Source organism: Cinclus cinclus, chromosome Z (assembly GCF_963662255.1).
Source record: "Cinclus cinclus chromosome Z, bCinCin1.1, whole genome shotgun sequence".
NCBI classification, from domain to species: Eukaryota; Metazoa; Chordata; class Aves; order Passeriformes; family Cinclidae; genus Cinclus; species Cinclus cinclus.
Genome location: NC_085084.1, coordinates 83,607,669 through 83,896,026, shown reverse-complemented (window position 1 = coordinate 83,896,026; position 288,358 = coordinate 83,607,669). Strand labels below are relative to the sequence as shown.

Here is a 288,358-nt window from a genome sequence, read left to right as displayed (position 1 = left end):
TGAAAGATTTATTATGCGCAATTACAAAAATAAAAAAGATAAAACAGTAAATACGAGGTGGTGTGTTTTATGTCACGGGTCTTGGTGTGGTCATCAGGCCCAACCTGATTGAGGTTTTATGTTGTCCTCCATGACATGCAATTAAGAATAATGTAATTTTACTCTATAAAGTAAATCAGTAAAATCTGGTCAAAGAAGGAAGGAAGGAGCATGTCATGCTGCAGTGTCACAGGGTATGTCACCTCTTGCCAGCTCAGCTTTAATGGTCGAAGTGGCCATGGGCACTGGGAATGTGCAGCTGTGGGAAGAAGCAGAGAGGGACAGGGCTGTCCACACAAGACCAGTCCTGATGTGTTGCTGTACCCCCAGATTCCCTTTCATGTCCATTTCAGCTGATGGTGTCTCTGGTTTTGGGGTGTGGGGTGGGTGTTGCACCAGGACCTTCTGACCATGCTCATATTTGCAGTGCCCTAACTATGGCCTTCCAGTACCTGAAGGTACTGACAGGAGAGCTGGAGAGGGACTTTGGGAAGGGGCCTGGAAGGAGAGGACACAGGCAATGGCTTCCCACTGGCAGAGGGCAGGGATGGATGGGATATTGGGAATTGGGAATTGCTGGCTGGGAGGGTGGGCAGGCCCTGGCACAGGGTGCCCAGAGCAGCTGGGGCTGTCCCTGGATCCCTGGCAGTGTCCAAGGAGAGTTTGGACATTGGGACTTGGAGCAGTCTGGAATAGTGGAAGGTGTCCCTGCCCATGGCAGGGGTGGCCCTGGATGAGGTTTAAGGTCCCTCCCAACCCACACCATTCTGAGATTCTATCATAATATTCTTGCTCTGAGTGCTGATCACTGGTGTCACCACCTGCCTGGGCTTTCTGAACAGCTGGAGAGGGAAATCCATCATTTCAGTGCTGGGGAGGAGAAATCAGGTCTGCCCTCAGAGGACCATCCCTTCCAGAAGACCAAAAGGCAGAAAACTCAGCTGCTGTGTAAGTTGTGGAGCCTCATGCACATATCCCTGGTGAGACACAAATCCTCCCTCGGGCAATAGAGTGAAACTCTAATCTTGCTGTGGAAGTGAGATGGAGGGAGGGGGGTGGGGTTGGAAGATATAAATGCATTGGGCATCATTCACTTTGGCAAAGGCAGTCCAAAAACCTGCCAGATTTCTTGACATTTCTTGACCCTAATAGCCTAAAACCAGAGAGTATTGGCAAGTTACGAGGGAAAAATATCCCAAGCTGTTTTGTACGTGCCACTAGATTGTTGATCTACCAGTTAAACAGGAAAGGAAGAAGCAAACAACTCCCCTCCCTTTTTTGGGAGCTCTAAAGATTTTGTACAACCTTTTCTACTGGTTTTATCATTGCATATGTTGTTTAATTCAGCCAAGTAAAGGTCAAATCTCATATTTAGTCATCCCCAGGCTCTCTTGTATAATTGATTTGGCTTGGTCTGCAAAAACCCCACTTTCTATGCTGGAAGAGCAGGAGTTTTCTATATGATTGCACTTCCTCAAATCACCTAACCACTGCAAATCCTTTCCCATTTCTACCCATTCCCCCTTTGGCCACCTTACCTAAAAATTTGTGCTATTGGTACTGGCAATACTGTAAAATTCAGCATCCCGACTGCTTTTGTGTTTAATTCATTGTTAATTTTGGGATTTGAGGCAGTCATTATTACCATATTTATGCTCTGTTATTGCTAACAACTAGCACTGTTTAAGGTAACAGCTGCACATCTGAGAGCAAGACACAACAGCCTCATCCTGAGCCCCTGGGTTCTGTGCCCTCAGCTCTGGACACGTCCTGGTAGAAGCCCTGGTGGCTGTGAGCTCTCAGTAGGGTGCAGGTGTCCCTAGAGACTCACCTGTCAGGGCAGGACATCCTGAATGCCACAGGGTTTGTTGTGAGGGATAGACTGGATGGGGCTGGGAATTGTTCTGGGCTTGGCCAGAAGTCTGACTTTTAAACTCCAGAGTTACTCATTGTTGGTGCCTTTGCACAGGCCAATCATGACACTCAGATGTGTGTGAAGGGTTCAGCAAAAGGATCAAAGGCTGGGAGTTTCCCTGTTCTTTTCACTTTCAGGGAAGGAACCTGTTGGCAGGACATCCCCGGGCTGCTGTGACATCACCAGGGCAATGCTGCAGGCCATCCTCCTGTGTGAGACATCAGCAGACGTCACCAGAACCTCATTGCCTGATAACAGCTCTGCCAGCTGAAGATAATGTCATTTCACGGACAAAAGGGCAGCTCTTCAACCTCCATTGACCCCAGCAGCAGAGCTGTTCTTCCTGCGGTGATTTTGGGAACAGCGACTCATAAGGAGCTGGGCAGGGAGGTGCTGTGGGCAGTGGAGATGGGAGTTTAAAGTAATTATAGAGTGTTTGGGGTGGAAGAGGCTTTAAAGATCCCAGGGCTGGAGCCAGCCTGGCAGAGCTGGGGGTGCTCAGCTGCACAAGAGAAGGCTCCAGGGAGAGCTCAGAGCCCCTGGCAGGGCCTGAAGGGGCTCCAGGAGAGCTGGACAGGGACTGGGGACAAGGCATGCAGGGACAGGACACGGGCAATGGCTTCCAGTGCCAGAGGGCAGGGATGGATGGGATATTGGGAATTGGGAATTGCTGGCTGGGAGGGTGGGCAGGCCCTGGCACAGGGTGCCCAGAGAAAAACTGATGGGCCCATGGAAATGGCTGCAGAGTTGTATGGGCTTACTCAAAAGCAGCAACCCATGAGCTACATCCATCCTTCGCAAGCTTCTGACTGCAGATTTTGGCATCCCTTCTCTGGGAGTACTGGGGATGTCTCTGGAGTAACAGCGCTGTGGAAATGCTTTGCATTTTGAGGGCAGTTAACCCTGAACTGAAAGGTTCCAGCTGAGATTACAGCTTGTAATCATTCAGTCATTGATGCTGGGTTATTGCTGGGTGGATGCATTTTGGATGTTAGGGCTGTGCTGCCTGCCTGCAGATGAATTTCTCCAAGGAGCTGTGTTTGGTGTTGGAGGCTCTGCTACCACCACAGCACTTACATGTACTCAGAGAAATGAAAATGTCACTATCGGTGAGTCCCTCCAGATCACAAATCCAATAGACCATGGAGCTGCCAAACTGGGACAATATGAATAAGAGATTTAAAGAGAAGAGGATTTTTTTTGTTTTTTAATGCTGCTGAAGCGCACAGAATAATCCTTCATCATCACTTTAAAAACTGTCTTAAAATTAATCCAAAATGAATGTGTCTTGGCAGACGTGATGAAATGTTCAGCTGTACATAATGTTTTTGCCAGATGTCTTGGCAAACTAAATGGCAGACTTCAGTCTTCCTTGCAGTCACTTTGTGCTGCTGAAAGCCCTGAATGTGATGGCACCCGGGGAAAATTGAGGATCCGGAGAAGAGCAGTGACAAAGTAGGTGACGTCCCAATGATGCTACCCTGGCCCCTCCTCCTATTTATGAAACGACAAAAAAATGCTTTCCAAAGAGCAAAACAGCTCATTAAAAACTGGCAATTTAAACTAGGAACAGCTGTCCTCAGCCTGCTGCTTCTATTTTTGTCCCTGGAGCTGTTGTCAGGGTCTGTCCCCTCTCCTGGTGCAGCTCCTGCATCCAGTCTGCAGTGCCCCCCCTCCATGAATCTTGCTGGATGTGGGCTTGGGGTACAGGGGAATGGGGGTGCTCAGTCCCAGCAGAGCTGTCTGTCCCTGTTTAAGAACTGTATCAGCTTGAGAATAATGGGAATAAACCACCTGGGCAAAACCAGGTCTGGAGATTCAAAACCTCTTACAAAACAGGTGCTTGAAGGCCTAAAAATGTTGTTTTTTGGTTTTTTGTTTTTTTTTTCCTAGAACAGCTTTGTGTGTTGTTTTGTTGGTCAGGCTGCTCCTAGAAGGGGGAAAGCCATCATTCCTTGATGTGGGGTATTCAGTATCCATTATATTTACTGCGCTGACCTTTGGAATAAATGTTCTGCTTAGTGCCTTGTGTCCTGTCCATGTCTCTGCATGGGAAGCAGTGGAGCAGAGACAACCAGCAGAGCTGTTCTCACCCTGAAATAAAGCTCTTTGCAATTGCTCCAGGAAAAAATCTTCATCTTCCCTCCCATCCCCCTCAAAGAAAAGCAAGTTTTTGCAAGTTTATTCCAACTAAACATGAAGAGAAAATTAAATTTAAATTATTTTCTACTAAATCAAATCTCGCAGGCGCCAATTGCCCTTTAAAAGGTCAGGCTTTTAGCCCACAGAACTGTAATCGATACATTATTGACCTAAACAACAGCCATAAACTACAGCCTTTGTCTCCTTGCTTGGCTTCCCCTCCTTCCTTGTAGAGCACATTTTGGTCAGGAAACTGGCTCTGGTGAAGGTGGGATGGAGAGGGCTCATAAAACCTCCACAGCTTTCCTTCCCTTCCTTTCCTTCCTTCTCCCAGCTCTTCGAGTCTGGCCAGTTTTGGACTGGCCTGGTCAGGAGGGGATTTTCCATTCCCCACATGTCCATCCGTAACACAGACCCAGAAGCTGTGTTCTAGCAGCTCTTCTTTCCCTCCTCACCAGGTTGTGTTTCCCTGTTCAGTTAGGGGCATTCACCCACACCACAGCCACACCACCAAGGGACCAATGGTCCCACATCCAGGTCACTGTGGCCACCAGTGGCCACATTTGAGGGCACCAGCCTCCCCACTGGTGTGCACCAGACACAGATGGCTCTTCTTGACTGGTTGGGGAAGTAACAAACATTCTAAGGCAATGCCTTCCTGCATATTGTCACTGATTCTGTGCAGCCAAATGAAAGTCCAGTGAGTACCCAGAGGAGCAGTGATAGAGAATAAGCCAGAAGTCAGGGTCCTGAGTCAAGGAGTGATTAATTAGTAGGAAATTACACTGATAAGGAAGGGACTGAGCCTATACAGGCAGTTTAGATTAATACATATGTATATAGTGTGCTATGTGTATATGCAGTACAGATACATAGAGACAGGGTATTTACATATTCACATGTCAAAATGGCACGTCATTGTTATTTGTGATTGATCTTATGATTTATTATCTGTAAAATGACCCCCTTTCTGATATACCACCCTGTCTGATGAAGGACCATGAGTGAGAGCACAGCCCTGGCTGGGTTTGGGTTTGTGCCCTGTAGAGCACTACCAGGAGGAAATGGACAAGTAGTGGCCACAGGTGACACCTCAGCTGCATTTTGGGCAGGACTTGGAGGTGACACCAGGTTTTGGAGGCATTGGGGTGTGCAGGGAGGATTGGGACAGCACATCTCGAGTCAGGAGGCTTCCAGTGCAGGATTCACCTCCTCAGTTACCTTGTGCCTCGTGTGTTTATGTTGTGGCTACAGGCATTAAGTGAGGGCAGATTAGCTGTGTTTGTGCAGCTGCCAACCTCCCTGTTGTGACATTTTCCATCTGCCCCACTCTTGTATAACCCTCTACTCCTGACAAAATTAAAAGTCCGGAAGAAATCCCTTCCTTCCCTGACCCTCACACCAGAGCAGCTCAACCCCAGCTTTGGGCATCAAGTTCCAAAGCTTTCCCTCCAACACAGGCCTGAAATCCCCTGCCTTGCCCTGTAGCCTTGAGCTGCTCTGCAGTCAACAGACATCAAAAACCTTGTTTGTACCAGTGTGCTTCAGCATCACATCTGGCTCTGATAATTTTCAAGGGCAGACAGTCCTCTTCAGGTCAAAACAATTTAGGAGCTGGTCCTGGGAAGCCCATCTTTCACCTCTCTGGTTTGCAGTGGCAGCAGCCATCAGCAAAAGCAGCAGCTGCCCATGCTGTGGCAGACCCTTACTCTTCCTCCTCCCTCAGAAAAGGTACAGTAGGACAGAGAGCATCCCTGAAGTGTTCCAAATCATAGCCTCCAGAGACCTGGCTGGTGGATCCAGGCCTTTTTCCTTTGGTCTGGAGCCCAGATCTGGGATTCATGAGACTGGGAATAGTGGCCTGTTATACCATCTTCCCAGTCAATGTCCCCAGCCCCATGACGAACCCTGGGGACCAGAAGTTGTCCGTTGAATCCTCTCAATTTAAGAGACTCGGAAGAGGATTTGTCACTTTGCAGCCACAGTTTAGGGCCAGGTGGAGCAGGGTGAGGCTCAAGAAGGGTGGAGAGAGGCTGGGGTTTTTACTGATGCCTTTGCAGCACTGCCCTTCCAAGTTTCAAGAGTGTCTTTGCTTAGTAGCTTTCTCCTGCCTCGACAGTAACCCTTGGGATGGCAACGTGGTGTGGTGCGTGTGGGAGATGATGAAAGACAGGGAGATGAAGAAACTTGTACTAAACACTCTGCTGGCTCTTGGCCTGAGATGCTGGGCCTGCTCAAAGCCTTGCCAAGATCGTTTTCTCTGGGAGGATACGCTGATGATGACAGCCAGGTATTTCTTTGATGCAATCCTGTGTATTACTGGGGAAAGTACGTGAAGTCCCACTTCACCGAACACCACGGGGCCACGCTGGCTGCCACAGCCTGGAGCCCAAGCCTGAGCCTGCCTGGAGCCTCCCCTGCACACCCCAGGTTCCTCCCTGCACCCTCGCCTCACACTGCATTTCCCCAGATCCCTCTCTGGAACCTCCCTGGCACTTTGCTGGCTCGTTCTTTGCTTTCTCATCCCTCTGACATACTTAAAATAAGCACACACCCCCTTTTGTGCAAGCAACTACAACCCAGCCAGGGGGCCTGGCAGGATGAGCAGTCTCTCCTCCATCCTTTACAGAAAGTCCCAGGGAAATTTTTCATTTCTGAGTGATTTTGAGCAACATCCATGGAAGTTCAAGACCTGCATGAGAGTTTTTTCCTGTTTTGACTTTCACCAAACAAGGGTGAGAATGCCTTCCTTGCTTGAGTACCAAGGCAATGTAGCAAATTGGCCAACTTGATGCTCATCTTCAGGCCTTCAGATAAAAGTGAGGACTGATAGTGCCACAGCTGCAGCCTCTTGGAGGAGAGGAGGTGCTCTGCAAGGTGCCTGAGTGGAAAGGATTGTGGGTCCCCTGCTACCACCTCTGTCCCCTGAGAGTGGCCCCATTGGGTGTCCAACCCAAACTGACCCTGGGCGTCGAGCAGAACAGGTCAGGTCTTGCCTCTGGGGTCAGCCAGCACTTGTGACAGAAAAAATAACTTTCCCAGATGCCCCTGGGTCCCAGGAAGTGTCCAAGGCCAGGCTGGATGGGGCTTGGAGCAATCTGGGATAGTGGAAGGTGTCCCTGGCCATGGCAGGGGGTGGCACTGGATGAGCTTTAAGGTCTCTTCCAACTCAAACCATTCTGGGATTCTATGGTTCTATGAAAAATATCTTCCTCTGGATGGAGAGGAAAACCCAGGGTGAGGTTTGCAAAGACCCAGGGGCTGACCAAAGCTGAGAGGAGCAGGTGTCTGTATAAGCCATGCCTGGATATTGCTCTGGATGGATGGTCAGAGGGAGACAGGAGCCAACAATGGCAGCAATGCAATGGGGGAGAAAAGGGAGTTTGTTTTTGGGGGAAAGGTACCAAATTTGGGTGTCTGCCCAAGATAAATTCGTGCCTGGGCTGTCGGGCAGAGAGAAGAACCCAGGGCGCCACTCAGGGCATGGAGTGGCCCAGGTTTCCACCATGCTTCCGGCATGACTTGTTTTTCCTGGGAAAATGAAACCTTCTTTTCAGCATTCATGAGAGTGGCCCACGCATGGAGCAATGTTAAGGAGGGAATGGCCTTTTCTGGCCTCTGTGCTGGGGACAGAATGTCTCAGAACATAATGAACGAAACACAAACGTGCGAGCACCGCCGCCGCGCGTTACCCCCTCAGCATCCCAGCGTGAGCTAGGGGTCACAGCCAGCACACTCACACGTGGAGCAGCACAAAGGGGATAGAGACCTCCTTTTCTGCCTGACAGAACCCCTGTGGCTCCTCTATGGGGCAGCTCTGTGGACACTGAGGGCACGGGATGCACCGCGAGAGAGAGCGGAACATCTGGGGCTGCTGCTCAGTAAACAAGCTGTGGGCAAGTCACACCCCTCCAGATAATTTCTTGTTCAAAGTGGAAGCTCGCCACAGAAATTTGGAAAAGAGGTGGAAGGAGAGGGACAGGACTCCTGTTATGTTTGGAAACTATTTAAATATGTCAATATTAAGGGAGGTAATTACCACTGAAGCAATTCCAGCAAATGAGTCGGTAACAGTACCTGCTTTACGGGAAGTGCATTTCCTCTTGGCAGTCTCCTGGCTGGGGATTATTGAGTGTGCAGCTCTCCCTCCATCCACTTCACTGGGGAGCCAACACCTCCCAGCCAGGCAGGGCCTGGAGCTGAGGCCGTGGAGCAATGAGCTGGGGTGCTGTAACATGAGGAACCATGAGGTTCCCAACCTAAGCCTCTTGAAAGTGAGCCTCCTGTGGTCCAGCCCTGTGGCAACACAGGGTAACTCTCTGTCTTGGGGAAGTTACTCAGGGCCTTTGACTCCTGGTTCGAAAACACTGAACCCAAAAGTCAGGTTCCTTGAGCCATTAGTCACTGAAGAAACAACAGCTCCCCAAAGCTGCTGAGAACCTTCTCAGGGCTGCTGGGAGGATCAACCTCTCCCTCCTGTCAGAGATGCTCAGGGTGCAGCCAGACTGGCATATGATCCAGAGAGACACTGAAACTGGGTAATTCCCATGAACATTGGGGATTATCTCATGGGAAAGCTGCCCTGTGGAGTGGCCAGCCTGCAGCTGTCCCCTCTGGGATCACACACAGGTGCTGCTGACCACTCAGCTACCCAATGCCATTTAAACAATAACCCACTAAGGACACAAAACCTCCCAATCTTCAACTAAAGAGGTGCAATTAACCTGCAGCACTCATTAGAGAGGGCCTGTGTATAATCCTCATTACTGAATCTGCATGTTTTCCATCATCTCTGTCTGCTGTGCAAGTCCTTTCATCCACATGTTGCAGATGGTGAACCAAGATCTCAGGAGTTTGGAATGAGAGGAGCTTTAAATTCCCTTTCAACCCAAACTATTCTGGGACTCTGTGATTTTGCCACCCCTTTGACTAGTTTTGAATTGCACTGACTCAGCATTGCCCAGGATGTTCTTTACAAGCCTGATGTGAAGTGTGTGAGTGCTCATTATTGTCCATTACACAGGGACCATGGTATGAGCCCTTTTAAATTCATTAAAAGCACTTGAATATTTTTAATTAATTCCTTTTCTCTTTTTTTCAATACCCACCCAATTTGAGCCCTAATCCTATCTCATGACTGCAGAGGAGCTATAACAAAAGATTAGCTCATGTGTAATGTCTGTTTAGTGCCTGAAAGGCATCTTGAAAATGTAAAATTACATGGAAATGCCAAATATTCATATTTTGTTGTCAACACTCCCCTTGAGCAATGTCCTGAAGCCTAACAATGTTTGCTGCAAGCAAAGCAAATGTCCTCTCATTATTTTTGAACAATCCCACTCCCTGCCCTGAAGTTTGGAGCACCATGACCATATCTGGCCAGCTGGGGACATTATTTCTGCTGGGGTTTTGGGTCTCCCCATAATTTCCCATTGCAAAGCTCAAATTTCTGTTGCTCAATTGCTGCCTGCAGTAGCTTGGAGGAGCGCAGAAGGTGAGGGGATGATGTGCATGTCCCAAACACAGAGTGCTCTATGGCTGTGGAGCCAGGCGTTGCTGGGGATAACAGCCAAGAGTTGTTGGAAAGAACCCACAGGGGGAACACCAGGATGTGGCTGGAGATGGGGCCATATGGAGGAAAGGCAGCACTTTTCTGGGACAAACCTTGTTCTGGCTCCTGGAGCAAAGCACAACTAGGCTCAGTGCAGGAATGAGTTCAAGAAGTGGCCGTGGACTTTAGCAAAACTTTGACATCGTCTCCCACATCATTGTCCCGGAAAAGCTGCAGCCCATGGCTTGGACAGGTTCAGTCTTAGCTGGGCTCAGAAGAGGCTGATGGCCAGGCCCAGAGAGTGGTGGGGAAAGCGGCCACCACCAGCTGGGGCTGGGCACTGATGGGGGGTTCCCCAGGGCTCAGGACTGGGGACACCCCAACCTGGTTCAGCTCCAGGCTGGTGTGGAGGGGCTGGAATGTTGGGAATGACCCTGGAGGTGCTGGTACCAGTGGCTGAGCATGAGCACAGGTGTGCCCAGGTGGGCAGTGGCCCCTGGGCTGTCCCAGGCAGGGTGTGACACAGCCCCAGGGCAGTGCCCGTCCCCTGTGCTGGCACTGCTGGGACACCTCCAGTGCTGGGGACAGCTCTGGGACCCTCAGGACAAGAGAGACAACGAGGGGCTGGAGCGTGTCCAGGGAAGGGAACGGAGCTGGGGAAGGGGCTGGAGCCCCAGGAGAGGCTGAGGGAGCTGGGAAAGGGGCTGAGCCTGGAGAAAAGGAGGCTCAGGGGGGACCTTGTGGCTCTGCACAGCTCCCTGACAGGAGGGGACAGCCGGGGGGGATTTGGGATCTTATCCCAGGGACCAGGGACAGGAGGAGAGGGAACGGCCTCAGGCTGGGCCAGGGGAGGATCAGGTTGGCTATTGAAGAAAATTCATTCATGGAAAGGGTGGTCAGGACTTGGAAGGATCTTCCCAGGGAGGTGTGGGAGTTCCTGTTCCTGGAGCTGTCCAAGGAATGACTGGACATGGCACTCAGTGCTCTGGGCTGGTGACAAGGTGGGGATTGATCACAGGTTGGACTTGATGGTCTTGGATGTCTTTTCCAACCCCATGGATCCTGTGAATCTGTGGCTGTAGAAGGGACAAGGCCACCCAAGATGTCTGAAGCCTCCAAAGCTTTCCAGAAAGGCACGGAAGAACTGGCTGTGCACGAGAACTGATTTACACAAAGACTGAGAAGCTTCTCTCCAGGTAAGGAAAACTTCTCTATAAAAGGTGCCCCCACAAAGCCTTGATGGCACCCCCAGGACCCTGGACATCCCATCAGCTGGATGGAACAATGCTGAAGCCAGTACTGGGGATTTCTCCTTCTCCCTTCCTTCCTTTGCCTCTCCAATTAATCTCTCACTTCCCTTTCACCCTACCCTGTTATCCAAATCCCACTGCTATGTGCTTACATTGGGGTACCAGGGACTAACACACCATTTTCCATGGCTGGTGTGTAACTCACTAATAAAACTTCGTAAGATTTTGCAGACCCTCTGACTTTTGTCATTCCTTTCATCATGAGCACCTGCAAGTCCTGGGTGCTCCCTTCTCCTTAGGGGTGCAATACCATGAAGTTTCTGCTGTGTGAGGTCCAGCCTCCAATATCCCAGCAGAAAAATGACAGTCAGGATACCCCTGTTCACATCTTTCTGGGGGGAACCCGAGCTGAGCTGCTTCATCTTCCTGTGTGCCACCCCTCATGAACCCTCGCTTGTGACTCTAAATTCTTGCTGAAAAGCCACCACTGGGTCAACAAATATTATTTAATGTCTTGTATTTTGCCCACTGGCAGGGACAGGGGGCAGTCCCATCTCTGCACTCAGCAGGCACCACTCTCCATCATTTATTTTGTTTCCTTCAGAGCATACCAACTCATCCCAGAGCTGTGTCCATGGTTTTCTCCATAGACAATCCCAGGTGACAGCATTTGGGGCTGCCTGGTGCTGCAAGGATTGGCTGGTACCTCCTTCAGCTGGGCTTGCTGTGCACTGATCTGCTCCCCAGAGCTGTAATTTGATAAAATAATGCCTGGAGCCCAGTTTTGGGATGCCATGGATGGCTCCCCACTTGTGCCAGGCTCCTGAAGTTCATAGCTCATTGTGACTTGGGGCCAGGGACTGTGGTGTGTCTTGGTGCAAGAAGGGGCAGTGTCAGTTGTTGGAAAAAAAAAAACAAAAAATCCTTAGGGGAGGCAGCAGAGGAAGGTCCTTTCCTTTGTCTGCTGTGCTGCTGTAGGGTGTGAGTGAGGATGAGCCCTCACAGCCACCACAGTGCTGGGGCCCCATTAATTATGGAGAGTTGACAGCAGCAATAACTCATCATGGGAAAGACAAGGAGCTGCTGGAGCCAGTCCAGAGGAGGGCACAGAGATGCTCCAGGGCTGGAGCCCCTCTGCTCTGGAGCCAGCCTGGCAGAGCTGGGGGTGCTCAGCTGCACAAGAGAAGGCTCCAGGGAGAGCTCAGAGCCCCTGGCAGGGCCTGAAGGGGCTCCAGGAGAGCTGGACAGGGACTGGGGACAAGGCATGCAGGGACAGGACACGGGCAATGGCTTCCAGTGCCAGAGGGCAGGGATGGATGGGATATTGGGAATTGGGAATTGCTGGCTGGGAGGGTGGGCAGGCCCTGGCACAGGGTGCCCAGAGCAGCTGTGGCTGTCCCTGGATCCCTGGCAATGTCCAAGGACAGGCTGGATGGGGCTTGGAGCAAATATAGTGGGATAGTGGAAGGTGTCCCTGCCCATGGCAAGGGTAGAACAGATGATGTTTTGGGTCCCTTTCCAACCCAGACAATTCTGTGTTTCAAACCCTGAGTGCCTGTGTCACGATGAAAAGTTCCAGACAGATAGAGGAGCTGCCCAGCGAAATGAAGACAGAAGTGGTGGTGCTGATGTTGGTGCCTGGGCACAGAATTTGCTCCTTGGTGGGGTGGCAGGAAAGAGGCTGATGCCCTACAGCATAGCCCAGACTATTCTGATCTGTTCCCCTTTGCTAATCACTTTGCTGATCAAAGTGTTGCAGTGCTGCCTGGTCACTGCAGACGAGGTGGAGGAGGCAGGAAAGCTCAGTCAGAGCTGCCCCAGCAGCACATCCTGGGCTGTCTCAGGGCTCTCTGCAGCCTCAGCAGGTGCAGGGATGTGGAGAGCTGTGCCATTACATCGATGTCAGCTGCAGGGATGGTCCTGGATGTGAGTGTCCAAGGCTGTGCTGGTCTTGTCCCTGCTGTAATTTAAGCTGTGAGCAACCACTTCAGCCCGGGGGTTTAATTTTTTGATAGAATTAAGAGAGACAAATCCCAGCCAAACCAAACACCTTTTGACCCTACAGTTTAGATTATATATTATATTGCATCCCACCATGCCATCCTGAGAAGAGAGGCTGGTCCATCCTCTTTGCTCCACCTTCATCACTCCTGCGTGCACAGGGGACACAGACACAGAAAATTTGGGTAGCTCACTGCTTTGCCTGGATGACAGCATCCTGCAGCTGCTTCCTTGCCCTTTCCTCGTGGAACACGTGGCTTGGGAAGTATAACATTTCTCAGGGGAAGATAGTTGTAGCTGGTGGCTGAAACGAGTTCCTGAGATTGAAGGGCTGTTAGGAACAGCACAGCCAAAACCTAATGTGGATTGAAATACAGGAGCTGGAAGCCTGAATCCTTTGAGATCAATGAATCCTTCGAGGCTAATGATAAAAATGCTGTTGTCTTCGGTAGGGCCAGAGCACAAAGACAAACCCAGCTGTGTTACAAGGAGAAATTGTTCTCCCAAAGCATCAGGTCACTTAAAAGAGTGATTCCTGGATGGGATCCCAACAGAATTGCACTTGGAGAGAGGACTGAGACACTAACACTGAACAAGCTTGATACTTCATTTCTGGTTTATTTGTTTGATGAAAGAATTTCAAGGAACGAATGAGAAAAGTAGTTCTTAGGGTTTTTTTCTGCTGCATAAATGCCAGAGAAAATAATTTCTCTTCCCTGTAATTAACCTTGGGGAGGAACTTCTGTGACGGGCATTTCACCCCAGCTGTCATTGAGAAAGATGGATTGGAAGATGTAGAAGGGAAATAAGGAGATTTAAAAATAATCTAGATTCCATTTCTCTGTCAGATGTAATTTAAAGAGAGCCTAACTGTCCACATCTCGTTGCCTGTAGACAAAACAAGGTGCAGCATAGATCCCTTCAGAAGCACTTGGGGTGATTAAAATAAAGGGTTTCACAGAAAGCTTTTTTCCTTGAATAAACGCCTGTCCAAGTTCCCAAATTCTGCTCCAGGTACCTCACCACTGTGATCTCTGTATGTCCCAAAATTAGTTTTTTGTGGGAAATTTAGAAAAAAGAAAAAAAAAACCAAAAAAAACCAAAAAACCACAACCTGTGGGTGCAAAACACCAAGGAAAGCTGATCGTCCTCTTAGGCAGCACAGGGTTTCCAGGGAGACATGCAGCCAGCCTGGTTTTCATGGAAATGTTAAATATCCAGCTCCAAACAGCCTCAGACACCCCGGGCCTGGAAGGACCTGCAGAGGCAGAGCATCCTGCTTGTGCCATGTTTTCATATGGATGCAAGCTTGGCTTTTAACCAGCGTGTCCTAATGGAGATTAAATAACTCCACAAACAGCTGCTCTGTGGTGATATCAAGTGGGGACTGGATGAATTTATCAATTTAGATGGAACTGGGGAAGTTCTGCTAATGCACTTGAACAACAAAGGTGCACAGATGGCAACTGAAATGCTTAGGGAACTTCTTAAGAAAAATCCAGCTGAGCTTATAAACAAATGTCCTTTGTTAAACCAGCATCAGAGGAGTGAGGGAGAGAGGCTCTGTCTGAACCACTTTAATTAAAATATTAATTTTTTTTTGCCATCAGGGACCTGCCTGAAGCGGGAGATGTTTAAATTATCAGTATGGTTGCAGCAACCACATGGCTGTAGGGAGTAAAAAGGGAAGGCAAGATTTGCATGTGGCCCATCAGTGCTTGTAAAGGAAAGGGCAATTGGGAAAGGAAAAAAAAAAGTAACTAAATAAAATAAACCAGCTTCATACAATTCTTCCCTGCTCATTTTAGTGTGGGCAGGGGTGTTTTGTGCAGGCAAGCACCTTGTAAGCATTCACAGAGGCCTTTGAAGCTGTCCAAAAAGCAAAACATGATGCTGGCTGGTGGAGCTTGCCTCGCCTGACACGCACAGGGGTGAGGGCAGGGGAAGGCAGCAGCTTAGCTGATGGCTTTGAACTCATGCATGTACTTTCCAATCATTTAGATGGCCTGGCCAGATAAACATCAGCACCCAGGGATCGACATTAATATTCAGCAGAACAAATGTTCCAGGTTTTCAGCCCATAACTTATTCAAACTGGTTGGTGGGGAGCAGGGCTGCTGAACTCAGGTTGCCTCTGAACCCAAAGCATCCCAGGGAAGGGTCTGGGCTGACCCCATCCAACTTCCCACGTGCTCTGAGGGGATTCTGACCCTCTGCCCTGTGCTCAGGTGAGACCTCACCTGTAGAGATGCCTCCAGCCCTGGCATCCCAGCACAGGAAGGATGTGGAGATGCTGGAGAGGGTCCAGAGGAAGCACCAAAAGTTGAACAGAGGGATGGAGCAGCTCTGGTATCAGGAAAGACTGAGAGAATTGGGATTGTTCATCCTGCAGTGGGCAAGCTCAGAGGTGTCCTAACTGTGACCTTCCAGTGCCTGAAGGAGCCACCAAACACATGGAGAGAGACAATTTACATGGGCCTGGAGTGACAGGACAAGGGGGGATGGCTTGCCACTGCCAGACAGTAGGTTTAGGGTAGATAATGGTAAGAAATGGTTACCTGTGAGGGTGGTGAGCGCCTGGCACAGGTTTCTTAGAGAAGCTGTGATGGGTCCACCTCTGGAATTGTTCCAGGCCAGGCTGGACGGGGCTTGGAGATACCTGTGGCAGTAGAAGATGTCCCTGACCATGGCAGGGGTGGAATGGGATGGGCTTTAAAGATCCTTTCCAGCCCAAACCACTCCACGATTCCATGATACATGAGCGAGGAGAACTGCTGGGTTTAAATGATGTTGTATTTGAAAGGCCTTCAAGGGTGCTCCATCATTAGAGGAACTGTTCTCCTGCAAAATCTTGTTAACCAGGGACAGGAGGTTTATATTTTGTAGGGGAATGGAGCAGGCTGCATGCTTGACAAGTTTCCACCCCTGCTCCCCTCCTAGGGTGAGCCAGTTCAGCTCCACCTGGAGCCTGTGCTCCAAAACCAGGTCCCCATTAATGCTGGGATGATGCTGCTGTGCCTCCTGGCACCTTGGATCAGCTCCCTCCTTGGGCTGTGTGAACATATCAGGGCAGCCAGGCCCTGCAAGGGGTTCTGCAGTTCTTGCTGCCCACAGCAGGGTTTGAGGTCAAAAGAGTACCTGAGGCACTGATGAGTAAATGCTAATTAAACATAACTCATATCCTGGTCTGTGGCTCAGCAGGGCACCCAGACGTGATCTCCACCACCAGCGTGCACCGTCAGATGGAACCTTCTCATTGAGAGTTCATGCCAGGAGATGGTGCCCTGGGGCAGGGGTGAAGGGCACACATTCCAAGGTGATGTCCAGAGGCTCAGGCTCAGCCAAGCCCCACAGTAAACCACTAAACCACCTCCTCTGGTCGCCTGATGGCTGTGTCAGACCTGGTGGAGGCAGATGGAGGGAGGAGGAGGGGGAAGGTGGGTTCTGCAGAGAACCATCAGGAAGGGTTTGCTGTGGGTTACCAGAGTTAGATTTTTCTTTATGTACTGGTTTGCCTCTGCAAACCCTACCAGGGAAGGAAAAAACACTGAAATAATGGAATCATCATGGGATGGTTTGTGTTGGAAAGGGCCTTTAAAGGGCATCCAGTCCAGTCCTCCTGCAAGGAGCACAGACAGCTCCAATACACCAGGAGTCCCTCTAAAAATTTATTTTCCTATATCTTGGAAGGATACAAGCCAAAGGCAGGGATGTGCACTGACTTTTCTGAAGGCCACGTGACATACATTGTGCACGGACTGTGGCCAGTGGTTTGAATTTTCGTGGGTTAAGGGCTCTGTGCATTCACTGCTTAACCACAGCCAGCCTCATGAGGACAATAGGGACATCCTTGTCTTCTTTGGAGGCACAATAAAATCATTCACATGCTGGAATATGGAGGAGTTATGCCATAAAAATTACTGTGTGCTGTGCCAGTCAACTCTACCTTAAAACCAAGCACTGCCATGCGCTTTATTCCCTGACATTCAATTTTAAAAGTATTTCCAATTTCTTATTTTGAAGCAGGACAGAAAATGCTGTCATGTCAGAGACAGTCAGGTGATTTTTCTACTGTGCAAAGCAATATAGTTTCGCTTCACAAACAGCCATGGGAGGCCTTACATCAGATACTGTCCTGTCACCTGGGAATCAGCTCGATGAAAGAACTCCAGTTTCTCAGCAGCCACAGGAGTAATGCACTGAGCCTTCCTGTATGCTTGCTGTTTCAATTGGAGTTATTTCATGGGACAGGTGGAGACTTCTTTTAAGAAGAAAAAGCATATATAAATATAAATAAATAATATAAATATAAATATAAATATAAATATAAATATAAATATAAATATAAATATAAATATAAATATAAATATAAATATAAATATAAATATAAATATAAATATAAGCTCAGCTTTTTTATACTTACATGCCAATCTATCAAATACGTCATAATGGCCAAGAGCTGCAAATCTTGACCCAAGCCAGGACTTCCTGAGGCCCATGGAGCAGAGACCACTCACACCAGAGAACAGCTCAGAGCACAAACAGCTGAGAGCAAAAACTGTCCAGAAATCCATTAAAGAAACGGCTGGTGCCAAATCAATAAAGACTGCACGATGGATTAGCAGATGTATGAAACTGGAAAGAGTGAATTGGTGTGATCACCTCTCCTGCTCGCACTTTTGCACATCCCACCTGGTCCCCCATGGACTGGAAGGAGATCAGAGGGATCTGTGGGTACACAAAAGGTCACCCCAAAGAACTGGACTCGGTGGTTTTAGCATAGCTGTTTTCTTCAATTGCATGTACTCACAAACAGTCCCTTTCTGTTTCTTTACAAGCTGAGCTGACTCAGAAGCTATTTCATAGGATATTTAGTGCAAATCACTCCTGACAATAGTCAGCACTCCAATTCCATGGCAGTTCTAGACTGGCATTTACAGATTATCCAGTATGAACCAAATATCAAGATCCTGCTCTCGCTCTTAAGTCACAAATTTTATATTTGGAAAAGGCTTTGCAGGTTTTAGGAGCACACAGTGGTTGGCCTGATCTTATCTGCCAGCCATTCTTAGAAAAGAAGAAGCTGTATATAATATTTTGCTAATTATGAGGTCAAATTTGGTGGTCTGCCTTCTGGTCTCATGCACTGATGCCTGTATTGTAGTAAAAGCTGAAAACTGCCTTTACAGTGCATTCTCTAGTAAAGCAGTGAGATGCTCTGGTCAAGCCACTCTGAAGAGCAGAAATGTTCCCCTCTTCATGCCACCAGTCCCCCCTGGGGTTCCTGTGCAGGTCTCCTCCTTTTTCAGGGCTTTCCCAAGATCCTGAGAAGTCTCCCCAGGTTTTGTCTTAGGAAGGAGGGTCTAAGCACATTGGTATATCACATAATCATGGAATCATAGAATCCTTTGGGTTGGAAGGGACCTTAAAGCTCATCCCATCCTGTTCCCACCCTATGCCATGTGCAGGGACATTTTCCACCATTCCAGGATGCTCCAAACCCCATCCAGCCTGGCCTTGGACACTGCCAGGGATCCAGGGACAGCCACAGCTGCTCCGGGCACCCTGTGCCAGGGCCTGCCCACCCTCCCAGCCAGCAATTCCCAATTCCCAATATCCCATCCATCCCTGCCCTCTGCCAGTGGAAGCCATTTCCCGTGTCCTGTCCCTGCATGCCTTGTCCCCAGTCCCTGTCCAGCTCTCCTGGAGCCCCTTCAGGCCCTGCCAGGGGCTCTGAGCTCTCCCTGGAGCCTTCTCTTGTGCAGCTGAGCACCCCCAGCTCTGCCAGGCTGGCTCCAGAGCAGAGGGGCTCCAGCCCTGGAACAAAGACCTGCATTTGTTGGGATTTTTTCACTGGAGTTCACCGTGCCAAATTCTGAGCTGTGCCTGACAGGGAGCTGCCATGATCCAAAGACATTCAAGAACCTTACACATCTAGGACAGGTTTCCAGGAAAACAAGAGGACTCCAGAGATGCAGCAATGGAAACAATAACCCAGTTCTGGATTTTGGCAAAGGGACAAGGGCTGATGTCCGGAAGCAGGGCGGAGGCACGAGGGGCTGATGCCACCCAGCAGGGATCCAGGGCTGCCACTGCTCCAGAGGATGGGGATTGTTTGCTCTGGCTGCTTTCCAAAGTCATTCCGATGACTCGGAGGTGGGGGGATTTCAAGGAAACATTAGAGATGCTCATCCAAACCTTGTTTTAAAACATGGCTCAGCAAAATGACTCCCTGTTTCACACGGGAAGGCTGCTCCATGCATGGCAGGGCAAAGTGCTGGAGGCAGAGCAGAGGCCTTCAGGCATCTGGGGCCACCAAAGGCCAGTAGGATTTTCCAGCATCCTCCTCCTGGTGCTGGAAGGGAAAAATATGAAAAGTCTTTGGGGTGTAGTATGACCCAATTAAAATAAAAAATAAAGCAAGTCCCTATTTAACTGTGCTATTAAAGGTCCATCCCCTTCTCTGGGGAAAGGATCAACATCTTCTAGGATGGATGCTTGCTAATAAATCAGGAGGGCTTTGTTCATCTGCCAGCTCCCCCACAGGCTGGCTGGGTGGTCTTCCTGCAAGTTAAATCTCTTTAACCTCAGTATCTCTATCTGCAAGATATGTAGGAAAAATAGATATATATTCATATATATTCCCTTCTCCCTTTTAATGTCAAACTCCAAAAGATATGAAAAACAATTAAGAAATCTGTGGTGGTGCTGCTATTTTTTGCATAGCAAAAGCCAAAACTCTGGGGTGAAGAGTCCTTTTAGCCTTTGTTACCACAGAGATTGTTGTTTTTTTTAATATAGCGGGGATCCAAGAGGGGAGATGGGCAAAAACTGCCAGATCCTGAATGGGACCTCTTCTAAACAGGAAGATTTGGGCAGAACTCTCCATCAGCAGACTGGTAATCTCCTGCCTAGACAGGATGTCAGGAACTGTCTGGAAACATCTCGTCCTACCCTGGGTCTGGCAGGCACAGAAACACCATGACCTGCAGTGGACAGCCAGGCTTCAGGGTGTTTATTAAATCCACTCAAGTTTCCCAGTGCTCACTAAGCCAGGGCTCACTCTGTCTCCTTATTATTGTATAGTTTTACCTGATCTTGGGTTTTAGCTAATTGCTTTTTACCTTGGATTACCTGGACAAGGTTTTTATGTAACAGTTCTTGCTGAGATGAAAAACATGAGAGGATGGAACACGGGACCTGCCAGCTGGTATTTAGGTGGCTCTGATGAGAACGTGGTCAAGAACATTGTACTAAATGGCAAATCTGAGCATCCATGGTGTCCTCTAAGTGAAAGAGCTGAGGCTTAAACCACAGAGGAAACCATCCAGAGGGAACTGGATTTGTTTTTCAAAGTAGCCAGTCTAGAAATAATTTTGCCACCTTGCACCTTTATATCCTCCTGCTCCCTTCTTATTGTGCTTTAGGGAAAATGTCAAGACTGCATTTTGTTGTGTGTTCTATCATCAGTCCCACAATTTCCCAATGCAAGCTGCAAGGTGTTGCAAACAGTGTGAGCAGCAAAAACTCTTCACTGCTATTGTGAAAGTCTAAGTGTAATGTATGTATTTACTGAATTACAGAAAAATCCTTTCCCCCTGCAGCTGAGTGCTGGCAAAATTGGTCACTTAATTCTGAAAGAATTAATTTCTCTTGAAGAAAGTAACAGCAATTACTTCAGTGTCATGGCAACACACACCAGCACTGTGGGAGATGTCTCTCACCATCTCCCCACTGCAGTCTTCCCTTGGAAATACAAAGAAAAAAAAAAAGAATGAAAAAACCAACATCATTTTGGCAGCAGTTTAACACTGAGGTGTCCTGGGTAAATGTTACCCACTGTAGCAGGTCGGCTGGATTTGGGGGAGCATCTCCAGGGAGCATCATTTTGAGCACCCTTTGGGCAACTGCCTCTGCTCTGCCCAGCCCGGGACTGCTGCTGGCAGGAGGCTGGCAGCACCTCCCTGTCTGCTGCTCAAATCCTCCCCTGAACATGCACTGAAACAGCACAGGACCAGCGTTCTGTGCATCTCAGCTGCCATCTCACAGGATCCAGGGCTTCAAGGAGCTTTGCTGGGTGGTGCAGGGATGACCAGTGTGGGTGTGGGGACCCAGGTTTTTGGCTTCGTCGTGTCAGAGTAAATGCAAATTATCCTGCTCTTGAAGCTAATGGGAATAAAATCCTTACAGGCTGTAAATTACATTGAGTCTCTCTAGGATCCACAGCTCACCCTCCCAAAAATCAGCTCTTGCCTTCGGCCAGGGCTCAGTCAAACGTATGGGTGGAGTACAGGCGGATTCCCAATGATATCATGGAAGGATGTGGGTTTGCCTGCAAATTCCTGTGTCTTCTCCTGAGCTAATTTCACTCTTTGTTTACTCTTATCAGGACTTCTGCAGCCAAGAATTAATTAGCAGCACTGCCTCAGTACATTGGGGTCCTACCAGTTCAAGTCATTGTATGCACACAAAGCCAAGAAGATTTGCACAGCCTAAAACAATTTTTTAAAAGGAAGTCACTACTAAGCAATATTACTGGTTGAAAAATCAGCTAATTATACCAGCAAAAATAAACACTGAAGGAGAGACCAGCTCTGCAGTTTCACCATATATAAAGCAAGCAGTGCTAGTGGTTTGAAAGAAGACGCTTTTCTGACTTTGACCTTTAGTTCTGATTGCTGAAGAGTTTTCTGTCTCGCTGCCCTCCACAGCGCCAGGTACCTGGAGAGGACAGGCCAGAGAGTCTGACTTAATGCATTGCCTGGGGCTGTGCAATTTTGCTTTTGTTCTCTCTTTTTGTTTGGGTTTTGTTTGTTTTTGTTTGTTTTTGGTTTTCTGTTTTGTTTTGTTGTTGTGTGTGTGTGTGTGTGTGTGTGTGTGTGTGTGTGTGTGTGTGTGTGTGTGTGTGTTCTATTTTTTTTTTAGGAAGGATAAGACTCCAAACAGAGTGATACTTTGTCACACAGCACTAATTCAGTTACTTTGAAGCAAGACACGCAGAGGTTATTTACTTCGTCTAGTTACTGAAGAAAATAAATCGTGTGTAGATTAAACGCTGGGTGATGAAGGCAACATTATACAATATCCCCCGGCAGACGCTTACATTTCTGAGATAAGATACACGACCAAAAAGGCAGATGAACTAAGGGTTTCCACATGAAACTACTACTACTACTACTACTACCACTACTAAAAATATCACCCAGCCATACTTGCTAAAATAAACATTTATATGCACAGATAATCCCCATGCTTCGATGTACAAACCAGCGGGTGGTAGAGAACTGCAAGGGAAAGCTGCACCAGAGTGCTGTACCTGCAGGGCTCCTGACAGGGAATCTTCCCTGGCATCATTCCCAATGATTGACAGGAACTGGGACACATCGGGAAGTGGGAGCAAAATTCAGGCTGCACATCCCAAAACATACAACCAGCAGGAATAAAAACAGAATAAAAGGGACACGGAGATGCTCCAGGGCTGGAGCCCCTCTGCTCTGGAGCCAGCCTGGCAGAGCTGGGGGTGCTCAGCTGCACAAGAGAAGGCTCCAGGGAGAGCTCAGAGCCCCTGGCAGGGCCTGAAGGGGCTCCAGGAGAGCTGGACAGGGACTGGGGACAAGGCATGCAGGGACAGGACACGGGCAATGGCTTCCAGTGGCAGAGGGCAGGGATGGATGGGATATTGGGAATTGGGAATTGCTGGCTGGGAGGGTGGGCAGGCCCTGGCACAGGGTGCCCAGAGCAGCTGGGGCTGTCCCTGGATCCCTGGCAGTGTCCAAGGACAGGCTGGATGGGGTTTGGAGCATCCTGGGATGGTGGAAGGTGTCCCTGCCCATAGCAGGAGGGGAACAGGATGGGCTTCAAATTCCAACCCAAACCACCCTGTGATTCTATGCAATTACTATTTTTATTTGTTTTGGGCAGAAGAAAAGCTTTAGTAAATATTTTCACATCATAATTTTGGTGCCGATGAGAGCATCAGACCAAGATAATAGGAGTCTCATTTCCTCTTAGGAAACTAAATGTGAATGAGGCTTGGAAAGAAGTTCTGCAGTCAGCTACTCTGTCACCCTTCTCCCTGGGGCATTACCCACAGGAAACACAGTTTCCCTTTTCTTCAGGGACAGTGTGCTAGGAAGCTCTCCCAGAATAAAACCCCCCTCTCAGTGAGTTCCCACCTCCATGAATTTCTTCTTGAGACAAAGGCCACGTTCCATGTTTGATAGGTAGACATGTTTAGCCATAAAGAAGTTTCTGGCCTATAAAAGGTATTTATTTTTTTTCCTGTAGTCTGGGAAGATGGGACATTGGGCAGTCCTTTGCCAGACAAAATGAACTCCAGAATCCAAAACATTTTAGTGTGGGCTACCAGAAGCCATTCAAGTAACTTATTCAAGTGTTCTATGTGATAATTTGAGTTCCAGACTGCTTAGGGTAGAAAGAGACCTTAATGCCATCACTGCCATGGGCCAGGACATTTTCCTCTAATCCAGGTCACTCAAAGCCATGCTTCTGCTCAGTCATGATGATGGATGTTGTTTCATTTGAGTATTTTGCATCACTTTAACTCTGTTTTTCTGTCTAATTTTTTTTTTGTGCCAGGGATGGGAATGCAGCACCATGGCCTTTAGATAAAGCAGTGCAGCTCCTGGAGCTCAACAGCTGCAAGTGCTTATACAGGAAGGGCTCATCAGGTAGCTCTGAAAAACAAACATGCCAAAATCTTGCTCACTACATACAAATCTCAGAATAAAGGCTAGCCACCCTAACCATATGGATATGTATGCCATACAACAGCACATGCCCTCCTGTCCCCCCCAAAAAGAAAATGAAGTTAACTCTAAATATGTTTCTTTTTCTACTAAAAACATCTAAATTGGAAAGTCCTTGAGCAAGTAGTTCCTTTTCTACTCCAAATCTTAAAGCAAATTAAACCATCAATGCCCCCCAAAAGTTAACAATTGAATTCTGCCATGGAAATGCAAAGAGACAGGTCACACTTCAATACCAGGTATTTATTTTCTTGTATTAAGTGTTCCTAGTAAACAAGTGAAAGAAAATAGCTCAATTTTTGCCTTTCACTGTATCACTTCTAAGAATGATTTTTTTTCAGTTCCAGGAAAGATCAATCACATTACTGCTGGCAGTAAGTAGCACTCCCACAAGCTGTTAAATTCTTTACCTGCAGACAAGTGGCTCTTGAATAGCTAAAAAACCCTGTTTCCTGCCTTTTGAAGATATGAAAGGGACTCAAAAGGATTATGAAATCACTGTAGCAGATAACCTTCAGACAGCAGCAGCATCAAAAGGCAAGGATAAACAACAAAATTCGTCCAGCATCTAACTGTGTAATGTCAATAAATTCCAGCTTGAGAAGAATGGCCTTCAGCAAAGCCAGGGTCTACAAGGAGTATTCTTGGTGAGTATAAGGAAAGGATATATCATGACTGACAGCAGAAGTATATATATATATATATATATATATAAATGTATATGTGTGTGCGTGTATGTCTTTAAAAGCACATGACACTTCAGCAGAAAGAAACCACAGATCTGGGGCAAAAATTAACAAAATTGCCAACATGGTATAGGATGGTGTTTCTCACTTTAGAGTAAAAATATCCTGCAGTCTAGACTGGGAGTCTGGGGCTAAAACACTACTGGGTGCACCCTGTCCAGAAGAGACAAGCTTGCCTGAAAGAAATGCAGAAAGGATCTGTTTGTTATGAATATCCTACGGTCACATAAGACCACCTGAAAAAGATTTTTAATTGGTTACTCTTTCATTAAAGTCCTTAAGACCAAGTCCTATGCACAGGGTATGCACTGGGAATTAATTTGGGCTGCCTCTGTTTCTTCCCTGGAATTTCTCCCCAGGATCTCCCTGCTTTGTTGCTCACTTCCCTCATAGCTGGCCCATGATTCCAGAAAAGTCACCATGAGGCAAACAAAGTGCTCGTGGTGTTGCACAGACCAAACCCAAATGTCCAGACAGGGACATCTCTATCTTTAAAGGTGCTCTAGCCACAACAAAAGTTGTAAGTACTTTCAAGCTCTCCCTGATATCAGTAAAAATTGAGGATGCTCTACCTCCCACAGGACTAAGTCTAGTTTCCAGGCATATTAAAAGTACTTTAGGTCTTTTTGATATCTCATTTTAAATAGTCCCACGGGACACTTACTTTGACTGTGTACACTGTGTTTGCACAGCATTCCACAAAGTATGGGGTTACACATGAGCACTAGGTAACTCAGTCCTCTTCTTCTGTCTTCATCTCACACAACATTTTGAAAACTCACAAGAAAACCTTAATGGGTGTTAGTTATGATCTGTCAGTGTTAGCACCCTCACAGTCATGGAGGATTTCTTCTTCCTCAAGAAGCAGGAGTTCCTGCTCCATGGATGGCTCAGCATCCAGGTGGGCGGGCATGACAACAGAGGGCCATGGGTCAACACTTTGGAAGTGAAAAGTTGGCTGGTCAGACTCGAGGTTTGACTGGCAGGGCTAATGAGTATCAACAAAAATATCCTCCCAGTAGTGTGAACTTTGACTTCCAACAGTCATGTCCTCCTGCACTTCTAGTTCCTGCCTCTTGGGAGAGGGGGTTGACCTACAAAGCAGGAAGGGTTTAGAAGCCAGTACCACTTGTATTTCCTGAGGAAGGAGTGTCTGGGTGCCATGGCACAATTCTGCTCCTAACTCCTCTGAGCACAAACAACTCCAATTTCTGCCCTAACCAACCTCACCTGGAAGGCTACATCTGCTGAAAAGGCATTAATTAGTAACTATTCACCTGGAGCCAGACTTGATAAATGTTTGCTCCAATGACCAAACCAAAAAAAGGAGAGATGAAGCACTCTGCTACCTCTCCATCAGCTGAGCTACTCAGGGCAGCGAAATACATGGTGGCAAACAGTAAATTTTCATATGTTCTTTGATCACAGTCCAGATGCTGCTCTTCTTGTGTCATCCACATCACTCCATGACCCACCTCTGGATGAATGAGCCTGAGCAAAGCACAGGCTGTGCTTGAGTTCCCAGAGGATGAACCATGCACCAGCAGGTAATTTTTGGCAGGCAAGCCAAAAATTTGAGATTAACATTCTGATGGCTCACATTTTGTCCATCATCACACAGGACTTGTAGAAAGATGTCTCACCTTCAGTGACAAATGAACTCATGCTTTGAAGCTAACAGCTTCCCTTGAATTGATCTCATTATTCTATACCTGAGACTGCCAACAGTGTATGTACATCTTCTTTTGAGCCAAACCTACCAGAATGACTGGATTTCATACTATGTCACAAAGTGGCAGGATGAGATAATAATACATGTCCCCTTTACATGCCATTTTCCACAAGGCCTAGAAGGCATCATCATGCTTTATTTTATGATCAAGGGGTCATTCATCTATATCTGCTTTGAAGCCACAATAGACTTTTTGCCAATCACTAATAGAAACTAAATAAACACAGCCAAACAGTGTCATCTATCTGTGTGGTGAGTAATTGTGAGGGGTTCCTTTTTAAATAGATGCTGAAGTAAATATAGAAATATCATTTTACAAATGTTGGCTCAGGAAGAGGTGATGGGGAACTACAGAGAAGGGACATCTCACTTAGGTATGTACATATAGAAGTTCAAGTGTGGTCCTAATACTATTATCAAGCACATACCAGAAGAATTTAATTCAGCTTTTATTGCCCTCTGTGTGCATTCTTCAGTGTACCGTACTCATGATAGAAAAGTGCCTTTCTATTTCCAAAGCCTCGTTCACAAAAATGACCTTTTTTTGAATGTTTTCATTCTATCAGGCAGCACTTTATTTCCCAAGGAGGCTGTTGAGGGACTATTTCATACATAAGAGTTTGTGTGAGGGCTATAACGCATGTGATGACGGGTTATAATGCAGATGTATGATCTTTCTAGAACCTCTCTCTGTCTCTCCCTCTGTCTGTGTTTATTAATGACCCTGTAGCTCTGAGCCTGAAGCACTGGGTGTTCTGGCTGACGCAAGTTATTTTGCTCTCAAGGGCAATCCTCCCTCTTGTGTCCTTGGGGCACAGCATTCACCCTCACCTCTACACCTGCCATGTCAGGCTGTGCCATGGGTCCAGAGGTGTAGGTTTCCTGGTGCCATATGGAGCTCCCTGCTACCTGCAGCACAGTAATTTAAATATTAAGGATGTGCTGGTTTGGAAAGTTCAGCTCTCGGTGAGCAATACTCAATTAACTGCAGGAAGAGGGAAGTAGAAATCAGGAAGAGGAAGCAATGGGGAATCATAAAGGGTTTTCAAATGCTTTTGTAATTGTCTGCAGATCAGACACAGGGCTGGTGACTCCCACTGATGCCTGCCAGCACAAAACCACCATGGCTCACCCGGACACCTGAGCAGGACTGAAAGATTTATCTCCAGACAAATAATGGAGATGATGGTAGAGAGGGAACAGGCAGACATGAAAGACAGTGGGGCACAGGAAATTGCTTCCAGGCAGGAAACATTGGCTCCCAAATCTGTAGAAAGAAGGAGACAGGTCTCCTAGGATTTCTGCCGTTTGAGTATTGACTATCATTGTATTTCTGCTGTTCTTCTTCACCTCCCCTTCACAGTCCCCTCAACCTCTACAACTCACAGCCTCCTCTATTCCTGTCAATAAAATCCTTGAAGCAGAAAGGAAGAAAAACCTTTTGCAATATCTCTCCCACTGAAAAAAAAAAAAGGAATAAAAAAGGAATAAAAAAAGAAGAAAAAAAGAAAAGAAAGAAAAAAGTTTAAGAGTTTCCAGGAGACAAGGAAGCAGGATTCCTGGGACTTCCACCGACAGAGACATGGCAATAGGACACAGATTTTTGCAAGAGGACATCCCAATTTATTCAGCTGCCAGGGGCTTGGAGCTTGGAAGGATGATGTGGTGAAATGGCACATCATTCTTTGTGTTCTATCAAATGGGGTCACACACTCACATTTTTAGTGAAATGATTGCTTTGTGACTGCCTGAAGACCCTCAGTGGCAGCTGTGGACAGAAATATGGACTGGGCACAGCCCAGACTGTGGGCAGCAGGGCAGGGGGGATTCTGCCCCTCTGCCCCTGTGCTCAGGTGAGACCCCACCTGCAGAGCTGCCTCCAGCCCTGGGCTCCAACAGCACAAGGACGTGGAGCTGCTGGAGCCAGTCCAGAGGAGGGCACGGAGATGCTCCAGGGCTGGAGCCCCTCTGCTCTGGAGCCAGCCTGGCAGAGCTGGGGGTGCTCAGCTGCACAAGAGAAGGCTCCAGGGAGAGCTCAGAGCCCCTGGCAGGGCCTGAAGGGGCTCCAGGAGAGCTGGACAGGGACTGGGGACAAGGCATGCAGGGACAGGACATGGGCAATGGCTTCCACTGGCAGAGGGCAGGGATGGATGGGATATTGGGAACTGGGAATTGCTGGCTGGGAGGGTGCCCAGAGCAGCTGTGGCTGTCCCTGGATCCCTGGCAGTGTCCAAGGACAGACTGGATGGGGTTTGGAGCAACCTGGTCTGGTGGAAGGTGTCCCTGCCCAAGTAGGGGTTGGAATGTGATAAATTTCAAGGTCTATGGCAGGGGGTGGAATGGGATGATCTTCAAGGTCCTTTCCAACCCAAACCATTCTGACTCCATGAAAACAGCTGCTCCCAGCTGGGCAGTGGCACCATCTCCCCTTTGCAGCTGCAGACCTCCCAGGACGCTCTCGTTTGTTGGGTCCCAAAGCAGCAATCCCCAAAACAAACTCATCTGAGCTGCAATTCTTCCCTCACCCATCCTTGCCCCGTGTCCCACCTGGACCACCCAGCTCCCTGGGCACCTCCTGGGGGTGTCTAGGCTTCCCACATGGGTGTCCAGGAGAAGGAATTGTACTCTGAAGGGGTTTTTCTCCCCTCAGAGACTCTCAGGAGATACTAAAAAATTTTAGACCAGAAATCTAACTTTCTTCTGCCAAAATATGTATGAGGTGAACGCCATCTAATGCATGGTCCAGCCAGGCAAGTGCCAATACTGAAATAAATGTTTTCAGTCAGTGTCAAATGATGTATGAGGCACTGAGTTTTTCCTGCCCAGCCTGGTGAGGAGAGATGAAGTGCCTTGGCAGAAGCTGGAACAGAAATCTACATTGCCCTCAGGGGCATGTGTAATGGCATGGGATTTCTGTACATTGCAGCATTCCTTTAACACCATGTCATCTAATGACAGGCTTGCTTCTCTTTTTGGGGGGTTATGGAGCTAGAAATTAGGTTTGTTACATGGTTTCCTCCCTCTTAGCTGTTTCACAGTTTAGTTTTCAGATGGACCATGGACTATGTGTTAATTGTGAATAAAAAAAAAAAAAAGAAAAAAACAACAACACTAGTTCTGCCTTGCAGTAGGTGCCCTTTGGAGTCTGGGAGGGGAGTAACTGCACCTTCTGACTGCCAGTAGCTGATCTGTCCTGGAGTAATAACACAGAGAGGTAATAACTTGTTAGTGAGCACAGTTGTAGCTGGGAAAACTGAGGAACAGGGGTGGCACAGGTGAAGAGGGTTGTAGTGGAACAGAGTGGGCACAGGATGTGGCAGCAGGTGGGGCTGACAAGGGTGGAGTGGCAAGAGAAGGGTGACAATGAAGGTGAGCAACAAGCAGCAGGGAACCCACAGCCCCAGGGATCCCACGGAGGCTGAGACTGGCGTGGTCTGAGTAGGACAGCACCACAGGCTAAGGAGTTATTGTGTATTCTGTAATGTCCCCTGTGCTGGCACTGCTGGGACACCTCCAGTGCTGGGGACAGCTCTGGGACCCTCAGGACAAGAGAGACAGCGAGGGGCTGGAGCGTGTCCAGGGAAGGGAACGGAGCTGGGAAAGGGGCTCAGCCTGGAGAAAAGGAGGCTCAGGGGAGATCTTGTGGCTCTGCACAACTCCCTGACAAGAGGGGACAGCTGGGGGGGATTTGGGGTCTTATCCCAGGGACCAGGGACAGGAGGAGAGGGAACAGCCTCAGGCTGGTCCAGGGGAGGATCTGGTTGGAAACTGGGAAGATTTCTTCCCTGTGAAGAGCTGTCCATCCCTGGCACAGCTGCCCAGGGCAGTGGTGGAGTCCTCGTCCCTGGAGGGATTTAAAAGTGGTGTGGATGTGGCACTTGGGGACAGGGGATAGCGATGGCCTGGGCAGTGCTGGCACAATAGTTGTACTCAATGGCCTTGGAGGGCTTTTACAACCTAAAAAATTCTGTGACTTTATACATATTATCACGTATCTCCCATTGTTCAGCTGCAAGATGCTCTGGAGCTGTGGCATGGCTCATATCCTCTATCCCAGGGCTGCATCCCAGCCAGTGCTGGGTGAGAGCCCTGATGGGAACAGCAGGTGTGAGTTGCAGCAGGAACTGTAGGCAGAGAGGTAGCACTTAAATAGTTCAGGTGTACAGAAAATTAATCCTTTCTTCTGAGACTCTGAGTAGTTTTGTGTTCCTGCTAAGTCAAAGCAATTAAGAGAGCGTTCTGGCTTTACTTAATCTAATTTACCACATTTTTCTGTAATGAATATGTTGCAGAATAGTTTAACTAATCCGGACCGAAGACACTTTCAGAGCAGTGCCAATTTACCTTGCTTGCTGTTCTGCAGACTGACGTGAGACAGAGGGAGATGATGCACTGACACTCAACTTAGGGCTCGCCAGAGGGATCAGGACAATGTGTCATGATGTTTCTAGCTGTGACCCAAGAAACCAAGACCTTGCTGTCTGTCCTTTTTATCACAGGAAGGGTCCAAGGTCAGGCTGGATGGGGCTTGGAGAAACCTGATCTAGTGGAAGGTGTCCCTCCCCATGGCAGGGGGTGGGACTGGATGGGCTTTAAAATCCCTTCCAACCCGAACCATCCCAGGATCCTGTGATCTTCCTAACGGACCCAGTGCTGCTGGAGAAGACCCGAGAGCTCTGAACTCCCACTAACAGACGCCCTTTGGAGGTGAGGTTACTCTTTGTAGGAGTCAATAAGATCTTGAGAAACCCGAGCTGCTGACTTCCTAGCACATCACCATAAACAGAGAGAGTAATAATAATAATAATAATAATAATAATAATAATACTTGGTCTGTAAGGACAATGCTTGACAATGGCTGTTGGGGCTGTGAATGGGATGGATCTTGCAAAGATCTGTTTATGGTGCCTGGGATATCAGAAAGACTGGCCGGAGGTCTGCTGCTCGGATTTCTTAAGGGCTTTAGGAGGTGATAATTGTCTCACTTTTGCTTTAAACACCGTGTTAATTACGGTTTTAAACAATGGCTATAAAGTCATCCTTTAATTATTTGCGAAGTGCTCTCCCCCGTCTTTGTGATTTGGGAGGCAGGTGAGTGTTGGAAAACATTGGGAGGAGGTCATAGTTAAGTACCCTCACTAGGACCAGCAAACAAATAAAAAAAAAAATCACAATTTTGCTGATTATAAGAGAAGCACTTTAATATCTAAGGTCTCTGTCAGAACCTGAAGGCACAGTGAGCATAGGAATGCATTACAGTGAACTTTTCCTCTTTGCTGTAAATCAGTTCTCTATTCCACATGTGGTATTAAGTGGTTTGACTTTGTTATTAAATTATGTCAGCAAACCACCAAAATATCATAAAATGGGGGGAAAAAAAGGTGTTTCCAGTACACTTTGGATGTTTCAGACCAAAAGTTACTTTTATGTCTTTGAAAAAAACCTCAAATATTAACACATAAGGGAGATGGTGAGCCATGTTCTGCAGTCTCTAGAAGAGCCACAGGTATCTTAGTCAGTAAAGCTGTTCTTACCTCCTCACAGAGTATGTAAATTTTCCTCTTAAATGAAGACAACAAGTCTGGGCCTCTTTTGGATTAATCATTGCTATCAGATGGCATACCTTCTTCCCTCCAGATAAAATGAATGTGCAGGTCTGGGTAAAGTGCTTTTGAAAATCCAATCTTTAAATTACACTTTACTTTTAGTAATTCATATTTTTCTTCACTTTATGCAATTTGGATTGGGCAATCAGGGAAGTCAGTTTCTGTCCAATCCTCTATTTCTTGTTTGCCTGAAACTGCCTTCCTTGAGGTTGAAAGAAGTTTTCTAATCCTGAAGGTAGTACTATCAGACAGCGTTTCAGTTTTATTTTAGTGCTAGCCACTCTCCCATTCTCAAGCAATTTCCATCACTTGGAAATTTCAGAGAAAAAAATCAATTCCCAGCAGGTTGCTTTTACTGGAACTAAGCCATGTGCAAGACTATCATAAAAGCATTTCTGTTGGGTTTAATATTTGTAAAAAAATTATCAAAGAACCCCAACCCTACATTTAGACAAATGAGGACTTTTCAATTCCCTGTTTTAATACACTAGCTCTACTAATTCATAAATTATCGGGTATGAAGAGCTATTCCTACTGTCTACCCACCTGAGTAACACGGGGCAGAAGGACTCCCTGTACCCATACAGGTTGAAACCAGCTGGAGCTCATCTGCTGAATACCACCAAAACCTCATTTCACAATTATTATTGACAAAACATCCACCACAACCACTGGTTAATTACTTCACCCGGATCATTACTGTTGAAAAACGATGCTTCACTTCTCAACTGTGTCCTCCTTGCACAGCATCTACCTTTCTTTTTCTTTCACCCAAGCAGGTATTTTGTGACTAAGCCACTGCAGATAAAAGACATTACTTGCCTCAGCTGTCCTGATTTTGAAGCATCTTTTAATTATTTGCATGCATCTTCTCCCTTCTCTCACACAAACCTCAAAAAGGCATATGGTGTGTAGATCCAAAATATTGTAATCTAGACCTATAATGCTCCCAGAGAGCTGAAATATAAAAAAGAATCTAATAATTTTGTTATTGTGAATATTTGTATTGAGGACAAGAAATCCAAACTGTGTTCCTTGAAGCAGACTGTTGTGCAGTGTAATTGTGATAATCCACATGTAAAAGATCAGGGCTTCATAAAGTCCTTGATTGCAGATGTCTGATAGTTGGATTATTTTTTTTATGTCCAGCTGTAGGTCAGAAAGAGGAACGGTGATGTTGAACAACTCACCATAAACATGGGAATTTTCTTTTTACAACAGGCCAGTCCTTGCCTCTGACTGGATGAAATTCCCATTAGTGTCAGTGGGAATTTTGTTTGGTAAAGTCTGTGAAAAGCATAGGCTGTCATGTTGCCATCTGTGAGGACATGACTAATGTTTGAGGGAGAGAAATCAGCTCCACAGTGCATCTGGCCAGGCCACTGCAATAAATACAGAGAGACACATAAATGATGGCAAGGTTACGACCTATCCCATTAAAAAGGAAGGAACTCCAAAATTACACCCCTACCTGCCAGCAATAGGAAATACAGAAGCTGGAGTTTTTCCTCTTGCTTTGCTTTCTACTCTCCCATCCCTTTTACAACTATTTCCTTCTGCCGAAAAGGGTTTGGGATGGTTTTGTTTGATTTAATGAGGGCGTTGTGGGCTCCTCCTTCAGGTAAACTGATCTGCAGGACTGTGGCACCTCAGTCTCCTCTTCTGGGTAAGAGGAAGGGCACATCCCTGCCTTGTGGCTGCATCTGAGTGGCCCATCTCTCAGAAGCTGATAAATTCCCCTAAAGGCAGAATTGAGGGATTGCCTTGATAACATTAGGACTGAAATGCTGCTTTTAAGTGATGGACACCCCACCCTTTCCCAGTCCTCCTGGGCACTGGTGTTGCAATGTGGTTTATGCCAGGGTCCAGGAGGCAGTGAACCCTCACTTGAGATGCACCCCGTGGTCATAGAATCATGAGAATACAGAGTAGTTTGGGTTGGAAGGGATCTTAAGGATCCTCTGGTTCTAATCTCCCTGCCAAAGGTAGGTCTGCAGGCAAATGTGGCTGAAACCAGAAAGACTCTGTCTCCTCTGAGGTGTCAGGAGGAGGAATCATAGGGCAAGAAATACCCCTATTTCTCATGCCAGCCCCAATTCTTTCCATACACCCCATTTTCTGATCAGAGATTTTTTGATGCAGGATAAAACATTGCAGTTCATGCATATCTACTTACTTGAAATAAAGAGGATTTTGATTTACATTAATGAAATTGAAATACTGAAAGAGGGATACCAGCTATACTTCCCACATGTGCTTATCTTTAAGGTGCTCCAGCAGAGCCACTTTGCTGTTGCAGAAAGAAAGAACTTACTTTTTTTGGGAGTTCACACACAAAAACAAATCTGAAAACTTTTGGTACTAATTTGGATATCTGAATCATCGCAGAAGTACAGGTACAATACAGATGAAGAGTTACTGCTAAGGTGGTGTATTAACATCACATATTTTATATTAACATCGTGTCAGATTCTGCTAGATCCTAATGAGCAAGGTGCAGGGAAATGCCAGACGTACTGGGTTCTCTGGGTTGGACTGCTGAGGAAGAATCCAGCCTTTTTCTCATCATAGCATGTCCTAGCTAAAGGGATTTTCAAGCTTTCCTTTATCTGTAAAATCAAATATTTCAGCTGTCTCCATTCCTACCCTTTACATCTTCCCTCCAACAGCCTTGTGTCTCCTCTGCCTGGCCTGTGGCTCCCAAATGACACCATGTTCTCCTGCCCAGCTCCACCATCATCCCCTCCCAGACTGCCTGACCTAAATCCCTCTCACCTCCTGATCATAAATCCCACTGGTGACATTCATCAGGAGCTGGGCTGACCCTTGGCCCTACTGGTGATACAGCATTGCTCCCACAGGTTATTTGAGGGACGGAGGTGTGGCAGCTCTGTGGACACTGAGTATGTCAGTGAGTGAGCAGCAGAGAGGTCACAGAGGGCAAGCACTGCTCCTGTGGCCCACCTTGGCTTGTCATGGTCCTGGGACACCAGGTCCTTCTTGCCAGCAGCACTTTCCCTCTGGCAGCAGCCCATGTTCACTCTTCCTTTCCCTGCAGTACACTGGGTAATGATCCCTGCACCATCTACGTTCCCCTCTGATGGATGTAGATACACCAGCATCTTGCAGTGCAAACATCAAATTCTCCTACTAAAACTAGGGAGACATATAGTTTTAATATGCACTTATATATATAAAATTTCCTTTATGTTGGCATAAGGGAGACTGCCCTGTGTTTAACCCCTTTCAAGCTACCAAACCTAAACACTACAACCTCTGTGTGGTCAACTTGTAAAGCTAACAAAATTTGAGCCAGCAAAGCGTATAGTCAGAGTCAGGCATGTGTGAATGCCCTGATGAATCAAAATATTCCCATGTTGGAATGAGCCCCCCAGGGATAGCACTGGTGCCTGTCCCAGCTACTGGTGGACATCTGATTTGGATGGCCCAAACCCCAGGGCATGAGAGAGGAATGGCTTTCCCCATGGCTGGTAAGAACTGGCAAGGATATGTCTCATCTCACCAGGCTTTTTTCTCATTTTTCTCACAGAATGATGTGGGCTGGAAGGGACCTTAGAATTCACTTCATTCCAACCCTTTATTTCATGTGCAGGGACACCTCCCACTATCCCAGGTTGCTCCAAGCCCTGTCTAACCTGTCCTTGGACACTGCCAGGGATCCAGGGACAGCCACAGCTGCTCTGGGCACCCTGTGCCAGGGCCTGCCCACCCTCCCAGCCAGCAATTCCCAATTCCCAATATCCCATCCATCCCTGCCCTCTGGCAGTGGAAGCCATTGCCCGTGTCCTGTCCCTGCATGCCTTGTCCCCAGTCCCTGTCCAGCTCTCCTGGAGCCCCTTCAGGCCCTGCCAGGGGCTCTGAGCTCTCCCTGGAGCCTTCTCTTGTGCAGCTGAGCACCCCCAGCTCTGCCAGGCTGGCTCCAGAGCAGAGGGGCTCCAGCCCTGGAGCATCTCCGTGCCCTCCTCTGGACTGGCTCCAGCAGTTCCACGTCCTTGTGCTGTTGGAGCCCAGAGATGGGCACAGTGAATTTCTCCTTGTACCCACTTTTACTAAATATTTCCCAACAGACCAGCCTTGGAGTGACTGCCAGCAGCCAGGAGCAACAGCACTGAAATGGTGATTTTAGCTTGCAGGGTTGTATGACAGGAGTAGCATGAGATCCTTGTTTCCCTGTGCCACTCACCACACAGGAAGGTTGCCTGAAGAATGCTTTTCTTTGCAGACCTTGGGTCTCATAGCTTGAATCTATTCTCTTGACATGAGCTGCTGGAGTGGAAGGTGACTGGCTACAGCCAAAATGGCTTCATAACCCGGACTTTGAACACTGCTTGAGAGCTCTGCTCTCAAAATAATGCATAAAAATAGAAGCAGGGCCACAAGCTTAGCTATTCCTAATGTGCACAAAAGGATGGGAGAGTGCCAGGGGCCAGCCTGTGCTGCCTCTGCCCTGCCTTCAGCCTGGCTTGCTCTCTCCTACCTCCCCTGACTGCCTTTTCACTGCCGTGAAAAGGAGAGACATACCCCCAAAAGAGCAAAGTGTGTTTGTTATTGACCCTCGCCTGGAAAGTGTATGAAGAGGGATCAGCTCTGTTTGTTTGTACCCGGTAATGATGTCAGGAAAAAGGATTTTTTTTTCCCCAAGTCTGGCTTTATCCCCTTTGTTGGAAGTGCCTTTGGTGAGTCTCACACCCTGGTGCTGTTAGCAAAACAATTAGGTTAACAGTGCCTTGGCTCCAACTGTCTGTCAAAGGCTGAATTGCAATGCAAATTAACTCGGCTTTAGCTCTTCAAAGCCAGCTGGGTTCAGGAAAGGTCCCCAGAAACCCCCGTGAGAATGGAGGTCTGGGGCTGGGAGGGTGGGCTCGGCGGGATTTTACATCCAGGACCTAATGTGTTGCAATACATTGTGCAAACACATTATACAAATGCAATACATTCTATAAATCCTTTCGGTACTCGAAAGGGGCTTAGAAGAGAGACGGGGAGAGACTTTCTAGTAGGGCCTGAAGTGACAGGACAGGGGGTGAAGGTTTTAAACTAAATTAGGGGAGATTTAGGCTATGTAGAAGGAAAAAAATCCTTGTGTTTGAGGATGGTGAGGCTCTGGCACAGGGTGCCCAGAGCAGCTGTGGCTGTCCCTGGATCCCTGGAAGAGTCCAAGGCCAGGTTGGACAGGGCTGGAGCAACCTGGTCTGGTGGAAGGTGTCCCAGCCCTGACAGACGAGGTGGAACGAAATGAGCTTTAAGGTTCCTTCCAGTCTAAACAATTCTTGAATTCCATGACTCAAACCTATTTTATTTCTCCTCAGGGATTAGCAGTGCCCTTCATGCATTTCAGGACAGGTTTCTGGCCCAGGGTGACATTTGAGCAATACATCCAGAGCAGGGAAGGCTGTGGCTAACACCCTGTTTTTCAGTGTCCCCTCAGCCCATTCCCATATTTATCAGATTAATTATGCTTATTTCTGTATTTTCCATATGGGCACATACATATGGTCTGTTTAAACAAGTTTGCAGGGTTAATTGGAAAGCAGTTCTTTATCAGTTATTTAATATTTAGCACTTCTTGGGCAATTTTCACCTGCCGAGATCACAAAATCAGGCTGTACCCGTGGGAAACCAGAGGTGCCAAAGCTCGGGTCCCTACTCACAAGGAAAAGCTGGTGCCCAAGGTCACCAGGAAAACACCTATGGCAAGGCCAAAAAAATTATATTAGCTCCTGGACCCCATTCCTGTCTTCCACCTCCTCACAGCATACACCACACTCTGATTTTGTCGCTTCCTTCGTGACAATAAAGTAATTGTAACTGTCTGTGCTGAGGCAAGTGGAGCTACAAAGGGGGAAATAAAAATTTATCATGTACATTACAGGGTTACATTGAGGTTCTCTGAGGAAGTGAGGAAATCAGCCTCAGTGTGTGAGGTCACTATGGAGGCTATAGGAGAAGAGGTTGAACTAAAAAAAAAAAAAAACTACCCAAACTCCATTTTTTCAGGGTGCAGAAGGCATAATTTTAAAAGCAATGGGACTTTTTTGCATGTGCAGAACCAAATTCTGATGCTGTTCTGATGTGGCCCCTGCTATCACCCCAGGACTGTTGGGCTGTGTCCTGGGATCCCCTCCTGCTTTTTATTTGGAGGTGAAGCAAAGGCATCAATTGCCCTCCTTAGACTCCAGCTTTGTAATGAGGCTTCCTAAATTATTCCTTCTGATGCCATCAAATAACATTCTCGCCCCTCCCCAGTGTTTTTCTAACGATTTATCTGGATTTTGAGCAGATTTTGTACCTGTCTAGGTATAGTCTGGTTAACATTTAATAAGCCTGCCCTCAAATCTAGCCACTTTCTGACTAATTTAGAACCAGATTCTGCAAGTGCCAGGCCTGTTTGTAGCATCCCTGACCTGCTCATGTGAATATGTGCACGTCTAGGCACTTAAATTATCCCTGCCCTCCTGCTTACCCCAAATTCAGGCATCCAGAACTAGAACCCCGGGGATGCCCCTGCCTGTCAGTTTTGTGTGTGCTCTATCTGGTGTCACGTTCAGTTGGGTGCATTCGTTTTGGATTTGGCTTTGGCTTTGGATTTGAACTGAACTTGCTTGTAGCAACCATGATTTAAGAGCCCTGGCTCCTACTTCCGAAGCGATAACTGCCTCGGAGAGTGACCTTAAAGCAACTCATCCGCCCACAGTTATTCTGTGAAAAAGGAGCTGCTCCTCCGTGGGAGTGCGTGCAGGACGGGGACCCCTGGGGAGTTCTGCTGCCCTGCCAAGCCTGGCGCTAGGAAGTCTGGCCGGACTTCCCAGCTCGGCCGCGGAGAGCACCGAGGCTGGGCGAGAGCGCAGCCTCTTGGTCGCTCAGTTTTCCTCACCCTCTGCAGGTCCAGAGTTGGAATGGGGGAATCTGTGGAGCGCCCAGGGTGCCAGGGGTTGTTACCGCTAGTAGTACCCGTAACGAGAATACCGGAGTGCTACGTGCCCGTCGTTTCTGTTTTTTGTGTTTGGAATCGGAGCGTACCGAGGCTCCATGGTGTATTTTCCTGTCCTTTGGTGACAGGTGCTGTAAGAGCACAATTTATTATTATTATTATCATCATCATCATCATCATAATCATCACTATTGTTACTGCTTTTTGTGATGTGCTCTCGTCCGACGCGCAGAGCCGCATCTATTTTATTTTATGTTTTTTTAATTTTTAAGCTGATTTGGTTTAATATTCCAATATTTACAGTGAACACCGGCACATCCCAGCCCCGGGAGGAGCTCCCCACCCGGTACCCCGCGGGGTGCGGGGTGGGGGAACACCCCATTCTCCCCGCACCCCCCACCCAGGAGCAGGTACGAAGGGAGGCACCTGGATGGCGAGGAGGGAGGGAGAGGGTTGTGGAGGGGACAAACACACACGCGGACCCAACAACCTCTCGGCAACCCGAGCCGCCTTTTGCGCAAGGCGGTTGGAGATAAATATAATATATAGATATAGATATATATATATATATATATATATTTTTTTTTTTTTTTTTCCCCCGGAGCGACACGGTGTCTAGACGCCCACGTGACGGGGCCGGGGCCGGGCCGGGCCGGGCCACTGCGCACTGCGAAGCCGCCGCCGGTGCGGGGGGAGCCGGGGGAGGGCGCAGGCACCGCGCCGGCTCCGCTCCCGCCGCGCCCCGCGCCGCCGCCGCTCCCCCCGCACGCACCCGGGGGAAGGCGGAGGTGCGGGGAGGGCGGCTGACTGCGGAGAGGGGTGGGGGGGGGGAAAGGGGGAGGAAAGAGAAGAGGAAAAAAAAAAAAAAAAAGGGGGGGGGGGGGGGAAAAAAACCAACAAAAAACCAACCACTCCACGAAAGGAGGAGGAGAAGTAGGAGGAGGAGGGGAAGGAAGGCAGGAAGGAGGAGTGAAGAGCAAAAAAAAGGCACCGCGGCAGAGGCGCCGGCAGCAGGGAGAGGGTCGGCGGCCGGCGGGCACCCTCGCACCCATGTAAGCTCCGCCGGGAGCGGCGGGCCCGGCTCGGCCCGGCGCGGCTGCTGGGGAAGACAGGAAGGAAGGGACATAGCCCCACTTTCCCCCTTTTTTTTTTTTTTTCTTTATTTCCTTTCTTTCTCTTCGTAGCAGCCGGATCAAGACTCCGTGTGGATTAAACCTTTGGAAAGAAGGAGGGGAAAAAAAATAAAAGCCCACCCCGAAACCCCCACATCAGGACGACCTGGGCTTTTAAAAAGGGATACAACACTCTGGATGCGCTCGTTCGCCTCTTTTGTGACAGATGCTTAAACCGACGTCCAGACCTTAGGGTTGGTGTTTTGGGGTTTTTATTTTTATTTTTTAAATTTTTTTCTCTTGTTTTTTTTTTTTTTTTTTTTTTAATACCCTATTTAATAGACGCCTTTTTGGCTCGCTCTTTCTGTTTTTGCCTGCTGGCTCTGCCCTGCGCCGCATCCCTGCCGCCGCGCCCGCTCCCCGGCGTGGCGGGTTGATGGGCTCCGCGGCCCCGGGGCGGCCGAGGCTCCTCCGCGGCTCGGTCCGAGCTCCGCACCCGCGCACGGCGGCGCGGCGCCGGCAGCCCCCGCCCGCCTGCCCCCGCCACGAGCGCCGCGGGCTCTAGACGGGGATTTTTTTCCATTTTTCTTCGCTTTTTCGGGCAAAACCGGAGCGAGCGACGACTCTCTCCCTTCCCTCCCCACCCAACCTTTATATTTTCTTTTCCCTCCTTTTTTTTTTGTTTTTTTTCTTTTTTTCCCTTAATTTTTAAAATTTTCTCGGTTTTGGTTTTTGGTTTTTTGTGTTTTGTGTTTTGGTTTTTATTTTTTTTAATTTTTTTTTTTTTTCCTTCTCAGTTCGGTTTTTCTGTAAATTCTCTCGCAGCGGGCGGAGGCGCTGCCGGCGCATCCCCCCGCGGGAGGCGGTGGGACCCGCGGCCCCAGCGCGGAGACTGGCGCATGCCACAGCCCGCCTCGGCTCCGCTGCCCCCCGCCGCTGCCCCCCGCTGCCGCCGCATCCCGCCTGCCGGCCCCTTCATGCTCGGCGGACGACATGCCCGTTTTGTAGCCGGGGGCCCCTCCTCTCGTCCCGCATGTTCAGGACCAAACGCTCGGTGCTCGTCCGGCGGCTCTGGCGGAGCCGCGCGCCCGGCGGCGAGGAGGAGGAGGAGGCGGCGGCGGGCGAGCCCGGCGCGGCGGCGGCGGTGGCCGAGCCCCGGGCGCACTTGGGCGGGGGGCGCGGGTGCTGCCCGGGCAAGGCTGGCCGCGGCGGGCGGGCGGCGGCGGGCGCGGAGGCGGAACTGAAGGCGCTGACCCACGCCGTGCTGAAGCGGCTGAAGGAGCGGCAGCTGGAGGGGCTGCTGCACGCCGTGGAGTCCCGCGGCGGGGCGCGGACCCCCTGCTTGCTGCTGCCCGCCAAGGCCGACTCGCGGCTGGGCCAGCACTGGTACCCGCTGCCCGTGCTGCTCTGCAAGGTGTTCCGCTGGCCCGACCTCCGCCACTGCTCCGAAGTGAAGCGGTTATGTTGCTGTGAATCCTACGGCAAGGCTCACTCCGAGCTCGTCTGCTGCAACCCGCACCACCTCAGCCGGCTCTGCGAGCTAGGTACGGCGGCGGAGGATGGCAGGGGATGCGGGAGGGGCTGGAGGGGTTAGAGGTGTGCAGGGCTTGGAGAGATGTGGGAATACAGGGGAATGGAGGGCGCACAAGGTTGCTGGGGATTCAGGCGTGCTGGGGCTGGAGGGCATGCAAGAGATGAAGGGGATGCAGCGGTGCTGGGCTGAAGGTGTGCAGGGGATGGACGGGATACAGTGCTGTGAGGAATGGAGAGGATGGGGTGTAGGGGTTAGAGAGAATGCAGGGGTGCAGGGGCTGGAGTTGTGCAGGTCTTGGAGGGGATGCAGAGAATGCCTGTATGGAGGGGATACAGGGGTACGTGGATGCAGCCCCACTCGCGTCCCGGCCCACAAAAGTTTTTTTTTTTTTTTTTCCCCATCTGGAGAAAAGAAACAAAACAAAACCAGCCCACAACGAACAACAAAACCCAGAACGCGCACAAAAACTTTCCATTGCCGCGGTCTATGTGTATTTCCTTTTGTATTTCGGGGAGGGGGCGATGCCTCCACCTCCGGGACCCCCTCCCGTCCCCTCCCGGGGGCCCCGGCGCTGCCTCCCCGCCGTCCCCGCGCGGTGCCGGGGGATTAAGGGCCGGGCGGCCCCGGCTCTGCCGCGGCTCCGCCGAGCCAAGGAGGCCCCGATCAGACAGCCCGAGCGGCAGATAGCAGGGAGACTGGCGCCAGACGGCCCCTTTTGTTTATCTGACAGCTAAATATCAAGGCAATCACCGCCTCGCTGCCCTGCCTCCAACCCCCAGAGCTAAGACAAACAGTTTTGCTAAAAGAATGCCACTGTTATCATAAGTTCCTATCTTTTTTCTTTTTTTTTCCTTTCTCGTGGCTCTGCCTTTATTTTCTCTGTACTTCTCTAATTCCAGAGTCTCCCCCTCCACCCTACTCCAGATATCCAATGGATTTTCTCAAACCAACTGGTAAGTAGACTTTTTTCAATGCAAGTGTAAGAGATAAAAAATGGCAAAACAGCCCCTTTATCAGGGAAAACAGTCTCCTGCCTTTGTCATGCTTTTTGCTTTCGGCTTGCTTGTGTGCTTCTGTGCCTCCTGCTACCCCTCTAAGAATTAACATGTTATTTATCTGAGCCACCTTGTGCACAAAGTAGGATTTTAAAACTGGCAGGAAACTTCAGGAGGGATTGCAGTGCAGCGCAGGCAAGCCTGTGCTGCTTGAGTCAGCCAGGAAAACCGTAGGCTCCAGTTGGAAATGGCAGAGCTTCTGCACCCCTGGGTGAATTTTTAGGGATTTAGGTTGGGATCCAGCACAACGTCTCCCCGATGCTTGGGAGTCCCGGTGAACCTTGACAGATGGACTAGTTGGTTAGAAATCTCTCTGAGTTCTATAGGAACCTAATCCTACCTCATCAGGTTGGGGGAAAAAAAATGGGAAAATAGTTTGAAAAGTTATTTTTTTAACCTTTTTAGAATGTGAATTTCTTAGCACCACCGTTCATGCCTGTTGCTTGTAACTGAATGTCAGGATGCCAGGGGAGAAGCCCATTTGAGGCTGGCACCAGCTCTTTTGCGGTTGTCTGCATAAACTCTTGGTTGGCAGCGAGCTCTCCGGGTGTGAGATAAATGAGGCTGGGAGAAGGAGGAGAGGTGGGGAGAGTTGGAAACAAGGGGAGCTCGGGAGGAGCAGCTCCTGGCTTCCTGAGGGTCAGTGGCTCTGGAGTGGGCTGGAGCACGGTGGTCTCTGTGGTTGCGGTCGTGGCAGGCATGGCACTGCAGGGTGGTAAAGGTAGATGTGTAGATATTCCTGAAGAACAGTATCAGGTTGTTTGGTTGGGGTTTTTTGGCCAAAAGAATAGTGTCTGTGAAATTACCTCTCTCCAGGGTCTCAGGGCTAAAAGAAACTCCAGCCTTGTGGCTGCTCTGGTGGGGTCTCATCCTGCCAGCTACTCCCTTGGAGGCTGGACTGTTGTTTTCCCCCTCTGCAAACTCTTTGGGAGCACTAATAGTCTTTTTTTGCTTTGTGGAAATAAACAAAGCTGTTTAACAAACAATTGGTTTGCAAAGCATGAACTATCTTGCCTTGGTTTGAAAAAAATGGGAGATAAGGGTTCATGAATGAAAGAGGGACATCGGGAGTAGGTTCAACATCCTGAGCATGTGCTGGGAGGCAGAAAGGTTGTTCTGAGAGTCTGCTGGGTCGTGAAGTTTTGTGGGTTTCACATAATTTTCACTGCATCCCTGCAGTGGTCCCCCAAAAGTTCCTATTTTTGCCTTTATGGTTTTCTCTGCACTCATTGATGATCCTGGCATGGGATGCAAACGGGTTTGGAGCTGCAGGAGAGAAGGGTTAAAGCTTGGTTTTGGTTTCCTGTAAAGATGTCAGGATAAAATCTATTAGCAGGACTTAAACATCCAATCTGCCTCTGCCAGGATCTCATTTTCAGTTAGCCGAATGATACATTTATTCATTAGCAAGTGTTGACATAAGGTAGCAAAATGTGTGTAAACAGAAAAGCCGCAGAACATGAATGTACCATTTCGAAAGGAAAAGTTATTCCTATCGGCCAATAGGAAGTGATTAACGCTGCCCATCGGAAACACAGAAACAACTGGGTTACTCACCAAAAAGTCCTCCTTTTTTTTCCTTTTTGAAAGAAAAATCCACTTGGCAGCTGAGCTCTGACTAACGGGGCTGTGACAGGCACCAGTGGAGCCTGGAAGTCTGTGGTGGCAGGTGTGTTTTGCAAGCTCAGGGTTTTTATCAGCATTTCCTCTGCAGGAGGGCTGAGGGTTTCCCATCCCAGCCTCGGTGCCATCTCCTGTGTAGAGAACTGTGGGAAGGTGTGAAGATATTTTACCTGGCTGATGCCCATCAACCATCTTCTCACCTGGGACCTTGGGTGGGAACAGTCCCTTTGTTTAGCTTCTGCCAGTGGAGCTGGGAATGTGCATCCAGCAGGTGACTTCTGCTTTTCCATGAAGCATGATAGTGGTGGTAAAAGTTTTTTTCAGTGTTTAATGTCACGTCTTGTGAGTGCTTCATATGGAGAGCCAGGCAGATAATAAACCTGGACTGGTGTGGACTCTGGCAAGGGTCGCTAGATCAGAGAATCAAAAACCAGTTTGTGTTGGAAGGGACACCTAGTCCAACCCTCCTGCAATGAGCAGGAACATCTTCAACTAGACTAGGTTGCTTTGAGTCCCATCCAGCCTGACCTTGAATGTTTCTGGGGTGGGGGAATCTACCATCTCTCTGGGCAGCCTGTGCCAGTGCCTCACCACCACCATCATTAACAATTTCTTTCTTCAATCTCATCTGAATCTCTCTGCTCTTATTGTTTAAAACCCTTAACTGGTGGAGATTAAATTGGTTTTTCTGGAGGTGATGGAGGCTGAGACAAGCTGTATCACAGACTGGAGGAAAGCAGGGATGGATAAGGAGCTGGTAATCTGCTGCAGGCACTGGAATGCCACAGCAGGCTGTGTTGGTAGGATAGATCTGTTATTTGTGTACTTGTTGTAGAACAGAAAGCTCTGCCCTTGATGGCTGAGTTACCTGAGGGAAGGCTGTGGGTCAGCCTGGCTTGGTCATTCCCAGAATGGTTTGGGTTGGAACGACCTTAAAACTCATCTCGCTCCAACCTCCTACCTTGGGCAGGGACATTTTCCACTCAACCAGGCTGCTCCAAACCACTTCCAGCCTGGTCTTGGACAACTCCAGGGATGGGCAGGACTTTTATCAAGGAGAGGATTTTCCCTCTTCCTCACACGGGATGTTGGCAGGGATGGATGATGGAGGTGTGTGAGCACTCAGAATTCCTGATGTCCCTGCTGGAGCTGCCGTTTGCAGCTGTGCTGAAAGTGAGGTGGATATTAGTGCCCTCAAATAACCCAGGCAGGTTTTTGACTAAGCTTTAAGTGGGACAAGGGGTTGCAAGTGACTGTGTTGTGCTCCTGCATGACTGGACCTGGTGGTGCGGGTGTGTGAGAGCTCAGGAAACTCACTGAGATGTCCCTGCGGGGCCGAATGCCCTCCTGTGGTGTCAGCTTTCAGGGGAGCTGGAGGTTTGGCAGCTCCCAGGAGCTATTTGACACCTTGCAAGGTTGGGCTGGTGGCCACAAGGAATAATGGTGTGTCTCCGCAATGGTTTTGTGCTGTGGGAAGGCAGAGTTGGGAGGAGATTGATGCAAGACAGGCTTGGACTAAGCTAATCCTGCGACTTCTCTGGTGCTGAAGGTAAAACCAGCCCCAGTGACCCCTCCTAAGGAGAGCCCTGGGCAGCTCTGTGGACTGCAGGAAGAGTGCAACAATTGATCCAGGCACACACAGGGCAAGGGTTCTGCCTTTGGGCTGGTCCCAGGAGGTTGGTCTAGAGTTGAGCTGCGCCAGCTCTGTGTTTTGGAAAGGGACTTCAGGGGGTCATTCGTGGATGAGGGGAATGGTCTTTTGGGTGGTGAGACACAGGAAGGGAGCTGAGGAAGAAGTGTGGAAGCACATCCCCCCATTTGCTAGGGCTGTGTATTTGAAGTTTGGATAGGATTCTGTCCTGTCTGATGTGGTGACAGATACTGGTCACTTAGGATCTCTTGAGCAAGGCAACATGGAAAGGATCAAGTATGCCCCTTTTCCACAGGCACTCCTCAGAGAGCTGTAGTTGCAGGCACAGGGAGCCCATGGCAGGGCAGAGTGGCCCAGCCTGTGCTCAGACAGCATCTATAGCTCAAGCAGTTGAAGCCATCCCAGGGGAATGACAGGGGAATCTCCTGTCTGGACTAGAAGGGGTTAAACAAAAAGTAAAACCCAATTTCTTTAAAGCATAGAAAGCACGACAAGGCATTTAGAGAGCGTATCATATACAGTATTTCACAAGTAAGTCTATTTCCTGTCTCCCCTATTGTTTTCAGTTTGATTAAGTATATCCTGTTAAACTGTATATTCCTGTTAGGGCTTTTACTTTACTCTGATAAAATGAGGTTATGCAGACAGGAATTTCTTATTCACTGGTATTTCAGGGGTGGGATCTGGCAGAACTGCTTTATCAGTAAGGAGAAAATCATCTTGGCTCTCCTGGTGGTGGTGGTGACCCTTGCTTTGGAATACAGATGCGAGTGAAGTGAGGGCATAGGGAGACCAGATTTGGTGAAACCCAAAGTCCCTGAAGACCAGAAGTTTGCATGAACTTCACAGGTCTTCTCAGGCTTGTTCTTCAGCTTGTGGTCCCACATGGTAATGATCAAAAGGTCGGAGTTGGCCTGTAGGACCAGGAGATTGGTGTTGGATTCTGACTGTTGTCACTTGGAAGAGCGCAGGCTTAGGACAGAGAGGTCCAAACCTTGATCTCCATCACTTGCATGCATTGGGAGAAGCATCTAATGGAGCAACCTGTCTTACCCTGCCCTTTGGTGGTGCACAGAGGAGTAGGTCCAGTCACCCAGGAGGTGGCAATAAGGTCTGCCAGCAGCTGGTGGTGACAAAAATTGAGCAGAGTACCACAAACTCAGCCCTTTCACTGCAAAAGGGCAGCAATGAGATGTTTCCCTTTCAGTTCCCATTTTGGTGAGTTACAGGTTTTGGCTAAATTGGGTGCACAAAGCTACGATTTAAGCATTTTTGGAAGCTTGCTTACATCAGAATGGCGACGACCTTGATCTCCTTAGCTGGTGACTTGTCCAGAGAAGTGGCAGCCAGCCTGTAATTTCTGCTGGTCTATAATCAGCGCTGGCTGGCAATGAAGCACAGCATTGACTGAGACAACGAGTTAGGGTGGATGCTTCTTGATGAACTACTGTCTCTGCACGGACAATTAGTAATTGCTTCCTGCTAAGCCCTTTGGAATGTGTGCTCTGCTTGGGGCGATGCTGGGAGCCTGCAAAGAACCACCTATATACTGACTTTTTTTTTTTTTCCCCCCCTTCTGCTCCAGCAGATTGTCCAGACTCTGTGCCTTCCTCCACTGAAACAGGGGGAACTAATTGTCTAGCCCCTGGGGGGCTCTCAGGTAAGACATTTCTTGTTGCCCTTGATCTTGGCTGTGGGTCGGGTTGTGTTGGTGGAGGGTCCTGACAAAAGGCGAAGTGATGCTGGGGGAGTTTTGGGAATGCACATCACTGAGAAGGTCATGCTCAGAGGGCGAGCTGGGTTTTACTTCAGTAGCAGCTGTGTACCTGTTTGTGCAGAGGATGTGTTGAAATCCCAAACAAGGTTCTCCATCCCTGAAGGCTTCTGTTTCCTTTGGATTCCAGCCTTATGCTCCATTCATTTTTGGGCTAAGGCAGGAACAATTCAAAGGAATGAGGCAGGGGAAGGCTAAGCAATTCAAAACCTGTTCATTCTGGTATGTGGGTTATGGCAGCAGGTGCAGTCGTACCTTAAAGAAGGATGTGGTGTCAAATCCTTGACTTGGTGGTGGGTGCATCTCTTGTCTCTGGGGTGAGAGCCCTGATCAGATTTTGCTCCTGTTGAGGTCACCATCATCCCCCATCTGATACACAAGGCTCCTGGTGCCTGGGGAGGAAAGGTGGCCTGTTTTTTTGGTAGAGGATGTTGCAGAGAGAATTGATGATGCTTTTGTATCCCTTCCTAATATATAGTCAATGATTTCCATTGTTTTCCTATTTGCCATCCTCTTCAGCCTCCAGTTGCTTTTACAGTATGGAGGCTTGTAAAGTAGTTTCTCCACCCCTGCTGGAGTTTGCATAGAGACCTAGAGTGGTTTGGGTTGGAAAGGACCTTATGACGGTCATCTAGTCCAACTCCCAACCCCGTTTCCAAGGTGTGATGTCTCCAGCACCTCATCTCCCACCCCAGACTGGCCACCTCAGTGTCTCTACCAGGATTAAAGTGTCTGAAACCATGTACCTGCAGGTACTGGCTGATGTTTGAAGGTGCTTACCTTTCTGGGGATGTGTCCTTGATTTATGATTTATTCATCACTCTGAAACTGGAATTGAGAATTAGGTTGGTGGCGGCTACATGCGCATGCATCTGCCCCTGCCTCTCTCCAGGAACTGCGTTTGGTGTGGATGTGATGTCTTTAAGTGAGCCTTGTTTGTTTTTCTTTGGGTGTAATATATACCCTGTCTGTTATTTGAGAGGGGAGCATATTGTTTGTTCAAAGGCCCTAATGAAAATTAATCAAACGAAGGGGGAGAGGGAACAGGAAAACTTGTTGCTGTGTGTTTCGTTTTTTTTTTTTCTCAAGGCAGAAGGATTTGTGTTTTCTTAAAAATTTTTTTACTGTTGAAGCTTATAGCTTCAGGGAATAAAAAAAAAGGGTCTGTGGAAAGAAAAAAGACAAGAAGCAAAACAACACAATAAGTATGTTGTTAGATCTTTTTTTCCTTTTTTTTTTCTTCCTTTTTCCTCCTGAAATACACCCTTTGCAGAGGGGAGGAGAGAGTTCAGTTCCACAGGATACCACATGAAATAAGCAGAGGAAGTACTTGCTTTTAAAAGGGGGCTTTCTGTAAGGTTCAGCCTATTGATAACATCTCGTCTGGCAGCTCTGCTCCCGAAGGGAAGGCAGGAGGTGGGGGCTTGGGCTGCAGGAAATAACATGGCTCGTTCCTGGTGCCTCCCAAAGGGCCGCGGGAAGGGGACCCCTAGCTCCTTAATTGAGCTTCTTCCCCAAATGAAAGCACATTTCCACCTGAAAGTACATTTTAAACTTACTTTATTCTATTGTTACTATTTCATTGGATTAGATTTTTTTTTTTTCTTATTTTCTCTCCCTTATCAAAGGTTTCCCCCCTCCCCAAGCCTGGAAACAGAACCTTTTTACAATCATTAACCACTCTTTTTTCCTCCCCAAATGTAATTGTAGCCATTTAGTTTAATGAGGAGCTGATAGGAGAGTTGACTCTTGAAGGGATATGGTTAGCTACCCAAGCCCTGAAACAAAGCCGAATGCCTCCACATGAAAGAGCATTTGTTTTGAATTTGCTCTGATTTACTGGCATCTCCCTTCCGCATGCAGAAGTGCAGTGCTGAAAATTCCCAACTGGAGAGACCCAGTCAAGAAAGGAAAATAAACGCACTTTGGAGCAATCCTCCAAAGCTCACTTTCTCCTCCTTTTTTTCCCTACCCCTCCTGCATATTTTAGTTAGCAGAAGAGTGTGTTTGAAGAGGGCTTTAATGGGTTATTGGTAGGGTACATGGCCAATGCTTTGCCGTGGTCTTATCTGTGTTTGGGCAGATAGGGATGGGTGATGCTGGGTGGAGAATCCAGCATCCCTCATCCCCTGCAGACCTGTATGGTGTTGGATTTGCAGCTCCTTGATGAAAGGATGGCTTAAGAAAAGGTGTGTGTGGGGGAAATAATTACTGTGGTAATTTGGAAACTGGAATGGGTGTGTGAGGAAAAAGGCATCACAGGTGGTTGTTGTTGGTGGTGGGATCCTGCAGCACTGCAGCCTTTGGTCATTAGTGATGTGTGGTGGATGCTGGTGTAGCAGCAGGGCCAGTAGACCTGCTATGCTGTCTTGAAGAGGAGGATTTGGCAAGAAAGATCACTCTCAGTGCTGAGAATTTGGGAATGGGGCCAGCCTGGGGTTCACGGCCACTGTGGCAGGGGAATGCATGGAGGAGTTGAGAGGATGGTGGCAAGGGGAGCACTGAAGGGGCTCAAAGTGAGCATCCTTGCGGCTCTCCCTGAGGAGCCTTTGATGAGGAGGAGTCTCAGATCAGCCACTGCTGGGGTCTGTCTCGTACTGGGGCTGCAGGCAGTTGTGTTGATGGAAACCAGAGGCTCTGGAGGATGTGTGGCGGGGGGAGCGGTGCAGCTGGGGGATGTATGGGGAGTGTTTCCCCCTTGCAATAACTACTCTGAGCTGCTCTGTCCCTCCCTCCCTCCTCTTTCTGTTCTCCTTTGTCACCCAGGGCTGCAAACCCTGGGTAGTCCTTCACACCATGCTGGTGTCCTCTCCTCATCCCACCTCTGCTGTCTTCCCCAGCCATCCCATTCTCTGGCTGTTGTACCGCTTGCTTTCTCCTAGGCACTGGCTCTCACTTCTGTATTCTTGGCTTTATTTATTTTCTTATATAATCTTTATTTTTATCAGTGGTCAGCCTGTGGGTAGGTCAGGACTCCTTGCTCACGTTTTCACTGACATGGTTGTGTTCAGGTATTAGTAGCCAGATCTTTTCTGTCTTCAGTGTGGTTAAAAAGCAGAAATATCCCATTGGAGATAAAAATAATTCTGGTAAATAGGAGACAGAGGGTGGTTTTCCTGTATTTTGAGCTGACTTGTTCTCAGCATATGTGTTTGGTTGTGACTTCTTTCAAACAAGCAAAGCCATGCTTGGAGAGCCTGGAGGTGGCTGGCCCGTGGTTTGGCGGTATGAGGTTGGTGGGAGCAAAATTCCTCTGTGACCCATGGAGAAGCCCTGCTCCAAGAGTAGAAGTGAGCTATCTGGTGGAGTTTAGTGTTGGGTCCCCATGGATTGTGATCCACCATCCATGGACATGTCTGTCCTGACCCATGTGTGGCATGGGGCTGGTGTGTCTCAGCTGGTGGCAGGTTGTGGTGTCCACAGTGGGTGAGGAGGTGGCTCTCCAGCAGGACAGGTGAACAGTTCTGGATCTGCTAGCAAAGAAAAGCTCTCAAGAAGTCCAGAGCTTGCCCACAGAGAGGAGGGAGAGCAAGTTGAGCTGGCTTTTGTGCTCACTACATCCACTGCCTTTTTATAGAGGTTGTTCCTAAAACATCAAACCTGAGAGGCCATCCAGATTTTGGGCCAATTCTGCTGATTTGTCCAAACTCTGGAAGCACCTCAGGATCTCCTAGAGCCAGTGGATATTGAGTGATGATGTATGGTGGGTGCTGGATCAAGGTTCTGCAAGTCTTGAGGCTGGGAAACCAGTAAGGCTCTTCTGCAGCAGGCACAGACTCAGTTTCTCCCTCCCAGCTCCACACCAAAAACACAGGGAAAAGACTTCCCCAGGCTGGAAGAGCATTGGCATCGTTCCCTACTCTGGCTTTCTGTGCTGTGGGACCTTGTCTGGTTTAAGGAACCTCTTGGCTGACTGACATTTCATTCCAAAATTGCGGGCAAGCCGGGAATGTTTCACTATGCCTCTGATCCGTGCTGGTATCTGCTCAAAGGGGAAGAAGCACCTTGTCCAAATCCGGAGATATTTGCCCCCCAAAGCGGCTTCCCGTTGCTCTCCCCTTGCCCATGTAAACAGGATCCTGTGCTGTTTCTCCGCCAGAGCCCTGCCTGTGTTTTCCCGTTCCCCCTACTTCCACCTCCCTCCCCCACGGAGTTTATAACCTCCTGTGAAATGCCTTTATTTACGAATTGGCATCCTATTATAATCTGAAATTGAGACATCTTCCTGTGGAACTAGGATTGTATATTTGTCCCAGGGATAAACAATTGCTTGGGATTTTTTTTTTTTCTTTAAGTCACTTATTTTTGGTTTATTTTTGAGCTTACGTCGTTTTAATATTTTTTAATTTGCTTTGAGCGTCGCAGGGCGTTGCACCCTTTCCTTCCCAGCCTTGCTGGGAGACGTGACCCCCTGCTCCTTGCTTACCTAAAAAACCACAGTCCCGTCCTGGAAAGGACAAGGTTATCAGGGGTTAATGCCAGGATGACAGCACTGGAGCCTCTGGAGCAGAGCAGGCTGCCTGCCAGACTAGGAGCCTCCCGGCTCGCCTCGCACATCATCTGACCGTGGCCGACTGGGAGGAGGGAGCTGGTGCTTGGCACCGACCCCGGGCTCTTGGCTCGGCCACCCGCTCCAGTTCCTTCAAGCCCCGTGAGGGCTCTTTTTTTTTTTTTTTTTCTTTTCCAAGGGGGTCCTCACCCTGTGGGGACCCCCCTGGGACACAGCTGGGATCCTCCTCCAAGCCTCGAGGCGTTTCGCCGATTAAAGTCCTTCCAAAGCAAATAGAATCCATTTAATAATTACTTTTAAGTGCTCTAGAGCCTCTTGAGCCTTTCCTAGATACTCTTCTACAATGTGTTTTTAAAAAGAAATGATAGCAGAGGTGCTGCCCCCATTAGATAGTTTCAATCCATACCTGCACAGCTTCATTAAACCCATTTTGCCAGACACCAGTAGATTTTCCAGCCAAACGGTGCCTTTTGTAACAGCTGATGACAGAATGCAGGAGACCCCAGAATCAGCAAGTCCATCACAGTGGGGATGGCAGTGGGAACAGTGATGGGGTCACCTGTGTTTCATCTGACAACCTGGCACTTTTTAGGGGAAGAATGAGGCCAGGAAGGTGAATTTTGGAAGTTGAATGTCGGTTCAAACCGTGCTCTGCTTTGCAGTAGCTGTTCCGATGAGCAACTTGATCACTGGGGACATTTAAAACTCGATGTGACAAAAACACTCGTAGAGGAGCAGCCCCGGGCTGGCAGGGATGCGGGCTGCATCGTTTCCATCCCCACTGTCTGCCAGTGGGTATCACTTACACTAAAGGAACCAGTAACATTAGCCACATGCATTTGCCTGCCACGGGCATGGGGGGATGCCTGTTTCCAGCCACGGTGGCCAACACACTGCTGGCTTACAACGGGGTGCAGCGTGTTTTAGGGTGCCCAGGAGAAAAGTCATGCCTAAGGGACCCCGTCCCCAGCCCTAGCTGTGCCCCAGCAGGGCGACAGGCTGGGCAGTGGGTGGGTGCCAACCCCTCTGCTGTCCCCCGCCAGCGTGAATGACCCACGCTGCAGCCTGGCCGCCTGCCTACTGTCACAAAGGAGCTTCCTTCCCAGTTTATTTTCAGCGCTGGGATATTATTAACCGCTGAGGCACAGCCTCTGTTCTAACCACCCTCGCTTTTTGCCTAAATCACTTTGTTTTCGCCCGCCGTTGGCGTTCCGGGGCTGCCGGCTCGGCCGCGGTACCGCCGCGGTACCGGCTGCGTCACAGCTGCTGTTGAGGAACAGAGGGCACGGAGGAGCCTGATCCTGCACGGGGCTGAGGGCAGGCAAGGGAAGGAGCTTGGCGGCTCACAGGATTTCCGCCTGCTGTCTTTGGATTAGCCCCTGGGTTTACTTTCTTCTTTTTTTTTTTTCCTCCTCTATTCTTCTTTTAAATAATGCAACGTCTTGGGTGTTGCTGCCTGCCTCTTCTCTGCAAGTTATTATACTTTATTTCTGGGTTGGCTTTTTTTTTTCCCTGGCCTTTTTCCTTCCATTTTCTTTTCTTGTTTTCCTTCTTTTTTCTTCTTTTTCTTCCCCGTTTTTTCTTCTTTTTCTCCCTTATCTTCTTCCTTTTCCCCCTTCTCCTCCTTAATTTTCTCCTTCTCCTTTTTTCCTTTTTCTATTTTCCTTCTTTTTTCTTCGTCTACTAGTTTTCTTTCTTCTTCCTGTTTTCCATCTCCTTGTTTCCCTTCTCTGATTTTCCTGCTTAATGAAAGAAAAGAGCTTTTCTGGGCAAGCATTGCAGGGATTTTCCATCCCCATCCAGGGCAGGGTGAGGGCTTGGATCCCCTGTGCACAGACCTGCTGCCACCCTTGGGGGGGTCTTTGCCCATGGGTTCAAGTCATCAGTTCCAAAAAACGTTTTCCAAGGTGTTTTGTGCTGCTGGGGATGTGATGTGGTGTTTGCTAATAGGTAGCAAACTCTCATTTCTTTCTATTTCTCTTTTTTATTTTTCCCATTTTTTTTCCCTTCCCTTTTTTGGGTTGCCATTTAAATGCATGATGATAACTTTCACCCTGTTAATTAACAGGAAACATTGGGACAAGACAGGAAATTACATCAGCCTTCTATGAGGAAAGAGCCAAGAAAAAAATGCAAGAAAACATAGTTATTAGTGAAAGGAAAGAAAGTGCCCAGGGAGGGAAAAGAAAGAAAAGGAGAAAAAAGGAGGAAAAAACACCATTTCATAGGCCCTGCTTTTCCAAGGCAGGCTGCTCCAGTACTTGATTTTATTTTTATTATGTTGAAAAATATTTGACTAGCAGGGTCACCTTTGCTTGAGCGGACGGTCCAGCTTCCAGAGGAATTTTTTATTTTTTTTGATTTTCATGCTTTTTCTCAGCTTCCTTCCCCAAACTGTGAGGCCTAGGAAGCTCTTGGCTGGGAGACTAATTTTGGTTTGGCTGCTCAGCCCTTCAAATTGGTCCCCACCCAGTGTCATTATCTTGGTTTTAACTTGCAAGGGGGAAAAAAAAAACAACAAAAAAGGAAAAAAAAAAAAAACAAAAAAACAACCCCAACCAACAAAAAACCACCCTGTAAGAGCTGGCTCAGCCCTTCTCTACCCTTTTAACCTCACTACATAAAAAACCTACTGGCTTCAACCTCCCTGTTTGGGTTGTGCTGGCAGTGCTGAAGTTGCAGGAGGTCCTGGTGATGCTCCCCTGTGTGTGATGACCTGTGCCTGGCTCTGTGGCCATTCCTCACCCTCCCTTAAGTGGGATCCTTGTTGGAGTGCTGGGGTTTGGTGTGCCAGCTTTGGGGTGAAGTCCTGGCTCCCGTGACTTTTCCCTGAGCATGTGGAAAGGAAAATATTGGCATTAAAGGAGTAATGAAGTACTGCTTGGGCTCTTAACCCTAGCTGCAAATATGTATCTTATAGATGTACATAGTAAGTGAGACTGTGGATGGTTAAATGTTGAGTAAAATCTATTCCATCTCTATGTGTAGGTTGAATACGTATGGAGATAATTAATTCTATATCTATATAATTATGTAAGATATAGTCTACATATAATGTATATATTCTATAGATATATAAGTTTAATATGTTCAATATATTAATTATGTACTGAATATGTTCTATATCTGTATAGAATTATATATATAATTATACATATATATAATATATATAATAATTACACAGGTTAAAGAAATTTTGTTCATAGAAACCAGAACTTCATCAAGAAGAAGTGACTTTGTGGTGGAGAAAACTGGCCGTTAGGAATGTGGTGGAAATTCAGGTGTGTCACTTTCATAAGTGGTGAGGTTGGCTGTGGATCCAGTAATTTTTTTTTTTTTTTTTTTTTTTTTTTTTGGTGATGGAAGGCCATGGGTCGAATTTATAGGTGATAAAAATTACCAGGCATCACTGCTGAGGAAAAGCCCCCTGCATGGTGGGTAATGCAATATAATAACAGAGGAGTTGAGTGTCTGTTTGCACATTGGTGTGCAAGGTGAGGTTTTGAGTAGAAAAGCAGGGGAAATGGCAAAACAGTCAAGTAATTAAGCCAAGAGTTGAGGTCCTGCTCACCCACGTGGGACAGCTGTCAGTGACCCCACGGCCAGGCTCTGGCAGCACCTTCCCAGGACAGAGTCAATAACTCCATAAAATGCTTCTTCAAGCAGGAATCAAGTAACAGGAGTTTTATTTGGAAAAGGAGCTGGGAGCCTGATGTTACATCATTGCATTTGAACTGATGAATTCATTTTCTTTGGAAGCCAGTCTGAGAGTTTTTAGCTCTCGATAAGGAACAAACCCATAAATCATAAGCAGAGGCCTGTAGTTTTACTGTTCTTTGTCACAGCCAAGCATGGAAAATGTATCCTGGGTGTCAAGAGCATGAAGCCTTGGCTCACCTGAGAGTTGCACTGCAGTTATTTTCTGGAGAAGCTGGTGTGATGCAGGGCTTGCCAAGCCTCAGATTCCCCGGGCTTTATCCTTGCATGAGGATGCTCCCGGGTCTTAGTGATGCCCAAATCCCTTGGGTTTCATCCCCATGGGAGGATGCTGCTGCATCCTAGTGATGCCCAGTTCCCATGGGCTTTGTGCCCATGAGAGGATGCTGCTGGCTGTTGCTGACACTCAAACCCCCTGAGTTTTGTCCCCTTGCGAGGATGCAGCTGGCTGTTGGTGACACTCAAATCCCCTGAGTTTTTTCCCATGGGACAATGCTGCTGGCTGTTGGTGACACCCCAAATCCACCGAGTTTTGTTCTCTTATGAGGATGCTACTGGCTGTTGGTGACAGTCAACCTGGTCATGGTGGGACCTTTTTTTTTTAACCTGTGTGCTGCCAACCTGCCCCGTTTTATAGCCTGGGGCAAACCTCTGCTGGCCTCTGTCTGTGAAAAGGGGGTGCCAGCTCTTCCAGAGCGCCAGGAGGGTTAATTACTTAATGAATATAATATTCTCTATAATTGCTAGGCATTATTAATCCAGAGCAAAGTGAGAGGTGAGGGGAGGGGTGTGTGTGTGCATGGCCAGGCTTGTGAACTCATTCCCAACGCCATCCATCCTGTCTGTCTATCCCTTGGTTGCCCCCTCCCCGGGCTGGTGCTGTCCGTGTGTCCGTCTGTCCATCCCTGGGCGGTGACCCTGGGATATGTATATTCTATGTATGCCGTGCTCTGCCTCCTGCTCTTAGGAATAGGCGTGATTAGATTATGAAGGCAGACAGAAGTAATGATTAACTTTTTCAGTCTGCCTGCTGTCTCCAGTCTGGCGCTGGGTGTTTTTTTTTCCCCCTAAGTAGGCCCTGGCCCCGAGTCGACAGGGTATTAGGTTGTAAAGAAAGCCAGGAGGAATGAAGGCAAGGGAGGGAGGGGAAAAGGGAGGGAGGGAGGGAGGGAGGGAGGGAGGGAGGGGGCCTTTTCCATCGGATCCGGGACTGGAATTTATTGGCAGGAATGCAGTAAATGCTCCAAATGCCAGCCCAGCTAAACAGTTTTCATAATTGTTACGGAGCGGGGCACGACGAACGTGAAAAGGACTTTTGTTCCTACTCTGTTTTTTCCACGGGTTTACATCCCTGCAAGGGAGATGCTGCTCTGGGAAAAGTTGCTGGGGGAAGTGGGCTTTTTAATTTTTTTGGTGTGGGGAGAAACATGTATTTATGTCTGTTTTCAGTCTTCAGGGGAGAATTCTAGGTCAGTGTGCTGCAGAGAGAGGTTTTTTTTTCTTTTCAGTATTGGAATAAGAACAGCAGTGATGCTGCGTTGTGTGTGTGTATAGTGCAGTCGGGGGGAGAAAAATCCTGACGCACATCTGTGTATTAGGTATCCATGTGGAAATCGTAGAGTGCTCTACTTCAGTTTTTATTAAGGTCTTAACAAGGTTTTTAATGTGTAAACCACATGGCTACATGTTGTCAGTGGAGGGTTGTGGCTTTCCTGGAGGCTGTATCCTTATCCTACCCAGGGCATCCCAGGGTGCTGGAGGTGGGGATCCCTGATGGGGATCCACGGTGCTGGTGGCTTCATCCCTGCCTTGCAACAGCTAAGCTTTACTTTTCATTCCAAAAGCTTTTTAAAGTCATTCTCTAAGCCCCCAGCTGGGTGACTGCATTGAGGAGGGCTGTGACCCCAAGGCTGGCATGGCTCAGTGGCCTCTGGTGGCTTCAGCATCTGTGGCATGATTTATCCCAGAAAGGTGATGGGCAGGATGCTGCCACAGGAGCCTCCAGCACAGCTCAAGCCGGGAGAGAGATTCTTGGTGAGCTGTTCTTGGCGAGCTCGTGCTCACATCTGATTTGCATTGCAGTAAGTCAGGAGCCCTTTGTGCACTGGTTTCTCTTTCTCAGAAGGTTTCTGGTTGATATCTGGGTTGGGTATGGGTGGGGAAGAGGTGTGTCCTGGTAGCTGCTGAGCCTGGAGCATGGAGCTGGTTGCTCCTCTCTGGGAGCTGGGGCTGGTACCAGCCCTGAGTCACTTGGAGTTCCCAGGGCAGCATCCCATGAGCGCTGGGCTGTGTTTTCCAGACAAGTCTTTTGGCTGATTTGTTACAAAAGTGAGATTACTACGGGTTGCCTCAAGGGAGGGGAGAAGGTTGGAGATTGCACCTGCACCACCTCCTGAGCCAGCAAGTCCCCACCAGCACAGAACAGCAACAGAGACACATGCAGCAAAAATGGGATTTCTGGGGGTTTCCACATGGATCTGCATGCCCTTGTGATTCTTTGGATAGCCTGGGAGTCTTAAAAACCCCATGGATTTTGGTGGGGCTGCTCTGGAAGGGTCTCACCTCTTGCAGCATCCCGTTGTCCCACCCAAGTGTTGAGTTGGAGTTTGGGGAAGGGATTCCCGTCCTACTGCTTTTTTGAAACAAGGGAAAAGTTTTCCCACACCTTTGAGGGGTGCAGAAGGAGAGGCAGATAAAGAAGGTTCTTTAAATTAAAACTTCAAAAATAATTAGGCTGACTGTATACTAAACAACAGCAAAGAGGCCCATTTACTGTAAATATTATGAATGGATTTGGCTGGCTTCTTCATCCCCACCCATCCTCTAAGGCTTTTCTCTGAGCTGAGTTGAAATTCGGCCTTCAGACAGCACGGTACTCTGTAATTTGCATGGCTGATGAGGCCTGAAGCCTGGTATGGAGGAAACTGGAGTCAGCTGGCTCCTCTAACCACTGGAGACAGGCAGACAGGCATTTTTGGTGTGTGCCTGCATATTTCCACCCCCTCCACCTCACCACCTTGTAGCTCCAGCCTTGCTTGGCTTTTAAAGAGAATGGTCACAAGAAAAAGGTTCTTCTCTTCTAGAGTAGTTTTTAGCTGGGGTAATTGATTAATCACCGTAATTAGACAGTAGCAGTGACTAATAGGATGTTTATGAATCAAATTTCTGGTTTGGTCAACTCCATGAACTCGGCAGTTTCACTTGGGCTCTTTCTCTGCTGTCCTGTAAATGCAGGGGACATGGATCACCCTATATTTTTTAGTAAGTTTTTTAATAATTTTGGAAATTACTCCTGGTCCAGCCTTGGCATCTGCCATAGTGGTATTTGCTCTTGAGTCTCTTTAGCTCTGCAAAAACATGCTTGCAGGGCTTATTTCTGTCTTTCTTTCTGTCTGTCTGTCTTTCTGTCTTTCTCACTTTTTATATTCTTGCTGAATTGATCCTCAGAAAGGTCAGGGCTGGGTTCCAGGTTGGGGGAAGGCTGACTCAGGGCAGCACCAAGCTGGTGTGGGAACCTGAGGGGATGTCCTCAGGGGTGAATCATCTCTACCCACCGTCTCACCTGACCTCATTTTTGTCCTGATTTCACAAGGGGGATTCCCAGCCCCGGGGAAGGTGATGGCAGTTTTTGGTTGGGTCACCTGGGGACTGAGCAAAGCCCTCCTAAACTTTCAGGTCACCATTAATACAAACCTGAACCAAAGCCCTCCATAAATGGGGAAATATGAGACTTCCCCTGATGGCTTCTGCCATATTTTATCCTGATTGACCTCATCAGACGCAATCTCAGTAAACATCAGCAAATTGAAATCTTGTGGTGAAACTTACCATTTATTTTCATGCAAGGTTGACTGATTTTGCAAGCAACAAGGAGCCATTTGAGTGATTGATTGAACAACTTGTTAATAAATTAAAAAAGTAATCTTAAGGCTCTTTAGCCCTCATGACTACCATATATGCTGAGTAATAAGAGCCGTCTAATTAGACATAGACACAAATTTATGGTCTAGCCTGTCAATCCATGGATTAAGGACTGCATAAGTACCTACTGACACGATGGGCTGTAATGGCTTCTAAAGAGATGTTATGGTCTATCATGTCAATAATCCACAGATTAAAGGCTCCTTAAGTAGGTGTTGACGTGACAGACTGTCTCAGCTCTTGGGGGCTCTTGTTCTGGGGAGCTGGAGGAACCCCACGGGCCCCCCAGGGCAGTGCCATCCCTGCAAGAAGATTAGAGTTTATTTCTTCTGCTAACAACAGGAGCTTAACACAGGACTGTGCTGGAAATTGGGCTTTCAGAAACCATCCCAGCCATCAAAAGCAGGGGTTCCTGGCAGAGGTGAAGCCCTTGTGTGCTGGGAGATACAAAAGGTTTGGGTCAAAAACTGCTATGGGTGGAATCTCCAGGCTGCCCACAAACTTTGTTAAAGGCATAAGGCCCCTTTTCTGCAGCAGGATATATACTTTAATGTGGATTTATCCTTTAATTTGGCCTTTTTTCCCCCTTTGCTTTTGCTGAATGAACCTGGAAATCTAGCTTTTCGGTATTTCTCTTTGTTTTGTTTGTTTGTTTATCTATTTGGTTGGTTTTGTTTTGTTTAGTTTTGTTCTCTTCTTCCACCCTGTAAGTCACATGACAGACTAGAAAGGAAGTGAGATTATCCTTTTGAGTGTCCATTTTTCTTTGTTTTGATGAGCACCCTACGCTCTGTGTTCTCCCCACCTTGATGCAATGCCTTTCACTTCTTAAATAAGGAGTCAGGGGGCTGTTGTTCCTGAGACCCTACAAAATCAGCATTTGCCAGTAACAGGAGGGGAAAAACTGCAACTGGAGAAGTCCTGAGGACCCTCCAGAAGAGCATTTAAACCCCCATGAAAATCTCTGGGGCTTGTGTCTCCATCTTTTACATCTCAAAGTGTAGGAGAAGATGAGGGTCATGGAACTGTCCTGGACACACAAATGCCACTTAAGGTCAGCCAAGAGAGATTATCAGGTGCTAGACATGCTGAGCTTGGTCTCAGCCCTGGCCCCAGCCAGACATGCTGTGCTGACACCAGTCCAGCTAATTTTTTTTTAAACACAAATGCCCTCTGTGTGTGCTGGTGGATAAAGGAGGAAGAACTGTAATGTGTTCATCTGCTCCTTGGCAGTACCCATGGTACTTATTTTCCAGCAGAAAGCTCTCTCCTGGAAAGCCAGGCAGGGTTCTCTCCAGGTCTTGGACTCTCCCAACAGCACAAGGACGTGGAGCTGCTGGAGCCAGTCCAGAGGAGGGCACGGAGATGCTCCAGGGCTGGAGCCCCTCTGCTCTGGAGCCAGCCTGGCAGAGCTGGGGGTGCTCAGCTGCACAAGAGAAGGCTCCAGGGAGAGCTCAGAGCCCCTGGCAGGGCCTGAAGGGGCTCCAGGAGAGCTGGACAGGGACTGGGGACAAGTCATGCAGGGACAGGACACGGGCAATGGCTTCCACTGGCAGAGGGCAGGGATGGATGGGATATTGGGAATTGGGAATTGCTGGCTGGGAGGGTGGGGTCTTTAAGATCCCTTCCAGCCCAAATAATTTTTGAAAATGAGGGGACTTTTGTTGGCAGTTCAGGGTCAATGCTACTGTAGTGAGTATTGTGCCAGGGTTGATGTTTGATGGGAAATCCAGACCTCAGATTGAGGGAAGAGGAGGGAGTGAGATGGCGAGAACTTTAGGAAGAGCATGAGAAAAAGCTCAGGATCAAAACAGCTTTTTCAAAAAAATAAGTGTGTATCTGCATTTGTTACCAGAAGTGGACATACATAGTTCTGAACACTTCTACATTTGGATAGTTTAATTTGCCTCTAAAGTTGATGTCATTGATGAAAGATCCAATTACAGGCATTTAAAATCCTCATCAGTAAGGCCATTTTAATTCCCATTTTCAGCATTGAGTTGTTGTCACAGATACAGGTCATAATTTTGACAACTCTTGATGTGGTCAACTGGGGGCAGTTCTGGTGGGTCAGATAGCTCTGTGTGTGCTAAACTTGCTCTTTTCTTTCAAGTTTAGTTGACTACAAAAAACCTTTAACTAAAAAAAGCCCCAGAACAAAACCAAAAGATCCCTAGCCTAGCTCCCCTTTACATTCATGAACCTGGCACTGGGACAAGGCTGAGATCCGAAGGACAGCAGAGATCTAAAATAACCCCAGGACAGGAGCTGTGTTGTTTTAGTTGGTGATTATTATTTTTTAAATTTGATTTTGCTAAAATGCATTGGTTCTCTGTGAATTACAAAAAAGAGAACTTTTTCTTCCCAAACTCCTAATAAAACTGCTGGAGCTTGGAAAGAAAAAAAGTAGGGATGACATGCTTTCTTCAAATTAAAACTCATCATGTGATGGGGAGAAAAGCCACACCAGAAATTTCCTGCCACTTGCAAGCAAGGCAAGATGTGAGTCCTTCTGCCATAGCTTGGAAAGAGCCAAATGTGGTACTTGATAAATTTGTGTGTTTCTGTGGTGTGAATGTCCTATACCCACTGTTGTTTCTGCTGCTGTCGATTTTTTGGGGGTTATTGCTTTGGTATCCCATCCTCCTGGGTTTCTGTATGGATGAAGATCTTTCAGCAGGAGGAGGGTCATGTCCTGAGCCCACAGACACCATGTGCACCCCCAGTGTGGAAGAATCCTCACTGTGGTCTTTTACTGAGAAACTTCAAGCAGGACAAGATGGTTTTGGAGGTCAAGGCAAGTGGTGGGGACTCATAGCCTCTTGTGATGATTGGCCTGCTGAGACTTGGCTGGGATGATGTTTTTATGGAGGGCAATGGATGCATTGGCAAAATTGGGACAGCCTCTCAGGAAAATCCAGGAAGGTGTAAAAAATATGAAAAAAAAAAAAGAGTGGGAATGGGATATGGTGCACAATATTGTTGTGCTGGGACGTCACCAGTGATGAACCATCTGCACCAAAATTACAAAAAATGTTACCCCAGGGGGCTTTGGGGTATTGCTTTGGTTTCTTGCCTCTGTGAAGAGCTGATGTGAATGGATGTTCTCTGTAGACCTGACTATGAGTGACCAATACCACTAATTCCCTGAATTTCTGAGGGCAAACTCACTTTATTTTCAGTTATTTCTATACTATTATTTTTTCTTCACAATGAGCTTGCACAACGCGCCGGGGGGAGCCTGCTGGAGACTCAAGGCAGGCTGTAATGGAAACCATGGAAAATCCTAAATAACCCAGTGATAGCAGCAAATGGAGGGATCCTTAATAACTAAATAATAGCGCAGATGTTTATAGCATTAAACATTATCATTGTTTGCTGGGGTATGGGAACGCTCCCAGTTTGCTGGGAGTTTTCCTGGCATTTAGAAAGGGATCTGTTTGCACAGAGGAGCTTGTAAAAACGATGCTTTTAACTCAAAACAGGGATCCCAAAGGGTTTGCAGCCGTCTATGGGCTGTCACACACGAGGATGTGTTGAGGAGGATGTGGCTGTGGATTTTCCTGGGATCTGGGTTTCTGTGTGAGTTTGCAGCAGGTGGAGATGGGAGTTGGGTGGTAGGTGCCTGCCATGACCCCAGATTGCACAGGATGAACCCAGCAGGGTGTTTTTGAGCATAATACTTCTGTTTGCTTCACTTCCACAGATCCGTGATTATTGACACCAAAAAAAGTCTCTTGGCAAAAAAAAAAAAAAAAAAAAAAAAAAAAAGAAAAAAGAAAAAAAGGAAAGTCTGTCACTGTAGGAAGCATCTCTTGAGTCACTTTTTCCTTCTCTCCTGCCACCTCCTCTCCTGTCAGAGTGATGCCACTAGCTTTTCCCACCCCTTTTCCTGGCAGATGCCAGAACCAGGGAGGTGGGTGGGGAGCAAGGGGACTCCTCTGGGGTCCCAACAACTGTAAAAAGCAGCTTTGGTGGTGGCTGGCAAGGAGGCTGAGCCTGTTTATCCAAGATCAGTCCTTATATTCTCATGGATTTTTGACTAGACATGCAGTCAACAGCTGAAGCCCACAAACGGAAGAGGCTCTGGCATATTTATACTGTGTGCTGGCATCAGCTCCTTAAAAAAAACTCAAACATCCCGGATTACCTAAGATTTGTCCTTGAGGTTTGGTCACCCCATGTCATTCAGAAACCTAGTGGGATTCATTCATGAACTTCCAGCCCTCCATAAAGGTCTGTTCATTCATCGCCAAGGCAGTTTTCTATTTTTTTAAATTATTATTGGTAGGTTTGTTTTTTTTTTTCTCCTTGAATGCTCTACCCATTAAATAGCTCTCTGTAAGCAGCAGTGAACTAGTTGTTACATGGTCTTCACTGATGCAAGCACAAATACCAGGTGAAAAAGTATTTTTTCCCCCCCTGCCACCTCCTGAAAGGGATGCTTTTATGTTCAAATTGATAGAAAACCTATAGGAATTTCAGCAGGGGTCCAATGGCTCAAAAATTCCTCAACTGCTGTGAAGCAAAACCCAAAAGGCTCTGAACATAATTGGCAGATTGACAGTGAGGAGAGAGGTAGTGGGTGGTCAACAGAGATCCCCCTTTGGATTGAGGAGCATCCTTCCCCTGAATCCAGAAGCATCCCTCCTAGATTCTTCTCTTTCCCAGACAGGTGGTGGAAACTCCATCCTGGGGTTGTTTCTTGACCCTCTGGATTCACTTTTGCATGGGTTAGTGGGGAGGAAGTAACCCAGACTGCCCTCCCTGCCCCTCCTCAGTCCCAGGTTTCAGCAGGACATAAAGTTATCCACAGCAAAGTCTTGGGAGGCACCAAAAAAAGGGAGTGGAAGGGCAAACTGGGGTGTGCCTCGACAGAATCTGTCCCAGGGATCACCCCAGCATGACCAGAACCCCCATCCATGCTTTCACCTGGGAATGGGGGTCCCTATTTTGAGACATAGACAGTCAGGCCCATTTTTAGTAGCTGCCTCAAGCAACTGGAGAAATATTTTCCTCGCTGGCATAGAAATGAGGAAATTAAAAGTGTGTGGTTGGGCTTATGTTTTTTTTTTTTTTTTCCCTCTCTCTCTCTCCTCTCTTAAAAGCACAGTGCAGGGCTTGAACAAGATGGGAGGAAAACTGGAGAAAATGGGCTTATTAATAGCAAAAAATAGAGCAGGCAGCCAGCATGTTGCCCTGGGGAGGGAGGGGTTGGGGGGTGCTGCAGGAAGAGCTTTTTGGTTGCTGGGTCACCCACCATCTCAGCTCCAGCAGTTTCCCTCATAGTTCAGGGGATTATTTTGATAGTGCTCACTAACTTGCGCTCCCAGCTTGACTTTTTTTTTTTTTTTTAATACTATTATAGAGATGAATAGTTCCCAGGTCTTAACATGCCTACTGAGGCTGGAAGGAATTACCCGCCGAGCAGCGCCAGGCTGCTTGGGATGCTCTGTCAGGAAAAGGGGCCTTCTCACATTTTTTCCCTCCTCCTGTCTTGCTTTTTCCTCCTACATCATTGCTATGCTGCATGGGGTAACTGTGGGAAAGGGAGCTGAGGAAAGGGATACACGAATGAATTTGGCTTTTTGCAAGTTTTCAAGCAATTTTTTAAACACAAAATTGTTATTTTAATATAATTGCATGAGATTTTTTTTGATTCTCTCTATCTTTTGGCACTTCCCATAGGTTGGGGTGGCATCTCATGTCCCCATACCATCCCTCACCCAGGCCCTGTGGGCAGGGAAAAGCCCTGTGAACCAGAGCAATCAAGTTCTCATCCCCTCTGGTCCAGTGGGGTGATTTTCAGTGTGGTTTTCTTAGCAGCATCTCATTTTTTTCAGTGTCTGTGCACACTAGATTGTCATTTATGGAAATAAATCCATCATTCACTAGGTATAAATCAGGGGGTTCAGGTGTTTGGTTGCACCAGCATCTCACCTCTCCTGTTGGCACTGGAGGTGGTCCTGGTGTTGGTTTGGGTGAGGCTGGCTGTGTCACTGTCATTGACTTTGTCATTCAGGACCTGTAAATCAAACTGGAACTAGGCACTGAAACTACACAAGAGTGTCCCAGACCTGGAGATGTTTTATTGGAAATAGTGGATGCACTGTGGACATGGATGTATGCAGAAGCCATGGGCAGGCAAGGTCCTGCAGGTTTGTATTAATTCCATTGATGCTAAATCTCCTTTTTTTTTTTTTTTTCTTCTTTCCTCCCTGTTCTGCAGATTCTCAAGTTCTTCAGGAGCCAGGGGATAGGTCACACTGGTGTGTGGTGGCATACTGGGAAGAGAAGACACGCGTGGGTCGGCTGTACTCTGTCCAAGAGCCCTCCCTGGATATCTTCTATGATCTACCTCAGGGGAATGGTTTCTGCCTCGGACAGCTCAACTCAGACAACAAAAGCCAGCTGGTGCAGAAGGTGCGCAGCAAGATCGGCTACGGCATCCAGCTCACCAAGGAAGTGGACGGAGTGTGGGTGTACAACCGCAGCAGTTACCCCATCTTCATCAAGTCAGCCACACTGGACAACCCCGACTCCAGGACGTTGCTGGTTCACAAAGTGTTCCCAGGGTTTTCCATCAAGGCTTTTGACTACGAGAAGGCGTACACCTTGCAGAGACCCAATGACCACGAGTTCACGCAGCAGCCATGGACCGGATTTACCGTGCAGATCAGCTTTGTGAAAGGCTGGGGCCAGTGCTACACGAGACAGTTCATCAGCAGTTGCCCCTGCTGGTTGGAGGTTATTTTCAACAACCGGTGACTCGAGACAGAGTGAACTCATGACATCTATACTACTTTGCTGCTATTACTTCCTTCTGAGTGCTTGCTTTTCATGCAGACTGTTTTTTTTTTTTGTTGTTTTTGTTTTGTTTTTTGTTTTGTTTCACTTTGTTCACCCTTCTTCGTTTTTTTGAGAAATAGCTTACGAAAGATTTTGTTTGTTTGCTTGTTTGTTTGTTTGTTTTTTTGTTTTTTTTTTCTGCCTTTGGGGTATTTTGATAAATATATCTATTTTTAAAAAGTGTGAATGACCAATAACTCTCAGAAGGGCGAGAGAAGGGTGCAGTGGGGATAGATCACACGAGATAATTACTTCATGCCTCTTGAAAGGATTATCCAATGGGGATCGATGGATTTGAAAGCCACTAGCTCTATGTTACAGCTCCTTCTCTTGGACAACACAAGGAGATGACTGTATTTTTGTACGCACCACCTTCCCAGTGACGGTGACACCGAGACCCCTTCCCCAGCAGTGCTAACCCCGCGTTGCCGCCGAAGGATGGTGCAAAAACCTTCCCAGACAGGTCTCTTACCGACCTTTCGTGTTTCTCTTGTTGCTGGGTTCATGTCTTGTCACTGTGTTCATTGTTCCACTGCTTTTTCTATGTTTTTTATGATTGTGGATTGGTGTAAGGGGAGAAAACAACAGTGGAGGGACTTCGGGCATACGGCCCGCGCTTGGTCATTTGAGCTGAGAATGCGTAGTGACAGAATTCTAAACCTAAAAACAAAATTAAAGCAAAACTAAAGAAAAACAAGTGGGGAAAACAAGAGAAAAAGTGTTCACAACAGTCGGTGTGTCGTAACCTGCTTAGATCAGGTTATCCAGGTACCATCTTATCTGGAAATGCAGTTGTGCTTTCATTTCTTCTTGAATTCATACACAAGTATGATACTTTTACACTGTTCTTAGCTCAATGAGCATGTTTAGACCTTAACATAAGCTATTTTTCTAAATATAAAGGTTTAATTGAACAAGAGAGCATTCTTCTTGGAACTTTAGCATTGTAGTGCTTTGGAAAAACACCCACACAAAAGAAAGGACTCCTTAAAAAAACCCTGAGATTTATTAAAGAAAAAAATGTATTTTATGTTATATATAAATATATTATTACTTGTAAATATAAAGACGTTTTATAAGCATCATTATTTATGTATTGTGCAATGTGTATAAACGAGGAAAAGGTAAGAAAGATGCACTTTGCTTTAATATAAATGCAGATAACAAATGCCAAATTAAAAAAAAAAAAAGAGAACACAAGATTGGTGTTTTTTCTATGGGTGTTATCATCCAGATGAATGTTTCTTTTTCTAAAGGAGTCTATGTTCCATTAAAAAATAAAAATGTACACTTGATCCCAAACTGTGCCAAGTGTTTTTTTTTTTATTTTTTTTTTTTTTTTTTTTTTTGTGTGGATGAGGCAGACTGGAGAGATGCTGTGTGGGGTCAGTGGTGGGAGCACCCACCCCAGCCCTGAGTGGGGCCTCTCTGGGGTGGGTAACACCTGGGTGGGATCGTCCTGAGCCTTGGGCTCCATTGGCCTGGTTAGGTGCCCACAGCTTTTGGCTTCTCAGTTTGGATGCACCCCATCAGCCCATGGCTGGAGGGATGGGCTGCCCAAAATCTGCTGGGTTGTTTATGTTGTTCTTATTTCTCCTCACTTCATCCTGAAAGGACCCCAGTGCTGGGGATTCAGCTCCTGTTTGACCCTGTCCCTATCTCACAAATACCTTGTGCTCTCTGCTGGGACACTGCTGGCCTATGCCAGCAGGTGAAGAGGAAAATAAGAGGAGGAAGCCAGTCCTTGGGTTTTCCTCGACTATTTCCCACCCTTTTCATCTCCCATGCCTCTGGGAAATAAAGGTGGTTGCTCTTTTTGCCCCCCTCACCCTGCCTTTAGGCATTCCCTGTTCCTCATCCTCCTTGCACATGTGCTCTGGCAGGGGCACATTAATTGTCCCTGACTTCCATGGAGCAGGACTTTGAGTGGAAGCCACCAGAGTCCTGGGGACTGAAGAACGTGGGCAAGAAGAGTATCCAGATGGGCTTGTGAGCTCCCACCCTACCCCAGGAATGTGACTTCAGCCTCTGCTGTGCTCCAGGGGCTGGGTGGGTACATCAGCAGGTCAGTCTCTATGAGCATCATCTCGCTGCTGTGCCTTCTGTCCAGCACAGATGTGCCCTTCCCAGAGGGATTTGCTGACAGACAGCATTTGGCTGTCTCCAAATGGACTGTGCTTTCAGCTGGACCCATGGTGCTGAGCACATGAACCACCTTCAAAATGGCTTTTGACAGTGGGCAAGTTTCAGTTTCCAGGTTCTGTCCTCATCCTTCAGGTGGGGATCAGCATGGAAAACTGAGGCAGGATGGATGCACCCATCCTGTCTGGCTTGATGTGCACTAAGACACACCTGGGAGGACAGGAGTTAAAACAATCTCATCTATGCTACAATTTGGTTCATTTCCATTCTGAGCCCCCAAATGTGAGCTGTTCATACCTGCGTGGTGCCAAGCTAGCAGTGATGGCAAGCATCAAAAGCTCCAGATCACCATCAAAGGCACTGCAGGTGAAGGATGAAGCAGACAAGTGCCTCCCAAAACCCTTTGCTGATTCCTCTTGAGTTTTGTGACACTGATCTGTGTGAGCAGGTCTCTGTGGGCAGCAGGGACCTGGGGTTAGAAAGATCACTCCAAATCTAGGTATATATTGACCAGGTGTAAGGTCATGCTGGGGTTACAGCCAGCTGTCTAAGAAGCACAAAAATCAGAAAAATCATGGAATGATTTGGTTTGCAAGGGACCTTAAACTAGTTCCAGCCCCTGCCATGGGTAGGCACACCTTCCATTATTCTAGGTTGCTCCAAGCCCTGCCCAGCTTGGATCACTTCCAGGAATGGAGCAGCCACAGCCGGGTGGGTTTTACACTGGATTAACCATCGTATAGGAAGTATTTGGTTCACTTGTTCTTCTCCCACCTCCAAGGTGGGCTTCTGGCTCTTAACCCAGAAGAGATGAGATGATAGCTTTGAATCTGAGGTATACCACCAAGTGAGCCTCATGGACAGTCACAGAACTCTGCATTGTAGAGGTCTTTTTGTGTGTTTCACCTTGTCCCATGAGGTACATAGTGTATCCTGGTGGTTAAAGCCCTCAAACCAAGGCACTTAAACCATTGCTTTGTCCCTTGAATTAAGATCTGATTTTTGTCCTTGCTCATTACTCCATGAGATGTGAGCAAATTGCGTAACCTTCCTGTTTTCCAAGACTTCCACTTGTGAGGTACAGAGGTTACAAAAAGTTGCTCATCCTGAAAGCTGAAAGCAAAGTACCCCTAAACAAACTTCTCACTGCAGTTTTCCAAAATACATCAGGTCACAGAAGTACTCTAAGGGCTGGAGCCCCTCTGCTCTGGAGCCAGCCTGGCAGAGCTGGGGGTGCTCAGCTGCACAAGAGAAGGCTCCAGGGAGAGCTCAGAGCCCCTGGCAGGGCCTGAAGGGGCTCCAGGAGAGCTGGACAGGGACTGGGGACAAGGCATGCAGGGACAGGACACGGGCAATGGCTTCCACTAGCAGAGGGCAGGGATGGATGGGATATTGGGAATCGGGAATTGCTGGCTGGGAGGGTGGGCAGGCCCTGGCACAGGGTGCCCAGAGCAGCTGTGGCTGTCCCTGGATCCCTGGCAGTGTCCAAGGACAGGCTGGACACTGGGGCTTGGAGCAGCCTGGGGTAGTGGGAGGTGTCCCTGCCCACAGAAGGGGATGGAATGGGATCAACTCTACACTGTTCTGTGAAAATGCAAAGAAGAAAAACGATCCAACAAAGCCAGAGTATGTCTGTGGAGATGTGTCCATGATGGGTGCAGTGCTGGGGGGCTTTTATGTAATTTGCAGGGTGCAGTCAGGGTCTGGGATATCTTCCACAATCCCCACTTTACACCTTGCCCTCTGTGACTCCCCTGGCCATGGCTGTGACACACTGAGCTGGCTGGACCTTCAGTTGGACATGTCTTTCCAGGTCAAATATTAAGTAATCTGGAGAACGACCTGAAATGCCTGGCAGGTCACTTTATTCTAAGAGATATTTGCTTGCATTCATCTCTCAATATAAAAGGCCAGGCAATGCTGTTTACAGTAAGAAAGCTGAGAAATAATCAGCAAAACTATGGCTTTTCAGTACTATGACAGTTTTAGCTGAAATGTTCCAGCCCTCACCTCCTGCTGATCTAATTTTACCCCTCATTCAACAAGAAAAAAAAAATTAAGAACATGACAGAAGGATGCCGAGCACCAGTTCATGTGCGTCCCCATTCACTTGTTCAGCTCTGGGGCTGGTGGATGTCGGGGAGTGGAAGGTTAAAATAGAGACTAGAGGTTAAGCAGGGAAGAATTTCCCCCTGTCAAGAGTTTGCCAATGCTGTAATTCCATCTGTAGGGCTCAGAAAAGCTGCAGCCACACAAAGCAAAGTGCTGATCTGGTATAAACCCGGTCTGAGCAGAAGCACAGATGAAGGAGCTGCGGACAAGGACAAAACCAGGTCCTTCCAAAATGAAAACACCGATGTCCAGCTGACAAGTCACTCCAGGGACATCAACATGATACCCTTCCTGATTCAAGCCTCCAGCACCTAAATTCAGGCACACTCCAGCTCCACAGACATCTTCCATCAGAGCAATGGTGGCCCTGGGACCTCACCTACCACTGTGCTCTGTACAGCTTATCTGTGGATTCCACTCTTCCCTCTCTGGAAATCACCTTAGGGAAATCTCATCTGCTTAAGAGGCTCAGACATGAGGTGGTTGAGACTGTCTGAAGTCCAGATTTCCCAGCGGATGGCAGGACATGTCTCTTTCCTCTCCTTCTTAGAAAAGAACTCACCTGGAAATTTGGGATGACTGAAACCAGTCTGTTCTTGGTAACTGTATATTTTGGTTAGGACCATGGCTCCAGAACCATAAGTGCTCAATCTTCTGATGATAGACTGCAACATGTTAAATTGCAGGAGAGTGGGCCTTTTTTTCCCCTTGCTGCTGAGCAGTAATTGAAGAGTTCAATAAAGGAGGGTCAAACTATGCAATTGCTGTCCTAAATCACACGTGAAATATTGTCCAAGTGTCAACTGCTGAGGTACTGCAAGGGAAGGTGGTAAAATTCCACCCCCTTCAGATCATGGTTTTCCACATAGGATTTGCAAGTGATTCAGAGCCGTGATCCCAGTGCCAGGTGATGCTCAGCACTTGGCTCACTCCCCACCCTCCCCAAGGCATCTGCAAGCCCACAAGGGGAATGGGTTCTTCTGCCCATGCAGCCCTCAGGACGGTGTGGTGGTTATGGGCTGGCTGCTCCAGACAGTTCAAATGCAGGAATCCTTGGAAAAGTTGAATATTTTTGCTGGTTGTGCTTTCACTGGCATAATGTTGCCCCAGTGGATTTTACCTCATCTTACCCTGCTCAGCTGGGTATTTCTTTCTATCTAATCTATCTATCTATCTATCTATCTATCTATCTATCTATCTATCTATCTATCTATCTATCTATCTCTCCATCTATCCATCTATCCATCTATCCATCTATCCATCCATCCCCTGGTCTGAAAGGCCTTGTGGAGGCAACCTGGAGAAAAATTGTCTTGAGAGGAATTAACAAAACACATCCATACAAGCATTTCCTTTGTGTTGTCTACATGCATTTAAAATTTCAGCTTGTTTTATTTGGCACATGTTGGAAAGAAGACAGCAGGTTGGGGGGCACACCTCTGGTGATTTGAGGGGGGAGATTAAAATGGGCTGGGACAGCCAATTGTGAGAAATAAAAAGAAAAGAGCAGAAAGTGAAGATGCAGCTACTCCCATGTCATTTATCTGTACAGTAGCACAGACTCATATGGGCAGACATTCTTGTAGACCTTGCAACAAAGAGCAATGAGAGGTGATGTGCTAGGGAGTGGACAGCAAAGCCAGGACTGGCCCTGAACAACTGTGGTTGAACAGCCAACTCATGGCTGGGCAGGTGTGTCTCCTGTGACCTTACTGTGTCACCAGACTTTGGCAGGAGCCCTGCTGAGGTTGCCCAGAGGAGGCAGAGGCACATCCCCAGCCTCTCCAGCTACTCAGTGTACAAATTTTTGTGTGGCTTAAAGATGAAATGAATAAAACCCCAAAATGCTTGTGAGGCTCTGGTGGCTGTTGTGGTTAATGGGGAAATTGCTGCTATGTAATATTTACCAGCCAAGGTCCCTGTCATCATCAGTGGAAAAGCCCAGGATGCTTCCCCTTGTCATGCTACTGCATCACCACCATAAACTGCCAAAGTTTTCCTGGTGATGAATTTGGCAATCCTCTTGGGTTACTTTTCAGACACTCTGGTTTGTGAAAGCCAAGAGGCTCCAATGCTCACACACTACATCTGGCTGTCAGCTGCACACATGGCTGGACTTGATGACCTTGGACGTCTTATCCAACCTTGAGGATTCTATGATTCTATGATTCTAGATGTCTCCTGAACATGGTGACAAGCTTCAAGTCTGCAAATGTGGTGGAAATCTGAGAGTGAATTCAGTTCCCAAATCCAAAAACTACAGAGGCTGGGTGGAGGAACACCTGAACGAGCAGCTGTCCTGCAGCAGAGAAAGTTCAAGCTGTGCTGTGACTCATCCTCAAGGGACCCAGTGGTGGGAACAAGGGTGTGCTTTGTCTGGGCTTTGGTGCTTTGGTGTCTGGGCTTTTGGGATGCTCACTGAGCAAGGAAAAGCAGTGCTGAGCAGGAGCACAAACCTACTTCAGTGGTGAGAACATCCTGTGCAGAGGGACATTGGTGTTCGTGTCCCCAGCCTGTGTGTGCCCAGTGCCATCTGCAATATGACATATTTATATTTGGGCTGAAAGCAGAGGCTAAGGGTCCCCTTGCACTCCCCACACACACTGCTCAGTCCCTAGGCACCGTGGAAGGCTGTGGGAACTCTGATCTCCTTCAGCCAAGAGGTGTTGAGCCCTTTTGAGCTCAGGCTGTGCCCAATGTCGTGGGCAGGTGCTTAAGGCTCTTGGCTCCATCCCCTGCATCGGAGCAGGGTCAGGGCTGAAGCAGGGGGAGATTGGGGCCCACAGGGTTTTAGATCAGCTCTGAGAGTCAAATCTGGGTGGTTTCATTAGCTTTCAGCGTGGTGAAGTGTTTGCAGCCTTTTTTTTTTTGTACCAGACGGGAACAAAGCAGTGCGAGTCAGACGTGGTCGGTGTGGGTGCTGTCGGTTACCAGGGTTACAACACGCATGGGAAAAAGGGAAAAAAAATCCCACATATTGCAAGGAACTAAGTACTAATTTTGCTGTCGAGGCGATACATAGGACTGGCATTACCATGGATGTATTTATATCCTCTGCCCTGTAGCAAATATGTAAGTTATTCTGAGGCATATCCATACTCTGGGTTTGGAGCTGGACCACCAGACCTCCAGGGAGTTGTTGTGTGAGAGCTGAGGGGGGGTCTCTTGTTGTTCCCTGCAGCTGCCCAGATGAGAATGTCAGCGTGAATATGCTTAAAATAGGGGAAAAAAAACGCATTCTAACCCCAAAGATATCCGTTTTGCACAAGGCATGCTGCAAAGAAAGGAACAGGACAGCTCTGGCTCCAACCTTCAGCCACTGAAGGGACATAACTGGGCCCCAGTACCACAGCTACCAAAGCTTGTTAGCTCAGTTTAGAGGCAAAATCCAGTGGAAAATGGGTCAGAAAACAAGTTTTGCCTCCCATCTGCAAGGTAAGACAAGGCTGACAGGAGGAAACTGGAAAATGAAGATGATATAAAAGGGATCCAGTGAAAGAAAGTGGAAATGAAATTTGATGAAGGTGGGAGAAACCAACTTCCTGATGGGAGCTGGGTGGTGGGGTCCTGCAGAGCAGTGGGTGGGCAGTGTAGGACCCACAGGGGAACACCAGCACAAACAAAACCAAACCACTGGAGATGGTCCAGCACCCCAAAATGCCCTGCTGGAAGTGGTATTTACTCCTTCTCTGGAAGCTCAGGCCCTGCGGTTTGGTTCTTCCAGCCCGGCATGCCATGGGGAAGCTGGGATGAATTTCATGGCTGGAGAATTTTCTGGTTTTAATAATTGATCAAGAGCAAGCAGTGGGATGGAGAGGCCTCGTGCAGAGATATGCTGCTTGTGGGCTCACCAGCAGAACCACTTCCAGCCAGCAGACAGCATGGAGTGGGGCTGGAGGCAGGGAATTGCCTCCATCAGAGGGGCTGTTCAGGGCTTACAGCCTCCACAACCAGGCAGAAGGGTTTGCTTTCATCTCCCTGCCTACAACATCTGCAGCCTGGACTCATAAAACTTTCAGTGCTATTTTAACCCTTCAGGTTCTTTTTTTTTTTTTTTTCTTTTAGGGAGTTTTCTGGGTACAAAAGGCTGCAGTTGAAGCATTACAAAACCCATGCAGCAACATCCTGAGCTGGAGGAGCTCCCAGCTCTGTCTGCTGCCCTTGGAGAGAAGGGCAGTGGGACCTCAACCCAAAACTGGGATCATTCCCTGGAGGCCTCTGGCCTGAGAGAGACTACTGGATTGGGACAGCACTGGTGTTTTTGTGTGTATATTATAAAAAAATAACTTTCCTTAGGACTTGTTTTTACAGAGGTGCATCACCAGTTTTGGCAGCAGTGAGGCTCCAGGGTTGGATTGATTTTCAGCACAGTCAAGCTCAATACTCCTAATCCAAAGTCTTTCAGCTCTTGGAGGTCACACTGAGTTCAGGAGGCAAATTTCTCACCTGGGGCATATTTTTGTTGCAGGAAAGCAGATCTCTAGATAGGGACTGGCTTTGTTAGAGGAAACTGATCTCAGATACAGACCTGCTTGTAGCTTGGGAAACTCCAGGGAGATGGAGGCAGAGTGAATCTGGTGATCAGAGAGAGCTCAGCGGCTTCAAATACATCCATCCCCTTCCAGGGAAGATGAACTGTTCAGTAAAACAACCTCAGCTGGGGCAATAAGGAGCACCAGATAATGTTAAAACAGAACTTGAGGAATGTCTAAAAGGGACCTGAAAGTGAAGGCAGTCAGCATGAAGAGCAGGAAACCTCAAGGAACAGCAGCAGATCTTGGTTATACATGTCTGTCCCAAAGTGTCATCTGCTTTTTGAAGCTCCATGAAAGGTTCCCACTTGTGGGCTCTGTTTGGTATCTCCTGACTGGGTACAAGAGTCTCACAAGCATCTTGGGAGCTTCAGGAGTTTATGAAGTGTAAGAAAGTGGAGAGCACAGCTCTCCAGTCTTCTGAATGCAGGAAAATTTTGACAAGTGCAGTATGAAGACTTGGAGCCTGGATAGGTGAGGGGGAAAAAAATGGTTATTAGGAGTCATCATGGTTATGACTTTTAAGCCAGCTAAGGATGTGGGTGATTATTAATTTTTTTTTTTTTTTAATGGTTGGGTTGGAAGGGCTTGTCTGGGCTCTGGGATTCCTGCTGGGAGGAGCTGAGGGACAGCCCCAGGTCTGACAAGACCAAGGTTGTGCAAAAGCTCCTCCATCAGTCACTGAAACATCCAAACCTGGACAATGTAAGAGATTCAGCTAGTCCAAGCTGTGTGAGGATGAGTGTTGGGGGAAGAGGAAAAATGGGTGAACTCACAGAGACAAGAAGTTGTGATGGAAATAGATAGAAATTTCCTTACATATCCATCATTCTCTGAAGCAACAAATTTCTGCCCCTCTCTGGCTTCGCTTTAAGCAGCATCTCACAGTCTGACCCAGAACCCTAAAAGCTGAACTTTAGGCTCTGATTTTAGTGTGAGGCCCATGGATGTCAACTATCTCCCATCTCATAGTTGCACAGTGGTCCACAGACCACGCTGGCCTTGCTCTGACACCTCTTCCAGCTGCTGCAGCATTCCAGGTTCACCCCTGAACAGGGCTTACCTGGAATTTAAGGTAAATTCCTTGTGCTTTGACCTGAACTTGACACATCACAGAAACTCTCAGAATGACCTTGGGAAAAATGCTTCTGCCTCAGTTTCCCTTTCCTCCCAGTTTTCCTCCCAGTTACCAGCCCCTGTGCCTATGGTGGCATCTGGAGTGACTTCCCTCCACCAGCAGAGTTTAATTTAGAGGCTGGGGATGGCTTCTCCATTTACACACCTCTTGCCCAAGCGAGTGCCAGAGAGGAAAGCTGAAGGAGAGCACAGCACTGGGAGAGGAGCTGCAGCTGGGACACGAGTGCTGGTGTTTGCAGCTCCTCCACAGGAGGCCAGGAGACATAAAAGAGGGCATGACACCCTCAGCCCCCAGGAGCCAAAATGCCCTTCCAGTTCAGGCATGCCTCACAGTTTGCTAAAAAAAAAAACAAAAAACCAAAAAAAAAAACCCAAACAAAAAAAAAAAATCCCAAAACCCAACAAACCCAGTTCTTATTAATCTGTGATTGAAACTGTAATGATGTCATTGCTCTGAACAGCCCCATCGACAAGTCTGGGCAGGGGATGGGGCTGAGCTGCCGAGGCTGGGCTGCCCCTCCTGCACCTCTGCTGGCCTTGCCTGGACTGGCACATCCCAACCTGGGCCACTGAGTCCTCTGCAGAGGGGACAAAACCTGCAGTGCCATCCTGGGTGGGCAAAGCTGCTGCTGGTGGAGTGTGTGCCCTCCTGCCCTGCTGCTGCTGTCCCCACCCTTGTGCCCCAGGTCTGGGTGGCTGTCCCCAGTGCCTTCACCAAGGTGAGACCCTTCCATTCCATCCCGTTGGGAATGCAGGGCTCAGCTGCTTCTGCAAGGTGTTTAACCCAGGCAGCAGCCCCTCAATGCACCTCAGCTGGTGTTTCTGGGTTCAGAAGAGCCTCAGCTCCTGCTGGCTCCCTAAATTTCACCTGGTGTGTCCCTGCACTGGGCACAGCCCCAGGAGCCTCTCCTACCCCAGGGATGCTCAGCTCCACTCTGAAATTCTCCCAAAACCACTTTTCTCTCCCCAGAATCTTCCCCCTCTTCCTCATACATCAGGAAGCCAGCCCTGCTCCCCCAGCCTCACACTTGCCTCTGTTTGCTCTGAAAATGCTGGTTTCAGCTTTCATTGCACTCAGATGTTTTTTTGGACTTTATTAAATAACAGTGCAAACGTTGATGTTAATTAAAATTCTTCCTAACCACTCCCTGCTCACCCTCCTCTTGTAACCCCTCCTTAAAACCTGACTGATTTTTGGGATCTTCCCAAACAGAGGCTCTCCAAGCCCAGCTTTTTTCATGGTGTTTCTCCATGCCACATCCCTCCTCTGTAAACAAACTCTGGGGGTGCAAAGCACTGCCTGCTTTTTTTTTTCTTTTCTTTTTTTCTTTCTTTCTTTTTTTTTTTTTTTGTTTTCACTGCTGTTTCCCCATAATTTTGTCTGTTCATGGAGCTTAAGAGTGCAGAACTTCAAAAGGATTTATCATGTTTAGGCTGGTCTTTGTGCCAGGGATGGTATCAACAGACACACAGCATCACATGGGAACAAATATCCTCAAGGCTGGTACACCTATCTGGAAGATAATATTTTAGGAACTGAGCTCCCACTTGTCCAGCACTGGACCCTGAATATCTGGAGTAATGTCTACCACATCCCTGGGTTTTGCTGTTAGCAATCCCTGCTCCAGGTTTATTGCCCCCCTTTGGATATCTGTTGTCCTTGCTGGATGGGAAGACATCCTCCCTGCAGGAGGACTGGTCTGAGAAAAACGCCAGAGTGAGGTATTTCTTTAAATTACAAAACACAACCCAGTCAAAGAAGCAAAACAAACCAAATTTATAGAAAATGGTGCTGGAAGAGAGCACTTAAAACCAACTAACCCCCTACTAATCCCAAGGGCAATCCAGACAGCCTTAAACTACCTGCAATCTGTGTTTTTCCAGCCTGTTCTTAAAAATGTTAAATGCAGCATTACTATGTTTTTTTTTCAGGCAGTTTTCCCAAGCCTTTATTATCTGTCTGTCACCTTGGCTGTATCTTCCTTCCTTCAGGTTAAGCCTACGACTCCTCAGCCCTTCTTTTGTGATAATGAAGGGTTTATTTCCATTCCCTCAGCAGCCGTGTTTTATGGTTTACAATATTCTTTCATCTCTTTTCTTTAATTCTTTAGACTAAACAGCACCAGCTTCCTTTTTTATTTTCTAAGCACTTTACACAGCATCCTCCAGATTCCCTCTATTACTAGTTTACCACCTTTATTAGTAAGTCATTATCCAGCATTCATTAGACACCACTTATTCGCGTGAATGCTGTTTATTAAAATAACTTCTTTCTTCTCATTATTCCAGAATGTAGTAGCTGTTGTCCAGCCATCATCCAGCACCAGACTGTAATAGGTCCACAGGGAGCTTGGGGGATTTGACAAGGACCAGCCCAGTGGTTCCCAACCTCCCAATCATGGCTTGGGTGCCTTCAAGGACCCCATTTCCAAAGAGGTACAAACACCCACCAGAAATCTGGGGTTCCTCTGAGGTCTGTATGGTTTTGGAACCCTGGGCTGGTCCAGTTCCAACTTACAGGATCCCGTGGAAATTCAGAGTGAAGTCTCCAAGTTTGTGCTGGGCAGGGAGCAGCCCTGCCAGGCATTAAATGAAAATGGGTCAAGTACACCACATTTTTATCCATTCTGAAATGATGGGTTTTTTCCACAAAGACATTTTGATGTGGGAAAGCATTTTGTGCTATTTATTGCAATTATCTCTGATGACACAGTTGACTCTGCTGAAGATAAGGAGGTCCTTGGAATTCCAGGAACAGCATTACAAGTGAGATAAGCATCAGCCACAAGTGCACAGCAGGTTTCCCTTTCAGACAGAAGACATCAGGATCCCAAGCAGAATAAAAATCTCCAGCCCTAAACAAGCACAGCTAGGAATGTTTTTTCCAGTTGAAGACAGGGCCTGGGATCTGTGTGGCAAAGCAGTGCATTTTGAGCATGAACTGCATGTCTGCTGAGGGTGTTTTATATGCAAGAATAACACAACACACTTATTTTCTGCTTGAAAGTCTGCATATATTGCAGAGGTTTTGGTCAAACAGCTCCACTTACTCTCCTTCATATTTTAATTCAGGCCATTTGAGAATAAGATACCCACTGAAATACATTTAATTGTGTTGTCATGAGTATCTAATAATGCCTGCTTCATCAAGGGTGATGATCAGAGAAACAGAGAGTGTTTTGGGTTGGAAGGAACCCTAAAGACCCTCTTGTTCCACCCCTTGCCATGGGCAGGGACATCTTCCAGCATCCCAGGTTGCTCCAAGCCCCATCCAGCCTGGCCTTGGACATTCCCAGGGATCCAGGGACAGCCACAGCTGCTCTGGGCACCCTGTGCCAGGGCCTGCCCACCCTCACAGCCAGCAATTCCTCCCCAATACCTGATCTAAATGCTAAATCTTCTTGAATCCAACTCTCTGAGGCTCAGTTTCAAGCCCACCATTGCTTGAAGAGAAGCACTGTGGTGGGAGAAGGTGAGGTGTGCAGGGAATGCACATCACCCTGGAGCCGACACCTCCACTGATGATGGGCAGGGCAGGGAGTTTCCCACAAAGCCCCGCTCTCTGGAGCAAACATTTTGGCTCTGGGAGGAGGTGACCCTGGGGCAGTTTGGACATCTGTGGTGCTCAGTTGTGTCCTGTGAGCCCCTGACCTACCTGGGAGGGAGAAGATGCTCTGGGATTAGAGAAAGGGAGGGGGAAATGTGGGGGTTAGAGGTGTGGGGAACAATATGAATCTCCCTGTGGGATCCTGGTGGTGTTTTCACTCCTTGTTTCCCTTCCTATCTCTTTTTTTCCTCTCTTTTTATCTTTCTCAGGCCAGGACAAGGTCTTTTCTAAGTTGCAGACACCTTTGTGAAGTGACCCTTAGACCAGGTTGTTTGAGGTGAGCAAAGCCCCTGCCAGCTGCTGTCGATTAATTATTACTTCCAACCTCCTGCTTCTCAGCCTTGGGAAACTGCTCTGTATTGGGTAATTCCTCATTTTTCTCCACACCCCGCCCCCCATCAAGTGGGCAACAGTCAAAAGACAACTTTCCCCAGCTTTAAAAAAAAACCCCACTTCCTACCAAAACTTCAGGTCAGAGACATGAGCCCCTTTTGAAAAGGAGCAGAAGGGCGTCCATGGGGATGTGTCTCCTCAGAGGAACAGGTTCAGTGGCACCAGGGCCAACAATATTTGGCAGAGAGATTCTGTGGTAATGTTGGTGTCCTGGCACAGAGACAAGGTGGAGCCTGGCTGTTTCGACACCGAGCACTTCAGCCCTGGGCACGATTTCCATTGGCACCTGTGCCAGCAGCCAAGCAGGAGACCTTTGCTCAGCTTCCTATTAACCATTTAGTTTTAATTAAAGGCATTCACCAGTCAGCTGCCACTGACCAGCTGGGAGGATAAACGGATGGTCCCTAACCATCATGTCTTTCTATTTCTGTCGCTAATCTGGCAACTTTTGGTATTGCAAGGAAGACAGGAGATGGGTGCCAAGGGGGTGCTTGGGAAAGCAGGTGTGAGAATGTGTTTTTGGGGAGGAAAGGGAGGGACCCCTCACCCTGCAGCACGTACAGGGATGAGAACAGAGTCATGCAAAGCCCCTCTTTGCCCTGAACTGGAAGCCTCTCCATGTATGTTGCTGTGGATGCCCCTGAAGGAGGGTGAATTCACCACCTCAATCTACCCCAAGCGCTTCATTCCTGGCACCACTCAGCTGTCCCAGCAGTCTGGGGACCCCTGGCTGCCCATGCCATTCCTATCCATCAGTTTCAGGGCTGCAAGTACTGCTCTGACAGCGTCCCCCCCCCCCCCGTGCTGACACCTGTGCCCTGTGAGTCAGGCTGACCAGCCTGCTGGCTGGCCCTTATCTCCTTTCGTTGTCTTATCTCCTTCCAGTAGAAATTGGATTTGGATCGGAGTCCCGGGAGGGAGGTGGGGAGCTCGAAGTGGAGCAGCCCGATGCAGGCAGCTGATAATGGCATTTCCTGGAGGCAGAGCTCTTGGGCAAGGACTCCTAGGAATAGCTCACAGGGAGGGCAGGGCTGAGATGGGTGACATTAAAAAATCCCTTTGCAGCACTGGATCTGTCCACAAAACAGTCAGTGCTGTGACATCCCACTAGACACCTTGGAGGCAAAAAAGAGAGACCCTGGGGACTTGGGATGACCCCAGGAGGATGAGCAGGATGGATGATGCTGGTGGCCAAGCTGCAGCTCATGTGAACTGGGAGTGAACTGAACATCTCCTGCCTCTGGAGCAGCACAGGGAAGTGAGTCACAGCTGAAGATCCAGACTTGTGCTTAAAAAAACATCCATCCCAAGGTATTTGCCCCTGGGGTGAGCCTGGTGAATACACCTGGTGGGCAAGCACAGAAATGGTCCCTTCGGACCAGAGGTGACACAAGAGGGATTAACGCCAGGCTGCCCACTACCATGTGCCATCATCCCCTCAGGAGCTGGTGGGTTCACATCCCACGTGGTGGGTTCAGCTCACCCCTTCAACACTTTGGGGTGACATGTGGTTGGGGTTTGCATGCACAAGGGTGACAGTAAGGGACAAAGGCCACCATTTGTCCTCCAGGGACCCCGGCTGAGTGCCCTGGGTGGAAAGCAGGGCCGTGCCCTGCCGTCTGGGTCTGGGCTCCCTTCCAGGCTCATCATGGGACTCCCAGCAAATCCCCTGGGGCAATCTGGTCTCCTGGACGCCAGGCACCTATCCCTCCCTCTGGCACGTCGGGTTTTCCACGGTTTAAGGTGCCAAAGTTCATCGACAGTGGTGGCAGCTCAGGCACACCCACAGCCCGTGCCACCCTCCATGGGACAAGGCAGGTCACCCTGCCAGGAGGAAAGAAAACTAGGTGCAATAGGCATAAAGTCACTTTGCACCAGGGTATAAAACCTTGCGGGGGGAGTCGAAAAAAAAAAATATCACCCCTGTGACACGTCTTACAAAAACTCCAAGAATTGCAGGGCTGCTGGTAGACATTAGCTGGTTTTAGTTCACAGAACAGTCAGAATTGATGATGAAACTCTGTCTGAGGCCTCACAGAGACAAATGACAAGTTTCCCAGTAGTCCTTGAATGGCTATCAAATGTGTCATAGTTAGAAGCCAGCCTGGAGAGACTTTTCCTCCAGTAGGTCCTATTCCAGGAAATTAGTCTGCCCTATGCATTCCCTAGATTTGTCTGTGATCTTGGAGGCATCTTTGTTCAAAAATTGGTGAAGTTTCTACAAACTCTTGAGTAATTTAGGAGGACAGAAACCATGTGGTAGAAGCCTCCTGTCTGTTCTGGGAAGGGATGGTCAGCTGATTGGGAAACACAACTGGCCGTGGAGTGACAGTGCCTCTTGTCCCTTTGCAGCTCTGTGATGGATTTGGGGTGAAACCTCCATGACCACGTCCTTGTGCTGCTGCTTTCACCACCCCACCCTGTCCCAGAGGGGACTGCTGTGTCCCTAGAGAGAGGTGCAGGGTGCTCTGTGTGCTCCCTGCACCACCCACACACCTCTGCACGGGGCCAGCAGCTTGCACAACCCACAAGGGTCAGGGACAGGCAGCACAGCTCTGGCTCATGTGTCCCACAGTGTGTGTCCAGGCAAGCAAATTCACCCCCACTGTGCAGTGGCCACGAAAAATAAAGACTAGGAGAAGTGTTAGCAGTGCTGCAAGGTTGTCTGGAATCCCAGGTGGTTGGCATGGGACGAAAACGTGCCCAAAATCCCTTGAAGCATCTCCAGTGCAGACTGCTGTGGTCCTTCTGGAAGTCCAGTTTTCGCCGTTGTCTTTTCATCCTGGGTTGGACTGGGGTAGACCCAGGGCTGAGCTAGGGGAAGGCTTGGTCAGCCCTGTACTATCCCAGCCACAAACACCTGAAATGGATTAAATCCAACCTGAAATAGAATAAATCCTGTAGCAGTATTTGAGCCACCACATCACAATGTTGGACTAGGAATACCATGAGAAAAGCCTTTCCAATCTGAGGAGGCAGTCAAGCTACAGTGAAACCACAGAAAGACCAAGTTAAAATAAAATAATCCAGTGCCCCCCACTCGCCTCCCTCCCTGTGAACTCCACTGAACTTTGAAAAACTAAAACAAAACAGGGCCGAGTTCAGCCTCATTTCCAGCCGTAGATAAAGTTCAACCTACTTCTAATTTTGTCCTGACAATTCCCACCAGAAAGCAGGCTCCAGCACGGCGCCCTTGGGGTAAGCCAGACCTGACCCTCCCCAGCCCCCCGATGTCCCCAAAAACTCCTGCCCACCTGCAGGTGGGACATGAAACATGAAGCCAAATGTCCCAGACACCCCATGGGAGCATCCCCCAAGGTGGATCACCATGCCGTGGGGCTGTCTGTCCCCATCTGTGTCTGGGCAGGGCCACCCTGGGGTGGGACAGGTCCCAAGGGACAACTGCTTGTCAGACTACTTCCCCTCCCCATCTCCCCCCATTGCTTCCCTTAGGAGTATCACCTAAATCCAGCACCAGGGGAGGAATTATAACTGCAGAAGAGGGTAATTAGGGGAGGAATTGGGAGACCAATCCTTGGGAGCCAAGGGGCTGGAAGCACAAGAGGAGATGAGGCTCCCTGAAACCTCCTCCTGGCATTTACAGGAGAACATGGATGGTGGTGATTCCTAGGGGGATTTTGGGATGCAAATCCAGTGTACCCCAGGAAAAATGGCAATTGTGGACTCCCCATCCCTGGAAATGTTCCAGGCCAGGTTGGATGGGGATTGGAGCAAACAAGAGTGGACAGTGGAAACCATACCTACCCATGGCAGTGGGTGGAACCGGATAATCTTGAATGTTCCAACCCAAACCATTCTGTGCTTCTTTAATTCTGTAGTGCTTGCAGAAAGTGTTAACAAAGGGAGAAAACCCTTGTTTCAAGGTTCTGGGGACCTAAATGTGAACTGCAGGGACCCAGGATGGTCACCTGTCCGCAAAAAGGTGAGTGCAGGTGGTGACTGGCAGAAGGGCAACTCATCTTTCCCAAGGAGGAGACATCCTCAGCTGTGTAAAGGAAGTTGAGGTGGCCAGCACAGAGCTGGAAACCTGCCTGCAAACACAGAGGGAGCAAAGGGAAATATAAATTACAGGACAGAGAGCAAATGGAGAGGAAAAAAAAAAGTGTAAATTGAGCTGAAAAACAGAACTCAGGCAGCAGTGTTGGGTTATTTGGGTTTAATCCCCTTGGGAGAGCAGTGAGCCCCCGCAGCACCCTTCAAGTACTCAAAAAAAAAAAAACCCCAAACAATGGAAATGCGATTTTATATAAAGAATATATACAGCAATATGTGCCCAGGCAATGATTGTAAAAACTAACTGCAGTCACCACATGCAACACAATCCCTGCCCAAACACTTCATCGCTCCCCCCCCCAAAACAAGACTGCATTTATCTCTAAAAAATCAGCACAAACCCACGGTTTCTGACAAATCCCCTACACTTTTTTTTTGGGCTTGAAAAGAAGAGCAGAGCAGCCCTGCTAACTGGGGGTTGGTTTCTTACGTGAGTTGTAAAATCCAGCCCTGGGGAGAGAAGTTACCTTCACTGTAAAACAATCTGCCGACTGGATTTCACAATCTTTGTCGTCTTTCTCTCCCCACAGCAATATTTTTACAGTGTTTGCCCTCAAACCAGTTTTTCATCAGCCGACATGTGTAATTACCACCAGACAGGTTTTGGATAACCCATCCCCCAGCACAGTTTTTCCTTACACCCAAATCTACAGAATCTTCCAGCCTTGCTTTGAATACTGACCTCTTTTGGACCTCAAAATTTTAAATTATCAAAAAAACAACAACAAAAAAGTCAGTTTAAAATTGCTTACTGAGCTTGAAAGTTGCTAATCCCTGGAAATGCCCAGGGTGGATAAGGCTTGGAGCAACCTAGGATAGTGGAAGGTGACCCTGCCCATGGAAGGGGGTGGAATGAGATGATTATTTAAAGTTTCTTCCAACCCAAACCATTCTGAAATTCCATGATTCTATGATCAAGGCAGGGAGCAGTAAATGTTGATCAGGATTTACTTTAGGGTTTTATCCCAGGAAGAAAAAAAAAAATTGCAAGTGACATAATTTGTCTGTCATTGACAAATGGTACCTGGGGAAGCCCCAGCTCAGCTGACATGTGGCCATGGTGCTCTCATGACACACCTGTGCATGGCACCTTGGCTCTGCACATCTGATGTCAGAGTACAGGATGCTATGCCAAGAAAGCTCAGACTCCTGCAGAGCTCACCGTTGTTGGTTTTAAAGGTAAAAGAGCACTGCTTGTTGCCCACATTCACCCACAGGACAACAGCCAGAAGGAACTACTCCCTGGTGCCTGTGTGAAGCAAGAGCAGGTAGGATTTGTCCCTTGGATTGGGAAACCTGGGTGCTCCATCTGTACCTTCAAACACCCTCCAAAAAACCCTAGGCTTGGTGCTGCCTGTAGAAGTGTGGAAATAACCACCTGGACTTCATAACCACTTGGACTTTGGACAGATCCTAGATACCATGGAATCTCATGGACCACTCTCTTGGCCTGCCCATGGCAGGGGGATGGAATGAGATTATCTCAAAAGTCCCTTCCAACACAAATCATTCAGTGATTCTGTGACTCCATGACTTCTCCTGCCCATCCAGACCCTCACTGCAGCCCAGCTCCTCAAACAGCTGTTCCCACACTTTCACCAGTTGCAGGGATCTGCTCCAAGACCTGGTTTCTGCTCACAGCTCCACCACCCTGCCACAGGGTCACCAGCAACACCAGCAGGTCTGTGCAGTCCTACCCCATCTTCACAGCATCATTTAGGTGGGGAAAGCCTTCCAAAACCAGTAAGTTCAACCTATGACCAATCCCCACCTTGTTACCCAGCCAAGAGTGGCATGTCCACTCATTCCTTGGACACTTCCAGAGATGGGCACTCCACCTCCTCCCTGGGCAGCCCCTTACAATGCCTGACCACCCTTTCCATGGAGAAATTCTTCCTGGTGCCCAACTTGAAGTCCTGGCTGCAAGGCCACATGTGTCAGGCATTTGGACATCACGAATGACAGAGTGGGGACAGAAATGCTGATCCATTTTCCTCTGGCAGGGCTAGGAGAAGAGGAGCAGAGGCTGAAGCAAGCCCAGGACCATGGCAAAGGTGATTTCTCCCATCAGACCACTGCCATCTCCTGGCACTGCTTCCCCAAAGTGGAAACTTCTGATGGAAAAGCTCTGTGGGAAGTTATTGAAAAGGCCTGAGCTAATAACAATCCGATTTGTTTAAATGTTATTGCTACAGCAACACAACATACATTGAAACAAAACACTTTGGTGAAAAACTGGGATGATTTAGGACAAAATGCAATTCTGAAATCTTGGCATTTCTCTTGAGAAGGGACTTTTCTTTTTTTCCCATTGACTCTGGGCAGACAAAGCCAAACATCCATTTCTGGGACCACCCATCCTCGAGACCCCACACTCATCTTTACCAGCAAGGATAACCACAGTGACCCCTCCAAGAGGTAGAGGCGATGTCTGCATTCCTGAAAATGTTTACATCAGTAATTTACAGCCTGAGGATGCAATAATTGTTGCAGAAAATTTTCTCTAGGAGTCTAGAGAAGTCAAGCTAGGCTCAGCAGTCACATTTATGTAGCCACACAAGTCTCCAGCTTTATAATTGGGGATCATAGTGTAGGATGCAAAAGGAAGAGGCCAACAGTCTTGTAATGTGCACTATTGTTTTAATATCACTGTTTTTTCTTGCATCCCAAGAAATAATCACTTAAGCTACAGTTCAGCAGAGAAACAGAGCACCAATGCAGTTACATTAGGGTTACTTATCTTTGTTGCCCATTTGCCACCAGCAGGAGCTTTTAAAAACTCCCCTGAACACTCAGCAGAGATGCAAAGCTGCTGGAAGAGGAGAACATCCTGCATCCCGGCTTTTTGCTGGTTTGCCATGTTTTAGGGAAGCCAACCAATCTTACTCTGATCCATGGAGTCTTTATTTGCTGCTGTCTGGGTTTTTGGCAGACATGAGGAATTCACAGAAATATTCCTGCATCTTGAAAGCTTTGACTCTGTAGTGATGCCCATCCATCTGCTCCTAATCTTGTGTTACTGCAGGTTATTTTCTCATTTAATACATCTTGGTGGTCCCAGGGGCCCCAGGGATTGTCTCTACTCCTAGCTCAACTCCAGTTTTGATAAACTCTTCCCAGAGCTGGTCCAGATGCTCAAACCCCTGATTATGAACAGGCCGAACATCCAGCACACCCAAGAGCTGTAGGGTCTGGCTGCAGGTTGGGGCTCGTGACTGGGATGTTTAGGGGTGGATCATTGGAAAGGGTGGCACATGGTCAGGAATGCTATTTCACAGAATCACAGAATGGTTTGGGTTAGAAGAGCCCCTTGTTCCACCCCTTGCCATGGGCAGGGACATCTTCCAGCATCCCAGGTTGCTCCAAGCCCCATCCAGCCTGGCCTTGGACATTCCCAGGGATCCAGGGACAGCCACAGCTGCTCTGGGCACCCTGTGCCAGGGCCTGCCCACCCTCACAGCCAGCAATTCCTCCCCAATACCTGATCTAAATGCTAAATCTTCTTGAATCCAACTCTCTGAGGCTCAGTTTCAAGCCCACCATTGCTTGAAGAGAAGCACTGTGGTGGGAGAAGGTGAGGTGTTCAGGGAATGCACATCACCCTGGAGCCGACACCTCCACTGATGATGGGCAGGGCAGGGAGTTTCCCACAAAGCCCCGCTCTCTGGAGCAAACATTTTGGCTCTGGGAGGAGGTGACCCTGGGGCAGTTTGGACATCTGTGGTGCTCAGTTGTGTCCTGTGAGCCCCTGACCTACCTGGGAGGGAGAAGATGCTCTGGGATTAGAGAAAGGGAGGGGGAAATGTGGGGGTTAGAGGTGTGGGGAACAATATGAATCTCCCTGTGGGATCCTGGTGGTGTTTTCACTCCTTGTTTCACCTTCCATTTAGTTTTTCCCTCTCTTTTCATCTCCCTCAGGCCAGGAAAAGAGGCAGGCACTTCAGTTAAAAAATTAAAAATTAATTGTCTTGGGCTTGAGAAGGGTTTTCCAGAGGAGACCTTGGAGTAAACCTGTTTTTTTCTGAGACTGGCTCATTTGTTCAGAGCATGGCGCTAGTTGTGGTTTCATCCTTGTATGGGCCATTCACTGAAGAGTTGGACTTGATGGTCCATGTGGGTCCCTTCCAACCCAGAGAACTCTGTGATTTTGTGATAAACATCTTGAGTATCATTTGCAAAGACCATTTTTAACAGGCAGCAGTGGTTAAGCCCCTGTTGCTGTAGCATTGGGTGGAATGCATGTGGTTAAATCCAGGGGCTCCTCTAAGAGACCCCCAGGCCCAGCTGAGGTAGGACACAAAGGAATTTGCTTTGGGCAGAGGATGGGCAGCAGGAGAGTGGGAGGCAGATCAGGAGATGGGCTCAACCCATCATCCATGGAGCCCTGAGCCCTTTGCACCATTCCCACAAGCTTTCACCCTCACCCCTGTGAGAAGTGACAGGGAGAGGGACCAAACCCCACAGGAGTAGCAGCAGGATGTGACTGATGCCAGGAACACTGAGGGGGTCCCCAGAGAGCCCTCCTCAGCTGCATTTCCACCATGAGGGATATTCTGCTCCCACCACCCACACATTCCTTTCCATCCATCCTGAACTAAAGGATGGTCCCTCCCAGAGCAGGAGAAGCAACAGTGCGTACCCACAAAGAGATGGGGAAATGTCAAGCTTTAAACATTTATTACTCAGATGATGCATTTTATAGCATACAGTGGGTCTGGATGTTCTATAAACAAAGACTGAATTGCCACAAAGAGTTATGAGCTCCCTTGTTTTAACAGTCTCTGAAATGCTGAAAACGATGAGTTTGTGATTTCTCTAGGTATGAATATCTAGTCTTTACTCTCCCCAAAACCATTTTCCCTTTTTTTTTCTAATTTTTAATTTTTTTTAAAGCGCTTAGTTTAACAAATATGATTAAATTAAAATTTTCGCTTTTTCAAATGCAAATAAATACATTAAAAAAAACCAAAAAAACCCCCAAAATAATTGCTAGCGTTAACTCTGTGTTCTGCAGGACACCGCAGCTCCCTTGGCTATTGACAATGGACTTTGCAACCTTTAGCATGATTTCTTCTGAAAAAATACTGAAAATATCACCAGGACTGCTTAATAGCTACCACCAAGAAGAGCAAAATTAGTGTAAAGCCATAAAATACCCAGCAGGGAAATGAAAAAAAAAATCATATTTAAGATTTTGAGAGATTTCCAAGTGAGGGGTGTTACAAAAATAAGCACGAAAATAAATCGTAAGTTATTCTGACAAGTTTTCTTTCAAAACCATCAATCATCCCAAGAATAGATACTAATTAATCTCTTTCAGGGGAAGAGGGGAACCAAGCAAATCACTTACTTTTCCTTTTTTTTCCCTCCCCATTTTTGTTTCACCTCCATATACACAAGACTTCTCTGAACAGCAGTGGAATCCCTCACGGGGAAACCAAGCAAGTCCCTTTCTGTGTAGCAAAACCCATCAGTTTGGAAAGATTTTTTTTTACCAGGAATGAGGTGAAGAATAAGCTGGGGAGCCTGTCAGGGTGTCAGCAAACCTGATCTGCATCCCAGGGAGATGGACACAGAGGTGATGCTGCAGCCACTTGCCTCCACACCACCCTGAGGTTTGGCCCCACACACATTTGGCCCAAGAGGGTTATTTTACCCTTTGCTGATGTATCCGTACGGGGACAACAGAGTAAATCCCCACACAGACACTTTTATTGAGCAGCAAAGATGGAATCTGGCTGATTTGGGGAGACGTTCCTGGTGGCTTTGCACCTAAAAATGCACGTCGGAGAATTACACTCTTTGGCAACCATTTGTAAAGGAAGCCAAAAGATAAAAAAAAAAAAAAAAATAATAGAAGAGAGAGAAGAAAACACTCCAGGATCCCCAGGTGCTCTCACCCCCAAAAATTCCCCAGTGCTGTTCCCCATCCTGCCCATCAAATGTCCTCATGGTGCCTTTTTCCCCAACATGGTACCGTGGTGAATGATGCCATGTGCCTGCTGGCTTCCTGTGGATGGACTTCAGAAAGATACCATTGGCAGCACGTAATTCCTGGGGAGAAAACCCCATTTTTGGTCAACATTTTGATTCTCGGACATCAACAGAGTGACTGATGTATCAAAGCAGTTAATGGCTGGATGAATGTATGCTAATAGCAGAGATAAATGGCAATACATTAAAAAACGACAGATTTCACATAAAAGTTCTTAATTTCCAGTGTTGGAAGGGAAAGTCATAGGCCAAGCCTGGTCAGTGGGGGATTGCAGGATTGCCCCACAATGTGAAAACTGAATAAGCTCACACAGCAGGTAGGGGTAGGGAAATGCTTTAGGAGAAATACTGCCTTGTGGCTTACACTTTGACTCTGAATGCCTTCTGATGCACTGATGGGTGAAAATTCAAGTTTTTAGAAACAAAATCCCCAATTATCTGTTTTTCTTTTATTTTTTCTTCTTTCACTACACCCCAAGAAAAAATTCTGCAGAAAGTGAGAAGTTGCAGGGGCCAGAGTGGCAGTCTGGATCACTGCTGGCAGGATCCCTGTCACCCCAACCCATTAGGTTGCTGTCCCTGCTATAGGACATTTCTGTTCTTAAAAAAAAAAAAAAAAAGAAAGAAAAAAAAAACAAGACAAAACTGTTTTTCAGGCCTTCTCCCAGAAGACTGACACTCTGCCTGAGTGCACTGTGATGGGTGTTATATCCCCTTCTCCTCCACTCCTTGAGAATTCAGGGAGCAGAAAAAACAAAGACCAATGGGCTCAGCCCTGAGCCTTGTAATACTGATGGGCTTTGCCGTCTTAATGAAGTTCATCTGCTCATTAATACTATCAAACCACATTGCTACTAACGAAGCTGACCCAACGCAAGGCGCCGTCACTGTGCGAAGCTCCTGGGCTTGAGTAAGTGAAGCAAAATTTAATTTTTCCAGACAATTCTAGTGAACTCAGCAATCATTTTGCTGCTTTCTAAGTAGACAGGAAAACTGAAGGTCCTGTTTCCAGCTCCTCTTGCTCCAAGTGCAGAATGAAAACTGGATCAGCAGATAACCAGATGAAAGTTCAGACAGTACTGAACTGCAGCATTACAACTCTCACCCCCCTGCAATGCATTTTCTGCTGAAAATTTCTGCCCTTTAAATCTTGCAGCAAAAGCTTCCTCCCCATCGCAGACAGACCAACACATTCATAAGGCACCCAAGAACATACTGCACATCCAAGGAGGTCAGGGTGAAATCTTTCTTCTCTACAGGCCACCAGAATCACATTTTGTTTAGAAAAATGGGTTTGAGTTGCTGAGTTCAGGCCCAGCCCGCCTGCTCCAAGGTCCATGTGCTCCATCCTTGTGGCATAAATTCACTTATCATCAAAGGAATAAACTGAACAGTGAGAAAAAGCCAGGATGGGCTGAATGCATTGTGCCTTCCTTGGCTCCTGCAGGCAGGATGGGGCAGCCTGCACCCTTGCTAGGCTTCACTAGAAAAAGCACCTGGAGGGATTTTCCAAGTCGAAGTGTTGCTGGATGATCAAATAAGGAGCCCACTGTGTTTTCATGATTCAGACATTGCCTCAAACCAGCCTCTCACCCTTCAGGTGGCACCTCCCCACTGTTCCCACAGCTGTCCTCTCTTGGGATGCTCCAGCACGGAGCCATAAAGGGTTCCTGGAGCAACCTAGGGATTCCAGGCACACTCTGCCTCTCTGAAGATGTTGCCATCCCTCGATGGCACTGTGTCACACCGAGTGTGGGACAGTGCTTACACTGAGTGCTGCTCCTGCACATTGCACACCTAGGAACGCTGGATAGCATATTCAGCTAGTTAGAAGCCAGGCTCAAAACTACTATTTTTGGCTGTTTCTATTTTTCCCTCTTTTTTTTTTTTTTTTTTTTTTTTTTTTTGCTATATGCTGCTTGTCTTCTCTTTGCCAGTCTCCAAAGAACATCAAACCTTCATTTCTCCCTCGCCCTGTACATTATTAGGCCCAACTATAACAGGCCTGGATTTAAATGTATAATTACAACCATGACAGTAATAACAATAAAGCACTCCTTCAATGGAAAAAAAAAATGTTACAAAAAAAGTTAAATGATTATAGTGGCTGAGGAATAACGGTGACTTGAACAGCAAGAGCCACAGAATCCCCTGTTTTTAGAGCCCCCAGCTCAAAGGACACATTTTTCAATCCACCGAGGAGGTTACTGGCAAGATGACGGTGGTTACATAACTTCTGCAGTGGCTTTAGGTCTCCTTTAAAACACTCCTTCTGCTTCAGCATCTTCACATAAACCATTACCCAGCTCTAGGGAAGGTGCTGCTCTCCCCGTCCCCCGAGCTGCTCACAATTGTCCGTCCAACAATACAATAAGATAAGAAGAAATTACGAATGCTCAAGGGAAAAAAAAAGCCCCAGTGCAAATAAGAAAGTCCTCCCGCTCTCCAATCTGCCTCTGAAGGGATGGTGGGTAGGTAGGGGAACACACAGAAAGTCGAAAACAAGAGAAGGAGGGGGGAGACCTAACGCAAGCCCCGCTTGACAAAAGCCGTCAATTATGAGCGTCTGGTGTAGTGTGTGCCTGGCTTTGTCCTCCCGAGACATCTGCTGCCTGCTGTCTCCTGCCAGTTGGCCAGGGCAAGGCAGGAGGACAGCGTGAAAACAATACTAGCCCCCACTTAGATTATTTTTTTCCCCCTCCTTTTCCAAATTCTCTGTCTTCTTTCGAAAGCCAAACAATAACCCGGCGGGATGCACTGCTGCTGCTTGAGCAATGAGTTCAGAAAAAGAAACCCCTAAAAGAAAACCACGGCAGGGAGGAGGGGTGGCACTTGGCGACTCGGCTGAAAAAGAAACATGCTGTTCCCTCCCCACCCCACGAACGTATTCTCGAGCATGCTGGGGTTTGGTCTGCTGGGGGATTTAAATCAGAAAAGCTCTTGCTGGGTCCCATCAAGGCGCACATCTTCTTCTCGTCCCTTACCACCCCACCCTGCCCTGCCCCTCAAGCTGTCAGTTTTTGGATGGTCTTGTTGTAGTACTGAGTGATGGTGGGTGTCAGGGGGTTCCAGCTGTTGGCGTGCAGCTCGATGACCTCCAGCAGCAGGGACCTGGTCAGCATGGACTCGGAGGGACACAGCATCTTGTCACGTGCTATTGCCAACAGCTCTGTCATCATCTCGGGCAGCTGCTCCTCCAGCAGCCGGCCAGTGCTCTGCAGCTGTCAGGAGAAGAAGGGGTCAACCATGGATTACTGATCCTTGTGGGTCCCTTCTACCTTGAGATGGTCTAGGATTCTATAATTCTATGATGATGAAACAACCCTCCAGCTTTTCACAGACACCTCCCGTCCCTTTGGTTCTGCCCTGCCTGGTGCAGGCAAGGTTAAAGGCATTGTGGCTTTTGAAAACCAAAACCACCCAGCAGCAGGCTCCAAGAGCTGAACACGAAGGGCGAGGATTTCAAAAGCATCTGCATGAGGCTGCTGAAGGAGTGAATGGTTCAGCTCCCACTGACTTCAAAGGTAGCAGCGACAGACTGCTTTTGGAAAGCAAAAAAAATCCCACCTAGAAATCATGCTATTGTCAAAACAAAGTGCAGGCTGTGATGTGGTATTCCTGCCTTCTACCTGGCCTTTCATTTACTCGCTGATTCAGAGCTCCCAGTGACTCCCAGTCATTAGTTGGAATAAGAACGCTCCTGTGTGCTTAACAAATCCTGCCCTGCCGAGATCTGCATTTATACCTGTCATGCTGCTTTGCTGAAGAGAGCCAAGGGCTTTTTCTAAAACAATTACTCCTTGGAGAGCCTCCATCGAGCAGCACAAGCCCTAGGTAGTTCCACAGAGAATTTCCAAGTCTGGGGTGGACAGTGATGAGTCTCCCCAAAGCAGAGCTCTCCAAAGTCCTTGACTTAAAAATCAAATCTGCCTCCTCATCTGCTTTGCTGGATTTTAACTACTCAGGCTTCAATTTTAACTGCTCTCTGCAAGAAAAGCATCTGTCCCCATGGGACCATCACTTCCCAAAAAAAGTAACCAATATAACTCTGCTATATTTCACAGAATCATAGAATCAATTAGGTTGGAAGAGACCTCCAAGGCCACTGAGTCCAACTTGTGAGTGATCATCACCTTGTGAACCAGACCAGAGAATTGAGTGCCATGTCCAGTCATTTGCTTCTCTGCAAAACTGCTGCTGAGCACAGCGAGTCACGGGGCAGCTTTTGCTCCAATACTTTTGCTTCAAGCAGTTTCTGTGCTTAAAAACTTAATGGAGGGTGAGATTTGAAGGAACCAGGATGATATAATTTTGTGACCCCAACTACTGAACTTCCAGCATCCATTTACATGCATCAGGACTCCACTGATTGTCTCAAGTGCCATCTCTTATCTCACAGTGGTCTTCCACCTAAATTGTTCTTCTGAGATCCCACCTGGGGTCCTGAATCCAGCTCTGGGGTCCTCCAGGAAGAACACTGACCTGCTGGAGCCAGTCCAGAGGAGGGCACGGAGATGCTCCAGGGCTGGAGCCCCTCTGCTCTGGAGCCAGCCTGGCAGAGCTGGGGGTGGTTAGCTGCACAAGAGAAGGCTCCAGGGAGAGCTCAGAGCCCCTGGCAGGGCCTGAAGGGGCTCCAGGAGAGCTGGACAGGGACTGGGGACAAGGCATGCAGGGACAGGACACGGGCAATGGCTTCCACTGCCAGAGGGCAGGGATGGATGGGATATTGGGAATTGGGAATTGCTGGCTGGGAGGGTGGGCAGGCCCTGGCACAGGGTGCCCAGGCTGCTCCTGGATCCCTGGGAGTGTCCAAGGATAGGCTGGACAGGGCTTGGAATAAGTGGGACAGTGGAAGGTGCTCATGATCATTGCAGATGAGTGCTGGGCTAAACGATCTCAAAAGGTTCCTTCCAGCCCACACCATTTGATCATTCCAAAATGCACAGAGGCCACACAGCTGTTGGGTCTGGAAACATCCAACAGCTGCTGGACACATGCATGGGCAGGAGTGGAAGGGGCAAAGCAGTGAGGATCAGGGCAGATGTAGTGGTGCTTCCCTACCTCCATGGAGCAGCAAAGCACGGCATCTTCCTTCACATCCTGAGATTGCAACAACTACAAAAGAGAGAAGAGACAAACAGTGAGAAATGCATGATCTTCTTCCTCCTTCTCTCCCTCCTCCCTTATGACTTTCCTTCTTTGTCTTTGTCCGGCTAGGCTTTTGACACTCCTGGGAGGAAAGGACACATAAGCAGAAGGAGGGGTGAAAACACATTGTCCACACAAAAATTTGAAGTAAGAAATGACAAAACATGGGGTAAAATTTAGATTAACAACTTTCATAATAAATTTTGTTTAGGTTACATTGCTTTTTTTATCCCATGGCAGGCAGTGAGAAAACACTCATTTCACACACACAGGGAATAAAGCAGCCATCAGACAACAACACGGGAGCAGCACAGACTAAAAAGTGGCTGTTTGGAAAGTAAGGGCTCTGACACCCACCCCTGAACCTCTCCATCCCAGTGGGGACACTTCTGACAGCCACAAAACTGCCTGAGCTGCATCCAATTCACTGTAATTAATACAGCTCCTTCCAGGCTGATTACATAGTGGTGCAAGGGCAAGGGGTGACAGTGAAACTACAGAGACTCAGGTGCACCAACTCCAACCCTGCTCTGCTCTCCATGAACTTGGTGCTACAAACACCAGCTTGCAAGCAGGAGCAGCTTTCAGGACCCAAAACATTGTTGGACATGGCACAGGAGGGTGCTGGAAGATGCTCATCTCTCTTGGTTCAGACTCAGGGTGTGCAATGAAGGTCAACAGCTCCACCTGACAATGGCAAAGTGTACTAGCTCAGCACGTCTCACCCCACAAACACTGAAGCCACAAGCAAGGACCCTCAAAACAGGACCAAAAATACGTGTTTTTATTTATTCCCATGTTTACGACAATTACAGGTACTGACAACACTTGAAGCTATAGCCACTTCCATCCCATCATTTTGGGATGAACAAGCCCTGATGGCCCGGAGCTAATCCTTGTGCGCAATAACCACTGAGCAAAAGGAGAAAAAATAGGAAAACTGGCTTCACTATTATCTGAAATTCATTAGATAGAAGCAGACTTTTTAAAAACAGTTGAACTGATTAAAACTGTCCACATAAAAATTGCTCACTAAAGTAACTGAATGTTACCCCGAAGTCACATGTGTTAGTTAAAATCAGAATTGTGACTCTAGGCCTTATCATCTCTCCTTCCCACTCCTGTTTTTCAATGTTTCCTCTCCTCTACAAATAAATTTCTGTCTGTTTACCAGCTCCACATTGGTTCGATAATAGACAAAGGAAAGAAGAGGTAATGCAAAGAATTATCACTTTATTATTATGTTATTATTATAATTATCAGAGTTTTGTCTTCTGTTTTCGGCAGAAAGCAGATTGTTCTCTTTGAAGATGGTGCTCACAGCATCTCAATGAGCACGTCATCCATTGGTTTTATCTCCTGCTAGCCAAAGCTTCAGCCAGGGTTTTCAAATCATACATTTTTTTTTCCCCTCCCCCCTGCAGTTTATCTTTCTTCTAAGTTGTTTGGAAAATGTTAGTTAAGCCCAAGCCGCATGTTCTAAGTTCTCACAAACAGTTCAGATTCTTCACAAGAAAACATGAAATTATTTTAAACCCAACACCAACAATGAAAAAAAAATCAGTTAGGGAAAAATATAAACAGGCAGTAGTCCAGATATTCCCTCCCGGAGTATTTAGCTTATTAACATTGCATGAAGCAGGGCTGCAAATAAAGTAACAGACAACTCCTTTTAACAGCACCCTTCTTTTCTTTGGTATTCTTCAGTAAAGAACACAACACAAAAACTAAGCATCAAAGTAGAGTTAGGATTGACTCCAGCCCTTCCTCTGCCATGATCTCCTCAGTGATCCTGCTCCCTGCCCAGGATATGTGGTCACAGAAAGGCTGCAAGTTCACTTAGCCCCAGCTTCCCACACACAGGGTTGGGACATGCTTCCCTACCTCAGAAGGTGTTTGTGAGGATGAACATGTCCCAGTCAAGTGCTCAGATATTTGGCTAATGAGGAACAGTCTCACCTACCTATGATGAAACAGAGAACACATTCTACCCAAGCCCAGGGCAGACACCCTCCAACTTGACCCTGCCCTCATGGACACCATCTGATGTGACTTGGATGAACAAGGAGAATGTTTGTGCTCCAGCGTGTCCATCAGGGTGCCATGTGCTCCACCCTGTCCAGGGAGACACCATGTACTCCACCTTGTCCATCCAGGTAGCATGTATTGTACCTCATCCATCCAAGATCCACCAGCTCCATGTGCTCATGGTGGATGGAGGCATCATGTGCTCCACCATCCACCCATCCATCCATCCATAGCACCATGTGCCCCACCTTGTCGACCCAAGTACCACATGCTCACTGCTCCATCAGGGTACCAAGAGATACCAGGCCCACAGCTTGCCCACCAAGACCAGGAATGCCCCTGTGCAGCAGGGTACAGCCCAGCAGAGAGATCTGCTGGTGCCCTGGAGAACCAGAGTCCAAATCCATGGCCACAGATGACTACCAGCCACTTGCATCAGTGCAATGGACTGAAGCCTGGAGGATCAGAACACTGTCACTGCATTTTGCTGATTACATTTGTAGCATATTGGAGTGTAGGTACTATCTGCTTCTGACCCCTGCATGACAGAGCAGGAGGAGATCAGGGAGCCTGGCACAGGCACTGAACCTTACTGACTGCAAGGACTGTGCTGCCCAGGGTCCCACCATGGATGTCCTCACCCATCAACGACAACTTGCATGTATTTCTCAAAGGGTATTTCATCCTCACTGGTGGTGCCCCATGTGAGCATAAGGCACTCAAAGCACTGGGGTGGCTCCTTCAGCCAGAGCACAGTGCTTCCCAAAGCTCTGTGACCCCTGAGTCAGACCTGACCAGGGCTGCAAGAAAAAAATAGTGAAAATATTTTGAGAGCTCCAGGGAAATCACGGCCCTAAAGTCCTGGGACTTGTGTGACCACCCAGCCAATTGCATTCACTGTTTGCAATCTAATTCATATTTACTTAAAATATTTTAAGGTAAACACTCTATACCCATTAAATTAGCACTCCCACATTGAAATTATTATTTATTTAACTATTTATAGCTGCTCCTCCCCACTGTGTGCCTCTGCCCAGCTCCCACTATGGGCACCATCCCATCCCTCTCCACCAGGGTTCAAACCAGCTGGTGGACGTGGTTGAGGGATCTGAAAGAGGAGCATGAGGCAGACAACAGGGCAGGTGAGCTGGGACTCACGCGCTCCTCAGTTTAACCTGTAATCATCCCCTGGAGGCTGGGGCTGTCTATGAGAAAAGCTTCCCTTTGCTCTCCAGCCGGTTTCCCCTGTATCGGGCGAAGCCGGGCAATGAAAGCAGCAGTTCCTGCTGGAAAGCAGACAAAGAGTCTGCCTGATTTCCTAAGAGAGGAGGCTGCATGCCAGAATCTGCCTGGCCAGTCATATAATACCCAGACTCAGTTGCGAAAGGCTTCTAACTTTTGTTTCTGGTGCTGGACTCGCTGCCTTGCAGACTAGTGAGAGATACCGGGCACCTTCTCATTCAAAATTCTGTGTCACTCCAAGACATGAGCACTGGGCAAGGTCCTCTGCAGAGCCAGTGTGCCCAGGTGGGCTCCGGGTGCCAGATATTTGCATAAGCAACCCCAAGTAAGTTTTAGGATCTGCTCCTGGTAGTGCTGTGTTCTTTGGCCTTACAATGTGGCTCTTGAGTGCAACTGGTATCCATGGTGTGCTATTGGGACCCATCTCCCCTGGCCTCCATAGCCCCAGAACTTCTCTTCACATCTCTGCAGAGACAGCCATTGTAAACCACATGGGGTGGACATGCAGCCATGGCTGAAGGACCAAAGGAGCCCTAAAACTGCAGCTGTGCCTCGCCATGGACAGAGCCAGCATGGTCCTCCTGAACAGCAATGGATGTATGTGTATGGGGTGCAGACCACCCAGAGCAAACCAAAAAGTGAAGACAATGGGACTCACCCCAAACATTTGGGTTTATTATCTGCCTTCTCAGATCACCTGGCTTGCTGAGAAGCTGAAGTGCTTACTTGGTATTCTCAAGGGTGCCCACACCACGAGGAGGACAGGAGAACCCGCCCCACCATCCCTTATCACCAAACCACACAGGTTTAATTGTGTTCTTCAGCAATTCTCCCCAGGAGATGGGGTGGGAGCAGCCCAACTCACACATCACCCTTTCCAGATGCAATGATACCCCTCCTGCAAGGCACAGTGCTAATTACTGTGTACGATATTGCTTGCAAAATGACACATAAGCAATGCTGGCCACTAACTACCCCTTAGCATGCATTGTTTTTATGACGCTTTGGTGATGACTCCATTGTGAAAGCTCAAGAAACCTGGAAAATATCCACCCAGAGCCATGGAGAGGCTGAGGTGAGACCCAGGGAAAGCTGGGCTGACCGCAGCCCACGCGCCGCTTGCCCCTGCTCCCCGAGAGGCACCTCGGGTTCACGTGTCCAGTGGCAACATGCACGGACACCCAGGCAGCCTCGGGCCTGAGGCTGCCCACAGGTATGCTTTTCATCCACACCTGGGTCACGAGGAGGTGCCTTCCCAGTATTCCCCCCTCCCAGGGACTGTGGAGCATGACCTCAGGGGAACCAGAGTGCTGCAGACGCACTGCCCAGGTGCAGCAATCGGCTCGCTGGTGTGGAGCAAGGCTGCAGGGGAAAATGGAGACATGTTTCTCTGAGGAAGTGGAAATTGTGCCACTCGGAGCTTAAGCAGAGTGGACGTACTGAACTTGAAGTGTGGGGGAGATGGTGCTTCCCAGTCCTGCTTTTAAGAGAAAGGGCCTTGGGAAGGGCCACAATGGCCTTGGTCCTCGGAGAGATGGATCTATTCCAGCTCTGTGATCAGGATCATCACAGAGACTCCCTTACAAAGGAAGCTTATAAGAAAGATAAGTTTTTAATAGGGACTGTAGTGGCATGATAAGGGGTGATAGTTTTTATCTAAAAAAGGGAAGATTCAGACTAAATAGGTGGAAGAACTTGTTTACAATGAGGATGGTGAGGCCCTGGTACAGGAGCGAGGGAAGTCAGATGAGACTGACTTTATCTGGAGAAGAAACAATTGAGCACATGGAACCAGACTTCTGGAATCTCACAGGCATAAGTGAAATCTTTTCTGCTCATCCATTTGATGCTGAGGTTGCCTTAACACCAAGTTTTGTGGAAACCATTTCCTTTATGGAGCTGCCTGTGCTGATCTCTGCACAAGGCACAGGCTCTGCCATGCTCCAAAATGGGATTTGCTGGGATTTAAAAACACGGCTCAGCTGGGAGAGGCAGTCTGTGTCCAACTGCTTCCACTAGCAATGGTGCTTTTCTCCCCACTCCTTTCTGCTCACACCTCTCTGGAGATCTGGGAAACCTTCAAGACTACAGAATATGCACAAAGTGCCATACAGAGTGCCACACATACAGATTGTGTATCCTATGGAGGGAACCCTCTTCTCAGTTGCCTGACTGGGATGTTGTGGTCTCTTCCTGGGTGAGAATGACTGACAGCAGCTCCTTCTGCTCCATCAGGAAGAGACCACCAGCACAGGCCACTTCTGATCCCATAAGCAGCTGCCCAGACGAAGTGGCCCAGGGGGCAAGGAGCTCTGTGCTTGTCCCTGCATGGCTGCATCACAGCCATGTCCATAGCAGACGCTTCCTCTAACATACTTCAAACAACCTAAATGGGTTTTGGTAGCACCTACTCCTTTTACACTGATGTGCTCCTCTCGGCTCAGGAGGAGACTTCTGTTCTCCTATTACACAACCAGGACTCCCTGGGAGGATGGTAAGAAGAGATTAGTTTGTTTATTGCGTTGAGTAAACCAAAATGTTGGTTATCCTTCTTGTCAGGCTCCTGAGGAACTCAGAGATACTTAACAGCAAATTGAATTAAGGTCAGAGGAACAAAATCCTGTACCCAGTCGTGGGAAACTCCTCCTACTCCTTTCCACTGCAAGACAAGGGAAACCATGAAACACGACACTCTCCCCGGATCTGGAAGGGCAGAAGCAATTCCTGCGAAGATGGAAACCATTAAGAGGCAATTACTGGAGACAATGATGAAGAAAATTTGGTCACTCATCAACCCAGACTCTGCAATCCAACAGTAGCCTGGTGGTTACACATCCCCTGGCTGGAGGTGGACCTCCAGGACCTGAAGGTGAGCAGGACAGACAACCAGAGCCACCCAGTCTGGGTGCACAGGGAGTTCAAGCCACCCAGACGACTGGCTTCATCCTGCCCGTCCGAAGACATAATAACCCTGGGAGAGAAGGATGTGATCTCATCCCAAGGGTCCCGGGGAAACACAAAACATGGAAAGAAACAGTGGTGAGACCATGGTGCTTGATTGCAGCGGGCTCCACCCTGGCTGGCCGGAGGCTCTGCGCTTTCCTGGCTCTGCAGAGGCAGGGAGCGCGCAGTGGCAGACGCGAATAGTTGTGTTCACATCCCATTGAAAGGGTTTTTGGGAACTAACAATGCTTGGTATGGAGGGCGAGGGAGAAAAACAAAGCCACGCGAGGAGGAGGGACCATCCTGTGAGATGGTATCTGACTTCACTTCTTTATCTGCACAAATTGCTTCCTCTGCCTTCTCCACGGGTCCCAGAGAAATGAGGGTGGCTCATTTCCCTCCCCTATTTAAAATACAGCATCACAGTTTTAGTGTTGGGACTAAAAGAGTCCTGTGGCTTTCCAAGAATATGTTCCTGCACATAAAATACTCAGCAGGGCAGATGGGCTTACAGGCACTGGGCAGCCCTCTTTGGTTTGGCCTGTCCTCATCTGCTCTCAAGTAACACCTGACCTCCTCCACCTTAACTGTGCCCTTTGATCAAAATCACCAGGATTAAAGGAAATCTGTTGTTTCCCAAACAAACTGCATTCACAGGAATGTTTGTGCCAGCACAGCTATGGGGGTCTGGTAGTGTGGGAGCTTTGTGGATGGTTAATTATTTTGTATGTATGGCAGGCACAGAGGTTACAGGGACATCCACCCCTGTCCTGTGTGGTCCTACAGACAGGCACCTACCCTTGCTCTTTGCAGACCCTGCTCCTGCACTCTGCCTCCTGCCATGGCTCTGTAAGCCCATATCCCCTTTTATATCCACGTGCCCCACTTGCTTCAAATCCCAGACCTTCCTCACAGATCTTCCATGTCTTCAACCCACATCTCCTGGACTCCCAAGACAATTCCCTACTTGTTCTCCAAATTTCTCCTTCTTCCTGGTGTCCCTGACCCTTGGTCCCTCTTTTTCACTCCTTCTCTGAAATTCCTTCTCTCCCATGCCCACAGCCCTCATTCCTCCTCCATCCTTTCCCCAGACAAAACACTTCCAAGTTTGTCTCACTCCCACTGGACTGGAGACCAAATCTTTGATTTTTTTTTTTTTGCAGAACCAGACGGGGGGACCAGAAGGAGACTTCTGTGAGGATGTAAGGCCCCTTCTTCATGAAATATGTATTTTCTCAGTTCAGATCTGGCCTCCTGAAGCTTCCTGAGTGGCAGTGTGGTGTGGGGTCAAGATCCAAGCCCCTAGGTGCCTTTGCTCATTTGATAAAGCCAAAATTCTGTTTCATTCTCTGACTCGGGGAGTAATATAAAAAATCCTAGCATCTCATTATACTGTCAAAGACCCTTTTCTCAATTCAAAAGGCTGATGCTTTTTAAAAAGCGAGAGTGATTAACAAAACCCAACACAACCCACGTTAAAAGATACAATTTTCTTTTCCAAAGAGCACCACCCTCCTCACTCATCCGACTGCAGCCGGGAAGGTTTTCCTTTTTCTTCCTCTGAAGGAGACAGTGAAAAGGCAGTGCCCTCTTGAAGTTCAGACGTTAATTACCGTGTTAGAATATTTTGCTAAATTACACAGCATGGCCTCAGGAGATAACAGGCACTAAGAGAAGGGAGGGGAGTGGATCCCCGTCTACACACTGCACCGCAGACTCAGACGTGGGGGGAAGGCAATTAGACAGGGAGTATTTATCCTCCCTGCACCACCACCCCGAGGCTTTCAGTTAGCAGCGTGTACCAAGGCAGGGAAGCGATGGGAGCGTGCCAAGATTTTAAACGATGCTGAAATGGGACTGTCTCTGCCAACCAGACTGGAGGTAGGAGACAACTCCTGCAGAGAAGCAACTGTCCTGCCTGCTGCCAGCCTGATGGGTCTGATCCCTGCTGATTCACAGCGCCTGGGAGCTGCCCTCGGTCCCCAGGGTTGGTATTAAGATCCTAAAATCATCTGTCTTGGGTCAGGCCAATGACTGCATCCCTCTCCATCCAAGGGGATATCCCTGGGGTACACACCCAGCCTCAGAAGCAATAACCCCCTCAAGCTGGAGGGATCTCTGTGAATTGGTCCTGCAGCTTCCTGCATGAAGGAGTTTTGCAGCTTAATTAGTCTTTCTGTGATTATCTGCTTCCTGAGGTTTGCTCTGAACCTGCCCCAACAGTCCTACCTGACACTCAGAGTGGGATGGTGCCAAGGCAGCTCCCTGTCACCTGGGACATCCAGTCCCTTTGTATCCTAGCCAGGACAACCAGATGGGTAAAAAAATGGATTGGATGGTTGGGGTCAGAGGGTTGTAGCCATTGGGTTCCAACCTGACTCTACCTGAAGGCCAGGGATGGTAACAACTATCAAGTTGTTAACCCAGGACCTGCTCTATTTAACATCCTTATCCATGACCTGGAGGAGGTGAGGAGCTCAACCTCAAGTGAAGTTTGGAAGTGGACAGCAAGTTTGGGATGTACTGAAATGTATTCAGGGAGCTGCCAATGAGAGGGACCTCAGTGGGGTGAAGCAAAATGTAAAGAGAGAACTTGAAACTTTCAATAAAAGATCAGCCCTGCCAGGGGAAGAGCAGTGACATAGGTAAGGGGTGGGATAGAGTTTTTATGGGGTGTTAAAGAGGGCAGGGCCCACCCTGTGTTGCCTGCCCTTGTGGGACACCAGCTGGTGAGGTGCCTTGAGGAATCACAGTGGCATTACTGCCACATGGCATCACCTTGAGCCTGAGTCTCTTGAGCCAGTTTTTCCACCTCCCTGCTCTGCTGCCACAGACAACTGCTCAGGTTACTTGGCTGCTAAATGGCGTTGTAAGAACAAACAAATGCATCCAAAGCAGCACTTGGCACCAACCACCTGGGCTGGAAGTGGCTGCTCCTGGCAGGGGGCTGGCAGGGAGGTGGCAGCTGCCAGCCCCAGGGCACCTCCTGGGTTGGTGTCCCAACAACATCCACTGAGGATGAAACAGACACCACCAAAGGAGGAAAACCTCCCAAGAGCACTCATCAACAGCCACACTGGCTGTGATCCCTCCTTCCCTGCAGACCTCAGATGTCACCTAGAACTGGGCTGGGCCCCTCAGGACCCAGTCCTAATGTTCCCTCATCCCCAGCAGCACCAGGGGATGAAACCAGGAGGGCACCAAGCTGGGGTGGCCCATGGCAACCGTGCTGACTCCCATACTGACACAGGAACACAGAGCTGGATGAGGGACAGCCAGCTCCAACCGTGCTTGTGGAAGAGCTAGGGAAGGCAAAACTGGTGACAATCAGTGAACAATAGATGGCAAATGATATTATTTATTATCTTTACATCTTCAGTAGCCATGAGGCACTGATGGTGCAACTGACATTTGCTGCTTCCTCGCCTTAACCATCCATTTTCTCCATCTTGCTGACTCTGTCGAAGGCCACAGCAAAGAAAAAATATGGCCAGGCTGCAAGAACCAAAGTCCATTGGTTCTTCTCCTGGTTTTAGCTGGTTTGGGGGACATGCAACATTAAATGTTGTTGGAGCATGGCCCTTAGTTTTTGGACATGGGGCAAAGGCTTCGGAGCAGGGAAGATGTCAGCACATTCACGTCTCACCATCCTGGAAGGAGCTGTTCAGGACAAATTTTGAGTGGTTTTATGAAATAAAGTGAGGCCAGTCAAGACGGCTTGTAGGGCTGGAAAGAGAGAGTGGGACATGACTCTTGCTAAGACCATTATGCACAGGACACCTTCCTAATACTGCTAAAAGTATTTTCACCAGATAAAAGGCTCATGGAAGAATGTGGCCCTGTACGATGCCACCATTGGTTCCAACTGAGAACAGCCAGGCCTGGAATTAGGCAAAGGCCAAACCCACAGTGCCCTGGCTGCAACACCACCATCCCTGGGGAAAGCCTTTATCCCAGGAACAATACCCTCTTCCAGCTCGCCCTCGATTCCCCGAAGCTCTGAGGGAAGAATAGGAGGAAAACACTTTTATTTCTATTTAACATCTCTGCTTTGTTATTCTTTTCCCAGGCTTCCCAGATCTGAGGGCTGCAATAGTCCTTCTGCTCTCATCTGCAGAGGGCTCTCCTCCTTTCCCCAGTTGTCTACAGGTCTGGTCTTTGGGACAACCTTGGGTATCCACTGCCCTTCTCCAGCCTAAAACATTCACTGTTCCAAGCACAAAAATGTGTTTTTGTCCAAACCACCATCCAAACACGCTGCTCCATTAAACCATTTGAATGAGAGCTGGACCCACCTTTTACCTCCCTTGGAAAACCCTCTGCCTGAAATCCCAAGGCTGACCTCACCAGACCTTGCTGTGAGGACACACTCTCAGCCAGCACAAACCTCACCCCCAAAACCCTCAAAACAGTTATGGAAATGCAACTTTTTTATTTGGTAAGGATTCTGCTCCTGGGAAATGCCATCACAGTGTTGGATGTGTTGGCAGACCCTTCCTTCCCTCTTTTCAAGCCCAAGTGATGGAGGAGGATGCAGCAGAGCTCCCTGGGATGGGGATCTGGTATGAACTGTACTTGAGCCAAGGGGCACAGCCACTCCTTTGGTTCCCAAAAGGCTGCCTGGATGAGGTGGCAGCTCTGACCCAAATTTCCTTTACCATGGTTAAACACCCACTCCCTTGTCTGACATGGGGGCCTGCCTGCTTCCCTGAGGACAGCAAACCCAGCATTTATCACTCCAGCCTCACCTGAAATGGTCTTTTTTTTTTTTTTTTTTTTTTTCCTGTCCTTCCCAGCCCACAGAACCAACCCATCCACACTGGTTGATAAACAGCACTGCAGCACTGGCATTGTCACTCAGTGCCCCAGCCATGTCCCAGCTCCTCCCCAGCCAGCACTGATGTCCTCATGGCCACCCTCACTCCCTTCCACCCAGCTAACGATGGACTGAATAAGCTTTTATTTTATTTGGGGGGAAAGGAGCTGGAGAGAGGAAGCTTTGCAGGGGGAAGGGAAGAGACATTCCTGCCTCAGTCATCAGGCAATTTTCCCCTTCCTCTTGCTCACTGCCTTGCTGACCTTTGGCTGAGTCTGCCAGAGCTATCAAGGAAAAGGGAAAAAGGAAAAAAAATAAAAAGAGAAACTAAAAAGCAAGTGAGCTGAAAGGACAGGCAGAGGGAAAGATGTTATCTTGCCTCTGCTAATGATTTATGGTCTATGGATGGGTGGATGAAGGCAGAAGGAGCTATGCAGGACTGTGGGCAGCACAGAGGGAGATTGCTGGGGAATACTTGACATGAAAAGAATTAGAGGTGAGGGGCTGACACTCTACTTGGGGATGTTCTGATGAGCAGAAGGGGAAAATCCCCATGGTGAGTCCTGTCCTCAGGCATGTGGGAGTCCCAAAGTTTATAGGCCATGGTGACACCCCTTTTTGTCATTGCCAATGACAAAATTGCCAATTGCAGCAGAATGAAAATCCATTCCAGAGCCATGGAAGAGAGATGGCCTGAATCAAGGTCAAAGCACTGTGGAGAGAGAAGTCACAGAGCAAGCATTTTGGGCAGGGGAGACAGAAGAGTCAGGCTCACCCATGTCAGCTAAGCTAAGATTCTTCTTAGAATCACAGACCAGCTTCAGTTGGAAGGGACCTAAAGATCATCTAGCTATTAAAGATCATCTAGTAAAGTCATTTGTGACAAACAACACCACAGGGACAGACCTGTCCTGCTAAGGAACAGAGATGTATTTTTAAGAGCAAATTTACGCATGACATCTTGATATAATTAGGGAATCTTTTTATGGAGCTGCCCTGTAGCAAAAAAATACCCTTGATATATGAAATTCATGTCCTTCTGCACACCTCTAGCTCACCACCATGTCCCCACGGAGTAGAAAGGTGACAAGAGGGACAGTGACAGCACAGTGAGGGCAGACAGGAGTGGGCAGGGAAAATCTCTAGCAGAATCAGGGCTGTGCTGTGTCACGATTACGATGGGAAGCGGATGGGCACGGGGGCTTTGCTAGACGTCAAGATCTTCCCCAGAAGGTGACACATACCTTCGTGGGCAGAGATTTTGGGGAAGTTCGGCTATTCTTAGCGTCCCTCTCCTATCTCCTCCCCTGGGTATGTCTGCCTCATCATGAGGACTGCACTCTTCACCGCTCCAGTCACCATCTGTGAGCTCTGCCCACAGTGCTACCACCCAGACAAAATGTTTATGGTCTGTTTGCATTCAGAGAAAACTTCCCATGCATGTAAAAAAAGTCATCACCAGCTCTTTCTTTATCCTTCCCTTGCCTGAAGTCTAGCAGAGAACTTATTTTACAGTGAGTTATTTATGGTCTGACAGAAGCACCACTGACAATTTGAGATTCACAGCTCCAACCCTGGGCAACGAGGCGGGTTTTTCTGAGAAAGTCTTCTACAGGCACCAGCAGGAGATAAAACCATCTCTAAAACAGGATAGAGGGAAGCCCTCTCCTCCTCTCAGCACTTGAGCTGTCTTTTCTGTATGTACTCACCGAGGTTTCTGCCACCACTCTGAGCCATGGGGAGCTGGACAATGAGCTCATCAGGAGATCAGGTTCTGAAAAATCCCCAACCCTGGTGACAGGGCTGGGTTTCTGCTGCACTGGGTTGGGTCTAAGGACACTGGGGACTTCCTCTCTCTCCCTCCTTCCTCCCCACAGTCTGTCTCATCTATTCAGGTGGCTTCACCTGCTTTAATAAGCTGTTTAAGCTGCTTAGGTGGGGATTTTTGCGACACTGGGATTTGCAAACTCCAGTGCTTGGTTTGCCTTTCCAACTGTTGGTCTTTTCTAAGTGCTGGACAAAGGGAGTGTGTGCTTTAATTATTGAGCTTTAACAAGCAGAAAGACAATATGCAGGAAGAGCCAAGCACTCCTGCAGATGTAGGTACTTTTGAAGTGTGTAATATTGGCAGAGCAAACCTCTAGGAATTATAAAGCAAAGATGGAATCCCAGAATAGTTTGGGTTGGAAGGGCCTTAAAGATCCTCCATCTAGTTCTGACACTCTGCCATGGGCAGGGACACCTTCCACAATCCCAGGTTCCTTCAAGCCCCATCCAGCCTGTCCTTGGGTACTTCCATGGATGGGGCAGCCACAGCCTTTCCATGGACCATGGGCATCTCCACACAGCTTCACAACAGCTTGCCCCACTGGTGGGGAAGGACGAAGTGGGAAGGCATTTACCTCCCTGAGGCAGGTATAGATGGGGCAGACGAGGACTCGGAAGGGCTCTCCAGTGCTGCTCCTCATGGTGCCAAAGACCTCACAGAGAAAGGTGATGAACCCCAGCCAGCGCTCCACATCCCGCTGCTGCAGCTCCTCCCTCATGGAGAAATCCTTCTGCAAGAGGCACAGAGACAAGAGAATGCATCAGCAACACTGCACCACCATGGCAGAGGCAATGGCTGTTGAGAGGGGGGATTAGGAGGAAACTGAAGCTTGGGGTGGGGGGGAGGACAGACAGACAGACTCTTTAGTAACAGTGGGGAGATTACTCAACGTGCATGGAGCAGCTGCAATTTCAACAGAGCAAAGCCACCAGAAAGCAGCAACTGCAGAAGTATCACCAACTCCTGCAATAACTGCCACAGCTTGCACCAGAGATGGTGTCTGTCCTCTGTGCCCCACCATCCCCCCAACAGACTCATCCGTACGCAGCACTGTGTTGGGTTTGGATGGCTTGTTTTTTTTGTGAGGAGGGAAGAAGCCAGCAGCAACAATAAAATAAAAGCAGCAACAGACAGGTTAAGTAAATTGTAGAAGAAATGGCCATACTGGGCTTGGTGGTCCACATTGACCTGTCCAGCCCCCTCATTCCAGTATCTTCAGCAGCCCCAGTGTCTGGCCAGCAGCATCCTAATGGTCTGGCTGCTCTCTGGTGTCTCACAAAATAATGGCAGAGACTGGCTCCCTGCCCGACCAGAAGATCAGGGCAGCCTGGGCTTGGCATTAAAAGGTCACCCTGCGCCTGAGCTGATGGTTGCTATGACTAAGGATTATCCCAGTGACGTGATTTATGGATCAGCATCAGGAGGAAGCACACAGGAAGATAGCTGCCTCTCCATCAGACCTCCAGCTGGGGAGAAAGAAGGGGTTTGAAAGGCAGGGTATGAAAAGGGATGTATGTGATGGATACACATGGCAAAGAGCACAAGGTAACACAGAAAAGAAAATAAAAACCCTTCTAGAGGATGGCACAAGGGAGTGCATCGTGCTTGGAGTCAAGAAGGTTTTCCTTTTCCTGGGCTCTAAGAGATACTGTAGAGGTTCTTGCATGACATCCCACGCAACTTTGCTTGTCTGTCTCCATAGTGACCTTTCCTTGGTACTAAAATTTAGTAGACACTAAGCAGGGGAATACTGAAGAAGAGGACAAGTTCGTTCTCCACACTGCGTGCTCCCACTGCAGGTTGCACAACCTTTGAAATCCAGCAACTAAATAAATTACCTTCTATCTTTTTCATCTCAGTTTATTCCTACTGCCTGAGACAAAGAACTTCATTGCTGCAAATACTCTGACCCGCAGCTGCTCTCTACAAAGCTGGGGAGATATAAAAGCCACCACACCGAAGTTTGCTCTCTTGCCCTGGACAGCACACAAGAGATCTTCCTTTTAGAATAAAGCTACATGAAGCAGCTGCTAAAGAAAGCCAGGCAAAAGCACGATGATTATTTTCATGACGCAACTGTATGCACAGAAGATCCAAGGCAGGAGTTATTTATATATTTCATTACAAAAGGAAAAACAAAATATGTATTTGCATATGCAGGAAAAAAGATTTGTAATATAGCCGAGGCACTTATTAACCAAACAGTGATGACTAATTCCTCTCTACGCCCATTTCTATAAGTCAGTTGCCCAACTGTGTCTGCGACTTCGAAGTCAACCTACAGCCAAATCCTGTTGGGTCTCCCCAGACTCTCCCGGGGGAGTTTGCAGAGTTCATCCTTTCATTAACCAGCCCTTCCCTGGGAAGTGATGGAGGAGTTATTTGCCAGCTCATGTTATCACCCCAAGGTTACCCAATTATTTGTTCTGGAGTTTTCAATTGAATTTTAATTAAAAAAAAAAAAGGTCAAAAAGACATGATATCCTGATTAATGAGAAATTAAAAACTCAGGCAAGAGCATCCCATGCCCCCCATCTGCCCATATAGTGCACAGAAAGTTTCCCTTGAACCCTGGAGCTTTTCCTTAATTCCTCTCTACCTCCTGGCACTGTCTCCTGCATCTCATGCAGCATCCAAGCTAGCTCTAGCCCCCAACCCATCCTGCCTCTCAGAGCCTGGATGCCCTCCAGCACCTCCTGTCCTGCCTGGGCCTGGAAGCTCCACAATCATATACCTGGGGAGCTGTGCTGTATTTTGGAATCCCTGGGGCATGCTGGGAAATTCCTAGCAGCTTGGGATAACTGCACAAGCTCTGCAGTCCCAGATTACTGGGAAAGAATAAAAACCACTGCAGGAAACTCTGTTTCTTCCCGCTCCTGCTTCAAACACGCCTTGCCCTGCACCCTTGCAAGAAAGAAAACTGACACTTCAACGTTTTCTTTTAAAAAAGGTATTTTCTGTAAAAAAACTCCAAACCATCAAACCCACCAACCCCCTGGAAATTCCATAAATCCACCAGCAAACCAAACCAAACTCAACAGGCCTGGGATGGGAGCTGGGCAGGAAAGGATTACACCACACATCACCCTATTTTTTTCATCCTGTGACACCTGGTGGGTGATGCAGGGACATCAATGAACACTGCCCCACCTCTGCAGCTGAACAAGATCCTTGTAAAAGAAAGAGGTCTGTGGTCCCCCCTCCTGCAGTCACAGAAAAGCTTGTGCAGGTTTTGAGGGACCCCCACAAAGGATTGAAGAAGGGGATGGAATGCAGGATGGATGCAGAAGACACCACCAACATTTCCACAGTGGGAATAATTTCACTCCATCTTTCACTCCATCTTCAGACTCAGGTTGAGCCAAACCTTGCAAAAAGGTGATTTGCACATATTCTGCAAAAGAAGGGCTGTGATACTGACTCCTCTGACAAAGCAGGAAGAGCATCTTGCAGTGGGAGAAATTTCTCTGGTCCACGTTTGCCTACAGATTTGGGCTTGGCAGGCAGATTTGCTGCTCCACAGCAGCTGGACTTACAGTTACAGGGGTATCCTGAAGTATCCTGAGAAACCCACCTGCCTCAGTGTCTCAGCATGCACCAGGAAGGTGTTCTAGTGAGCTCTGTCCTTAAATTTGGCCTTCAGACTGCAGGTTTGATCTGTACTGTGGTGTGCACTGAGTGCTGCCCATGCAGAGGTGTCCCACCTGCCTTGAGGAGTTTGAGACCACTGCTGCCACTGGGCTGGGCTGCTTGATTAATGAAGTTACACGTGTGACTCACCTGCTGCAGGTCAGCCATGCCTACAGTGGGCCCTGTGACCGTTTGAGAACACTGAGAACAGCTCCCAAGGCTGTGCAACCCAAATGGATGAGCCAGAGCCCAGCACGTGGGAGAGGTGAGGAACTGGCCAGCAGAGAACAAAACCCCACATCCTGTGTGCCTGGGGCACATCCGATGGAGCTGTGCCCTGACCCACAGACCTCCACACATGATGATGAGCCTTGAGGGGGCTGAAAAGCTCTGGAACCAGACAGCCGGGTCACTGCCCTGCCCACTGAACTTTATTTGCTCTGGAAATGCCTCACGGAGTTATATAAAAATAACCTGTGGATTGGCTTGCCTCATGCTTAGGTGGTGATGTCAGGGCAGTAAGCAAATTATCTTTCATCAGTTTGGCTGTATTTTTAAACACGAATTGTATTACTAATTTGGGGGTGCTCTGGCCTGTAGATAATCTGGGTGTGTTTACTGGATGACCTTCCTTCAGTGCCTATAGTTTAAAATAAAATGTATTTATACCAGGTAGGGTTGGCCTTCCTTCTCTGCCTGGTTTGGGAGAAGAATTCATTGGGAAACCATGTGGCAGGTGGGAGGATGCCAAAGGGACCTCTAAAGAGCTCTCACACAGGACAAGTTTGGAACATAAATCTGAAGGCTAAGCATGTTCATCATGTTGGGCCTCACCGAATCTCAAACTGTCTACCAAAACCATTACACTAAATCAGGGTGGCCTGTGTTCACACACATATCAGAGATGTCCCAGGGCTCAGCAAAACTTCTAACATCCCCTGTTGAATCCTTTGCAAGCTTAGCTGAGAGTCCTGCCAGCAATGGAAATTCAAAACGCCTTTTTCCTTAGGGTGCCCACTCTTGCAGCCAAGTGAAAGCTCACTCCTCATCCCAGCGTAGATGCAGTTCATGCAACATTGACCCATGACAGCAGACATGAGACCTTTCCTAGACTAGGACTAAGCCAGAAGAGCCAAGAGGAATGGCCAGTCTGTGGAAGAGGAGGCAGATCCATCCTCTAACATTTTTGGTGGCCAGCAGAGTCAAGTGGGATGAGAAGTAGCATTTTGCCATCGGATCTAAGCCCTTGCTCCAGCTCAGACAGCTGCAGCCAAAAATTCTTCCCCTGGGAGTTCGCTGCACTTTTTTTAAGGCATGTTCCAAATAACTTTTCCCCAGATCTGGGCCCACCAACCCATGGCTGACTCTGGTAGCAGCAAATTCGAGGGCAAAAGTTTAGTGAGGGATAAAAATTAGGGTTAATTAAAGCATCGCCACCTTCTGATGGGAAAAAAAAAAAAGGCACATTTGGGCTTGTTGCTTGGTAAACATAGGGTTCTTCCTCTGGCAGCTCTGCTGTTTACTCAGTCATTGTCAAGGAGGCAGGAAATACTGAGTCAGAAATACTGCACAAAAAGAAATATATGCTGCTTGGATATCCACGCTAAGAGCTATATAAAAAGCTGAGATAGGCTGTGCTAAATAGTTGATCTTACTGGCAGTGCTCTGCAAAATGCTGGAGCCCTAAATGGCTCTTTGGAAAGGGATGAGAAAAATCCAGTAGGTTGGAGGAGGGAACTGGTAGCTAGAGGTTGGACAGCCTCTGCCCCTTAGTGCTGTCCTGGAGAAGCACAGACTCTGCCTGCTCCCTTGCCAGACCTTCCTAGAAAGGGCTCCATAAATTATATTTTGCACAATTAACATCACTGCATTATTCCCTGCTCAGAATTTAAATACTATGTGTATTTAGGTCCTGGCTTGGAGGAGGTTCTGGTCTGCAGCTTTGTTCCTGAGGAGTACAAAGCAGTGAGATGAGTGGTTTGGAGCACTGGAATTTGGAAGGAGCTCAGGAGGTGTTCAAGAACCCTGTGACAGCACCAGGGAGTGATCAAACAGCTCTGCCCATGGATTTGTGGGGTCTCACTGAGCTCCTCTGTACCACCCACAGCTTCATTGGGAAAGTCTCATTTCACAGGCACCACTCCAAAAACTCCTCTGCTGGAGGTGGTGGGACATGAAATGGGACCATCAGGTCTTCCATGGGCTCTGCTCTTCCTCCAGCCACCCACTCCTGGCCTCTCTGCCTGCACCCAAGGACAGAACCTCACTGAGATCCCCTCACACCATCCCTGCCCATGCTACTGCCAGCACAGAGACAAGACAGAGCAGAGCAAGATGATGACAGAAAACCTGCTTTGAGCCTACAGCTTCCATGCAGAACCTGGAGAACAGCAGCACAGGAGATTGAGGCTTATTTCCAGCCCTGTGTGGGCTCAAATCACCTTTGTACCCTGATTTCCCATCCAGTAACAAATGGGAATTACTTGCTCATCTTACTCTGCAAAGTGCTCCAGGGCGTGTGACTGAGACATGCGAATCATGGCAATAATTATGACTCCAACAAAGGAGCTATTGACATTTAAAGCAGATAAAGCTTTTAAATTACACATGACACCTTGTGCCCAGCCTTGCAGAGGTCCTGGCTTCACCCAGCCATGAGACATTTCACTCCCACAGGCTTTCATCACGTCTCTTCCTCCAGGCTGGATCTGCACCATTAGAACATGCACCATTTGAACATCTTATCAGGTTATTTTGGGAAAAGCAGGAAATCCTAATAGTGGACTTCAGCGTGGACCTGACTTCATGATGGCCATAGCTCTGAGAATGGTTTTAATCACAGAGGGCTCTGAAATGTACCATATGGTGAAGAGCCAGGCTACCAGGACTGTGACCACCACCCCACAGACACCTACCACACATCATCTGACCACTGGATGATCTGTAGCTTGTATTAAATGTCACTGACCAATTCACAGAATCATAGGATGTTTGGGATTGGAAGGGGACTTATAACTCATCTCTTTAAAGATGTGTCCCCTGTCATGGGCAGGGACACTTTCCACTAGACCAGGCTACTCCAAGCCCCATCCAATCTGCCTTAACCTATTCATTCCAGGGATATGGAATTCTTCCAGTTTGGCAAAAACAACAAAGATTCTGCAGCCATCAGGCAGATGCACAGTGCTTATTCCTCACAGAATGATTTGGGCATGAAGGAGAAAATAAGGTCATAAAACTGGTTTTTCTGAAGCAGAGACTAGGCAAACTCCCAGGACACGAATATAATCAATTTTACATTCCCAGGTTTGGGTAACTGAGGCAGCTGATGACCAGAGCCAAGAGTAGCTGTGGATACTTCTCATGTCTACAAACACCTGGAGGTGACCAGGCCAGTGGTCACTTGGACCTCTTGCCCCCTGGTCTCACACTGACCTCTCTGTCTGGCTCCAAGTCTGAGATCAGCAGCAGTTACCCACCCAGTGTGGGTGTCTCATGGCTTCAGTCAGTGATGTCTGTGAGATCCTTGAGGGGCTGTAGAGGTGCAAGCAGTTAATTACTGATTTAGCTGAGGTTGAAATCACCCTGGAGGGAGCATGATGGATGTGCAAACAAAAGTTTTGCTGTTAACCTCGCAATTGCAAGAGATCTTTGAGCACTGTCTGGGTGGAAGCTTTGAGAGGACCAGGAGGGTGAATTCAGTAGCCTGGTCTGCACACAACCAACAGCAATCACCATTTTGTCCTGGATGTTTGCCAGCGCCTCCTCCAGCATTACCCAGGTGACAGAGTTGTCTTCTTCATTGGTTAATTTTTACTGCTGTTCTTCCTATCTCACACCTTTCTGGGTTCCCAAACACGTGCCAGGGTGGCAGCTCAGCTGGGTAACAGCAGTTTGTCATCACCTTAAAGACCTGCTATCCTACAGACCTAGACACAGCAAATAATCATTACCAGCCAGACCTTGCAGTGAGTAAGGGACAGAACTGCCATCTGCAGGACACGCAGACACAGGGAGCTAATCACCTGTCTGAGAATCACAAGTCAATCTCTCAGTCCCACAGAGAGGGACTGGAAAGGAGACAAGGGACCACAGAGAAACACAAATTAATTTCCTGGCAGGGTTGCCATTAGAGCAGCTAGGACACCCATTTGACTCAGCCCTACAGACACCCCATGCAATGCCCAGAGGAAACAGCTCCCCCTTGTCAGCCTTGCTCTTCTGCATCAGTGCAGGAGTTCCCTGTTATATTCATTTTATTCCTGCCTGTCCCAGTACTGTGGGAATCTGGAAGCAGCGATGTGCCCTTTGCCTTTCTGAGTGTGCACAGGAGACCTTGGGCTACCTTGGGAATTCTGTAGACACTGAGAGTTCCTCCCCCTGAAACAGGGACAAAGAATCCACGTCCTCCAGAGAATCCCACCCCTAGGCCAGCAATCCCCTCCTCGCTACACGGAGGTGGTAGGAAGAGAGAGGATCAAGCACAGTGAATCCCTGCTCATCCCAGCATCCACAGCAGTGCTGATACCCGCACTTCATGGAAAAACGTATTAGTATGAATCTCCCATCCCATGGGCTGCATTTCCCATAGCACAAGCTCAGTGTAAAAGCATAATGATTTCAAGAAATCTCACAAAATCCTGTTTTTGGGCTACTTCACATGGGTAGGGATTGTTTGGTGGGCAGTTTGCAAACCCTTCTCCACAATACAGCAGGGTCTGAGCCCCAGCACCATCCCCTGATCTGCTCAGAGGTAATTTCTGTGCCTGAGAAAATGCTCATCCCACTTCCAACACCAGGCTGAGGTGATGACTGGCATCCCAAATGTAGCTGATAGATGGATCCTGCTTGCAAATGCCATGTCTGGAGATGTCCGATCTTACAGCCCAGGAAGGAGGATGCAGCAGGGACCAGCTGGATTTTGCCAGCAGAATGCATTCTTACTTTAAATTCTGCACATGCAATGTGCTCTCTTCAAAAGGTGGAGGTGATGAAGGATCTATGGGGACAGACGAAATTTGGAAAGAGAGGAAAGCTGGATAAGATGAGGAAAACTGACTCTGGAGGAAGGTGCTCCTTTGTCCAGGCAGCAGGGCTGGAGGAGTTCCACTTGCACTGGAAATGAAGCTGTGTCCACTGAAAGGCCAGCTTGCCTGTGAATGAATGAAGCTGGGCAGGGAAAGGCAGGCAGCTAATCCTGTTTGACATCAGGAGCTTTACTGCACTGGCACTCCTGGCTCACATCAGTTCACTCCACTGACGGATTTTCCTGTGTGCCTGGTAGCTAGCAGCAAGATGCTCCCCTGTGGGATGCTAAGATCCTCCTAAGGAAGTGCCTTCTTGGTGGTGTTCACCATGAGGTGGGACTGGGACCACCCACCTGCTGAGCTGGGCAAGACACTGAGGCTTAGCCTTTGCTTCTCTACAAGCCAGGACCAAAGGATGAATGAGGTCTCATGGGTTTCTCCCATCCCCAAAACCTCTCCCTGAAGTGGAAATCCGTGAGCTGGGTAGCGCAAGGAAGTGGACAACCCTTGGATGGACATCAGTGCACACAGGTAGCTCCAAATAGGTCCAAGGGGCATGAGATGTTATAGAATCAGGGCTGGAAAGGACTTTGAAAGGTTATCTAGTTCCAACCCACCTGCCACCTTCCACTATCCCAGGTTACTCCCAGCCCTGTCTAACCTGTCCTTGGACATTCCCAGGGATCCAGGGACAGCCACAGCTGCTCTGGGCACCCTGTGCCAGGGCCTGCCCACCCTCCCAGCCAGCAATTCCCAATTCCCAATATCCCATCCATCCCTGCCCTCTGGCAGTGGAAGCCATTGCCCGTGTCCTGTCCCTGCATGCCTTGTCCCCAGTCCCTGTCCAGCTCTCCTGGAGCCCCTTCAGGCCCTGCCAGGGGCTCTGAGCTCTCCCTGGAGCCTTCTCTTGTGCAGCTGAGCACCCCCAGCTCTGCCAGGCTGGCTCCAGAGCAGAGGGGCTCCAGCCCCTAGGGAATCCTCCCCTGGACCTGCTCCAACAGGTTCATGTCTTTTCTGACCTGGAGGACTCCAGACCTCCATTATGGCCAGAGTTCTTGTCTCATTCCTTAAAATATCCAACAAACAAAAAAAACAAAACAAAACAAAAAGAAAACAGAAAGATGGATGCACAAAAACACGGTGGGTGGGAGAGCACGGGGGGTCCTGCAGGCAGCTGGCCAGATCCATCGTGGGATGGGTCTTCCTTTCATCTGTCCTGGGACTGAACCGCGCGGATGATCAAGGAACTGGAGGAGTTAACAGACTCCCAGCTAGATACTCGTGGCACCCAGAGTTCGTGTAAAGTTTCATACCGGACCCTTCACTAAATTCTTTTGGTCATGGGAGAGAAAACACTGCAACTGTTTAGTCTGCAGGGAGGTGGTGGCTCTGGCCCAGCACTCAGCATTGCTGAGCAAACACACTGGAGAGCAAAGGGGCTGTCACTGTTCTTATCTCCTCTGTCTGCTTTTCACCACGTCTCTCCCACCACCATGGGCATTGTGCACCAGTGCTGGATCTCCCTGATGAAAAAGCAGCTCTGGGACGGGGGGAGGGGGAAGCGACCACTTGAAAGTCAAGACCTAGAGGTGAAGTGCCAGTCTGCTAAAAAAAATGTTATTTACACAAAGAAGCTCAGAAAAATCTTTCTCAGAGGCTAATATTTACAAATTCTATGTAGCCAGGGAGCTTTTGCTGTAAGAAATGTTGTATTTGGCTGGTTTTTGTTTTTAATGGATATGAAAGCTCATCCCCTGAAGCATACAGGTATGGAGCACCCTGCAATGCCTCTGAAGCTGCCTATGCATGCTGGCAAAGCTAAGGTTATAGAAAGGTGATGCAGAAAACAACATCAACCTGCAAAATTCCTCAATTCCTCCATCTGTTGTATTTCTAAAGGAATGTCCATGACTATCATGATGCATTTTGCCACATGTTGGCAGACTGAGCATCACCGTGTAAGATCGCTGGAATATTTGGGATGCAAGGAAACACACCTTACTAGTATGAACAAATGAGAAATTGAAAGGTTTTGTTTTTCCAGCCTGAAACTGTCTCTGTAGCTGGTAGACACTTTGCTCTTGCTGTCCTCACTTTCAGTTCCTGCTGCTCCTGGACTGGAAGTGTTGTTACAGAATCACAGAATGGTTTGGTTTGGAAGATGCCTTGAAGACGATCTTGTTCCAACCTCCCTGCCATAGGCAGAGACACCTTCCACTAGACCACGTTGCTCCAAACCCTGTCCATCCTGGCTATATCACAGAGTTTGGATTCCCAGCACTGCCAGAGATGCTTGCTTTATCCTCTGTTTAATAAAAAAAAATAATATTTAGAACAACATTAATTAAAAAAAAAAGGAAGCAAGAAAAGAGGAGGAATTTATCACTGGGAGGGGAAAAGGAAGCACTGTTTTGGGATGCTCAGTGAGGGGAGGAGAATGGGAGGACACCCCATAGCTGGCAGCACTGCTGATGAGACCAGAGGATGTGTCAAGGCAGGGCAACATCTTCCAGCCAAGCATTGTTCACTGCTGTCCCCAGGACTTGGATGCTGCGTTTTGAATCACTATCAGGCCTGGCAAGCTGTAGGACAGGGACCTGAAATAATTCTCTAAGCCTCATTCCTCATCCCTCAAGTCTGCAGGTCCTCTGCAGGAACCAGGAACCACCAAAGCCACCTCCCACCATCATTTTGCATTTTTTTGTTTAAATGTACGCAGCAGGAAAAGATGAGACTATGCAAAATGGAGACCATGGGGGAGGCAAAGGGGATATGGACTTTGTTGGAAGCATTCATTCTCCAAATCCAGATTCTGACAGATAGCTTCACACTAAAATACCCAGCAATGAAAAAACCCTGAGCCTAAGCATGCCTGGGGCTCAAACTACAGGTCCCATGGGACCATCCCTCTGGGTGCTACCACAGCAGTCAGGCTCACTTGGCTGGAAACTGAATGTGGTACAGAAACTTGTAACTCAGCTAGAAAACCTTAAAACAAGAAATTTCCTGCTGGTAAGCACAAGAGCATCCTCTGTATGCTATGGGCCAATGTCCAAGTAAAGCCAGGGATGGGCAAAGCACATGTTATCTCATTCTCCCCCTTTCCCCGGGAGAAAAAGAGGTGCTTCCCTCAACAACATCCTTCTACCCAAATCCCATCTTTGGGCAGATGCTGGCACATCCATCTGCCTTGGAACAGGAGGTGATGTCACTGGCACCTGCTTCTCCAGGGTGCTCCTCTGTCAGCAGGATGCTTCACTCCCTGACAAAACGATTGGGGGTTGTGGGGTAGGTGGGATGAGTCCCAGGCAGGGTGATGCATCACAGGGTCCCAATGAACCTCCAAAACTCCTGTCCCCCAGTGAGGTGAAGGCCATCAGCTAAGAGCAGGGCTGGGCACAGCAGGTATCTGTGTGTATGGGGAGCAGGGATTGTTCAACCCCAGAGCATCCCAAAATCCCCACCTTAGGGTGGCTGTGGCAGCATGAGCTGGACTGGGGGCTGGAGCAGGCAGGAACAGATGGTCTGTAAGGAGGGTGCTAGGGCCAGCTGAGCCCCTGGGCTGACAGGAACATACTCCCACATCCCATGGGTTTGAGCCTTTTGAGAGCAAATGAGTAGGAGCTGATGCCAATTCAGCCCAATTTGGAGAGGTCTTAACACTGAAGTGTCCCTCTGCCGTTCCTCACCTCTCATCAATGGATAAATGGATTTGGAGGCTTTAAAAAAAAAAAAATTATCGCTGCTTTTTCTACCAGGACCCCCAGCATCCTCACCCATCAGTTTCTGGAGAGCCAGGAGCCCACCCCAGCAGGAGGCTGCTGCCTGGCTCTGTCCCAGGGCTGCAGGCAGGATGAAGGCTGGCTGAGCAGTCTGCAGTCTCCACCTAGAGCCCAGATCAGCCTCTGCTCTGCACTTGAGCCCATGCACAGGGTGTGCACGGGTCCCACCACTCCAACTTCCCACTCTGAACTGAGCTGTGCTTTTAGCAGGCAGCAGCAGCCTGGCCAGGGATGCTCCTGACACTCTTCATTATCATCAACATGCACAAGCAAGAGGAGGGAGCCTCTCTGATGGCCCCACCATCACTGCCAGATGCCCAGGGCATCACTGCCTGGACAGACAATAAGACACCAAGTAACATCCCTGTGGTCCCATCATGTGCTGGAGCATGGGCTGGTACCCACCGTAGCTTTGAAATCTTGGGTCCTTCAAGGAGAAAAGAAGCCAGGAGAAGCCACACATAAATTTATGGACCAAAGGCAATGGCTATTTCTGCACAACACATCTGAGCATTGCAAAGTATAAGGTATAAAACCTTCCCAGTGCATTAAATTAAAATAAAATATGCCAATCTTTAAACTGGAAGGGATTTTTAAAGGAAAATTAGTCCTGCTTCCCATCAAACTCTGAAATCCACGATGTACTGATAGTCTAAACAAAACACCTTTCCTGTGCAGAGCAATTGGGCAGACTCTGGACCCTAGAGACCTGCACAGCAGTGGGGACAATCCCCTTGGCATCCCCTGTGATGCCACTTCTATGTCAGTGGCCCTGTGGCCACCTCCAGCTGCAACTCAACATGATGCCCAAAACTCACCCCTGGGCTCAGACTGATGACTGATGTTCACTGCTTGTTTCATTTAGGGTCTAGCTCAACTACTCCCAGCTCCTAGTGCTTGTGTGGAACCGCTCCTGTCCCCATCCCCTCCTTCCTATCAGTGCAAAAGTGCCCCTTTTTTTCTGCACTCCGTTAAAACCTGACATCTTGGGCTCCATTAACCCCTCCTTCACCTCACCACCACCCTCCCGGGAGGTGCTGCCCGGCGCTCCCTGGCTCCCACCACATTCCCTTGCCGTGGAAAGGCTGCAGAGGAGCCAGGTGCTTCCTACAGCTCTGTTTGGGAGAAGTGGCAAGTTCAAAGCACACAGACGGACATTTAATCCAGGGCTCTCCAGTAACTCCCAGCCCTGCATGGGACCCGTGTGCCAGCGGCTCCTGGAGCATCCCGTGGCCAAGCCCAGTGCTGTTACTACGGGCAGGCAGACACGGCTTGGCTGGGCTCAGGGTAAAAGCAGGGCTAGCTCAAATCGATGCCCAGCCCTGCCCTTCACCTGCCGGCACAGGCAGGATGCCAGCCTGCTCCCCGGGCTCCCTCTCCTGTCTGCTGCTGATATTTGCACGGGGTGTGTTTGGCTCCGGATGGCTATGCTAAAGAAGGGGAACAAAACCCCAAACCACAGTAAGAACTGAAAAAAAAATAGAACTAAAAAATTTATAACATTTTAAGTTATGTAATGTTAATATATGTCATTAGCAAATATATATATAAATATATATATTAATAACATACATGCAATAAGCACATATATTGACATATGAGCAAAATAAGAAGTGATTGAGTACAAGAATCAAGTGATAAAAATGGTACGATAATAAGCAATAAAAATAAAATAATAAATACACTGTAAAAAATTGGAGAATGTCTCCAGAGATACAAGCATGGGCAAAAAAAAAGGGAATGTGTCTCCTTTCCACTATTTTTCTCCATGCTTTAGAGCAGGAGGTTGCAGCAGCTGGGGATGCTCCTCAGAGCCACCCACAGGGCTGCATTCCCCGTGCCCCTTCAAGCACTACATAGATATATGAGTGTGCACAAATTTAGAACTGTCTTTGAATTGCCTGGGCATATAGAAAATAAATCTCTTCAAAGCTACACAAAGCTTTTGCTGGGGAGTCCCAGAGTGATTTACAAAAGCAGGGCGGTTTGATGTTTATCAATATCAGAAATGTAAGGGAAGAAATGTTTCCAAGCTCTGCAAGTTACTGCAAACCCCTAAATGAAGGTGTCTACACAAAAGGGCAGCACCGTTTGCTACATCTGTGCTTGTGCTGGGCTCCTGAGGACCTGGCATCCATTCTGAGGTTCACCACCAAGATGTTCCTCATCTGCACAGATAGCCATGGAGAGCAGCTGGAGCTAAGGAGGATTCCCACATTGAATCTCCACCTCGCTAAACTCCTCTGGAGGAGAAACCAAAGACTGCAATGCTGGCTCATGTGCAGATCTTACATGTAGTGCTGCTCTGTGGAGCTGAGCTCACTGCTGTGGCACATGAGCACTCTTGTATGGCTTTAGAATCTGCTCCAGGGGCATTGGGACCTTTTTTCCCCCACCCCTCTGTGAAGCAACCTCTCTGATGTCTGCTGGGCAATGCCCTTTCAGAGATAAGTGGTACCACTCTGTTTCATGTGCACAGATTGGACCATCTGTAATTAAATTATGTTAAAAACAGCCACAAAAAGAGGACTGATGGTTTTTTTTCAGTCAGTGCTGGACATGGTGTACAGGTCAGATACTCTCCAGCCACACCTGGATCCTCCTTCCTCCATTTCTGCCAAACCACAAACTGTACCTCACCAATAATTATGTTGAGAAGGGAAAAAAAAAATCTGCCTTTCAGCATTAACCATAAATATATTACTTAGAACATCATAGAACCAGTTCCCACAATATCCACGCAGTGTCTATCATTGCAACTTAAAGCCCTGCAATGCTGAAAGGGCTGCTATCAGTGGGAGGTTGTTTGCTCAGACTAAAAAGGCTACAGGACAGAAAGAACTTCAGCTCATTCCTCCCAAATCCTCACGTTCAGCTAGGCAAACACTTCACACTGCATCCACATTTACTAAAGGGAATCAATCAGTTCTCCAGTACCTCATGATATCTACATCCCCAGAAATGGGTCAATCTAAATCCTCCTCTTCTATCCCCCACCTGGGATGACAGCAACATTTTTTTGGCCACCTTCCTGGTTGAGCCCCTCTCTAAATGGTCACACCAATCATTTGAAACTCAACCAAGACCACTGAGACTTAAGTGAAACCTCTGCCAAAACCTACGCTATTTATCTCAAGGGTCTAGAGGGGAAAAGGGTCTGGAGGGGAAGCCATACAAGTTGGGGCTGAGGGCACTTGGTTTTTTCAGCCTGGAGAAGAGACTGAGGGGAGACTCACCACAGTTACAATTTCCTTGTAACGTGAAGAGAAGGGTCAGGCACTGATCTCTGCTCTGTGTGACCAGAGACAGGACACAGGGAATTACTGGAGCTGTGCTAGGGAGGGTTAGGTTGGGTATCAGGAAAAGGCTCTTCCCCCAGAAGGTGCTGGGGCACAGCCCCAAAGCTGCCAGAGCTCCAGGAGCATTTGGACAGTGCTCTAACAGGATTGTTGGGGTGTCTGTGCAGGGCCAGGGGCTGGAGTCCATGATTCTTGTGGGTCCCTTCTGGCTTAAGATGTTCTGAAGTTTCTACATCCAGACCCAAGCATACACTGAACCAAGAAGGGCCATTTCTGGGGCATCATGAGGTTGCAGTAAGCTGATGAAGAAACCCTGTGTGAGTGTGCCACTGGAAATGTATCAGGATGTGCAAGAGCATGTGCAGTAGGGGTGCAATAGGGTAGGCAGTAAGACAAGCCATAGGGTATGCATTTGGGTGTGCAACAGGGTAGGCATTAGGGTGTGCAATAGGATGTGTATTAGGGAATGCATTAGGATATACCATAGAGAATGCTTAAGCACATACTATAGGGTATGCACTAGGGTATACCATAGGGTATGCCACAGGGAATGCATTATGGTATGTAATAGGGTGTGCATTAGGATGTACCATAGGATATGCCATGGGAAGTGCATTAGGCTCTACCACAAGATATTCACCAGGGAATGCCACAGGGTATCCAACAGGATATGCACTAGGGTACACCACTGAGTATGCAATAGGATATAAATTTTGGGATGCATTAGGGTGTACAGTAGTGTATGCCACAGAGTATCCTATGACGTATTGAATGCAGCGTGCCTTAGGGTATGCCTTAGGGTGTGAAATGGGATATACATCAGGGTATGCCACAGGGTATCCAGCAGGGCAGGTAGCAGGGTAAGGCACAGGGCATGCAGCAGAACCAGCCCTTCTCCTCTGGCACCAAGGCAGTTCCTTGTGCAGGGATGTACCAGGCACTGGCTCTGGCAGCAGGCCAGCAGTCTCTGCTGCTCTGTGTCAGGATGTTCACTGCGTGATTTTCGGGGGGTTTTTTTATTATTATTAAAAGAAAGTATCAGCCTTCTGTTTGATGTGCTGTTGGCCGTGGTTGCCAAGGGGAGCAGTGTACAATTACAGCCCCAGTGATGTCCACTCTAATAATACACTTGGCTCTGCATAGCTCAGATGCAGACACAGCTCTGCTATAAAGAGCACGGTTGTTCCAGCAGAGGAGTACTTCAACTTATGTTACATGTGAAGGGTTTGTGGCACATTGCTTAACACACCCCACACTGTAAAAAAAAAAAAAAAAAAAAAAGCCTGGGCATGCCAGTGAGTGAAACTATGACAAGCAAAAACCTCTCAAAGGAGAATTACTTTCAATGTATTAAGAAGGTATTTCTAGAGGCATGAAGAACTTGTTTATGTGTCTACAAAGATGCTCTTTCATGTCCCCAGATATCCAAGCTCCCTGGGCCCAGCTCACCCAGGTCCATCCCAAGGGCTTACACAGCTCAAAAAAGCTCCAGAAGACTAATCAAACTCAATAAGGAGAACATCAAACCCAAATTACACAACCACAGATTTGTTCAGGTTGGAAAAGCCTTCTAAGATCATCAAGTCCAACCATTCCCCCAGCACTGCCCAAGCTACCACTGACCCATGTCCCCAGGTGCCACAACCACACAATTTTTAAATCCCTGCAGGAATGCTGCCTCCACCACTTGCTTGGACAGCCTGTGCCAGGGCTGGACAGCTCAGATGCCAAACAATCCCCCCAGTGCCAAGCTCCCACATGTTAGCTCTACCAGCTGTCCATCCCATGGCTCCCCTTTCCACATCTCTTCTCCTGAGAGGTTGGCAGCATCCAAATTCAAGACTTAGCCAAGATTATGGACTAAAACATGAAGGATAAATTCAAACCAGAGTTTTCCTGATGGATCCCCTTAGAGGATGAACTGGACCATGCTGGCTGTAGGAAAGCTCTTCAGAGGAGCTGCTGGCAGGGAGGGGGATGATGTGACAACACTCCTACGCTGCAGCATTGGCATCTCTTTCAGGATCAAAACAAGTGCCCTGAGATAAGCATGTGCAGCCCTTGAGCATGAGCACCTTGTCAGCAGTTGAAAACAGAAGAGGAGCCAGGTTAAGGACACAATTTACTGCCTGTTTTGCAGGAAAAAAAAAAACAAACAACCCTTGCTGCTTGTTTTAAGGTCCAGGAGGGTACACGGACGCTATCTACAGGTATAGGGATGCTGTCTATAGCTACGACCACGCTGGCAAGGCACCTCAATGTGTTCATGCACCAATTCCTGAGGTGCTCTGGTGGGGGTGAACTGTTGCCATCGCAGTCCTGAGGGAAAGGGACAAACAAGCCCCTACAAAACAGGAGCATCTGCTGGGAGCAGATGGGGGGGCGAGCAGTGCAGCCCCAGGCGCCAGCAGCACAGGGAGGGATCACGCTGATCCCGATTTATCACACCCCAGCACAGTAATTCCCCAGCTCGCCGGTGCCCAGCAAGCCGAGCTCCTTACGTCCGGGGATCAGATTAGTCTGAAAGGTGCTAGAGAGACACAAATCCTGCTCTGCAACAAGCGTTTTATTAAAGGTTTATTTTTCTTTTTTTTTTTTTTTTTTTAATTAATGGTAAGTCATCTAAAAATGGCTGATGGAAAAATATCTGATGGTGGAACGGCCGGGACTGTAGCTGGGTAATATCCTAACATCAATCATATAAAAATATTACTATAACATATGGATATATATATATAGTGTATACATATATGTGCATACATATGGATATATAATAATTTATATCAATGTATTAATATATCATACATTAATAGGATACTCACATCACTCTGTAACATGACATAATATCCAATATGCCTTATTAATACTAATAATATATTGTATCAGTTCCAACATACCATATTGATATTGATAATCAACATCCAATGTAGCTGCAATGACTCTTTCGTGCCTCATACCTGGCTCTGTATCCATCCAGGGCTATCAAACCTAAATACCTCAAAATATTCTTGGTTTAGGGCTTGACGGAAGTATTTATGAATCAGTGTGATTTGAGTGCTATTGTTTCATTTGGAAAATGAAACAGTGCTTGGAGAAAGTCAAAATCCTTTGCTATCAGAAAGGAAATGTTAAATTATTTAATTTCACACAACACTCTGCCTTTGACCTGCAGTGATCTGTCACCTTTTGCCCCATCAAGACATTTATAAAAGATGTGCAGTTTGGGGCTGAACAAATCCCTTTTGCATATTTCTCTGTGCCTCAGCACATGAACTCGGTCATCCCCACACCCTACTCCTTCTTTGCACTTCATTCCTTCCCAGCTCTCCACAATGCTCCCATCACATTATGACTGGCTACACGTTCCTGGGAAGCACTTTGAGTCTCTCTGGAGATAGGAGATATATTATTTATCCTGCCTTCATGCTGTGAGAGCTGAATGGGAAGCCACTCAGTCTTGAACGGGATGCTGCAGTATAAATCAGTTTACTGGGTCTGTTCGCGTGGGTGGAATTGCTGGGGCAAGAGAATAAAGCAAACTGGAAGCATCCTCCCTAATCCAGGACTGCCATCAGCATCAATTGTGGGCTAACACCCTGCTGCTCCCTGGACATCATATCTGGGCTTCATTCTAGATTTCTTAGATCACTCAGCCTAGCAGGGAAAGATGCAAGAGTGACCTGGTATGGGAAGAACAGGATGCACAGCAGGTTTAGAGGTCCCTCCAGCCCCTTGCTGCTAATTCTGGGACTGATTATGTCTTCAATTTCCCTCATCCTGATTGACAATCCCTTTGGAAATACTCACCTGGAAAAAATCACCACCTGGTACAGGTAATGGGCAGATGTGAATGCTGGCCAAGGGCTTTGGAGGGAGTGGGCATGAGGAGAGGTATTGTGTTTAACACACACACAGAACAATGAGAAGCAAAGCTGGATCAGTCACTGTGCAGAATTATTGGATACAGATTTTCACTCTTTTATTCCACTCCTAATTTCCCTGCTTGCTGCGTTGCCCCAAAGCCAGCTCAGTGTACAGTCAGCCAGCCACAGCATCCAAGAGAGCATCTCCAACAAGAACAGCAAGAAGAACAAAAATATGAGTCAAAAACTGGAGTGGTGCTGCACAACAGACCTGTGGCAGAGAAATGAAATGAGAGCTCTGCATGTCCCACAGGAGACCTGTGTGTGAGGGAACAGCCACATGGAAATGCACCTTATATTAAGGATGGAAATTTGTGGTTTCAACTCTGTTTCCAGAGGCAGAAAATTGGACATGCATGTGACACCCTTCCAGAAAACAACCGCCCTCTCTGATGGTGGCACTTCAGTAAAACACACTCCTCTCAGCAGACCATGAGAAGCTGAGGACATCCCTTTCTTCTCATCATCCAACATTATTACAGAATCATCCAGGCTGGAAAAGATCTCCAAGACCACCAAGTCCAACCATTAACCTCACAGACCAGTTATCAGAGCCACTGCTTTATCCTCCTCCCTGCAGCTTTGCTGATGGTTTTGGAGCAGAGCAACCAACCAGTTATCCACATACCAATAAACAATACATACACATACCCAGACAATAGTGAGAAAATAAGCAATTATTTCAGTTTTGTTTGCATTCAGAAACCAGAATCAAGCCCTTCATCCAGGCGATACAGCCAAAAGCCCGCTCAGGGACCATTCTGGTGTCCAAGACCAACAGGGACTTGTCTTGGTGCTGAGATGGACACTCCATTCTAACAGCCTATATTGAAAGATCCTCCCAGTTAATTTCTTTTCATGCCATGGGGGTGCAGCCTCAAACAACTGACTCATTACTCAGACAGGTCCTCGTGTGAAATGCCACAGCTCCGTGTAGAGTTCATGAAATGAGAATGAAGAGTACCTTGAGGATGCCCTCAGTGTCACATCATCTGTGGTAACCATTAAAGATGTGCACAGACAAAACAACAGGTGCAGTCTGAACTCATCAGCTGGGTTCAAAAGGAATTTGTCAACAGCTCAGCTCCAAAAAAAATGGTAAGACCCACTGAAATGATGCCACAGGTATCTGAAAAACTAACTTTATATATCATTACCTGCAACATGTTAAGGAGCAGACTCCGGAATTTGGTTCCTTCCACCATGAAGAGGGCCATTTTGTCACACAGCTTGGCTGCTGTGGAAGCAAAGCTGCGGTCTGTCACCGCTTTCTGGTAGATGGTCTTGACTATCTCCCCCAACATCTCCTCAGAGTTGGTGGAGTTCTGGGCCTCCTCCATGAAGGTGGTGAGCTTAGAGTCAACGTCACTGCTGTTGTTCCTCATGCTGTTGAGAATTTCAATTAATTTGTCCATTTTATTCTTTTCAGGGTTGGTGGTTTCCACCGTGACTTCGTCCTGGTCCGTGAAAAGGGAAAGACAAGGCGTCTGTTACACAAGGAAAAAACAGATATATCAGCCCATGTCCTTGCACAAAGAGCAAAAGGGAAAGGGGATTGGGAAGACATAAACAGAAAGAGAAAAGACAAAGCATCTTTTAGTGGCACAATGGTATAACCTCAGCATTGGAAAGCACAAGCGCATGCATCTTGCCCCAAAAATGTCCCCTTTCTCCATTTCCCACACCCCTGAATCCCCTCAGCTCAGGGAGAAGATGTGCTTGAGGGTCATGAGCCAGGATGTTGAAGTCTTATGACCTCTGACTGCCTTTGGCATCAGTTTCTGGTGTCTGTGACATCATGATAATGGACATTTGTTTCTCTTTAGAAAATGCATTGATATTTGCAAAATCTTCAGACAACAATCCCACAAAAAATCTTATATATATTTTAATATAAAAGTTATAAATATTTAGATATATTACATAAATCTAAATACAAAAATATTTTAAATATATCTATAATGATGTAAATTTATATCAAAGAAATCACATGATCCCAGCATTCAAAAGATTCTTGACTTTTCCATCTCTTGCCTGTTACACTTTTCACTTCCCATCATTACTACAGAAATTATTGCTTCTTCTCAACATTTTATTATGCATTTGCTCCTTTTTCCCCAGTGTCAGGCATGCATCCTGCTTTTTTCTGGTCTACTCTCTTCTACTCCTCTAGCTCAATCTTACACAATACAAACCTGTAGCAATTTTTTGGACAAACCGAATCCCCAAGGAAGTTGTCCAAACCTCCCAGTGGGAGGCTGGTTGGCAACACCCACCCAAGAATGGGTGCTGATGAGATTTTTGTTCTTACAAGACTCTAAATTTCTGAGAAGAGCATTAAAATGAATACTTAGAAAGTCTCTACTATACTTCCATTGCTTTAAAGAACATAAAAATAACTAACAAAATTTCTTACTCCCCCTCATGCCACATCCAGAAATAGTAAATGCTCATGCATTCAAAGGTATACATTTCCAACATGCACTCCCATGGAATTGTATATATTCAGGTTATTTTTGCTCTGTATTTTGGAAATCTCATTAGAGATAACCCCATGGATGCTTTTTACAGTCTGACAAAAGAATCTCAAGAGAAAGAATCTGAGTTTCATAGGGGCAAATGGAGATATCATCTCCAAATTCCTCAGAAATCTGTGGCTGAATATTGTTTCCAAAAAGGATTTCTCCTCTGTCACTTGCATGCAATACTTTTGTTATTGTTGGGTTGTTGGAAGGAAGGGGGGGAGATAAGAGCATTTCAATTCATTGCAGAGATAAATGCATATCAGCTTTAAAGCAATGGAGTCCAACTATTCAGCACTCAAGAGTCAAAGTTTGGCATTTAGCTCTGTAGTTGTAGAGACAAACTGCCTTTTGTAGATTTTTTTTGCAAAGTGACTGAGCTCTTCAGACCAGGAGGGAACTCGTGTGCATCAACCTTGCCCCATGGGAAAGAGTTCCCAGTCCTAGAGAACTCAAGCTGGTAGCAACCTTAACCAAGCTCAAAGTCAATTCTCAAAAACTGAGAAGTCAAGATCAAAGCCTCAATTCTTTCAATAAAAGGCCTCCTGAAGAAGCACAAAGACACCCCAAGTGAAGTGCTGACACTGGGGGATTAAGACAAGTTGGGAGAATTGATGCAAAGGTCCCTTGAACCCACCCCACCCTTTGTACGGAGAACGGCCAACTCAAAAAAAGAGAAACTCAAGAAATAATACCTTTTCTTTTAGTCTCCTCCTCAGCCTGTCTTTAGAAGACTGAAGCAAATTGATCTTGGGTCTGTCCCCCGTGCGCTCGTGGATGCTGTCTTTCCTCTTGGTCTCCAGCTCGGGGATGGCCTGCTGGGACTGCTTCTCCACGGCCTCGGGGCCCCGGGGTGCCTCTGCAGGGACGTGCACCGTGCACGCGGAGCTGTCCTCAATTTTCAAATTCTCAGTCTCTTTGGCGTTTCTGTGCGTTTCTTTGTCATTGGGTGAGTGCTTCTGGTTGTGGTGCCATCTCCGGTTCTGGCTGTAGCCGTGGTGGCCTGTCCTGCCCGAGGAGTGAGGGGCCTGGCCTCCTTGGTAGAGTTTCTGGTGGTCCCTGTTATGTTTGGTGCCACCCTGCTGATGATCTGCGTGCTGCTGAGACTTGTTCCCACCGGGAAGTCTCTGCTGTCGCCTGGAAAGTCAAAGAAAGTCACTGAAAAGCCAGCTGGTCACAGAAAATAGGTTTTAAATCCTGTCAGCTGGAAACCAAACAGGGTTTTTGGTTTGGTTGTTTTGGTTGGTTGGTTGGTTTTTTATTTTGCGAAGTGAATGACAGGGAATTGAAAAAAAAACAGAAGAAAGTCAAAAGAAGTTTACCCATTCCTTCATGGCTGTGTTGGGCCAACACGTGTTCCACCAAACAGCTTGGCCCTTGGCAGGGAACCACAAAAGGGGAGGCAGTTTCTCATCATCTAACAACTGATGCCTCTAATTTTCTTTCAGTGACAGTCATACTTCAGCTGAAGGTTTTTGTAAAGTTTGACAACCTGACTTTGGTTCCCAGGAAAAATTTTCCCAGGTTTCTGTGTTACTTCCATACTAACCAGAAAAGACAGCAGCAGCAAGTCAGGTAGGCAAGAAATACCAGATTGGTTTTTTTTCTGACTACTTTAGAGTTCCTGGCCTACACTTTCTCCTCTTGCTTGCCAACATGGCACTCTGCTGCATGGGTTTGCCCTGAGCTATTTTAAATGTATCAGGAATTTCTAAGTGGAAAAAAATAACTAAAAAGCAAGATACTAAGTTAACTGGCAATCTGCCCACACCAAATGGTTTGTTTGCCTCATTTTACACTTATCCTTCAGCACTTCTACACCAGGACAGGACACACGCATGGATGAAAAGAGGATCATATTTGGCTCTGGAAACATGGAGGGCATGGCATCCAGGAGCCACAGCCTCCAGAGAGAGGCCTATGTGAACAGAGCTCCAAACAGGTAACATGGAAATCCAACAGCCACAAAGAGGAGGAACTGCCCCCAAAGGGTTTACTCAAGAGACTACAACATCTCAGAAAGAGTGAGCAAACCCCTGAGTGCTGGCTGTAACCAGTAGTAGAGATGGCAAATCCCCAAAAAAACAAGGATTGAATGGAAGAAATGCTTTGGCAGTCTCAGGCATCTCAGATTTCCAAACAGGCTGCAGTGTGGCTCTCCCCAGTGGAGAAGGCAGAGTTGGATTGCCATGATACACCAGAGATGGAGATGGTCCTGGCACTGGCTGCTTTCACCAGAGCTGGATTTCACCACAGTTACCCTAGGCATGCTGGCATCCCCTGCCTGCTACCTTTTTGATATTAGTCTTGGCTCTGAGAGCCTGTGGGATGTTTTAATGCCCAGCCCTTTACAAGGCTTCTGGGAGCAGTGCTTGAGGGTGACACAGGACATCTCCCCAGTATCAGCCCCAAAAACATGGAAACAACTTTGAGAGCTGCGGTAACCACAGCAGTTTGCCTCTGTACTGGTTTTGTAGTCATGATAAAACCCCTGGTCAGCCTCATCCCTTATCCCAAACCTCCACCCCAATCTCGATGAATAGCAGTGTTTACTTTAAATCCATCCCGCAGCAATTAAGTTTTATTTTCAGCACTGGCACTGCTCAGCTAAGGGTGCTCAGACAAAGGAAGTAGCCATTCACAAATACAATTCAATGGTCAGTAGTCTCCAAGCCTGCCTGCCAAAGCCATCTGCCCATGGAATCTGTATTCCTTGGCATCCCCAGGAGTCAAAACCTATTTCTGAGGCCAACTGGCTTTTAACCACAAAGAGTGAGGGCTCGTGTTTAACAAAAGCAGGACGAAGAGGCTTGTTCATGGCACTGGAAGGAATTTGTGTTTACTCTCAGGCCACCAGATCTGGTTTTCTGAGATATTCAATGTGTGGTTTTTGGTTCTGTTTTTTCCTTGTTTTTTTTCTCCCTTGCAAACTGAATGGCAGGGAATTAAAAAAAAAAAAAAGTACAAGAAAAAAGAAGGAGAGGAGGGGAAAAGCTTTCCTGTTTGCTGGAGCTACAAGCATTTTATGAGTACAGATTCCCTACATCAAGTTTTCCTGGCATTTCTTTGTTTCCTCTCAGTAACGCAATCACATAAACTGCTTTGTAAGGAGCAACGCTTATTAAAAGGGGAATGTCAAAATAAAAGTTAGTTAAAAACCTTATCTGGTACTAAGCTCTCACACGCCTAAGTGTACAAGAGTTTCGCTTTCTGTGGTTTTGCTCCTCTCTCAGACATTTGAGTTTAACTGTTTGGTTGCACTTCATGTCTCAGCTTATAAGCCAGTCAGCCTGCTACTTTATTTAATTTGTAAATATTGCACAGAAATTACAGAAGTTGCACAAAGACATGCCTGTAATTTCAGAAGCCAGGGAAAATGCCTGGAAATGAGCTGGGAAACAAAGTTGGCCATAAATTCCTGCAAGAAATGTATTCAGGGGCAGCTTTTTTTCTGAAGACGTGATGATATTTTAAACCAAACCCTTAATGTTTAAGGACTATGAATGAAAAAAAAAAAAAAAGCTAAGATTAAAAAAACCACCTAATTTAAGCTGATGCGAAATGTGCAAGATTGTTCATTCTGGGGATGCTGCAATAGGATGGGGGAGAATAGGTACCCCTGCCCCTCCACAGGACAGCTAAAAGGTGATGTCCCCATGGCAAGGGGCAGAGCAAACACTGAGCAAAGCTGTGCAGTTACCGGCCAAAGGGTGGAAAACACCAGAGTTAAACAAAAGTTTTGGGAAAAAAATTTGCTTGAAATAAAAGGCAAAGGAAGGAGAATGGCAAACAGGGAGCAATGTCTGTGACTTGGCAGCAGTCAGGGGTCTAGACTATCATCCAGCATTCAGGCAAAGATTCGTTGTGTGCTTTTATCTTCCCAACACCCCAATGAAGAAGAAAAGCCAAGAAGAAATAGGATCTGCAGGGAAGAAGAGCCAAAGCAGGGAGAACAGGGCTCAGATCTTATAAATTTCTTGCCTGCACAGCATCTCAAAACCTGGGAGGGTGGGATGACCCATGCTTGCTCTCAGGTGCGACCAAGGTTCTGGGGACACAGAGGGCCCCAGGAGAGGAGAAAATGGGGACCTGGGTCTCCTGCCACACTCCCACTGTGGATTGCTGGAAACAGCCTCATGCTTGTTCAAGGGCAGCACTGTAGGTGTTCAGATGGCAGCTGAAGGTGATGTCCCAAGATGGTGCCTTGGGGCAACATGCCAAATCCAGGTTATCAGGCCAGATGCACCTCCCAGCCCAGGTTTTCAGTCTGAGCTGCTGAAGGGAAGAAGCTGAAACTTGAATCACACAGCAACACCTCCAATTAAAGTAAGAATTCACCCCAGAAAAATGCTGCAGTTACTGGGAAGTCCTTCTTCTGTCCCTCTCAGCTGATCCTTAGCCCTAAGGATGCAGTGCTTTGCAGGGAACCATAATTCAGCTACAAGAAAAAGCATCTGGACAGTACAATGGTTTCTTATCTCTTGACTCCATTTAACATTAAATAACTATTTTCACTTCAAAGGCCAAATTCCAATTCAGTTCAAAACTCCCCCTGACTTCAGTGGGATTTGGCCACCAGACAAAATGAAAAATAAAGAGATGTTGAGAGTCACAAAGAAATTGCAAAAGTACTAAAAACCAAGGGGAGACAGTCAGGGCTGCCAAGCTGGAAATAGGATGGTATTGCTTCTGCTATTGTTCCTCCACCCATTTTTTTATTTAATTAACTAAATGAGATACCTTTCAACAGAATTTAGATCTGACAAATGTCTGTTGTGTTGGAGAAGCCTACGCAAACAAATGTAAGGCTTCAGCTGCCTCAGTGATTACCAGCCTACGTGCTCAGAAAGACATGATTTCTGCAAGTTTTTACTACATCGTTTACTCCCAAAGAAAGGAGCAGGAAGGTACAAGTCTGGGGAAAACAGCTCTAGACACATGGACAACTGTGGTCTAGAATACAGTTGCTCTGTCCTGTCAGCCTTGCCCGCATCCCCATGAGTGAGACGAATCTTTTGAGAGCCCCCACCACTTGTCTGGCCTGTAGGGAGCTGGAGGACAACATGGGGCTGCATTCTCCTGGTGGCTGCACAGAGATCTGGGCAAACAATTCCTACAAGCACTGGGAGGTGAGGAGTCACATTAGAGCACTGGTCCTGTGAGGGGCAGCTGAGGGAGCTCAGGTAGCTTAGCCTTGAGAAAAGGAGGCTCAGGAGGGACCTTCTGGCTCTGACAGGAGGATGCAGCCATGAGGCTGTTGGGCTCTCTTCTCAGGGAACAAGGGACAGGGCAAGAGGAAATGGTCTCAAGCTGTGCCAGGTGAGGTTTAGATTGGATATTGGAAAAATTCCTTAACTGAAAGTGATATCATGCCCTGGCACAGCTTCCTGGGACTCCATCCCTTAATAGATTTGAAAGCTGTGTGGATGTGGCATCTGGGGATGTAGGTCAGTGGTGGCATTGGCAGTGCTGGGGCAATGGTCGGACTTGATGGTCTAAGAGGTCTTTTCCCACCTAAAAAATTCTGAGAGTCTATACATTGACAGTGACACTTAAGACATTTACCCCACAGTGCAGAGCACCTTTTACAGACAAACAGACTGAAATTCCATCCTGAGATTGAGGGACCAGGTGTCTGCACATGCTGGTTCCTGCCTTTGGAGAATCTGCTTGGATACTTGCCTCAATCTCAGCCAACCTCCCCATGGAATAAACCCTCCAGGATACTGTAAGCTCCTTGCAGAGCAGAAATTCTGATTTAGTCCTGCTTTTGTGCAGAACAGAACACCTGGTGGGCATAGCCAGGGCCACCAAGTAATTAACAACTAATATGGACTTGCAGACACTCAGGCAAGAGGTTGAGAATGAAGAGTGATGTCAAGGTCAAACCTTCTCCATCCCTTGCATCCTTCTGGTGCTTGAATGAACACATTCCTCACTGTATTTGACAGACAGTAAGTTTTATCTGCTTGGGCAGGGTCTCATCTCTGTGTGAGGATCAGGAACATAATGCTAAGTCTTGGAAGTATCTCATGATCAGCCTTGCTATTAACCTGCCTGTAACTAATTAGCAATTGTTGTTGCAAGGGATGGATTAAGATCACAGTCATAGAATGGTTTGGTTTGGAAGGGACCTTGAAGACCATTCAGTTCCACCTCTCTGCCATGAGGAGGGACACCTTCCACTACATCAGGGTGCTCCAATCCCTGTCCAGTCTGCCTGGAACACTTCCAGGATCTGTGCAGGAATGGACTCTGTGGGACTTTCTATTCCTATGATGACCCCAGAACCCTCTTATCCATGACACCCCTCAAGGCTGGGGCAGCAGAGCATCCCCAAGGAACTCAGCAGCTGTTCCTGCAAATAGAGGACTGGTGGGGTTCACCCTGTGGGATGTCAAGCCACTGCTCTAACCTTCTTTCTGAAAAATCTCAACACAATCTTCCATTGAGGGAGGGAACTTAAAAAGAAACCCCTTGGAATCGACGCCAAAAGAGTAAAATTCTCACGTGGATTATGGGGCATGTGGGTTATTCCTGGAAATTCATTCAGGAAAATCAGCCTGAAGAGGGAAAGGGCAGGAAGAAACAAAACCCTCTGAAACATCCCTTGAACAAACTCATGTCTCCAGGCCCAGTCTTTCTGAACTAAGCATATTCCAGCCAGACCACAAACAATTGGACTAGTATCCCGAAGCAGGCACTGCTGGAGAGGTTTGGGCATGGCAGTACTGCTGTGGTCAGGAGCACCCATCATCACTGGCTTTGAGCATTTAAGAGATGTTGTGGTCCAAACTGGAGGGGCTGAAGGATCCCAGTTAGCACATGGTGGAATTTTATAGCATCTGAATCTGGTACCAAGAGTTCTGGGGACTACTGCTATTGAAATGAGGAAGAAGGTCTGAATTTCTAATCTAAAGGTCTGATTTCCCCTGGAAGTACTCTTCAGCAAGCCTAGCTCCATCAAAGGAACTCTGATGTTTCATGTGCATGGATAATGATAACTCAGTACTGCTTTGATGCAGGGTGCATCACAGCCCAGCCCTGGCCATTTTTCTATCCAGCTATAGCTGAGAATGGGAAACACTCAAATAAGCTTAACAGTTCCACACAATTTAATCAAAATCCTCAAAACCCCACAGAAAGCAATAACCAACAGCTTCAAGGATGAAGAACACAGGATTTGTGCTGTGTTTTCCCTTTGGCTTTCTCTCTCAAACTGGTTTCACTTGGCTCCAGTTTAATTTTTGTTTGCATTTTTCTCAGATGAGAAGGGAACAAGATGTCATGTTCACTCCTGAAAACAAAAATGAAATTATTCACACTTCTTTCATGCCTTTCTGTCACCAGGGGTAGAGACCACCCCAACTGCCAGACTGAGCCCACATAATCTGGACAGACACGGTATCTTGGAAGTGTAGAAAGTCCACCTGTCAAAATGGTGGTGGATCAAATTTTAAATCATCTTTGAACAGCTGAGATGAAGTGCATATTTCAAGTCTTACATGTATGCATCTTTAAAAACATACAATGAAAGCCAGAAGACAAGCATAGCCAACCAAAACAACACAGTGCGGGGAGAGATGTTTGTGAGGAGGCTGAGTCTCTGGCTGCTGGGAAAAGCATTATGAAACCCTCATGTGAGTTGCCTCCATGGGCACAATGCTCTTTGCCACCACATTGGTCCTGAGGTACAATCACTGCTGATAACCCTTTCTTTGGGCCAGGACACCACATCTGCCTTTGTTTGCTATAGATGATCTTGTTTGGTCCTCTAGAGCATAATCAGACTCACTATAAACCAACATGGTAGCACTGATTTTCACAGTGATGGTTGTAAAACACTAGCACAGGTTGCTCAGAATGCTGGTGGATGCCCTACCCCTAAAAACATTCAAGGCCAGGTTGTACAGGGCTCTAAATACCGTAGTCTAGTGGAAGATGTCCCTAACCATGGCAGGGGATGGGACTGGCTGAGCTTTAAAGGTTCCTTTGAACCCGAGCTATTGTATTAGTGTGATTCTGTGTCTTTACATCCAAAATTCCCACTGACTCACAAGCATATGGATGAAAGACAAAAATCCCACCCCATTCATAGGACCACCAGCCAGCTCCTGTGCTGCAGGAGCAGAGACAGCACTGCTGGGCTGAGGGGACATGGAACGACACCCCTCGGGATGGACTAAAAAGCACCAAAAAGCAAGCCTCCCTACTGCTGAAACTCAGGGACAGCCCTCACATTCTGCAATGCTTGGCTGCACAGGCTGCCTGAGTCAGCTATTTTCTCCCAAGCCTCATGGAAATGAATCTTCAGAAAGAATTTAAGGAGCTGTTTTGCAACACCAGCTTAGGAAAGACATCCCAAGTACAGATGGCATGTGAGATAGCTCTGAAACAACTCTTTTAATGCTTTGCAGGATCTCCCACAAATCATGAGGGATGTCGAGATAGAGGCCCTTGTTGCACAGAGCAGGCAACCAGCTTGGAAGGCACCTCCTGGACTTCAAGGCTGACTGCCTGGACCGATTTAGAAATCACTGCTGTGATTTCATGTAGAAATTGCTTGGAAGTAGTTCTCTTTGTAAACTATATTACTTGGAATTACGTTGTTGGATTCCCAGTAGACTGTGAACAAGATAGCAAAAATTACATAAAAACCATCGGAAAACACAGTGACAAGGAACTAAGTTCAGTTTAGACAAAACAGTTTAAATTAAGACACGACCACAGTACACAATGTTTCTCAAACGCAAATGGATCCTGGACTACTGGTAAGAATGTGCTTGAATGAATATGGAATCATCTTTTACTACTTTGCAATAAAAGAGCTTATACTTCAGACTCCAGGCTGCCTCCTTTAAAAATACACCCAGGATGATCAGTTAACCCGAGATCTGATAATCCTCCAAGAGATATAAACTTTAAACCCATGCCAAGATGCACAGACACAGCCCAACACCATCCCTCTGTGGTCCTGTCCCCCAAGACACATCCTAAATAGTACAATGAGCCCCCACCTGCTGCCTTTGTGTTCAGCTGTCTTCCTTTAGACCCCGTGCCTCTTTGACCTGCAGCAAGGAGACATCCTAGGGTTTTTTTTTTTTTCCATATCCTATTTATATCAGTGCTTTCTAGTGAAGAAATAAATGTCTTTCCTGTAGGAGCTAAGGCAAGATTTGACAGGATCTCCTGACAGCTGTCCAGACATATGAGATGACCCAAAGTCAATGGCAAGCAGTTACTTCCGACACAGGGATCCAGTAAAACATCACCCCAAGCTGCAGAGATGCCCTGGACTTAGGTGTGCCAGAATCCTTTATCAAACACATTGAACTAAATTCTTTAAACAAGATGCAGCAGCCTATAGCATTTAATACAGAGATTTAGCAGCCAGGATTGATCTGGAAATTGATTTATTGCAACCCAGTGACAATACTAAGCTGTTTCCTGAATGTTTACTTAATCTGTCCCACTGTCAAAAGAAGAGTTCGTAGAATTATAGATGGTTTGAGATGGAAGGGGCCTTTTACAGGTCATTTAGCCAACCCCGTCTGTAATGAGCAGGGTCACCTTCAATAAGAGGAGTTCTCTGCTCCTGACTCCACTCCTGCCTCTTCTCTCATGCTACCCCTAACACTCCCACAGAATTGCTAAGCTGTGCCAGGGTCTGATTCACTCCCAAAATTTAATTTCTCTTGGATGAGTTCTCACTTGTCAGCTTGGATGGGAACACACCGCTTGGGGGAAGGCAAAGATCTGGGCCACTTTCTGCAGCTCTGATGTCACATAGCTCTTGGCCCTTGCTGCTTGAGGACCCGCAACTCCAGCTTTAATCAGGAAATTAGGAAGATCCATAGCATCTGCACAATGCTGGGAATGGCTGGAGCAATGTTAGTTTAAATGAAAGAAAGAAGCCTGTTGTCCACTTGTGCCCCGGAGGCTGTCACGCTAAATAAAGACATTATCAGAGAAAGAGCAGAGACCCAGGCCTTCATGCCTGTCAATGACCCCAGCACCTTCTGAATCAATCTAGGTACTCTTCTTGCCACAGATGGTCCCTTGGAGACAGACTGCTGTGGCTGTAGTAGGAATAAATGGAAACAAAACAGTTAATAAATAACTAAAAATAGAGCAGAGTTAACTTTTTTTTTAATTTAATATGGAGATGAAAAATCCCTGGGTGATTTATGTGCCAGCAGAGATATTAGCTGCATATAATAGATGCAATATTTTTAATACTAATATTTTGGGCTGAGACAAGAGCTGGAATGGAAAGTATTTCCAGTGCCTTGACTTCTTTATTTTGCAAACATCAGTTGCTAACTGGGGTCAGACAGAAATATTGTTTCTGCAACAAGAGCCCAAACAACTTGAGCTGGCAACTTCTCCACACACTAACCATGCCAGGAGGCCCTGCAGAGCTTCAGCTTGTTGCTCCCTCCCAGGTCCCAGGGGCCAATGTCCCCATCTTGGTCTGCAGGGAGAAGGAGTGGGTGGAAGATGCTCTTTTGCTGAGTGGGTGGCTACTTGCCATGGCCAGAAACTGGAAGTCACCACCCAAACCATGCAAGTGCTGTTGGGCTTCTTCAAATGGGCCAGGCTTCATTGAATGACATTGTATGAGACAGTGGGTGCCATAAAGCCTTCCACTTATACCCACTGAGAGTATCAACCAGTGCTTGCCCTTATCTGAGACCAGCTGCCAGATATTTTGGGGAGCAATCTGGCAGCAGGAAGCCCTGGGTGCTCACTCCAAGGCAGTAGCACATTTATATTTGAGGAGGGAAAGCATGAGAAAGAAACAAGTTACTGGGCTTCACATTCACTCCAGCAACCAGCTGCTGACAACACCTCCATGAACTCACGGTGGAAAACAAGGTGTAGATGGATAAAGCCATTTCCAGTGCCGAGGAGCCGTGCAGGAAACACTCCACCAAAGAGAAAGCCATTTCAATAACAGATCGCTTTCCTACAGCAGAGGAACCTGCCGCTATATTTCCTTCCCTCAATTCTGGCTGGCTGAAATAGCATCACGTAGCCAGTGCTTTGCACTGTGACACTGAGAGAAAAGTCCTGCAGGGGAGGCTCATGTGTGGAAGGGCTCACACACAGGAGGATCTGGTGGGCAAAGGTTCACTGCATGGTCTGTGGTGAGGGGAGGTCCAGCTACAGACTCAGTTTCCTCATAGCCAAAAGGGAGATGTTGAGAGCAGTCCTCTGCCAAAAGGTACTTTGAGGTTGGTGAAACACTGATGAGGTGTTCTGTTGTCCCATCTCTGTCTGCGTGTCTGCTCTGGGAATGGTTCTTGCATTCCTTCCCTGTGACCCATTCTAGACCTCACTGACTCAACAGCACCCCACACATGCACACTCAATGAAGACTTTCCTCACATGTTGAGTAAAAATAAATTAATCACACCATCTGCTACCAAAGCAACACCAATACAAGCAATACCAAAGACATGGTCCTGCTGGACTAAGTCCAGAAGAGGCCACAGAGATGCTCTGAGGGCTGGAGCCCCTCTGCTCTGGAGACAGGCTGGAGAAACTGGGGACGTTCACCTGGAGAAAAGAGGTTCCAAGGAGACCTCACTGCTACCTTCCAGCACTTAAAGAGTGCTTATAAAAACAAGAGAGAGTGACTTTTTACACAGGCGGGTAGGGCTAGGACAAGGGGGAATGGTTTCAAACTTAAAAAGGGGAGATTTAGATTTAGGAAGAAATTCTTCCTGTGAGTGTGCCAAGGCCCTGGCACAGGTTGCCCAGAGCAGCTGTGGCTGCCCTTGTATCCCTGGAAGTGGCCAAGGCCAGTTCTGATGGGGCTTGGAGCAACCTGGGATAGTGGAAGGTGTCCCTGCCCATGGCAGGGGGTGGAACAGATGATCTTTAAAGTCTCTCCCAAACCAAAGTGTTCAAGGATTCTGTGAAGATGACCTAGGTGCCTCAGGAGGAGGACCAAAAATTGCTCAGAGGGTTCTGGAGCATCTCTCCTATGAGGAAAGGCTGAGAAGGAGTTGGGTTGTTCAGTCTGGGGAAAGTTCTTTAGAAACTTTATTGTAGCCATTTGGTACTTATAGGGGAAAGAAACTTCAAGATCATCTAGTCCAACCATTAAGAAGGGGAGAGCACTGCTGGGAAGCAGCACTGCATGCATACCCTGTTCCTCTCAACCCCTTCCTGCTGGTCACCAAATGAGGTGGCCTTATGTGACACCTCTCTCTCCTCTTGCTCTTATGGCCATTCTGCCCAGCTCCAGCACACCAACAGCACATCCAACTGCAAGTTAAGAGCTCTGCTGATGCAGGATGGCATGACAACAACAAGGTAAGGGGAGTGATGTCCCAGCTAAGGGGAGGGGGTGGCAGGCACAGCCGGTGGCATACATGGACAATTAGGTCCACAACTCATTTGGCCACAGTAACACAATCACCCAGCTGGGCCCTGCTAAGAACAAACCACTATTGTCCTCTGGAGACCTGCAGCCCAGAGAATTAATTTAGTGCAGCAATTCCCAGTGATGTTGCAGAAAATCAAACCAAAATGATGATTTGTCTCTAAGCTGCCCTCTGCCAACCCCTCAGTTGAAGCCCAGCCACCACCAGCTCTGCCCACGCAGGGCAAGCACCCACTGATGTGATTGTCATGACTATGAACACCTAAGTCCTTGAGGAGTCTCACCATGAAGGACCAGCACTGCAATAAGGAGCTCTTCATCTTGTTCTCAAGGAGGCACAGATTCAGCTGGTGCAGCTTCCTTAGTTGTGTGGCTTAGTTTTAGGTAGTACTGTGAGAAGAGGGAGTTGGACTTGACGATCTTGACGGGATCCTTCCATTTTGACATATTCCATGATTAGGACAAGGGGGAATGGTTTTGAACTAAAGGAGAAGATATATAAACTAGGCATTAGGAAGAAATTATTGACTGTGAGGGTGCTGAGGCTCTGGCACAGGTTGCCCAGAGAAGCTGTGGCTGCCCCAACCTTTGAAGTGTCCAAGGCCAGGTTGGACTGGGCTTGGAGCAACCTGGGACAGTGGAAGGTGTCCCTGCCAATGGCAGGGGGTTGGAATGAGGTGATTTTCAAGGTTTCTTCCAACCCAAAACATTCTATGGTTCCTTTTGGATATGCACCCTTATTGCAGTTGCTCCTGAAAACATGACCTGTCCCTCATTACTGGTTCAAAGTTTCTAAGTATTAGGCAGAACTGCACCTATTTTTTTAACATCACTTTGGGTATTAAAATACTTTTCGGTGCTTTCAGCTGCATCGGAGAGCTTCTTGCATTGTTACATTCTAAACACTATGATTTATCTAGATGCTAGTATTGCTATTTTCCATTGCAGGCAAGTGCACCACCAGACTCACTTTTGTCCTTAAAAAGAAAAATATTGGTCTTGCATTTGCTTCTCTTGGAGAAGAGGCAGTTTTTCACAGCCACCACTGTGCTGGCTCAACTCCCCCACAGCCTGCTCAGCATGGATGGCTGTGACATCCCTGTTGGGTTTGGGGTGTTCCTTCTGCATTCCCAATGTCCCCTCCAGTAAGCCTCATCAGCTCCCAGAAGGGCACAGAGAAGACAGGAGCATAAGGATGAGGATAAACCCCTGACTTCCAGATGCTGCTTCAAGAGTTCAGACCCATGTGCTGTTAAACCTAATTAATTTGATTTGGAAATCCTACTGAGAAGGAAAGGAGTGTTTCAACTTCTTCAATTCCTTCCTTTCCTCACTCTTTTTTTCTGTTCCAACAGAAGTCCAGCAATGTGCTGCAAACCATTTACCTCAGTGATAATTTTCAGTGAGTACTCAGTCCATCTCAAACATTTCGTTTTGTTCCAGCTAGGAATGGCCCTTCAGACCTAAAATAACATCTTGATATTGTTGTTTTTAATAAACATCCTCTCGTCTCATTGCAAAGCCCTCAGCAAACAGCCCTGAAAGAACAAAAGACATTTCTGTATTGTTTTAAGTTCTCTTCCTTTCTGAAAAACCTCAATTAAAATGGTGAAAAAGCTACTATACTCTGCAATTATGAACTCATTTCTATTCACTCTCTCAGCAGGAGAGCTTTGTCCTGTTGACCTCTGGGAATGGGTTTCTAAGGCAATTCCAAAATTTCACAGCCTTAAAACCAACACATTCATGGGAGCTGTAAAACACATTCACCTTCGCCTTCACCCAATATAACTTTCTATCTTCAAACCCGGGGTGAGAGCTGCTCCTGTGACTATTTTTATTTGTGAGAGGAGCCTTAGCACATGGCTTTGGAAATAGTGCAACCCTTTCTAGACAGCATGAAAACTGCATGAATATGGGCTGGTTGTCAGCTGGCTGTAAGAGTTTTCAAACAAATACCTTGCATGTCACATTCCTAACTGATGGCTGGGATAGTCTTTATCTTTCCAGTACAAGAACTACCTGGCCCAAAGAGGATGTATCCCAAACTCTTGACTTGCCAATGGAATGTTTATGGGAAGAAGTGTGGAGACTTCATAATGCTGGGACAGCTTGGTTACATGTATCTTTGAACACTCAGACCAAGATTAAGGAAGGGAAACAAGAGGGAAAGCCATTCTTTTAGATGAAAGGAAACAGCAGAATAGAAGATGATGTCTGAGAACACAGAATTAGGTAAAAATGAATGCAGAGGTGCAGATTTTCACTTAAATAAATTAATAATGTTCCCCAAAAAAAGCTAGATAAATACCTTTACAATAAGTCCTTTAAATAGGACTACAAATCACACTGCTTTAGAGACAGTTACCAATCCTCCCATGATTTCATGCATCCATAACACACCTTAAAACCTGCATGCATTTTTACTAGGACCAAATATAACAGAACACATAAACATCCACAACACAGCTTAGGTACAACTCATCAACCAATTTCCCAAAATTGCACTCAACTCCAAAGGCTTGGGTCAGCTCATATTTTGCCTGAAATGTGCAAAAAGCACCCCAGCCATGCACCTTCTGATAACCACACTACAGGATCTCTTCAGACCTCTCCAGTTAAGGCTGTTTCTACCTCAGGACATATCAGATGAATCAACTGGACCCACCAGCTCTCTGCCAGAAGAAAGAAGATGTTACCTCTTCTGGAAGAAGGTAAATTGATAATTGATGTGACATTGATCTGGGGGTTGTAGCCTTTAAGTGGCTCAGGGCTTAACCCTCCCACCTGTGATGACAACGGTTGTGCTGGCTGTTTTTTTCACCTGTTTATGAAAAAAAAAAAAGACAAGAAAAGGCAACTACACACCTCACACAGGCTGCTGAGAGATCAGTGACTAGTGTTGAATCCTGCTCGTCAGCAGCACCAAGCCAGTTTGGCTGGTAGACCTCAGAAGTGTCACCATTGCCTCTCTCCTATCTCACCTGTCTCTTTTTAATTCATTGTATTCTTTGTGATTGATGTGTTGAGTTATATTTGGTTTCAAAAGAGCAAAGAAAAAGAACAAGGGTGCAGGTACTTACTTTACCATATAACTTAGGGCTTGGGTTGGAAGTGATCTTACAGATAATCCCATTCCAACCCCCCTGCCAAGGGCAGGGACACACCTTGCACTACCCCAGGTTGCTCCAAGCCCCATCCAACCTGGCCTTGGACATTTTCAGGGATGCGGCAGCCATAGCTTCTCTGGCAGCCTGTGCCAGGAGCTCACCACCCTCACTGGGAACAATTCCTTCCCAATATCCCATCCAACCCTGCCCTCTGGCAGTGTGAACTCATTCCTCTTTGTCCTACCACTACATGCCCTTCTGATGAAGGTCTCAATCCCAACTGAGAACTGGGATGCCCAGTCTGAAGTGTCAGTTCTTGCTGAAGAGAGCTCAGAAACAAATCCTAGTCCCAGCACTCCCTCCAGTGTGAGGTGTTTTGGCTTAACTCCTCCCACATCTCTTTGTTTCTCAGACTTCCTTGGTTCTGGTCAACATGGGAAGGTAAAATAAAGAAAGGAAATCTGTTCTCTATAAGATGAACAGGCTGACTTTTCTTATGTGGCGGTGAAGCATCCTCCTAACTTCATTGAACATATCCCCCGAGTATAATTGGAAGCTGGGCCTCCAGTCCATATCTGGTTGAAGTGGTTATGGACACAAGCAGTGGGATCCAGATGTGATGCTGGAGATGCCTTGCAGCATCTTGTTTGGCTTCCAGTCATTTTGGTGCTGGTATCATAAGGTCTGGTGTCTGACAGCTCCTTGCATGAAGTTTGAGACAACCTAGGGCAGCTGAAATAGCACTTGTGAACATGGAGGTGAAGCCTAGCAGTCTCTGATAAAGGTGAGCACTGAATGAGGTCTCCTATGTTCCCCCCAAAGCCTTGGACTTAAAGAGTGGCTGCTCTCCTAACCTCCACAGCTGTAGAGCCATCATGAGCTCCTGTTCCCATTCCAAAATGCTTACAGAAATTACAGAATCACACAGTGGTTTGGGCTGGAAGGGACTTTCAAGATCACATTCTTCCACCCTTGCCATGGGCAGGGACACTTTCCACCAGACCAGGCTGCTCCAAGCCTGGCCTGGAACACTTGTGAAGAGCTATCAGTGAAAACAACTCACTGACCTCCAGACCAGCCCCTGATACCACACAGTAAAAAGACACCTAGAAAATAATGAGTTTCCATAAAAACCACCTCCACCATAGCCTCCACCACAGCCACACACTGAAGTTTTTTGCTGGAGCAATTATTTTGCTTTTGGTGAAACATCATAAGACCCTGAGCCTATCCAGCAGGCCATACACTTCTACTGAGGTTTCATAACAATAACATGCTTTGCTGGTGGTACATAAAGTCTTTCAATCAGTGGCACAGATGGATAAAAACAACCTGCAAAAGCCTCCTGATGCCATAAAGTCTACTGGCAGCTTCGCTATTTGGGTTAAATTTAGTCTGCAGGACAGGGGTCACTTCAGTCACCAAGACTGCAAAGAAAAAAAAGAGCATAAAAGGTCTTGTGTTTTCAAGTTTTTATGTAATGACAAAGCCACTCTCAGTAGAGAGGTGGCAACCCTGCAGCTGGGAAATGCACCCGGCTTGCTCCTGCCACTGCCTCCTGGCATTAGAAAAAAAGGAACAATGAAAGGAAAGGATAAAATTTTCTTAGATGAGTATCTTTTAACCCTTCTGCATGGGTCTTTAGCTAGGCACACAAAGAGGACAGAGCAGATATGGAGAAGAGCAATGGACATGCATCCCCTGACATCCTGCTCATGAGGACCACGTCCTGTCAGGCTCATGAAGGTTTATCTTTCTCTTGCCGTTAGTGCTGAGCCCACAGAGCTCTCAGACTTCTACAGAAGTGCTTCATCCTTGCACATGCATGCAATGCAGAATGCTTTTGGCTTTTGCCAGCATCAGGAAAGGAGCTGTGAGCATGGCATCCCTTCCGCGGTGTGCTCTGCCAGGAGGATTGTGGCCACACCATCAGCCCTTGGGGGTGAAGCATGGCTGGGCATATTTTCACTAACACCCCCAAGCATGTAAGGTCTCAGCACTGCCCACAATGCCAGAAACGAGAGCAGCTGGGTGGAGAACCTCTACTCAGCCTGCCACAGCTTGAGACACAGGTGATAGGCAAAACAAATTCCCCAGCGGATGCTGAATACCAATTGCTCCACCGCAGGGCTCACAGTGTTCCACATGCACCACTCAGTGATGGGAGGACCCTACATGTGCAGCTCTGGGGATGGTGCTGGGGCAGGTGAGTCACTCTTGGACAAGCTGGCCCAGGAGTCACGCTAGATATAAATCTGGCAGAACTTCAAATGGCTTCTGCAGAACTGTTGAATCATCTGTGCCCTGTAGGTACCAGGGCTCAGATTTCTCAACAGGGATATCACAGAATCCTAGAATGGGTTCAGCTGGAAGACACCTTAAAGCTCATCTTGCTCAGCCCCTGCCATGGGCAGGGACACCTTCCATTATCCCAGGCTGCTCCAAACCCCAACAGAGAACCTGGCCTTGGACACTCCCAGGGATCCAGGAGCAGCCACAGCTTCTCTGGGCACCCTGTGCCAGGGACTCCTTACCCTCACAGTCAAGAACTCCTTCTCAGTACATAATCTCATCCTGCCCTCTGGCAGTTTAAAGCCCTTTGCCATGCTGTGTCCTGCTCACTGAGCCATGGTAAAGGTGTTGATGGAGCGAAGAACCTCCAGACCTCACCTCCAAGTGTTCCCTCCTGACAAGAAGCTGCAGTCCTGACCAGCGGCTCTACCATGGATGAATCACACCAGCTGCATATTCACAGGGTGTCAGGGGGTGGCTTTTTGATCATTTGAGAATTGCTCAAATTGAGGCTTTGTTCTCAACTACCTCATCTCCCAGGAATGGAGTCTCCATGCTGTGACCCCTGGGAGAGCCTTCCCCTCATCTCCTGGAAGGAAGGGCAGTGGGGCAGGGTGATGCCACTGTGTCTGGCCAGTGTGGCTGTGCAGGTCAAAAGGGCTCCTGTTTGACCCTTCCCAACATAATCTTTGTCCTGTTCCATCATCACCTTACCTAGAGAGCAGCTGCTCTCTGCAGCTGCTAGACCAACCAGGTCCAAATGACAACAGGTCCTACCCAACAGCCTCATGAGAAGGCATGGGAGTAACTACAGAGAGAGGAATGACTTTGTGTGGCTGCACTCCCTCCAGTTTCCTCTGTTACTCCCTTGGTGTCAATCAGACCTTCCTCTGACTTCCAGTATTAATTAAATGGCCAGTTTTATCCACTTGCTGCTCACAGCAGCATGTTTCTTCAGCAGAAACTGCCCTTCTTCCCCTGCTTCTTTTAGCCCTGGGTGCTTTAAGAGCACTTGCATACACTCCCAGTTTCTGCCAGGCAAGGCTGAACAAGTTGACATGTCCGAAGCAACATTTCCTTCACTGTGCTCTCAAGTTTATTTATCCTTCACTTCCCTGGGTGACCAAGGACCCTCTTTTTAATAAACACAAGGGAAAAAAAAAAGGGGGGGGGGGCAGAAAACTTTTGCTTTCCATTTTATCCCATCTTAAATCCCCCTTGCTCATGGCTCCATCTCACTCCAGCATAACATGGTCCTGCAGCTCCCACCCAAACCCGTATCTTGTCCCTCAATGAGGAGATCTTGCCCTTGAAGGAGCAAGCTAGGCCAAGCTGATTCCTGTGGTGTTTTACGACAGGGTGAAGCGGTAGAGTGCCCTTTATGGTGTTTTGAAAGGAAATTGTACAGGAACAATGTCCCGAGCAGCGTGGCTATTGAAAACCCTTCACAAAAGGAGTTTGTCACAAGAGGAAAAGCAGCTTAATCAGTTGAACTAATCACTGTAGGTGGTTGAGTGTCCCCAAGGGTCTGTAAAATTAAATATAATGGGAAAAGAAATATATCACAGCTTGCCTACGCTCCTCAGTGGAGCCGCCAGCGGATATGGGACGTTCCCTGCCTGGCCCTGAGCCCACCGTGACCATCCTTTGGGCTGTCCCTAGGCAGAACCATCTCCTTGAAAGACCCAGGCCAGGGCCACATGGCTGGGCTGGTGTGAGCCCCAGGAGTTTTCTCAGCAGCGCAGGCTCTGACTGGGGAGCTGGGACAGGGATGCCCACTCTGTGTGCTCACCCCAGATAACCCAGTGTGTGGCGTGGGCGCCAGCAGGAGGGTCAGTGGTGCTTACACAACCCTCCTGCTTCAGGAAGAGGAAACCGTCCCTGACAGCCACCCGGGGCTCTCCAGGGAAGGAGGATATTTCTGCCTCCCCCAGCTCTGAATCTAATTAAGTCCAGAAAACACATACACACACACAAAAAATAATCCAGACTGTTTTTTCCTGATCATTTAAGTGCAAAGCCAAGTTAATGCTAGGAAGTAAATAAAGTAAGACAATGCTAGAGAAAACCTGGGGACATTTCTGTAATTCTGTTCTTAAAATCTTTGAGTATCTGGGGCATGCTAAATGAGAAGGGGAGGGCTCCTGAACCTCTTTGCTCCCAACCCTTCCCTCCATGCATGAGCCAGGAGGACCTGTGCAGCCTTCTCCTGCAGCTGCCTACATAGGGGCTTTATGCAGGATGAACATCCCAGGTGCAGCAACACCCCTCTTAAAATCTCATCCAACAGGAGGAGACAACACAAAGCTCAGTCTCAGCTTAAGGTGATGGTCCTTCACCAGTGGTTGGCTGTGATCCCCCACAGTCCTGGCTGGGACAGGCAGGGCAGCCCCTCATGGTACTGGTCACCCCAAAGCCTGAAGAAACACCAGCAGCACAGAAGAAGCACACTTTTTCTACTAAAAAGAGGGGTTCAGAGGCCTTTTGCAAAGAGGGGACTGATTAACTCTCAGGCCTTTACTCCATCTTCTACAGGACATGGGGCTGCTGTTTGCCATCCTTTCCTGTTCTTGCCCCCAGACAAGGACCACCAAAAGTGCCATGAGGTACCAGCCAGCATCTGTTCATATCCAAGGATTTGCTTTTGTTTTGTCTTGATTTGCAGCCTGATTTGTCTTTTGACTCCAACAAGATGTTGAATCAATGTGATTTCAATGGTGCAAACTTTTTAAGACTTCCCCAGCAACCCCTTCTTTCATCAGGAAAACTGTTACCTTCCTCAACTGACACAGAACCATTTCAGTACTGTTAACCAGAAGACCAAGAAGTAGGTAACCCCACCTGTCTTAACCCACTGCAACTCCGTATGTCCCCTGTGAATCCTATCTGAACTGGCAATGTTTTTTATTGCTCCTACAAGGCTGGGGCAAGCTTCTGTCCATGTATTTCCAGGCATTTCCAGGCTGAAGGATTTGGCCAGCTGGACCCTTTATGTCAAACACATCATACCATGAGGAAGCTGTGGGAGTTGGAGGAACCCTGTGCAACACAAAGTCAATTTGCAATGCTTAAAAAAATGGGAGTTTTGGGAACTTTTTGAAAACCAAGGGGCCAAACTCAGAGCCCACCTTCCCAAGGAGATCACATGCCAGCACAGCTTGTGCTCTGCTAGCAGAGAAGCACTGGGTTGGGAAAGGTCAGAGGAGAGGGGTTGAAAAATGGGTCTGTTATGCCCTATATCTCACAGTATCTTTCTTCTTGCAGGAGAGGTACTACTCCTTCCCTAAGGGGTTGTTACCTTTGGGGGGGTCAAACTAAGTGGCCTTTGGACATGGCATGAAAACACCTGCCTCTGCTGCTCTCCTTCCATGATCTCAGTAAGCAGTGATGCCCTGCATCATCCTCATCAAAAGGTGGCAGTCACACCTCCTGACTCTAAGCCAACAGAGAAGACACTGCCTGCAGGGTTTTTGCCAGGAGAGGTGGGGAGTTTGATACCTCGACTGCTCTGATCATAAGCTCTCTGCAGGAAGGACCTCACCACCTCCTGTAGGCTTTCACAGCACCATGTGCAACCAAACTTTCCAGCAGCTGTGTTGATTGCTGTTACGGAAAATGGGCTCAGTTTTTTTAATGACATCTAATTTGCTCTTCATACCTATCATTTGCAACAAATGAAGTAATGCATCCATGGAAAAATCATAGGATCCCAGAGTGATTTGGCTTGGAAGGGACCCTGAAGACCATTCAGCTCCAGAAGCAAGGACACCTTCCACTAGGCCAGGTTACTCAGAGCCCCATCCAAACTGGTTTTGAACATTTCCAAGGATAAGGCATCCACAGAAATGAAAAAAAAAAAAAAAAAAGATTGGGAAACATAAAAACGTAGAACATATGCAAGGAGAGATCTATGGGTCACTCCCTTGGGGTTTCTTCTCCCGAAGGTAGCGAAAGGTGTATGGCAGAGACCTCAGGGTAGGTGAGCTGTGCTCCTCCACAACACAGAGAGAGCATTTCCCGAGGAAAGGTGACAGGAAGGAAGCAGGGACAGGCGCTATTTATAGCAGGGCCGGACATCAGTGTTGTTCTGCATGAGAAACAAAAGGTGCTTCACTAGCCCAACATGTGTCCCCATCGGAATGTCACCATCAGGGAGGCCAGAGAAGCCCACACACACTCTGGGAGGGAATCAGTACGATTTGTAAGATCAGCTGGGAAAAAACAAGAGGCAGATTTCTGGGTGCCAATGTGCTTTATCAGCTTTTTTTGTAACAGCTCTGCTACATAAAGCTCCAGCCAGCCCAAAGGTCGCCTACAACCAGGCAAGGCCAGCTGGACCTGTGCATGGAGCAGAGGTCAAACTGGGGGTTGTCACCTCGACCCAAGCTGGATGGCCACTTGTGAGGGTGACTCCTGTACCTGGCAGGAGGATGCCTTCCATGGTCACTGGGTATTTGTCAGCCTTGGATGAGGCAAGTGCTGGGCAAGGAGAACCGGTGCACCCCATACAGGCATTACTTGTGGGGCCCAGGGTGTTGCTTCAGGATACACCAGCTTCAGAAGAGGAAAAGCTGCCCCATGAAAACCAGACCGAGGTGTGCCCAGCACTTTGGGGCCACACCTGCTTCTAACCAACTTAGCAGGACAACCTCTTCTCCTCTTGCAAATCCACTGCATGCCAATCCTACTCCCATCCTTGGCTGATACCAACCCCTTTCTAGGAAACCAGACCTTCCTCCCTTGGGTCCAGGCATCCAGAGCTGTTTCCCAGCCCCTTCCCAATCCATGCATCACCAAATGGCCCTGCTAGGCTTCTCCTAAGCCTCACTGCCTCTGATGCCCCATCCACACTCTTGCAATTTTGACTCTCACCATATCCAGATGAGGTTTTAAATAAAAAGCTCATTACTCCACATTGTTTTGCCCAACATAAAACCTCACCCTGAGGAATTTTTATATCACCTGTGTGGCTCCACCAGCTCCGGAATGGAGCTTTTCTACCCCAGAATGATGCCTGGGACATTAAGATAATAGCACTGCAATAAAGTGTAAACACTTTGTAGTCTGTGTTCTGATACAATCTGGGTTTCTTTCCAGTTCCCTTCTCCCCCCCACCATTCCTGCCCTTTTCTTCCCCTACTTCTGTCATGCTTTCCACATAAAGTAAACATTCTGAGAGTTAACTCACTGCTAGAAATCAATTTTAAGGAGCAAGTGCTCTCTTGGAGCAACTCAAGTGACTCTAAAAGGACTAAAGTTTCCCTCCTAGTCCCAGATGCACCACAGATACAAGGGGGGACACTGAAAACCTCCAGCAGCAATACAAATGGCATAGAGAGAGGTTGCTGAGGTTCCATGGTGAAGGAAGAGGAGGGGAACCATGCCTTTTCCTTTCAAATAATTACTTAAAAAACTGTTTTTTCATTCCAGCTCCCTCTACTCAGGCTTCTTAGCATTTTGAAATTGAAATAAATGTGGTTTTCTGGCAGAGCTTTGACAACACTGTAGAGGACTTGGGCAGAAGTGCATACCCTCTGCTCTTTCCATTTTATTTCATTTATGACTGCTTAGAGCTGAAATGACCCCTCTGTCTCCTCCAGAATGATGCAGGATCAATTGGATTTTAAGGCTTTTTTCTCTTCTCCTAGGACATTATCCCAGTGCTGCTTGGCTGGGGCTGTATCTCACCCCATGATCTTCCAACCTCAGCCCAAGGCAGTTTCTTTTGATATCTCCCCTTGCCATCTGTGCAGGAGGCAAGGGGAATGCTTCTGTCTGCTGATGGCTTATCTGAAGGGACCAGAATGAAAAAAGAAATGCACATCTGGTGTGTTCCCTCCCGTCTGTCCAACTGGCAAATTTTTTTGGATGAGAGGGAAGAACCAACACATGGCTCCATAGTTCATGGGGCAGAAGACCTCTTGGCCCTGAGTGTCTCCTCTCCCAAAGCATCAAATACTCTTTGTATGGCAGAGGAAGACCAGAGATAGGAGCAGAACTCCCTAAACTCCAGTGTGGTTCCTCAGAGGAGCCCAGCCCAGTGCTCCAATTAAGCCCACCCAGCTCAGTCTTTCAACACCACAGCCTTGGTTGTAACTATTTTTTGGTGATCACAGGCTGCAACCCAGCTGAAATAGGACCTTTTACCACCCATCCCAAATCACAAGACTAGATTGGCTTTTGAATTGTGTACAGCTGAAAACGAGGGAGTCCACAAAAGGAACTGGAAATAAGAAATTTGCTGACTGCTGATCTGCCCACAGAAGAATGTTTCTAGGTTGTCTGAGAAAACCCTTTTCAGCCCTTTTTTTGGTCCCTCAGTGAAGCTTAGGAAAATCAAACCATGCAGAGTTAATTACTCTTGTAAATGAGACAAGAAATGATGGTGAGATTTGAGGACACACTCCAAGGTGTCTGCAGAACTTCCCCAAAAATTTCCCCTGTGACAGCTCCAGCACAGAATACAGTTTATTCCAGGAGAAAGCACTGGCCATTTTTTCTCCCATTGAATCATCTTTCAAAGTTGTGGTTTTAGAAGTGTTTTATTACCCTTGGTGTGTTGTCTCAAGCTGGAGCAGAACAAATCAGCAGAAATAAACCTGCATGTACAACTCTCTTATTCCTGACTTCTTTTCACATTTAACCATAGTCACGATTCCCATCAAGGACTTTAGATGCCCTGCTATAATTTAATATGCATTTTACACAATTAAATATCCAACCGACTCAATTAAATTAACTCAGTGGACTGAAATCACCAATGCCACAGGAATCTGGCTGCTTCCACAGCACATCCCCTCCTTCCCACAGACACCCAAGGCTGGCTGTGACCCCCTCTTAACCAAACCATACCCATTTTCCAGGCTATCCTGAAACCCAGCAAATTTTGATTTTTTTTAATAGAAAAGGACGAAGCAAATCCCAGGCTTTTCCCAAGCAAATCCAGCATTTACAGACAATAGATTGCCAGCTGTCTCTTGGAGAACAAGTGGATATGGCTATGCAGGAAGAAGTAAAAGGGGAAGAGAAGGTCCTTAAAGTAATCCTGGATCAATGCAGGATGCATCCCAAAATATTTTCAGGATGTTAGTACTGAAATAAGAGTTTATGCATTAACAGTGCATATGCATATACATTATGCATAAACAGCAGCACTGTCCAAAAACTCATCACAAGGTAGTTTAGAAAGATGTGCAATGAAGAGTAAATTAAAAAAAGCCCCAAACACTAAAGAGGTTTCACCTACCTCCGGTCGTTTCTTCTCCTTCTGAACAGTTTTTTGGTGTGTGCGATTTCAGCTTCATGAGGCAATGGATGGTAACCCTGGAAAAGAGGGAAAAGCTGACATCAGCTCCAGAAGGCATCAACATGGAAGGAGTGAGAGTGATACGGAGCTGTACACCCAGCAAGTGAACATGGTAAAAGAAACAGCTTTCCCCCAAACACCCTTGAAACATCCCACACCCTACAAGAGCGAGTCTGAAAATCTAGACGTGTTGTATCCTCTCAGGGCTGTTGCAAGGAACAGGGAATGAAGTTATCTGCAATTTCTGTATGGGAGAAACCACACAGGGCAAGTAACTGGATCATGTATATACAAATCCCATGCACACAATGGACAAGGAATTCACCCACTTCACACATGACACACTGGTGCACCTAAGCCATCCAATATCCCTGGGCTACTTCCTTTGTGTATTTATCCAAAATCCAGCCAAAAAAATGTCTGTTAAGATAGATGCTCAGCAGCATTTTGAGGATACTTGGGAAAACTAATAGGAGCCACAGCTGGTAGGTCTGCTGGGGCTGTGCCCTCACCCCATTAGGCAGGGAACAACCACACCAGGAGCATCTCACTGAGCCTGCCCACCACGAATAAGTCAGCCCATGCCACCCCTGCAGCAAGGACAGGTGGGATCCACCTTACAGAAACCAGCCGAGGTGAAAAGGATGGTAAATCTTGCACCCAAGCCCGAGATGAAGGAGGGCAGATTTAGATGAGAAACTAGGAAGACATCTTTTGCTAGTACTTAGGAAGAAAGTCTTTACTGTGAGGGTGGGCAGGCCCTGGCACAGGTTGCCCAGAAAAGCTGTGGCTGCCCCTGGATCCCTGGAAGTGTCCAAGGCCAGGCTGGATGGTGCTGGGTTAGCAGAAGGTGTCCCTGCCCATGGCAGGAGCTGGAATGAGATGACCTTAAAGTGCCTTCCAACCCAAATAAATCTAGGATTCTATGATTCCAAGACAAGTCAGTGGCAGAGCTGTGTGTAATTCCAGCTACTGCCTTTCCAGCACCCTCTTTCCACTGAAGGTACTGACTCTGACGTAGTCTGTTCATCTGATAAAGGGGCTGCTGTATTTACCATCCTACTAAGGGCATGATGAGGCTTTGTTAATGCTCACACAGAGCTCTGAGGTTCCTGGATGAAAGGCCCTATGTAAGTGCAAAGTATTATTTATTTTCCAGGGACCACAGAGCTGTCATAACCATAACGAGTTTTATTTATGCAATATTGTCGTTCCCCAGCTGGCAATAAAAGCCCTGTAAAAGTTGCTCCTTCTATTTCCATAACCATCTATCTCAGCCTGGAGCTCCAGCACTCCTGGGAATCACCATGTGAGAGGAGCCATGAGGGAGCAGCCTGGGCAAGGGCAAGGGCTGGGTGGGGATGTGCCTTATCCATCCAGCAGCAGTTTTGTGAATTGGCATGACAACACAACACACTGACTTCAGAAAAAAAGTCCCTCTCTCTTTGTGTGAAGAGCCTTTGCAAATGACAGCTGATTATAGTAGCAGTTAGAGAGATAATAGCATTTTGAGTTTCTCCAGTGGAAGATGTAATGGAAGAGAAAGGTTCCTGGGGATGTTGATGAATTTAGGCCAGAACTGGCACCACCAAGTTGAGCACAGGGTTTATTGTGACCATCCATCCTGACCACTGCAAAATGCCTGGAGAAACTGCTGCTGCAGCAACCCTACAGCTCCCATGGCAGCTGGAGCCTTCCCATTAGGAGAGCTTTGCTGCTCCAGACTTCAAGCCATAAGGAACTCACCAAGCCAAAATATAAAGCTGTTAGAAAAGGTCCAAAAGGAGAGTTACAACAATGGTGAGGGATCTGGAGGGGCCACATGAGGAAGTGTCTGATGTCACTGCTTGTTCAGCCTCATGAAGAGGAGACTAAGGCCAGACCTCACTGGGTCTGCAGCTCCTCCCAGGGCACAGCTCTGATCTCTGCCCTCTGTGACAGGGACAGCACCCAGGGAATGGCTGGATATCAGGGAAAGGTTCTTCCCTCACCCAAAGGGTGCTGGGCACTGCCCAGGCTCCCCAGGGAATGGGCACAGCCCCGAGGCTGCCAGAGCTCCAGGAGAGTTTGGACACTGCTCCCAGGGATGCACAGGCTGGGATTGTTGGGGTGTCTGTGCAGGGACAGGGGCTGGGCTGGATGATCCTGGTGGGTGGCTTCCAACTCAGAATATTCTAGAATTCCATGATTGTGCAATAGCTTAGAATCCCAGAACGGCTCAGGTTGGAAAGAACCTTGAAGATCATCCAGCTCCAACCCCCTGTCCCAGGCAGGGACCTTCCACCAGACCAGGTTGCTCAGACTGAAACTTCTTCATTGCTGATGGCTGTGGTTTTAGTGCTCCTCATCACTCACTTTCCCAGTCATTTAATTTCACTGAATGCATAGGAGGGGCTTTATATCTCCAAGATCTCTGCTCCTTTGAAAAATTACTTGAAATTGGCCAACGGACACCAAACTGAATGAGAAAAGGAGGAGAAGGAGGAGACACAGTCCAATTCCATCAGCAGAGCTAGTTTAGGAAACGGAGCTAAAAACAGTACAATAATTAGTGAGGCTGTTTCTAAATGTTGTACTACCACAGCAGCCTAATGCTTGGGGTGTTTTTAAGAATCTGAGCTGCATTACTGACACGTGTGCAAATACAATTACCCTGAAAAAATGAAACTATCTCCACTCCACACAAGGACCAATTTCCTCTAGTGAAGACCTCATTAAAGCCTCAGGAGCTGCCTTTCAGCTCTTTCCAACTCGAAACCATAAGTACAATGATGCATTCCTGCATGTCCTCCTTGCAGAGAATCCCTGTGCTACCTCAGACCTCTACCCACCAGCAGCTGATGTCAACGGGATGAGAGATTAATTAATTACATGGGAATAAGTTCCTAATCCAAGGAGTACTCCTGTGCTTGAACAGAGAACTTTGTGTCCCCATTTATGAAAATCAAACATCTCCTTTCTCCAGCCCAGCAGTTCCCTTCCTCAGTCTTTGTCGCGAGACAATGTTTTGGAAAAAAACAGTCACCAATCCCTACTCTTGTCTATTTTGGTGCCTAAACAAAGCTAAATTTGGAAGGGAGAAAAGTTGAGTTTTTTTTTTTTTTCTGGGCATGCAGCGAGCTGATGTAAAAGGAAATATCAGCAAATTGCAAGTAGGGTGGAGTGGCTAGAGAAGACCAAAGGTGATGGGTGGGTGGGGATAGAATCCCAAGAGCATGGTTGGTGAGAGCTTTGATAATACAGGTCTTGTCTGGAGGCTGCTGCCCACAAGGATTAAGCAGGACAGCAGCAGAAAGTGCCTTCAACAGAGCCAACTCACTGAGGACAACGTGGATCTAAAATGCAGATCATCCTCAGAAGACATGCTCCTTCTGAAGTCAAAACCCCTTAACAGAGACAGAAGAAAATGTCTCTCATGGCAGAAGACCACCCTCTGCTTTACGGGGGTCTACAAGAGGGATGGATTTTTCTCCTGCTAAGAACACCTTCAAACTCACGTGCTCATGGTTTTCATAGGCAGATTTGCAACTCCTCAGTGGGCATAAAAATCACATTTGGTCTCTTTCCCACACAGGTTTTATCTTGATATTTATTCACAGGTGGCTGGAGAAGGTAACAAACCAGTATTTCAGTGCTGCTGGTCCTGAAAGCAACGGGTGTAGGAAAAACAAAACACAAAGAGCCCATGGTCATAAGAAGGATTGCTAACAGGGCTGATTTTCAGTTTTGGAGCTGAACACTCTGTGGTTTGCATGGTGGGAAGCTTGGAGCAGAACCTGAGACACCCGTGGGACTTCTAATGCACATACGTTCCAATTTAAATCATAAACATACATGCTCTAACAAGAAGGGCCAAAAGCTCTGGAAAAGAAGGGTTGCTCAGGAATGGTCTGCCCTCTGGGCCAGTCCCCAAGAGATCTGCTGTGTTGTGACGTGCACACACATTTTTAGATTTTTTGGGGAAAACAACTCTTGGAGAAGGTGATGTCTGGCAAGCTCAGGCAACTGTCGTACAGCCAGCTGGGAAATCTGGGAAATTTGTCATCTACTGGGATTGCTGCAAACAGAAGTCACAGGCACATATGAAGGCCACGTGCTCTCTTTTTGCGCCTTAACTTCCTAATGGAGGTGTCTGTCCAACTTCATCCCAGTCCACCGGCCTGTGGAAATCAAAAAAGCTGCTCCCTAGACACATTTACACAAAGCTTAATGAAAGAACAAATAAAAAGCTTTCAAGATCTCACTAGCATTCTGCAGCAACCCAAGAGCCTCCACCTCTTTCCTTACTGAAACCTGCTCCTCCCCAGCAACATCCCTCTGCTGATCCCACCCTACACCCCAGCCCAGTAACCTGCTGGATACTGGCTTGGGAGGGACATGAGGAAGAAGGGCAGGTACAGAGGAGGGAAATGGTTGGGTTTATTGCTACCCTCCTACAAAAGAGACTTTGCTATGATTTTTCTCATGCCTCCTTTGAAGCAGGATCATCTAAAGAAGTTGGAGATGGGCACCAGTTTTGCCCGTTTTGCTGGGGATGGTAAATTTTAGGTTGAAACAGACCTTAAGGAACATCTAGTTCCACCCCTCTGCCAGAAACAGGGCAGCCCCAGCTGCTCTGGGCACCCTGTGCCAGGGCCTGCCCACCCTCCCAGCCAGCAATTCCCAATTCCCAATATCCCATCCATCCCTGCCCTCTGCCAGTGGAAGCCATTGCCCGTGTCCTGTCCCTGCATGCCTTGTCCCCAGTCCCTGTCCAGCTCTCCTGGAGCCCCTTCAGGCCCTGCCAGGGGCTCTGAGCTCTCCCTGGAGCCTTCTCTTGTGCAGCTGAGCACCCCCAGCTCTGCCAGGCTGGCTCCAGAGCAGAGGGGCTCCAGCCCTGGAGCATCTCCGTGCCCTCCTCTGGATTGGCTCCAGCAGCTCCACGTCCTTGTGCTGTTGGAGCCCAGGGCTGGAGGCAGCTCTGCAGGTGGGGTCTCACCTGAGCCCAGGGGCAGAGGGGCAGAATCCCCCCTGCCCTGCTGCCCACCTGGGGGATCAGCCCAGGGCAGGGGGGTTCAGGCTGGGGCAGGTCCAGTCTCTCTTCCATTAACACTCCCAAGTCACAGTTTGATAAGCAGGAATGAGGCAGAGCTTTTTGCTGACACTGATTCTTCTGTGACTACCCTGAGGCAGTAAATCATAGCAACTCCTTTGGCATCTGAAAACAACAGCCTTACAAAAGAGATAGTCCTATCTGGGATCAACCTGCACCCTCCCTCCTCCTCCTCCTGTTGCATTCCCAAGTGCAGCTGTTGCCTGAGGTGGCTGAACTCCTGGGTGTTTCACAAAGATTCAAGGGGCTTATAGGGGTTTGGGTTCATTGCTTCATCTGTGTGGTTTTTCAGATGTGAAACCTCAGTCCACAAATCAACTGCCTCCACTCATAGCAACTTATTCCACCTCTTTCACAGACATTCCCATGCAGCAGAAATACCCCCAGCCTGTGATCGTGGAGCAGGTGAAGACACCTGAATAGGAAACAGCAACACTGAAACCCTGAATGTGAACAGAGGCTGAGAAAAGCACTGGACTGATGGAAAAAAACAACATTCAGGTGATGAGAGAAGGAAGTGATCCAGCCACAGTACAGGATCAGTCCCCCTTTATCTCAAGACCCTTTTGTGCCCTCAAGAAACATCCGCCCTTGCTTATCTTAAACAAATGGTTGCAGAAGGCCTGAACTGAACAAACAGGTTATTAGGCCTGAGGTAGGAGCTGGGAGTTTCGTTCGATTTTATTGCACACAAAGTTCAGGGTGGGATTTATTTTCTGGGGGAGTGGGAAGGGTGAGGTGGGGCTGGAATCACCAAGGATGCCCCATCTGCCCATGCAAAGGGAACAACAGAAATACCATGGCTGGAGGGAGCATAAAAACAAAAATACATTGTGGTTCCAGAAATGATCAGCAGAAACCCACCCAGTGAATTGCAACACCCTGCAACAAGGCTTTCATTTGCCTATAGGGTGGATTGTCCAAGGCAGGGAAGTCCAGGACACCACAGAGCTGCAGATATATTTAACTTTTATTGTGCCAGTCCCATAATCATGGTGCCTATGGGGTTGAATGTGACAATGTATTCAGTACGACCATCCCAGCCAGCCCTTTGCACGTGAAAAACATGGCAGAAGTGCCCCTGGCAGCATCTCCATCACCTCTAACCACCCAAGGCTGGCACTTCTGCTGGAGGTTATTCTCATGGAAGGTGTCCCAGCCCATGGCAGGGGTTGAAAAAAAATGAGCTTTATGGTCCAAACCAAACCAAACCAAACCAAACCAAACCATTCTCTGAGCCCATGATACAGTGATACATGAATATCTTTTAAGTCCTGTGGGCATTTCCAGCAGAGCTCTATCCTCAGAGGCCACTTGCCTCTTCCTCTTCCAGAAATTCCCATGGCTCTGGTCTGTTACCCACAAGGGGAAATTTTTTACATCTTGGAGGAGAGAGCTGAGGCACAAATCAAAGCCTTGACCTGGTCTGGAGGCCATGGAAGGACACCAAACACTGTCAGGAAGCCACACAGAAATTATTTCCTCTCTGTTAAAATGTAAGTGATAAATCTGTTCCTTTAAATTGCAAGCTATTCATATTTTCCTGTAAGGTGCTAACAATAAGAGTTGCTGCTTAATAAGCAAGCAGTTGGTGTTCAACATCTAAGGAATAGAAAGTGCAACGATTTTGCAAAATACTCCCTATGCAAGATAAAAGGCAGATAAACCCTCTGCAGTACTTGATTGTTCTACCATGCTGCCTCACACACACGTGGGTCCTGGCAATCTCCAAGGACACCTTCTTCAACCTCAATGATTGGAGCCAGGGCTAAATTAAACTACAGGACTGACAAATAAATTAATTTCCAGCTATCTAGGAGCCAGAAGATGAGCAAAACTCCCCGGGTTTTGCCACTACTGATCTAAGAAGTTCTGTGGTGGAGAAGAGATGCTCTGTGAGGCCTTGACAGTAGGATGTACTGGTGTGATGAATCATGGCATGGTGCAACATGCCCAGAGACGACTTCAGGAACATTTGGATAATACACAGGGTGGGATTCTTAGACCTGTCCTGTGCAGGTCCAGGAGGTAGACTTCAGTGATCCTTGTGGGTGCCCTCCAGCTCAGGTCATTCTATGGTTCTGCGATTTTCTAAGTAGTTCCATTTTTCTATGTAATTCCTTCCAGTTTGAAGGACTTCCTGGTTAACCTCATCTTTAGGGTGTACTCCATAAACCACAGACTGCCAGCAAAGGCTGAATGTGTGGCTGCAGCACACATGCCCCAGTGGTGAACACCATGGAGGAGACATTCTTCCAAGGAAAAGGGTGAGATGGCTGTGACTGTGATCAGGACTGGCACAACTGAACATCACTCTTGAGTCATAACTAAAACCACCTGACGTATTCCCTGTAGGGCTCTGCCCTCCCCTGTTGGTCCCAAGGACACAAAATCCTGGATTGCCACTTGCTGAGTGTGAATGCTCTGGTGTACACTTCTCACAGAACGATGGGCATTTCATGAACAACAGACTACACATGAAGTCCTAGACTCAAAGAAGTATAATTCAGACACTTATTTTACCATCACCTCTCCTTGGTGTTTGTTACTGGCTCATGACAGAGAGGAGACACACAGCTAGAGGCAAGACAGCACTGAAAATATTTGGTGACACAAAATACTTGGTGGCAGCTAAGCTGTCCCACCTCATCCCTCTGCAGCCAGCTCTGGGATGGCACAAAATGCACAGAGAATGGCAGAACAAGCTGGCATGAAACTCCCTGTGTGGGGTGAAGGATGCAAATGCAATTAAAGCATTAGAATAATTAGGCAAAGCATCCCAATTAAAACATGGCCTGAACCTTTCGTGATGCCTTCAGCTGATTATTGACAGCGTGTTTTCTGGGGTCTATTTTTAACTCTTGGCCTCTGAGCTCCTGAATTATACATAATTCAGAGACAATAAAACTTTAAAAACCGGGACAAAGTCTCCTATGAGGAACTGCCTCTGCAAACACACAGGTTCATACCAGCACAAGCAGGACAGGCAGGAGGAGAAGCCCAACCAGGCCCAGCTAAGGCAGAGATGGGGACAGGCTGGAGACACTGCTGCACTGAGCCAGGGTGCTCCAGACACACTGACACGGACACACGGTGCCATAGGAAGAGTATAAATAACAGACAAAAGAAATCCCCTTTTGTTACCAGAATCCGCAAATCCCAAATCAGTTACAAGCTGACTTAGGAAATGGAGCTTTTTCCCATGTTGTAGCAAAATGGGAACAATACTTTGCGAGTGGAAGTAAGTCCAATTGTTTTAACTGATGTTATTTTAGTGTTGTTTAGGTTTATTGTTTATTTGTATGTATTTCCTCTACCCTGGTCAGGCTTAAAAACAAACTGTACTGTCAGCAGTAAAGCATCCCATCCATAAATAAATACATTTATCCAGTCAGTATAGTTATAACCACACCATTGCTTGGAGTCCTTAAATGGAGATTATTTAAAGAATCACTAAAATAAATTGCATTGATGACCTGGGTTTGCTTCTCCCTGGAAAAAGGAGCCTTTTACAGCTAATATTTGGAATAAATAATGCCCTCATCACTTGCGACCAGGAGGTACCAAGCATGCTGTTTGGTGTGCAATCTGTCCAGGCAGCCCAAGCTCATCCTGAGAAAGGGATACACTACTCTGAAAAGCTTTTCTTACATCTTCCTTGGCCTGCACCAGCTTGGGAGTGAGGGAGGAATGGCTTTACCTGGGCCTTAAGAGTGTTATGAGGTTGCTATTGGAATATTTACAATTTGAGCTTTTTCAGCACCTCTGGGACCTCACTCTTCTTTAAAACACACATTTCCTCTATATTTGTGATGTTCCCCAGTCTGGTTTTTCCTGTCCTTGTGTTGTTCAAAGCCCACCACCCCCATCTGTGCCCCTCAGCATGCTGTTTGACCGTGTCTCTCCAGCTGAAATGAACTGAGGTGGGATGACTCCTCACTGTTCCATCATGGTGGGTGGTGTCACCAGGAGGAGACCAACAGGCAGAACTGGGATAAATTCTTAAGGATACCTATAAACACACCTGAAAGGGCCTCAGAGAGTTTAGGAACCTCTAAGCTGGAACCTTTCTGTGCCACCCCCAGTGTTGGTACAGCCTCCTCTGGTCAGGTACACTTTGGTTTTGCTCCCAGGTGATAAGGACTACATCCAAGAATATTGTCATTTCACCATTACTATTAATAAAAGGTGTGTTTTCCATGTCCATCTGTGTAACCTCCCAGAACCAGAACCACTCACCTTCTTTTGGACAGACCAAGGCTTCAGCCTGAAGGAGCTTCAAGATTGGGCAAGCTCCTGGGATGTGGGACAGTGCAACAGTTATGAAATCTCTTATTTACAAATTGACAACTTCACAGGCTTTTACTCAGCAGGTGGCTTTTTTCTGCTTCTATTACATGTAGATCCAGAGGCAATAGGAGAGCTTTCTCAGCGCTCAGTCCCTGGCCCTTCCTACTGGGCCTTCCAAGTGCACTAAGTTTTCAATAGCATACAATTGCAAGCAATAGTTTAAAATCTAACAGTTTTTTTTTTTTAATACGAGCCATATGCTGCACCATCAAAGCAAAAGGAAATTTTAGCATCAACTTGAATGTGGTTACGATAGTGGCAGCCCTTCTTGGCCCACCAGTGGACATTTCTCACAGACCTTCATGGCTGCAGCATGGTCCTTTCCCAAATCCCTTGTGCTGTGCTGGAAACATTCTCACACAACAGATATTCCTGTCTGCAGTTGGCTGAAGACAGAGACAAAGAACTTTCCTCAGGACTATGCCACCAAGAGATGTCTTTTCTCCTCTCTGAAGCTGCTGCTTAGTTGAGTTCAGCCCAGAGAGATCACATGAGGATCCCACATCTCAGTCACCCTTGCCTGGAAAATATCCCAATGTGCACATGCCAGTTTAATCCTATGAAAGCCCTATTCTTCCCTTTGAAAAGTCCCAGTCCTTGATCCGAGTGTGGGCTGTGCAACACAAGGATCTGACTTGTTCCTTGCCAGTTTACTGGCGGTTTGTACCTGGGGAGAAGAAACTGCTTCCTTGAGCATCTGTCTGATCCCTCCCAGGATTTTCCCATTATGCACTGAGGATCTAGGATTCCTCCTGCTGTAATGGGCTTCAATGCAGGGTAAAGCTCATACAACATGACGCACTTGCCATAGAGTATCAGTAAGATCACACCATGTATTAATTACAGAGTGTTTTTTCACTGATGCTCTCCAGAGCTCTGTCAGCCACAGGCTACTCTGAACAGTAAAATGGAGATGAGTAAGAAAGGCATGTTTGCAGCTGCTTTACAGCAGTGTCCAAATGTAACACTGGAAATGGATCTGGCATCTCCACCAAGAAAAGAGTCCTCAAAAACTGTTTGCCATCCAAAGACAGAGGACAGGCAGCAGGATGGTCGTATCCGTTCTCCCAAGTCTTGCAAAGTCTGAATCTCAAACGTGACATCTCCGAAGACAGTGGCAGCATTCATACATCAGCTTTCCTGCCAGAGAATGCAAAACTTACAGCTGCTTTTGTGATGACCACTAGGTGCTCAGTGAAGCCTCTTCAATTAATTTCATACTGGTCACAAGGACTCACCTTCAGGTGTTTCATCAGTTCCAAGTTTGGACAAAAAACATTAGATTGAGGTTGGATATCAGGGAAAATTTCTGCATGGAAAGGGCTGTCAAACATAGAAGTGGGTTGCCCAGGGCAGTGCTGGATCCCTCATACTTGGAGGGGTTTAAAAGCTGTATGGATGTGGCACCTGGGGACATTGGTCAGTGGTGGCCTTGGCAGTGCTGGGGGAATGGTTGGACTCAATGATCTTACGGTTTTTTTCCAACCTAAACCATTCCATGATTCAACAAGCATCAGCACCAAAACTCAATAAACCACACAACTTCTGGATATGTTTTCATATGTCAAGTGACCAACACCAAAGACATTGCTTACTGAGATGTCTTGGGTCATGCTGCCCCTCCTCACTACAGTTTTTTCAGCTGCTTTCTAATCTCCTTGATGCCTTTGTAGCTGGCAGAACTGGGCCTGTGATGGGCTGTGACAGGCTCAGCTCCAGAAGGTGGAAAGGGTCTGAGATAGTGGCCACCAAGACTGGAGGGGGCAATGAGCAGAACAGGGCATGACAGGAAAACTGCAGATGCACTTAGTGATTACAAAGTCAGAAGGAGACACTGAACTGCTTGTCACCAGAAAGATGGCAATTTTGGCAACCAGTACATTCCCCATGTCCATTCAGCCAGCTCCATTCTCTGCCCAGGACTCCTGCCCACCACCATCAACACCACAGTCACAGGCATTCTGCAGATACTCTGCTCCCAAAGTGGCTCTGAAATCACAGAGAGATCCTACAGGAGCCCTAGGATGCAAAATGAAGTTCCCCAAGCTACACTCCATGCTCACCTGAGGAGATCTCCTGTGGCCTTAAATCAAGTAGAGAAGTATCTCACTGAAAGTAGTTTTAGGCATCCTGACTGGCATTCACACATAGCTGAAGAGGGGTGGATTTAGGTAAGATATTAGGAAGGATTTCTTCCTTTGTGAGGATGGTGAGGCCCTGGCACAGGTTACCCAGAACAGCTGTGGCTGCCTCATCCCTGGAAGTGCTCCAGGCCAGGTTGGATGGGCTTGGAGCAAGCTGGACTAATGGAAGGTGTCCCTGCCCATGGCAGAAGGTTGGAATGTGATGGTGTGTAAAGTCCCTTCCAACCCAAGCCATTCTATGGCTCTGTGATATTGCTCTTTGCCTACTTTACACCCATGTACAAGATGCTAAAGACACATAGGATCCTTCCTCCTGCCTGCATCTCTGCTGGGATTGAAGACAACCCTGTGAGCAAGGATCTCTCAGGCCTGCCATTCCCAAAACCATGTCATCAGGTATCTGTGACTCTGTGCTTGGCAGCCTCAACCTTTCTCTCCTTATCACTGCCAGAAATTATTCATTTAACATCCCTGGCCTTCTGCCAGCAAGAGTGCAGTGCAAGGAGCAAAACCATCTCCTCCTGTGAACCAAAGCAACAAAAGTGAGGTTCTTACTCAAGCAAATGAAAAAAAATTCCCACCAGCTAAGAAAAGCTGGAGGTTAATATAAATTCCATGGGTTTGAGGGGGAAACGGAGCTGCATTCAAAGACTCCATGGCTAACCACGCTTCCTCAGTCTGGCAACTGCCCGCTCCCCCGGCAGAGTTATTGAGGAAGTTAGACGAGTGCTGTATTTGTTCCAGCTGCAAATTTCCCTTAACCTCTGGCAGTGGTGTTTTCAAAAAGCACAGATCTTGTTTTCTTGATGGCGGTTTTTCATTTTTGTGCATGCCACAGCTACAGTTATTAGCTTTAAGTGCTGTCATTTGTAGATTAAAACTGAAGAAAAAAGCCCTGTTGCCATTCTAAGAAGTCCAGGCTGGATGAGCAAAATGGGGGATTAGAAGAAGGCTTTCAGGAATTAGCTTGGAACAGGAAAGAAGAAGATAAAGCCATTATAAAAGCTTGTGCTAATACAGGAGTCCTTTTTGTTGTGTTAATGCAGCCACACAAATTCCTATGAAGATTTATTAGTCAGGTCATAGAATCTGCTCTCCTTCTTTCTTTGATGATAAAATCAAGAATATTTTCCTCCACTAACATGCTCCTTTCTCTCAACAGAGAGGAAATAAATTATGTACTTTTCCAACACTGTGTTTGTGATACACAGAAGGCTACAGGTGAAACTGATGCCTTCAGAACAGAGAAACAGATGTTGAAGTTCAAGTACCCATTTAGAGACCACACTGTTTGGATGTTCCCTGGAAGGTGACCACAGCCTCAGGTCTGTGGTACCCAACAGGGAGTAACTTCATAGAGGTCGGATACACAGCACTGTCCCCTTCCAGCATCCCAGACCTGCACAGCACCCACTGTCCCATGGAACTTCAGTCCTGCAAAGCACTTACTTTATGCGATTCTTCTCCTAAGTCTACTATTTGCCTTGGCCTCCAGCCAGCCGAGCACTTAGGCACATGCTTAAACTTAAGCACAGGAGTAAACAGATTGAAGTCAGAGGGACTTAAAATTAAGCACATATTTCAAGGATTTTCTGGATAAAGGCCTTAACCCTGGTGTGCAGCATTTAACTGGGATGATTCCCAGCTGATTAGCTCCCCCTTTTCCCCAACCTCCCCTCCACTGGACCGGGAAACAAACGGTTTCTGTTTTGCCACCACGCTAAAGGCCTGGCTTTAAAGAAACCTTGTCAAGCCTCCAGGCAAGCATGTCTTTCTTTAATTATACCTGCCTGTGAAATACCTTCCAGAAATCCCCACCCAAACAAAGCCTCAGGAAAGGAAATAACGGAAATTCTTGATGGTTTCCACGGGGGAAGCGATCCTAACCAGTGAGACGAGGCGCACGTAAGATGAGGCTGATGACTGTTCCTACTGTACACAGCTCCCAGCACAGGGAGACTCCTTAAAGCTCCAGCAGAAACTCCCAGCTACCTCAGCCCTCACCTCCCAGGGCAGGATACTCCCTGAACCTGTCCCCTGGACGTGTCTTTCTGCACGAGTTAAGATCTGGAAAGCTAGTTGGTGATCATGCAGGGGGAGAGATGTGGCAACACAAAATCCAGGAAACCAACCCAGAGCATACTGCAGCACCCAATAGGGAATCTTTCAAGACGCCAAAGAGCTTCCAAAGGGTTGGAAGTCACTTGCAGGACTGGGGTATGATTTGCCATTCAGTGCCCTTTCATATGAGCTTTTAAACTTTGTTTCCAATGTAGGACTTTGGTGGCTGTGGGTAGGTGGACAGGTCTGGCAGAGTGAAAGCCCTCTTGGCAAACAGGTAGCTACGCCAAACAGATATCACAGGCAAGTCTTCAACAGAACAGAAAAGCAAGAGATTAGAAACCTGGACAGAGAAGATGGAGATTTTCTGTGTATTTCTTCAGAAACAAGACTGCTCTCATCAAGGAGCACCAATTTGCCTGGACTTGACAGTGGATTAAGGGACCATCATCAAGTCCCACTCTCATCCCTTACCTGTTCCCCTATAACCCACTTTTAACCATGTTCTGTTGCATTACTCTGCTCCTGAACAATCAGTCCTTCCCACCAAGGCTTAACTTCTGATTTACCTGTGCTATACATAGCAAAAGCACCAAATAACTAAGTGCTTTTGGATAAGCAAGATGCCTGTGAAAGATGCCTGGATTCCAAACTGCAAATCACTCTAGGTGACCACTGAATCATTAATTTTCACATGCAGAAAGTCTTTCTCTGCTGTCAAAACACCTTGTCTTTTAATCCAACCTCATGTCAGGGAAATTACCTTAGATGTCCTAGAAGAGCACAGCCACCAACTGAGGCACTACAGCTTTGCTTTTCCTGAACCAACAACTCTCAGAAGTTGAAGACTTGCAAAATAAATTCAAGTTCTGCTTTGTATGCAAATCATGCCAGGGAAAGATGCAGCCATTAGAAGCCAAACAAGGCAGTTTTCTTCTCCTCCAGACAGGAATGTCAGGATGGTCAAGTAGTCCCAGAACTCCACCTTTAACTCAAGAGGTTCCCAGCCTTAGGTACACTTGCAACCCTTGGAGCTACTTTAACTCTAAATTTGTGGCCTCGCTGGCCATGGGCAGCTGGGAACTGGTTCTCTGGAACATAAGCAAAGGAGCTATATCTTGGAATACTGTCATACTTCACCTGCCCTCCACCAAGATTAACAAAGCCAGTGTAATTATCACTTATACTTGGAAGCACCACCAAAATCCTGGAACTAGACTCTATGTGCAGAGATCTGAGAGCTGCTCCAGGACCAGGAGAAAAGGCTGGAAGAAGAACCTGCATCTTTCTTGCTTTTACCTTCAAACAGAGGCATTTGTAAAAAAAGAAAGGAGTTTGAGTAACAAATCTGTTTGCCTAAGCACTTAAAAATGGAGCTACAAATGGTTTCCCTTTCAGCTGAAGTAAAGCATGTAGCGCATGTAGTCCCAACACTGTGGCACTGCAAGAGGGGTGGGGGTGAGACCCTGAATTCCACCCTGGCTGTGAGTGCTCTCGCCATTCCCTCAGAATTCCAGGCAAGACAAGGGACAACTCTCCCCCACCTCTGACAGGGTTTCATAATCACGTTTGGTCTCGCTTCAGTTCTCAGAGCACTTGCAGGAGAAGAGGAGTTTCCACCCTCCCGCCCTGACGAGGGGAAAGAGGAGCCGGCGCGGCGCTCCTCGGATCATGTCAGGTCGCACGTACGTTTGAAGTCGGCCACCGCATTCTCAGCAGCCAGGAGCAATCTTGCAGCGGCTGCTTCCTCCGCCGCTCGCTGAGCTGATCCTCAGGAAAGCTCTGTAGTGCGAGGAAATCCTGGCCATGGCCAGCGGAGCGTTATCGACACGACGAGGAGATAATAACGGCAGGAACTGCCTTACAGCGAAGTCACCACCACGATCCGCGTGGTGCCAAGGACTAGCAAGCCGCAACGAGGTCACACATGCCGTTAGATGGTGGTGTCCAAAAAAAAAAAAAAAAAAAAAAAAAAAAAGGTGGGTTCCTACGACTTGATGAGCATGACACACTCTCCCTCTGGCAAATGCATCAGGTTTCCGGTGTATGATGCGGCTTCCCGTGTCAAACTTGACTTCTCTTAGAAGGCCACAGGTTCCACCTTCTCCTTTGGGAGGAGATACCATCTAGCCTGGCAGATATCACCTGGAAAGAGAATCACCACTCATGGTGGCAGAACTTAGTGTGGGCTGCAAGTTTTGTGATTGCTCTGGATTAATGAGAAATATCACAGAAACCACAGCAGCCCTCTGACCAGTGTATGACCTCCTTCCTGGAGAGATGCAGGTGGCCTTCACAACAGACAAGACTGGTGGGCATATTGCTGTGGCCCCACAGCACCTCTCAAAGACCTTTTACCTTAGGGATTGCTGGCTCAGACCTTCATGGCTTGTGACATACATCTAATGAGTAAGTCATTAAAGGTGCTGGCTTGAAAGAACAAGCGCTGCCAGGTGGTGGTGAATCCCTGGAAGCACTACACGTCAAGCAGCTGGGCCTCCTTCAACCCCATCCTTGCTGGAGACTGCACAACTGCATAACACAGGCCTTGCACCTGCACTACTGGAGCAGCAGAAATTCCCCCTCTTGAATGAGCCAACAAATGGAGGAGCTGCAGGGCTGGTGGGACATGAGGGTTCACCTTCCCTGGGTGTGCATTTGGCCACTTGTTGAGCAAGTGGGGAAGATGCTGCTGTGGCATCATGAAAGAGCACCTAGGCAGGGTAGGGGGAAGGATTTCCCCCCACCATGAGAAACACCCATTGGTAACTTCTGCAGGAGTAACACTACACCAGAAATAGAGCTCCTCTGAGACTTCATTTTGTTTTCTCTCTTTTTTTTCCTTTTTGCAGGATTACTGAGTTCATGGAGTCTCTCTTTAATGTCACATGTGTGGCTCAGGTCCCTCAGGCCCCAGCAGAAGCAGCCTGGGATATTTGCACAGACCCCTCACAATGGAAGGAAGAGGGTGTAGGAGGGAGGATCAGGCTGCTGACCCCTTTATTGTTCTTGGGCCAGAAGAAAGCTTCCTCCTGGCTTAAGAACCACGGCGCTGAAAATGTTTTCCAGCCAAAACGAGTCAGATGGAGTCACTGGGTGGTGGTTTTTATTATTTTTTTTTTTCTTTCTCCTTCCCCTGCCTCCCCCTTCAGTCAAGCGACAGGGAGTCACAGGGTTGTGCTCCATTCACAAAATACCTGCTGCACATCACGTAGTCCTTCCCCCCGACGGTGGGGAAAGGCACTGTAACCCAAGCAAATGAAAATAAACCTTTTTTTTCCCTTTCTCTGCATATCTGAAAAAAAAAAAAAAGAAAAAAAAAAGAAAAAAGAAGGGAAGAAAGGACCCTGCTCCCAGACTGACGCCTCCAGCATGTGCCCGCCGGGGAAGGGGTAGGTGGAGGGGGGGAAACAAGACAACGATATGAAAGAAAACAAAAACAGCAAATTCTGCTCCAAAGGATTAAATGGAGGTTTTCCAAAAAAACACCCCACCATTATATAACGAGGCTTAGCTCGGAGTCACCGGGGTCACACGATGCAGCAGACTGGAAAAACCAAAGTGCAGTGTAGCCTTTTAATTGTTAAGCCAACCATAAAAAAAATAAAACAGAAAACCGATATTCTGATCGCACGACACGAAGGTGGCCACTCATATACTGATGGTCAGGGTAATTTTTCACCCCCTTTGCTCTTTCTGGCTGAAATACCATTTCAGTGTGAGCCTGACTCCTTGCCTTTGTGCTTATTGGGGTGGTGACCCGTTGTGCCAGGACACTGCTGGTTCAGGGAGTGCAGGGACAGCACTGCCTCCCGAAGGCACACGGGGCTGCCTTTGCTCTGACAGCAAAATAAAGCACAAGTGGAAACCTTATCACAACAATCCACGTATCAAAACACACCACCGAGCTTCCAGATCAAAATCTCCATGCAAAGAGATGATTTTTTTAGCATGTTGGTTGCACAGCCACCTGCCTAGTCCCCAGGTTCTCCACCACCTTCAGGCTGAATTGGTTGTTAACAACCATAGGCAAACCTAAACTTCTTCATGCCTGATGTCTCCCAGCACTGTCTACAGCAGAGACAGACACATACAATAATAGAATCCTTTAGAGTGGAAAAGACCTCCAAGATCATTAAGCCCAACCATTCCCTCAGCAGTGTCCAGCCCACCACCAACCCATGTCCACAAGTGCCACACCACATGGCTTTTAAATCCCTCCAGGGATAGGGACTCTACCACTGCACTGGTCAACCCATTTCCATGTTTAACAGCCCTTTCCATGAAGAAATTTTTCCCTAATACCCAACTAAACTTCCCTTGGTGCAACTTGAGGCTGTTTCCTCTTGTCCTGTTATTCCTTACCCGGGAGAACAGGCTGACTCTCCCCTGCAACATTTTTCTGTCAAGCAGCTGTAAAATCCTGGATCAAGCTCCTGGGGCAAGAGGGATGGGAACAACCCAAACAGGAAGAAAACTTCGGCAAACCAAACTTTCACTAATCACAGGCCCAAAGGCTGGAGCACAAAGGCTGTTGTCATTCTGTGGTGTGCCCAGGGTGTCCAGCAGCAGCAGTGGGATGATACCATCAGGCTGGAAACCTGGAGATTGTCTTGAATTCATGTTTTCTTCTCAATTACATAGGCACATCTGTGTTTCACACCTGGATCTTAAAAACTGCCTTTGGTCTGGATTATCGTTGTGGAACAATCATGGAACAACATGATAGGGTGTCTCACTTCTGCTGCTCCTCCAAACCATGTACTTTTAACTACTGACCCCAAAACTTCTCATTCTGATCTAGAAAATGTGCAGCAACCTAAACTTAAGGAGTATGTATTCTTATATTTTATTTGTGCAGAGCTCCAAGACAAAGGCTGGCCAGCTGAAGGCACACACAGCCTTAGGAAATAAATGTTGCTCACAGATGCATTATAGAGCAAATGTCAGCAGTCCCTTCCCCAGAACTAACCAGCAGAAGCAATCCATATCTTCTGTGATACCTTCTTATTTTGCCCAGCCACGGGGTTTTATTTTTCCCAGCCAAAGGGAAACAAACAGCTCCTATAACCACACATATTTTCTTTCCGTTTGGACAGGGCGCCTCAGAAGAATATACAATAAGAAACAAAATAATGAAGTGGGTCACAAAAGCAGGAAGAAATGAAGCTTTATCATTCTCCAGTGGTTTCTCTGCTCATACATTACAAGAATTATTGAAAAAAAAAAGAATGAAAAAGAAAGCAAGCCAACAATGAAGAGTTTCTCCACAACAGGAGGGACAGGAGAAGGACAAAGAGGAATAACCCTGGAATGCATGGACGCAGGGGCAGTGTTGTGTGGCCAAGGGTGTGGAGTCCACATTCTACTCACTCTTTCTTTTATCCCAAATTAAATCATTCAAGCCCACCATTTTCTTTCACTGACCATGCCAGTATGTGTACGTTTGAACCAGTGTACATTTGAACCAGTTCCAGAGCCAGCAGAGAAGTTAATGGAGTATCCCTGTGAGTATCCCAAGGCCAAGCTGGATGGGTCTCTGAGGAAATTGGTCTAGTGGAAGTTGTTCCTGCCCATGGCAGAGGAGTTAGAACACTTTTAAGGTCCCTTCCAACCCAAATCATTTAATGATCTTGAAAAAAAAACAATCACCAAAAGTACTTTTAAAGTCACAAAATGAGGGACAATACATATGTAGGACTAAAAAGACCCCTGGGTTACAGAGCTTGGTCAGCTACCACAGAGGACATCACTTAATCCTTTCCTAAACAGTCTTTATTTTCCCTGTGGAAGAGACATCCAGGCGTCATGTGCAGCAATAAATTTCCCACTCAAATGACAATCTTTGACCAAACCATGCTGCATTGCAATAAACACTTACCCTGCCACTAAATACCTATATTTACACCATAGCTATATATACATCTCTCCAAGCTGAATGGGATTCACTTACCTGCTGCCTCCAGGCAGGAAATTCGCATTTTAAGAACTTCTGGTCTCATTTATTGTATTGCTTTCTATTCCCACAACATCAGAGGAAAGGCAGCAGAAAAGGGTGGGGGAGCATCTTCTGGTTAAGAAAAAAGTTATAAATGTGGCAGGAAACATTAACCTCCTATTTTCTTGGACTAGGGACGAGGACATCTCCCCCTTAGCAGGATTTTTAGAGAGCGGGGTGTTTCTAGGCTCTCCAGGTCCCTCCAACAATGGGGATGCATGCACGTCCCCCTTCTCTGGTCCTGTGGTATGCCTACCTTTTTTTTTTTTCTTTCTGAGAGAGAAAATACCTTCCTTCCCTTCATTCTATTAAAAATTCATCTCTTTTACAGAGAGTGGGGAAGGGGATTAGAATGTGGAAATAGCCAAGCCATCAGAAATAGCTGCTTGACCAAAGCAACATTGAGTTTTTATGTGGGAAAATTTGGAAATTTGTTGTTTTTTTTTTTTCCCTGGCTACTTTTAATAACGTTTTAAAAACGTAATAATTCCTCCATATTACTTCCATGTTGCAGGAAAATACTCAGCAAATTCAAGGGAGCGCAGCAAAAACCCTCTCAGTTTTCTAATGAATCCCCTGAGAAAACAAGGGAGAAGAAAATGTAACATTATTGAGAATTGAGGATTTAAGGGGTGTATTTTGGAGTCTATAGAAATGACTGGGAAAAACCAAAACAGGTTTGCTTTGGATATTATGTAGCTGCATAAAAGCAAACTTTTCTGAAAGGGAAGTCAGCTGTAAAGCTGGGAAAAATCCAAGTAGCTCCCTGGTGTGTTTAAGCCAGAGCATAACGTGGTGACATTTTTGAGCCTGAAATGTCTATTGAGCTGTTATTTATACTCCAGCACAATTCCCTTTGCCCAAACCAGTTAATTCCCCAGAAAACTGCAGTTCACAGGACTAAAACTACTTGTGGACTCTCTAAAAGTAAAAGAGAGCATCTTTCTTCATCATCTTCCCAAGAACAGCTCTCCCATACTCCTACTTCTTTGTGGTCTCTGGTCATGAACCCAGAACCCACCACTTCCTATTGGTAAGCTCAGCCTAATCCCAACATCTCTTTGTGCCCACTCCTCCATCACCTCAGCCTGAGGAAAAGCTGCAAAGCCACCCACATCCCATTATTAATCTTATTTTGTGGTACAAACCAGTGGCTGGCAAACTGAGGGTTTGGAACAAACAAAATGGGGTCTAAGGAACAGAGATGGTCCAGCAGTGGGCAACCCATGGTGTCCATCTCCCTCCTCCTGAGGCCAGCATGTCCTTAACTTGGGGTGAATACAACCAGGAAGGTGGGGGACAGGGACAGGTGAAAATGTGGGTGTTCAGGAGAACATCCTACCCCTCCAGCAGCACCTCCAGAGAAAAGAAGAACCCCTCAGCACATCTGGAACTGCTCTGGTGTGAGGAGCATTGTGCCAGACTGAGCCCAGCTGGAGCATCCCACGGGAGATACACGGAGGTGAGGACTGTGTGTGCAAAGGTGGGATTCCCAGAGACTTGTGAGATGGGACATGTCTAACCCCTAAAAACAAGTCCACCTAAGGGCTTTGGTAACTGAGGGGGTCACAGATACCTTCAGTTTTAACCCCATTCTGCTCAGAGCCAAAATGCAGCTCACACCCAAGTTCAGCCCCAGGTACAGAGAAACACCTGCAGGTTTCCCCAAGCTGGACACACACTCTCAGCCCTAGGTGGACACATCTGGATCGAGAGCAGTGTGAGCTGGCACAGGAGGGTGAGAGACACTGCAGAGTGGGGTTTCTGCTTGGAAAAAGCCTAATTTCCAATGTTTCCAATTTCCAGGGTTCCAGGGCCATGCAGCGAGGCCACAGTGCCCTCTAGTGCTGCAAGGATCCCCTCTGCCACCAGCTCTGTCCCCTTGGCCACCAAACACTGCCAAGCTTCAGAGCTGCAGCATAAACCACCCTTGTCCCTTCCACCTTCCCTCCCTGCTCATCCCAAACCAGTCAATCAACTGGGGTGTGAGAAAATCCCAATGCCTCCTATCCTGGCAAGCACAACAGCCTGGCCCTAATTCTGACCAGCAGCAGCACCAGGAGCCACTACAAAACAGGATCTCTGTGCCCACCACAGAGCAGAGATCCTGTTTTGTAGTGGGGGGCTTGGGAAGACATCCCCAGGAACTGTAAGTCAGCATTGCAACATCTGCCTGACAGCCAGAAGAGTAACAGCAGCCCTGAGAAGGGAGAGCCCATCTCATTTTCCACAACCAGGAACCTGCTCTGAGCCATAATAATTATAATAACAACAACAATGACAATTGTAATAATGATAATGATAAATGCCTGTAATAATGATAATAATAAAATAATAATGGGAACATCAAAGTTCCTGACAATTTCTCCAGTGTTTCATTTATGCATTGAATAAGGCTACCATACGGTATTAGGAAATTGGATATTATGAAAAATTTCTTAATGGAAAAGGCTGTCAGACCCTGGCACAGGCTTCCCAGGGCAGTAGTGGAATTCCCATCCCTGGAGAGAGTTAAATGCCACATGGATGTGGCACTTGAGAATATGGATTAATGGTGGCCTTGGCAGTGCTGGAGAAATGGCTGGACTCAGTGATCTTATGGGTCTTTTCCAACTTCAATATTTCTCTGATTGTGGTATGAAAAACCATCATAATCTGAAAACCCCACTAGAAGATCTTCCCTTTCCTGCACATCTGACAGAACCCTCGGGGTTTATAACCTTCAGGGATCATAGGGACTGTACTCTGCCACCAGAGCCCAGGCCCATGGGAACCATGAGGTGATGCCCTGCATGGGATATGACAGTCTTGGTCCAGACCTCTCCAGTGCTCTGGAGATCTCCATGGCCTTGTCTGCCTTCCCTGGCAGTGGTGGCCTTAACCCTGGCATGGGAGTGATGTTGGAGGAGCTACAGATGACTACAGCGGTTTGCTCTCCCTGCCCCAGGTGATGGTCACTGTCAGTTGAGTTAAATGCAACAAAAAGAGGACCACAGAAAGCCCGTGTCTCACTGGAAGCCATGGCAAACCAAAGGCTTTTTACCCAGGAGCAGAGCTCTGACTCCCAGTATGTTGTGACCTATATTCAAGTAAGTCTTGGCTCTTTGACAGGGACTTTCCACAGTGGTTTTAGCTGTTACTGTATTGGAAAGACCCTTGGGATATGGGCTTGTCAGACAAGAAATCTTCCCTGAAGGCAGTGCTGTGCCCACACATTCTGGGCAGACTTCAGCAGGAAGTGGGGGCAGGAAAAAGTAATCCTTCCCTTTTGGGGCTCCTAGGGAGGCACCCCAACCTTCTCCTAAGTGGTGGACATGTAAAGAACATCAGGGTTAACCCCATGAGTGACAGCAGGGACACAGAGCACACACCATATTGACCAGGCCACTTCCAGTGGGAGGAGATGCCAGGCAGAGGGACCAGCCCACCACAGATCCACCAGCACACAACAGTCTGCTTGGAGAGGGCCACATCACTATGGCCAAGACTGTGAAAAAGGAATCTGGGTTACCTGATGTGCTGGGTATAGTGAGAATTGACAAGCTTTGCAGTGTAGAAAAAGCAGGCAAGAGAGGAGTTGGCAAGGTGACAACTCTGTATGGTGAAAGTAAATAACACCACACTACACCACCAAAGACCTGCCTGTGAGCTCCAAAGAGACGTGTTCTCCTGCTACCACCACTGTGGGAGGATAAGTGATCTGTAAGATCCAGCAACAAGCCCTCATATGAGTGCTGGACACCAATCTCCCCTTCTTTCCTGCAGAGTGAATAGCAAATGGGTAGCTCACCCATCATCTATCCTCAACCCTGGACACCTGGGTTGGCTTATCTCTCTTTAAGAACCTTACATATCTGGCCAAATTCACATGTGAACTGGTCCATCTCTGCACCCTACAGAGGTAACAGTGAAAGGACATGGGTACCTCAGATTGAGAATCATCCAGCCCTTCCCAGACCTCTACACTAAGTGCAACAAACCACGTTCCAGTGTGTCCCACCTGGGGTAGGAACCTCAAGTTACCAGCCCGTGCACAGGTCCCACCTTTACTCACACAATCTCCACACTGAACTGCAAGGTCTAACATGAAAATACTTGTCAGTGACAAGGGACCCCAAGGAAAATGGGTAAAGCTGTCTGTTGGTCCCTCAATTCAAGTGGTTTTCCAGCACCAGGAGAAAAGCAGCATAACATCAAAGCTAAAAGAATAACCTGCACTTTGCTTGCTTTTGCTTTTAAACCCAGGCATGTGTAAAAAAAGAAGAGTTTAAATAACGAATCTATTTGCCTAAGCACCTGAACTACAAACTGGATGAACTACAAACCGGATCAGGAATCCTGGTGCTTCTAATCCTGTTTGGACAAAATCAGGAACACAGTGGTGCTAAGAGGAATGTGAACAACTTAGAGAGTCTGCCTTTCTCCTAAGGAGCTACTCCCTTGTTTCTCTTCCAACAAGGAAGCTGGATGACGACTGCGGCCAGAAGAGAAACAAGCGGTTTATTGTAACTGCAAGCATATGACAAAAAGGGTCAAGAATCAGTAAGGAAACGGAAGGAGATGAGCTGAAGGCAGTTAAGATGCCAAACCAAATGATATCAATGCCATCTTCCAAGTTTATCTCACTACAACAATAAAGCCAAATATGCCTTTCAGAAGTGCCACATATTGACCTCCTAAAACACAAGACAAGGAGCAGCTGGGCAGTGAAGGCACATTCCCAGCATTCGAAGGAGGGCAAGCCCATCCTGAAGGCACGAGTCCAGCAAACTCTGCAATACCCAAGTCCAGAAACCACTTGGGACATGTCCCAAAGCTCTCTGCTTGTGTCTAGCATCATTCACAGCACCCTGCATCCCTGTGACATGTAGCCTCCTGCATCCTTTGTGAGTTACAGCAGTTCCACATGAAGGAGTGGGGTAGAACTTGCCCAGAGCAGCTGTGGCTGCCCCATCCCTGGCAGTGTCCAAGGCCAGGCTGGACAGGGCTTGGGGCAACCTGGGATAGTAGAAGGTGTCCCTGCCCATGGCAGGCAGGTTGGAAGAGGATAAGCTTTAAGGTCCCTTCCAATCCTAGCCATTCCATGACCCTGTGATCTTGCAGAACATGACCTCTTGTGTTATTTTCTTCGGTAAGTGTAGATTTTGCCAAGGGCTCGCTTGCCAAGGACTCAGAAAACTAAATCTGGTACCAGAGTACTTGGATGTGATACATCCAAGCCTGAAAGCCTTCCCAAGTGTTTGGCAGAGGGAGCAATAGCAAAAGGCACTGACTCAGCCCTCTGTGTGACGTCTTCATGACACCAAGGTGGTTATGTGGTCTCCTTCAACAAAACAGCTGATGTGAAAATGGAGAGGATAATAAAGATTCTGCACGTGAGCTGCAGCTCCCTGTGCAGCAGATGCTCCCTGGTGTGCAGTAAAAGGCAGATCTTATGAATGGAGAACACTTGCCTTCAAAAGAGTAAGTTTTGGCAGTACTTCAGGTAAATTAGTGCCCAAATCCTACTGCAGACTCTTATCAGTAAGGAGAGATGAAAAGGTTATGGCTCGTTAGTTGAACCAAGGCAATGACCTCATGAACTCCCAGCCATGAAGCTTTCAAAAAGAAAAACCTATTCACCAGTAAAAACAAGCACCTCAGATGGATTTTGAAAGGATGGGGCAAGAGAAAGCTTCAGATTGAGTTGTGGTGAAGGCATTGTGAAGCCTGTGCATGTCCACGAGATGGCAGAGCACACCCATGCTGTGAGAGCAACCCCAACGACTGGGATGCACAAATTCCAAACAAAAGAAGAGGATCTGGGGAAGGGCTGTTTGGGCTTGTTTTGTTTATTTTTCCACCTTTTAATTGCCAAACAGTCATAGGCTTTCCTTGCAATATTTTGTTAAAATACTATTGACACATTCCAGCAGAAAAATTAATGTATAGGAATATTAACACCCAGCTATCCAGAACAGTCTGCTCAACCTACAGACAGAATATTCTGCTTAATTAGGGACATCTCTTCATCTCTCTGTAGATACCAATACTGACCTGGATGTACACTGGAGATTAGTTCTAGATTATGTCCTATGTCTATCACACCTTAACATCAAAGGCACACAAATTTCCAAGCACACTGCAAGCAAGACTCCCTAACTCTCTCAAATGTGGAGCTTTTAATCTTTCCATGGATGCTGAAAAACACCCAGCAGCTAAACATTTCCATCTGAGTCATGCTGGAGGAGGCTTGGACCACCCCAGTTGTGCTGGAGGATGCTTGGACAGGTTCACTCACACTGGAGGATGCTCAGACTACCCCAGTGGGCCTAGAGGATGCTCAGATTGGCCCCTCCATCTCTTCACACCTGCTGTAAGCAACCCATGATGTCTCAAACACAGACAGAACAGAGTTTATATATCACCAACCTGAAAAGCCCCTTCTTCAGGATGCAACATGAACATAACAGCATGGGACAACCCCATGGGGTGAAGGATTTTCATTCCTCAGGCTCATATAATGGAATACCTTCCCTTGTGCCCCCCTCACTGCTCCACAGAGCCATTTAAAACAAGGGATAAAGAGCAGTAAAATCACTGTCAGCACTGCACAGTTGCATTCAAATCCAGTTAACAATGATATGTCAGGATGAAACCAGCTGTCTGCAAGTATTTCACTTGTCCATGTTGAACAAGATAAACCCTCACCCAGTGCCACCTGGGTCCTAGCTCCCACAGACACATATGACTGGCTCAAGGTAAGCACGTCTGCAAATTAATGCAGCACTGCACGAGTCTGCCCTGAGGCACAAACAAAACATCAAATCCAGCATTTTCACTAGGTCTTCCATCTTACAGATGTCACACTAACAATTAAGCCAGATATTAACGTATATATTGGAATTAAATTCATTGTATTCAATGCACTCTTAGGACATGATGAAATGATAACCAAACCAGGAGGACCTGGCTTACTTAACAACTGTTGATTAAAATACCCTTGCAGGTAATGAGCTCTTTGCACCAAAGATGGTTTGATTCTTCATTTCCAATTACTCCCCAGGGGAACTAACCTTATTTTGCAGAATTAATGGGGTTTGTATCAGTTGAACCTGATTTGTTTTCCCTGTGACCTGAAGTCCAGACATACCAAACATGGAAGAGACTGAGCAGGAAGCAGCTGCAGGCAGTGCTTCTCCCTGCCAAAGTCAGCTGCCCATCTCCACTCCTTCATGTATTCAGTGCCAAATAACTCACCCAAAAGAAACAGTAAGGCAGACTGTCACATGATCTGCAGGATGAGCAAAGCTTTTCCCTGCATGATGAGTGAGCAAGAAGCCCGGCGAGCTCTTGGCTTAGCACTGAAAAGGGTAACACTAATACAGCACATGACATTTTCAACCTTGCCTCTGGAAGCAAAAAGGCTTTAGCAAAAACACACTGAGCATCCTCTGAAACTTGCCTAGCTCAGGGTACTCAGATTCTTTGAGGACCAGCGCTCTGTAAAATGGAGAACTGCATGATGCTGACAAATTGACTTATTCAGCCTAACTTCTGAACTGTGGGGTCTCATCCTGATATTCCCCAACATCCATGCATCAGAGCAGAGCTGCCAAAACTGTAAAGAGAGATTTGGGGAAAGAACAGGCTGGAGAAAATGCTCACATGGATTACCACTGCATATAAACTTGGGCATCACCCCAAAGGGGCAATACCTGGGTCAGCACACAGACACTGCTGGCTTCCTGACAGCAATTTATTTTGGAGCTGTCAGGAGGGGTAGATGCTTTTCAGAATCTCCTTTCCTTCAACATACAAGCCCTGTGTACATCCACATATATACAGATATAGGTATATACTGCCCTCAGTGTATCACCTCCCAACGAAGTCTGCATGGTAGCTGCACTTGCCCAGCACTAGCACCTGAAACCACAGGCACAAATCTCCATCCCAACCCAGAAAGGACCACAGCCCAGCAGCTTTCCCACTGCTGAGGAAGGTTTCCTATGGGAAGACAAGACAGGGAAGGCAAAGCTGCTGGTCCCCACCGTGGCAGGGGTAGAAGTCCTCATCACTTACCTGCCACACTGGGAGGACTTTCTCAATGTCGTTCAAGTTGATGCTGTCACCATCCTCATATTTCCCCTTTCCAAGCCTGTGGCAAGAGGAAAACAAAACAGAAGCATGTGAAAACTCACTGGAGACACAGTTAATTTTCTATTAGGGCACAAGGGGAATATCAGTTGTTACTGCAAAGGCCTCTCATAGAAACAAAGAAGCTCTCTCTGGAGCAAGTGTGCTGTGCCTCCAAAACACTCCCACGCAGGCATAAAGCTGTTAATACAAAATTAAATGCATTGCTCAGTCCTCTCCACCTGCACCATCTGCCACATCTTGCAAATATGTTGGTAGTAGCAGCAGTGAGAAAACCAAAGGCAGTCTTGAGCCCAGGGTTACTCGATTTCCAGACCAAGTAAAACTGAAAGCACAGCCCACCTGGACAGCAGAAATGAGAGCACAAAAAGAGTAATGAGAAACGTTTCCTTTGAAGCACTGCTCATTTGCTGGGCTCCACAGGAGCTCCAGCTCTCCTGCTGAGAAAGGTGTTGAAAATCAGCAAACACACACCTCAGACAGGAAGCAGCAATCAATATAAATGTAAACAGACAATCTGAAAGATAAAGAAATTGGGATGAGAAGTCAAGCACTCACACACCATACACAGAACTGGCATCTGAAGGACTTTCTTGGAACAAGAAAGGAAAAAGCCAATCCAAAGATAATTACTAGCTGGATGCAAAGACTTTGTGATCATACAGAAAAAGAAAAACGCGGTCAATAAACATAATCCTTATACATAAATAAATAACAGAGATGATAATTTTTGCTATCAAGAATGATAAAATATTTTTTGTCAGTTAGAAGCAAGATATTGTTAAATAATATACAGTAGTGACTTTGTTAGCAGCAGACCCAGGTAATCAGTGCCTAGAAGTCAGAGAAAAACAGATCTTGGAATCACAGAAAATAGGAGGAAAAAGTTGAGTAAAATGGCATGTGCTAAATTATCAGCCTCAAAAACCAGCAAGCAGAAGGGAAGCAATTTAATTAACCTTAATCAACTTGAGCACCGTGGTTTAGTAAAAGGTGTCTCTGCCAATGGCAGGGGTGTTGGACTAGGTGATCTTGAAGATCCCTTCCAACTCAAACCATTCTGTGATTGTGTATTTATTTGAAATCAAAGTGTTCAGCAACTGACTTTCCATCATAGATGAAATCCTGACTTTGACTTACAAAGGTAAAAATATAGTGGCATATACATACAGAAACACACATCTGAAAAATATTTATACATAAGCATTTATACAGATGAGAAAAATCATGTCACATCTGGGGACAAATAATGCCAGCTGCAGGCGTGGAACACAAATGTATTGTAGAAAAAGGTCGTCTGAAAAGGGTGAGGACCATCCCAGGCTGAATTTCTGATGCTGAACTGTGGCAAAAAGGCAGGGGATGAAGAGGAGACAGGAATTAGGGGGATAAAGGCAGCTTTCCTCTAGACACAGCATGGCTGTGCCCCAGCTACAGGACCAGAGGCAGAGCCAGCCGTCACATTTCAAAGAGGCAGTAGAGAAATTCCTTAGAGTACCTGGAAAACTCAAGTGATACACATGCTTGGGAGACACCTGGAAAGAAGAGAAAATACCAGCTACAAAAGGATGTTTGATCTGGAAGAGTACAAGCAGAGCGAGAACTAGCACTGGAAATTAAAGCCAATGAAAGATGAATTCAGGTCAGAAAAACAGTACAGTTCCCCACTTTTTCTTAACAGCACCACTTCTGATTATTCAACATGCCACCAAACAGCATCTTCCAATGAAAGCAGGTGTCTTCCTGGAGGAAAATGCTTCACCCAACCAAAAGCCACTTGAGGTCACACAACTGGATGCAACTACATGGCCAGCCTTGGGCAACTGATTAGACTAAGGAATAAAATGGTTCTTTTAGTGTTGAAAAGATGCACTGAACAGCATACTCCCTTTTATATTCTTTTCCCCTATTATTTTTTCACTGCACAGCTCGACTGTTAAAAAAAAGCTTCCTCCATTCAAGCAAGAGGGGAAAATGCCTAGCTAGCAGGTGGAGATTCATGGAGGCTCAGCAAGCTGAATCTCAGCACAGATTCACCATGGAGAGTTGATAAATGCACAACACAGCTTTAGAAGTTAAAGAATAAGAACAATTTTGTCTTTCTTTGTGCTTCCTCTGTTCTAGCCAGGTTACTTACATGGCATGCATTTTGGGATGCTCACTATTTTGTGCCAATAGCACCTGCTTAACTCTTCTGTAGATACACTAACTCTTACTCCACTGTTACAGCTGTAATATTTAGGAGTGATTAAATATCTCACCTCCACACTGCCTCCTGTACCTGTTTGCAATGTGGACATTCACAATACAGCAGGAACCAGAGGAAAACCGTAACACCAACTCTATTCCATCCTCTCTGCACACAGCAGGTGTCACTGACACGATCACCTGGCAAATGCCATCAACCATGAAGCATATTGTATCTACTTTTACAGAGGAAGCACATTTTATCTTACATTATAAAGGGCCCCTTCATCTCATTTTTCAAACTTGTCTGAAAAAATGGGATTGAACTTGACTAAGAGACTTTGTGCCTTAGAAATTTAGTGTTACACTGTTACAAATGTTCTGAAAATTGCTCTTTATAGGGCTGCAGTATACCTTTCCTACTGAGCAGAAAAAATCCTACTGCAGATGCTGAGCTTGGGATTTTTCACCTGGCTGGATATTTCTAATTGTTCCTAATCAACTGTTCTACTAACAATTCTAAACTTGTCTTCTAAAAAAGATGTGCAGACCAGGCATATGGCAATGGCCACTACTTGGGCAAAATCAAAGTATCAGCAGAAAAATGTCTCCAAGAGATCTCCATCCCTGCAAACAACATGGCAGTGATGGAATATCAGCTGCACCCCCATCTTTTAGATCTATTCTAACTTTTTCCTTCCTCTATGCTCTGAGTGATAGCATCAGGAAAACCCCATCTGTAGAATCATGGAATTGTTAGGGCTGGAAAAGACCTCTAAGATCACCAAGTCCAAGCATCCCCCTGGCACTGCCAAGGCTACCACTGACCCATGTCCTCAGGTACCACATCCACACTGTTTTTGAATCTCTTCAGGGGATTCCATCCCTGCCCTGGGCAGCTGTGCTAGGGCTGGACAGACCTTTCTGTGAAGAAACTGTTCCTAGCATCCAATCTACACCTCCCCTGATGCAACGTGAAGTCTTTACCTCTTACCCTGCCATTTGTTACAGGTGAAGAGAAGAGCCTGATCCCTGCCTAGCTGCAGGGAGTGATTGTTTCTCCAGCTGCAGAGAACCTGCAGGGAAATGGTGATATCCATCTAAGTAACACTGGCGAGTCAATTGGTGCCAGCACATATTTATTTGGTTTGACCAACCAACAACCAGTAAGGAATCCAGAAATACAAAGGAAGGCTGTGGAGGCTGTCACAACCAAAAGAAGCTGTTGAATGCTTTTACAGTTTTATTAAACACGTTGATGCTCTCTCCTTCCCTGAACTCTTGCTGGGAAGAACAGTCCTGTCTTTCACACATACTGTAAACAGGTCAGCACTAAGCCAGGATCTTCCCTCCAATATCCAGGGATGTTTAAATTTAGAACACTGGGGTCTAGGAGACTTGGATCCAGAGTTATTTAAACACAGATCCATCACGCAATGCAAAAATACAGATAACAACTCTGCTCCAGCCCAGAACTGGATGACAGTGGAGCTAGACAGACTGATCATGGCATTCTCAAATTCTGTAAACAGTCCAGTGCTTCTTCCCATGTCTTCTACCTGAGGAGTGCCACCAAGCCAGAGTTCCTAGAGCAAGTGAGAAGTTAAAGACCTTCCTGGAGAGCACAGTATTGCAGACACAGCACTCACCCTTCTCTGTCTATGTGAGGCAATGGGTGTTTGGAGGTGTTTCGCAGCTTTCTGTGAAACTGGGTGAAATCTAGTTTTTCAGGCTGCAAGTCCCACGTTGCACCACTAGGAGAGAAAAACGGAAAAACAGAGAAAGGAAGTTCCACTACTAATTAAAACACTACTGAGCTGAAGAGCAGAGGGCACATTGGAGCCTGCAGACAATGAAAGCTGGCATTTCTGGGAGCACTATTCCCCACTCCCCGCTGCAGAGCACGTAGATGTGAACCTCCAACCTTCACACTGATGCAACTCTTCTCATTTTTTAATTGTTTTTTAGGTATGCTGAACTCTTGTGGCTTGATCTAAGCCTCTAATTTTGATACAGAAGACACCCTGCAAGATATACCTGCTTCTCAGTACCAAGAGAGTTTCACAACAGGTCCATGAAATGATGTTCTCTCTGGTCTTGCACAATCTGTCTGCTCCAGAGACTCAATACCTGCAGATTATGCATAAAACTGAACCGAAAAAATATTTCACTGCTTCCTCCACACTGAGACAGCAGCTGAAGAGTTCTTCCCAACAGGTAGGGAGCCAAGACATGATGGTACCTCCAACTAATGGGAAAGTAAAAGCCCAGAGAAGCAGCTCAGAGCTGACTCAATTCTTGCCCGTGCTGCTCTGGGGTGACTACGAGTAATTGTATTGGTACTGGTTTCAGGTGTTTGTACTGCAAACCCATCCAGTGGCCTCTCCAAAGCACACAGGATGCTTTAAATAGATTATGCTTGGTGCCACAGGCTAAATGGGGAGGAGGAGGAGCAGTGATGTCAGTACTACCAGGGTACTCTCTGGTTCCTGGGTACCAGCAGGATGGGCACACTGGCGAGGGCTAAAATAAGGCACAGTCCATCTTAAGAGTCCATCTTTCTCTTAAAGCATTTTAAAACCAGCTTACCTGAAGGAGTCAAAGGTGTTGGCAGCCCAGATGTCTGTGCCCAGCATGTCAAGGTTGCTGTCCTTGTTGCCATTCTAGGAGAGATGGAAAGGTGGTTACTTGCTGGGAGGCACATGGAGCTATACTGGCCAGGGCACAGCCTCTCCCACCAGCCACGGAGGAGTCTTGGCTCTGCACAAGAGATCCTGCGCTCCTGTCTGAACCCACGCAATGCAGAGACCCCTCACCTGCTGCAAAAGTGCACAGTGAAGGCAAGGAGTGACAGTTTCAGCCTTGGGGACACAGAGCTGTGCATAACACGGAGCAGACAATGCACAAGCTCAGCTCTGATTCCAGCCCTGTCCTCCTGCCCCATCTCAACAACCATGATCCACCAAGGTCCAGGGGGCAGGCTGAGGATCACAAAATCACAGAATCATTTAGGTTGGAAGACATCCAAGATTGAGTCCAACCTGGGACTGATCCCTCTCTGCCACCCAGCTCAGAGCACTAAGTGCCACATCCTGGCATTCCTTGAACACTTCTAGGGATGCAGACTCCAGCAATGCCCTGGGCAGCCTGCTCCAATGCTCAACAATCCGTTCTGTGACAAAGTTCCTCCTGATGTTCAGCCTGATCCTCCCCTGGCCCAGCCTGAGGCCGTTCCCTCTCCTCCTGTCCCTGGTCCCTGGGATAAGATCCCAAATCCCCCCCAGCTGTCCCCTCCTGTCAGGGAGCTGTGCAGAGCCACAAGGTCCCCCCTGAGCCTCCTTTTCTCCAGGCTCAGCCCCTTTCCCAGCTCCCTCAGCCTCTCCTGGGGCTCCAGCCCCTTCCCCAGCTCCGTTCCCTTCCCTGGACACGCTCCAGCCCCTCGCTGTCTCCCTTGTCCTGAGGGTCCCAGAGCTGTCCCCAGCACTGGAGGTGTCCCAGCAGTGCCAGCACAGGGGACGGGCACTGCCCTGGGGCTGTGTCACACCCTGCCTGGGACAGCCCAGGGGCCACTGGCCTCTTGCCCACCTGGGCACCCTGGGCTCCTGTCCAGCTGCTGGCACCAGCACCACCAGGGCTTTTCTCCATGGGCATTATAAGAAACCTCCAGCCAAGTGTGAAGCACCTTGAATTTTCCTGTGCAGCTGCTTGTGTCAAAATGGACATCCTAAAGCATGAGCATTTAAAGCCAAAACCTCACATGTGCTATTCAAAGCCCTTTCACAGTTATCAGCCCTCACATATCCTCCCTGCACAAAGATGGCTGCCCTCTCCACCCTTTACAAGTGAAGTAAAGCAGGCTGGATTTTGCCATTCAAGACCATTCAGGAAATCAGACTTGACTCAGTCTAGATGGACTGAATGCATTGCACATAGGGAATCCTGTATTAACCAATTTTCCCCATACCATTTCTTATTCAGATTACTCATAATCTTGCACATATTCAGATTATGTAAGCATTTCAGTCCAAATGGTCACACTCTGGCAAAACAGATGCTAAAGAAGGTGGATTCCATCTATTCCCCATCACACAATTTCTGTCATTTTCAAGTATAAATATTAATATTAGCCAAGACATTAGAAACTCATAAAAAATGTGACCATTTCTTAATGAAGTCCCAGAGCTCAATCTGCTCACAACGTGAGCAACACTTTCCCAACCAATGTCAGGGACACATGTCCTCCATGAACAGATGGTTACACTTAGCAGCCATTTCCAGCATAACCAATTTAGACACCAGAAACTCCAAACACAGACACATTACTGCCTTTTAAGTGTCCTCCATGGGGTTTATGGATTATGGTTTTAACTCCTGAGGATCTGCAAGTTGACACTTCTCCACTCAGAAATAAAGTACCAGAAATACATAGTGGCTCCTGTGATAAGTTACAGAAGATGAGATTTTTATTTTAAGCAAATGTAAGCACGTTTTTCTCCTACCAAGGAGAGGAATTAGTTTTTTAAATCCTTACAAGCATCCAAATGCAGTATAATGGAAGCACACATGTGCAGGTTATCATAGCTGTCACACAAAGAAGAGAAACCTCTTCCTGAAGACAAATCCACTGCAGGTCCAAGGCAGCAGCTGGATGCTCTCATCCAAACCTGGTCCTCTTGGAAGATGTCCCCATAACCTCTTGGAGACACTCCAAGCATCAGCCAGACTCCACAAAGGTGGCAGCAGGCCCAGTGATAACACCCTTGTCATTAACTCGTGAGTCACTGTGGCCATTTCAAGACACCCTTTTGGTCTATGACCTGTCTCTAGATCCAGTCTCTGTGTCAGCTCACAGGACAGAGAGCAGTCTTGCAGCCCTGTGCTGCAGGGAGCTTACTAAAATGCTCACAGCGCAGTGCCAAAACCTAATAGTAAGACTTCATAAAGCCAATTCTCAAATCAGGTACAAAAAAGATTAAAAATTGCATGTATTTAAAAAAGCAGTGACTCGCTGACAGTCCCCCCAGGACTGCAATTATAACCATCAGCAATTTTAACATGAAGCTCCCAGTGACCCAACCCTCAGCTTTAGATAATCTTTTTCACTGAGGAGTTAGTACTGCTAAAAATTAATTAATTCACTTGTAATGATAATTGAGAGATGCTTTCAACAGTAACACCAGTACTGAGAGATGAGACATCCAGTAAAGCAGATCCTGCATATAGTGTGGTTTCAATGCACGTCCACAACCTCTGTCCTCCTGCCCCTGTGAGCACAAATGACCTCCATCCACTGCTGCCCAGCCCCTGGAGCTGCCCACACAAACAGGGACAGGCCCACGTGGATTCTGGCTGTTTACCATGCATGCAGCTTCAGCAAATTCCCCACCAAGTCAGCATTTGCATGCACGCAGCAGCTTTCCAAAGCCCAGCTCAGCATCCTACCTCTCGCCTCACTCCCATCCTCCAGAAAACAAATACGAAATCATGCCCTTTTGTTGCACAACTATAATCAGGTTAAATCATCACTGCAACACCAAGTGGCCACCTGGGTCCCTCCTATAAATTCAGGGATTATCCTGTGCCATGGATTACTTAAGCATTTTTCAGTTCTGAGTTTGAGGAGCTTGCCCCACTTTTCCTCTTTCTCAGCTGCCTACAACCCCTGGCTGCACTTTGGTAGAAAATAAAAAAAAGATGAGATAGATACTGAACTGTCTGAAAAGGCTCCAATTCAGGGCTTCCTTGTTGAAAACTGCAGGTTTTTGCATGAAAAATACAGATAAAAATACAGATTTTTTTGAGGAAGACAGTATTACCCTTGCTGAAAGAGGAAAGGATATGTTGAGTCTCATTCCCACCAGGAAGGACCATCACTTTCTAGATACAACCTAGCTCTGTGGGTCCTTTCCCACCACAGCATGGCTCAGAAGGAAAAGCTATTTCCTCAAGATCTTCAGGAGGATGAAAAGCATGAATGGACCAGGACTTTGACCACTGGCTCCAAACCTCAGTCTGCCATCCACTTCTGGCACAACTGGTACTCACGTAAAGGAGATCGACTCCAAGGGAAGACAGGTGGACACAGGCTGACTGAACCTAACACAAATTGTCCCTATTTTGAGTTCAAGGATGGACCTAAAAAGTCAATTCTTACGGTCTTTTGCAGGGTAGGAAGATAACTCCCTATCTAGCCCTGCAGACAGCTCACACAGAAAGCAGATGGACTCAAGGTCACCGCTTAACACCATCTATGTGCTGTTCACTCATCTTTCAACTTCTAATGAAGACCTGCCAGCAAATAATTACAGACATCTCTTGATTTCCAAAACTGAAATACTCCAAGACTTCAAATACAGAAAAGTTGGAGCATCAGATCTCCACGGACCCCTCTAGCAGCTCACAACCCCTGATTTCCTTTGCACCTAACCAGCTGGCTAGGGACTTCTTTCCCAAGCACACCTCAGCGGGTCACACATCATGAGTGAATTAAACAGGTCTTTGAAGTGTCCTTCACAGCTGACATGCACCCACACCTACGTGTGACACGCACCACAAACATGTTGTGAGGGGGACACCTCCAAGAAGCAGCAAGCACAGGACACAGCTTCAGCACGTCACTGCCAGGTATACCTTGGTTGATTGCCTGAACTGGCTGCTTCTCCTGTGGCTGCCAGACCTGGATCCAGAACCCTGCCTGCAGCCTGACCCTGGCCGGGATCCTGTGCTCCCGCTGCTGCTGTGATCCCACTTTTCCTGAAAACAACAAACAGGTTGCTTTAGTCAAGGGCAACTCCACCCCACACACTCCAAAACCACTGACCTGGTGGAACAGCAGAAGTTCAGCTCTCAGGCTACTCGTGCCTGCACCTACAGAACCATGCACAGCATCCTGATTGTGGGGCTTCCTCTGAGTCCTTTAACATATTCTATTTACACACTGCAAAAGGATGACACTGTGAGAGGCTCTGATGAAGGTAAGATTTGGCCCCAGTGCTCTAGTGTATGCTTGGGGAAAAATAATACTTACCTTCTCTATCTTCATGAGGATTAATTACATATATTCATCAACCCCACATCCTCTAAAGCTGCTGAAAGGTATTTGGACGAAATCCTTAACAGGCTTTAACTTTTGGTCAGTCCTGAATTGAGCAGGCAGTTGGACTGGATGATGGTTGGTACCTTCCAATTGAAATATTCCTTTTCCATTTCCATTCCCTTAATTTCCCTCCCAGGCCCAAATAAACTTCTAAGTCTGTTTTCCCACTGCTCAGTCCACTGTTGGAGTCCAGTTATTCACATGGCTGAGGATTCTTGTAGTTCATCAGGAAACACATTACACAAATAACTATTTTTGCCTCTTAAGGAGCTGTGCCTGATGTACTCCTTTGTTCATTCACTTGTTGTGCTGTCAATCAAACTGCAGGTTTCTTGTTCAGCCCTCAAGGCTTAATGACTCATCTGAAAACCAGAATAACTCACCTGACCAGCTCTACCCAAACACCCCACAAGATCCTTGGGGAGAAAGGTGGATATTGTCAAGGTAATTGATCCAAAAGCTTTGTTCAGAGGCTTGGGAAAGGTTTTTGAAGTGACCTAAAATGATTAGACCCCCATGATATCACAAAGTGCGGAATACTGAACTCCTCCAAGTACTCTGAAAATCTGTGAAATACAAAGGGAAGCCTATGTTTTAGGACCGGTGTGAGAGCTGATAACTTCAAGAGGGTTTCTCATGTCTCAGATGTTCTCATGGGGCTACAGAAGTGCCTGAAGGCACTGCCATGGGCAATGGCAAGGGCAAGGCCACTTCAGCCTTCAAAGCCAAAAGGATTCACCACTCAAACTGCTTTTGAACACAACAGCCAAGTCCAGGCCACTAATTTCAGGGCACAGACCAGGTCTCAGCTCCAGCACTGCCACCTGACTTGGATGAGGGAGGAAGACAACTGCACAGCAGAACCTAAACTACCCAAGGTGATGCTACCTGGCCAGCATGAACCTTGACCACACAAATCATGGAAGTGATTCCTTCCAACACAAGGAATTGGAAGCAAAATACTCCAGTGCTGGTTTCTGCATCACTCCAGCTGGACATTCTCCACCCTAAAACCTAGTAAGTTTCAAGCAAGTTCAAATACATTGCGGTATTGACGTCAAAAGAGGTTATCTGGTTTTCAAGTTGTATATAAATGAAATTGGGAAAGTTGTGGTTATTCTCATTGACAGTTAAAGCACCTTCTTCCCTTCTTGTCACACCCTGACTCAAATCTTCCAATGGCTGAGAGATATCAAATGGCATAAAAGGAGTTGTTCAATTGGTGTGAAGGGAAAAAAAACATGGAGGATATCAGGCAGTCCACTCTAATAAGCCCTGGGGAAGAGCTGACCTTGTAGGCATCCTGAGAAATGGGAAATGCTTCCTTTGACATGGGAAAGATGTGTAACAACTGAAAAGGTGGCTGGGAGAAAGGCACCTTCATTGCTCCATGTTTGAAGGATTAATTGTATCCTACATGCTGAACATCTTGTTCACACGCACATCCAAAATTCCTGTGCCAAATGCTGCAGTGGGACCAGGTCAGCACATGCACCCTTTACTTCGAAAGACACACTGAAAATTAAAACTGTTCACTTATATTCAGCAGATCCACCTTTTAGGTGTGTTTTTTCTGCAGACAATCCAATATATTGCAAAGTCCAGAAATGCAGCTGGCCACAATAAAAGCATTGTGAGAAACAAGAATATTGGTATCACTGTTCATCAGTGTCCACCAAGAAAAGCCACCACAGGATACAGCAAAAACCAGTTAGATCACCATCACAGGTGATTTTATAAAACAGCTTGTCTCCTGGCTCTAACTCATGGCCTGGAGATTTCACCCTGTTTACCTTCCTTACCTTTATCAAGCACTGATACTATACTGATATTGAAAACCAAATAGTTTTTAAAATAAAACTGCTACATTAAAAACTGTTGAAATGTCTGCTGAAGATGCAAATTGAGTATGGCCTGAATACACTTGTGTTCAAATTCACCAGCAAAGCCAAGCTTAGTATTACCCCTAAATTTATGACTAATTGCCATAGATGAACAACTCTTTACTGGTACCTTACTGAGGGGGGTTGGAATCTCCAGAATGAAAATACGACCCCCAGAAACAATCCCAGACTTTTCTGGTGGCTTTGTGTCCTGTAATAAAGCTGCTTCATGCTAAAATGGACCCTTCTCTGCAGATCTTCTGTGGGAACTTGGCTGCCCACACCAACCTCATGGGTGATGCTCACGGAGTGGCTGAGAGCTCTCAGGTAATGACTGTTCCTTAAAAAATCATCCAGCAAAATCCTTTCACCGGCATCATTGCAAAGCCCATTAAAACCCATTCCCAGACTCAAGAGAAGCTGGAGTCCAGCAGAAAGCCATGGCTTGGCTCTGGTGAGATGTGGCACTGCTCTTCCTCCACCCATGCAACACCATCTGCATATGTTCCACACACACAGCTCCTGCTAAACAAACCTACTGTGCTGCAGGAACAGAACTGACTGCCAAAAACACTGAAGAAACAGCTGTAATGGCATGAAGCTCTCCACCCCTTGCCTCCTGCTGACCCAGCTCCCCATCATCTGGCCCCGTTACCCTGTCATGCCCTCAAAAAACCAAGGCTATCTCATTCTCTCCCAATTCCCCAAACACACCTTGAACTCTTGGTCACAGATCTAATTCGGGCTCCTCCACTTATATTTGTGGCCTGCACTCTACCAGCAGGAGACAGGACCTCTGAGCCACACTTTGGGACTGGGAGGGAAAACGCCTCCCCTCCAGAGACTAATTCCCAGAAGCTGCTCAAACCCATACCAATCCTTTCTGGCCAAGCTCTGCACCTTCTCAGGAACAGCCAGGCTCATGCACATTACCACTGCCAGCAGCCCTTCTTCAGAAACAAGCTGTCAAATCTAACATTTGCATTTTAATTAGCAATAATCATATGTTTCACTTACACTGCAATTTTCACCTTTGCAGCAAGCTCTTTGAGGCATGAACTAATTAATCCTGCTGCCTTTGCCAGCTCAAGAGTTAATATTTTCTGCTGCTTCAGTGCAAGTTTGAAAATCCTATTTGTAGGAAAAGAAGATAAGTTTCCCCAGTGCAGAAGCCATAAATGGAAACACAGTGATCACCTACGTGGTTGCTCTCAGTGAAGATAAGTATGGGTGAAGTGGGCTGTGCTGGGAGAGATGTAGATCAACCCTGGAAACAGCACAAGTTTTAACTGTCCTGAAGATATTAGTGGACTCTGGATGGGATTCATGTTCAATCATATATGAAAATTTCAATATTCAATGTACAGTATTCCTAGGTGGGCCAGAAGAAAAACAATAGGAAGGTGACAGAGATCTCAGGCCCTCAAAAACCTCTGAGATATCCTCCAGCATAACAAGGGTCTGACATCTGCACCTAGGAGATCCCTAGTTCTTCAAATCGTTCCTCAACTTTGATCTTATTCCTGGTCAGAACAGAAAACAGCTATTGTGTGAAAGGCCCTTTTTGAGGTTTTTCTGCAGTGGAGGTTTTCACACACTCAATTTGTGCTGCTGCCAAACCTTCCTGTTACACAGAATTTTTGCATTGCACTCCAAGTATCTCCCTAGACCTATTCCAGAAGAACAATTTTAATAAGGAAAACCAAAGGCTTAATTATTTTAATAACTCAAAATAGCCCTTTAAAAATAACCCAACAACAAACCAACCATAAGATTACTGTAAATATCTTAATAAATTGTCTAGCTTCTTTCTTCTCAAAGTACTACATAAAGCTGTAAAACATCAGAAACTGTTATAAAAATGTCATGCAGAAACCCCAACCCATCTGACTCTGCTCCTTTCCTTTCCAGGTACACCTTCCCCAGCCCTGTCCAGTCTGAGTAAGGGACACCAAACATCACTTTGAGCTCTTCCTCCACCAGGGAAAGTGAGGTTTTATCTACCTTCTGTCACAATACAGGACCAAAGGACCAGAGGGACTTGAAGTAGGAGGTGAAGCTTACATCTTTCTGGACTACCTGGTAAAGGACCCAGCCTCTGTAGTTGCATTTGTTGGACAACACTGGAAGAACCATGCTAGCCAAGGCTGTGTTAGCCAGCTCGTTTACATACAAGGATGAAGAGAAGGAACGCTGAGGGCTCTCAGATTGGCACTGAGAACTCCAGACATGCTAAAGAAACCCATCAGCAAGGCCCTGTCCCAGTCTCAGAGGAGAACACTAATGTCATCCCTTTCCTACAGCACTGACTGACCTATTCATCCAAACCTGGAATGATGGAGACGTCAAAGGTAAATCAAGTCTCACAAAAATAAGAGTGTGGGAAACTCCACAATGGGAAGACAGGCATCACCTGGTCTTCTCTACCCAGGAGGAAAATGAGGGTGACAAGATGTCCTCCCATATGAGTCACTGGTGACACCTGCCCCCACCCTCAGTAAGCAGCAGCAGTTCTCCAAAGCAGGCAGCAAAGCAGTGAAGCATCTCCGTCCCAGACCTCCTGACACCTGAACAGGTGTCTGCTTCACACCAGGCACTGCTGCTTCATGAGACCAAGCCCGAACAGAAGTCCCAGAGAAAGTTACACCTAAATAGTAGCTAAAGGACTTGATTTCTTTCCCAGCAGTCCTCTCCAACCATAATTGAGCAGGGCTGTATTCACTAAATAAGGAAGTGTCACTCAGCAATTACAGGCAGAAAAGTGACTGGTTTTCTCAGAGCTGCTCTTTGGTCATGGGCAGGTCACCCCACTTTGAGGTTTACTTTCCTCCTTCATCAGGCAAGCATACATCAACATGTATACTCACTGGGAAAGCCAGTGTCCATCTCTTGCTTTCTCTTTCAGAGATACAAAAACAGTGTCTGCAGCATCAGCCAGCACCCACCTGCCCCAACAGATCCTCAGCATGGTGGACAAACTCAGCCAAGTTCAGTTTACAAACTGGCCCTGGGCCAATGAGCCAATGAGATGGAGAACCCCAAACATATTCCCTAAACATGGAACTGTTGAAGCAAGTCCAGAGGAGGCCATAAGGTTGACAGAAGGACTGGAGAACTTCACAACTTCACCCGTGAAGACAAGCTGAGAAAGTTGGGGCTGTTCAGCATGGAGAAGGGAAGGCAGTGTGGAGACCTCACAGCACCTTTCAGTATCTGAAGGGAGCCTAAAGGGAAGCTGGAGAAGGACTCTGCATCAAGAACTATAAAGACAGGACAGGGAATAATGGAAAATTGGAATTTTCTACAAATTGAAAGAGGGGAAATTTAGACTAGATAGGAAGAATGTTGTTACTGTGAGGGTGGTGAGACACTGGTCCAGGCTGCCCAGGGAAGTTGTGGATGCCCCAGCCTTGGCAGTGCTCATAGCACGTAAGGCCCTGAGCAACTTGCTCTAGTGGAAGGTGTCCCGCAGATGGGTGATTTTTAACATCCATTCCACCCCATTAGCATTCCATAATTTCTAAAAGTCCTTCCAGAATCATCCCTCTTGTTTTCTTTCAGATCTGGACCCAAGGATGGGCAACTCAAGTGAGACACAGGCTGTCCACCAGCACAGGGAAAATGAACTCTGAATTTAGTCAAGAGATCCTGCCAGTCCACTGTCTCTCCAGCCCTATCTGGTTAGCCAAGAATTTGGGGCATTACACATTGCCTGCTGATGTCACTGGACTTAAGCCAGCGGGACAATTTCACTGCTAACTTCAGTTATCTGGACCCAGTGACACGGGCCCTGTCCAAGACCATGATCCCTTCCCACCTGCAGCATCCACCAGGGAGGATCTCCTGGTGGTTGATCCCAGGAGGTCAAGCAGTACTGATGCCTCTGGAATTGCAAGAGAAATCTGCAGAGATAATTTGATTTTTCCACTCTCCATTAAAACTAAGCTCCTCTGTGCATTGAAATCTGCTGTTATACAAGAGACAGCCTTCACACATTGCCCCACACCTCCTATTGCCTTTTCTTTGGCAACACAGCAGCTTTTCCAGCCATGACTACAAGGCATGGACGTGGAATGACAAGACCTTAATGCTCATCTCATTCCATCCCCTGCCATGGGCAGGGACACCTTCCACTATCCCAGGCTGCTCCAAGCCCTGTCCAACCTGGCCTGGAACACGTCCAGGGATGGAATGAAAGAAGGTCCTGTTTACTCTCAACAACACGGGTTTTTGCTTGGTGATGATGGGTGACAGCCAGCCACCATGGGGGAAGGGAGGGACTTGGCCAGGAAGGAGGATTTTCAGCTCTTCCAATCCCACTGCCTGGAGAAATGGCACAAACCCGCAGAGTTCTTCTGGTTTTTGTTACTGCCCTTTACATAAGAGGAGCATGGGATGGAGCTCCTGCCAGGCCTCTCATGTACCAACAGCTCTGCTGGCTCCCTCAATGTGCACCATACCAGAATTCTTTTACTTAATGAATTGCTCTCAGAAATATATCAAAGAGCTTCCTACTTGCCACAGCCTCACAAGGGGAATGCAAATAAAGTATTACATAAAAACTTCCCACTGGCTCTTTTTGGGGAAGAAAAATCCAAACATAAAAGGGTTTAAAATTATTCTATTATCTAAACCTTCCACATTTATAAAGGCAGTAAGGTGTTCAAATAATATTTTGCATACCTGGTCTTCACCCCAGAAGCTCACATGTGGTAAGAACTGGCAAACTTCCTGGCAGTTTAGTGGAACATGGCCATGCCATGCAGCAAACAGAGAGATCCCAGTAGGAAACAAGAATTACAGATGAGCTTAATGTAATTGTGAGACCAGAATTTTCTCAGCACCTGAGTTCACAAAATGTATCTCAGGAGATTCCCCCATAAGCAGACCATCTTCTCACAGCCACCCACCCACAGAACTGGAAAGACCAGCAGGTTGCAGGGGGAATTTTCTGTTTTTAAGCCATGACTTTGTATGGGATGCCTATCTGCCAGCCTATGGGAACTGACATCTATCTAAGTCTCACACTGCTAATAAAGGTCTCACCATGTAGTGCAAAAACAGGACAAATGTGGGGATGCTCTTTTCCAGAGACACCCAACAACATCAGAAACCAGCAATTTAGGAATACCCTGGACTGCAGGTTGCATCAAGACACTTTATTTTTACCTTTATATTGTATGTTATTCAGCAACTGCTCACAGCCCCCTACTTGTACAACAACCAGTAAATGCTTATATACACACACACACTAAAAAAATATAAAATCTTTCTTTTGTTTTTCTTAATATTGCTGGATCATACAGCCCAGAATTTCAGAAAAGGCATCAAGTACTCAGGGATTCATAGGGGAATTTTCAGGCACAGGAAAGTCATCTTCTCTCTAGGCTTCCCTATAACCTTTAGGAAGCCAATTACTTCTGAAAAAGCAAGCCTGGACTATGTCTTCTCAGAAAATGAACCACATGCTGAATATATTTCCAGGAATAACCTAGATTTCCATATAAATGCCCTTTCTGATGGCTAGGTTAGAACCACGTCAGGCATACCATGGCCATTGATACATAACCCACATTTTCACATTAGCTGAAGCCAGCAGAAATCTCACATCCAAGTATTTTTCAACTAAGATTGGCAATGCAGAGATCTCAGCTGGAATCACAATAGGAAAACTAGGAATTCCATTTTCTGCCCAAAACCCTCAAATACATAAAAACTGCAACCAAAAAAAAAATCAAAACAAACAACAACAACAACAAAAAATCCCAAACCAAAACCAAAATACCAAAACCAAATGAACCCAAACAAACCCCAAACAAAATAAATAAAAAAACAAACCACCCCCAAAACCCAAATCCCTTCTTCCATTGGGAAATAATTAGCTGGCTTCTTCCTTAGCTGGTTTGAAAAGTGATTGATAATTTTAATTCAAGACAAACATATTAGTAATGATTTTTTTTTTAAATATTGAAAGATTATAGTGAAAACAGCCAGGAATGATAATAAACTGCACTTGGTCCTCACCAGCAGCGTTTCACTCATGTATCAGCAACAGTGAGAGAAATGTTTGCCTGGACAGAGGAACAATAGCTTGCAGCTCCTCTTTGGTGCCAAGGAAAATTTGTTACTCACAGTTAAAGGAAGCCAAACATGGAAAGATATAATTACTAGCTCTGCTGCAGGCTGGGAAGGCTGGGAGAGAGCCCAAACACAGGATAAGCAGCTTGGGCACCAGCGAATGGTGTTTGTATGTAGAAAAGGAGCTCCCTGTAGGAGGAGATCAAATATATTTAACTCCTGGGATGGGGGGGGTTTGTTAAAAAAAACAACAAAAAACATAAGAAAACAACAATAAAAAATCAAACATGTAAGCTGAAACAAAAGAGTGCATGGCACCAGGCAAATGAAGGATGTCAGGAAAGTAACACCCATGCCTGACTCCTGCATCCTCCTGTGGTCCCTACCAGCCACTGGCATGTCAGCAGAGCCCTTGGGTGAAGAGCCAGGGACCTTCTTCCCCATTGAAAGCCCCTGATCCACCCAAGGAAGCCTGATGGAAATGGCCAGCCTCCCAGCTGAACATCAGCAGCTGTCTGCAGTGCTTGGAGGGAGCCTGGATGAGGTTTTGCTGCTGAGTATTTTGAAGTAAATCAAAGCTGTAATAAATTAAATCCACAATTCTGTCTGACACCTTCCGGAGCTCATCTGAAGGAGTGCCTCTGTTCAGCACACACCCTCCTACAAAACCACTCCCTGCTTTTGTTGGGTGCAGGTGTTGGTAGAAGTACTACCAGCATCCTGGGACCACGGCAGGGAGGGGATGCCTGAGCACCCATCCATCGCCAAGAAATTCCAGCGTGGCACCACGTGGGAGGAAGCTGTGCCCAAAATGAGAGCTGCAACATTCCCTGCTCAGATTGTCACAGCCTCTTTTACACCCTGCAAGGGGCTCCCAAGTTCCCTCTCATGGACTCTACACACGAAACTGAATCTGGAGGACATAAAGCAGAGCAACAGCATGAAAGCCACCAATCTGAAGCCACTTCTCTGGGTGGGACACTCATCAGCCACAGCAACTGGAAATGCTGCTTCCCTTTCCCTCAGATGCTTCAGTTTCACATCTCCTCAGGCAAGTGCTGCTCTCTCTGAGCTGATGGTCTCATGGTGACACAGCAGCTTGTCAACCAGATGACAATGATCAAACACAAGTCCCCACCCTAACCAGCACTCTTCTATGGGGGTACTCACACCAGGAGGGACAGACACCTCCAGCAGTGCATGTAGACACCCCTCACTCATGTTCAGACCACATCCAAGCACCAAAACTGACTCACACCTGTCACTGCATGACCAACGCAGGCTCTCAGCACTTGCAGCTTTGCTTCTTCCGCCAGCTCACTCTCTCAGCTGTTTCATGCTCTTCCCTGTAACACCATCTTTGTGCTGCAGCACACAACAAATAAGCCCAGCTACACAAAGATCCCTCATTCCAGCTACATCTCATGCTTCCAAGTCAGCTCTGATGCACCTAACAGTTTCCTCGCACAGGCAGCAATAAGAAACCCTCCTGGGATAAATGTGACACTCCTTATTTTTTCCCCTTTAAGCTCCTGGTCAAAGCATCCATCTGCACATCAGGATGTTGCCCACCTCCAGTGGTTTGGGCAGGAACGAGCTTTTGGATGCCAAGCAGAGGGAGATGTCTTCCCTTCCACAGGAAAGGGAAAGCTGGCAGCACCTCCCAGGCAAGGCAGTACAAGAAATAAAGGCAAAGTTCTGGGGAGGAGGAACTAAACACAATCCCTACCTGGTTATGTTCGTGAGACGATGAGCCCTTCCCTCGGGATGGGGAACAGCTGCCATCAAGCTGCTCACTACAATCCGCCGTCCACTGCAAAAGGGATAAAAAAAAGGGATTGTGTAAAATAATAGCTGGGCTGGGCAAAACTGCTGCGTCAGTCCACAGTGCACAGAAAACACCGTCCAGCCGCGGGCATCGCTGCACACGTGTGGCACCCCCCTCCTTTTTGAGGATGATCCCAAAGGCTTTGGCTTGGAAATGCTCCACCCGCTGACAGGGAGTACAGGGAAGATGCAGGAACAACTGTAGGAAAGCACTTCATATGGTGCTTTGCAATAAAATCCAGCCCCAGCACCTCTTTGATGACTCTGACAGTGTTTTGAATCCCAGGTGTGTGATACACACTAGGGTGATGTGATTTTATCACTCATTTCAATGGAATTCTTCCAGGGAAAGTTGGAAAATTTTTGCTTTTCCCAACTCTTGTTTCCAACTCTGCTTGCTCTGGGAACAGATACATGGTCTGAGCAGCCAACACCCTGTGTTTTCATTTTAAACAAAACAGAAAATGAGCACGGAAGCTGTAGGTTTGGCCATTGCCATACATGGCCATAGGGGACCAGCAGATTCCTAGGCCAGCTAGCTCCAAGGTTGGGCAGCAAGGTGCCTCCACCAAAATAATTGAATTTGATGTAATTTGTTGCCTTTTTCTGTTCCCCTCCTAAAGAAATGTAGGGCTGCATCAAATAGTGTGGGGAAAAAAAAAAGGCAATTTTCACTAGACAAACATGAAATATGCTGCTTAATTCTAAAGTAATTTTGTCACTCCTTCAACAAAGTGGAGACTGACCAGCCCCACTTCTGAGGTCTTCCATGCTGGAAGCACTTGGCTGCTCCAGAGACACTCAATCCTTGGTACTACTGCCAAGGATGATGTGCCAAGAAAATGAAAAGTCATTTCCATACGAACAACCACTTGAGAGATCCCTGACGAGTATAGATGAGGGCACAAAATAAGAGTGGTCACTACAACTGCCCATGATCCCTGCCCTCATCAGAGAGCCTGTTCTAGCTCTAGATGGGGGTATTTCAGTCTCCCCTCATTAAAGAGCTGCCTATCACTCTCCTGACACTTCTGCTGACCCTCTTCAACAGGCTCATAATGCCATCACTCTTGAAAGACTTTTACCAGACATATCTCTATCTCCTTTAACAATTCTGAGTGCAACCAGATGTCTAGAAAAAATCTCTCAAGGTACAAGCTCACTCCTTATTATCTCCATAGCAAAATAAAATTGCCTTTCTCTCTGATTTTCCTCTTTTTTCCTGGTGGGAGCAAGGCTGGGGACATCCCCATCATGGGAACATCCACATTTTGGGCTTCTATGAAGTGGTGATGGATTCAGCTTCCCTAGGAGCAGTGTAGAAGATGTGCCTTTCCTTTCTTCCCCCAGCAAGGAGAGCAGCTGTCCAGGGATGTGGTACCATCCAAGCAACACACACACACACACACACACACACACACACGGTTGAATGGATTTATCTACTCTCAGGCAGAGAAAACATCACAGCCACAAGGAAACAAACTGCAGAGAGATTAAGTAACTTTCCCAACATGAAAGATTTAGTAGAACCTTGCAGTTAAAAACAATTTCCTTGGTCTCAACCCAGTGCCTTTCCCCTAAATCCATCTTTCTCCCTCCAGCTCTCATTAACAGGGAATGTGCCACCTCCCACCAGGCTGGCTTCCACCAGGGTTACTCCAGTCAGCTGTAGTATATGTGCCTGTTTATTCCATGTTCTGCTGGAATAAACAGGCACATAAAATAAACAGAACTGATCAGGAAGAGAAAACTAGAAATAAAAATTCCTGATTATTTCTTACTGGTGGAAAAATGAAAAAAAACTTTGTGAGACAAGGGACAATTCCTTCTTAGCACAACCATTAAGATGTGGCTTGATGAATGCCAAGTGACTTAGAGTAAAAGCCCATCTGCACTTTTTGTCCAAAACACAGCCCTAGAAATAAGAAATGCTGCATTTTTATGGAGTTTCACAGTAAATCCTAACTAAACTTCCACATCAATGGTCTGGGGTACAACCTCATTTAGCTGCTTCATCTGAGGTGCCTCTAAAAGTGGTTTAATTAAAAGGTCCAATGTTGAGATATTTCATTATTACAAATTTTTGTTTTAAAATAAAACCAAGCCATCTTGAAAGAGAATACTCTCAGAACTGATATTAAAAACCCAGCAGCTCCTTTTTTCCAGGGCAGGCCAGGAATGAAAGCTAAAATGCCATTTCCACAACTGGAAGATGGATTTGGTTGCTGCAATCAAGGATCTTAATGCAAAAAATGTAGACAGGCTGCCATGAGAATCAGAAATTTTTGTCCTTAAGATACAGTGGTAGTCAGGGGTTATTGGCAGAGCAGTAGACAGGCTAGAAGAGGTTGTGGAACTTTTTCTTTTGAACTTGACATATTAATAAGTGGAATGTGTGTACTTGACCTGAGGCCCCTCCAAAGCATCACTTCAAACACAGACATCTCCCAGCCTTGGGTTAAAAAAATACACTTTGGATCACTAGATTTTTAAATACATTTTCCCCTACTTCCAAGGGCTTTGAGCCTCAAATTTTGGAAGACCTCTTCACCAAAATCTATTGTTAAAAAGGTTCCTTTGTTTGGTAATTTCTGTACATTGAGATGATATAAAACGGGTCTAGAGCTCTGGGTCAGATCCTCAGCTCCAGCAAACCTGCAGAGCTCCAACAGATCACATCAAACACTGCTGACAGCAGATGAAGATGGGATCCTTCATATACAGAATCATGGAAAGGTTTGGGTTGGAAAGGACCTTAAACTCCATCTCATTCCACCCCCTGCCATAGGCAAGGACACCTTCCACTACCCCAGGTTGCTCCAAGCCCCATTCAACCTGTCCTGGAACACTTTCACTAACGCACCTTGAGACCATAAAAACCAAACCCAGCATCAGGAAACTGCTACCAGCAGGCTGGAGACCTCAAACACATCTCTGAACAAGCAAGCTGCCCCAAACCCAGCATTTTATCACATCCAAACTCTGCAAAAGCTACTTCAGTTGAGAATACACATCTCCAACCCAGCCTAGAAGACACCAGCATGCCCCCAGCCCCTCTCCCACCCTACAGTGAGACTTCCACCCACCTGTGAGACATGGGACTGTGTCTTCTCACTCTCGCCGTCGCCCTCGGTCTTGTCGGTGAGCAGGCCCTGGACCTGGTACTCCAGGACGTAGCTGTCGATGAAGCGCTCCAGCTCCTCGATCTCCTGGGAGCGGCTGCTCCCTGCCTCTGAGGAGGCTGATGCCACTGAGGAGCTCTCCATCCCTTCAGGGGACACGCCAGGAACACAGGGGGCCTGAGGAAGTGGGACAAAAAAACCAACCAAACAAAAAAAAAAACACCACAGCAAGGGATTACTACCTGGTAATTATTAAAAAAAAAAACCAAAAAAAAAACCCAAAAAAACCAGCAGACAAAAGTCTATTGGTTACCACAGGCAGGATGGTTTTTGCTGTGCATCTGCTTTTACAGTTTAATTTATAATAATCCTAGGTGGTTGCATTTAGGGCTTCCAGGCATGCAAAAACTGTTCCATTTCTGTAACATTCCTGCATTTAAGGGAAATGTATTTCTTGGCCTCCTGCTTCAAACCCAAGCTACTGAAAACCTCCAGACATATGCACAAGAGAAAAAAATCTCACACTGAAATGCTTAATTTAATAAATCAAAAACACTAGTTGTGCTGGATATGAGTGAGAAGCTGGAGGTAATGGATAAGGGTGAGGAAGAGGATGATAACTGAAAAGCTTCTCTAGGGGCAGTGGCAGTAAACAACACTGAGTTAATGGTGTGACTTTGAATGGTCCAGTGAGGAAGTAAAACAGAGACCACAACAGAATTCACTTTTACAACCTCTCGCTGCAGAAAACTGCCTCTATAGAAGATGAAGGGGATTTATAACACTCTTCTCTTTCCTTCTACTCCAGGGCTCAACACCAGTAACACCATAACAAAAGGGAACCACCAGCCCCTGGACCTGGGCTGGGCGTGGCACTGATGTCTGCTCCTTGTGACAGCAACAGGACCCAGGTAACGACTAGAGCTGTGACAGGGAGGGCTAGGCTGCATTTTAGGGAAAGGCTCTTTCCCCAGAGTGTGGTGGGCACTGCCCAAGGAAATGGGCACAGCCCTGAGGCTGCCAGAGCTCCAGGAGAGCTGGGACACTGCTCCCAGGGATGCACAGGCTGGGATTGTTGGGATGTCAGTGCAGGGACAGAAGCTGGGCTGGATGATCTTGCTGGGTCCCTTCCAGCTCAGGATATTTTATAATTCCACTTTTAGTAAAAAAGCAGGCCTTGGAACAGGGTCTTGTGGTAAATCTCATATTCCTCCTTCCATGCAGCCAAGAGGGAGAAGATATGGGAGCTGCCAGCACACTGCAGGACACAACAACTTCATTTCTCACCCTCTCCTTCATCAGGAACGGGTATTTACAATCTGCTTTGAGACAAGTATAAAATTGCTAAGCAAATTCGGAGTGAGTCACATGCAGAAGGAAGCAGGGGGGAAATATCTGTTCCCAGCTCATGTAATTTCCAGCTCCTCAACTATTTTCTTCTCTGTCACTTCTGAACAATTGTGGCTTCATTCGGAAACTGCCGAGAATGAGCAGTTCTGGCCTAAGGATTTCATCTGCTCAAGGAATTATTCCCAAATGTGCTCAGACTGTAAAAAAGGCTCATTATGTAGTCCAATATCACACATTAGCTCCTGAACAAAAATCATATGCCATATTAAAAAGGACAAAGAAAAAAGAAGAAAGTCAAGAAAGAAAAAAAAGAAGGAGCCCCAGAGAGTGTGGAGCCCTAGAGGAGGACATGCTTCTCCTTTTTTCACTAATTAGTGCCAATTACTGCATGGAAAGCACCAATTATCAAACAGGAAGCGCTAAAGAAAGAGTTGGGAGAATAGGAGGCTCCTACTGAGTCCTGGAGGGGTGCGATGGCATGGAGAGATGGCACGAGGCAGGGGGGAAATGACACAGGTGGCATCACTCAGGATGGAGTGAGCAGGGTCAGAGGTTATCTGCCATCTCACTGGGCCACACATTACCCAAGCCCAGTATTTTTTTTTTGGCCTATTACAGGGTTTTTTGAGGGTAGCACTGGAGGAAATCAAGCCCAGGGCACTGTCCTGGTGATGCACCCCCCTTGAATACCCATGATAAAAAGTGAAGTAGAGGAAGAACTACCACCTGCCTCACTTTTGGGGTGCTCACCATAGTGCTCAACCAGCATTCTGTCAAGTAGCAACACGAGAGATGGCAAACTGAAAGCAAACATGTTCATCAGAAGTCACCAGGTCCAGCAAACAAATGCAAGCCACATATCTGAGATATTTGTGCATCTCTAGTGGGAAACTCTAAAACCAGTTCATCCTGTGGTGCCTTCACCTCTCTCTAAAGGAAACCATCACTCCACAGGAAGAAAGCTCCTGCTCTTCCTGGTGATCTGTGCCCAGAGCTGGTTTCTCACCTGACCCTCAAAACATGTACAAAAAAGAGGTTTCCAAAGAGAAACCCAAACCCACACGAGCATCAAAGCATTTACTATCTTCCCACAGAGCAAACAAATGTTATGAGAGCTCTTAATGAAGAAGTGATCCCTCAGCTCTGTGTTGGCTCAGCACCTACCACAAAGGATTCCCAGACACCAGATACATTCCTTAATCATAACAAATAGAGATGAATCTCAATTTTTTTTTTCCACTTCCCCCTTCTCTCCCCTCTACTTTGTCAAAGCACAAAGTTTTTAAGTTAGCAGGGTGTGAAAATTACCTTCCAAATCTTTCATGTCTCTGAAAGTGCGCAAGGCCAGGTTGGATGAGACCTGGAGCAACCTGGTGCAGTGGAATACATCCCTGCCCATGGCAAGGGGGTAGAACTAGAGGATCTTAAATGTCTCTTCTGACTTAAATCATTGCAGAATCCTATGATTTTACAGAACCCATGTTGTGCTCATTACCGTGACCATTAAAGAAGGAATCATCAGCAGAAAAAGTCAATAGATGTGCAAACTGCTTATTATAACTTAGTAATTATCAGCATTACTGTAACACATAATTATTAATAGCTGTTATTAAGGGTGATGTAAATGGAGTTCTTGCTTTAGCAAGATTATACTGTTTTTGTGGGCAATTATACAGTTCTACCCTTCATCAGCAAATAATAAGAACAAGTATGACATTTGTAGACTCATTCCCTTTCTCCCAAAGGTGCTCCGGGCTTGTTAAACTTGTGGAAACAAGTAGTGAATTTGGTAAGTGAAGAACAGCAATGGAGAAGGAACCCACTTTGGGCTGGGAGGCAAAAGGAGAGTGGAACTTGCAACCAAAATGATCTAGGAAGAGGTGAGTCTGTGATGAGAAGACCACAGACATGCAGGACAGCGATGCATTTCCATCAGCTCACTGGAGGCTGGGTGAGAGGACCACACCTCCCCCAGGAAGGAGGTTCCAGCCATTCCACTCCACACCTAAAGCTCTCCAAAATCTGGACTGCAGCAGCCTGGCAGTGCCAAAACAGAACAGCAGGGTAACTTCACACAGACCATCCCCTGGGATGTATCCCCCCCTGGATGTATCCCAGCCATGCCAAGGGACTCCAGCCCCCAAATAAGCTTCTGGGCAAAAACATGCTGGCACAGCAACATTACATCGAAACTACTACCCATAAAGAGATCTTCCTAAAACAATTATTGCAGAATCATTGAATCATGGAACTGTTTAGATTGGAAAGCCCTCCAAGACCATCAAGTCCAACCATTCCCCTAGCACTGCCCAGGCCACCACTGCCCCATGTCCTACATATCCACACAGCTTTTAAATCCCTCCAGGGATGAGGACTCCACCATCGCTCTGGGCAGTCTTCTTCAATATCCACCCTGATCCTCCCCTGGCCCAGCCTGAGGCCGTTCCCTCTCCTCCTGTCCCTGGGATAAGATCCCAAATCCCCTCCCAGCTGTCCCCTCCTGTCAGGGAGTTGTGCAGAGCCACAAGGTCCCCCCTGAGCCTCCTTTTCTCCAGGCTCAGCCCCTTTCCCAGCTCCCTCAGCCTCTCCTGGGGCTCCAGCCCCTTCCCCAGCTCCGTTCCCTTCCCTGGACACGCTCCAGCCCCTCGTTGTCTCTCTTGTCCTGAGGGGCCCAGAGCTGTCCCCAGCACTGCAGGTGCCCCAGCACCAGCATTCCCAAGGCCTTTCCCAACTTCCCAGCCCATCTTCACCAGCCTAGAGCTGTAGGGGGCTGGGGTGATCCAAGAGCAAGCCAGGTCTTGCTCTAATTCATCTAGAAAAACTCACATCCTGACCTGCTGTTAGGACAACAGCAGCACACCTTGCTCCTATGCAAGGTCCAAAGCACCAACAAAGGAAAGAAAACAGACTGTTTTTCCCCTGGATGTGTTTTGCTTCCCCTGCATGGATGGGAAGAGCTTAAAATGCTTTTGCATACACAATTAATTACTTTGAAGGTTGTAGCTTCCAAAGGTAAGAGAAACAGAAACACCACACTGTCACACTCTATGAGGCAGATTTGGGATCTATGGGACAGGACTGGGATCTATGGGACAGGATTGGGATCTATGGGGCACAGCCAAAATGGTGAGAGCTGGAAGCATATTTTCCTGACAACTACACAGCCAGGAACTAATACCCAATTCCAATGCCTAGGAAAGGTCACTGGGAAAGATCTCTAAAATACAGAGTTTAGGCAGAACTACTTAATTCATCAGGCTTCTTCTCACCTGAACTGAAATTCAATTATTGAAACATCTAACCACCACCAAAGCCCAGTAAAGGACAAGTGCCCAGCCCATCTTTCCAACAACATGGCCTCAGCTGTTTAGGCTTGACTGACAGACTAAGGGCATTTAATTGGAAAACTCATGTCCCTTCCTTACTTACCCTTCAGTTAAACACTGAGAAAAACCCAGTCCAATCCTCCATTCCTCCACGACTCCAAACTGAAGTCAAGAGGAATGCAGGGCATCCTTCATGCATAGAATATTTATTTCTCAGAAATGTCATCACAGGCCAGCTGCTGCAGAAACAGGCTGTGACAGGCTACAGAGCTATTCTGGCAGATCCCTGGAAGCCTTTGTCTTGCCACATGGGATTTATCATCCCAGAGTTTTCTAGGAACAAGAGATGCTTCCTATAAAAGGCAGCTGCAGTGCAAATTCTTCACGTAGCAATGCAGCCACCTGCTTCCAGAATGTTCTGTGGTAAGACATCCAGCATCTCTTGTGTTAGTTCTCCTTTGGGTGTTTGTAACAGACTGTGATCCAGCAGGTCCCTTCTGCTCTGAGACACCTGGTACTTGAACTAAGGAGCAGCTCAGCAGCCCAGATCAGTCTGTGCCTGAATGGGATGATGGTAAAACCAAACCAGACTGATCTCCAAGGAGACAGAGGGAAAGGTTCAAGCCCAGTCATCACATCCTCTCTTCCCATGAGCAACCAACAACAATTATCACTTCTCCTGTGCATGCTCCAAAACCCATCCCATTGTTCTCCCATCCCTGCCCTCTACAGTTATGTTGGACATCACCTTGTGCAGGTGGATATAGATACCCAGGGTGAGGTGACACCCTCTTCTGCTCAGTGCCTCTCTGGGGCTGGGCAGGAAGGAGCAGCTCATGGTCAAACCCTCCATCATCACCTCCCTCACATTTCCTGCTCATTGAGACTCCAAGCCAGGCTTCCCAAAGCTGCTGCCAGAGAACACACAGAAGGATAAAGTCCCTGCAGTCCCAGACAACAGAGATGCTTTGATCACAGGGAAGAGCAGATACTGCAGGACAACCCTCCAACTTCTTATCTGCTTCTTATCAGCACCTTCGGGTCAGGTGTCTCGACTCTGCAAACAACCACCCACCGCTCATGCTCTGACAGCAGCACAGGCACAAGGACCTTTGACTGTCTGTGTTTAGGGCTGGAATTCCTGGCCATCAGCACGGCAGGATTCCCAGCATCTCCTTTTAATGAGCCCCTTCTGCAGCAATATTTTCCCTCTCCTCATCCAGCCCATTTCCAACAACAAGCAATTAGCAAGATGTCTTTCTCAAGTGGTGAGAGCATCTCAGAGAATGAGACGAGCAGTTTATCTTTATAGTTTATCTTTATAGTTTATCTTTATCCTCCAGCTGCCTGCAGGAACAGTTACTATGGAAAATAAAAGCAAGAGAGATGAACCATGACTCCCTGTACCCAGGTACTGCTGCATCTCCACAAAGCATCATGTGTCTTTCTTGGATTTGCTGCTCCAAAACCCACTACCTTTCCAGATGTCAAAACATCAAGCACAGAAATGGAAATTATTATACCCCAGATCTGACCCTTTTCTAATTAAAATGTAAACACCTTTGAAAACCACATGAGTGTTTACTGTGGGAGACAGCCTTGGGCTTTTCAGACACTGATGCATCCACAGCTGATTGAGCAATAATGTACTTCATCATCCCTCCAGTCTCAGGTCTGGTTTTTGGTACCTGGTGATGCAGAAAAGCCCCAGTGACAGGACAGGAGCTCACCAGCTGCCATGCTGCAGTGCTGCTCATGAGCTTGGCACAGAACACAGCAGGCAAACACCACGGTCCATTGAAACAGCCGTCAAAACTAACACAGAAATTAACAGGGAGCAAAAAGAGAAGGGTAGACAAGTGCTGCAGAATACAACCCAAAACAGCCAGCTTGATCCAGCAGGGAAGGGAGAGGAGTAACCAGAAAGTCAGAAATCGCTCATTCTCACCCAGACAATAATTTATTATGTAGCTTGCTTCCCTGCAATAAGCAATTCTTTGTGGCTGGGAAGTGAATCTTTTTTCTTCTCTTTAACAAAACCAAACCCACATCACCTTTAGGAACACAAAATGTTTTAGTGTGTCAAATCTGTGCATGAGGTTGGAGTGGCTTTCCACCAGATGGGTTTCCTTGCCTAGGGGAAGACATTACCTTTGGCTTGTGATAGATATTATCAAAAAAGGAAAGGAAAAACCAGCACATAACTAAGAAAACGACTATCTGAACATCAGGTGAATGAAGGCAGGTTTATGGGCAGACCCTGTGGTGGGATGCTCCACTGCAGGGGATGTCAGGGCAAGGAGACTGCTGGAGCATCACTCTGGCTGCAGCAGCAACAGCAAGAAAGGCTCACAGATTTTGATACAAATTCAATATGCAAATGCACCAGCATTTCTAGATATAAAATCTCAAACAGGCCATAAAAAGCCTGCAACCACCAACCCCTGAATTGTGAACAGCCTGAGTTTTATAACCTATTTTACACTGGTTCATGCTACAAACTGTGACTTAAGCCAGACATAATCAATTTCCACATTCCCCTGCTTCTGCTATAAGCTACTGGAACGAGAGCCTACATTTCATCTTACCCTTGTTATTTTTCACCTTTACAAGGGAAATGTTGCCAGATAAAGTTATTGAACAATTATTAAGAATATCTGAAGAAACAGCATTTCACGCAGGTTCTTCTCTTCAGAGCTGCACTGTTTCTCCTTGGAGAACACACAGCATCACTCTGGTAGCTGGGCAGGATGTTCTGGATGCAGGGATTGTGCTGGAAGACACAAACCAAGGATGCTCTCCTGCCAGATGAGCTTCCACATGTGCACCATGTACCTGTGCGTGCTGCTCTGCAATTCATCTGGCAGGCTGCAATCCTCAGGCAACCAACACTTGCATTTTTGCCCAGCTCTTCTGGAACCCCAAGGGATGAGCCACAATCACATGGAAGCAGCAGCCAGGGTGCAAAGCTCCCTGTACAGGCAGCACTCTGCAGGCAGAGATCATAGCCCACATCCTAAATAAAAGCATCACAACCACAAGTTCATCCATACACAGCCACTCATGCACCCGTGCTGGCTGATGCGCAATGTCCTTTGTAAACAAATGAAGGGAAACCATTATTGGGACGAAAGCTTTTCTTTCCAGGCACCCAGGCAATAAAATGGGCACTTGGGTTGTGAAAAGCTCTGTAATCCTAAAAGACACATCCAACTCTAAGTTGAGATGTCAACCTGCTGAAGTAATCCAACCCGCTGGCGGCTGCCGATGGGAGGGACTGGGTGGGAGCAGCATACCCCGGTCAGCAGCAGGGCAGGCATAGAGGCTGCTTAATCCCTATTAAATCATGCCCGTGGTTCACTGGCAAAAAGCATTTTTGTGCTTGTACACCAACTTGCAGCTGCATTCAAAGAAACATATCTTGGCCACCAGCCAAAAGGCTGGAGCTGCCACTCCAGCATGGATTTTACGGTAGGAGGAGCCAGCTGATCCTCTCCTCCTGGGAATCATAGGATCACAGAACAGCCGGGGTTAGAACAAACCTTTAAAGGTCATCCAGTGCAATGCCCTGGCATGGACAATGACACCTCCCACTTAATGAGGTTGTTCCAAGTCCCATCCAGCCTGGCCTTGGACTCTCCTAGGGATCCAGGGACAGCCACAGCTGCTCTGGGCACCCTGTGCCAGGGCCTGCCCACCCTCCCAGCCAGCAATTCCCAATTCCCAATATCCCATCCATCCCTGCCCTCTGCCAGTGGAAGCCATTGCCCGTGTCCTGTCCCTGCATGCCTTGTCTCCAGTCCCTGTCCAGCTCTCCTGGAGCCCCTTCAGGCCCTGCCAGGGGCTCTGAGCTCTCCCTGGAGCCTTCTCTTGTGCAGCTGAGCACCCCCAGCTCTGCCAGGCTGGCTCCAGAGCAGAGGGGCTCCAGCCCTGGAGCATCTCCGTGCCCTCCTCTGGATTGGCTCCAGCAGCTCCACGTCCTTGTGCTGTTGGAGCCCAGGGCTGGAGGCAGCTCTGCAGGTGGGGTCTCACCTGAGCCCAGGGGCAGAGGGGCAGAATCCCCCCTGCCCTGCTGCCCACCTGGGGGATCAGCCCAGGGCAGGGGGGTTCAGGCTGGGGCAGGTCCAGCTCTCACCCACAGCATCCCCAGCTCCTTCTCCCAGGGCTGCTCCCCTGCTCATCCCCAGCCTGGATTGATCCCGGGGGCTGCCCTGACACAGGTGCAGCTCCAGCACTTGGCTTTGTTAAACCTCGTGAGGTTCCCATCCTTAAGGATTCTCACCTGCCCCCCCACCAACTGCTTCCTTTCATCACAGCTTTCACCTTTTTTTGGAAATTAAATTCTTCTGTGCAACAATAGGGACAAGAGAGACTCTAGTGCATCCCAAATTCAACATTTCTTGAAAATGAGATAGGAATGAGGAAGCAAGATGCCTTTAACAACATCAGCCACCTTCTGCACCATTAAAAGCAAATCTTGCTTGGGTTCCGGCTGCTAAAATCAAAGGTAACAATCCCTCCCAGCCTTGGGTATGCTGCAGGTTGGGATGGGGTTACATGAAGAAGAGTTGAAGGAGAGACAATTCCCTCTGACCCATGGCTGCCTCACTCACAGGGATCTCTGTGCATTCTGCCTACCATGAGTTGCTCAGCTGGAACTGTAAAGAGAAATCAAGTAAACCTGTGCAGTAAACACTGCAGGGGAAAGTGGAAAATAACTTAGCAAGTCCTCTCTGAGCTAGTTAAGCTCGACTGAAAAACTCCATGCAGAAATGAGTATATTCAGAGATTTTCTGAATCTTTAATTACATTCAGTTAAAAAAAAAGAAGAAAAAAAAAGCCCTAAAAAATCCCACTCAACTACACCCACAAACAAATAAAATTTCCCAAACGTGCCTCTGGACCCCCAACACTCCACTGCATTCTAATATTTAAGTTATAAAAGAAGAAGCAGATCGGTTTTTACATCACAGCCAGCCTGGAGCCATCAGTCATTGACCTTATCAGTTTCCATACAGGCAGTAGCCATGAGACAAGATTCTAAATATTCTAGTGGAAAAGAACAGGATATGGGGAAAGTACAGTTCCTTCTTCAATTCTGTACATGCAGAAGGAAAAGCAGATGTTTCCTTATACTGCTCCTAGTAATATTATTATTATAATAATTACAATTATTATTATTATTATTGTTATTAATAGTAATAAATTAACAGTCAGGAAACCAAACAAAAGGCCTGAAGAAGCACATGGGGAAAGGGAATCCTGCGGGGTCAGTGTCTAATACCAGATGAACAGGTTCACCATGACAAAGATGGCCATGGCCAGCATCCTCCACGCTCTTCCCAACTTTTGGAAGCCTCTGCTTGGCAGAAAAAGGCAAACACCCCAGCAAGGCATTTGGCTTTTATTTTTGACCAGACTGAGCCAGTCACCAAAACTTTACCTGCACCTGGGGTTGGACACAGTGCCCTCCTCAGCAGCTCCTCCTGGAGACATGGACTGGATGTGGTCAACTTTCATACAGCAAAGTGACTGCATAAGGGAAGTTTCTCCCACTTCAATCAGAGGGACCATCTGAATTCAACTGAGACCCCTGTGACTGCTGTTAGCAAAGAACATCATCTAATGCAGCTACCACAGCTTGAGAAGATCACAGAACCACAGACTGGTTTGGGTTGGAAGGGACATCAAACCTCATCTCATTCCACCTACTGCTAGGGGCAGGGACACCTTCCACTACCCCAAGTTGCTCCAAGCCCTGTGCAACTTGGCCTTGGACACTTCCAACGATAGGGCAGCCACAGCTGCTCTGGGAAACCTGTGCCAGGGCCTCACCACCATCACAGGGAAGAATTTCTCCATAAAAGAGTTTCTTCCTAAATGCCCTTGCAGACCGTAAGTCCACTTTTCAGCCAACAGGGATCTCATGCCATGTTCTCCCACATAATTGCCCACTGTGCTTAGGAAAACAAATATGATATCCAGACGGACCCAGGTTTTTTGATGGGCTCCCAGCAGTTGTCCCAGGAAGGAACACAATGCAGCGCAGGAACCACAGCACCCACCAAAGGTCTTACCAAGCTCAAGGGTGCTGCTGTGTGGCAGGGATGGGCTCCCTGTGAACTCACCACACTGAAAAACATCACAGCAGCAGGAATGCCCAGCCTAGGACAGGGGGAAACCAGACTCTCCAGACTTTGCTTTGTACAGGCAGCATGAACCAAGCCCACGAGCTTAACCCTTCTCTGAAATCCATCCCCAGCTTTTAGCTCCTTCCAGCAGCTGATGAGACAGCTTGAATCAATTCACCAGGAAAATGCCTGCCTTAGGGAACCAGCCCAAAAATACCAAGCACCTCCCCAGACAGGAATTTTTGGGAGCTACTGGCCAGTCACCAGCCTCCTTTTTGAGGCTTGAAGTGCATTTTTTTGCAATCACTCCCAGACTATCACTCTGTTGGTGCTCTGCACCAGCGGTGCCGCTGCAGATCTCTAAAAATTTCCTTCCCAGGTGGACCCACTCCACCTGTAGTTATTCTCCCCTAAAATGCAGTGAGTGAGGATGACAAGAATCTAGTAATGGGGGTGGGAAGAGCAGCCTGCTGACCCCCAGGGTGTAAAGATGCTGCAAGCACTTGCACAGCTACATATCACCAGAGGAACCTGGCTGAGCCCTGAAAGGCAGAAACAAGACAGGGAGGTGTTTGTTGTAACAAAGCAAACAGAGAGACAGGTACTTTCAGGACATGACAAGTAAACTTTTGAAATGAACATGAGCCTGGGGAGTGTCTATTTACCTCCACCAGCAGCAAGGACAGCTGGGACTGGCCCTGATCAAGACAGCTTTGGGATTCAGCAATCTAATTCTAATCTTCCCTGCTGTCAGTGACCTTAACACCAGTCCCTTCTGTAACTCTACGTCTTGGACCACAAAGTCACAGAATGCTTTGGGCTGGAAGGGATCTTCCAGTCCCACTCCTTGCCATGGGCAGGGACACCTTCCACTACCCCAAGCTGCTCCAAACCTCATCCAACCTGGCCTTGGACACTTCCAGGGATGGGCCAGACACAAATTACCTGTGCCGGGGCCTCACCACCTACTTTTTTCTTAATAACTAATCTAAACCTACTCTCTGCCACTTTGAAGCCATCCCTCTGCATCCTGTCACTCCAACAGCCTCTCTCCATCTTTCCCATAGACTCCCTTCCTGCACTGCAAAAAAGCCTTGTTGAGCCCCAGTGCTGCTGCTTGTGTACTGGGGAGAAGAACAATAAAATTTGTCCCAAAATACCCTGGAGCTGCTCTTTGTGTCCAGCTGTTGCATCCACCACAGACCCAAATAAGCCATGCACTACATGTGTGACTGGGGTGTCACCACCTTCTCCATCGTGTCTCACTTGCCTCTCTTGTAAAACACAAACCCTGTTCTTTTCTTTTATGGTACACTCAATTTCCATGGCTCTCCATTATAGTGCAAAATAATTTATGACATTTCATTTGGGATTGAAATGTGACTTGACATTTTTTCATGTCTCAACAAAATAGCTGTTCTTATCGAACACAGCTAAAAATACTCTTATCCCCCACAACTATCCCTGGCACCACGATTTCTCTACGGGCTAATTAAGAAAAAAAAGCTAGAGCTAGCAATAATTATTCATTGAGGACAATTCACAGAGTCTGAGGATAGCTTGTGGTACCCAGTACCCACCCAAAGAATGCAGCAGTGCAACAGGATCATGGGGGGAGGGCTGCAGGTGCAGGGGAGCAGCATCAGCAGCTTCAGCAGAAACATCACAGCAGGACACCTGCTATTCATGTACCTTTGACTTCAGACAAATAGAGAGCCCAAACTATAGTGCTTTGCAGGAAAAAAAAAAGAGAGAAAAAAAAAGGAAAGAAAATTTTTAAGGAAGAATTTGATTCATCAAGAGACTGCTTAGTGATATACATGCAGAAGGTGTTTCACATAAAAGGGCCTTGAAGGTAGAGCCCCACCATTCCCAGCTCTTGGGTGACAGCACAGGGTAGGGATGTCCATCTGAGGGGACTCTATGACCCAACAATTCAGCAGTAGAATTTAATGTGGGACTGGAAAAGGCACTTTGGCAAAGACTTACACAGTTTGAATGATAAAGAAAATAAACCTCATTCCTAGTGCTGAAGTAGTGCAGGATTTGGAGGCTTCAGAGGGAGATCCAAAGAATGCCAAGATAAACACCTGTGGCCTTGGGGCAGTTTCTTCTCACTCCTTCAAGAGCTTTCATACAACCATGGAATGGGGTGATCCAAGCACTGTCCAACTTGGCCTTGGGCACTTCCAGGGATGGAACAGCCACAGCTGCTCTGGGAAACCTCTGCCAGTGCTTCCTGAGGACACTGGTCCAAGGGAACACCCTGCTGCTGGTGGGCATTCCTACATATCCATGACATCCAAAGGTGTACCAGCATCAGGAATCAGAGGTGACATCTGGCACTCAAACCACATATGTCCCCTCCACCAGTGTGGGACAAGGGTCATATTTCTCTTCTGTCACAGTCTCCAGAGGAACAGAATTCATCCTTGAAGAAGCAAAAGTATGACCCTATCACATAAAAACAATAATAATTTTTTAAATTACTTGCTTGCCAGCATCCTACATTTGGCTTGATGAATTTTAAATACTTTTGGTCAAGTCACTGCAGCCAAACCACTGGGAAGAAAACACTGAAAAAACTTGTTTCACTTTTTTTTTAGAGTTTTGTATTTTTATCAAAGGATTTTTTCTAGTCTTTTGTGGTGATGTACACTGAATTTCCACAACTCTCCCTTATAGTGTAAAATGATTAAAGCCAGACTTCATTTTGGACTGAAATGGGACTAGACATTATTTTGTTTCTTGTTTCAACAAAACAAAAATATCTACTCTCATTGAACCCAGCTAAAAACACGCTTATCCCCCACAACTATCCTTAGCACAATAATTTTTCTAAATGTCTAATTAAGGAAAAAATTGAATTAGCATTAACTATCTGTTTTATGGCCTGGTGTTGAAGAGTAGTCACTGAGAATCTGAGGATAACTTGGAGTACCCACCCAAAGGATGCAGCAGTGCTTCAGGAAAGAAGACGCAATTTGAAGTGTTCCTGTAATTCACTTGTAAGTTAGAAAGTCGGGAACCTCAGGAAAGTTCACACACACCTTTTTTCTAAAGAAAATGGAAATAAGGAAAATGGGAGCTCCCCCAAAAAGAAGGGGCACTGGCACAGCCCTAATTCTGCTGGAAAGGTAGAACATCGGGCACAAGCCCAGTGCCAGCCCTTTCAGGTTTTAACCTCCCGGCAATACCTCTGCTTTGGCTTGTTCCCAGCTCCTCCACGGGCTGCTCTGCTGCAGGGGAAAATATTTACTCTCCAGAGACTCAAGATAACACCCAGGGCTCCAGAAATCCCAACACAGATAAAGCCTAGCACGATGCCCTGCTCCATCCTCTCCCACTCCCTTTCAGGTCCAACTGGATCTTGCATGAGGCGAGGGGATAAAAAAAACCCCTCAAACAAAACAGGCTTCTGGGGCAGTGCTGCTGACTTGTTGTTTTCCAAGCCCTCTGCTACCGAGCCCCTGTGGTGCTGCTAACCTCTGCTGATCCCATCAGGTGGTTTTACTGGGAAGCTTAGCAGTAAGCCCTGCTCCTGCAAGGAGGCACCACGTTACGTGGGTTATTCTCTGCCCAACCACGGAGCTCTTAGCTCCAAAAATCCAACCTACAGGCTTCAGGAAGAAAATTAAGTGCATGACTGGAGGAAATTCATCTCAGGTTGCAATGTTTTGTTGTTGGGCCAGATTTAGGGCTTTTTTTCCTGTCCTACACTTTATTTTTTTTAATGTTGAAGTACATGTTAAACCCTGTTAACAAGCTGCAAACCCTGTCTTGCTGGGAAAAAAAAAAGAAAATGGCACCTTTAAAAGGTACTTGGCCTATACCTGTAGCCAAATAAACATATTATAAGCAGGAAAAGGGGCAGGAAGAAAAGGGAGAAACCACAGTGGGAAGGGGGACAAAAGAAGAAAAAAATGGGATAGCAAATAAAAAATCATGATAGGCACAAAAAAACAACCAAACAAACAAAAAACCAAAACCCAAAACAAACAATAAATAAAAAGGGATCAGGAAGAAAAATACAAATGAGATGGGGGATAAGGGACATACAAATGGGATAGGTAACATAAAAGAAGGGATAGAAAAGAAAAAAATGGGATAGGTAACAAATAGAATGGGATGGATAACTAAAGAAAAAAAGGGTTAGGCAACAACTCTGCATCCAAGAGCTGGGCAGAAAGTGGCACTGCACAGTTTTCACCATTAACTTTGGCAGCCAGAGGATTTCTGCAGTAAGAGGATGCACATGTACAATCAGGGTAGCGGGAAGAAGAGGGAGCTGTGATGAAAAGCATGGCTGCAAAGAAATCCCTGCAGGGAGGATGCCTGGAAAGTCTAGCAGGCTGGGACCACCAAGCCCAGCAGGATAGCCATTGGAGCAGGAAAGGCAGTTCACAAGTATTACACTCTCCCTGGCTACAACCCTTGCTCTCAGGATTCACCTAGCCCAAGTGAAAGAAGAATATTATTAAGAGATGGGCAATAAATCAAAGAACAGCTTGGAAAAACCTGTGAAGCCTCCTGAGAGCCAAGGAAACCTTCACCATCTAGGGAAGAGCGAGATTACAATAATTAGGTCAGTTGGCGATAAGCCTCCCCAGCACGCACACGCACACACACGCTGCTGCTCGGCTGGGGAGTGGTGACATCTTCCAATAGCTGAGAAACCCAGCAGCAGAATGCCAGGGGCACAGGAAACACCAGGAGCAGAAAGCCTTCTCCAGCAGCAAACAGCTGCAGCTGCTCAGCTCCAGGTCTGAAATCGGCAGGTGAAGCGTGGGAAACTCCGATGGGATACTGGAAAATTCCTTTGCTTTGATTCCTTTGGTTCTGCAGCCAACATGTAACTTGAGTGTGAGACCTGGGTGTGCAGCTTGGAAACAGCAGCAGGACTCAGCTGGAGGAGGCCTTGAGCAGGTTTGATGTAGAAGCTGGCTCTGCACTGAGCAGAGGGCTGGACCAGAGGAGCTTATTTTCATCCAGAATAACTCCAGGATCTTACCTAGGGAGACCTTCCCTGAGCCCAGACTTCCAGGACAAAGCAAGAAAGACACACTTCAAGCTTAATCAAAACCCAAACGAAACTTCTTAACACAGCAAGGGGTCGGGCTGACCTTTAGGAGAGGACACAAGCTGTCATGAAATTCAAGTACGTGACAATCCCATTGAGTAAAACTGTCTGCTATGAGAGGCAGAGGATGGTCCCATGCCATGAGTGCTGAACAGGGTATGCACGTACTTTTCCCTGTAGAAAGGGAGACAGAAGCTTTTTGTTACTCATCTCCTCCTTCCTGGATGGTTTGCCATCAGCTCTGCCCATGCTGGCAGCCTCAGGGCTCAAGAATTTGAAAGAGCAGGCCCAGAGTGCAGACTGGACTGAGATCACATCCAGTTGTTTGACCCCAGATCAAGCAAACAGGAAGGGGAGACCAAAGAGGAGGATGTGCTTACTGCCCTGGCCTGCTCTTGGTTCTTCCTCCCCACCTGTGCCACCATCTGCCTCTCTCAGATTTGACCATCTATTACTGGGGCTCAGCCTCCAGCCCAGAACATAGACACCAGGAACTTATTGCTTGGGCTTTCCAGTCTCCCCCCTGGCCCTGACCTGAATCAAACCACCACCTTCCAAAAGACATTTGGTTTTCTTAACAGAGGAGGCCAACTCTCCCTCACTGAAGTCTCCATATTGTTTTCTGAGCTGCTTCTTTTTGAACACCTTATCAATACTCCCACGCACCCCTACAACCCACAACAGATCCTCAGAACATAGCAAACAACAACAAACAGCACGGGAAGGTTTTGTGAAGCCTCCTGCTTGCAGTCCACACAGCTGTGTTGATACCAGCAAGCTCTTCCCACCTGCCAGCTGAAGACTATCCAACTTATGTCCCTGTGCTCAGGTGAGAGCCCACCTGCAGAGCTGCCTCCAGCCCTGGGCTCCAACAGCACAAGGACGTGGAGCTGCTGGAGCCAGTCCAGAGGAGGGCACGGAGATGCTCCAGGGCTGGAGCCCCTCTGCTCTGGAGCCAGCCTGGCAGAGCTGGGGGTGCTCAGCTGCACAAGAGAAGGCTCCAGGGAGAGCTCAGAGCCCCTGGCAGGGCCTGAAGGGGCTCCAGGAGAGCTGGACAGGGACTGGGGACAAGGCATGCAGGGACAGGACACGGGCAATGGCTTCCACTGGCAGAGGGCAGGGATGGATGGGATATTGGGAATTGCTGGCTGGGAGGGTGGGCAGGCCCTGGCACAGGGTGCCCAGAGCAGCTGTGGCTGTCCCTGGATCCCTGGCAGTGTCCAAGGCCAGGATGGACAGGGTTTGGAGTAACCTGGTAAAGTATCCCTACACATGGCATATGGATGATATTAAGGTCCTTCCCACTAGAACCATTCCAGGATTGTATGATTTTCTGGGTTCATGAAGCACTTCAGGATGTAATTACTCCACCCACTGACTGATCCAAGCTAAATCCAACCTTCACACAAGAACAGCATCCTACAGATGTTATATGTTATCAGATGATCCATCAGTTTTCTGTGTGCTTCATGCAACCATGACGTTCCTACACTCACTACAGTTAACTAGCCAAAAAACCATCAGCCCCCATTAAATACACACAAGTAATTTTCCATATTCCTAGGTCATGCAGATGTCATGCACAGTGTTAACCTTCAGCCTCCAAACTCTCTCATTAGCATCCTGACCAATGCTCTCATTTGGTTATGTGCTCTGACCTCCCTTCCATCACATTAGGGAAGTGACTACAATTTCCTCTGTACATTTAATCAAAACTCTTTTTTTTTTTTTGTTAAAATAATTGGGCTAATCAAACCCATTGCTTCCCAGCTGACATTCCTCCTAATGCTTAAATCAATAGAGTTGTTCAGAGGGCAGCTAATATGGCTTGAGCAGAGCATAGGTGCAAGAACAAGTTCATGATGTGGCTGGATTTCTTAAAAGACAAGAAAAAAGATGAACACAAGCACGTCTAAACCCAAGAGAGGTTATTGGAGTATTTCTAGGTGATGACCAACTTTGTGCTTCCCAGCACTCCCTTCATCACCATGCAAATATTAATTTTGGCTGCCATACTTCCTTGTGTTATAAAGCAAAGCATGAATGCTTTGGAATTCCCTCAGAAGAACAAAACTGCTTTTAGGGTTTGAGTATCTGGTTTGGAAGCAGAGAGGAAAGATACTAGCTGGGAGTTTCATATTATTTTAGCTACCATTCTCCCCTTTGGAAAGAAGCAGAGCTATGCTGGCAGGAGAATAATTAACCCAAAGTTAATGCACTTGTTTTTTATACAGAACATGGGACACTGAATGCCTGGTATCACTTAAAGAGTGGCAGATGATTTATTGGATTCCTTGCTGAGCAACAGTGTCTGAAAGCCCTGTGGAAAGCAGAGCAGGCAGTGTGTCCTCCCTGGCATTTAGCAGCCATTTCAGCCCTTCCATGAAAGGCAAGCTGGCAGCAGTCCTGCAGGGAGCTGGTGTCACCATCCATCCATCACCCACACCCACCTCTCCCACCATCACCCAGGCAAGCAGGGCATCCTCCAGCAGTGCCAGCAGCACAAGCCGAGCCGCCTCCTCTCCTGGGAGAGCCCATGACATCATATTCCATCATTCTTTCTACAGTATGACCAGGCCATCCCTCGAAATTCCATTTGGCCAGCCCTTCCTCCACAGATGTCCATATGGGCAAGGAGCAGACAAGAGACCTGGAGCTGCCACAGGTCTGGCAGCACAGCTTGCTTGCTGCCTCACTCTCCTCCTGGCACAGGGAAAGATCCTGCTGAGGGCTCAGCTTTCCCCACTGTGCCCTTCCCTGCTGGAACTTGCAGCGAGGAGGTGGGAATGCTCCTGCTGAATGAAGCGAGAGTAACTGGAGGTGCTCAAGGAAAGTAACTCGGCAAAGCCAGCAAGGGATGACTGTGCAAACCAGAGTGGGGGGAAAGGCTGAGTCATTTCCTCCCCCACAGCCCTAAATAGAGAATAGCGTAAGGAAAAATCATTCTCTGAGCTGACAAAAAAGGAAGAGAATCCCCGGTGTAAAAAAAAAAAAAAAAATCAAAGACCACATAGTGACAGCAGAAGGGAAAGGGACAGAAAAGGCAGCATCCTGCTGCAGCTGTAATGGGAACAAGAGCAGAGAGGAGCAGAGCATCATCCCTGGCTCCTCCACAAACTGGAGGCTCACAGCCTCCAGCTAACAGGCAAGTTTAACAGCAGTTCCAGCTCCAAAGCAAGTTCATGGACCATGGCTGACACTGAAAGGCCACTGCAGTGCTGCCTCATCTTCTCCAGGTGATGCTGCCAGCCGTGACCTCAGTCCTGATGGGAAACTCTGCCAAACCTGGGAAGCGTCTGAGCAAGCTTTTGGGGACAGAATTTATCCACACCTCAGTGTGCAAAGACTCTGTCTGAGCTTATAGGTGACAACACGTGGAACATCACTATCAGGAGCAGTGACAGTATAACTTTATTATCCATCCCAGGAGACGTGGCAAGGCTAAGATCAAGGCTGGAAAATCCTTCTAAACTGCAGGACCCAGTACAAGGAGGAGACTCTGGAGAGAAATTAGCCACTAGCTTTTTGCTGCAAGCTCAGTGGTCATAGAGAGGAGAAGAGCGTTTGGGCAGGGAGGGACCTTTAAATGTTATCTAGCATCATCCCAACACTCCCTCCCTAGCAGCATCCCTACAGCCAGCTCCTCCTTCCCCATGTTCAAAATTGTTTGGGTTATTTCCTTAAATAAATTGTAGTAAATTACTAAGGTAATTTATGTAAGAATTAAATGACCTGCTTACACCCAGGCAGATATTACTTAAGCTCATGACTGATGCAGCCTCTCCTTGCAGACAAGAAGGAATTTACCTTTCCCTTTTCCACCTATTTTCTTACAGCCTGTAAGTTTTTATCTCCCAGATGTGCCCTCCTCTGTCAAATTTGGCTGATATTAGTCCTAGGCTCAAAAAAGGTTCTGAAGGAACAGCGAGTGACAGTCAGAGTACATATTTCTGTTCATTGAGGGAAAAAAAAAAGCAAGCACAAAAACAGGGGAGAAGCTTCAAAGTGACTGCAATCAATAAATGAATCCTTCACCCTATGTGACAAAAATATATCTATAAAAAAAAATGTGAAGCAAGTGGTTTTTCTCAGAATCAATTTTGAGAAAAACAACCTGTGCTCTGCAGATGCTCCAAAATGCAGGAGCTGGGAGAGGACCAGTGCCCTGAGGTGAATCTTGGCACTAAAAGCATCCTGGCACAGAGGGATGCTGTGGCTCTGCTGACAACCAAGCACTCCACAGGGCTGTGATGTCCAGCCCATGACTGATGCTGCTCCGAGCACCAGCAAAAGCAGGAAAATCACTCATCTGGCTGCGCCTGGCTGGCACAGGGATGGACAGAGCAGGGATGCAGGGAGATAGAAAACTCAGCATCCACCACAAGAGCTTTCCAGAAGTGTGTGTCTCATTGCAAAGCTGCTGTCAGGGTGTGAGAAACTGCTTCTCTCAAAAGAAGGGGGAAAAGCTGGGAGAGAAAACCATCCACAGCTTCAGCACAGCCCTTCATCCACACCTGTGGCGTCCTCTTCCTTTAGAGGACTAAAGGAAGTCCTCTTCTGCAGACATCACAGCCAGGCCCTGAAAACTTCACTTGGCTCATCTACTCACTTGCAAAGATGAAACATGCACATGGCAAGGAAAACACAGAAATCATTTCCCAAAACACCCCCCAAGTCTCCACATCCTCCTGTATAACCTCCTGCTGCAAAAATTACTGCTGCAAGTTTCACGATCACCAGCCCAGCTCCCTGAGCCAAAGAAAAATATCAAAGATGCCTCCAAGGTGACCGTCTGGCTGGGAAGACACATTCCCCGGATCAACGATATGCCCTGATTTAAGGGAATACAATTCCTGTGGGTTCAGGCATACACTCCTCTCTCCTCTCACTGTGCAAAGCAAACACCTTCTTAAACATAAAACATTGTTATTAACCTCCAGCTGACAATCACAGCATAACCACAACCCTTCCTGCTTCCTTTTCTTCTCTTGCCCAGACGCACAACATGGTATTTCTGATGACATGTTATTAAAATGCTCCCTGGTTTCATTGCACTTGCACATGGCGCCCAGAAGTCCTCCAGCCCCAGGGGATTTGCTTCTGGATGGGTAATGCAGGGAAATGCAGCACCCAAAAGCAAACCAGCATTTTAGCCTGGAGAAAAGGAGGCTCAGAAAGGACATTATCACTCTCTATGGTTCCCTGACATCAAGGTGCATCCAGGTGGGGGTCAGACTCTTCCTCCAGGTAACAACTGACATGACAAGAAGAAACAGGTTCAAGCTGCACCAGGGGAAATTGAGATTGGGTACTGGGAAAAAACTCTCCCTGAAAGGGATGCCAGGCACTGGCACAGGCTGTCCAGGGCAGTGGTGGGCTCCCCATTCCTGGAAGTGTTCAAAAAGAATGTGGATGTGGCACTTGAGGACATGGTTCAGTAGTGAACATGGCGGTGGTACTGGCCTGATGACTGAATTTGGTGCTCCTAGAAGTATTTTCTAACCTTAATGTTTCTGAGTCCACGATTTGCAGACTACTGCTTTGGTCTGGCTGGCTGGACCTAGACTACACCATACTCCTGCCAGTGACTGGAGCACACACTTCTTTGCAGGATGAAAACATCCTTTAAAATTCACTTCAGGTTGACTCCAGCAAGATCCCTGACTAACAAACACTAAGGAATGTTTCCACAGACACTGACATCCTTCAACACCACCTGCAGAAGCTGGTGGCCCCAAAATGACATCCCCATGGAGCACATGTGAGAAGGAGCAGCTCACAGACACAGGTGAGCCCAGCTCTTCAAAGCTGCCCCAACCCCAATCTCACCCAAGGCTGCTCCACTCAAAAAAAGCTCCATGTCGCTCACAAAGCTTCGGCTTCACAAGAGAGGTGCTCAGTGCTGGTGACAGCCAAGACCCCTGAAGCATCTTAAGCGCATTTCTGTTGTAGCTCAAAAGCACTGTGGTAGAACAGACAGGTTTGTGAGATTTAATCAAATTATGTGAAACAGTTGGGGTTGCAAATGCTTACTTCACAGAAACCCAGCATGGTTTGGGTTGGAAGGAACCTTAAAGACCATCTGGGTCCACTCCCTGCCATGGGCAGGGACACCTTTTCACTATCCCAGGTTGCTCCAAGCCCCATCCAGCCTGGCCTAGGACACTTCCAGGGATCCAGGGACAGCCACAGCTGCACCCTCCACAGGGAAGAATCTTCTCCTAGTATCCAACCAAAATCTACCATCTTTCATTTAGAGCCATTCTCTCTTGCCCTATCACTGCCTGACCTTGCAGAAGACCCTCTCAACACTAATTCCGGTGTGCATGGAGTGTGATCCCCAACATGTGGCATGGCACAGCTGATGTCAGAGACCTTGGCTGCTGCAGTGTGACACCCTCCTGTACCACCCCTCCCATGCCAACCCAACTAGACACGTCCCAAGGCAGCAGCCCCCCAAACCCCAAAACAGCTTGGTTGTGAACTCCAGCTTCTCCCAAGGACCTGGTGAATGCCAGCCAAGCTACACAGCTCCTCCAGGACTTCACAAGTTCAAAAGCATTTTTCAGAATTAATTATGAACCCTGCTAATGGCTTCTCATCACAGATGCCTGAGCAAGCAAGCTGGTGGCTGCTGTGTGTCTCTCTCTGTGGTGCAGGGCAGGTTCCAGTGGTGGTGAAGGTTCTCCAGGGTGGAACAGCCTGTACAAAATAGTCCCAGAGAGCTGAGCCTGCTCCAGAGGGAGGGGGAAGTTGGTTGTTTTTAGGGGTTTGGTTTCTCCTTTTTTTTTTTTTTTTTTTTTTTTTTTTTTTTTATTTTTTGTATTAAAGCAAATTGCAGTGGGTTGACCCTGGCTGGAATCCAGGCAACCACCAAAGCAGCTCTCTCACTTCCCTCCACAGCTGGACAGGGGAGAGAAAATAGAGTAAAAGGGGTCATGAGTTAAGGATTGTGAGAGATCCCTCACCAAATACCATTGTGGGCAAAACAGACTTGAATTTGCAATATTAATTGAATGTATTAACAACATAATCAGAGCAGGATAATGAGACATAAAATAAATCTTAAAACACCTTCCCCTCACCCCTCTCACCCTCCCAGCTCTACCTCCTGCCCCGGGTGGTGCAGGGAAATGGGAATGAGGGTTATGATCAGTTCAGAACAAGATGTTCCTGCCACTGGTCAGGGAGAGGATTGGAATCCTTCCCCTGCTCCAGTGGGGTCCCTCCCACAGGAGACAGTTTTACATTAACTACTCCAGTGTGAGTCCATCCCATGGGCAACAATTCCCCATGAACTTCTGCAGTATGGGTCACTCTTCTACTCCTGAGCAGTCCTTCAAGGACAGGCTGTTCCAGCATGGTTCCCCCCATGGGGTCACAAGTCCTACCAGGACACCTGCCCCCTCACTGGCTTCTGTTTCCACAGATCAGCATATCCCTGCCAGGACCCTGTCCCAGCATGGGCTTCCCACAGAATGACAGCCTCTCTCAGGCATCTCCCTGCTCTGGTGTGGACTCCTCCAGGGGCTGCAGGTGCATCTCTGCCCTCCACTGCCTTTCCAGCAGGGAAATCTTACCTCTGGCACCTAGAGCAGTTCCTGTCTATCCTCCTGGTCTGAGGTTGATGTCTGCAGAGTTGTTCCTCTCACATGTCCTCAGCCCGCTTTTCTGTGGCCACAATTACAACTGCCAGAGACTGGCAACCATTTTATTTCCTTCTTAAATCTGTTATCACAAAGGTATCACCATCATTCCTGATGGGCTTGACTTTCTCCTGGAGCTCGCTGGCGTTGGCTCTGCTGGACATGGGGGAAGCTGCTGGCAGCTTCTCACAGAAGCCACCCTGCTAGGCCCCCAATACTAAAACCTGGCCATGCAAACCAAATACACCCATTTAAACCACTGGTGAGAAATAAGAAGCTGGTGGGCAGCCACATGCATCCTCAGGTCATCCAGGCATGATGGGTGACAGTGACACCACGGGATGGGGGACACCACACAGCCACCCATCCCTGCTCTCCATCCCAGGGACAGCCCCACCACATCCATGTTACCCCACCCATATCCCTTCCCATCCAGGTGGAAATGCAGATGTTTTCCACCACCACCACCCCCTGCAAGGATATAACCACGCTGGGGAAGGAGCTGAAGCTGAGCCAGCTGCCACAGCAGAGACGCCCTCAATAAGTGTCTGCATGTTATAAATACACCTGCAGCACGTTCCTGGCTGACAGGTGTGGCAGGATTTGGTCCTGCAGAGATAGCAGAGGTAGAAGTTTGGTTCTGTCACCACAGAAACCAAGTTGTTCTTCTCCTGGACCACAACTGCTACATGCCTGGGGACAGGGAGGCTGCGGGTTGTCTCTGTAGGACAGGAGACAGGAGCAGTAGCCTTTCTGGAGTGAGCACAAGACTAATCCTAGCCAGCCTGAGGTGCCTAAAATCTCAGTGGCCCATAGACTGCCTGAGAGACTGTCCAAGAGCTAACTCAAAGCAGAAAAATCTCAAATCTATTAAGCTTCCATCATAAATTTTCTGCAATCCAGCCGTGACAGAGACACCACCTCCCATTCCTGGCCACTGTGGAGGTACCTCTACATTTCAGAAGACTGACAATGACAATGCAAAATCCAGCAAGCCAAGAGGGACCATGGCACACCTCAAGGCAGATGTGAAAGAAACAAAACCTCTCATTTCAGCAGAGAAGCTTAAATGCACAGAAGTTTTAAGAACATCCAGTGTTGCTCCCATTTCAGTCTGAACTTAGCAGGAAACACACTTTTCATAGATGCAAGGCATCTATGTTGTAAGTGAATATATATATATAATGTATGCAAAAATGTATATTAACAAACAAAAATAAAATAGCCATGGTGTCAAACAAACAGAAGATGATTAGTTGGCTACAGTAGCCTTTCATTTCATATGACACAGTAATCTGCTAATTATCCTCAAGTGGCAGAACTGCCCCTTCTCCCAGGAGTTTCACAACAACATCCCAAGGCATTTATGGAGATTACTCAACCAGAAGCCTCAATGCCTCCAATCTTCTGTTGTCCTTTCCCCAACTTGATGCTACCCCAAACAGAGCAGCAAACTGTCAACTCCAAAACTTAACAATGGTTTAACAGAAACATCTTAACACTTCTGCCAAACTAAAGAAGAGTCAAATCATTATTAATTACTCCATCAAAACAGAAATAAACAATATTAAATGTGTCCCAAACAGTTCCTGAAAAAGCTGCCCCAGCTTCCATAGAAAACACGCGGTCTTCCTATACATTTAGCTACAGCTCCTCACAAATAGACAGGACCCCAAAGACTAAACTGAGCAGCAAGAATATTAAATTAAATTAGGTCCAGGAGGGTTCTCTTGCTGCTTTGCAGAGACCTGTGGGTAAACTCCCATCCAGTGATAACTACCACAATTTCACATCCTTCCTTCTGGGAAAAGACCAAGCAGCAGCAAGGATGGCTGCAAGGAGAAACAAGAGAGACACAAAATGAGAAAGAAGGGGAGAGTCAACACAGCAAAATTTGTCCTCACCAGGAAATCACAGAGAGCGAATTCAACCAGTTCACCCCAATGTGAGGATACTCCAGAGAGCAAAAAAAGAGTATTATCCTCATCCAAGATCAAGTGCTGAAGAAGAGACTTCTCGAGATAAAATGCCCAGGACACCACCATCTTTCCTTCCACAGTTTGGATCCAGGGCTAACATCCATTAAGGATACTTTGCATTTTCCTTTTCATGGCTCTCAGGAACCCTCGACAGACCACTCCCATCCCATCTGTGGATCAGGCTGACTCAGCTAAGGGAACAAATGTGCCAAACCCAGACAAGCCCCTCAGGTACCTCAGTACTCTCCCAAACTGCATCACAAAGGCAGAGATGGTGTTCAGTTCATCTCCACAAAGAAGTCTCATCCAGCTCACCTGAGACAAGTCACTTCCCTGCATAGCCTTCACCTGCAGCAGCATCCAACTGCTGCTCCTCTGCTTTAAAAGAAACCTGAGATCTTATAAATGATTTTAAAAAAATGCACAGCCTGAGCTTCCCAAAACAGCGACTGCTCATCTGTGCCAAAGATAACACAGTGCAGGGCAACCACAGCCTACAAATCTTACCCAAGGCTTGAGGGGATAAAATGCAGCACAAGGTTTTGCTCTTGGACTTTGGGCTCAGCAATGATGGAGCAAAGCCCTTATGATCCTCACAGGGAAAAATTATATTGGTGAACACAATAAAATGGCTTTTTCCACTCACTGGAGACAAAGTGTGAATATTTGCTTGTCAGGGTCACATAAATCATAAGCAGAGCGGGAGGTTTCCTTCTCTATCCCTTGTGGCACCTCCCTGGCAGAATGTGGATACACAGAGGATGGTCCACCATCAAAAAGCCTTCCTAGATTTTGTAGAGAGTGACTATTAAATGATCTGGTGTTATTTTGGTATCTTTGCATTCAGAGAAACAACCTGGAAGCTCAGTCTATCTTCTGCTTCCCCCCATCTCTTCAAATTCTGTTAGCAAGGCTGTGATTTCAAGTTTCATCCCATACCTGCCTGAGTTGTGGAAAAAGAGCAGCATGGATTACTGGAGAAGGAATGAACCTGGCACCCATGGGCAGCTGGAAATGGGTCCGTTTGAGAGAGGAACCCAGGTTCTTTCCAGTCTAACCCCCTTTCCAGTCTAATGGCATTGCTGTTTCATCCTCTGTGGGATCTCACTGGTGGGAATCTCACCCTTTGCAGAGAAGCCTGATCCAGGGAATGGCCCCAGAGGCAAACCTTAGTCTCATGCTATGGAAAAACAACTCCAAGGACTGCATTTTGAGGCACAGGGAGGCCAGTGACACCCAACAACTGTGCCTCCAGTGTTCAGCATTGCTAGGGGCAGCTGCGGCAAAAAGAAAAAAAAAAAAACAAAAACATCCCACGACTGCCGGCTGCTCCACTGCCACAGCATCTGTTGTCCCCTACTGTCACCCACCACGGCCAAGACCACAAGAAGCTGGAGTGACTCTGCAGGAAAACGATAACCCTAAAACGACAACAAAATTGGGTCTCTGGCAAGCCGTCGCTTGCTACACCTGAACCCAGCTCGGGGACCGCAGCTCCCGCGGGGAGGGCGCTGCTCCCAGCCGGGACTGCCCGGCCGCTGGTACCAGACGGGGCCGTGCCCTCGTGGGGATGCTGTGCTGGTACCTCACGGGGCCATGTCCCTGCAGGGATGCTCTGCCGGTACCGCACGGGGCCGTGCCCTCGTGGGGATGCTCTGCCGGTACCTTTGTGCCACCGGTTCTGCTGTGCGGGCTCCACCGCCGGCTGTGCCGCGCCGGGGCCGGCGATGGCCGCAACTCCTGCGGCGATGGGGTCCCCGTGTTTCTACCCACGGAGGGCTCGCCGCGGGCGGGGCTGGCTGGGGGGCAACACTGCCTTTCTCCAGCCAAGCCGGGAAGCTTCCAGCAGCCGGGAGCACACCCGAATCCAGCCCCAGAGGTCTCCTCGGGGAACGCCGCATCCCGGGGGGGCCCAACGGGCACGCACGGTCTGTCACCGAGAGGGGGGGAGCCCCCCGGGGCGAGGCCGCCGCGACACCGCCAGCGCCGAAACCCGCCCAGAAACCGTCTCCACCGGCTGCACGACCCCCACCCCGCCGCGGGGTTCGCATCTTTCCAAGGAAGACAAAAGCCGGGATACGCTCCCCCCGCTGCCCCCCTTCGCTCCCCACCCCCTTCCCCCGGTCGGTGCTGTGTCACGTCCCTCCCGGGCCGCGCTTACCGTGCGGGGCCGGGCGCGGTCAGTGCCCCGCTGAGGGGGTCATGGGCGCGGTGAGGGGCGCGGGGGGCTCCGGGGGCGCCGCCCGGGAGGACGCTCCGGCTCGGGCTCGGGCTCGGCAGAGGGACGGGCCGGGGCGGCGGGCAGTGACGCGCCGCGCCCCGCCCGCGGCCCGCGCCGGCCCTGACGGGAGTTGTAGTCCGGGGCTGCGGCCTGCCCGCGGCGGGGGGGTCCGCACGGCGAGGATCGCACTGGGACAGCCCGACAGCCGCACCCCCGGGCCTCTGATAGGAACCTGCCGGACTCCACAACCCCGAGGTGTGACAGGGACCTCTGGGATCTGACAGGGACCTCCTGCCGCTCGCGGGGTTCTGAGGGAGACGCCCCTCATCCCGCGACCGGGGCTCTGATCGGGACCCCGCGGATGTGAAAGGGATCCGAGAGTCCCGCACGCCGGGAATCTGAGAGGGACCCTCACCCCGCTCCCGATCCGCGACTCTAGATTCTGACAGGGACATCCCGCACCTCGCGGGGATCTGCTAGTACTGGGGGTCTCACAAAGATCCCTCTCATCCCAACCCTTTGGGGGCCTGGGAGGAACCTCTGGATCCCATTATCCCGGGATGTGACAAAGGACCCCCGGGTCCTGCACGCCAGGGATCTGACAGGGAACCCCCGGATGGCCAAACCCTGGGACCCCCAACCGGAGCTCCAGGGCAGGCGAGAGAGCACTCGGGGCTCAGAGCAGTCTTTGGGGCGGTGCAAACCCACCCGACATACAGCGCAGGGGCCAACTCTGATTGTAATGTCCTCACCTGCATCCATCGGGATTCAGTTCAGAGCTGCAGTCGGCCCCTCACGAGAAAGTAGCATCCAGCTGGGCTTTAAGGAGGGGGGAGAGGGGGTGTTAAACTATGCTGGAGAGAAGGTGACTGCAGGTGTTTCAGAAAATCACCGAATGCTTTGGGTGGGAAGGGACCTTAAGATAATTAGTCCCATCCCCTGCCATGGGCAGGGACACCTTGCACTATCCCAGACTGCTCCAAGCCCCAGTGTCCATCCTGTCCTTGGACACTGCCAGGGATCCAGGGACAGCCACAGCTGCTCTGGGCACCCTGTGCCAGGGCCTGCCCACCCTCCCAGCCAGCAATTCCCAATTCCCAATATCCCATCCATCCCTGCCCTCTGCCAGTGGAAGCCATTGCCCGTGTCCTGTCCCTGCATGCCTTGTCCCCAGTCCCTGTCCAGCTCTCCTGGAGCCCCTTCAGGCCCTGCCAGGGGCTCTGAGCTCTCCCTGGAGCCTTCTCTTGTGCAGCTGACCACCCCCAGCTCTGCCAGGCTGGCTCCAGAGCAGAGGGGCTCCAGCCCTGGAGCATCTCCGTGCCCTCCTCTGAACTGGCTCCAGCAGCTCCACGTCCTTGTGCTGTTGGAGCCCAGGGCTGGAGGCAGCTCTGCAGGTGGGGTCTCACCTGAGCACAGGGGCAGAGGGGCAGAATCCCCCCTGCCCTGCTGCCCACCTGGAGGATCAGCCCAGGGCAGGGGGGTTCAGGCTGGGGCAGGTCCAGCTCTCACCCGCATCACCCCCAGCTCCTTCTCCCCTAGCTCTTCTGCCCAGGGCTGCTCTCAATCCATTCTCCAGCCAGTCTGTATTTCTACCTGGGATTGCTATAACCCACATGTAGGACCTTGCATTTGGCCATGTTGAATTTCATGAGATTTGCACAGGCCCAGTTCTCAAGCTTGCCAAGGTCCCTGTGCATGGCAGATAAACCAAGTGTTTCTATATAAACACACAAAATTCTGAGACAACAAATGTGAAACCCAGAATTTAAGCACCTTTTAAACATCTCTCTAGCTCGCTGGATCCCTTCAGCTCTGGGGCTCAAAGCCAACCAGAAATGTTCCTACAAGCAACTTAAACCACTTTTTACTTAACACACCAGGCTCTCAAAACCACCCACCCAAGAATCATCCCCCTTTTCTCATGGTTTGGGTTGTATTCAAGAGGTTAACTTTATTTCTAACCATGGATTCTTTGTTGCTCCCTGTCTGGTTCTACCATCACACTCATCCAGATAAATGGATCACGTTAATGAACATCAATGGAAGGACTGCAGCCATAAATTCACCAGAATTGCTGGCCTCTGAAGAAACCTTAATTCTACTTTGACAGCAAAATCGGATTCCAAAGATCTCTCTCCCTGCTGTGCTTTATTTTGGGCCTTATCGTTTGCTGGGCAGGTTGTCATGACAACCTGATATTCACCGGAGGGTGGCTGTAACTGGGAGAGCACATTGTTAATTTAGCTCCAGATTCTTTATATTTTGTTGTATTTTAAGCAAAGGGGACTGCCTAGATTTTCATATTTTTATCTATGATAATACTATGGTTTAATTATTAATCTGAGTGCCAATAGCATGTCTCCAGTGACGGCTGAGCTGCAGAGCTCACCAGGGCAGAAAACAGCTCTGCCCACATCCCTTTTTCCCAGCTCATCTCCTCAAGCAGCCTCCCCACATCCCCTCCAGTCCCCAAGCCCCTAAACCAAGAGCCCCCAGGCCCAGGATTTCACAAGGGTGCTCCTGCTGTATGGGAGCAGGTTGGAGGAGAAAAAAGGTGGGACCCATTCTTGTGTTAATGATAATTTTTTTTGAATTCCAGTGTCAGCTTTAACCTGAAAACTGTTCATCTCAGATAGTTATTTAGAGCAACTCGCTCTCTGTGGAGAACACCAGCCCATAATACTAACATGTGAACACGCTGGCATGTATAAATCCAGCTCCTGGGTGAGGACAAGCAGGTCCTTGCCACACATGCTGGGACTTCTCTGTGCACCCCACTCCTGCCCCAACATGCTCAAGGAGTCCTTGGCTTAGAGACATCACAAAATGTCACAAAATGCCACCAAACACTTGCCTTAATTCCTGCTGGAAGGGGAAAAGTGGCAGGATTGGGGTCTCTGGATCAGGGCACATGACTTCCAGCTTGAGATTTTTGAGAAATGAACCATCCTGCAGAGCACAGTGTCTGTGGGAGTGTGAGAGGGAGCTGGGGGAGATGTGGACAGCAGGGTGACAGCAAGGTGACAGTAGGGTGACTAAAGGCACACCCCCTGATGTGTGGGTGCCAGACTCCAGAAAAGGAGCCATGTCTGTCGCTCATGGCATTCATTATCCACGTGTCGCAGCAGGAAGAAAGGGCAGCTTTCCGGTGACTGGGGATTTTTTTCCAGGAGCTGGCACAGCTGCAGGTCCAAAGAGCAAAGTGGAGCTGTGCAGTCTTCAGCTGTGCCAAGGGAAATAGAGGTTGGATACGAGGAAAAGGTTTTTGACTGAAAGAGTGGTCAAGTACTGAAATGGTCTGCCCGGGGAGGTGGTGTTTAAAAAAAAGATTGGATGTGGCACTCGGTGCCATGGTTTAGTCAAGGTGTTGGGGCATGGGTTGGACTTGATGAACTTGAAGGTCTCCTCCAACCCAGTGATTCTGTGAATTCTGTGATCCTGTAATCCTGTGATCCTGTGATCCCATGATCCACCTCTGATCCTGTGATTGTGTTCCTGTCATCCTGTAATCCTGTGATCCTGTGATTCTCTGATCCTGTGATCCTGTAATTCTGTGATCCTGTGATTTCTGTAATTCTGTGATTTCTGTAATCCTGTGACCATGTGATCCTGTGATTCTGTGATTCTGTCCTCATGTGGTAGCAACCCTGCTCCCCTCAGCCCCTCTGAGCAGCACATCCAAACTTCCTCCTTTCATCCCTGCTCCTGGCTTATTTCCATTGCATCTTAGAAAGAAGGGAAGTTGGGAAAGGAGAGGATTTCTGCTTAAAAGAAAAAAAGGAGAGGAGTTGTAGAAGTTGGGGATGGAGGAGGGAACAGAAACATCCTTCTTTCAAGGAAGAAATGCTGTGGCTGCTGTTCTGGGTACCATATGCCAGGTAATAACACGAGATGACTCAGTGTTTGGGAAATTAAATTGGCTCTTTATTAAAAGCATGTATTTAGGGAGGTAGTGAGGTGACAGGGGAGTCCCTGCATTGCCTTAGCAGAGGGAATGCAGGTAGGCTGTTTGGCTCCTTATGCTGCCAAGCATGGAGTTCACAAGGTGCTGGGACATGTCTGGCCTCAGCATCCTCCCAAGGCTGCTCCTGGGGAAGCACTGAGCATCTCTGGGAAGATCTTAGGAGCTCTTCCTAAGCTCTCTCCTACCTAATTCAGTGGAAGCTGTTGGGTTTCTGCCAGTGGGAAGTGTTCCAGCCTCAAGACTTTTGTCCCAGGAAAATAGTGCGAGGCGGAAAGAGCAGCTGGGGACACGAAGATATTTGAGAGCACAAGCTGCAACTCAAAAAATGCTGTGCCAAACTCTAGTCTTGCCCTGGCAATAGCCTTTAAAATGCCTTAGCAATGGTGGGAATCTGCTGATTCAAAGGGGAAATATGGAATATTTACAAAGTACCTGGCTCGTAGCTGAGATGTGCTGGTAGCTCGGTGCTCCCTCTCTAGCTTGAAGCAAATCTTGGCCTAAGCGTAGCTGAAGGCAAAATTCAGTGTACTGTGTTCTGCTCCAGTCATACATCCCTCTGTGGGATTCTCTGTTTTACATACAGACAGGTACTGAAAAATTAAACTAAGGATGAGAATTAGTTTTTTCTTCCCTGAGTCCTTCCAGCTTAGGTGGATGGAGGGATGATGGAGGTGTCTGCCAGGATGGAGGCACAGTGATGACCTCAGTGGGTTTCTAAGAAGTGGCCATTAAGTACTCAGATGCTCCCTCAGAGATTTGTGCAGGAAAATAAACACTTAAAATAGTTGGTCAACAATCTTCCTGCCAGAATTAGACTGATTCTTATTATGGTCAGGCTGCAGTTGAATTGAAAGCAAATAGACGTCCTTTAAAAACACAAATAATAGACCCACTGTAGGAGCAGAGGACTGGAGACAGACAAGGTCTTTATTCCCATCCTGAGAGAGACTGAGTAAGTGGCTATGCCCTCCTTCCCAAAGGAGATGTCTGTCTGTGTCTGGGGTCCCAGGGTGTTGGATGTGGAGTTGTAGCAGTCCCTGCTCCATACAAACCTCTTGGTGTGAGACAGCCTGGCTGAAAACCTTGAGAGAAACTGAGATGCTGGGGTGTGAATGTGGCCAGACAGGGTGTTTATGACTGAAGAGACAGCACTAAGATGTCAATACTCTCTCCTGTATATATGAATAGAAATAATTTTTAAGGGCAGGGTACCCACGGGTGAAGCAATGCTTGGCTGTGGTGGGAGGGGAAGCTGGTGTTGAAATGCTGAGTGTGGAGACAGGCTCCTTTCCCCACTTCCAAGTTATTTTTAGAAGGGCACTTTTATCCAGCACAGCCATAGGTGCCAAGGCTGTTTGCAAGTCAAGGCTAAATTCACTGGTATTTGGAGGTCTGAAATGGGAATGGCCTGGGTTTCTGGAGAGTTGGGTTTGTGAGCACTGATTTTCTCCAGAAGGATTGAAATCCTGATCTGATGGTGCTTTCCATACTACAGGTGAGAAGATGCAACTCAGAACAGCTGTATTTTCTCCTTGACCTCCCATGTAGCTTCAAATAATAGCCTTAATTTCCCATATTTCACATAATTCAGTTGAATAATGAGACTACCTGGACATAATTAATTACTTTCCTCCACCAGTTTAATTCATAGCAACATCTTTAGATTAAAGACACCTTAGAAATACAAAGTATGATTATCCAGGTGAGAACAAATTACCAATTTAAAGGATCACCATGGTTCTGGCCCCGAGGATTTGCAAAGGTCAAGCTGCTGAGGAGGCTGAGCCGTAGCTGGCAGAGGCAGTGCAGGGACTTGGGATGATGATGATGAAGGATGTCCTTCCATGCCAAGCAGGATGGATCCTGTCAGATACCTCCGCAGGGTGACAGAAAACATCTCTGACAGGGACATTAATAACTCCAGTTTTGCCAGAGTTCAAATTAAACATTGACAAGCGTGTTTTTTGCAGCATGGCTTGCCTGGAAATATTACAGTAACCCAGAAATCTCTCTCTTCCTTTGGCTGCAAATGGGATTTATTTTCCATAATCCCTTATTGTGGATATTAATTGCATCAGAGGATTTTGATGCTGCTTAGAGGGTGCAATGGGAAGGAATTGCTAATAATTGAGGTGGGAGAAGAAGCAGGGGAATTTCACTGGGTGAGGGATGTTTAAAATCCAGAACACTGGAGGGAGGACTACAGCCAAATATTTTTCTAATGTCATTTTCCAGAGAGAAACCATTGCAATCTTTCAGTAAAGGGGGCTTAGAAGAAAGGTGGGGGCAGACTTTTTTAGTAAGGGCTGTAGTGACAGGACAAAGGGTGGGGTTTTAAACTAATAATATATGAATTTTGATAATATATAAAGAAGAAGTTTTATACAATGAGGGTGGGGAGGCCCTCCCCAAAGGTTTCCCAGAGCAGCTGTAGCTGCCCCATCCCTGGAGGTGTTTCAGACCAGGCTGGGCAGCGCTTGGAGCACCCTGGGATAGTGGAAGGTCCTAGCAGGGGGTGGCACTGGATGAGTTTTACAGGTCATTTCCAACCCAAACCACTCCATGACTCTGTGGGTCTCTGTCTTGGCCACTTCATCACTCAGTATCATAATGTGTACAGGCAGTTTTATTGACAACTATTGATTTTTAAGCAAACTGTAGTGTCAAAAGTCTGTCTGGAATGATATAGTAGCAATAAAGCCAAGCTTTGGGCAAGCACTCTGGTCCTGGGTACATTTTTCATCATGAACAAGGGTTGGGCTACCAGCAGTATGACTCAGTGGTCTTGGGCTTGGATGGCCTGGGCTACTGGTCATGGCAGATGAAAGCATTCTGTTCTCAGCTTCAGCTTTCCTGCTCTGAAATGGGTACAGCTCTGCTTACCCTGATGGTAAAGCACCTTATGAGTCAGTTTGCACCAGGTGTAAATCAGCCCTGTGTTTGTAGGGATAACAGCAGCCCCGGGTCAGCAAGGACTCTTTGAACATCTGCTCCTGGTCCTTAGGACATGTCCTAGGAGAGGATATTCTTTGGGAAAATGAGATGTGTCTCAGACTGTAACACCACAGCCTTGTGCCTCTTCTCCTTCAGGGTTGTGGCAGCTCCCTTGCCTGGTCTTGGGTTATTCCAGAACCTGGTGGGGAAGAGCTCATCAAAGAGGCCTTCACCACACACCTGCTGATGGCAGCAGCCCAGGTTCCAGCTTCTCCTGCTCCTTGAAGCCCACATCCTCTGCAGTCACCTGCCTGCACCCTCTGTTATCTCTCATGCACCTTCTAATGATGCCTTCCCTGACCCTGACTCACCTGCTGATATGGAGATCCTCCCTTTCTGGCCACATCCTCTCTCCCCCTACCAGCAGAGCCATCAAAAAGGAAGGAGGATTGGCAGCCAACAGCACTCCAGCACCCATCAGTCATAGGGGAGAATGTGCATTGGAAAATGTGCATTTTTGTCAGCTAACCATAGTTTATATATTGTGTGCAATGGAGAAACCATCAGGGTTGTTCAGACTCTGCTCCAAGGAGAAGGACTCACACCCCTCCTTTCACCAGTGAGATGTGATGCCTCAAAGCACCTGAGTCTCTCATCCTCTTTTCCCCACTGGGCATCTCCATGTTGTGAAATGATAGTCCTTAACCACATAAACTTGAGGTTTCCACATGCCAGCAACTCGGGCTGAGCAAGGACAAAAGCCCAGGACTTATCCTTTGTCTGTCAATAAAATAAGTGAGCTTATCTTCACATGGGCTTTGCTTCTTATCACATAGTTTGGTAAAAATACACCCTACTGGAGTCCTGCCCTCCATTCCTCAGCAGCTGCTGAGAACTGGCGCCCCAATTTTGACGCCATTGCCTTCCCAGTAAGGTGGCTGGGGAGGAAAGGCAAATGTTTTAATTCCCTGTTTTGGCAAAAAAGCTGTTAAAAAAAAAAAAAAGGGTTTGACACGCTCTTGCTTTTGAGATGAGAAAAAAAAGAGATAAAAATATCAAACCACAGGCATGTCAGGCACATGACAGGTATTTTATCATGCTCTGGCCTCTGGGAATCAGAGCAGAGCAGGTTTATATTAACCATGCTGGGACAAAATAGAGAGGTGCTGATACCCTCATATCTACACACAGGGTAGCAGGCACGCATCAGACAGAGGAAATTTGCAGCTGCCCAAATAACCAACAATGTGAAGGCACCAGCTGACCTGCCCAACACAAGTTATCCCCTCCAGCACAGACATTGCCTGAAGAAAACCTTCTCTTTGTTTCCCTTAAGTACTCAGTGTGAGACCCCAGAAACGACAGAAATAACGAGAAGCCTTTTCACCTCACTCTGACTGACATGAGCTGGAGTGTAGAGCTCAGGACACTGGGGCTGCAGGAGCCTGGTCTTGAAGGTTTCTAGAGATGGGACATCTGCCACCTCTCTGGGCAACCTGTGCCAAGGCCTCACCACCCTCATTATAAAAAACATCTTTATGTCTAATCTAAATCCATTATCTTTTGGTTTAAAATCTTTACCCCTGTTGCAACAGGCCCTGCTAAAATCTTTGCCCCCAGCACTGTACCCAGGTTCACTGTCTCTCAGATTTCCCATTATTTTCCCTAAAGTATCCTTCCAAACGCTATTTAAAAAAAAGGCTTTTTTTTTCCTTGCTTCCTTCCCCCCCCCCCCCCAAGACTTTCTCTGTAAAATAATCTTGCTTTTCTAATATGTCGCTATAGTATGACTGTGTTCTACCCCAGCTAGAGATCCCTGGGAAGGGATGACTCCACACCACCCTGCCTTTCCTGTGCAGCAGGCCTCAGGGAAAATCCCCTGTTTTTTCCCGGGGATAGGACACAGGGAGATAGTTTCCTCCCTGCATTGAGCGAGTTTCAAAAATGACAGTAAAGCCTGGGAAGATGCTGAGTTCATCTCTGCTTAGCTTGGCTCCTATGAATAATTATTATCAGGTCTTTGGAGCTAGACCAAGAGTGAACAGGCAGAGCCCTTCAGTCAGCAGATATTCCAGTGCCCCTTCTTCTGCTGCTGAAATAAAATGTCTAGTTTAACTCAATTTCCAAATTATACTAATTAAAAAGTACTAGCAGCACAATTAAGTGCACTCCGCAGAGAGAAACTGCTTTTCATGAAAGGCCTGCTTTTGGATTCCAGATAATGTTTAATTTCTGTATAATAATCCCATATTCCTCAGCTGGGCTTTGTTCACTGGGTCTGACGTGCAGGCAATGAGAGCAATAGAAGTTGCTCTTTGTTCCATCTTCCATCCAGGTCCTGGAGCTGAGAAAAATCCATTATATTTTCCAGGTGTGGTAATGGGAAATTATTTTCTACAGTTTTAAAGAACAAAAAAGTCTGGTCCCCTCTCCCAAGTGTTCTCCTAAGAGGGGCTTGATTTCAGAAAGGAATGAACTTTGCTACAAAAACACCCCTGAATAAATCTTATTCTATTTGTTCTCTCCAGGACACAGCAATTTTAATTGAAGAAGAAATTATCAAGAAATACAGGTATGCATGGCAGGACATGAAAGATGGACAAATTAAGTTGCAAGCATTTAAGAGCAAAGGAAATTAAGGGTGTGTGACTTGGGACTGTGGTGAATTCCTTGTCATCTGGAGCCTGTAATCAAGTTGCTTCTCTTTTCTTTTTTTTGGGGTGCATTTAATAGAGGCTTCTAAAACAGTGTGCTGGGTTTTTAGTGAATCGCTGGGCATTGTTTGGGGATTACAGGGTGGGGCTCTGTGGGCTGTGGGAGAGAAGACATCAGAGGACACCATCCCTCCTGGCCTTGGCTCACCAAGCCTGTTCCTGCTTACCTTGGGAAAGATCCACCTGCAAACATCACCTCAGAAATCCTGGATAAATTATTTGGGTGTGCTTGGATGCAAAGGGAAGCTCCAAACCTTGTGGCACCCCTGGCTGTGGCAGGGCTGTGACCACCCTGCAAGGGCACTGTCCCACTGAAGGGACTGGGGAGAAAACACACCTGAAAAAATACATATATAAAATACATTTTAAAAAGATACAGAATCCCAGAATAGTGAGGGTTAAGAAAGGACTTTAAAGGTCCTTAGTCCAACCCCCTACCATGGGCAGGACACTTTTCACTAGTTGCTCTAAGCCCTGTCTAACCTAGCCTTGGACACTTCCAGGGATCCTCTCTGGACAGACAGGAGTTTTGGGTTTTAGTAGATTAGGATTTGTACGAGTGAAAGTTTCTTTTGTCAAGAAAGTTTGGACCATATGATCCTTGGAGTCTCTGCAGACTGGAATTCTGTGACCCCTCACAGTGCTGGCAAGCCCAAAGACCAGATACCACATATGATGGCCACAAGCAGCTAAGATACTCCCAAAATATATAAGGTTTCCATGTACCATTTCCAGCATTAAATTATAGTTTCTATGTGTCTTTGCCTTTTGCTGTCTGATTCCTTTGGGGTGAAAGGTCGTGGCAGAGGAGCTGGTACACAAGATCCACATAATACATGGGAATATACCAGGAAGAAATATAGGAAGGATATAAAAAATATAAGGGAAAATATACAGGAAGGAATTCTTGGCTGTGAGGGTGGGCAGGCCCTGGCACAGGGTGCCCAGAGCAGCTGTGGCTGTTCCTGGATCCCTGGCAGTGTCCAAGGCCATGTTGGACAGGCTTCCTGGGATAGTGGAAAGTGTCCCTGCCCATGGCACAGGATGGCACTAAATGAGTTTTAAGGTCCCTTCCAACTCAACCCGTTCTGAGACTCTCTGGTTCTCTGGTGTTGCTCCCCATAATAATGAGAATACAAAAATCCTCAGAGCATCAGAAGCCCTTTCTCTCATTGGGAGAACAACACCTCCAGCAATCACCAGACTGAGGAGCTGCTCCCACTGGACTCACTAGCTCCATGTCAAGCACAGGTCCTTGAGATCCACAGCCCCATCCTTCCCCATCCCCTTCCCTCGTCTTAACACCACTCCCTGATTGATACAAGAGAAGGGACCTGGCTGCCTCTCCTGCCCCAGCAGCACCACATCCCACACCCCATCCCAGGGCTTTGAACAAAGCAGGCATCACCCTTTGAAACTGCCATGGGCTCCTGCTGCAGTTTACAGCAGGTGAAACGTAGCAGCAAAGTTTACATAAAGCATAGTCAAACAGAGCTGCATTTCTGCCTCTGAGCCATCACCTGTAGCAGCTGATATTTTGTTGGGTCTCTACGGGATTTGTGCCATAGTTTGTCACACAGAGAATGAATTATAGGAATTCTTGTGATCTTGGTGAGAGTAAGTTCTTAGTACAGTGACCCTGATACAGCAGTAGCCTCCTCTTCCAGCCCTTGTCCCACATCTGAGCCAAGCCTCAGCAACACCTGAGTCAGGTCCTGAATAAGCACTCAGAGGAGCAGGTCTTGTTCCCCTCACTTGCAGCACTCAGCCTGTTCCAGCCTTGAATGTGTTTGCTCACAGAGGTTATTCCTGTTCAATGTCTGACCCAGCAGAAGCACAGTTCCTGGTGTGCTCACCTGGGTGTTCAGGAAACTCACCTGGAGCCACATTTCCCCACCAATGCTGCTGAAACACACAGTTTATTAATTTTTCTTAGACCATTGGACCATGTCTCTGCAAGGTGAAGTTGGATGGGGCCTGGAACAACCTGTTTTAGTGGAAGGTGTCCCTGTCCTTGGCAGGGGGTGGAACAAGGTGAACTTTAGGGTCCCTTCTAACCCAAACCATTCTGGGATTCTGATTCTTAGAGACCATTACCCTCAGCATCCCCAGCCATGCAGTAACCATGCTCCTGCCATATTTCAGTACCATATTCCTGCCTGGAGCACTTTTCTATTACAAATGTTGTTGCCATTATTCCCATCCTCTCTCTGACACTAGTCACATGCAGAATGGACATCAGGATATTTTTCCTATGGATTTGGGAGAGCAGGGTGAGAAAACTGATTTTGTTAAAAAAACAAACAAACAAGCAAAACAAACAAACAAAAGCCAAAAACAAACAAAGAAAAAAAAAAACCAAAAAAAACCCACCAACAAACAAAAACCCCCCAATATTAAAAAAAGAGGTTTTTGGTCTGTCTTGTGTATAAACCTTTTCCCCCTGGTCAGAGTAAAATCTGGTGGAATGCACCTTTATTGACTTGCTTTTCAGTTAAGCACAAACCCAAACTTTCCTGTGCTGCAGAATGGCATTTGCTGTTGCAATGTGAGTCCTGGGGACGCTGGTTTGTACCCAAAATGGCACCAACACCACAAATAGAAAGGACTCTGCTTAGTTGCCCAAACACTGATGTTTTATGCCATCTGAGACACCCCGAGGCCTCTGACAGGGCTCATGGATCACACAGAACCTCCCTGATGTCCACTGGAGGGGGAGATCTTAGAGAGATCTGTAAAATACCTCAGTTTCTAAACCAAAATCAAACTGTACAGGCCCAAACCAGATGTCTGGGCACAGCACAAACCAAGGAAACATTGGAAAGTCACCCTCAATCCACACTGGGGTTCATTTTCCATTTCCAACCTCACCTACTGATGCCTCCCTGGCTTTCCCTCACCTCTACCACGTGGCCTTCCTGAAAGGAGGGAGGGAAGAGGTTCTCTGCTGTACATCCCAACTCTAAACTGCACAAGACAGCCTTGGGTGGGGCAGGAACCCTCCTTGGGAGATGCCCAACTTCTGGTTGGAGCACAGGGCTTGGTGGAGAGGAGCCTCTCCCTGCAGAGCCCCTGGAGGTGACCGGGTGCCTGTGAATCTCCTCTGTTGTCTGCCTGCCCGGGAGCTCTCTGTCCCTTTGACCTCATCAAGCTTTAGGATTTGGGATACTCCTCGTCAGCTGAATCCTTTCACAGCCCAGCAGCCCAGACCCCCTGGCTGTGTTAACAAAAGCACTGTTGCACTGTTGGTTCCAAATGCTTTACGGTCACAAAGACCAAGGTTTTCAGTTTACCCTGCCTATGAGTTAGGTGGATAGAAAAACAGGAAGGGGGAAAATAGAAATAAACAAGGTTCAGTGTTTAGGTGCTTAAAAGTGTGTAGGGAATAGAGTGGCAAAAAGCATGTTTTATTTTGAGTGAAAAATTCTGTTTCTCCATTAGTCTGTCCATGAGAAGATGGGATTAAAAATGCCATTAAATGTAGAATTGGCATATCTGTGAGATCACATTTGACGCACATTCTAGACAGAAGAGAAAAAAACCTGCAATCGAACCAATGCCATCAGAAGCGGTTGCCATTAACTACAGCATTGAACTGAATGGTCTTTGAATGATCTTGAATGAGTACGTCCTTCAGGAATTCAGAACAGGCATCTCTCAGGCCCAAACCACTCAGCCTCAAGGATGGAGCCCCTCTGCTCTGGAGCCAGCCTGGCAGAGCTGGGGGTGCTCAGCTGCACAAGAGAAGGCTCCAGGGAGAGCTCAGAGCCCCTGGCAGGGCCTGAAGGGGCTCCAGGAGAGCTGGACAGGGACTGGGGACAAGGCATGCAGGGACAGGACACGGGCAATGGCTTCCACTGGCAGAGGGCAGGGATGGATGGGATATTGGGAATTGGGAATTGCTGGCTGGGAGGGTGGGCAGGCCCTGGCACAGGGTGCCCAGAGCAGCTGTGGCTGTCCCTGGATCCCTGGCAGTGTCCAAGGACAGGATGGACACTGGGGCTTGGAGCAGTCTGGGATAGTGGAATGAGGTGATTTTTGAAGCTCTTTTCCAACCCAAACCATTCTGTGAGTTCCTGCTCTAACAGATCCAAGGGAGGATTTTACCTATTACCTATTAAACAACAGAGCTGGAAGAAAACAACTTGCTCCCCAAGCACCTGTTGTGCTGTAATCCCTGGGAGGAGCCAAAACAGATGATTACTCCCTAAAAATGAGACTTTACTCTCCGTATACCCCCTACAAATAGCCCGTCCAGGAGAGCTTTCATCCTCCAGGTTCTCCTGGGCAAACCCAGTCCAGCTGTGGCAAGTGCTCTGTGCATGTGTGGGCAGAGGAAACTGCCTCTTTCATGGGTGGAAAGACAGGACAAGAGGGACAAGAAAAAGCTGTTAAATCAGTGTATTTGTTTTTTTTTTTTTGTTTGTTTGTTTTTTTTTTTTTTTGCTGCCTTCTGAGCAGAGCCTTTGTTACCTCAAAGAGGCAGCTGGGCACCCCGTTGTCATCACCGGGTCTCTGACACCAGAGCACACCCCACACAGCCCATTCCTGTGTCCTGCACTAGCTATTCCACCCACAGTCTTTGCAACAGGTGGGTTGCAGGTGGGCTTGTGCTGGTACTTTTCCAGCTTAGTGCTCCCCATCAGCATTTTCCCACATCCCAGCAGCCTCGCCATCCTGATGCTCCACATCCTGGTGCTCTGTCATCCCCTTCTGTCCCGGTATTCCTGCAGCCCAGTGCATTCCAAGATACCTTCCCTCATCTTGGTGCTCCTTCATCCTGGTGCTCACCCCATCCCAGAACTCCCATCTCAGTGCAGACCATATTGCAGTGTTCCTGCATCGTGGTGTGCTTGCATCCCACCACCTTCCTCCATCCTGGTTCTCATTCAACCCGGTACTCACCTCACACTGGTCCCCCCAACACAATACCACCATTCCAGTGTCCCCATCCCAATACTCCTGTCCTACCTCTTTCATCCCAATTCCCTCATCCCAGTATCCTCATCCTAATATCATAATCCCAGTACTCTCACTGCAGTTCCTAATCCCAGTTGCCCCATATTAATACCCCCATCCCAGTTCCCCTGTCCTGGTTCCTCCTTCCCAGTTGTCCCATCCCTGCACCCTTATCCCAGTTCCCCCAACCTTGTACCCCCTCCCCGGTTCCCCTAGGCCAACATCCCCATTCCAACACCCCCATCCCATTTCCCCATCCCTGTACTCCGTCCCTGTTCCCCCATTGTTATACCCTTATCCCAGTACCCTCATTCCAAAACACCCATCTCAATATCCCCATCCTGGTACTCCTATCCCAGTGTCCCTGTACCCCCACCCCAATATTCCCATCCCTGTTCCACCATCCCTATGTCCTTATCCCTATTCCTGTATTCCCCCATCCCTGTATTCCCATCCTTGTATCCCCATCCCAGTATTCCCATCCAGGAACTCTCATCCCTGTGTCCCTGTCCCTTCATCCCCATCCCAATATTCCCACCCCTCTTCCTGCATACTGGTACGTCCATCCCAGTGTCCTTGTTCCGTATCCCCATTCCAATATTCCCATCCCAATATCCCATCCCAATATCCCCAGCCTCCATCCCTGTATCCCTATCCCAATATTCCCATCCCTGTACCCCATCCCTATATCCCCATCACTGTATCCCTATCCCAATATCCCCATCCCTGTATCCCTATCCCGATATTCCCATCCCTGTATTCCTATCCCAATATCCCCATCCCTGTATCCCTATCCCGATATCCCCATCCCTGTATCCCTATCCCAATATTCCCATCCCTGTATCCCTATCCCGATATTCCCATCCCTGTATCCCTATCCCGATATTCCCATCCCTGTATCCCGGTCCCGCCCTTCCCGCTACCGCAGGGAGGTGACGCTGTGGCTCCCTCTGGTGGCGGCTGCCGGAGACTGCGGGCAGCGCCTCTTCCACATCCCGCAACACCTGACTGCATCCCAAACCTCCCAGTGCCCCCCAAACCTCTGACTGTATCCCAAACCCCTGACTGCATCCCAAACCTCCCAGTGCCCCCCACACCTCTGACTGTATCCCAAACCCCTGACTGCATCCCAAACCTCCCAGTGCCCCCCACACCTCTGACTGTATCCCAAACCCCTGACTGCATCCCAAACCTCCCAGTGCCCCCCAAACCTCTGACTGTATCCCAAACCCCTGACTGCATCCCAAACCTCCCAGTGCCCCCCAAACCTCTGACTGTATCCCAAACCCCTGACTGCATCCCAAACCTCCCAGTGCCCCCCACACCTCTGACTGTATCCCAAACCCCTGACTGCATCCCAAACCTCCCAGTGCCCCCCACACCTCTGACTGTATCCCAAACCCCTGACTGCATCCCAAACCTCCCAGTGCCCCCCAAACCTCTGACTGTATCCCAAACCCCTGACTGCATCCCAAACCTCCCAGTGCCCCCCAAACCTCTGACTGTATCCCAAACCCCTGACTGCATCCCAAACCTCCCAGTGCTCCCCATCCCTGTATCCCTATCCCGATATCCCCATCCCTGTATCCCTATCCCAATATTCCCATCCCTGTATCCCTATCCCGATATTCCCATCCCTGTATTCCTATCCCAATATCCCCATCCCTGTATCCCTATCCCGATATTCCCATCCCTGTATCGCTATCCCAATATTCCCATCCCTGTATCCCTATCCCGATATTCCCATCCCTGTATCCCGGTCCCGCCCCTCCCGCTACCGCAGGGAGGTGACGCTGTGGCTCCCTCTGGTGGCGGCTGCCGGAGACTGCGGGCAGCGCCTCTTCCACATCCCGCAACACCTGACTGCATCCCAAACCTCCCAGTGCCCCCCAAACCTCTGACTGTATCCCAAACCCCTGACTGCATCCCAAACCTCCCAGTGCCCCCCACACCTCTGACTGTATCCCAAACCCCTGACTGCATCCCAAACCTCCCAGTGCCCCCCAAACCTCTGACTGTGTTCCAACCCCCTGAATGCATCCCAATCCTCTGAGTGCACCCCAAACCCCTGCCTTCCCCACAAATGCCTGCCTGCTGCCCTGGGCCCCTGTCTGCTCTCTGGGGCCCCCGACAGACCCCCCCCAAATCCCAGCCTTCCCCCCTAGTCCCTGACTTCTCCCCAAACTCCCTGCCTGCATCCCCAAGCCTGTGTCTGCACCCTCTCACCCCTGCCTGCCCCCCAACCCCGAACCTGCCCCCATCACAAACCCCTGCCTGCACATCCAGACCCTTTCCACATAAACCCACAAGGGCATCTCCCAAACCTTCTCTACAGCACTACCCGAATGATGCTGATGGGACCTCCCAGTGTTACAGAAGATCCCACAGGAAGGTCTTAGAATCATGGAATAATTTGGGATGGAAAAGCCTTCTAAAACCAGTGAGTCCAACCATTTCCCCAGCATTGCCCAGGCCACCACCAAACCCATGTCCCCAAGTGCCACATCCATACGGCTTTGAAATCCTGTCAGGGACAGGGACTCCCCCCACTACCCTGGGCAGCTGTACCAGGGATGGACAGCTCTTTCTATGAAGGAATTTTCCCAATTTCCAACCTGATCCTCCCCTTGCCCAGCCTGAGGCTGTTCCCTCTCCTCCTGTCCCTGGTCCCTGGGATAAGATCCCAAATCCCCCCCGGCTGTCCCCTCCTGTCAGGGAGTTGTGCAGAGCCACAAGGTCCCCCCTGAGCCTCCTTTTCTCCAGGCTCAGCCCCTTTCCCAGCTCCCTCAGCCTCTCCTGGGGCTCCAGCCCCTTCCCCAGCTCCGTTCCCTTCCCTGGACACGCTCCAGCCCCTCGCTGTCTCTCTTGTCCTGAGGGTCCCAGAGCTGTCCCCAGCACTGGAGGTGTCCCAGCAGTGCCAGCCCAGGGGACGGGCACTGCCCTGGGGCTGTGTCACACCCTGCCTGGGACAGCCCAGGGGCCACTGGCCTCTTGCCCACCTGGCAACCCATGGCTCATGTCCACTGGCACCAGCACCACCAGGGCCTTTCCCAGATTTCCAGCCTCTCTGGCCCAGCCTGGAGCATTCCATGGGATTCCAAGGTCAGGACCTGGCACGTGGCCTTGTTGGCTCTCATTCCACTGGCCTCAGCCCATGGATCCAGCCTGCCCAGGTCCTTCTGCAGGGCCTTCCTGCCCTTCAGCACATCAACACTCCCAACCAACTTGGTGTCACCTACAAACTGCCTCGATGGTGCCCTCGACCTCCTCCTCCAGATTGTTGGTAATGGGATAAAAGTGGGAAAGGCTTTGAGAGTGATGGGCATGGGAGGACAGCATGTGTGTTCCCAGCCATCCCTGGGGATGTTCCTTCTCAGTGACCTACAGCTGTGACAAGCAAGTGGGTACCTTTACCACCTCAATGTCACACCATCCTGGCAGGGGTGTCAGAGGAAAGTGTAGATTTCTAGCTTGGAGCTTGAACAGGTAGCACTGTTTTTTGGGGAAAAGTTTAGGAAAGGGAATGGCCAACAGGCAAAACTCACTGATGTCCTGCACCTGCTCCATTCCCAGCTACTACACATAGCAGGCTGGATGTATCTGGACATTCTAGATGCTGGGACAGCTCTCATCACTGCAGAGATGTTCAGAGTTGAGATTTCAGGACCCAGCTCCTGAGAGCAGTTCAGGGGTGGTTTCCCCTGCCCAAGGCACCCCGAGGGTGAAGGCATCCCTGTAAGATCCCTCCAGGGCTCACTGTGGTCAGATCCATTGCAGACCAGGTGCTAGCCTGGCAGCAACAGGCTGCACAGCTCAGGGTGGGATAGCAGGCTCTGCCCCCCACCATGGGGACAGGTAACACCTCCTAATCCTTTAGGGATGGAGACTGCTTGAGAAAATGCCAGGAACAGCACATCAAGAAGGGATGAATCTTCCAGCAGCCATGAGTGTGCACTGGATGCATCTCCCAACTCATTTTCCTCTGGCCACCCCCTCTTCCTGGAACAGAGCTCAAGGCTGTAGAGGAGAAGGAAGACACACTTCAACAGCAAGTTCCAAGAAGATACTTTAAAATTTGTTCTAAATTGCTCCTTAACATCCTGTCTTATTCTTCTCCTGGAAATAATGAGTATTTTGTTCTCCAGGGGCTGTCTCCATACCCATGTGTCACTGTCTTCTCTGTTCTCAGGCTTTATGGGCATAGCTCAAAACCTGTTCCACTTCCCTGAGCACCATTTGCACTGGGGAAAGTGCTGCGAGATGTAATTGGGGCTGCAGCTTTTTTCAAATAATGACAAATAATTTTCAAGTGCATGACTCTGCCAAAAAACCAAGGTCTGGTGTGGCACTAGGAAGTTCCTCCACACACAGGAAATACTCCATGGCTATGTCTATGTGGAGCTGGACTCCCTGCTGGAGCAGCTAGCCATGTCCCAGCCCTGCCCCATGCCAAGACTCTCTTCTGTGCTCTTGGGCATCCACCACCCAGCAGCCCAAAGGCAGAGAGCCTTGGATTTTAAATGAGGACCTTGCACATGCCCATGACTGATGAAGCTGGTGGTCTGATGGGTGCTGATGGGGCGGGTGGTTGGCCCAGATGCCCCCTCAATGGCCACAGTTCCCCCTTGATGGCCAAGACAGCCCCTTGATGGCTACAGTAACACCTCAGTGGCCATAGCACCCTCTCAATGGTCCTGGTGGCATACAGAGCATGGCGTTTGGTGGCACTGGAGTGACACTGAGTCCACAGAGATATCGTTTTCTCCAAATCCATCTGAGCCTAGGCCCTGGGTCCTGCTCTGTGCTCAGGGGTTCTTATCTACACTCTCCACCATTTGGAGAAGAGTCTGTCCAGGCTCCTCTTGCTCTTGCTCATCACCTCCTTGAGGTTGGCTGCCCACACACGGCACAACTGGATGTGCCACATGCTCAGTGTGTCCCTGAGCACAACCAATGTTTTCAGGGCTTGCCCTTGGCTCTGGACAGCACTTGTCAAGAGGATAGAAATCAGCGTCCTTCTCCCAAACCTGACACCTTTGCAACCCCTCCTAGTGCTCCTCTGCCTCCAAGAGGCACAAAGAGAGGTAGGAGATAGCATTGCGGATTATCCACCTTTTACGAGTTCCCCAGGAATGGAAATTATGATAGGAAGAAGCTTGGAGAGCAAATATAAGATGAGGACTGTGTTAAACAGCAGGATAAGGTGGAGGCCAGATGAATGAGAGGGGAAGGAGGACCCCATTGCTCAAGGCCTGGGGCTGGAACACACTGCCTCCAAGCCAGGCACCGTGGGAGCAGGATCCTGCTGGGCTCTGGTGATGGGGAGGACTAGAAAGGGACTGGAAGACCTCAGGGATCGCCTGATTTCGTATAAAGGGGAGGTCTCAGCCCTGGCTGTGCTCCCTGGTGCTGGCCTGGCTGTGGGCAGCCAGCATGCATCATTGCAGCTGTATTTTCCCTTAATTTTGGCTTCCCAGCCATTTTACCAAGGAAGCAATTTGGAAGGAGGGACAAGAGGGTTAAACCCAGCTGGTAGCACTGCTGCTGCACCATCCACAGCTGTACACAGCAGCTTTCTGCTATTTTAGTCCAGGTACAGCTATCACTGTAAGCTCTCTGTACAGATACAGTTTATATCTCCACTGATGGCAGTCAATCAAAGTAACAAAATGCTTATTTCCCTGCTCCCTGCCCCAGATGTAGGAACACAGCAGCCAGGTGAACACTGAAACCCTGAAGCCTGGTCCCTTCCTTAGCTTTTCTTTGGGTAGAAATTGTTCCCTCTGAGGGTGGGCAGGCCCTGACACAGGGTGGCCAGAGCAGGTGTGGCTGCCCCTGGATCCTTAGAATTGTCCAAGGGCAGGCTGGACAGAGCCTGGAGCAATCTGGGATAGTGGAAGGTGTCCCTGACCATGGCAGGGGTTGGCAGTGGATGGGCTTTAAGGGTTCCTTCCAACCCAAACAATTCTGTGATTCTGTAATTCTCTTGGCTCCTGGTGTCTGGGTCCATAAGGAGCTCCTGGCCCTCCACAGAGGATAACAGGGTTCCCACTCTTCACAGTGACTTGCTGCCTCGACAGCCAGGATTTAACATCCCCTCTAGACCTCTTAGAAATGGCACCCAGATGTTTCTCACCAGGGAACTGCTGCCCGTGGAAGGCTGAGGTGATTGCCTGGGCTGTGGTTTTGCAGGTGGCCACACAGGGGTGCCAGAGACTGTGCACAGCATCCATCCATCCATCCATCCATCCATCCATCCATCCGTCTGTCCGTCCGTCTGTCCATCCATCCGTCCGTCCGTCCGTCCACCCATCTGTCTGTCCATCCATCTGCCGGCACCTGTCCTTGCAGGAACCTGGTCTGGCAGCCTGGGCTCTGCACCTCCTTTGGCTCTGGCAAGCTGTGACAGCTGGGATTCAGCACTGCTGGAAATGTCAGAGTGACGGGCTGCTGTGAGACTCGGGGACTGCTTTCACAACAGAGCAGCACGTGGAGTTTTAGAGAATCACTGAATGGCTGGGCTTGGAAGCCACCTTAAAACTCATCCCATTCCAGCCCCCGCCATGGGCAGGGGCAGCTTCCACTATCCCAGGGTGCTCCCAGCCCTGTCCAGCCTGGCCTTGGACACTTCCAGGGGCAGGTATAGCTTCTCTGGAAAACCTGTGCCAGGGCCACACCAACCTCACAGACAAGAATTTCCTCCTAATAGCTAAACTAAATATATCTTTCAGTTCAAATTTTTTCTCACTTGCCTATCACTATCCTCCTGTGTAAAAAATCTCTCTCTGTATTTTTAATCACCTCCCTTTAAGTACTAGGATATCCTACAAATCCCATACAAGTTAGCCCTTCAATAATGTAGTAATAAAAAAAAAAGTATAATGCTGGATGATGCTTAGCCAAGTCCTGTCCCTTTGGAATAACACCTCCTTGTTGTGTTGTCAGAAGGTAGTAAGTATTTGTGGACAAAAGGCGTCATACAGGGCTTAGAGCAATTCATAATGAACAGCTCCTGGCTTTGAGGGAATTCTCAGCCTCCTCAAACCATGATCTTCAGGGAGAACTGAGAAAGATCAGACAACTGGCACCTGAGGACATGGTTTAGTGGTGGTCCTGGCAGTGGGGGAATGGTTGAACTCAATGCTTTTAAAGGTCTTTTCCAACTTAACTATCTCTACTATTCAGTGGACTTGTGTGCTGCTTGTTGAATGTGTGTTACATCCTGACAATGCAGTCTTCTTTATTCAAAGATCTTGCTGGATGCTCCTTGGGCTCTGCTCACTTGCCATCCTCTCTGCTTCATTTTCTTAGAATAAGAAGACATTTCCTGGACCACAATTATTAAAATATACCAAGTTTAACGAGCATTTTGGATGCCCAGATGCTGCTGCAGTGTGTAACTAGCCAAAAGTGTGCTTGAGCACAGGCTTTGCATGAGGCACCTCACAAAGGCAAGGAAGAGTCTGCTGAAGGAGCTCAGAAGAGAGGGAGAACAACAGTAACAGCTGGATGAACAAGGAAGGCTCGCTGGGAGGCAAAGACAGAGGTGTTTTTATAAGCTAAGTATGCCTCCACAAATCACAGAACTCCTGCCAGTACCTTGACCTCTTGTGTTAATGACAAGCCAGGATCTGCAGGCAATTAAACAAGGAGCCAGACTGAAGCACTGCCAAATCTCCCCAATTTATCATAAAGCCACATAACAATGTTACTCAGGGCCCTGCTCCAGGGGCTTAGAGCATTGCATTTCCTCTTCATTATAGAAACAACCTCCTCACTCCCAAAACAGTTAAGTTTCTAGCCTATACAAAAGGCGGGGGAGAAGAGGAGCAGAGAAACCTGGAAAATAGGAACCAAGTTTAACCTCACTGTTAAAAAAAACCCTTAAAGGAAAAGAAACTTGGAAGAGTCAGGATGAGGGTGGAGGGGGGTAGGGGGCTGACTCATGGTATTTGAATGCTCAGGGTTGGCAACACTGCCTCTGGCATTTCTGTTCCAGTCCAGCTCATGAAATCCTGGAAGTTTTGCAAGACACTGTTAGATGATTTCTAGACCAAAACTTTGCTTCAGTTCAGAGAGTCCATGCAACCCTGCACTGTGTGACATTGATTTTACAAACTCTGTTCAGGAATGGAATGGAAGGATAGCTGCAGATCAACATCCCAGATCAACATCAACTGTCTTTCTCCTACAGCCAGAACTGGAGACCCAGAGCAGAAACTGAAACAGGGTTTTGGCACTGATTCTGAGTATCTGCTGCTCCAAAGGCTGTGCAGTCATTTCAGGTACAATCTAACTTGGGGACAAATCCATAGAAAGCGTCTTCAAACCCTCCTAACGCTTAATGTGGCATGTTATTAATTCTTCACATGATGGAGGAAAGCCTGTGGGTTTCACAGAGCAGGTGTGCTCCTCTTCTGTTGGGTCTCCCAATGCAGGGGGCAGGAGCAAGATGCAGACAGCCCATCAGGGGTGTGCCCCTCCATCCCTCAGGCACTCAGCTCACACGCAAAACCCTGTAACAAGGCAACGATTGTGCCAGGAGCAGACCTGAAGCACCAGGTCTGGAGCTCTCTATCCTGTCAGGCTGGGGCAGTGTAGCACAGCCATGAGCTGGGACCACCAGGAGGAGGTGGAGACTGGTCGGTGGGAGCAGGATGAGCTGGGAAGAAAGGAGGAATTACTAATTTCAGGCTGCTATCTGCGCAGGGTATGGCTCAGAGCTGGACAATTGGATCTGGACACGCAGGTCCCCCAGCGCTGCTGTCTGAGTCGTTTTGCTGACCCAAGGCAGCTAAAAATAGAGGCAACTAGATAAAACATCACCCTCTCTCCTGACAAACCACATTAGTAAGTAAGTGTGGCCTCAGAGAACCAGATTAGCATGGCACAGCTGGATCCTCCACAGCCTGCCCGATGCTCATTCTGTGGCCAAGGGACTCCATGACACCGCTCTGCCTTATCCATATTTCAGGAACCTCCCCTGACAACCTTACCCTTGCTGAGACACAGAAAAGTCTTTCTTTTCTATCTGGTGCTTTATTTGCTTCTAAGGCATAAGGGTACCTTTGGGATTCCTACCCCTTGACCATCTTGAAATGTATCTAATAGCTTTAGAGGGGGAGTTAGGCAGAAGATGGAGTTTCTTTAAGAAAATAAATTTAACCCCTGCCCTATTTTCTGCCTCACCATGGATGAATGACCATAAGAAAACACATCACCAGGATGTTCCCAGCATCCTTCCCAACCCCACATTTATCAGGGTTAAGTGAGACCCCAGCACAGGTTTTGGTTACTGAGCCTAGAAAAGATGGACAGATAATTTATGGCAACCTATCCCTTTTTGCCTCAGACTGCCCTTCACTCCTGGGGGAGCACAGGGCTCTTCACTGCCTGGCTGTGGGAATGGGGAAGCTGCCACAACCTTAAGGGGCTCCTGAGCCTCACCAAAAGCCAACAAGAAAACCTCCTCATGCTGTTTTTGCCAGGCTCATAAACTGGTCTCTGCTGAGCAGTGTCCTCGGCCAGAGCCTCCAGCCTCATTCCTTGTTCTTTGAAATTATGCACCTCTTCTTTATTCCTCATTCTTTCTGCTCTTCCTGGGTCTCATCCTCCAGTCCAGGGCTGCAATTACAAGTCCATATCTCGTCCGTTTCCCATGGAGAGAGTGGCAGAGTCACTGCTGCCAGAGGGGGGATTTCAAACCTTCTTCTGTGATGTGTCTCACCTCCAGTCCTTGGCCTTGCCTAAACTTTCCCAGCCCTTTCTTGTGGCTAGGAAAAGAGCTCTTCTTAGGATGCATCATCAAGAGACTGGGTAAATCTGGAATGCAGGCGCTGTTTCCAGCAATGTATGTTTCCCTGGAGCATTTGGCTGTCTCCTAATGGGAAAATTGTCTGTTAGGATGAATCCAAGAGCCCAGAGCTCTGAGCTCTTTGAAAAACATTATGCCTGAGTCTACCATTTGAGGTAGGTAAGCAACACGGTTTGTTTTTGGGTTTTTTTGGTAAAAAACCAACCAGAGGTGCAAAGATCCTGAAGCACACAACACACCTGCAGCAAATTTTTAGGTTTTCTCCCAGGCTTCTTGCTCCTGCCATGCTTTCCCATTTCCTTCTGTCACAGCACAGGAATGCTGCACGCAGCTGGAATACAGCTTGATGAAAGATGCTGTGGATAATATCCTCACGCTGTACACTAGCACTTGCCAATGTGACCTTGGTTAAAATTGGAAGCCATCCCAGATCTTTCCCCTTCACTAATATATTTAGAAGCCTGTGCTGAGCCTGGCAGAGCAGCACTAACCTGCACACTCACGGGGTGTCAGAATAAATGTGCTGTGATAGATAGCTCAGGAATTGCAAGGCTACAGCAGAGCAGCAGGCATGGGATTGGGTTGGGCGTGGGGATCCAGGAGTCATCATCTGGACCTTGGGTAAAGGCTCACAGAGGGACAAATGATAAACTGCCCATCCCAGAGGCTGCACAGGGATGTGTGTGCTGGCTTTGAGGGAGTCTAATGCACTGCTGTGACTCGCTCAAAGACAACTTTCAGAACTGTACATGAGGCTTGAGGTGTTGGAGCCCTGTGGAGATGAATGCCAGGATTAGCCTCTCTTGTGCACTTCCCAAATCTTTTTGCCTCTAGAGTGAAATACCTTGGCAGGAGATTATTTATCTTTAAGAAGCATGAGAGCTGGGAGCAGCAAGCAGGGAGTTTGGAGGGGAAAGCCTTCCCACCCTGGCTATTCTGGAAGTGCCTGATAAAAGTTATGAGTTACAACACTTCAGGTTATCGGGGCTCAAGGGAAACCTTCAGGTGACAGACACAAGGACTGTCACCACCTCTTTGGCAGGACAGATAAATCTGTGTATCACCTTCCTAGCCCTTGTCCAGGCAAATGCCATCAGAAGACAGAATAGCTCCTCTAGCCTAGTTCTGCAGCCCTTTCTAGTGCAATCACCAAGAAAACAGGAACACACAGGAGTGACAGAGAGATATTGCCTGAGCAACCTGGTCTAGTGGAAGGTGTCCCTGCTCATGGCAGGTAGGTTGGACTAGATGACTTGTAAAGGTCCCTTCCAACCCAAACCATTCCAGGATTCTATGACTACATGAAAATAAGGAACCTGGGAGCACCAGCATAGCTAATTAGAGAAGCTTAATGACACCCTACCACAGCTGAGTAACTCTCCTCACATGTGATCTAAGCCCATAGGAAATGCCAGGTATTCCAACCTATTAACCTGTGATCACTAACAAAAGGGATATAGGTGTGGAGCATAGACATAGAAACCACAGCTCTGCTGGTGATTGTGAACATAGGAGTCAATCCTTTTGCCTGTCAGAGCTCCTGGAATTATCAAATATTTTGGGCAGGAAGAGACCTTTAAATATCAACTAGTCACACTCCTGCAATAAGCAGCAACCTCTTGCATTGGAACAGGTTGCTACAAGACCTATCCAACCTGGCCCTGATGTGCATCTTAAAATCTGTCTCCTTGCAGAGCTTCACTGATGCCTGCAAAGAATTCTACCTGTAGGCATGATTACTGATGGAAAAGCTTGGAGGACTCCTCCATGAATAAGGTCTAGCTAAAGGATTTGGCATGACTGAGGTAAACTCATTTCTAGGCTGTAGGAAGTAGGCTCACAAACAGCTTTTTGTGCATGGTTATTTACTGTGGATTACAGGACCAGGCTGGTTGGAGTTTTATCTGCTGTGTTCACTCATGCTGTGTGTAGCAGCACAGAGCATCTCCTTGGTGTTGGTCACCAAGTGATGGAATTCAGGGACAAAGCAGATTACACAGCCTTGAGGAAGCACCTTGAAGCTCAAGGTGTTCAGTGTCCATGCTGTTTTTGTCCCTTGTCCCTCTTCTGAGCAGTATAATTTCCAAACCCAGACTCCTTCACATGTTATTAGCCTGTTCCTGGCTGTTTTGGACCAGACACCAAGCTGTCTCAGGCACCTGGAAATTGATACCCATGCTCAGGAGGTTGCTGATACCCAGTGGCTGGTTTTATTTGGTCTTCTTGCATCTTATCATCAACATCTAACAAAGAACTTGCAGAACGTCTGCCCCATACAGGGCAGATCCATGGCTGAGCTCTGCTTGCACTGAGGCAATGCTACATCCACCTGTAGAGAAGCAGGACTGAGACAGTGACACCAGTGATAATTTGCTTTGCAGTGACTCATTAATGAAGAGAAAAGTGCTCAAGAGGCAACAAAATTCCTATTAAGCAGCATTAGGCCTGTTTAGTTAGGTTTTAGAGATGACTGCTAATAGTGACACATTCACATTTCTAAAGTGCAAAAACAATAGTTACCTTTCTCAAATGTTAAGACATTTCTGTTGAAAAAAGACAAGGGAGAAAGGAATGAATATCAGCTTTAAGAAATGCGGGCACATGCATTACTGAAGAGAAAAATGAAGATTTTAGCTTGGAGCACATTTAAAAGTAGAAAGAGGGGGAAAACATCCAGAGATCTTCTCTGTATGAGGTTGTGTTCCTGCTGGAAGAAAGGACTGTCCACTGCAGTCAGCCCTGCTTGGGAGTGGTTTGGTACCTCTGCTGCAGAGATAACTCTCCTGAGCATGTTATCAGGTGTTGGAAACTCCAAGATCACAGCTGAGAGGCCAGGCACCCTGTTAATGCCTGGTACTGACCTTGAAGGACCTTTTCACAGCAGTCTAAACTGATGGGAGAGTTTGTGGGAGTTAGTTGCTGCAGTCCCACCCTTGACTACATGCCAGTCAGAGAGGAGATGCTATGTAATGAGTCAGAAACTAAATCGGTACCCCTCAAAAAAAAAAAAAAAAAAGAAAATCATTTAACCATCACAGAATCATAGAATGGGTTGTGTTGGAAGGGCCTTAAACATCATCTGTGTAGTTCAGACCCCCTGCCATGGGCAGGGACAGCTTCCACCAGACCAGGTTGCTCCGAGCCCTGTCCAACCTGGCCTGGAACACTTCCAGGGATGGGGAAGCTGCTCTGAGACTCTGTGTCAGGGCCTCACCATGCTCACAGACAAGAATTCCTTCCTAATAGCCCATCTAACCTTGCCCTCTTGTAGTGGGAAGCCACTCCCCTTTGCCCTGACCCTCCAGGTCCTTGTCCAAAGTGCCTCTGCAGCCCTCTCTGAGTCCCGTTAGGCACTGGAAGGTCATTACAAGGTCTCTCTTTATGCCAAGCCAATCCACCAGACACTAAAGGTACTTGCCTCTGCCCACCTCCTACCCTACAACATCTCATGCACCTAGTGGCTGCAGGTGACCCAGATATTTCCCTGTCCTGAAGAAGGTTTTGGGTCCCTGAGAGCTTGTCTAGTTTTTCTGACTCTACCAGTTGGCCTAATAAAAGATATCATCTCTCGACAGACACACACCACTGACTTCAAGGAGACCTTGCATGAAGCTGGATCTGCCCAAGATAACCTGTCACTCCTCCGGCTTTGTGCTTATCTGTGGGAACAGGGTGTGTGCAGCAGGAGCCTCGACTGGGTCTCTGGGTTTCCCTCCCTCTTCTGCACCTGAATGAGCTTATTGTTTGTGTGTCTTTGTCTGTTGGAGGGGAGGAAGGAGGCCTGAAATGAATTGGGTCAAACAAGTTTTTCAGCTGTGTGCAGGTTAGGAGAGGCCACAAGAAAAGAACCACAGCCCTTTGAAGTCAGGCTGCTCCTTTTCTTTTCCATGGGCTGTTTTTTAATTCTGACAGTGAGTGATACTTTCTCAGATGGAGATCAATTCACTGAACACGAGAACAAAGGCTCTATAAACACACCACTATCTAAGGGTTCGCATTGCAGTGATATATCATTGAGGGAAGGCAGGAGGCAGCTCCAGCTAAATCATGTCTACAGTAAGGGCAAACCTTTCCTCCAGGTCCTTACACTCTAAAAAAATGCAAGAACTGGGCAGGAATGAGGGTATCCCCACTCCATTCCTACCTGCCTTTAACAGATATTGGTAACTAGGAAGTAAAATTAATTTAGTGTTCCAGCCAAGCTGGGCTGGTGAAATGCCTTCTACTCCCTGGACATCAGCTTTGCCATTTAGCAGGAATCCAAGAGCTCCTTCCTTCAGGACAGAGCTGCACCCACACTTCACCTCATCACCACCAGCTGGACCTCAGGACCTGAGGTTGCTGCTCAAGAGAACAGAGAAAATGCCTGAGAACCCTGTCAGAGACAGTGCAGCCAAAGAGTGACAGGGAAAGACAGCTACTACCACTGAAAACTCTGCCTGAACCCAAGTGGCTATGGAGGTGTTGTCCCAGGAAACTCCCTGCTTCCTTGCTTTCCTGCCTTGTGGGGACAATCTGCTGGGAACTTACTAATGGAAATGAGCATTTTCCTTTTAGCTTTATCACTTGTACTAGGATGTTGAGGTACTTCTTTCAAAATGCTTGGTGACATTCAATCCATGGAAAAAAAGACTTAAGGGCCAGAGGTCTGCAACTGAGATATGTGTTCTTCAGGCTTCACTGCTCCCTGGGTAGGGATATGAAGGAGGCCACTGTTGATCCAGAAATTCCACAGTCACTGCTCCTCATTAGTCTTGGTTTAACTTCTGGTTTCCTTTGTGTACAAAGAAGGTCCTTGGGCAGAGTCGTTGGAGCTGTGGCAGTTTTCTTTTTAACTTAAACATTCCTAGGAGCAGGGACTTGGTCTTCTCCTTCCAGATTAATGACTAGGCAATGATCTGCAAACTCACATGCTCTCTCTGTCTCTCTCTCCCCACCAGTTAATTATTTTATACAAAACAGAGAAAGAAGCTGAGCAAGCCCCACTCCAGAATAACTTGCCAGATGGCTCATCTCCTCAAAGCTGGGAAGGGGTCTTCAGGCTCTCCTCAGGCACCTCCAGATTGGTGTGCTGACCCATGGGTTCATGAGTAAAAAGGTGCATCTTCCCCACAGAACTGTTTTGCAAGAAAGAGTGAGTTTGTTCATTAATATGCAGGAGGTGGTGCAGCACAGAGTCCTTGGAGGACAACTGCACCTCCTTGCTCTCCATGGTCTCATCATCCCCATGGTCTTGTCATTCCCATGGTCTTCTCATCTCCTCCCAGACAGCTAAGATGGTCACGCCACTCAGGCCATGATGATTTGATCAGCTAAGCACACATCCAGACCTGTACTCAGGATTAGATTTACCCACTGTGTTTGCTGTGAATTCTCAATTTCAGATGAAGATGACATTAGGCTGATCTCTAAAACTCTTCCCCTTGTGATACAGTCCAGCTTTGACCACAAAGATCACTTCACTTTGGACTGAAGGTCCCCTACAAACACAGAGCATAAAGCTGAGGTCTCTTCTAAAGCACTGGCATCCATACAAATGAGGCTCTGCACTCCTATCTTGACTCAGGCTGGAGAGCTGGCATCACAAAACTCAGATTTCTTCCAAATTGCTGCTGGGCCTCCCCACGGACATGTTGGAAATGCCAGGACACCTCCTTGGGGTTTTTAAAGAGCCTTTCTGGGATGAATAAAAGAACCTGCAGAAAGGTTAGCATTAAAATAGCTGTGGAACAAGAGCACCTGTGGGGGACGCATAGCCAGGGGTTCAGTGTCACCAGTTCTGTGCAGCTGTCCTACTGCTAATGCAAAACTCTGTATTCCGAAAAGGTCAAAAAGGCAATTAAAGATACAAAAGACCAGCCCTTCCCAGTATTGAAGCAGGTGCTCAGCCAAAACATTTGCCTGTAAGATTGTATTTCCTTAAGGTTTATTAACCATTAAGTGTTTATAGGGACAGGATCATAAAGATAATGAACTGAATGACAAGTAGAGTCACGATTCCTTCACAAATTATTCCTGTTGGGTTAGACAAGTGTTTGAAAAGCAAAATGCTTTGCTGTGATTTTTCAAGAACAGGAGACCCTGAGCTCATCTCTGGCAGCTCTTCTCTGCTTTAACTTGCTGGTGAAGACAGGCAACCTGCTGGGTTAAGGGGAAGGTGAGGAAAGCAGGCGCACTGAACCAGCAGCAGGATGGTTCAAAGCAAGGACTGTCTCCCTTTCAGCAATGCCAGCTTAAAGAATTGCTTCTCTCCTCACCCTGACTGCTCACTACATCACCCTGTGCTTTTCAATTGTCCTAGGCAAATCGCTGAACTGATCCAGGTGAAAAATGAAGAGTTAAGGGCTTGGGGGTGGGAGTGGTGGGTTGGGGTGGGCAGGGAGGTCTGGTGCCAAGAACAGTTTCAATCAAATTAAGTAAATTTTCAAATGCAGTGGTGTTATAAAACATTATTTTTAATCTTGTTTTGCTATGAGAATTATTTTTGTTTCTGGGATATTTACTACGAACTATTAAAACATGCTGATTTCTGGCTAATTATATTTTAGTACATTTTGGCTAGTAGATGGTATGCCATTAATGTAGAAATCATGGAATATCCATCACCAGAGATGAGTAATAACAAATAAGAAGAATAGGCAAAAAAATCACAGCAAATCTTGTCTGGGGTGTAGAGAATGAATGAGCTGAACAGCTGAGGTCTGTCTTTGCAATAACTCTGGGACAGAAACATATTTGGGTCACCATATAAATGAGGATCCATTTTTCAGGATTTTAAAACATACATGTTTTGCATTATGGAACAATGGAAGCTGCGCATGTATTTGTCCCAAATCACAATATTTAGTGGAATTTAAAACAGTGGACAAACGGGTTATTGATGAGTTTATTCAAACTTATTCTCATGGACCCATGAGAATCACGCCCCGGGAAACACTTTGTAGGGAACCACCCTGTTTTGAAGTATGAGAAAGTCAAACAGCATGGACATGAGCTGCTCCCAGCCAAACTTTCAGGGGTGAAGCGTAAATGTGTCAGATAAATAGGAAAGGAAACACCAGTTTGTTTTAAGATCAACTTAAATGAAGAAAGTCTTGTTGTCTGTGACCCAATTGACAGATGTATGTAGTGACCACGAACAAGATTTTTAGAACCACTGGATTTTCACACCTCATTTTTTTTTTATCTCTGGAGGATTAAGGCATACTATGTTTCTTATTTAAAGCCCACTTTGTTTCAGTGGCCAATTCTCTCCAGAATCTTGGATGAAGAAGCCATTGAGCTGAGCTAGGCAAGCAAATGGAAATGAAATAATCTCCCTGCACCTGTGGAAAAGCTGTCTTCTGTCAAAAGATGCAGTTCCTCAATAAACTAGGGCTTCACCTTGACTGTGACTGCTCCACAGCTCTGGTAACATTTGCAAATTCAGTAATTAAGGAAATTTACTAGAGTATAATAAGCCAAGGACTTTCAAGAAGCTGCTACCCTTTATTTTTAAAGGTGTATGTAATTTAAATACAAAAATCTGTTCTGCGTAAAAACCATTAAATGACATAATCTTTGGTCTCCATCCTACTGCATCTCAAGTAGGAAATGGGTACTTTGTTTCTGTGTGCACTGAAGGTTGAAGTCCAGGGTGGGGAAATGAAGCTTGTTCTGCTCCCTGACATAGATATTGGGGACATCTCCCCTGGAGACTCATGGAGCCCTTCTGGGAAGGTGTGACTGAACATCCCCACCCCTCTCCCATGGTCCATTCATCCAGAAAACCTGGCTGAACAGAACACCTGAGCTGAGCAGCAGAAATGGCCCATCCCAGGATAACCAGAGTTGCATGAACACCAAGAGGTGCATGAACACCAAGGGCTCACTTCAGGTACCTAAAGGTTGGTCTCCAGTGCTATATGAGATGCTTTAGGTACTAACATGGAGGCAGGTGGGCACGATGAGGGGCTCAGAGGAGACCTGTCATGGAGTGATGGCTCAAAGCAAGACCAGAGATGGCCTCAAACATCTCAGTTAAAGGGTCAGAAAAGACCCTTTTTTAGGCTACAGAGGTTTGAGCTACAGCCACGCTCCTCTCCAGTGAGGATGGGAGCCATGTAGGTCATGAGACTCCAGTTGCTGTGCCTGTTCTAATTCCCTTGCAGGGCAAATAGTTCTGAAACCTGAAGGTTTCCAGGGCAAAGCAGCTGTATGGAGCCCATGGAGAAGCCTCCAGGACCTCTCGACTAGATCAGGCCTTGTCTGGCTCCTGCCTCATCAACCACCCAGACTCAGGGGCAGGGCTGTGTCCAGGGCAGCAGGAGCTGGGCAGGGAGCAGGGCTGGTGCTCTTTGTTCTATGATTGTTCCCAGATATCGCATGAGGCATTAAAATACTTGGCATGGTGGGGAACACACGCTCACATATGCACAGCTCAGAGCACAGAGACAGGAGCCATCCTAATCTCTGCCTTCCTGTCCTTCCCATCATGGAGAGGCCATTCCATTAACTCAGGCTAATGCATAGAAGCAAATTGAACCTATAGGCCCCTCTTGCTTCTCAATTCCCTTCTCATTGTACCTGATAACAGCAGCTTATGCTACACCAAGGGAAGGCCAATAACAAACCCATCCAAGACACCCAACCCTTTGTGTGCATGAGCTTAAGAGGGACTCCTGTCAGAGCTGCGCTGAGCTCTTTTTCTCCTGGAGGCAAAACCATCCTTCCCAAAGTACACTGCAGCCCATTTATCCTGGCCCAGAGCCTGGGAACAAGACACTATTGCTAAACTCAGACAGCCTCTTGAACTAGGGATGCTTCTCTGTGCCATTTCCCCCAAAGGCAGGTTGTGTCAACGCCTTCATTTTTAACAACCTTCCCTCCACTGGATGGCAAAATTGTGTTTTTGGCATCTGGATGGCAGCGTTATAAAGCAAGGCAATCTTCTTGCCAGGACAAAGAAGTCAGATGCTATCTGCTCTTGAGTCCACGGGGCATGCTGTAGGGCTGTGTCCAGACACCCAGTGCAAGCTTTAGATGTCAGAGGCAGGGTGCTGGGAGGAGCAGCCCACAGCTCCAGTCAGTTTGCCTGAAGTCTCTGCAATGCCATGCTGCTGGATGGAAAACACTCCCATGGACACCCTGGATCAGTCAGTACATCTCCATCACATACCAACTGAAAGTGCCCTAGACATGCTCCTGAGGCACTCCCACTTTCCCTCAGAAATTGCCGTTGGGATGACGGCGCGGCGACCAAACTCTTAGAAGAAACTCTCCCTGCATGGGAAGGTTGCTCAGCTCAGGAGGTGACCCAGTGTTGGGGGCATAGGATCTTAGAATCATGAAATGCTTTGGCTGGGAAGGGTAAAAACTCATCTCATTTGAATCCCTGCCATGGGCAGGGACACCTTCCACTATCCCAGGGACAGCCCCAGCTGCTCTGGGCACCCTGTGCCAGGGCCTGCCCACCCTCCCAGCCAGCAATTCCCAATTCTCAATATCCCATCCATCCCTGCCCTCTGGCACTGGAAGCCATTGCCCGTGTCCTGTCCCTGCATGCCTTGTCCCCAGTCCCTGTCCAGCTCTCCTGGAGCCCCTTCAGGCCCTGCCAGGGGCTCTGAGCTCTCCCTGGAGCCTTCTCTTGTGCAGCTGAGCACCCCCAGCTCTGCCAGGCTGGCTCCAGAGCAGAGGGGCTCCAGCCCTGGAGCATCTCCGTGCCCTCCTCTGGACTGGCTCCAGCAGCTCCACGTCCTTGTGCTGTTGGAGCCCAGGGCTGGAGGCAGCTCTGCAGGTGGGGTCTCACCTGAGCACAGGGGCAGAGGGGCAGAATCACTTTCCTTGACCTGCTGGAATCTATCCTTCCTTTCTCTGCCACTGAAGGAAGCATTTCTGGAGGAGCAGGGAGAGGGTGCCTGGTCTAACTCTTACAGGAACTTTTTAATTATTATTTTTTCTAGGCCAGCTTGTGTTACCCCTCTCATAAAGAGCCCTCTAACAGCACCTACTTGTTACTGACCCCATCACAACACTCACTTCTGAACTTTCTGTTCTCCCCAGACTTCCTGACTTCCCCAGTTCTTATTTCCAGTGCTGGAAGCTGCCATTCCATACTCCAGCCTTTTCAGGCCTGAGTTGGAGTGTGCCTGCTGCAGACAGTCCTCAGAGAACAGAGTTGTTAATCTGTGACCAGATCTGTTGAGCACATGCAAGCCATGATTTTCAGAGCTTATAACTAATTCAAAATTAAACAAATTTTCCTGGAAGTAGCAAATGGCACTTTTTTGACAGCGGGGCCAAATTTAATGCTTCTTGTTCAATAGATGGAAGCTTTTCTCTGTTATTACAATTTCATGGAATTATTCCTGTTCAAAACTGGGCAAAACACTGTGCTTTCCCCTCATTCTTGGAAATGGACATAATACTTTGGCTGAAACTTTCCAGAGAACTTCAGCCTAAGGCAGACATCTGGCATGGAATTTTTTTTTTTATTTTTTTCCCCCTAACAATTAATAGTTCGACAAAACTTTTAGCTGAATTAGCAGTGTCTTGAGCACTGGACTGTGTTGTGCTGCTAGCTCTGGATATGCTGAGGATATTGCACTGGCTCTGTAAGTGAAGATTTAGGGTCTCCTGTTACAGGAAGAGGTAGGGGAGGGCACAGCCACGAGAGGGAGTGCAGTTCCTTATTCTCCCCACTGCAGCACAGCCCCGCTGCTCCTAATCACAGCAGCCCTCCAGCTATGAGCAGTTTCTCAGCTGTGTGTGGGTCTGGGGCAGGCCTGGGGCCGTGGAGAGTCTCACACAGTGAGAGTGATGGAGAAAATGACAAAGAATCGAGATACGCTTGTGTCACGTCTCACAAAAGGCCCACATGAAATGTCAGGCTATTTCAAGATTGGGCATCTCACTTCTGAAACAAACAAACAAAAAAAAAAATCCAAACAAAGTAACCCAGGAGATGGAAAATTATGAGGAGATTTGAAGAGGTCTTGTGGCTGGATATCTGTAGATTGGATCTGAAGACAAGGATGGATCCTAAAGAGGGCATAGAGCACAGAGTATCTGTCCCAGCTCCTTGCAGCACCAAAAGAAGGGGAAAGAACAGGCCTTGAAAAGCCACTTGATAGCCAGAAGCAGAATTCAATCCCCAATCTCCCTGAAGACACGAGAGAGGTTATGGGCTAACTCAGGGGAATCAGAACCTCACCACCATAGTTCACAGCTCAAGTACTTCTAAATGATCACTGGGGTCAGTCTCATTTTCAAGCTGAACAACTCAGCTGGGCCAAAAGTGAAATGGACTGCTTTCACAGAATCACAGAATCATTCAGAGTGGAAAGGACCTTTTTGTCTAGTCCAAGCACTCCCTCAGCGCTGTCAAATGCCACATTTACAGGGCTTTGAAATCCCTGCAGGGATGAGGACTCCACTATTGACCTGGACAGCCAGTGCCAATGCCTGACCACCCTTCTGGTGAAGAAATTTTCCCCAGTATCCAATCTAAAATCCAATCCATGCTTCATATGGGATGTGGAGGAGATGGTACAGGAGATTTATTTACATCCAAGCAACACTTCAATTGCTGTGTACTCTGGGCATGTTTTTATGCAATGAGGGCTCAGGCCAAATGTGAAACATGCCGTCAGACAGGACCAAGTTATTGTAATATAACACATTACAGCCCATGAGCTAAATGCTTCCTATACATGCTCACGTCCAGTCCATGTGGCAGAGGAAAATGTGCCTGTGGGACTTGCATGTATATAGTTTAAAACATGTTTTACCTCCCAACAGGAACATCTCAAGAGCTTATACAAGGCCAGCAGCTTCTCAACAGGTTGACAACTGAGGCTGCTGGACTAAAGGAGAGGTTTGGGACAATACTCTTTGTCTCACAGCTGGGGATGTCTTCAGGATGGTCACGGCAGCTCAGCTGAGGGGCAGCTGACCATGAAGCCACCATATTTCAGTTGCACTGGGTGGGGAACACAAAGCTACTGAGCCTTGATAGGCATGGACAAGGAAATTTTGCAGGCACTGGACTAACCACAAGAGGGGGATCACAGTGAATGCAAGAGATTATGAAAACAGTCTGCAAAACATGTTGTAGCCCCAGAATTCAAGGGTATGGGTCTCCCTGCTCTGCCTGGTTTATGTCCTGTCTACAAAAACACCACTTGGTATTTTGCTTAAAATTACAAGTGAAGGAGAACTGTACTTTGCCTTCAGGAAAACAAAGACCATCTCTAAGTATTTCAAATACATCCTTTGAAAAATGTGTGTTTTCATTGGTAAAAGCACACACATCCTTACCTAGGCTCTCACATCTTTACAATCAGGCCATAAAATTAACTTAATTCTCTTGTCCTGTGATTTTTATAACTGATGTACAGTCAAACCCATGACTACCACATACATGACCACACAGGGATTACTGGGGACAGCAGGCACAGGCATTAGAGTGAGGAGGACATGCTGCTGGGACTCCAGCTATCAAATAATCACCATAAGCTGTCATGTGCTTTGGAAGATGCATAGAGATGCTGAACAGCCAAGCAGGATCTGTGTTTTCCCTCTCAAAGGGGTGGCACACAGACTCACTAGTCATGGCAACTGTCATCTGGGGTGCGATCAGCCAGGTTTTTAATTGGCTTGCAGATGTTGTGCCCTGGCTATATATATTATTTTCACTTAAGTTTATGTCAGCAGGAACAAGACTCTACCAAATTTATCCCCTGTGCTCAAGACTAACTGCACAGGCCTTGAAGGGTATTTTTAATAGGAGGTAAACCTCATCCACAAACAGTCTCTCATTTCAGGCCTACAAATGAGATATTTTCCAGTCCAGTTTAACTCCAACCCTGCCCCTTCCTTCCACAGGCCCCAAATGACTGTTTTCTCCTGATTCTTTGGTCACTGTGTAAGTGTGATATCCCTTGGCAGAGCCTACAAAAGAGCTGGGGAGGAATATGATTCCTGCCTATTTGGCTCCTTTTAGGGTTAAAGGCAGGATGAGTTTTGTGCCTAAAGCAACATCCTTCACGCAAATGCCAGTATAACATAAATTGTGCCGGGCTCTGAGGAGAAGCAAATGTCAAAAATTAAGTTATTCTTCTGTTTGACTCACAAATCCAAGTAGCATGCAAATAAAGAGGAGCCATCTGTTCAATCCCTGGGCCATTTGAAGTTAAGCATCCAGTGCCAGCTCCCAGTTACATCAGGTCAGCCCTGCTGGCTGGCCTCCACAGGACGTGCTCAGCCTTGCCCAGGACCGCCTGTCACCACACAGCTCTCCATAACCCTTCACACTCCTCCAGAGCTCAGCTGGAATTCTGTCGCTGCTTTTGGTTTAGGAGTCCAGAGTAAATGAGCAGCATCCTCAGAAGGATTAATGGCCTTAAAGACTGGAGATTTAGATAAGGTATTCAGAAGAAATTCTTGACTGAGAGGAAAGTGAGATCCTGGCGCAGGTTGCCCAGAGAAGCTGTGGTTGTTCAATCCCTGGAAGTGTCCAAGGCCAGGACACAGGGCTTGGAGCAACCTGGGATAGTGGAAGGTGTCCCTGCACATGGGACAAGGGTGTGAATGGCATGTGAATGGTTTTAAGGTCCCTCCCAGCCTAAATTACCTTGTGATTATGTGATATGGTTAACATGCCAACACTTCTGTACTGCTGCAAACCCAGAGAGAGTAGCTTAGGCCATTGTTGGCTGAAGATCTTGAAAACCCCAAGTAAGTTGATGCTGTTCCTCTGAGCTGTCTTCCTCTCAGCCTAAGCAGCCTGGTTTCAGGGTCTCCCAGTTCCCACCTCTTGTCCAAGGACCCACCCAAACTTACAGAAACCCTAGCATAGCTCCAGGGAACCAAAGCAGAATCAACTGGATGTCAGTGCAAAGAGAGAACAGGAAGCAAGAGTGAAGGAACGCTCCCTGTGTCCTCAGTGTATAAATAAAGAATCCTACCAAGCTTTGTCACTAGATGAAGAGGCAGCTTCAAACCAAAATCAGTGACAAGGTTATTGAAGTACAGCAAACAACCTAAAGTGGTAAGAGAAGGATCATAGGATTCCTTGGCTGAATCCCTCACTGCAGCAGGAGCACTTGGATGGGCAGCTCGTGTTTAGGAAGGATGAAAACTCAGAAGCACCAAGATGCATCTGTAACGGATGTGACAATACAAATACAGAGAAGACACTTTCAGCATGCCACCTTCTTCATTTGGGAATGGCCTGACCCTCACACATCTGTGGTGGAAGTCAGGAGCAAGGTTCCTTTCTCCTGCAAGATGGAGTAGGTTGCCACAGCTTGTGCTTCCCAAGCCACGGGTTTCCTGTCAGAGAATAACAGAATCATTCAGACCATTGAGCCCAAAACATTCTCCCAGCACTGCCAAGGCCACCACTAACCCATGTCCCCAAGTGCCCATGTCCCCAAATCCACATGGCTTTTAAATCCCTCCAGGAACAGGGACTCCGTCACTTCCCTGGGCAGCCATGCCAGGGCTGGACATCCCTTTCAGTGAAGAAATTTTCCCAAATATTTAAACTAAACATCCACTAGTGCAACTCGAGTCTGTTCCCTCTCCCACTGTCCCTTTTCCCTGGGATAAGATCCCAAATCCCCCCTGGCTGTCCCCTCCTGTCAGGGAGTTGTGCAGAGCCACAAGATCCTCCCTAAGTCTCCTTTTCTCCAGGCTGAGCCCCTTTTCCAACTCCTTCAGTCATACAAGTGCCTGCAGGTGGACTGAGCTGTATCATACTGTGCTTCATGCAGGCTGGACCTATTCCAGAGGGAGAGTGCCTTGATGCTGGCAAGAGTCCCATACGTGCTTTGGTGCCACCCCTCCAGTGTCTGGACTTAGGGAAATCCCTAAAAGGGCCTTGAAGGCTTTGGGAGCTAGGATGGAGAAAAGATGCAGACATGCTAAAGCAACTATGACACACTTGCTAAGAGGGAGCACCAGGAGCTAACTGGAGAGCTTTTACAATGTGAGTCACTCACCGAGCCCCATCTCATGGCATGCTAAGCAGTATGAATCAAAGACTGAAAATGCAGGGCATGTCTTGCCCTACAGAAACACCATCAACCACTTTACTTTTTAAGTAATGATTTGCTATTGATTATGTGCATGAAGAAGAGGTAGCTCCCTACCTCTCCTGCCAATTTCCACACTCAATTACATTACGAACTGGTGCCGGAGTTGAGCCATTTCTAACAGAGCTGAGTTACTGCTCTCAGGAGGGGATAAACTTGATGCATGAGAAATCTGTTGGGAAATTCCTGAGAGTACTTGACCACAGACCTCCTTAAGTACAAGTGGAACAAACATGGCAGTAAGAGAGGGGTGACCACATCTTCCTGACAAGCCAAGTCCTACAGATACAAGACAGCCAGGTGTGCTCTGGGGAGCTAGGAAGGGAATGTGGTCTAGGAACAGTGTGCTTATGGTTCCCAGGTGCTGTGGGGGCATTCAGGTTCAGTAATCCTTCCTGCCACGCTAAGGTGAGCCAAGACCTACGGATGACCACAGCCCAGGCAGGGGTGTAGTCCCACTGGATCTGAAGAGGAAAGTCAGGGACAGTTTCTTGTAAAAAGTAACTACTAAGCATCCCAGGCAAGGTGAGGGCATGAACTGGATCCAGGATCCGCTTGGAAACAGCAGGAGCAGGACTGAAAACAGGATGACAACATGAGCATGATGCTCACTCAAAACATAGAACCCCAGTCAGGACTGCAGCCAAGTACTACAACAACACAGCTCAGAAAAGTGTCCAGAGCCTAATTAGAGCCTCTGGACTAATGAGTGCTGGGTCTATGGGTGGAGGTGAAGTTGGTCAGAGTAATTAATACCAATTAACACACTTAGGACCCTGAAAAACAACTAAATGCAAAGTGGAGCAGGAAAAGTTGTATTTCTATTTCATCCATTTCCAATCTCCACGCTAAGATCTTCCCTGGTTTTCTCCCATCTCAAGTTTGCCTGTGGCTGGACAGGGGGAGAAAACAACCAAGAGCAGACACAAAGCGCCACTTTCTGCCTCGTGACACCTCCATCCAAAACTTCTATCCCTCCCAGCCTCTCGCCTGCTGTGCTGGTGAGTGTTTGCAGACAAAGGCACGAGGGAATCCTTAGTACATGTCAGTCTTGTGTCACTCACTCTCTCCAAGGTGCTTTTGGCTGCAGTGGGTACGAATGCTTGATTCTACCTCGGTGTGTTTTTGAGGGCAGGAGATGTAGAGGGGAGATCAGGCAGCAGCATCACGTTGTTTCTGTCAGTGTGTTTTACACAAGCTTGTTGTTTTAAAAATAATCAGGTGAGAGGTCTGGATCCAGAGATGAAGCTTAGGAGTGTTTCCTAGGAGGCAGAGAGAGGGCAGAAAATCCCCTCTGCCCCTTATGGAGAACTTTGTAGCTGGATGTTATCCTTCCTCTGGATGAAAAACATCCCAAATCCTGCCTCTGCCTTTAGTTAGGAACACACATTCCTCTACCAGCAAACTCACAGCAGCTGCTCCTACTGTTCCTAATTTAAACCTTCCCTTTAAATCTAAAAGCACACTACTAGTGATGGATTTTGACTGAAACTGAGGACTTTAGTTTAATTAAGGTGCTCAGAATCAGATCCCAGGCTGGATCAGCTGTTAGCAATGGTTTTGCTGCATATTAGAGCAGAGATCCCAGGCTGGACTGCTGTGCCGGGCTCCTCCACCTGAAACAGATGGATTGCAGAACAATAAACCCTAAGGGAACATCCTGAAATGGTGTTTCACTGGAAACATTTAATGAGGATCTTAAAAAATAGAGTGCAAATATGCTGGAAATGTTCTAAATGCACACAGGGAGGCTCTCCTTGAGTAGCTGATATTGAGGGGGAAGCCTCATCTGCTCAGAGTTTAAGCTGACAATGTTCTTCCATGACTCAGCATAGTGCTGACTGCACTCAGGGACCCAGTGGGAAAGCACGGGAGCCTGATGACAGGGTAGGATAGCAGATGAAATAAAAACAAATTGTGATTGTTGGCTAGGTCTGACTTAAAAAAAATTAAAAAGGAAGACAAAATCCTGAATTTCCGAAACACCCTGCCAAAGAAAACCATTAAAAAGAAAAAAAAAAATGGTGTATTTTAGACTACCAGTTTTGGGACCTAGATCATTAGACATATTAAGGGGGGGGGGGGGGGGGGTGTTGTTCTTCTTGACATCCAAGTTTCATGGATTTCCTGGATTTAGGTGTATTCTTTATCTGTTTCCCCTGCAAATCATATCTTCCTCTCTCACCCAATCCCTGAAAGGCAGAGGAGTGATAAAGGATCATCCGCAGGTTTTGTCAGGTTGGCTTGAGGGATGATTGTCTAAGAACACACAGGGCAGCTGATGAAGCTGAAGCTTGTGATCCACATGAACGTGGAAACCAAACATTTCAGGAAGCTTTCTGCCTCACTGGAGAATGCAGGCAGAGTGAGGCAGCTAGGAAGGGGCTGCAGGGAGGATCCAGAGCTGCTGGATCCCTGCAGGAATAGGGAAATTCCATCAGCTGTGGTCCACCTCACAAATCCATTGCCCGTGGCAGGGGCTGGGGGTCTTGCAGCAGGATGGCGATGCTGGAGCACCTCTCTGCTCCATGCATTGGCATTTTTTATCCCCATAAGCCCACTAAAGTTTATTTGTCTGGTATCATCAAACGTTGTGGGACATGAGAAGCAGGGCCATGGGCTTAACAAGAGGTATAACAAGACCAAGAGCTGAAGCTGTACTTGAGGCGAGGTGATACCCGGGATCCATCCAGGCTGGGGATGAAGAGTAGCACTGTGTGAAGGACTTGAGGATGCCGGTGGTGATGCACCAGCACAGGTTTCCCAGAGAAACGGTGGTTGCCCCATCCCTGAAGGGTCCAGGGCTAGAATGGGCATGGAGCAACCTGGGATAGTGGAAGGCGTCCCGGCCCACGGCAGGAGAAGGGAGCGGATGATCTCTCGGGCCCAGTCCCACCCAGGTCATCCCCCGTCTCGGCGACTCCAACCATCACACCCTCCCAGCCCCGCAACCCCGAGGGCAGCGGGCGGCGCTCTAACCCCGGGGCGGTGCCTCCACCGCGCTCCCCTCAGGCGCTCCCGCCCCCCACGCGCTCCCATTGGCTGATCCTCCGCGCCGCGCGCTCCCATTGGCCGTGCCGCCCGCCCGTCCGCCGCGGTTTGTTTGGTCGCGTGGACCTGTCAAGCCCGGCGTGGGGGGGGGGGGGGGGGGGGGGGGCTGGGGAGGTGTAGGGGGGAAAGGGGGAGAGAGAGAGCGCGAGAGAGAGCGAGAAGGGTGGGGCTCCCCCCCCGGCGGTCCCACGTGGCAGCGCCCGGCGCCCCGACGGGGCGCGCAGGATTCCACACCTCCCCCCCCCCCCCCCCCCCGCGTCCCGTGTGGCCCCCCCGGCGCGGGGCCAGCGACATCCGGGCCCTTCGCTCGCCACCGCCGCCGAGCCGCCCTCAGCCGCGGGCCAGCGCCGCCGGACGGGGCGGGCGGTGCCGCGGTGCCCGTCGCGGTGCTGTGTCCGTCGCCATCTCCCGCCTCTGCCCCCTCAAGGTGCGCGGAGCTGCCCCGCCCCGCCCCGTCCCGTCGCGTCCCACGGCGGGGGCGATGCTCCCCCCGCTGTGCTGCCCGCTGATCCCTCCCTGCTAATTGGTTTTAGACGGTAAGTTCTGATTTTGTTTATTTATTTTTGTTTTTCCTATTTTGTTTGCTATATATATATTTTTTTTTTTTTTCAAATAATGCCCTGTTTCCTCACTATCGGAATTCCCGGCTGGGAACTGCTGCCTTCACCGACGGGGGTGGAACGAGGGGTCCCTCCATGCCCAGCCCCTCCAGGACCCTCCTGCCGGGGGGAGGCGGTGGCAGGCCCCCCTTCCTTCATCTCCCCTCCCCTCCCGTCCCTCCCTCCGTCCCTCCCGGTGCCCGGGGACCGTGCCCGTTCCTCCCGCTGGGTCCCCGAGCTTGCGGCAGCATCACGCAGAGGCAGCACTGCTGTCACCGGCGATCCTGACTCCCAGGTTGGATATCCCCCCACCCCCCATTTCTTCTTCTTCTTTAACGGTCCTTAATTTTAATTTATTAATTGTTATTATTTTTAAAATTAATTAGCTATTTGTATTATTATCGCCTGGAACGTGGCGAAACTTTCGCCCGAGTTCCTGCTGCCTGAGAGGGCTTGCAGTGGAGCCGATGCGGTCCCGCTCCGCGAAGCGCTCCCTGACGTTTAGGATCAACTTACAGGATCGGCTTTTCCTTCCAGTCAAGGACGGGATGCACGGGGTGATCCTGTCCCGTCCCGTCCTGTCCCGTCCCACCTCATCCCATCCTTTCTCCTCCGCTCCTCCCGACGGCTCGGGATCCCCGCCCATTGCCAGGAAGCCCTCTGTGGGTTTTTAGCCCGGTTTTTACCCAGATTCTGCCCGTGCCTGTGTGAACTGGGAGCCGGCTGTGGCTCCTGTCCAGGGTGGCACTCCGGGTGAGGCGCTGTCCCCGCTGATGCTGGAGATCCTCACGCTGTGTCACCGTGTCTTTTAGGTTTTCCTGGCGCAGGATCATCCCCCGGACAGCCCCGCGTCCCGGCGGCAGCACCGAGCCTCGGCGATGCGGTACGTCTGCGGCTGCGGGCAGGAGCGGGGCTCTGGGGGGAAGCTATCCGTGTGCCCCGGGCTCTGGGGTTTAGGGACTGGCGGGCTTGCAGGAGAGTGTCCCTGGGATAGGCACAGCCCGGCTGTGGGGAGTGTGTGGTGAGCATCCCGGGATGGATGAGCAATGGTGTGGGGTGAGCATCTCTGGGATGGGTTAAATCCAGATTCCGGGAGTGTGGGGTGATCGTTTCTGGGATATGCTCAGCACGGGGTGATCATCCCTGGGATGTGCCCGGTGTGGGGTGATGATCCCTGGGCTGTGCTCAGTCCTATTGTGGGGGTTGTGGAGTGATGATCCCAGGGATATGCTCGGTGTGGAGTGACTGTCCCTGGGCTGTGCTCAGTCCCGGTGTGGGGAGCGTGGGGTGATCAATTCTGGGATGTGCATAGCGAGGGGGGATAATTTCTGCGATATGCTCAGTGTGGGGTGACCATCCCTGGGCTATGCTTAGTCCTGGTGTGGGGAATGTGGGGTGATCAATTCTGGGATATGCTCAGCATGGAATGATGCTCCCTGGGCTGTCCCTGGTGTGCTGTGAGCATCCCTGGGATATGTTCAGTCCCATCAGGCATGGGGTGAGCATCCCAGCTGGCGTGGGTGCTTTTCCACCTCCCTTGCTGTGGGAGCAGCCACGGTATCTCCAAGTGTCCCCACTGTCCCCTGGCTCCATGCTCTGTGCATCAGGAGAGGGAGCTCACACCGAACAGACTAAACAGGAGGAGGACAGAGTCCCCAGCCTGTATGGGGTCCTGGGAGCCCCCCTGCCACCCGAAGGAGGGGAACCCCCTTCCTCTGAGCCCCCCTTTCTGCCAGCCCTCGCCGCAGCTCCGGCGCTGAATTTCCTCAGAGCCCTCCTGCCCATATTGTGCTATTGATTGCTGAGCTGAACTTCCTCCCGAAATCATTAAAGCTTAAAAAATTGATGGCACAATAGAGCCCTTTATTAGCCACATAACTTTTCTTGCTTTCTTCCTTTCTTCTTATTTTTTTTTCTAATCAACACAAAAGGGCAGAGCCTGAGCTCAGATTTGTGTCCTGTGTCCCTGTGAGAGCTGGGCAGTGTGCCCTCCTCCACCCCAGCTACCCATCAGCACAGCCGTGCCAGGCTATTTATTAGAAAAAATGGCAAAGATGGAATCGATGTGTGCAGGTCTTTTTTTTCTCTCTCCTTTAATCCCAGCCTCCTCTCTTTGCAGCCTACAGATAGGTCTATTTATTTGTGCTCTTGTAAATAAAAATATTTGAATAGGGATTGTAATATTTTATTCCCTGTCATGTCTATCCTTCGGTCTAATGACGGCTGAGTTCTTGCCTGGTATTAACTTACCATTTTAGTAACAGTTGAGTTTTCCTGAAGGAAATCCCTCTGGGCTGGCCATTACTGTGTCATTGTATAACACAGCAGAAAGATGGATTACCTGGATGGATCTCCTCCAGCGTGACTTCACCAAGTGACAGGCTTTAGCTAATTTATCCCCGCTCCTGTTGCAATTGCTGGGATGGGGTTTATAGCTTCTAGGAAATATTTGCAGAGTCTCTGAGTGTGCAATTGTAAATACAGGCACTGATTTGCCAGGTGGGACTTCTGGCTGCATCCTGCTTCATTGTGAAGCTTCTGGAGTCAAGTTAAACCCTGTGAGTCCTCCTTTAGCAGGGAAATACTAAGTTTCTCCTTTTTCTGGTTATTCAGAGAGGTTTTAAGGTGTGCTTCGGGAATGTCCGAGTAGACGCAAGAGAAAGAGGCAGAAAAAAAGGTATATTTATGTATGTGAGTGTGTTCAGGTGTAAAATAAATCTCTTGGTTTTGACGCCAATATAACATTTTGTTGAAGGATCCCTCAGCAATCCTGTGCTGGAGCGGGGATTGAAAGTCATGTAGAGGGGACACTGCCTGGCTGCGTGGCCTTGGGCCAGTCATTTATCTTCTCTGCTGCAGTGTCAGTATCTCAGGAGCATGGCTGCCTGTGCTGGCCCCTTTTCTGCTAGCCCTGTCTCAATGCTGCACACTGTCCCTCTCCTCCTCACCACAGCTTTCATGAGGCACTCTGTTGCTTTTAATGCACTGCACCAGGGTGGAGACTCCTGAGTGCAAAGTATCCCCCCCAAAAATGCTTCCCTGCTAGGATGGGAGCAATGGGTGCATCCCTTTGCACTGTCCTCACAAAGAAATCAGATTTGTTCTGGGTAATGCCATCCACCATGTGTGCCCCCAGTTTGTCACCCCTGCAGAATACAGCATACTGCTGCTGAAAATGATGAAGCTGTAGGACAAGAATAGCTCAGAGGGGTTTGTATTTGCAGATGACACTGAGCTGAGTGCGGCTGACGTGCCTGAGCGATGGGATGGCATCCAGAGGGACCTGGACAAGCTCTAGAAGTGGGCCCAAGCAAACCTCATGAGCAGGGCCATCTTCAGCTAGACCTGGTTGTTCCAAACACTGACCAGCCTGGCCTTGGACACTCCCAGGGATCCAGGGGCAGTCACAGCTGCTCTGGGCAGCATCCTCACCCTCCCAGCCAGCAATTCCCAATTCCCAATATCCCATCCATCTGGAAGTGGAAGCCATTGCCCGTGTCCTGTCCCTGCATGCCTTGTCCCCAGTCCCTGTCCAGCTCTCCTGGAGCCCCTTCAGGCCCTGCCAGGGGCTCTGAGCTCTCCCTGGAGCCTTCTCTTGTGCAGCTGAGCACCCCCAGCTCTGCCAGGCTGGCTCCAGAGCAGAGGGGCTCCAGCCCTGGAGCATCTCCATGCCCTCCTCTGGACTGGCTCCAGCAGCTCCACGTCCTTGTGCTGAGGATTCCCAAGCTTGACTCCAGGTGGGGTCTCACCAGAGAGGAGCAGATGCAATTACAGTGCATTGAGAAGGTCTGAGAGTGCCTAGACTGGAGCTTTGCAGTTATCAAAATCAGGTGCCTGAAGACAAACTTGGGATCCATGTCTGTGTGAAACACTTCTCCTTCCTGGCTTGCCCAGGGCATTCGTGTAGTCCCAGCCTCTGTCCCACTGCAGTGGCACATTCTCTTCAGCAGTGAGGACTTTCCGTTCTCTTCTCTTCTCTTGCCATGCTCCAGAAGCTTATACAATTTTTCTGGCGCTTTTCCCTGAAGTCATTATTCTGGGTAACATGGCTTGTTTGTTTATGCTTTTTGGTTTTAATCATACTTCTTTTCTTTTTTTAATTTATTTATTGTGTCTGAAAAGCTTCAGGGCTTCCTTTCTACTCCCCCACTCCCAGATGGTCACCTATTAAAAAAACAAGGAAACATTAGAATAAAAAAGGAAATAGTTTGGTTCTCTTATGAATGAAGTTTCGTCTTTCCAGAGAGGATATGGGAGAAAAAAAGAAGGGCAGAGAAGGAAGTGTCAGTGTCTTAGGAGGGAAAAGTGTGTTGTGCCCTATATTTTCAGCTCTGCTGAGTCTGTGCCACTCATTTCACAGCACTCCTATGAAAAGGGATCCGGGTCTTGGTTTTTTATCTCACCATGACCAGCTCAAAGAAACAACAGTTACTCTTTTCATTAATCTGCTTCATTTATTTAATGAGACATTAGTTCTCCATTACTGCCACTGGGAGGTGCCTGGTTGGTTGGAAAGGCTTTGCACAGGATTTTTTGGAGGAGCAAGGAGCAGGTGGGTGGGGAGTGGTGGTCCTTGTCAGGCTGCTGGCTCCCTCTCCAGCAGTTCTGCAGGACAAAGAGAGTTGCTCCATGGTCACGGCTCAGAAGAAAGAATTAAAAATCTGGAGTAACACTGCCTTGCTCAGGTGGCAAGGACAACCAGGAGACAGCTCTGTTGCTGTTGGGAGGCTCTGGTACAATTCCTAGGGATCAGGACTGGGGTATTGGCAGACCTTCATGGCTTGGAGGTCCTGCCCACCCTGGTGACGCTTTGTCAGGTGTGGCTTAGGGTGGCAGCAGCTTGGTGGATATCCACATGCAGGTGCTTCTTGGGATGAACATCTGGCACGGGCACAGGAAGCGGCACAGTGGCTGGCATGAGCTAGCCCACATCCCCAAGGGTGCTGGTTCATGTCAGCCTGCTTCTGGACATTGTGTTGGCTTCATCAAGGGAGAGTGCAGGGCCAAACCTTGCCAGGCCAGAGCTGGGGTATTGCAAATCCAGCTACTGCACTGCTCCCCAGCAGCAGGGCTTGCATGCTGCCTTGGGGTGCTTCTGGAGCAGAGAAGAGCTGTGGGCTGATAGCATCTCATCCTGCTGGTCCATACAAACCAGCACTGGGGCATGTCTTTATTGCTCCTGTAGGAAAGCAGGTCTCCAGGGCAGCTAGGGAGGCTGTCACAGCCAGGACAAACCACAGGGACAAGATGAAATGGCCTCAAGTTGCACCACGGCAGCTTAGATTTGGTATTAGTGAAAATTTCTTCATGGAAAGTGTTGGCAATTGTTACCATGGTCTGCCCAGAGTGGTGGTAGAATCCCCATCCCTGGAGGGATTTAGAAGCCAAGTGGGTATGGCAGCTGGAGACAGCTGGGTTAGTGTTGGGCTTACTAGTGCTGGGAGAATGGCAGGACTCAGTTTTAGAGAGCTTTCCCAGCCTTAACAATTTTGTGGTTCTTTGATCTGAGACCAGCTTTGTGGAGGCCTGAGCTGCATGCCTGTGGTTTCTCATGGTTTAGGTGTTTTGGGGGGCACACACACCTCCATTGGAAAGGTCTGTCTGAGACAAATGGGGCTTCTGTGTCTCTTCTGGTTAAACACTTAGATGGGTGCTCTGTGCATCAGAGTTTGGTTTGCTTTGTGGGGGTTTTCCTTGGGATTTGAGGACATTTTCTGTCTTTACAACCATTCCCCACCAACACCAGCCAAGATTCTTCCTGTTCAACTGTGTGATCTGTGGAGCTGCTGCTGTCTCTTGCTGCTGTTGTCAGGCTGCATATTGATGGCATGGCCTCAGTCATAGTTGGCACCTGAATGAATTACAGCAATACAAATAAATAAGGGAAGAAATAGTATTTGCGAGAGCAATGGGTTGAAGATCTAACATTTATGCAGCACCATTCATCAGAAATGACACACAAATGCTCTGTAAACTCTCACACGCACATAAAATGCTGCTCCCAGGCTTCAGGGTAGTGTCAGCTGTTTAATAACAAAGCTGCACCATCGTTCAGGACCCTAAATGCAAAGTTACTTCTGCTTGTACCTACAGGGAAAATTTGGGTCCACAAAGAGCATGAACCCTATCAGAAGCTATCAGACACCCCTATGAACATAATGTGGACATTTTATTTATGTCTTTCAGTGGATAAAATTAGCAGCTCTATGGCTTATCTGGAAGTTTTTGCCTTTGCTAGCTAAGAGACTTGGGCTCCTTTGGGTTATGGGGTGCATGATGCTCTAGAAAGTTATAGAAGGGTTTGGGATGCAAGGGGCCTTAAAATTCATCCAGTGACACTCCCTGCCATGTGCAGGGACACCTTGCACTATCCCAGACTGCTCCAAGCCCCATCCAGCCTGTCCTTGGGCACTGCCAGGGATCCAGGGACAGCCCCAGCTGCTCTGGGCACCCTGTGCCAGGGCCTGCCCACCCTCCCAGCCAGCAATTCCCAATTCCCAATATCCCATCCATCCCTGCCCTCTGGCACTGGAAGCCATTGCCCGAGTCCTGTCCCTGCATGCCTTGTCCCCAGTCCCTGTCCAGCTCTCCTGGAGCCCCTTCAGGCCCTGCCAGGGGCTCTGAGCTCTCCCTGGAGCCTTCTCTTGTGCAGCTGAGCACCCCCAGCTCTGCCAGGCTGGCTCCAGAGCAGAGGGGCTCCAGCCCTGGAGCATCTCCGTGCCCTCCTCTGGACTGGCTCCAGCAGCTCCACGTCCTTCTGCTGTTGGGGACCCTAGCACTGAGGACAGCTCTGCAGGTGAGGTATTACCTGAGCAGAGCAGAAAGGGCAAAATTTTGTCCCTTGACCTGCCAGTCAAACCCTAAGTTGCCTTATGAGTTACTGATTTGGTGAGAAAAGTGGAGCCTCTCAACCTGCTGTTGCTGCTTTTTGCAGACCTTCTGTCTGGTGAGTAGAGCATCTATCAGCCTGAAAGGTGATCTTTGTCCTGTGGCACCTCTTGGACTCTGTTCTTGGTGGCAGGAATCTTTCCAGTGCTGTGGGAACCCTCTCATTGCATCATGTTTAACAACACACATCGGAGGAGGAGGTTGGGAGGGAGGAGAAAAGTTTACTTCTTGCCCCCTCCCCTTTTTTTTTTCATTTTAATAAAGAAATCCTATTTTTACATATTTGTTTGCTCTGGCCTTCTCCTTTCTCCAGGCTTTGTCTAGTATGATGAGACTTGAAGATTTGCATGCCTGATCAAGTCTGATGGCAGTAACCAAATCAGCATTAGCAAATGTAGGGACCTTAAGCTAACTGGCAGGAGATGAACTCTGTGACTGCCACAGAGATGAGCCTTTCTGTGGAGCCTGTTGTGCCTTGGCACAGGGGCAAGAGTCAGAAGCCACTGGCAAGTTTGAAATATGGATCCCTTTGGGGCCTTTGTTTTTAGGTTGTCTTGCTCTGTGGTGAGCGTGCGATCAAAGTGGAGCCGAAAAAAGGGTGGGCAGGAGCATGGTGACCTCAGCCAGCTCAGCAGGAAGCTCAAGGTTGAAGTCCAGAAGATGTAAGAGTACATATCTGGGGTGTTCACTGTCATTTTTGAGCATCATGATGATGAATTAAACAGGGGAGAAGAGAAGCATGAGCGTCGGTAGTCACTGAGGTTGCTCAGTGGGGATTTGTGGCCAGTGCTGTTACTGATCAGCCCAGCCTTTGTGAACTGCCCTCTTCTTTGGATGTTTTCACTTCAGAGTTTCTTTTTGGGGCTGGAATTCTGTACTGGGGACCTTGATCTTCTCTCCAACCCAAAGGCACCAGGCACTGTGATCATTTGGGCTGTCCTGGGCAGGTCCAGGAGATGGGCTTTGATGGTCCTTGTGGGTCTTTCCAGGTCAAGGTATTTATTCTGTTCTTCTATGAGTGGTGCAGAGCTGGTGCTGGCTGGTGCTCTGGATTAATTAAATTAATGTCTGATATGCAGTTGTTTGTTTTCCCCACAAGAAGATAAGCACTTCTTGGTCAGCCTGATCGGAAGCACAGAGTTGCCACATGAATTGTAAGCAGGACACAAGCAGCAGGGTTTCTTTTAACTGTTTCAAACTATTAGGCTGTAAAATGAGTCGTTTCATAACATGTAATTAATACTGTGATACATTAATTTCCCGTGATCAGGTTTTAAGGTTAAAGTGACCCAGGATAGACAGGCTTCACTAAACAAACATTGACATGTAAATTAATGATATCAGGTCAGAAATGACCCATTTTAGGGTTCCTCTTCAAAATATGAAATAGTGTTAATTTTTTTTTTTATGCTGATGCAACTTTAGTATCCCATTTAAGGAGATTTGTCTGTACATGTACATACAGACTCCTGCAGCACAGTCTCTGTTATGTTTCAGTGTCTTTTTTAATGTCTTCTATGGAATGGTTTGGGTTGGGAAGGTTTTTAAAGCTCATCCAGAACACCTCCCACTATCCCAGGTTGCTCCAAGCCTTGTCCTGGACACTTCCAAGGATGGGGCAGCCACAGCTTCTCTGGGAAACCTGTTCCAGGGCCTCTCCACCCTCACAGGGAAGGATTTCTTTGTAACATCTAATATAAATTTAAAACTCTTGAGTTTAAAATGTTTCTCCCTTATCCTATCACTACATGCCCATGTAAAAAGTCCCATTTCCATCTTTTTTATAAGCTCCCTTTAAATACTGAAAGGAGCATATCTGTGGGTCTTCAGGAGGAACAGAGAAACAGATCATTTTACCTCCTCTAAAATAGTCTAAAAATGGGGTGCTGTGCATAGCACAACTGAAAGTACTGATTTTTCTTTTTTTTTCTTTTCTTTTTTTTTTTTTTTTTTATGGGTCACCTCGATTGGGAACCTGTTATGCCTGAAAGCTATAAAATAAAACGTACTCCAAATTTTCCACGACTGAAATTCCCCCATGTTATTTTCACATGTTGCAACAATTTGTACTTTAAAGGCACCATTTTAGTAAAAGCTTAGTATTGCCTCTCCTGCGTTTTAGACTTGCATAGTTGTGCAAGACATAATTGCCTGTTTGGGAGACAAAAAAGCTAATTTTGCCTCAGGCCCTGTACTTTTTCTTAACAAAGTTGGTCCTTGTTGGGAAGCAGCTTGCAAGTGGTGAGTGTGTGGATGAGTCTGGAGGGGCACAAAGGGGTGGATGATGTGCAGGTGTGGTTTAAAAAAAAAAAAAAAGGAAAACCAGAAAAACAACAAACCCCAACCCACAAACCATTTTTCTGCCACACTGAACACCTTTTCTTCTCTCCCTCTGCCTCATCTGATGCTCCACTATGAGCTCCTGGGGATGGGAACATCTTTGGGGGTTTTGGCAGCCACCCTAGGGGGTTCGGCATGGGGTGTGCACCCTCCGTGTATTTGCAGTTGTGGGTTTGCATCTCTTTTGCTCTTATGCTTTTTTAATTGGTATTAGGGGGTGTTTTTAAGTGGTTTCCAATATGCAAACCTTCAGACAGTGTTCCCTGAGGCTCATGGCTCCTTTCAGTGCTTCCCCAGGGCTCCCCACACTGCACTGGCCCCGGGGCTGGTGGTGCCTGGGGTGACTGCGCTGACTTAAGGAGTGTCTGGTGACTCATGTCCTGGGGACACCCAGGTGATTGAGATGACCCAGAGGGGTAAATCTTCTTCCCTTTGCAGTGCTTCATGCTCGGGGTTGTCCTCTCCTGCTCCCCCATCTCAAGTGTCTCCATCACTCTGACCTTCTGCTATGGGTCTTCCTCAGAGTCCATCACTAGGATGATTCTTTCCCCACCTTCCCATGGGCTCTCCTCCTCCCTTCCCAGAGGCAGAGCACACTGTCCAGCCCCACCCAGGTCAGGTCCTTCGTCAGCTGAGCAAGAGGAGGCTCTGCTGCAGACATGGCAGGTTGGCTGGCCAGCAACATCTATAGGTTATCAGTGGAAATTAATTAAGAATTGGTCGTGTATCTGCATGGGGCAGCTTTTCTGTATAGATGAGGATCGGGTGGTGATGAGGGGACTGTGGTGGGTGGCTACTGCATAGTTGGGCTTGGGAAGGGGCTGTGCTGGTGCTGCCACTGGGTGCTGTTTTCCAGAGAGACAGTGGTCAGGTTTTGCTCTTCCTTGGAGCTGGAGGTGCTCGAGATGAGTCCTCGTAGAGGGCAAAAGGAGAAGAGAATCATCTTCAGTCCAGACTAAGCACTGCAGAGCCCCATGAGGGAGGTTTGCAGCCCTTCTTGTGCAAGATTGGATCCATGTAGAAGTGGCAGATCTTCAGTCTTTACTCGGCGTGTTCCTCACCATGGTGTACTCAGCAAGGTGACCTCGTGCTGGCTGGTGTGATGTCACCTGAGACACGTGCACCATTTCTGACCCTCTTCTGCCCCTAGTTTTTGTTTGCAAAAGGACTGTAGCTCACAGAGGCTCACTCAGACTTGACAAGGCACCGAAATCTCCAAGCCACATGCTTGCTCCCTGACCATCCTCGTCTTTGCTGGTGGCAGTGGTGGGATTGCACATAAACCCTACAAAATGAATTTAATAGGAAAAAGCCAGACTATTTCTATCAACCAACTAACTGTTCAGCTTTGCAAGGCCCACTGTCCTCCACCTGATTCTAAACTAATGATGGGAGTGAAGAGCTAGTTTGTTTCTATTTTTCTGACTTTAAAGTTTGGAAGTTATTAGTTGAAAGAGGAATAAAAGGAGAAGCACTGGTTTTTCCTTAGACAGGAAAAAGCTCTGGCATACAGAAGAAGAAAAATATGACCTGGATATGTCTGCTGCAATTGATAATTTTGCATTTTTTTGTTGCTTACAGCATCTAGCACTGAGGGCCCCAGCCAGCTGTGGCATGGACAGAAGGTTTTATAGCTCATGTAGTCAAAAAAGTCCTGGTGTCTGTGAGAGCTGGGCTGAAGAGCTGCTGTGATGATTGTACCATCTGAAGGTGGAGGGAACCTCATGGTCAGGGACACCTTCCACTATCCAAGGTTGCTCCAAGCCCTGTCCAAGCTGGCCTGGGAAACTTCCAGGGATAGAGGGGCAGTCACAGCTCTTCTGGGCACCTTGTGCCGGGGCCTCACCACCCTCACAGGGAGGAGTTTCTTCTTAGTACTGACCTTTTGAATTTCTCATGTGATACAGGAAGAGAACTTGTGTCTGGGGACAGTTGTTTATTTGGGTTTCCTCTGGGGTTTTTGTTTTTAATGAGATGCACCATCAGTATGAGTATCTACAACAAGAGATTTTGGTTCCTTTCAGGGTGGGCTTCTTAATTTATATGAAAATGGATTTGTGCCTTGCTTGTTTTCATTATGCTTGAAGTGAGGAGTGAGAGGCGGCCCAGATACAGAGATAGTTTTGGCTAAGTTTTGAACTGTCATTTCTGGTCCTTTTACAAGGGATGATGCAAAAGGTGAGATACCAAAACACTAGGAAAAACAGAAGAGATTGAGAAAAAAACATGGTACGGTGGGTTGAAGCTTCAGAAATTGTTTGAGCATTTGGGAGATGGTTCATAAGCTGCAGGTGAAGGATCTGACCCTGGCACAAGCCTCAGTTGTGTGCAGGGAGGAAACAAGCCGTTAGGGACAGGATTATCTCAGTGATGGATGCTGGGGAAATCTCACAGCTGTTCTGAAGGAGGGACCACTGATGCAGGAGCAGGAGAGGTGAGAGTGGAGGGCTTGGAAAACACCCAGGTTTTGAGCTTAACTTTGGAAAAACAAGGCCAAAAAGTTTTTAAGTCTTTGTTTTTCCAGAGAGTGCAGCCAGGACGATGCTGGAGTCACAACCCTTTGGGAGACAGGGTTTGAGGA

At 47.8% G+C, this 288,358-nt stretch overlaps 2 protein-coding genes across 3 annotated transcripts; one reads left to right on the top strand and one right to left on the bottom strand.

Annotated features, from left to right (window-relative positions):
• The first annotated feature begins 39,612 nt into the window (after positions 1-39,612).
• SMAD7 (SMAD family member 7) lies at positions 39,613-67,975 on the top strand. The gene is made up of 5 exons (XM_062513237.1): positions 39,613-39,755; positions 39,888-41,359; positions 42,249-42,302; positions 47,264-47,338; positions 65,830-67,975. The coding sequence occupies exons 2-5, from the start codon at positions 40,849-40,851 to the stop codon at positions 66,366-66,368; spliced, it is 1,179 nt and encodes a 392-aa protein (XP_062369221.1). The 5' UTR covers positions 39,613-39,755; positions 39,888-40,848; the 3' UTR covers positions 66,369-67,975.
• A 25,470-nt stretch (positions 67,976-93,445) lies between these two features.
• Positions 93,446-206,241, bottom strand: CTIF (cap binding complex dependent translation initiation factor). 2 transcript variants are annotated; one of them, XM_062513461.1, is made up of 11 exons: positions 205,669-206,241; positions 202,485-202,568; positions 188,288-188,361; positions 187,348-187,452; positions 183,437-183,512; positions 155,671-155,747; positions 131,324-131,765; positions 129,264-129,593; positions 109,020-109,175; positions 95,502-95,555; positions 93,446-93,661 (listed from the first exon to the last, which is right to left on the bottom strand). In XM_062513461.1, exons 1-11 carry the CDS (start codon positions 205,846-205,848, stop codon positions 93,446-93,448), a joined length of 1,794 nt encoding a protein of 597 aa, XP_062369445.1. In that variant the 5' UTR covers positions 205,849-206,241. The 2 variants fall into 2 exon arrangements, with proteins under 2 accessions (XP_062369445.1, XP_062369446.1); XM_062513462.1 differs by having other exon boundaries at positions 129,264-129,563.
• Positions 206,242-288,358: the final 82,117 nt, after the last annotated feature.

Coding starts and splice junctions, on each gene's coding strand:
- SMAD7 (XM_062513237.1), top strand. CDS start 40,849: ATGTTCAGGACCAAACGCTCGGTGCTCGTCCGGCGGCTCTGGCGGAGC. Junction 41,360..42,248: donor CAGCCGGCTCTGCGAGCTAG/GTACGGCGGCGG, acceptor CTCTAATTCCAG/AGTCTCCCCCTCCACCCTAC. Junction 47,339..65,829: donor AGCCCCTGGGGGGCTCTCAG/GTAAGACATTTC, acceptor CCTGTTCTGCAG/ATTCTCAAGTTCTTCAGGAG.
- CTIF (XM_062513461.1), bottom strand. CDS start 205,848: ATGGAGAGCTCCTCAGTGGCATCAGCCTCCTCAGAGGCAGGGAGCAGC. Junction 187,453..188,287: donor AACACCTTTGACTCCTTCAG/GTAAGCTGGTTT, acceptor TTTCTCTCCTAG/TGGTGCAACGTGGGACTTGC. Junction 93,662..95,501: donor TGCTTTGCTGCTCCATGGAG/GTAGGGAAGCAC, acceptor TTCTCCTGACAG/CTGCAGAGCACTGGCCGGCT.